This window comes from Falco cherrug, chromosome 8, assembly GCF_023634085.1.
Source record: "Falco cherrug isolate bFalChe1 chromosome 8, bFalChe1.pri, whole genome shotgun sequence".
NCBI classification, from domain to species: domain Eukaryota; kingdom Metazoa; phylum Chordata; class Aves; order Falconiformes; family Falconidae; genus Falco; species Falco cherrug.
In genome coordinates this window covers 62,218,140-62,505,618 of record NC_073704.1, presented here as the reverse complement: position 1 = coordinate 62,505,618, position 287,479 = coordinate 62,218,140, and the positions used below count along the sequence as shown (strand labels likewise).

General features: G+C 45.4%; 6 protein-coding genes and 2 long non-coding RNA genes across 31 annotated transcripts; 3 read left to right on the top strand and 5 right to left on the bottom strand.

The window, feature by feature from the left end:
- Positions 1–37,121: 37,121 nt before the first annotated feature.
- C8H5orf15 (chromosome 8 C5orf15 homolog) lies at positions 37,122–44,304 on the bottom strand. The gene is made up of 3 exons (XM_055719080.1): positions 44,154–44,304; positions 40,488–41,122; positions 37,122–38,695 (listed from the first exon to the last, which is right to left on the bottom strand). The coding sequence occupies exons 1-3, from the start codon at positions 44,251–44,253 to the stop codon at positions 38,564–38,566; spliced, it is 867 nt and encodes a 288-aa protein (XP_055575055.1). The 5' UTR covers positions 44,254–44,304; the 3' UTR covers positions 37,122–38,563.
- A 1,158-nt stretch (positions 44,305–45,462) lies between these two features.
- VDAC1 (voltage dependent anion channel 1) lies at positions 45,463–61,557 on the bottom strand. Of its 3 annotated transcripts, none has more exons than XM_055718876.1 (9): positions 61,417–61,557; positions 54,676–54,745; positions 54,067–54,116; positions 53,112–53,264; positions 52,968–53,020; positions 51,023–51,250; positions 47,781–47,931; positions 47,254–47,311; positions 45,463–46,434 (listed from the first exon to the last, which is right to left on the bottom strand). In XM_055718876.1, exons 2-9 carry the CDS (start codon positions 54,740–54,742, stop codon positions 46,343–46,345), a joined length of 852 nt encoding a protein of 283 aa, XP_055574851.1. In that variant the 5' UTR covers positions 54,743–54,745; positions 61,417–61,557; the 3' UTR covers positions 45,463–46,342. The 3 variants fall into 3 exon arrangements, with proteins under 3 accessions (XP_055574851.1, XP_055574850.1, XP_027663136.1); XM_055718875.1 differs by lacking the exon at positions 61,417–61,557 and adding an exon at positions 58,356–58,517; XM_027807335.2 differs by lacking the exons at positions 45,463–46,434; positions 47,254–47,311; positions 61,417–61,557 and adding exons at positions 49,072–49,204; positions 58,791–58,967 and having other exon boundaries at positions 47,794–47,931.
- A 33,257-nt stretch (positions 61,558–94,814) lies between these two features.
- On the bottom strand, positions 94,815–128,285 carry LOC114016273 (uncharacterized). 5 transcript variants are annotated; one of them, XR_008733717.1, is made up of 6 exons: positions 127,856–128,285; positions 124,574–124,649; positions 106,430–106,629; positions 105,377–105,484; positions 96,421–96,493; positions 94,815–95,057 (listed from the first exon to the last, which is right to left on the bottom strand). It is a non-coding gene; the product is annotated as an uncharacterized LOC114016273 (long non-coding RNA). The 5 variants fall into 5 exon arrangements; XR_008733713.1 differs by lacking the exon at positions 127,856–128,285 and having other exon boundaries at positions 124,574–124,806; XR_008733714.1 differs by lacking the exons at positions 124,574–124,649; positions 127,856–128,285 and adding an exon at positions 107,694–108,041.
- Positions 128,286–134,885: 6,600 nt separating this feature from the next.
- TCF7 (transcription factor 7) lies at positions 134,886–208,689 on the top strand. 8 transcript variants are annotated; one of them, XM_055717530.1, is made up of 11 exons: positions 134,886–135,365; positions 135,464–135,530; positions 135,898–136,004; positions 185,924–186,056; positions 189,183–189,273; positions 194,896–195,006; positions 195,273–195,435; positions 195,649–195,756; positions 198,993–199,041; positions 200,869–200,941; positions 204,844–208,689. In XM_055717530.1, exons 1-11 carry the CDS (start codon positions 135,168–135,170, stop codon positions 205,142–205,144), a joined length of 1,401 nt encoding a protein of 466 aa, XP_055573505.1. In that variant the 5' UTR covers positions 134,886–135,167; the 3' UTR covers positions 205,145–208,689. The 8 variants fall into 8 exon arrangements, with proteins under 8 accessions (XP_055573505.1, XP_055573500.1, XP_055573501.1 ...); XM_055717525.1 differs by lacking the exon at positions 200,869–200,941 and adding an exon at positions 192,825–192,911 and having other exon boundaries at positions 135,895–136,004; positions 204,981–208,689; XM_055717526.1 differs by lacking the exon at positions 200,869–200,941 and adding an exon at positions 192,825–192,911 and having other exon boundaries at positions 135,895–136,004.
- SKP1 (S-phase kinase associated protein 1) lies at positions 207,499–224,989 on the bottom strand. Of its 5 annotated transcripts, none has more exons than XM_055717533.1 (7): positions 219,945–220,097; positions 217,168–217,264; positions 214,599–214,672; positions 213,261–213,404; positions 212,468–212,608; positions 211,626–211,687; positions 207,499–208,901 (listed from the first exon to the last, which is right to left on the bottom strand). In XM_055717533.1, the coding sequence occupies exons 2-6, from the start codon at positions 217,262–217,264 to the stop codon at positions 211,652–211,654; spliced, it is 492 nt and encodes a 163-aa protein (XP_055573508.1). In that variant the 5' UTR covers positions 219,945–220,097; the 3' UTR covers positions 207,499–208,901; positions 211,626–211,651. The 5 variants fall into 5 exon arrangements, with proteins under 5 accessions (XP_055573508.1, XP_055573507.1, XP_055573510.1 ...); XM_055717532.1 differs by lacking the exon at positions 207,499–208,901 and adding an exon at positions 209,544–209,752; XM_055717535.1 differs by lacking the exons at positions 207,499–208,901; positions 219,945–220,097 and adding an exon at positions 224,968–224,989 and having other exon boundaries at positions 210,433–211,687.
- Positions 224,990–231,470: 6,481 nt separating this feature from the next.
- Positions 231,471–248,069, bottom strand: PPP2CA (protein phosphatase 2 catalytic subunit alpha). Its single transcript, XM_055717976.1, has 7 exons — positions 247,745–248,069; positions 235,275–235,484; positions 234,596–234,769; positions 234,315–234,404; positions 233,834–233,995; positions 232,950–233,068; positions 231,471–232,214 (listed from the first exon to the last, which is right to left on the bottom strand). The coding sequence occupies exons 1-7, from the start codon at positions 247,844–247,846 to the stop codon at positions 232,142–232,144; spliced, it is 930 nt and encodes a 309-aa protein (XP_055573951.1). The 5' UTR covers positions 247,847–248,069; the 3' UTR covers positions 231,471–232,141.
- A 73-nt stretch (positions 248,070–248,142) lies between these two features.
- LOC106631279 (uncharacterized) lies at positions 248,143–271,729 on the top strand. 7 transcript variants are annotated; one of them, XR_008733487.1, is made up of 5 exons: positions 248,143–248,230; positions 248,891–249,126; positions 252,473–252,544; positions 253,829–253,978; positions 266,159–266,974. It is a non-coding gene; the product is annotated as an uncharacterized LOC106631279 (long non-coding RNA). The 7 variants fall into 7 exon arrangements; XR_008733486.1 differs by lacking the exon at positions 248,143–248,230 and adding an exon at positions 248,275–248,451; XR_008733489.1 differs by lacking the exon at positions 248,143–248,230 and adding an exon at positions 270,289–271,729 and having other exon boundaries at positions 248,281–249,126; positions 266,159–266,556.
- Positions 271,730–275,791: 4,062 nt separating this feature from the next.
- On the top strand, positions 275,792–284,139 carry UBE2B (ubiquitin conjugating enzyme E2 B). Its single transcript, XM_055719078.1, has 6 exons — positions 275,792–275,936; positions 279,426–279,506; positions 280,231–280,256; positions 281,309–281,398; positions 282,672–282,760; positions 283,570–284,139. Exons 1-6 carry the CDS (start codon positions 275,893–275,895, stop codon positions 283,696–283,698), a joined length of 459 nt encoding a protein of 152 aa, XP_055575053.1. The 5' UTR covers positions 275,792–275,892; the 3' UTR covers positions 283,699–284,139.
- Positions 284,140–287,479: the final 3,340 nt, after the last annotated feature.

Below are 287,479 nucleotides of genomic sequence, written 5' to 3'. Positions count from 1 at the left end.
CTTAGATGCCAGCTAATAACCCACATGTTACCAGCAAAAACATGTAATAACCAACTTCTCTCCCTGGTTTTACCTGAGCAACACCTTTGCTTCACCACTGGTTGTTGCAGTACTTTGAGAGATTTGGCATCTCTGAGGTTTGATCCCAAGATCAAGTTCATGTGAGGCTGGTCAAGGGATTCAGAAGTGGCTGGGCAGGAGGTAATGAAGGCAGGCAGAAAGCACGCTGTCATCACCCTCACTTCCTTAAAAAACAATAGGCCTGCAAGAAAAAAGGATTAAAATATAAAATACGTAGAGGAACATTACAGTAACAGCTATCTGAATACGCAGGACATCATCTGCAGCCTCCTTTTCCCTTAAGTAAAGAAACTGTCAGATAATGGCCAAATAAATCAGTCAGCGTTATCAGCCACGGCTGCTGCCCATGCCTGTGAAGTGCAGCGTAAGCTCTGCTCCAAGACTTATGAAGCACTCCAAAATTCAGATTGTTCTCCATGAGGCATGCTGAGATCTGGATATCATATTTCACTTTTTAATTAAAATATATTTTTCACTCCCCATCTACAGAAGGAAAAACAACATAAAAGTAATTGAGACTTCACGTTTCACATGTCAAATCATGATAGCTTTTCTTATTCACTGGCATGCCAAATAAGTACTTATAACAAGATTCACCATCAAAAGCAAGCACCCTCCTTTCCAAGGGTGACGGAATCAGGCTTAGATAAAATAGGAACCAGCTCATGCTCAAAATGAATCCCGATGTCAGGCTGCTGCACCTTTGCAAAGTCCTTCATCTCTAAAACCTGCCATACTTCATTATAGTATATGGTGAAATGCACCAGCCTCTCCAGGCATTTCACAAAAATTACCTACTAAAGCAGACAGTATTCAGAAATTAATGCCTTTAGTACCCATGAGCAGGACTGAGCCATATATCGCAGGCTGTAATTTCAAGGTCTCATTCATCCCTCCCTGGTATCAAGTTGTAGCCTTTTTGCGGAGAGCTTTTATTTCTATGGGCTTCTCTGCCACTAATACAGCGTTAAAAGGAAAAAGCATAAAAAGCAAATAAAGGGAAGAGAAGAAAATATTTCCTGCTCTCGGAAGGCACCACAGGTCGGAAGGGATATGAAACCACGGGACATGTCCCCAGTGATGGGGAGCTGCGAGTGTCCGACGGCTGGGGACCTGTGGCACAGGAGGGTTGTGGTCCTCAGGGGGATGGACTTCATGGTGGCCTGACTGGCAAACAAGGTTTAAATTTCCCTTTTATACAAATACATAAACAACATTAAAAATGAAGCTTCAACATGTGTGTTTACTCTTATGGGGATCTTTAATGACCCTTCTAGTCCTAGGGTGGTGGGAACTCTGCTGCCCTGGGATCATCTTAGCTTTTAAAACAGGCAGTACATAACTTACTGTAACTTAAAATGTACCTGCCTCTGCCATGATGCCTTGTCAGCTGCAGGGTGATTTGGCAATATATGCTATGCAAACTTAGAAAACACGGGACTGAGTGGTGCAGAAATAATGGTTAGTGTAGTAAGGTTGGGAAGAAACCCAAGTTGAGGAATGCCGAATTTGCCCATTACCTCAGCTTAAGAGAGCACTTTCAAGCCTAAACAATTAGTTTTCTGGAGGTTTTCTATACTTCCCTGGAGATCAGAGCACGAGCATGAGCTCCCAACACCAACCCAATTTACCCTCCACGACAGCTTTTCAATTAGTCTAGGTAGAGCAGGTACAGAAAACACAGCACTTAGATTAACCTATAAACCTTGGCAAAACTTTTCAAAAACAAATAATGAGTAAAGGAGTGCTCTTGTACCACATCTAAGACATTAGAAACCTTTTCAATTACTGACACTTAATTTTCTTATTATTTTCATTTGTTAGTTCCACCTCACTTTGGATCCATTCTTTTATTTCAACATTAAATCTGTTTAGTTCAGAGCCATGATCTGATCATGCCTAAGGTCCATGGATAGCTGGGACATCAGTCACAAAAGAAAAAGTTATTAGAAACCCCACGTTTAGCATGCTCTGTCTCATACCTACTGAAAGATTGTTACAGTAAATGCAAAACCAATGTGGCCTGACACTGGTGAAAGTTAGAAGACTAGGAGACATAAAACGCATGAGTTATTTTTTACATTAGGTAGCAAACTGAGTTCTCCTTTAACCACTTAATTACCTTTGCCTGACAGGAAAAAACATTGCTATGAAAATTAGTATTATCTTTATTATGGATGTGTCCCTGAAGATGCTGATGCACTGACTTATATATCCACGCACGGGGCCTGGAAGCAATGAAATAATTCTACCTTGTGAGCAGATGCAAAGGTTTTGTACCATCGCCAAGGATTTATTACGTAGTTTAACGGTCATTACTTAGCATCATCTGCCTCTTTATATATTCTCTATCACCATACCCATTTTCGTCTTTCAGCCTTATTATCTTATGTATATGAACAAAGAATATAAAAAGGTGACGGGTAGCGGGAATATAAACCAGCTCTAACTGGCCACAGGCAAGGCAAGCTCAGCTCCCCTGAGCAGAACCGCCTCAGCGTAAAGTGCATGCAGTGTATGACACAATTTCAGCACAGTGCCCAAGGGAAGGACAACCTGATGCTTGAAGCTAACCAGGATCTGCCTTGCCTTACTTTGTCAGTACTTTTAGACACTTACACACTCCACCCGTTAAACAAGGACAGTATCACTGCCATTCTGCCAAGCCCCAGCTCAGGGCCTCTGCAAGCTTCTTTATTTTATGAAGTAGACATTACTGATGTCATCTAGGCAAAGCATTTGTATTTTCACATGCTGGTCCTGGAGCACAGCAAAGACCAACACAGTGCACGTCTCCCCTCTCTTGGAGGCTCCACAGCTGATGCTGCTAGGCAGGAATGGGGGGGGGGGGGGGGGGGGGGAGGAAAAAAAAAATCTCCTTATTACTGCTGAGATTGCAGGTCCCTCTGCTCAAAGCTGTGCAAGCAGAGGAAATAGCAGCGTGCAGGACATTGGCCCTAAACAAGCTGTTTGCTTCAGCACTGAGATAAAGAAATGGTCAGAACTATCTCTGGTAACATCTGTTGCCACTGTATGTAGAATAAATCATTAATAATTCAGAGGAGCAGGCTAGGTATCACCATGTTAGCAGTTACTTACACATGCACAAGATATCCTCGACCAGTATTCGCTTTTCCAGTATCCCCTCCACCCAAACACTCTGCAGCTAGTTTTAAAGATTTGTTGCCCCCTACCCATTTCAAAAATTATATGGTATTTCTGTTGCTTTTAGACATATTAACAGCAACTTTTCAAATTCTAGGTCTTGTAGTTCACCTAATTACAGTTTTTACATTGTTTTGAATGCCGCCTTCTTACAGTTACCCATAGATCTTCAGAAAATGTATCAGAAACAGCTGTTGGGAAAATACGTGACCTTTGCAAACTTTTCTGCTCCCAACAGATTGCAGCGTGTTGGCAAGAGCAAAAATGGCATGAAAGTCTTCAGCTTCGCTGCAGCGGCAGAGGGGGTTGTTCTCTAGCACTGTGATGCTCCTGGCAAATGCAAACACCACAGGATGACCAGTGGCATGTATGTCTGTTTGGGGTTGTCTCTTCATTTTTTTGCATGGTCCAAAATTTATCTAGTCTATAATTCATAACATTCAACAGCAAACATGCAGAAAAATGTCCAAAAATTTTAATATGCAAAAATACTGAAACAAACAACTAAGAAAAGCCTTTGACCTCCTCTGCCCAAGTAATACGTTAGCTCAAAAGCTACTGACTAGCTACTCACTGTGATTAAATTCCACAGTGCATTGACATTTGAACACTTGGGTTGCATTCAGTTTAACCCACTTAGTTTCCTTCCAAAAAATAAATCCTTAAATTGATGCCATGCCCTAAGAGAAACTTGCATTAGGCTATAATCATAGTAACATTAAAGCCTGCTTTCAGAAAGGTAGAATTCCCAGCACCAGGGGACGTACCCTAATTTACACTGCACCAAACAACAGGGACTCTGAACTGAGATGTTGAAGATAAAAGAAAAACAAAACAAAACAAAACACAGCGTTGATGGGGAAAGATGTTCACTGAACTGACTGTAGGGGCCACTAAGCCTGGTTACAAAGGCTTGCACAGGCGGCATGTGCATCCCTACAGCCACATGAAGTCATGTTGAAGCCACCAGCAGCTGGCTGGGTGGGAAGGATGAGCCATGAAAACCCAGCTGCAAAATCAGGATCTGAAATTACTGACGAAGGTTTCCACCCAAAGCCTATTATCATAGGGTTAAAGAATATAAAATGCAATTTCTTTCACACATTTAAGCATGTAACCGCCTTAATTTACAAGTCAAATGTGTGGAAGTGATGCCTCGAGAACACTTCACTCCAAGCATCACAGTGACCACCTAGGAAAAGGGAGGAGCAGTGTGGGAACCCTGTCAAAACCTGGGTGTCAGATACGTCCTTCTCAAAGCAGGCTTGTCAGAAAGCAGCCAGCTACCTTCCGCCTCCCATCACCAAGCTGGAGTAACGATCCTGGTACATTTTAATTTTACTAGTTCTTATTTTTCAATGAATTTCCAGACCCTGCTCCATGTGGACTACAATCCTTCCTTGGTGTAGGATGTTCACAAGCAACAAAGAACAGTCAGACTGAATTTCTTCAAAAGCTTTGAGATTTGGGGCAGCAGAAATAAAGACTCCTTCTGAATTCCGTATAATACCACCATGAGTGATAAAATACAGCCAAGAGCTCTTGGGCAGAGAGCCCTCTGCTCTGCTGCAGGCACCTCCATCCCCTGTGCACAGATCTTCCTCTCCCTTTCAGGGTCAGTCTGACAGAGCTTCAAGTTAGCACGAAGAGAGCTGTTTATTCCATGTGAGAAAACACACACACATTTAATATAATAGATCTTGTTTCATTGAAAAGCCACTTAAGAGGTGTGTTATTATTTGCAGGCTGACTTTCCTTTTTTTCTACTTGTCATTTCACTTACTGAAAAAATAACCCCTGTCTATCTCAGGTACATAGCTTCGAGTGACATTTTCCTGCTAACACTGGGGAGCCCACACATAAGGGTGGGTGCAAGGTTACAAGATTTCCTTCCCCAGCTGAATTCATAAAATGCAACTTTGCTGAAATGTCAACAGAGCAATGCTAAAAACAGGTTCGGGGAACTCCTGCTCTGCACAGTATTGAGTGTTTCCATGTCTGCAGGGAAAACCTTTAGCTGCACAAAAGGCTTTGAAATTTGCTTGCAAAGACCATTTTACCAAAGAGTCTCTGCAGGGCCAGCAAGGTGGGGTTAGAGCTTTGTGAAGAAGCAGACACCAGCATCTCCTAAACCCATCACACTCCTTACACTGCAACACTGTGGGCCAAATGCTCGCACAGAGCAGTACAGCAGCATGCCAGGGGCTGCAGTCACCTGTAAAACAAACCGGGTTCATCGGGAATCCACGTGAATCTTCCTGAGAAAAACAGAGGTAAAGATCTTATCAACCAAAAGGAAGTTCCCAGTGTGCCAGTCCTCAGGGGAAGACGATGTGCCAGAGATGTGCCACAAAGCCCAGAACAAATGCAGGAAAATCCCACATGGGTGGCTGCACAGAGATGATCTCTGATTATTTACATTCATGTATTTTGAAAAAGGAGAATCTTTGCTGAGGAGCCTCAAAATAAGACAGAAGCCCCTGTTTTAGGGACAGTCTGTGGGTTAATGAAGAGAGACTTGCAGCCCTTTTCCAAACCACTGCAGCACCATCTCCACCAAGCTCTGACTCAGGCCCTTCCTGCGCTACCTAAACCCACCTTGAAGCCCACCTGGAATCACATGGAGTAGCAATAACCCTCCAATGATGCAGCACCAGCCCAAGAGCCCTTACATTGCCCTTCCTCTAAAAAACACATGGTTGGGAACAGGACACCTCTTCCTTTTGCAATTCATTTGAATTTTTTAATTCAGTGCTGCTGCGGAAAGGCAAACGCAACCTCCGTTACCACCCATGGTGGTGTTTTCCTATTGCCTGTAGGATCCCTGCAGCCATGGACTTTGGTCCTTTGTTATCACCGGGTGCTGGTGTGCCCGTGAGCTGGTTGTTCCCCTGGCTCTGCCGAGCATCCTTCTCTCCAAAACCCACAGGCACAGCTGAAGTTCAGCCTGTGACAGCAAGTTCTCACATTGTGACCTGGGTCACTGTTGAGCCTATCGCATTAGAACCGAAATAAAAAGGGGAAAAAACAGAGATTAATCTGAAATAAAAGCATAACTAAATGACGTGTGAAAACTAAATTGCCGTATCACAGCTTAGTGCCCAGCCCAGATCTGGGTATTATCAGCATTTATGCTACAACAAGCCATTGACTCATCAGTGGCGTGACAGCTAACTGCTCTGCTGACAAGTATAAATCTATTCCACCACTATTTTGTATTATTAATTAGGAGAAGGGGGAGCTGCATTTGTGGCACATACAAGTGGCTCATCTACTGCCTAATGTGAAAGGTTTTATTTGGCTTGAAAAATCATCTATTTAAATTGTGCATCAAGGTCATAACACATGGGTAGTTTCATTCACCATGGCATTTTGATGGTGGCTGTGCAAGTTGTGAGCTTATACGCCACATCATTATTTCGCACACATCAACCAGAGAAGCAAATAAACTTTTGATTCATAATGGGAATACAATGGAAGCAAGCTGAAAGCCTGCCTTGAAGAGCTCTAATTAAAGGTATTAGGAGTTAAGGTACAAGCTTGCAGGGGGATAATATAAATCTATGCAGCCTCTACAGAAATATTTATCGCTATCCCCCAATATTGCTACCTGGGTATATATGTGATCAATATTCAGTATCACCTCCACTTTACCTGAAGTCTGTGCAATATGCTAAATTAGCTTTTTCTATTACCGTATCAAAGGTATGTTTGAAATTGAACATCACTGTAATTTAGCTGAAATTACAGGCAGACCAGGTCTGTCTTGATCAGTTTGCAAACTCTTCTACATTAATCATATTAAAGACATTGCAGATGAACAAATCAGCAGTGCAGGCAGAAAACTGGCTGCCTTGGAGAAAGTCCTCACATGCTGCTGACACTGGATACACAGGGATGCCTATCTGCTGCTGCAGGTAGCTGTGGGCCATGCTAGCATCTCGCCACCATGGAATCACAGAATGGTTTGGGTTGGAAGGGACCTTAAAGGTCACTTAGTTCCAACCCACCACCACCACTCCGCCATGGGCAGGGACACCTCAAAGCCCTGTCCAACCTGGCCTTGAACAGCTACAGGCCCATCCCCTGCCCCAGTCTCCCACCACCCAGCAGTGCTTCACCATCACCAACAACATCCCTCATCACCGAAGCATCACCCAGATGCTAACAGCTGGTGGCATTACACCCACACTAAATGTTTTGGCCTGATTTGAAAACAGCACGATTTCCCCCAGATCATGAAGCAATTATTTTTTCCAGATATCTCGCAGCAGCTGAAGATGCGTGGCACTGTGCAGCTGGCTTCAGGCACGCAGGGGGGCTGGCTAGCTCCCACCCCATGCACCGGCATCCCCAACAGCGGGGATGTGGGTGGCTGGAAAAGCCGGCAGCAGGAGCTTCCATGCATCCAGCTGAACTCAAGAAGCATCGACCCTGGAAGGATGAGGTAGATACATCTGATGCCCTTTCTGACCCCAGCGGGTGTTTGGCTCCTGGTTCTGTTCTTTGCTAAGAACAGGAGCTCTTGTCTTTGTCTTCTCCAGCACCTCCACCCCTTGCTGCCCCCCTCCCGCTTGGCCTCAGACATTTATTGTTCGGTAGCACTTTCTCTTTTTTCTTTCAGTGACTTCCTTTTGCTCAGGATCTTTCTTTCTGATTTTGACAATCTTTAAATTATGTCCCTAAAATAAACCTCACAATCAGCAATATATAAATTATAATTTCCTTCTCCACATGCTTCAACTATTATCTTAATCAAGCAATCATGTCACTTCACATATAGCCCCTCATTATCCGAGTCGTGCCCTGTTTGTATTATATCATCCTTACCTGATGGCACACCAAACCATCCGGCAAATCCTCAGAGCTAATGTGATACTGCGTTAATATATTCCAGTTCTTTGGTGCTGCAAGAACTGATTTCTGTGTAGAGCAATGCCCATTAGATGATGCCCAGGTGATAAGGTGGCCTTCTTTACACGTCCAACACATTATCTGACCTTTTAAACAAGACCTAAAAGAAGGAAAGTATCACTCTGCTAAATACCAAGTGACCTAGGATACCACCCGATCTTTAAAAGGAAGCTCTAAAATCAAAAGGTCTTTGCTGGGACCACTTGCACAAGTGAAACTGGCAACATTTGGACAGTTGTTGAAGACATTTCAAAAAGTGTAAGTTCTCCATGGGATGACAATGCATTTGCCTGGGACATGGTCCTTCAGCTCAGAAGTACCCTGAGCACCAGGCACAGAACACCTGACCGATACAACGCAGACTCCTGCTTCTGCAATCGCATCCGACCACTCAGCCAGCAGCAGAGCTGGTGACATTTTTCCACACAACCACTGCCCAGGAAGAACGTTTCTAACATGGAAACACCCCATTTGTATGCTCAGAGCCAGCCCACCCAACACCTGGCCTCCCTCTATGCATTATTAACGAGCAGCATCAGTCTCCAGTTTTCAGTCAGCTAATTTGTTCCCACAATCATGACTCCAAATATCACTCGAATAATTCAGCAAGTTATTTTAACTGTAGTTAGATAAGCCCGTTAGCCATCATAAATTTAAATAAATTATCCTTTTCTCACACACGGAAGTGAGAAGGCAGAGCACCTTGTCGGGTGAGATGTACCACTCTGCATCTTAGGTAGCACGTACGGTGCCTGGTGACTCAGATCTGCATGGAGGTGTGCCCCAAAGAGCTGCTCTCTGGTCTGCATCAGGGAGATGGGAGACAGCCCCAGCCACCAGCCCTGCTGCCGTGCCAGGGGACATCTGGGTCACCATGAGCACCTCAGACAGCAGCTGTAAGATCTGTGTCAACAAATGTCCTGAGTTGAATGATGGATGTACCCCAAAGATGGAGATGCTTGGCTTGGTCCTCCCCTCAGGAGCTATAGAGTTTTGTTCAGACACCTTATGTCCTTCACAGAAGCCAAACACCACCTTCTCTCCCTCGCTTCATTCCTTTGAAAAAGCAATTTTACAGTAACTCATGATTTCAGGTATATATCCTCCCTTAGGCTTCTCATTGCAGGATCACATTCAGCGCTTTGAAATTCTTCCTTCTCCCGCACCTTTGTGAAACAACAAGGTGTGCTGCTGCCAGCGCCCTGGGGCTACAAAAGGAGAGGTATGGCCAGGCAGTGTTCTGTCACCGTCACTGCTTGCTTTGATCACAGGGACTCACCTTGCTCTAGGGAAGAGGAATACCTCCACGTGACCCCAAGTTTCTTCATGCCTGCAAGGATCAGCCTCCCCCAGCAGAAACCAACAGAAGACGACACGATACTGGAAAAAAAAAAAAAAAAAAGGCAATGTACAAACAACTCACCCGAAGCAGCTGCTGGAAGCACCGATTTTCATAAAAGTAACCTCAGTGGTAAGTGACACTCTGCAGATGTAAATCATTTCTGGCTTTCAACATGCCGCACGAGGAATATCCTTGTGCTGACACACAGAGTCATGTGAGGGGATGTCACAACAAGCTAGCAACAGATTTTTGCAGAAACACCACAAAGCTGTTGTCTTTGTCACAGCAGGAAGACAGCAAACAACTGTAAATAATATATAGGAAATCTAATTTTAGTAGGCAGAGAAAAGAAATTACAATACCAGTCTTACTTTAAATTGCTGGTAAGAGGTTTTGTTCAAGGGTTGTAGCTGAAGGTGCAGACATTTAACTGGACATTAACAGACTGAGGTTTATAATTAACAGGAGGAAACATTGCAAAGGATGTCAAACCTTGGGTTTTCTGGGACTAAGACACTTGCTGACTATTAGCGATTAGGATCAGATATTGAGAGGCAGAAGCAGATTATGTCACACCTGCCTATGACGGGGCTCTTACAGCATCTGGTATCCACCACCATACGAAGCACAGGTATCAGATTCAACAAGGGCTGGAGTGGAGTCACTCGGGCAGTTTTTAACATCCTTGCCTCCACACTGATGCCATTACCTATGGGTGAAAGATGTGCAGCTCCTTAACATCACAGATCTAAAGAAATAGTTTTAAATTAAATTGGTACAAGTATAGAAGGAGCTTACTTTCAAATATTGCTTAGGAAGCGCAGAGAATAAAAAGGTATTTTTCAGTCTAGTTGTCCAATTCCTTTTTTTTAAAAAAGGAACAAAGGATATGAAATGTCTGTGAAAGGGAGCCAGCCCGTGGGTTGGGATTATTCTGATTTCTGAAGCAAACATAGAATGTCAACTGCCTCGTATCTGTAGGCTACACAGATTCAATAACCTGAAAAATGATGGACTTTTTCCTTCTCATTCATTGCTACATACAATACGTGGCAGATATACATTCACATCAGTCATTGCAGTCATTTATTTTCTTTAGCATCTCTTTTCAAGGATATAGCAGAGGGGTCTGCCTCCTCAGCCAGGGGCATCTCTGGGGTCAGCACAGTGCCCTGCCCAGAGCTCTAAATGCCAAAGCGGGGCTTTACAGCCCCTGGCGCTGGGTGATCTCAGGCAGCTTCCAATGAAAATAAAAGCCAACATCACACTTAGCCTAGCTGGAAAGAACTCTTAGACTTCTGTGAAAACAGGAATTGTGCAAGGGATTGCCCAGCCACAGCCACCCTACAGACACAGGGGCACAGGAACGCTCACAGATGCTTTCTAATCCACCCCAGTAACTCTCATGTTCCCAGCCCATTGTTTTTGTCCTCCTCTGAATGCATTTTTCCTGCCCCTGTGTCGTCACCTTCCAGCTCCCACCTTTGCTATTCCATTCTGACTCAGGTCTGTCCTTCCCTAAATTCTCCTGCTTGCTCTCCCACCCTTTCTCATCCATAACTTTCTGTCCCAAGACACGTCAGTTCCCTCCACCTGCCCCAGGAGAGCTGAGAAGTGGGACAACATTTTTGACCTTGTCCTCCGTTTCAGCACCCACTTTATCCTTCCACTCTACCTAACGCTACTCACTGCTGTGTTTAATGTTGCTGACATACCACATCTTCACCCTCCTTAGACACTGGATCCAAAGCTTTTCCTTCGTTCCCACCGTGCAGAAGGCAGAGGTACCCCAAAGGTGCAAGCAGCTTCGTTAGGAAGCCCCATCACACCCTAGGGACAGTAATAGGGCTGAAATACAGTGTCCGTGTCCTCACACAGTAGTCAGCAGGTGGAAGCAGGAGTTGAGGTTTTACCCCAACCCCGCCATGGACTTACTTAACGGAGAACGCCCTTTGAATCTAAAATGAATTGCAGACCCTGCCCGACTGTTGCAAGACTCAGTTAATAAATATTAGTGAAACGCAGAGATCCCTGGATGCAAACTGTAGTGGAGGTGTAGACTGCCACGTTTCATTAATTTCTTATTATCTTATAAGGGCTTCACTGGAGCCTAGAGGACTGCATGAATAGTGCATGAATCTGAAGAGCTTCGCTGTCATCCTCACCTTCAAATTGAAAATGTGGCTTGGGGGAATCAGGACCTGCAGGATCCCTTGGCTGGGGATCGACAACGCACCTGGGAGCTGACCCCATGCATTGGGAAGGGGCTGGGCTCTCATACCCTTTGGGAGTTCAGCACAATGTAAACCACATTTCATTGAGAGGCAAACCCTTCCCGAAGTTGGAGCGAGCATGCTGGAGTGAGGCAGGCAAGTGATGGACTGTGCAGGTAAAGCAGGGGTGGTGACACACAAGGTAGGAGGTGGCAGGAGAGAAAAGATGTTGCTTTTTAGAGGATATTCCAGTAGGCAGCAAAGCAGCCACTGTCCCGCACCTCCAGTCACTCCAGCACCCATAAGAGATTCCTTCCAGCTTCTTGCTGAGAAAGAAAGGCTCCTGGCTACCAGAAGAAAGCACTAAAGTTGGGGTTTTCCTCTTCTAGGAAGCTCGCTCCGTTTACAGATCAGATGGGATTTGGTAGGAAACACAACATTGCCACAACTGGTGATGCATCACTGAGCAATTAAGTGATCTCTGTTATTGCTTTACAGGGGCTTTCCAATGATTCTTCTAATCAGCGCAAGGTAACTGATTTGTTTGTAAGCAATTCACTGTGTTATTTTAAAGGAAAATTGTACCTCTTTTGTTTAGTTCAGCAGTTTGAAAGTTCATATGGCTGAAACATAGGAACATCTCTCACCAGCAGAGATTGTAGCAACCAGATTCTGAAAACAACATTTTAAATCACTATTGGTGTTCGTTTTATAAGGATAATAGTACTGGTACCAGCTAATTTGCTAAGACAGACAGTGCTATTGTAATATTTGCACGGAGAGTGCGAGGAGCCCTGTGTGTCAGCCATATAACCTCACTTTCCCAGCAGCACCAGCATAGCTCTGGTACCCAAACCCACACTGACACACGCTCCGCACCTTGTGTGTTTTACAGCTGAAGCCCAGCTACCTGGATAGTGCAGGTCTCCAGCTGACCCCAGCAAGAATGCTGGGCAGTGTGTGAGCACCACCAAATCACATATTTTGGCTTTGGCTGATCTTGGCACTGTACATTTTCTCTCTTGTAATTTAAAATTTTATTGTGTCAGAGATACTCTGCTACTTAGTCCTAAATACAGCCTGACTCCTACCCCTCTGCTCTCAGTCGGTGATCTGAAAGGACAGGCAAGGCTTTAGAAACCGTCATGAATATGCCAGCTGCTACCCAGGGATGGAGCCTGTAATTCTTGGGCATCCCTTACCTCAAGCCCTCGATGCAGTTAACTAAACTAGTTGATGCTGTGGCTCCGAAGAAATACTGCTATGGGAGCAAAACTATCCGGTGTGTCAGGCCGATGGTCTCTGAGGCTTACACAGCAGACCCAGTGCGACTCCCACCAGCGAGGAGGCAATGAAAACAATGGTTTGAATTGCTTTCTCAGCACACACAGTGCAGCTGCCTTTCTTCCAGCTGGCAGAGAGCACCAACCCCAAGAGAAAGCATCCCCCCGTGGCACTATCCAGCCTGGCTCCAGAGCCCTCCAGTCCACTCCAGCGACTTTACATTGACTTTGGCACATGTGGGGTGAACTCGATGCAGTTTGCTTTCCCAGCCGACATTGAAATAACTTTGCAGCAAGCAACCCACAGGCACCTCGTGCTCCATTTACCTCCCCCGAAACAGAAAGACTGTGCAAAGCACTTTTCTCCATCCAAACATATCATGGAGATGCAGTAAGCATCTTTGCTTCCTAATTGAAATCATACATCACTTACTTAAGTGATACTAAATCAGACGCAAACACCACTGGCAATTCAAGCATTAATAACTAGTCCCCTGCTCCAGAGACAACAGGTCCTCTGCCAGCATAAACCTCGTGGCTTCCCGTGAAGCCAGCCCCAGACGTGCTCCTGCCATCCTGTCCCACATCACCACTGCCATGCACGTCGGTCCCACAAGCAAGTCTTTGCTTCAGTTGTCATATGCATTTCCATTTTAGCAGCTCAGTGTAACAGGCAGGTTGCATTTTGCAGCAATGGCACCTGTGTTGGAGAACAGCCACCACCTCTCCTCGTTCCCCCCAAGAGCATTTTGCCCCACGTCTCTCCCTCGGTCGGCAGTCGGTGCTGGCAGTGGCTGCAGCTGAGCCCTGCCTCCTGAGGGGCAGAGGAACGGGGCAATGGCATATCTCTGCTGGCTCTTCCCCAGGGCCGTGGGCTGCGAGACCCCCTCCTGCCCACCCTAGAGCAGAGCAGACCGAGGCCACCCCGATCAATCACCTCAGAGAGGCAGAGGCAGCCCAGCCCAGCAGCCTCGTGCAGGGGACAGAGCGGTCCCCGCTCCCCGTCCCGCACCAGCCCCAGCTCCACAAGCCACATCACCTCTAAGGCAACTTTGACTCATGGGAGCCCTTCAAGTTATTTTTATCCAGGCCAATGATCTGATCCACAGCTATTAGAAGCAACAATTGATTGTATTTCATTATTAAAAAAAAAAAAAAAAAGACACATTTTACATTGGAATTTTAACTCCACTTGTGGTGAAAAAACTCTTTTGAGAGAATCAAACACGCTCTAACTCAGCTTTTAATATGCCACTTTTCGTGCATCTCCTGGACCTCTCCTGTAATGATTCTCCCTCACCGCTGCTTTCAACAGATCCAAGTTCCTACTCCACACAAAAGCTCCACAGCTTTAAACACGAAGAAAAGATCATCTCGGTCCCATAAGAAGCTTTTGTATTGCTTTCTCCATTAATTTGACTTCTTATACCCCAGCAAAAAGGGGAGCCCTGCACGTGGTTATGAATGTAGCCGAGCCAATATGCCACAAGTAATTAATTTAACAAACTTTTCCTCTTCAAAGAGACCTAATCCCCCAGCCGGCCAGCTTGGACCTTGGCTGGCGCTGCTGGCAGAGCTGCTGGTGGGAAATGGAGAGTTAACGCCACAGAGCTTTCTCATCTCTCTCCCTGTTAAGATCTGCTAATAAAGACGCCTATTTAGTTTACCTGTCCTGTGTGGCTCTCCTCTGCTCAAGCCCCATGTCATTAATAATAAGAGTTATTATGAATAATCTCTGTCAATTAACTAATCTACAAGACTATTCAAATGGCCTTATGAGCTGCAATGTAATTTGCTCGTTACCGAGCCCACTCGACTGTTGTGCCCCTGTGCCAGAAGAAAACCCGCTGCCTGACTTCGCCTCTGCCTCAGAAACAAGGCAGCTTTTCCCTTACTTTGATTTTCATTTCCCATTCAGCTATTAGAAGAAACCCATTCATCAAAGCTATAGGTTTTCCCTCTGAAAACCTTCAGCATTTAAAAGCTTTTGACTGAAATATAACATATTAATGGAAGTGGTGATTGCACAGCCCTCTGCTGACCTTCCATAGGCTGAAATTGCTTATTTTGCTAAATTTATTTGCTACCCATTTATCAATCTAAATCTAAGGTGGTTTTTAAAGGTCATAAACCAAACAGCCACTGAAATATGATTAAAGAATATGGAAATAAATTACAAACTCATAATGTTATCCCTTCCTGTGACTTAGTGGCAGAAGCTCAGATGACGCATGGGAACTTGTGTAACGTCTTGTGTATTTGGGGATTCATCTGCCTGCGGAGGGTGGCTCCAGCTCTGTGAACTGGCAGGGCGCCACGCTGTGCCTGCTGAGCCGGGGCTGCGGGAGGCGAGCTGACGGCCAGCAGCAGCCTAAGGAAAGGCTTTAACTTTCCTGAGAGGCAAAAGTCTCTCCTTGGTGACCAGAGAGCTTTATTAACGAGGGTTAATGCTTTGCTGAGGAGTTACCTCCCGTTGAATAAGCAGCACAGGCGTTACCACGCGCAGTTCCTGGGCTGCCTCCAAAATAATTAATGGAGCATTAAACTGCCTTAACACTGCAGGATTAGCACCGAACCCAGTGAAGGTTATCGGAAAAATGAGCACGTCTGTGTATCTTCTGCCTGGAGGACAGAAGGAAAGGTGAATCTTAACATGAAGGTTTGAGGCACATGGAGCAGATTTGGTTACGGTAAAATAACGGGGTTTGGGAAGAACTCTGTGGCAAACGCCAAGGAGGAGGGGCTCGGGGCAGAAGGAGCAGCAGCAAGCTGCCCCACACAAGCTGCTCAAGGAGCATCGGCAGGTCTTAAACAGCACTAATTAGGGAGCAATTGGATAGAAGCACAACAGCAGCGGCCACGCTCTCTTTGCCAGCTGCCGCCCAGCCGCCATCCATCGGGTGATCCGACCACCGGCTCCGGAGGGCGAGGGGCAGCGCGGGGGTCTGTGCCCAGGGCCAGGCATGGCACAGGGCTTCTCCAGACCCAGCCAGACCAAGGAATCCCTCAGGCCCACACGGGCAAAGCTGAAATCTCCTTCTCCAAGATGTAGTAAAAGTAACTGGCAAATGATATTGGCTGAAAAAAACAAGCTGCCTGCTCAGAATTAGGCATTAATTCCTACATGTCATTGAAACAATTTTGACTTTATTACCAGAAGCTTCAGAGAAACGACTGCGCAGTCACTGGTGAATTTTAATTCTTGATGAACCTGTAATTGCTTTGCCCGGCAGACTCTGGTAAGTGCACAGGCAAATGTCTGCTTCCCTGCAAAAATCAAACACCAGCTCCAGAAACACGGTGCCATTTTTGCTCGATATCAATCAATTTCCCAGGGAACATTTTTCCATGTAACAAAAAAGAAATTTTTTTTTGTTAAAAAGCAGATCTACAAAGAAAGACCTCCAGATCTCTCTGGCAGGAGTATTGCAGGTAACGCTAGCGAATGATGCAGCCTGAGGTGCAAAATACGCACAGCACAGCTCCCGAGCTGTGATCACTTGTAGCTGTTGGGTTTGGTGCCTTTTTTCTCTAGTCTAAATTGATTAATGAATTATTAATAAAAGAGAGACGTGCATAGCAGAGAGACACTGTTTTATAAAGACCTCTTTAGAGACAACAGGATGAAGATAAAAATAAGCAAGGCAGTAAAGAGGCAAGATGAAAGCAACCAGCAGCCTTGGGAGTGTATTATAAGTAACAATAAACCCAACAGATGAACAAGAAGGCAAGCTACTGCCTGACACAACCCCTGCAAGGGTGCTGCATAGATGGATTGTTGAAAAAAAATATGTGTACCCAATACAATATTACAGTTAGAAATATAACCTTGCACACCAGACCAGTAAATATTAAAAATGTGCACGCATGCAATCTCAGGATTGCTTTCTCTCTGGATTTGCTCCAAGGCAAAGGATCCAAAGATAAAACAGAGTGTGAAAGATGTCTTACAGCAATTAAGAAAAACAACAGGGCTTGTGACTTGGCTAGAAAAAAAAAAAATCCAGCTTTTCCCCTCCGTTTCATCTAAATAAGCAGTTCAGCAAAAGCCAGTGCAGCTCCTGCTTGCCTGAGCTTTGGGGAAGCTTTCTGCTCGCCTGCAGCATCCCGCAAGGTGATCCCTCTCCTCTGCTGATCCCCTTGCACGTAGCAAGGACTGGAGGTAACATGTCAGCCTGCCCCATAGTCTAGCACTCTGAAAAGGATTTTCTCTGCTGTCTGTTTTCGCTAAATTTGTAGGAATATCATCCCTTCAAAGTCTCGACTATTATTAAATAGGGTTAAAACACATTAACTGGTTCGGAAGTTGCAAGATGGAAGGATCCACCCTCACATAAGCATGTACCCTGGCAGCCTGATAACACAAGTGCCATTTCTTTAGGAAACCAAGCTAAAAATATAAATTGGTCCATGCTGTGACCTGTATCACTTCTGCCAACTTTTAGCCAGTTTTTAATTCTACACTCTGCAAATCCAAACTATACAGAGGCTATTCTGGGCTTCAGGAATTGGAAAGGGACCAGATGTCAGGCAATTGATTGTACTGACACAGATCCAGAGGAATGCTTCGGTGGATCAGACCCAACTTTCATAAGATATTTCAGCAATTTCTCCAAGTCCAATTAGCAACTGATGCGTAATACATTGAGAAAGCTTGCAGTTACAGAGTGTTTTCCTGTTAACACTCTTATTACCTGCAGAGTTTGAGATGTTGTCAGCTTAAAATCAATTGTAAAAAACTATATCCAAAATAAGGGTCAAAAGAATGAATGAATAGGCATAAAGAGCATTTTACGGCTGTCCATAACAGAGCTGCAGCAATAAAAAATAAGTGAATTAGAAAGAATACACAGCCATTCTGAGTTATATGATCACAAAATTGTGTCTTGATTGACTCTTTGCCTTAATGCTTGCATTGGCTGGCACAGTTGGATCACAGAATTTCCTTTGAATATATTAACATTTATTTAAAAAATGATCAATTTTGAAGTTATGAAATGCCTCTCTAATTTACTACAGCGCAATTTACTGCTAGGGAGGCAACCACTTTTCCAGACAAACACCCTGGGAGTTCACTCTGGCGTGTCAGTTTTTTCAAGAAAATTATTTGTTTGAGTTTTATAATAATGCTTCTGGGTGGTAGCTGGGGGAGATGGTGGAGGTTCGGCAGAAAGATGGTAGTGGCTGTAAGGATCGCACTGTTTCTTAACCCCAGCTCTATAAATAAAATAAAAAGAGATTATTCCACTGTGAAAGCTGCATACAAGAAAGAATCTGACAGCAATAATTTTAAGTCATTTTTGAGACTGTCACACAGATAAATTAGGGGTTAATCCTGACCTCATAGGCATGCTTGGGGGAGACATTCAAAATAAGGATGTTTTCTTTCTGTTAAGTACCTGTAATGATCATAGATGAACCAGACACAGATGTAGAGCATCCTGTGCCTCCAAGTCCTGTCCAGCTTGTCCAAAATAAAATAAAAAGTCCATAAGTCTCCACCCTACCAGCCACCTGAGTGTCCTCCTACCACCAAGTGTGTTTGGGGCTCAGCTAGATGAGTGACAGCTGTAGGTCGAGATCCACACGGTACGCATTTCTTTTGATTCCTGCACAACTGGAATTACAGGAATTCCTAAGGCTCCTGACTAAAGCAGCAGATAGGGTGTTTATTTGGTAACGCGCCTTCTTCCAACTGAAATAATAGCCTCATCAATTAAACATACAACTTCAGAAAATACAAGTTTCCAAGACAAAAGATCTTCTACCTCACTGCTGGGATTTTCCAAGCTGCCAGGGATTCAATTGCCAAGATCTCGGTAGGAACTGAAAAAATCAATTATTGACGTTGCAATCTGGTGCTTACAACAAAGCTGTTCACCTTGCTGGAGATCTGGCAGCCAGAGGAAGCGCTCAACAGCTCTGAGAAACATCTGGATGGGGAGCTCTGATCACAGCACCCCACTTCCAGCAGCCCCAAGAGACACCACCCGGCCAAGAGGGCACAGGGGGGAGTCGGCTGGATGTAAGGATCTCTCCAAACCACATGCTTTCCATTTAATATCAGTAAGCAACTTGCAATGCGTTTGGCTCCCGATCGTAACTATCCCAGTTGTCTCGTTAAACATTTTGTGTTCGTTTGGAGACTCAGCTTTAGTGTATGTTGCTACTAATTGCCTTACTCCTCAGCTGTGCAACAACAAACCTCCCTGAAACAGTTTCCTGTTAGCACCAGACAGGGATTAACTAATGAGCCAAAAACTAAGATTTGCTTGAGATAATATTACGTAGATAATTAAAAAGCTACATCCAAGAAGGACAAGCTTTTTCTTAGCTGAGTTCCAGCTTTTGGCTTGGTTATTCCCCAGTCACACATTTTCTTTCCCTCTGCCATGTCTGAGGCATAACAAATCATTGAAATTGGACGTGCATCCAACTAAGTAACAAAATATTATTGGTCTTATCTTCAGGGGTCAAGAAGAACACTTACCTACTTCATTTACCTATAAACAAATACCTAACCTGAAATACCAATCAGTCACTAGGTGCTCACCCAGTGGGATGCGATGCCACGTACGTAACCAACTAACAGTGTGCAAACTGGCTGTAAGGCAAAGAGGAGTGGGGACAGAGTCCCTTCCCTGGCAGGGCCCCTACTTTGCTTAACAATTAGTCCACAGTTCAAACAGTTCAATAACTCAGAGAGAGAGGTGAGAAAAGATGGGGGGGGGGGGGAGAAGAAAAAAAGAAGGGGAGAAAAAAGAAGGGGAAAAAAAGGTGCAGAAAGTTAGAAAGAAAGTAAAGGAAAAGCAGTGGAAGTGTTTAAACTGTCTCTGAAGCTATCATGCTGCCAACTTAAGAACTTTTTATGGGTGTAAGATCATCAACTTGTGCAGCTGGAATGTCTATGGCCACACTCAATACAGGATGTATGACAGAGTGAGGTTGCAAAAGCACCTGATAAAAACATCATTGGTACCAGCAAGGCAGGAGCTTCTATTAGATCCTGGCGTCTAACCAAGCCTCTCCTGGAGCGGAGCTACAGATGGAGACTATAAACACCAGCAACCATCACCACCGCCTGCAGCAGCATGGCTTTCCCCTTGAACAAGCCTGGAAGTTAAATGCACAATCCTTCTTGCTATTCTAGCAAGTGATGAGCTTGAGCTGCAATAGCAACAGAATATGCTAACTTATTTTGAGAAAGTGTCAAGCAATAGAAAAATCTGTGTAATTGCAAGCAGGAGCAGAATGGAGCGAGGAAATGAGACTGGCTGTGGCCATCTGCTCCACAGAGGTGATGGTGTGGCCTGGGCAGGCACATGCCATGGAGGAGGTAGCAATCCTGCCCTGGGAGAGAGAGGGACGGTTTGGTAAGGCATCCCTCCAAGGCTGGAATTAAAATAGGCAATTAAAAGCTAAATCATTATGCTGTAACCTAACGGGTATTACTCAGAAGTGAATAAGAAAATGATTGAACTGGACCACTAATAAGCATCAGCGAGGCTGTCACTGTCCGACCGCAAAGCCTGAAATCCATGAGAGACTGTTCTCGGACTCCAAGCGCATTTGGGATTAGGCATGGCCTCTTCATGCATTCGCTCACATTGTAGAGCCGTGAATCCAATTTCACAGACCACACTAACTCTTTGAAAGGAACTTGTCCGTATGTTCTTTACACCAGCTTCTGCGCTGATCCCTTTGCAACAGCACTCATTTTGTTTCCCAGATTCACGAGGTTCAGAAACTGGACCTCAGGAAACATGCTAACCCGATTCAAACAGACCAAGAAACGTCTTCCCAGATAACATATTAATATCTTTTTCCATCATAGAAATCACTAGCACACATCCATAAGATATCAGCACATGTCCACAGACAGGTCTGAGCATCAGGCTTCCTTCAAAGAAGGACAATCAAAAAGCTCTCCTGGCTCGCATCAAACTCACTCTTTCACTGTATTTGATAATACTTGTTCTTTATGCACAGACAGGAGACGAGGAAAGCAAGGTATTATCTCATTACTGACACTGATCACAGTTCAGGCACTAAATCCTGCCTAAGAGAACATGCATCAAAATATTCATAACTTGATTGCATGAGAAGAAACTGTTATCAGCCTGCAGCGCGGAGAGGCGGTGTCCTGCGACATTCAGGAGACGACGACCAGAGCGTGCCCTTCAAGTTTTATGACTGAGGCCAAAATTTGCCAGCATTTCATTATGATCTTATTAATATTATGAGATCGGGGAAGAGTGTGGCAACAGGCAGAATAGAAATTTTATTATTATTATCATTATTGTTATTGTTATTATTTCAGCCGTATACCCATAACAAATCAGCTCTATTATGTCCCCAGGCTTTCTCTTTGGCTTCCCTAATCTCATTGCTACTACATAACCTCCAGCTGGCTTTAAATCTGACTGCCATGTGCCACTTCCCTATTTAAATCTCCTTGCTTTTTATCGGCTTCATTTTTTAAGTATATAATTTACATTTCGTTCCCAGTGGATATAATAAAATGTCCAAGTGAGTCATTCTCATTGTCTCGCCACAACATGAGGAAATCCCAAATGATGTGATTTCTTCTTCACTCAGCCTTGAGTTACGGGGACAGTAAAAGCCAGCTTAGCCTGGCTGCATCAGAAGTTGGAGCACTCGAGACTGTTTTGTCCTAAATAGATCAGGGACTGCAGGTTGTCATGGGTTTGCATCTATTCACATCTTGGATGTTGAGCATTTTTCCACTAGAACAAGGCACAGATTTCTAGCCCATCCTCTTGGCTGCTACCTCACTGGGGTGACTTCTTGCCCCAAAGCATGGCCAAAACCTCTGCCTGTCCTTGCCCAAACATGAGCACCAACATTTCCCAACGCCTGGCAATAAGGAATTGAGTAATCCTTCTCCTTCCCTTTCCCTCTGGCTAAAAAAGGAGCAATGAATCTCCTGGTATAAGCCACTGTTGGCAAATTATATGTGTTTTCCAGCAATTATGGGATAAAACAGATTCATTCAGTAAATCCAACCACTTTCTATCCAGACCCCCACACCGCAGCTCTTCAGTTGAGAGCCACCACTGCGGAGCAGGGACCTGTCATGGCAGTTTCGGGCTGCCTTTCCAAAAAGCCCCAAATTTGGGAAGCAAACAAGGCCAGCCTGCCCCACACCTGACTGACCAGGGCCAAGAGAGGTCAGAACACATGGGGTTCGCCCAACTTCTGGGGAGGTCCTGGCAGAAGTCCTTCATGGGAGATGTTAAGAGACCCATCAGCTGTGCCAGCAAGGAAGAAGATGCTGTAATTTGCTGTCTGTCCTTGATGTGAATCCTCCCAGGTACAGGAAAAGGTGTCCAACTTAATGTCCCAGAGACCGCAGAACAGGCAAAACTGCCTTTCCTGTGTCATATTTTCAGAGCATTATTCCTAACAGACTCCATGAAATCTCTGGCACATCTTGAATACAAAACCTGTGATTTCACATGGGAAAGGAGCGATGAGATATCATTCGTACAGGAGAAAGACATTTGACGACATCAGTCGTGCACCCTGCCTCCCCGAGTGAACCCTGTCACTTCAAAGAATTGTTCAGAAGAGGCTTCTGAAGACGACATGTTCACGGTTCCCACCACACTGCAAGTCTTGTCCAGCCTGGATTTAGATTAGCACCAGCACACACTCAAGCCCTGCTCCTCAGAGAAGGGCATCAAACCAGTACACACACTGCAGCTGTGAACTGGAACCAGCTGACAACACAGCAGCCTCTGTGGGGCAACGTGTTCCTGAACTTCATAATCTTGGGAAATCTGATAGTTTGGGTGGGAGTTTACCCCTAGGATTTAATTCTTCGTTGCCCTGTGAAGCTGTGCAGCCATTTACATACATGTCAAACACACACCAGACAGATGTGAGGACTTGCTGCTGCGGCTGCAAAGCCCCATGACAAATTCAACCATTTAAAAGTTCCTAACACCTGGGTTTTGTTAAGTTTTCTGGTAGCACGGCTTTTAAAACTCTGCTACTACATGCTGGGGTATGATTAAAGTGTTTGGTTTTCCATGGTAACATTACCCATCTATAATCTTGCTCCTTAGCGAGATCTGAGCCAACCGTACTAGTAATTTCCTTTAATAATAAGTCTTCAGGAATAACTCTGCCCTTTAAACCTGAAATCCAAGGCAACACGTGATTGACAGATATCACGGCTTTCAGCTAATTGAATATTCTGAATGCTCAGCTGTGGCAGAGTTTTTGAAGGAAATAATTGCAGATGCCAGGCTCCCTGGGGCAGTTCTGCCATCACCTGAAGGTGTGGCGCAGCCCAGGGGTGACTCTGCCGGGTGGTGGGGCTGCTCCCCCCATCTAACTGGAGGTAAATGGAACTCCACCCTCAATTGCACAAAGCAATTAAGCATGCTGTGCTGATTAGTTACAGCAAGGATGATCTTCTAGACAAGGAACATGCAATTCCTTGTAAATGACACTGCCATGGAAGTGTTAATTTTCTTTTAAGAGCAAGCTGCCTGGGTATAAATCAGATGCTGCAGCCACCCCAAAATACAAATTGCCATGCAAAGATCACAGTTGAAGGCAGGGAGAGCGAAGTGCTGCAATATTTTGCACAGACTAGATAGCCTTGTAACACTCATGAGATGTATCACAGAGATGCACTGTGCCATATCAGCTTAACTTTTTTTTTTTTTTTAATGGTGCGAAAGCATGTTCAGTACATCACAGCTCTGAGCTGGGTTTAGGACTTTGGACAGTGCTGTAATAAAATTATTTGCAGGGAACTATAGAACTGCAAAGGAAAGGCACATTGCCACTTTGCAAGTGTCAGAGGATGAGCTCTTCTGCAGTTTGTCACAAGTTCAGCCCTGCTGCTGTCACTGCTGCTCTTCAGGAGGGAATGCCTTTGTATATCTTTTCAAGTACCTCTGTATTTTCAAACACCTTTGTATTGGAAAGCCCACCTCCAGCACAGATGATCTGTTACAATAAATCTCAACCAAATCAAGTGTGCTGCCAACAGGAGTTGGAAGGTGTCCATGTTCTTATTGCACGCACACGCTACATATCCCATTGCTATTGTTCAGTAATAAATGTATTCATAGCTCATACCAGTTCCCTGCCTCGGATTCAGATAGTGTTACAGCCAGAGAAGACACCTGTGTGGACTGGAAAACACATACCTAATATAACAGTCTCTCTCCACCTCTGTAATACAGAAGAAGTCAAGTGTTATGCACAATTCCGCTGCAAAGATCTCGTCTGCTCTAGGGCCTCCAGGTCAGCCGTAACCTGGGGTCTCCCAGGGCTCAGCAAATCCTTGGGCTGAGCTTTGAACAACAGGCTCCCGGGAAAGGAAGGGAAAGAAAAAAGGCAAAAGTTGAGTTCCTGAAGGAAAAAAAAAATAAAAAAGGCTTTACAACATTTGCAAAACTAAACCCACTCATTCAGCAATTGAGCCCTGGGAAAGTTTTAGCCGCTCTGCGCAGAAGGAAGTATTTACATCTTTTAGTCGCAGGATGCAGGTGGTGATATTCTGGAGAAAATTACAAACATATTGTAGGCATCTTGCAATTTTATTGCTGTGTTATTTTAAGTAGATCTAGGTACATGGCAGCACACCCAAGCCCAGATGGCCGTCATTAGGCACAGAAGTTGGAAATAACCCCTAAAGGCAGCTGCACTGACAGGATCAGGCTGTGGTCCCAGCCCTCACACCCCCCCAGGACCACGCCAGGCTGCCTTCCAGGCAGGGTCACCATCCCGCAGCTTAACGAGGGTGCGTGGATCAGTCCTGCAGGCACAGGAAGGCTCATCTTTCTGTTTGGCATCAAATAAAATACAAGTCGCGTCACGTGTGTTAATGAACACACACATCACTGGCAGGGCTACTGCATAATTTATCACCACAAATACCGTCTATCTCCAGAGTTTTCATAATTCTCATATCTTTATAAATAAAGTGTTAGCCTGCCTAAAAAAGGGAAAGACAAAAGTTCAAATGCAAGCCATAAAATGCAGTAAAATAAAGAAAACAGTAACTGGAGAGGAAGGGATTCAATTGTAATTTTGCAGCTTTCAAATGCCACATGTTCCTGAAATTCTAAATTTTGTAGCAATTCTACTCAGCACACGGGGTCTGAATCATGCCCTGAGTGCAGAAGGGGAGGGAAGCTCTGCTATTAGACTGCAACCGAGACACACTTTAGCTGTGATTACGTAAAGCCAAGTGCAATGTTCCCCACTTTTTGGTACACTTTGCAGCATTAGAGGCTCAAAAATTTCTTTACAATTATAAATGTAGTGGGGTAAGGGTTCTCATTTTTCTGTACAACACCTGCATACTTCCACATGCAACTGTAGTACCTGAGTATTTATTGCAGCTACAATAACTTTGAAAACTGTTGGCTCTTGCACTTTTCTTTTGGCCAAAACTCTGCTAGAAGCAACAGGCTTTTGTGTATCTTCAATAGAGGAAAATACCTGAGGGTTTGCTTTTTCTTCCTTTTTTTTTTTTTTTTTTTTTTTTGAGGTTTGATGGTAAAAGGTGCTATGTTACACATATCATTTTTGTAATGAAGACCTCTATCTGACCAGTGACTCCCACAACAAATGGTAAATGCTTGTATAAAAATCTGTAAATGTCCCACTTGCCAAACAGAAGAAATTGTGACATTCAAATATTCTCACCCAAGAGCAAAAAGACAGTCTTCAGCAGACCAGAAGGGAAACAAGCAGATTACACCCCCAGAGACAGGAGAATATGCTTGGAAAAGCTTTTAAGTATCTCAAAAGCAAAGGGTTATTTGAAAACCAGCATGCCCGTTGGACATCTTGACGTGAACATGCTGGTTCCATCAATACCTCTATAGCAAATATTTCAAGATAATCTTGTCCCGAAATAGAAAAACTACCTACTATATTTGAACGCTGCCATCACCGTTGGGTTCCTAACAGAGAACTAAGGTTCAGCATGATCACACCGGTGGAGCTGTGTAATCCTGGGGCTGGAGGAGAATACAACCGGGCTTCGGAGGGTGGTGACATTCTGGGGGGGTTGCTGGTACAGCATAAGCACCCCCAAAGTCAGCTGCTTGTTGAGTACTGATGCAAGAGCTACCTGGCCATCTCCTGCTCTGAGCAGCAATGTGGCTCCATCTTCCCAAGAAGGCTTCCCCAATTTGAAGGGGAACACAGCCAAGCCCTTCCCTGAGCCAACAGGGCATCTTCAGCCATGCCTTGCAGCAAATGCCATGAATAGAAGAGAAAGGCTTGTTTACTTTTAGAGAAGGGGCATCTTTTTGCTCCTCTCATAGGCAGCAGCTCCCACCCATACCCCTAACGGGGCATCCCTCCTCTTGGCAAGGTCTCAGCAAAGCTGCAGTCACAAGCCCTGGAGATGGGAGGAAACCACATTCTCCCAGCTCTCAAACCAGGGCCAAGCAGCCAAACCACCCCCTGGTTTTCTGCATTTTCTTTTATTTTATCACACAGGCAAAATGTTTCCCCTTTGCTCCACACCCTCAGTGGAGCCTCCTGCAGAAACCGCTGATGTTAATCCCAGAAGTGATTTAAAGAGAGGGGGGGAAAGCTCTGTAAACCCAAACAAGAATGAGACCATCTGGCAAAAAGCAGCAAAGCCTGTTAAAAGCCCACTTTGCCCTTCCTGCAACTCCAGCACAAGCTGTCAGTGGCATTTCAATAGGAACAGGTTTCATTTACAGTGCTGCACGCAGTGCTCTGTTTAATTTAGGCGCTTTTTTTCCCCCCCTTCAATACTTGAAGCTGGTGGGATTGCTTACGAAGTCAGGTATAATCCAGCTTGAGTAACAGCATCAGAGCCTGGACCATCATCTCTAAAGTCTGAGCCCTCAATCACCCAAGCATCTGTTTGCAGTTCAGTGTACAGAAGGAATTAAACAGCACTCAATGCAACAAGGAGCTGAGCAGAAATACGCAGACTTGTTCAATCTTGCTGTGTTCCTGGCACTAAACTCTTCCTGCAATAGTCACCCACACTCTTGCCCTGCCTTTCGAGCACAGCCTGTCTCGGGTCAGGTGGTAGCACCACCGCTAGATCAGCGGAGAGCTTTGGTAGGGCCTTTACTCATTACCACTATTAATATCAGGACCTGAGAAGCTTTATGTGACCTTTGGGTCATAGAATATCTCAAGGTAGAAGGGACCATAAGGACCACCGAGTCCAACTCCCTGCTCCTCGCAGGACTACCTAAAACATTCCCAACCTTACCATGGGAAAGCAGCACCACATCACTCCTGCATCCATCACTGGATGGAAAACAGAGAAGCCTAAAGAAGCTACAATGCTTTTATTAAATGAATAAATGAAATTAATTCATTTCAGTCCAAAACTTCTAAGGATATTCAGTTTATGCAGAGAAGATTCAAATATTTAGGACAAGCACTAGAATAATCATGAGTCACCATCCAACATCACTCCGGTGCTGCTGCTGAACCACCACTTCTTAAACTATGTGTCATCTCCAAACTATCCCAAAGTCTCACTGGCATATTTTTAATGAGAAACCATTTCTGCTGCTGATATTTCCACCTCTGGATCCTGCTTTATGGTTTAGAACTGGCATGTTACAAAGAAATAAAGCTGGAACTCAACCAGGAGGCGTGGTGGGAGCCATGGCGGTCATTTTCCTTTTAATAGTTCTTATTAACCTTTGTTAGGAAATCAATCACATTAATCTTGGGAAAAGAGGCGTGTTAATGACTGCACCAATTTAGTGGGTGTTTTATCTTTCATATTCAATTTTATTTTTTGCAGGAGCATAAAAAGGAATAGTATCAAGGCCTAACAGGCTTCGGAGGTACATCAGACTCCTCTGAACATCAGCAAAGCTCTGCTCTGAGCACTCCCTCTTGGGAGTTACCACTGATTTTAAGAGAAGTTAATTGCTGCTGTAAACATGAACATGAATCTCCAGTACAGGGTTGGCTTTAGTCACTCTGGGACTGGGGTTTCTGAGGACAGGGGATGGGAGACCCTCTCCTGCTCTCAGCAATCACACACTGAACACATCACCTGAGCATCTTCTGCAGCCTTCAGAAGGGTTCGTACGGCCTCTGATGGCTCAGAGCCATCGGGGACCCACACAGAGCAGGGCAAGGCTGGAAGGCAAAAGGATGGCTCTTGGATACCGCAGGTGACGTACAGTTCCTGCAGTGCTGCTCGTTGGTCTGGGCTCTTTTCCAGCACCAGGCACTGCATTTCCTTTAGCGCTGGGGAAGGAAGGAAGGACGGACTCAACTGGAGATCACCCAAGATAAAGCAGCTGTTGAATAGCTGGGGAATCGTTATGTCTCTCCCAGACGGAGAAATGTTTCTTCCCTGTTCTGAGTGAGTCTGCCACAGCTTCTAAGACACATTATGGCCCAACATTGCAGCTCCACAGGCATTAGCAATTCCCGTATGACAACTGCACATGTGTGTAATTGGAAGAAGAAACGGCTAAGCAAGTAATTAGGCAAGCAAACTATTTACAGATATAAAATAACCACTTTTCAGATACCAAGTTCAACAAAGAAATGGGTAGTAGCAGCATCCATGTAATTAATCTATTAACTAGTGTTTTGGAAATGTATTTCTAAATCTGTATTTACTCAAGCATGTAGCAATCATTCGTATATTGCTCTGGAAAGGGTTAGATGATGTCAGGTAAAATTCATCATATTATAATCCCATAATTAGCAACATTTTTTCTTTGTATTTATTTCTGTTACCATGCAGTAACATTTAGGGAGAGTGGTGCCTTTCTTTTCGATTGTTTTCCTATTGCACAATAATGGGAATGTATGTCGAGTTGAGAAAACAGACTTGTTTTGCCCAAGGTTAGAGAAGATCTCTGTGATTTTCAAAGTTGGAGTTTATTTTGCCCAGTCCCACAGAAGTAAAGACTTTTTCTATTCATATAAACATACTCTTACAGCTCAGGTGGATTAATACGTAAGAGCTCATGATGTTAGAGACCCACATTTTTCAGGAGAAAAAAAAATAAAAGGTCTGGGGATGCAGTGAAAGAAGAACATAGAATCATTTAGGTTGGAAAAGACCCTTAAGATCAAGTCCAACACACTCAAAGGAAAAAAACTCCATTTCCAGAGGGTTTTTTAATTTAAAAGAAAAAAAAAAAAAAAGTGGGTAAGCACCCCTCCATATCGCTGCTGCCCTGGCACAGAACAGCAGCTCAGTTCACCTGCTCCTTACCAGCAGCACTTGCCTCCCAAGCGGGGGGGTCCCGGAGCATCATCCCACCACATCGGCACCCACAGGTGCCACCAGCACCCGCTGGCCCAGGGCTGCGCTTGGGTGATGGGTGCAGCCCTGGCCCCCTCCTCCCCCAGCAAGCCTGAGGGATCACACCGGCTGTCTCACCGCGTCAGCTTGTGTCTGAAGGGATCCCAACGCCGATTTCTGAACTTATTTTGCACTTTTTCCATTTTTTTTTTTCCTGACTGGAAGGCTGCGTTGCATGGCGCAGTCACACTCCCCCCTGCTGGCTGCTTCTCTGAAAGCAGGACAGCATCAGGAAAAGCGGGGGGAAATAAATTATTTTAATACCTAAACTGATGATTATTTTCCTTCTGGGTATTACTTAGAGAAAAGTTGTCCTCAGCAATGACAGTTTCACAGCACCAGCAAGGTAAGCTTGCTCACCAGTTAAAATACCTTCTTCTGCTTGCCTCGCCATGCAATTCTTTCTGTAATACAACTTCAATTCAACGCTTTACCTGCTCGCCCAGCAGCCGAGGCCGGGCAGGGAGCAGGCAGCGCTCCAGGCCAGCGCCATGGACGACAGAAGGATCCTTTTGCTCTCACAGCCACCACCTGCCCAGCAGCAGAATGCTTCTCATTTGTACTGTGATACCCATAATATTCACACTGAAATGAGACAGGATGAGTGTAGGGCTTTCCTGGGGTGAGCAGATAAAGAAACCACCCAGTGTTTTGTCCTGACATTCTCTTAAAAATCAGCTCCTTCTGCAAACCAGTCCCATGCAGACCAAGGCTGACGTGGAAGGACCAACCTTGCTTCTCAGGCTGCCTGTTAACATGCATCCACAGACAGGCCACTGAACTCACACTTCCCAGCTTCTCCTGCACACCCAGGGCTCAGGATCCTGGGACCCTCCAACATAGATGGTCAGGAAACCTCTCAAATCAGCAAAACCCCATTAAAGCTGCCGCACTGGCACGTGACTGCGAGGGAATCGGGAGTCAGGCATGCGCATCCAACCTCCTGCAATCTCTTGACTTCCAGAATGAGCAATCATGCATGGAGCTGACAAAAGGAGCAAGTTTGGATTCCTACAATGTCACATTCAAGATCATACTCTCAGCTGTGCCATTCACGCAGAAAAGCCTGTCCCACCAGCTTCAGCCACAAACAGTTGGAATTTGCAGTATATAAAGTATACATAGCTGCTCCAGGGCTTTCCACCACTTCCAGAGCCAGTGTGATATTGGGACTCTCAAATCTTTACATCTCACTACTCTCCAGAAGGACCTTCTTCACTCAGTTCCAGGCAGGAAACGAGATCCCAGACAGGCACATCTGCACAGCCCGTTAGCTGACAATGCAGCAAGCTTTTTGGTCAAAGCTCACCACCACCTGAACACCTCATCACAAACCACGCAGCCACCACAAAGGACTCAACATGCTGCCACCTCCCCTGGAGTGACCGAGCCACGTGGGAGCACACCGCAGGCACCGCTGCACACAGTTCTACACCTTTATTAAGCCAAACAACAAAGAGCCCAAAAGAAGGCTGCCTCTCAAACCGCCCCAACACTGCTAAGATAGTGTGTCACAGAGCCTTTCCGTCATTTTGCGGTACGACCCAGCCCAAACCCTTTGTACTCCGATAGGATCAAGGACAGTTTTCCTTCTCTGGGAAGCACCTATTTAAATGCAGAGGATTTTTCCCATAAATGATACTGAAAACATGACATCACTGCTTGGATGATTGTGGCTTAATTTCCACACTATGCCGTAACACCCTTTACTTCCACCTTCTTTCCCTCCCCAAAGTGGAATACAATTCTCCTTTCCTGAACATCTGGTATTCCAGCTGTTGGGATTCACAGGCAGCATGCATTAGAAATTAAAATCTATTCTAGATTAACTTGTAGAACTTGTCAGCTAATACCAAAAAGACAGTTTTTAAATGTTGAAAACACTTTGCATCTTTATAAAGGATAATCAGCTGTTCCTTGCTGGACTGACTGCAGCTCAAGAACAGCCACCCTGTTATAATTTAATCTGGAAATTTAACAGAACTATTAAGAATAAGCATGAGTTATCCTTAAAAAATGCATCCTAAAGTGAGTCATCACAGCCAATTGTAATGCAAAAACTATGCCATGTAGGTACTTTTGAAAGTTTTATTCACTGTCCCCCACCCGCAAATAAATGCAGGGACAAAAAGGACTTCCATCAGTCACAAGTCACCATGTGACACTGGCAGACGAAAGGCAATAAATTGCTAAAAAAATTATCCAACATGACTCCACTGCCTTGCAGCACCAGCTGATAATAAGCATCATCTTTGTGATCAACAAATGCAAAAGTCTCCCAACTCACGGTATCTGAATTTGAAATATTTCAGAATGCTTGGTACATCTGTGAACCTGAACCTCAGTTCTTAACCCCATCAGCTTCCTTAAATAGCTTAATCGCATCTGTTTCAACATTGTTTACAGAATGGTACGAAGTGATTAAATCTGGTTTCACTTAATCTTTAATAAAACCTCAAGAAGTCCACCTCAATAAGGATAACAAGACCTTTGTATTTTGATTTTAATAAAGATGGGAAATTGCCAGGATTAGTGGTTTTAAGTGTTAATAACTTCACAAGGCAATAGACCTTGTAATTAAAAATAAGTTTAAGGGGGCTGCTAAATGATTTTGATATGATTTAAGGACCAATTACAGAAAAGATGTCATTCTTCCCTTTCTAATTAAATATATTGGAAACAGTGAAGCTGAGAAGTTCTGATGTTATCCATTTTTTATTACAGCGAGGACATTCATATGCTCTGTATCAGAAAAGTTTAACAAAAAAAACAGTATAAGGACTCGTCTTTAAAGGACACTTGATTGTAAAAGAAAAGGTGTAAGAATGATGTTATTAGTTCTGCTGCTTTGTGGCAGCTGGGATATATGGCCTTGAAGATTACTGCTCTATCAGCCTTACATCAGGATTTAGCACTCCCATAAAGCTACTCAGCTTTGCAGGAGCACGAAATGCAGCTTCAGTTCGGATTTGGGGCAGGAGAGGGAAGCACCAAGCAGGCGCTGCGGGCAGCAGGGACCATGCACACAGCACCACCGCAACAGGGCGGCACCACCCCTTCACCTCCCCACTCAGGGATTTCCCTCCAAGAAAACTACCACAAAACAACCACCCAAACCAAAAGAAACCTCAAATCCTCAGGCTGACCTGGCCTCTCAGCAACAAAAAACACTATGCAGCAACCAGCCGCTCCCCCGGACTCTACAAGGTAAAACAGTCTTCTTTGGGTTTGGTTTCACAAGACAGCTTAGTAACAGCTTTACAACAAACCAAATCAAGAGTTTGCCGCTACTGGACGGGGAACATCTCCATCTCTCCTAAACATTCCCATCACTTGCCTTGAGCCAGCTCTGGCACTGGCCTGGCTGCACAGTGCCGTGGTTTAACCCCGGCTGGTAATTCAGCCCCCAGCACCGCTCGCTCACTCCCCCGTGGCGGGATGGGGGGAGCACTGGAAGGGTAAAAGTGACAAAACTCACTCGGGGGCTGAGATCAGGACAGTTCAACAGGCAAAGCAAAAGCCGCACAGGCAGAGCGAAGCGAGGAACCCGTTCACCGCTCCCCAGGGCAGCCGGTGCTCAGCCATCCCCAGGGCAGCGGGGCTCCATCCTGCCTAACAGGGGCCGGGGAAGACAAACGCCACCACTCCGAACGTCCCCCCTTCCTTCTCCTTCCCCAGCTCTATGTGCTGAGCACGAGGCTCATGGCAGGGGACATCCCTGGGGTCAGGCGGGGTCAGCTGTCCCGGCCGTGCCCCCTCCCAGCTCCTTGTGCCCCCCAGCCCGCTCGCTGGCGCGTGGGGTGAGGAGCAGCAGAGCCCTTGGCTCTGTGTAAGCCCCGCTCAGCAGGGACTGGGCAGCCCTGTGTTACCAGCACCCTCCCCAGCACAAACCCAAACCAGCCCCGTAGCAGCTACCGGGAACACAATTAACTGTCCCAGCCAAAACCAGCACAGTGGTAAGCCAGCTCAGTGCCCCAAATAACTGCAAATCAAACCAGGAAAAGCAGAAAGATTAAAAAAAAAAGAGGAATTTTTACAGTGTTAGAACCTACTTACCTTCCCGAGCAGGGCAGAGTGGCGAGAAGCAGGAGCTGACACCTCAGGGTATCAGGCACTCAGCACCCCAACCTGCAGGCCCATCCCACCACCCCTTACAGCCTCCATCTCCCCAGCAGCAAACTGGGAGGCCCTGCTCCTTGCTCCTTCCCTCCCAGAGCAAGAACAGCTGCTGCTCACCCTGCCCCCCACCCCAGCCCGGGCAGCACCTGCCTCCAGGTCTAGGCAGGCGACTGAGGCCCCAACAAGTTCCAGCTGACACCCAGATTTCTCCTTGCTCTGCATACCAGCCCTTCACGGACAATAAATCTAACAAAATCTCGCCCCCTGTGGCTCATGGCAGTTTCCTAAACTGACCGTGACCTGGAAAACCCCTGACCAAGGTTTTGCCCACCTTGGCCTGCAGCTGTGCAGCTCCCCGTTACGAAACTCAACAAAGATTTCCCAAGCCTGAGTCACAGCTGCAAAAGCATCCCCCTTCTCCTTCTAGTATTAATAGTAGTCTGTGCTAGAGCCACAAAAATATCCCTTTCCCTTTTCTAATATTTTTGTAGCATTTAAATTTGTTTAAGAGATACCACATTTTTCATCTCCACATTGCAAATTAATTTCCTGTAACTCAAACCACCCTGCTTAGATAAACCATTCTCTGTTCACCCTGTACACAACTGAGCCGCAGCCAAGGACAGTTGACTTAGCTGAATAATATGCACTGGTGCTAAATGAAAATTAAACTATAAATATTTTAAAATACCTGATTTCCCAGATAGTAAAAGTGAAATGTATCATTTGTTTAAACTATCCTATTCATTCTTTCTTTCCTTATTTCACAAAACCCAACCACTAACAAGAACCTACATAAATAGAGCTTCAACTTTCATCTTGAGAAGTTTAATCAGAAAGCTCTTCAGGAATATTTTATTCCTTTTATCAGAATATTGATGGAACTCATAATTCACCTTAATGTGAGAAAGTTTCCTTTCTTCAGTAAAGAAATTCATCAAGACATTTCTTGTTGGTAAGATCTGACATAAATCTGCTTGCTTTTTCCTCTATTTGATCTCAGCACTTTATGAATTTTTTTGATTGCCTGCTCTTAATTTTCCACAAGCAAATTCAATTAAAGAAATTAAAAACCAGTGCTCAATTCTGATTACCTCATCAGCAAATGGCTCTTTTATTGCACAACAGATGACATATGCCCCACTCTCCTGGTGCTGCTGCAGCTCTTATAAAACTGGATCATGAGAAATTTTTCCCTCTTTACCAGTACTATTAGGAAACAACTACTCAACCCAGCAAGGCACTTACCCTGTTCAGGGAACAATCCAAGGGCTACTGCGAATGCAAAAATGTCCGGGGGGGGGGGGGGGGGGGAGGAAGTGGCAAAGTCATTGCATGCATTTCAAATCTTCATCTGCACAAGGGCACAGTCCCTTTTTTACAATACCAAGATGACAAAATGACACACAAGTGTGCTGGAGAAGCAATTTAGCACAGCGTTAACAGGGTGGAGGTGATAGTTTTCTCTATTTTCTAGCTTTGTTTCCGGTATCATCTCACTACAAGTGACGGTGAGCGAGTATACACCATGTCACACGGACTGGATGGCAAGACGTCTTTGGTAACAGGCTGATTATTTAGCATCCACCTTTTCAGGACACAAATAACCAGCATTAATTGGTATTGCAGCCTCTATGCTATGCAGCCATTATTAGCTGAATGCTGGAGCAGATCAGCAGCAGACAGGTGTTAAGAATAATGATATTCCACAAACATCATTACCCAAATTAATTCACTTAGATGCATACACAAACTTTCTGCTTCAGTATGACCAAACGTACCTCTTGGGGCAACTTGCTACAATGGCTGTCAACCTGATGAGGAAAGTTTCACCCCTGGTATTTAAAACACATCAGCATCCTAGAAGAGAATCCACTCAGACAATTCCCCAAAAGAAACCCACTGTTTAAAGAACTTCAAGGGTTTCAAATCTATGTTAATTCTCTGTGAATTTAAAAACATTACTTTCAAATAAACTGCCCTTAGTACCATTAGTAAAGAGCCCTTACCAAAAAATATTGGCATAAATATTTCTAAGAACTTTTTCTTATTTGTGAGATAAAGAGGATGTGCACAATATCTAGAGCAAGCAAAGAGTAACTGCTCAGCTTAGGTGCTTGGAGTGAAGTACCCAGAGTGAGGCAAAGTGGCACTCTGCTCAAGAAGATGCGCGTGCAAGCTGTGATTTCTTGACCTCAAACATCAGCTAACAACTCAAAAAGTATCTCAGTACTGATACAACTATAGAGCAAAAGGCTCAAGGTATGATTTCCTCCTCTAAGGTAGCCTCATGCAAGAGAATCTTCAAAGACAGCTAAATGGACTTTTCAAAAAAAAATTTATTAACATCTGCATTACAGCCAAAGTGAGTTGCAGTCCATTAGGTCTAAATACTGTCAGGTGCAGCTAATGAATACTAAATCTGTGGGACAGGTATTGTCACAGCACAGCTGAACAGAAGAGCATTTTAAAATGTGATGACTGCAAAACAAACTGCGAAGAAACAGGTTTAGTAACCAAGCTGATGTGAGGCTTTTGAGCCTTCCCTAAAAACTCACAGATGTTGCTATTAGCTGTGTGCACTCCTCCAGCAAAAGTTACTGGGTTTTGAAAGAGTGGGTTTGTTGGAAAGAACAGCTCAAAAGCTGGAAAGCTAATAAATTTCTCTCCCTACAGACAGTCTTTTCAAAAGGACAAACAATTTTAGGGAGGACAAGGAAATGCAAGATTCTTCCACCAACATATTAATATATAGTCTTCAAGAGGACACTGTTACTCATGCAGAAAGCCTGGAAGAAAAACATTTAGACTGGTTTGATTCAGCTAGTTGAACTGTGTTTCAAGAGCTCTGGAAGACACCCAAGATGGAATAAGGTAACACATCTATGAACTCCAGAAACCAACAAAATACACTTTATCTCTACTGATTTAAAGTCAGTCAACATTAATTTTCTGCATTTTTAAAACACTATTCTGGTTTTGTCGTCAAGTGGCTAAATATGTAACATCTGCCTTGATGGCCTAATTCACTGGATGGAAGGGACAATTTTGAAATTATTTGAAAGAAAACTTTTAAAGTGGGTATCGCTGTACTTCTGTGCAGTCAGGCACTTTCAGTTCCTCAGTCAGTGCCTGTGTAAGGCCAGTGGCACTAAGCTGAAACACAAGTGTTCTGCAAAGTGTGAACATACAATTATTTACTGTCAAAATCACGCCACTTTATGAACAGTATTTCAGGAGAAAGCTACTGAACTTCTTGGATGCGAAAACATTAGCCACCTCCTCCAATTCCAGTGCTTCAACATCCTAAATACCTTTGCAAAGTAATCTCTCCCTTTGGATCTTAACCACAACAGTGTTACGCTTTAATGTGGGTATGTTCAGGTAAGAGTTTCAAGTATCTTCCACAAGAATTATTAATTCTACAACTTAAGTAACAAATTACTTGTTACACAACTCAGCAATTCCTACAGCTTAGAAGATTTCATTTAAGCCTTGCTATGTAGTTTACATGCCATTTAACAGATGCATAAAACAAAATTCCATGCACCCCTACACAGAGCTAATTTCATCAGTAACAGAAAAGGTGGTTTTGAACTGGTTGTACAATCCCAAGCAGAAGCAAGCTCTTTATCGTAAGGTACTGTATAAAAGCAGTGAAACGGTTAAGATAAACACAAGCTTATTATCGTCATTTATTTTAAAAACCTTATTCAAAATATTATGTGATACAAGTCCAAATATGTTAAAAATTACTGCAAGAAAAGAGTTTGGGGGTATTTTGTTTGTGCTTTACTTCTTGTGGTTGTGAAAATAATGCATTTAACAGTAGGATTTAGAACTTTTAGCACTTGATTTGTAAGATCATATCATGCCTTCAGATTCCACATGCCAACAGCTCTAAAGTTGATTTTCCAAAATGTTACATAACCACTTGAATACCAAGTCATTAATTATGGGGTTCTGATCCAGCGCTATTTACATATTTATCAGTCTGAAAACTAAATCACAAATACAATGTACAGAAAACTAAGATTTTATATTTTACAACTCATGAAAACATAAATAATGGAAGTACAAAAGACAATGTAAAAAATACCCTACTGTACCAGTAACTTGATTTACACTAATGCATAATGTCTGTCAAAAATTAAGAGTGCACTGTCCACAGACTGGCAGTCCCACACATCATTACTTCCATCTGCCTGTTACCTGGGTCAGAATAACAACAAAATAAATTATTCTCACATTTTCAGGCTTCTTCCATTTATAATACAGCAAACCACATAACCGTTTCCCATCTGTCTTAAAATTCCACAGAAAGCTTTGATGTATTGAAAGCCTGTCAACTATATATATTTTAGTAGGATTATTCAACAAGGCTTATTTTCCATTCGTTAATTTTAAAGACAATGAAGTAGTCATAAATATCATTAGAGAAAAAACATGGACAGACATGAAGCTGCATACCTTTACAAAGATCTTGAACGTTTTAAGGAAATATATGGTATATAACTTCTGAAATAAAATGGGTTATACGTAATTATTTTCAAATTATTTACTGCATGAACACACACAGAAATTATGAAATTGCCACACTAGCTATTCTGCCCAAAATAGGATCAAATTATGCAACAAATCAGAACCAAAAAAACCAAGATGCAGCATCAGGATTTAAGCACAGAAAAAAGTAATCATATTTTAAGTTTGCAATACAGTGGGATTTATGAGCCACATAAGTGATTAGCAAAGAGATCGTTAATTTGATTTAGTGATGCCAAAGTCATTAATTTATTAGACCTAAAATATTTTATGCTTATTTTTTGTATTACCGCTATTACGACTGCTCCAGACAGAAGGAATGATGCTTAATGAATGGAAAGAGCACTGATTATTAAACTCAGCATGTTTACAGTTGATACAAAACCTGACCAAAGTAGCAAACAGATGTATCATGCCCTTGATCTTCCATGAGATTTAATCTCAAAAACATCCAGGTCAAAGAGAGTACATCTCATTTCAGCACAAGCAGCATATTTAGAATACCTGAATATCATTACATGACTAGGCAGGCAAAGAGTGTTAAGTTCAGCAAACTCAAATCACAGTGCTTTCAAAATACATAGTCATTAGTTATTTTCAGGGAAGGCATTGCTTCATTAACATTTTGATCTAAACGATGATATTCCACTGTCCTGGAGCACAGGCCATCCCTCCATCTTCGGCTCTGGACCAATAAGAAGATCTGAAAGAAAAAGCAGCCGATTTACGTAATGCTATGGAGAAACATTTTGGTTGTGAAAGGCAGCTTAACAGTTCTATTGATACCTTTTCCACCCCTTGACCCTGGCAATGGCATTACTGTTGCTCTAAAACACGGCACTGGCAGTCAACCATTTCCATACCATCCTTGCCATCGAGTCACTTACCAGCAACCTCAATTGCAGTTTGGCAATAACATGGCATTCAACCCGTAACTCTTCTAGCAGATGATGTGTGCAGCTTCAGAAGCACTGCATATACAGGCTATTAAATTATCTCCAGATGGTGACATTTTTTAGTTTATTCATCTTGCCTATTCTGGCATTTCAACCTTGTTAAAAATAACTGTATTACTGGTGCTGGAACAAAGGCAACAGAAGCAGCAATACTGGAAAGTGATAAACTGTTCCTTCATTACAGCTCAGTGCCCCCTTCAGGAGTATCAGCAGAGCAAGAACAGTTAAAGGGGCTATATGATAAACTACAGCACTCAAGTAACCAGTTTTAAATGTCTATTACCTTCACCCTATTTAGCCTCCTTTCTTACTGACATTATCAAAGAATCCACTTTACTAGACAGCGCAACTATACGGGCAAAAGGGGAAATGGGACAATATAAGTGGGCAGAGGGAAAGAAGGAGGCAAACCTAAACCAATTTGGTGCCTCACGCAAATACATGCCACTATCTACATACTTAAAAAGTACTAGTGTATTTTCTGCTCCCCAAATTATTTTTAAGTGCTAAAAAGTAATACCAACAGACAGCTTTTCAATTACTCAAATGATACTACAAGCATTACTTCACTTACGTAGCAAAGAAAAGGCATTTTTTAATCATTCATTTGAACTTCACTCAAAAGTAAAATTTTCAAATGTAACAGTCTTCAACACTTTCCCCTATAAAAAACTGGCAATGCGCGTTCCAGATAGGCCACTGCACTGTATAAAGCAGAAGTTTGGGGGGTTTTTAGCTCCGTTCTTTTCAGAGCCCCCCAAATCCTCGACCAAATCAGTGCACTCCACAAGAATAAACCCTACATTTTCCTCGTATCTAAAAACTAACCTATTTGTTGGTGGGGTTTTTTTGCTTAATTTCAAATTTGAGCATGCATCTGTACTGGGTCTGGCTGGGCTGGAGTTAATTTCCTATGCTAGCAGTACATTTCGACACAACACTAATCAGGCTACTTTTGAGATAACCAAGATTTAGGTTGTACTGAAGAAACAGCTACCTGAAAACACTAACTTGGACCTTCTCTATGTAAAACTACAGAGTGTTAAACATTTCCTAAAAGTTTGTAATTAAGTTCTCAGAACATCTATGATACAAAGACCACCTTAAAGTGAGTACTTATTACAAGGATTATCACAGTTAGAATAAGAACATTCCCATGTCATTTGGGATTAAACCTTCCTCAATGTGCTGTTTATAATCCTGCGCAGAAACAAAATTAATCAGCCACCTTCACTCCACTTGGGTCAGGCCTCATTTATAGAGCTCATGCTGTATACTGCCAGTGCCCATTAATGCACTGACTGATCACTGATGTTATCAATTAACTGATTTTCTAGCCTAAAATGTTTGACTCGAGTTAATTTTCATCATGCAGATAAAAATAACAATCATGATCTGCATATTAGTACCACAACAAGGCTAAAAGGTCAAAGATTTCATTCTCCAAAAAGCCAAGTTCCTCTTATTAAAAAAAAGTGTAAAAGGCAATACAATTTCATTTTACAAACTGTTTCTCTCAACTTTTCACAGCACACCTACCTTCCTCTTATTGTGATAGGTGACATAAACAACAGCTACTAAGAAAGCAACTACAACCAGATGAAAAAAGAAATGGCCGTCTTCTTCTTCTTCTTCTTCTTCCAACCCTGTGGCAGAAACTTCTTTTATCTTCTCATCAAGGGTCTTGATATCCTCATTGTAATTACTAATGGTGTCAGAGTCATCATCTTCTGGCATGTCTAGAAGATCTGGGTTGTATCTGGAATTTGAAGTCATTTCATAAGGACCATAATCATCTCCTCCATCTGACTCTATAGTTTCTTTTATGATGGGTGGTGAACTATTTACTGTGTCTTTCAAATCTGTAAGAAGATCCTCTTCCTCAATTTTAGTATCTTCAGAAGCATCAACATCCATTTGAGATATTGGACTAGCAGTCACCGCACGAGAAAGAACATACGGTGGAGAATCACCTTTTGCTGTAGATGGTTTTACTGCAGTCACCGGATTGATTTTAGCTGTTGTTGGAACCACCTCTTTTTTTGTTGGGCTTGCCTCTTTTTCTGTTGGGATTACGCTCTGGAAGCTGTCTGTCAAATTTTGGGATCTACTTAGTGTTTCATTCTCACTTTTAGACGAAATATTTTTCTCAAGCATCTCCACTTTCACAGAATCTGAGAAAAGGATGAGAAACAGTCAATACTACGCACAAGGCACTAACTTCTCTTGTGATATTTCAGCTATAAATAAAAATTATTGCAAGGCATTGACTTCACAGACAAGAAATCATACAATGAACAGGGCATATTTCACACTGCAAACTTTTTAGACTTCATATGCAGACATACACACTCCTGTACTTTGGCAATTTCTAAGTCCTGAGTGGGACAAGAATTAAAGCTTGGAAGCACATGTGTTCTAGGTTAGTGAACTAGAGTGTCTCTGAAAAATTTAGCATGCATAATTTCCAGACTCAGAACTTCAGAAACATGTCCTCCCTCCCTCTATGGATTTATGAACTCTTGTAGAATCATATGTGATTAGTCTTTTCTCCATCATCAAACTCTCCCACAGAATTTGCTGAAATCTACAGAGGAAGAAGTTCTCAGTAAGGCTACTCCTGCAGTTACACATTTTTAATCTTTCACCATTACTTATTTCACCAACAAAAAATGAGAATATGCTACATGTCCCCTTCAGTCAGGACACAACATCCTAGCATCTCTTCCCAGGCACTTATTTTTATTGCATTTGTACACACAGAAAAAGATTTCCATCCTTATGTTAACTCAAATGAAACTACTGAATCACAGCTTAAAAAACAAAGCTGAAGAAAGGACAATCTGACTGCACACGCTCCTGTAGGAAAGCCTTTTGCTGGCAGCAAATTATTGTAATGAAGTCAGCAGCACTGCTATGTAACAGTGCACCCTCAGGCAAATTCAGAATCTCTCCAATGCTAGGATGGCTTTGCAGAATCTACATAAAAAACAAGGTGAGCATTAAAACCACATGCAGGGCCCATCATCCCTGCCCTCTACCCAAAGGAAAGTAAAAAAAAGCAGGGGGAGGTTATAAATAGCCAATGATTTTTTAATCCTAAAAAAAATAGCAAAGAGCAAACTATTCATGTTTACAGCATGTCACATCCAGTTTCAAATCATGGGGCACCTTAAAAACAAAGAACACATTTTAGACTTTCAGTACACATCGTAATTTAAATAGTGGAACCATACCTACCTTGTATTTTGGCATGCCAAACTTTTTAAAATTTTTATTTTAAAAAAGTAACAATACTTTCATTAAGCACTCCCAAGGAGCTCCCTGGTTCACTGGAAATTTACAGATTCTAGAAATGAAGCATTCAACCGCTTGTGTCAAATTACTCATAAGTAAAATATTGTACAGGGGACACTGAATCATGTTATTCATGAAACATATTTACAGAGGATCAGTTACAACAGACTTCTTGTATACATGGTACACTTTTCCAGTATGAATTACCCTTTAACCAACTGTAAAACAGAGGAGACTCGACTAATCCCATATGAACTAGACATTATGGTGCCTCTCTGCTAAAGTCTGAAGTCAGCTGCTTTACATTTAACACTGTTGATGTTGTTGAAGAAACTACTAGTCTGAATTACCATATCAACAATTAACTTGTTCAGTTCTTGTACAGGACAGATTTAGAGAATTCTTATCTCCCCTCAGGAGTCAAGCCAGCAAATTGCATACATGGAGATAAATATAAGGAAAGGTATCTGCAAGATAGTTTAGCATTTGTAACTAGCTGGCATGATATGAGTGAGGTAGGTAAACCTCATTGCTACCCTCACCAAACACACCAAAAGTACTCAAAAGTAATAGCTAAACTGTCTGAAATACAAACAAGCGTATTTTTCCAGAGAAACACACTGCATGTATCCTTACACTTCAAATTATTCTTAAACTCATTTTAGCATGAAAGCTTTAGAAGGGTATGTGCTTAAATGCAAAGGACTCCCACTAACTAATGCTGCAGCTTCAGAATGAGAAATAATGATTTCCTATTATTCCTGAAAGAAGTTATTTTTTGTTTTAATAGGAGCAGCAAGTTTAGCAACTACATTACAACTGATTTATATCTACCCAAAATTATTTGGCATTATAAACGGTGGTTGCACTGTTTGTAGTTACACAACACTGTCAGATGATGTTGGACATAGATGCCTGGACTCCAGAGATGCCTCAGCTTCAGAAATAGGTATCAACGTTCAATCATGGTGACAGAACTAACAACGCAGTCCTGTGAGTAAATGCTGTAGATAAAAACATCCCATCGGGTCAAAATTCACTTCCAGGTAAAGTTGCTTTTTAGAAAGCACGCTATTCCATGATTTTTGTAGTTAAAAAACTCCTGGTTTCCTACAGGTTTGTGTCCCACATCCTTAACCTCTTCCTTCATTACTACCAACCAATTAGTCGAGGTGAGGGGCAACACAAGCAGAGCTGGTTTGGATATACTTACTGACAAGCAAGAGAGGAACGCACACCTCAAATCAGCTCCCTTCATGTCCTTAAATAATTCCCTTTCTTTTCACTGCCCAACCAATACTCCACCTAAAATAAGGAGGAACTCACTGCACCTGAAATACCTTATTTCTTATTAGCATGCGGTTTTAGTTGGTCTGTACGTTGAAGGGATGCAGGAGAAGGAAAATGGACTTAACGAAGAGTCAACTCATAGAAAAACATCAACAGATTTTCTCGGGGCAGGGGGGAGGCTAAAAACAGACACCCAACTAGAATAATTAGAAAAGACTATTTAGTCTGATGAGTGAAGTAGTCAGCTAAACTGATTTTCACAGACCAAACCCAGGCGAGCGCCTGGCCGCCAAGGAGCAGCACTTTAAACGGCGCTCCCTCCGGCCAGCCTGCCGCCAAGTCCCTCAGAAAAACAAGAGAACAGCCGGCCGAGACCGGCTCCCGAGGCCGGCCGGCCCGGGCTTGCCCTGCACATGGCCGAGGCGGGCAGGGCGGCCGCCGGCGAGTGGGGCGTCCCGGCGGGCCCCGCCGGCGGCCGCAGACACCTTTAGGCCCAAAACCACTGGAGACGAGGCCGGTGAGAGACCGGCGGGCCGGCCGCGCAGCGCCCACAGACCGCCACCCACCCACCCACCCAGGCAGCCCGCCAGGGCCCGGTCCGCCCCCCGCCGCGCTCACCGGAGGCTTCCTGGCCGCGGGCCGCCAGGGCCCAGCCGCAGAGCAGCAGAAGGCAGAGAACGCGGCCCGCCGGGACGCCCCGCTCACCGGCGGCCGCCATCTTGCCAGGCACCCTCCACCGACGTGGCGCTGGCCCCGCCTCCCGGCGCTGGGCGGGAAGGCGGGAGCTGCGCGCCGGCGGGGCGGTGGCCGCGCATGCGCCTGGGCGGGAAGGGCGGGAGAGCGCCTCACAGGAGCTGAGGGGAGCGCGGCGGCGCGGGCTGGCATGGCGCCGTGAGGCGCGCTGGTAGCGCGGCCTGACAGAAATGGGGCGGTTTCCGTCTCCTTCCTTGAGACGGAAATTGGTGTTAAGGCTTGAAGCCTCCCCACAGAGCCATTGCCCTGGGAAACTGTTCACCAGCGTCTGCATGCTGCGTGACGGCTTCATGCTGTGGGGCTCACAGAATGCTATTTGGCAGAATTAGATCTAGGAAAAAAGCTTGCTCGTTCTTACCCTCAGTGAGGCGTTTCAGGCTCCAGGAGAGGGCTTGAAGCTGATCACCAGAGCACAATTTCCGAAACACAAGATGCCTCAAGCATGAGAAAACCCAGAGCAATGGCTTCAAAGGCTCACGGGGATGCTGAGGGAGCACAGGATGCACACAGCATACAGGAACGTAAACCTGTTGTGAGCATGTGCCACATTACTGCAAGCTGGTTGTACATGGTGCGTTTTGATCAGTGAAGGCTAATTGCCTACTTTTCCCTAGACCTTAGGTTAAATATCTAAGGCATAGTAGGAAGTACTCAGGAATAGCTTGTGGTTCAAGGGAAGGTGGCCAGCGTTGCACAATCTGCAGCTGTTGCTGAGGCAGATACACAGCCTCACAATGTCGTAACGCCATTGCCTCACCAGGCACATCCTCCTGTACCACAGCCTCTTGCTGTCTGCATGCCACCCACATTGACTGCTTACATACGAGAAAATAACAGTCTTAATGAAAAGCCACTGAAGTTTATCCCAACTGATAGCTGTTCATTGCTCGCGCCTATTCATTTACAGAACGATAATTCAGCTTAGTGAATTCTGCAGTGAAAGAAAGATAAACAAGTCATGTTATCTTGTTTCCTTTGTGAGCTAAACACATGCAGATGTGCAGTTGTCAGAGCTTAGCGAGCATTAAGAACGTGGCCATGTCTGGAACTTGTATCTCCAAAGTTTTTTATTTGTGTGGTACAAAACATGCACTAAGATGCTGCCAGTCTGCTTCTGGAACCAAGAATTAATATGAAATTGTTTTCACAATTAATACAAAGACAAAGTAAAAGGTGGCGTTTCAATATTTTATTCAAGTTGGGTTTGGGTTTTTTATCCATTTTTAGCAGTGTCAAGTACAGCATTTTGGGGTCTAGTTCCACACAAAATGGAAGACTGTCTAAAAATGTACCCATTTAGTCGCTAAAAAAAAGTGGTAATAAAACAAAACTCCATTTGAAATTTAGTGATACAACTATGTGATTGCAGTTACAAAGACTCTTCCCTGATTATGGTCCTGTCTTACAAGCATTCCAGTCAGTGCAAGGGAAAGGAACCACAACACAGGACAGGCAGGATTGGCTGAGTCACATCAAACCTCCTCTGCAACGCACTTAGACGAGGTGGACAACCTAAAGCATTCTGGAGACAGCTGTAGGTGTAAGATAACCAAAGACGACAAACCATTGATGAAATACCTATCTAAGAAAAAGAAAAATTTAAAAAAAAAATCCCTTTTTCAGACAAGCTTGCACATCCCATCATGAATTGAAACCTTAAGGTTGGAACATTCTGCTTATAAAATTTACAGTACAATATAGTGATCTGCAATTCTGAACAACTCAGTTTCTTACCACATCAACGTATTCCTTGTGCAGTCAATGTGTTAGTAAAGGTAATCAATACCTTCCTCCTTCCTACCACATGGCAGCTGACAGATATGATGGGCAGTAACATTCAAAAGAAAAGAAAAAAAGCCTGGAATTGGGAATTTTTTAATGCTTTTGTCTCCATTTCTTTAACAACATCATTTTTAAAGCTTAGCTGTCTTTAACCAGGACTAACAGGACTGATACTGAGCAATACTTGCATCCCAGACAAAACATTGAAAAGTACACTATATTCTGAAGGTAGCTATGCTGTATTTTCAAATTAGTGATTGCAGAATCACTCCTTATGCTTCAAATTCCAATCCTAGACCAAGTTTGTGACCACCTGCGTTGACGTTCTTGCCATCCAACAAAGCTGACAACGTCAGTTTGATACCTGTGAAATAGAGAAAAGTGAAAGAAAAGACAACTCTTAACACCTGGACTGAGCTTTATGTTCAGTAAATGCAGTCTGTGTTAACTGCTTTAATTTACTGGCTAACAAGGGTAATGTCATTTGGCGGCTAGCCTTGTAAGGATTGGGTGTTTTAAAACAATGTGCAGATAACAAATCTTTCTGAATTACAGAAGTTATAATAAACCATGGTGATAGATTCTGCTTTTTATCACTCCAAATAATTAAAGCTGAGTCCGTTCACTGCTGCTGGTCTACTGATTAGATCCAGTGTTATGAAAAACTGGGACCTTGATACATACCCACCTTTCTAAAACACTTTAAAATCTAGGTATGAAAAGGCCCAAGCCCTGTCTACTGTAGTACCTCATTTCAGTCTGCTTGGTATTCTGGCAACAGATTTATATCAAAATAATTTTACAGCAGTAAGACTGTCCTCGTCCTGGACCAGGGGACCTTGAGAAAGTCACATTTTTAAGCAAAACAAACTCAGTAACAGGAAGCCTCTGAAAGTACTAAAAATGCATTTACTTATCTGTGAAACACCCAATTGTAGATAAATTTTGTGCCAACATAAAAGAGTAGCTGACTGGTCAGTGGATGGTGGTCTGGTAATTCTGCTTCCAGCAGACATCCAAAATGGACAGAGCAGTCCCTGGAAAAGTTCATCACTGGCTTGCCAAGCAGAGCAGCAGCAAACTTACGAAATCAGTCACATTTTGTCAACAGAAAAACTCTTATGTATTTCAAGATAAAAAAGTATCACTTCATTGATCCTGAATTTCTTCTGCATAGACCTACCTGGCTTTAAAGTCTGAGTGTAGCCTAATCCAATCAGACTGGAGTTGTTCACTTTAGCCTTAAAGGGAAAAAATACCATATGTAAATAACTCAGTATCTTTCTTCAAAGTCCTTCCCACTTGAAAATTGAGTAACACCTTTTCAGCATGTAAAGGATTTCATGTTTTAGATCCCAAAAAAACCTAGAGTTAATTCTGCCGTAACACAAATCCAGAATCTCAACAAATTTACAGTCACTATAGAAAATAATGTGTTTATTAAAGTCGGGTTTTATTTTTTCAAGACTTACATGAAAAAATTTTCAAAACAGTGCCCAACCATAAAACATTCTGTGTTGCTTTTAAAGAAAATCCAATAGTTGCGCTTTCGTGCTGCCATACACAAGACAAATAGATACACATGCCAACTGCGCACAATCGAAAACTGAACTGCATCAAAACCACACTTCATGATTTAAAATTGCTTCACATTTCCAGTATGAGAGCCCATTCTTAAGTCACTTATAAATGTACATGCATAGCACTCACAGAAAAAGAGGCATCTGGGTCAATCTGATACTTGGCTGCTATTCCAAAGCGAGTGTTGCTATTACCGGCTGTCCAAGCAAGATTAACGGCAGTTTCCAGTTTATCATTCACCTTCTGGTAAATGGAGCCTCCAAACTCCGTTCCATCATTCCTGGAAGGAATGCATTAGTCTAGTTTTAGACTGCACCCCAAAACAGTAATCTCTTTTTTTCCAGTAAGATCTGTATTTGTAGAACATTCACTTACACCTCATTTAATATCTCTGTACCAACTAAGATAGAGACATTAGGCCAGACGGGTTATGAAGTCGTTTTTAAATACTTAAATTCATTGATGGTCACTGTATTTCAACAAACAACTTATGAAGCTGAAAAAAAGCCATGACAAACTGTCAAAAATAGACCAGTGATGACAGCTTCCAAATCTCCCTCCTTTGTAGAATGGCAGTCTTTGTAGTGAAGAGATTTATTCTTCCGAGCATACCTCTGAAATAATTATTTTTCCCAGACATCGTCTCCCAAGTGCCCTGAAAGGGCTGCACCCTGCTCACAGAGCCTCAGCAGTCATCCTAAGACTGCCTCGTCAGCATGCTTTTACCAGACACAGATGGACCGTACCAGAAGGGAAGATGCCAATTTAATGTCCAAGTCTATTGGCTTTTGCAAATGAATACCATTTGCAATTGTCCTTATGGTACATCTGGACTGTTGATGTCTGTACTAGAAACCGAAATGAAACTAGTTTTACTTTGCAGAGAGCACTGGCCAACAGCTGAACGAAGACAGCCTTCTAGCACTGCTACCAAGTAGTACAGCTTCCAGTTACTACTGACACCAATGTCACACAGGGAATAAAGTCTGGTAAATAAAATGCAAAACGTTAGAGCATGCAGATCATAAAAATAAGAGCAAAAGACTTCTAAAAGCCTTACACTCCTTGTAAACCAGTGAGCATCTGAATATCCATTTTTGTTTATTTTCTTAAAAGAGGATATAAACTACTGCACAAAATGGGCTTTAACCACAGGAAGGCTTCTACAAATAAAATACTTGTGAATATTTCTAAACTATGAAATAATCTGCTTCCAATTATTAAGAGTATACCAAACCTTCAGTGATTAAAAAAAGGGGCAGATTCAGAATCTTTCCATTTTCACCCCTTTGGCCTGATATTCCTGAGTTCACAACAGTTGCAGAAACAGTAGTGATATGCCTATTTAAAAGTTCAAGCAATAGCAGCAGGCTTTTAAATTGTTAGAGCAATTCTTCCAGAAAAACACTACAATACTTACTTCAGATAAGACTGAAGCTGACACATAACTGCATGTGCTTGGCTCTCAAGAAAAGGAGGGATTAAAAAGGACTGAGGAGAGCTGGTTATACAGGCAGATTTTGTGCAAGGTTCCCACACAGCTCTGTCTTGACCTGCAACATTAGGGGGGGCGGTCTGAGCTATGCTTAAAAAATTAGGAAAGGCATATTTAAAACTAGAAATTATCCAGCCCTACCTCCCTTTAATTGTTATTATTATTAAAAAATAATAATAAAGCCAAACCTCTTTTTAATTCTAATAGTAATAATAGCACTTTTCAGATGTAGATTTAAAAAAAAAACCCAAAAACATTATCCCCCTATGAAAATTAATATATCAAGGCACCATCAAGGAAAGCAACTTGCTGAAGTCCCCAGCTGGTCTGTGTAATGTCAGGAACAAACTACAATGCTTCAGGCCCCACCTAGTTAAATTATCAACCCTGCCACAGCGTTCCCGTGAAACACTGAGCTGTCCAGACGTAACCCAGCAGGCTAGCGATGGGCGTTCCCTGCACAGCTGCTTCCGGGATTATATAAACACTGACACATTTCAAAGCTGAAACGTCAAATACCTAACTGATCTATTAATATCAATAAATAAGATTTCTATTCATATCACACATTTATGGTTTTGCCTGTCAATTGGTGGAGTACGAGTATTAAATAGAGAAGGTGTCCTCCTGAAGTTTATTTATCATCCACATACAGTAATAGCAACCTAAGAAACAGACCCTCAGGAATCCAAGGAGCCGTACAGTAAGATCTGAGCTCCTGCCGCTGTTATAAAGTTAAATTCGGCTGTTGCTTCAATCAAGAGTAGTAACAATTACAGCATTTTATAGCAAAAGCCAATAATCCACTGTTTTGAACGTCTACAGTGTAACAAAGTTGAAAGTCATTACGCTTGAAGAAATAACTCCTGAGTGAAGGGGGGACCCCGAATATTGTTTTGATTAAACAATTTTGATGAAATTCTGCCCACATTTTCTTGCTTTGGCAATCCTTCAAACATACTGTCTGGGCTGTGAAAGTCCAATTGTTCTGTAAGGCAGTGTGAGCTTCCTAAACCACATGTCTGCAAAACAGCATGAAACAGAACAGAAAGCCTTTGAAGAAGCAGCTCCAGGAAGGCAGAACAGTTGTTCAGCCCCCAAATGGGAACAGCCTGCAATAGCTCTGCTACATGCAAAATATCCAATTACCCAATGGAATGGGAAAGAGGGGGGGGACACGGGGGGCAGGGGCAGGGGGGCAGGGGCGGGGGGAATGGATTAGGGTTTGTCTAATCTTTAAAATCTGTCTTCCCCAAAGGCATACATTGCTTTTTTAAGAGGAACAGGAGACAGAGAAATAAAGGTTTTCATGGAATTTGGTCCTGGTTTCCCACTGTTCATACGTTCAGAAAGGACAAATGCTTGTGTAAATTGATTATTTAGTTGTAACACTATAACCATATGCCTTCCAGTATTAAAACAAACCCAGTTCTTATTTCTTCCAATCATTCCCTTTTGCTTATTCTCATTCATCCTCTGATTAACTCATCTACAGATAAAACCACCATTTTTGTTTGAGTTTGACCTGTGCAAATGGAAGGTATTGCTTTTATTTCACAAAGAATATTTTGATAACCCACCTCTTCTATTATTCAGCTAATAGATTCTAACAACCCTTATCTGTTAGAAAGACAGACACTGGATGCTTGGGTGCTTAGTGTGTTCCAGTTCCTTCCATTGTGCACTCCCTCACCCACATATTTCAAAGAAAAGCTAATGGAGCTAAGAAAATGCAGCTTCCCATCTTAAATGCAGAAGTAATTTCAAATCCACCATTCCCTCTTGCACCACTGCTGAACCTCTGTCCCTTTCATTGTGCTAGTAAGCAGCAAAACCCTTTCAAATTCCTTTGTAATGCCCGTCTGCCAATACTTACACATTAGTATGAAGCTGGAATTCATCAGTCTTATAGCCAACAGCAAAGTTGCTCTGGGTTACTCTAGACTTTGTTGTCTCAAAAGTCATTTGGTAACCTGCCAGCCACCCCTCGTAGCCAACCACCAGGGCTCCACGTATCGAAGGACCAGCAATATCGAAATCCATGTCACAGCCGATGTTGATGTGTTCCCTTTTGTACCCTGTCTTAACTTTAGCACTCTTTTTCCTACAGAGAAAAGAAAGAATCTCTTATCTTTGAAAAGCTACATTCATAGGTAGCAATTCAATCAAATCAGTTGCTTTAATTCAGTGTAACAGTTCTTGAAAACAAAGTCTAACCTCCAGAGAGCAACATGGTATGTCACCTTACCTTTCACGTCTGCAGAACCCTAATTCAGCTACAGTGAATTATTTGCAATCAAGCAATAAAATGTGGCACAGTGCCCCAAAAAACACTCCTGGGCTGCGCTCTGAAAAGCAGCAGCACAATAAACCAGACGGGAGGTGACAAAAACAAATCCTCATCTCCAACTAATCTGATGGTTTTGGAAGGTTGGCAGGTGCGGGTAAGGAATGGAAAGTTTCAGGTTTGCCGTAGAAAACCAACAGTGGTTGGCCTGTGCCAAACAACTTTTAAACAATCCTAATGAACTCGGTAATTTCATTTACTGTGACAGATGTCAAGAAATCACTACTTTGTCTCCAGCTTCCTGAGGGAAAGTCTCTGCTGCTAAGGAAGTAGTCTGCTTCAGTGGCTCTGACATCCTCTTTTCTCCTTCGGATGCTTTACGAAGTGTAATGGTTACAGCCATTAGCAAGGCTGCCAGGTTAATACAGAAATAAACTTTCCGGAGTCACTTGTTTCTTTTTATACTACTGGCCAGAACAGTGTTTTCTCAAGTGTCTTCAGGTCGGTTTACATCAAGGGTGCAGACCCTCGCAAGGCAAGACAGTTGCGTCCAATATATTCAGCTACTCTTATTTAAGATGTCTTTCTTCTCTTTTTACCTTCCAAGTGTCTTCTGCCTTTGACCAAATCTTTTACTGAAATCTTTCGGAAAAAGTCAGGCTAATCTGAAATTGCAAATCAACCTTTTTTCTTTTTTATTTCGTTAAGAATCCTACCAGTTAAGAAATAATTATCAACAAACACTAGAGATCATTCTGGTTAACAAACACACAAAAATATGTAGTTAATCTAGAATTACAAGTGCACTGGAACCAGTTGACAATCCAGGACACGAAATCTAAGAGAGGGTGAAACCTCCACTGGGACTGTAACCCCAGCAGCCTGCAGTGCAGCGTGCTGCTCTGGGAAGCTAATGTGCAGAATATTTTGACTCACTGGCAGCACTGCTTGCAAAAAGATAATCAGGGGAAAAAAATAAACCAACATCTAGACCTACAGCTGCTGCTTAATCCCTCTGGCCCACATAAAGCGTGGCGTCCAGTCGCCCTGTCAGAAATACTTACATACCACCAAGGCACGCTGCGGCCAGCAAGAATTCAATGATAAATTCAGCTCGGGAGAAGAGCCCAATTACTGTTTTGAACTATTAGAGCCATGACCACCTGGCTCCCCAAGCTTGTTAAGCTCTGCATTACAGCTGACTTGTTTAGTGCTTTTATTCAGACAGTAGCTCATCCTTTGACACAGCCAGAAATACACAACAGGAGTGCAAACAAAACCTTTTCTTCACACCCTAATTCTGATTGAAATTTTCAAGTTTCTGTATGTGAAAGTCTGCTTGCTATAGCTTAGGATTAAAAGGGGATTGTTAATACTAAGATTTAAATCAGATGTACATGATTTCATCATACACAGGCTGATTATTAACCCTCTTGATATCTTAGGACAGGAGTAAATAAGACAGCATTCCGGGAAACTTAAAATAAAAAAAAAAAATGCCTTTTTTTGTCACTTAAGCTTACTCACTTCTTACCCAGTATTAGGAGAGAAGGAGGAGTCAAAGGTCAGCTTCAGGCCACGTGCAAGCTGAACAGAAAAGAAATTCACTGGTTGGATTTATAATTGGAGTTTGCCATTAAGTGAATTTGCAAATTACCTCTTCTGAGCCAATAATTACCTGATCTTCAAGAGTAATCTCAGTGCCTAGCGTGTTGTCAGTGTTCCACTTTTCTGTGAACATCAATCCATATTCCACCCATTTGTATTTTGTTTCCAAACTACCACTAACTTTGCTCGTTTCTGAGTTTGCTGAACCTGAGCTTGTAAACTCCTAAAAGGAAAAAAAAAATATATATATATACATATACACACACACATTTTATATATATACACGTGTATATATTTGCAAATAGATATATATTTACATGCAGGCAAATACTTACACTTGTAGAATATATCAGTCATTACAATTTGGGGTATTTTTCAATACTGCAGAGTTCTCAGAAGATTTAAGTTTGCTAGTCATTAACATCAACGCACTCTTGCCCCCCCAAAATGTCAACGTCAGGGAGAAAAAGCAGGGAATGGATACGGGACAGGAAGGTGGACAACTCTGGCCACCAGCGTCACACAGACTATGGTGCTATACCAGCTGGATCTGTGCATCAGCATGCAAGTCTGCAAACGCTTTGCAGAGGTATTCTGAATACACTTTAATACACAGTTACATTGCAGCTATCCTTGTTCAGTGACTTAAGAAAAAAGTGCAGCACATTTAGAAACCAGCATATTCGTATTTCTGCTCGTTCAATCCAGTGAAGCAAGAGGGAGACACTGACACTTCCTCCAAGCACAGGCCACGGCGGTGGCCTCAAATAACGTCATTTTCATAGTAAGCAATTACCACGGCTGCAAAGGAGCCCTTCGCTGTATTTTCTACTCTGATTTGTGCAGAGTCTTGTATATTATAGAACAAATAAACGCAAAGTAACTTGCAAGATTATAATACAGCTAAAAAATGATAAGGGGGGAGTAAGTGATACATATTTAACTTTTAAAAAGCAATATACAATAAACACAAGAACATTGCAGTGTTTTGGATTTGTTTCCAAAATATTTGTTTCCAAACTCACCAGTCCATTTTCAGATTTTGTTTTCAAGTCAAGTTTTATTAATCCAAAACCTAGAAGTAAAAAATTTATATTTAATTTGAAAAGCATTTCCAAGTTACTTCATAAAACTCCCTTCTAAATCACCTTGAACTACTAAAAAAATTAACTAAGGGTACAGTTGTCAAACCATGTGTTTTTATGAAGCAGATTATGCAGTTTATACTTACTTAAGATAGCACTTGACTGATTAATCCTACTGACCTCAGCAATATAATTGGGACCAAATTAGTTAATAATATCTTCATTCACACTGAGCAGCATTCTGTTCATAAGCAGACTACTGACACCAGTGATCTTATTCATGATACAAGGAAACAGTCAAAATAAAACACACAATTTTATATTTCCAAACAGACAGCAGTCCTATGGGGAACAGAAGAATTCTCTGCAAAGAAAAGTAAGCTACCCTCCCTTTCCAGACCGCAAGGGCAATGTGAAGCTGTGATAGAAAATTCCCTGGATTTTAATGGAAATTATTGGAATATTTATCAGGGGAAAGTAGTAAAATCCCAACAGTTTCACGAAGTCAAGTAGATAGTGAAATACCAAATTTATTTTTGCTTTATTTACCATATCCCTTGGTGAAAACATCTCTGGCGGATTTGCCAAGATCAGCGTAAGCAGGTGGAACAGCCATTTTCTAGGGGTAGGAAAAAAAAAAAGGGACATTACAGTGTTCAGAAATTTAATTCATGTATGTAACAAGAAACTTATGCCCATTTCAGCCAGTTTTATTTTCTATCCACCATCTATTAATTAAATACAGCCTGAAGAAAGTAGCTATAGCAAATAGTGTGATTTGATTTTGTTCATTAGCCAGGAGAAGCAATTACCATGCACTTGCCACTGAGGATGAGGAACAGGTTGCTGAACAAATATGTGTTTTAGAGAAAGAAACTGTCTATGCTTTTCCAAAGACTTAACTGTTGTTCCCTTATCAGTGTTAACTGCATCAACAACTTCATTTTTTTAAAGGCATTTCTTGGAAACGTTTATCTCGTTTTTTCCATGGATCTACACATTCTGATGCATAGATTAGGGCCCCAAGTCATCCACTCAGGAAATCTATCTGGGACAAGCATCTAGCACCACGAGCATCTCTCTCCCCCTAATTCAGAGCAGCAAACGGCTAACACTTGTGTTAGCAAAATGGACAGTCATTCTTCTGCTTCACTCTTTGACTTTACTACTGCTGTTAATGGGTTAAGAAGTCTCCTTAGACATTGACCTTTAAGTGTTCTTCTGTTCATCAACTGGGAAAAAAATGAGCTTGCTGAGAAAAATTAAGGCTGAATGGATGCTATGCTGTGAAGTCAGGCAGTCAGGAGGGCAGCCACAACCCCACTGCAGCAGCCAAACCTAGACCAGAGTTCCCTGCAAAGCCCAGAGCGAGGCACCAGCGTGCACGCTGCAGGGGCAGCTTTCTCCACCACGTTTTGTTTGGTAGGGATGCCCACATTGCCACGTAGGTCCTCACTTTCCCATCTGCAGCAGGCCCTGACCATTCTTAGTTCAGTGGCCTCCTGCAAGAGACAGGAATGGATCCCATTTTCTCAGCCACTGAGAAAACCATCTTATCGTATACAGAGAAGAAAATAGGATCCCAAGAGGAACAAAGCAACCACATCCACATTCTTATCCAAGTGTGGTCATTTGTTCTAGGGAAGCAATGTCAAACAATCTGAAATGGCGTACACCTTCTGTCATTATAGACAAGATTTCATAATTTTAAAAAAGCAAAGGCGATAAATCACACTTATAAAGCTGTTCCTCTCGATACCAGACGTTGCACTAAAATTCCATACTCCCAAACTTTCCGCTTATGCAAAAGTAATAAGCAGTTTATTATACAGGCATGCAAATGCTTAAAAAATATCCTGCCAATCCTTCCTCCAACCTACTCAATGTCAGCAGAAAACTATTCCTTTGAACCACAAACAAAACAGCTAGCTCTGAGCATGAGGGGGCTCTTAGCAGGCTTTTGGCTGTCAGCTTGGGTGCAGTTCTCTGGGCAAGCACACCGCCCCACGAACGCCAGATAGGGAGTTTCAGCAGTCACTCAACGCCTCAGGCACTCAATCCAACAAGTTGTTGCCTGTTAAAGCAGGATATAGCTATTGCATAAATGAAGAATCCCTATCCTAGAGGGAACAAAACAAATCTGGTGGCTAAATACAAGCAAACGGTCTTCTCAGAACACAAATAAAGTAGGATACGAAGGTGCATACTATGATGTAGTTTCAGTGGCAGAGACTACCTGGAAGCATGTCATCTCTTTCCAGTTATAGTTCAGTAATAAGATGCAGCCCCAAATACATAAGCAGCTAAACAGTTAATGTAAAAAAAAAAAAAAAGGCGGGGGGGGGGGGGGGGGAGTATTCCATATTCCAAAGCAGTTTCAGGTGCTTATATTAGACCTAAATGTCTCCCTCCATTTTTTTGTACAAACATGAAAGCAGGGATTTACTGTTTATACACAAAACCAGCCTTTAGGAAAACAAAAAACAAAAAAACCCCAAACAAACAAAAAAAACCCCCACAGCATACGCACAAAAAAAAATACCAAGTATTAAAAGATTTCTTTACCTAATTCCTCTGCTCCTTGTTCAAGTCACTAGAAGCAGAGGACCATGCCTTGCTTGGGGATCATCCCTTAAAGTCAGAGCCAAGGCAGCACTTAGGAGAGGGATGGCAGAATTCACAGAGGGCTGTATGTGTTCAGGAAACACTTCTTCCTGGCCAGAGCAGCTCGGTCTCATGAGAACCCTCTGATGGGTATTTCCATTTGGCATCATCAAAAATTAAAAACGTTAAAAATCCCTACACTTGAAAATCAAACAAGCATTGCTTTGGAAGAAAATGACTGCTCTGCCAGCTACACTACGGAATCCACCAGATCTATTTTATCAACAGGCCCTTTTGAGTCACTTCATAAAATCAAAATATTTTCTTGAAGACTGAATACTGTGTACTTTTGGTTTGGATTTTGTAGGTTATGTGTTTCCCTTATCCAAGCCCACGAAGCCAAGTTTTGCTCCCGCTGACACATGTGTATCCCCACCGGCTGTGGCCGAGCTGTGACAGGCTGCTCCGCTGCTGAGCCTGGGCCATGGCCATGGAACAGTGGGAGACGTCAAGATCTCCACTTAGGCAATTACTATAATTAGGGGACAATATTGAAAGCCAAATCCCTGTCGGTTGTCAGGCAAATCATGTAATGCACACAGAGTGTGGTGTTTAAAATTGCTGAGTGTGGAAATGACTACGAACTATGTACCTGGCGGTTAACCTTGCTGTTGTCAGCCAGAGCAAAAATAATTATTTCTGTTTGCACTGGCTAATTGGAAGCCTCTTGTTTAACAGATGGAAAGGAAAACTGATTACATCCTGTGCAAGTGCAGGTTGTAAGACAAGCATGCTTAACAGGGATTCAAACTCTTAAAGGATCAAGGAATGGCCGTGGCCAAGTGCCCTTGCTTTTCACCAGTGGAACCCCAGCACATTAACTCAGATTAGTCGGGACTGAAATGCATTCAGTGCTTTTATCCTTGTCCAACTGTGCAAATAGCTCAGTGACTACGCACCTCAATACCCACACAAAGCAGGCCATGCAGAACATACCTAACACGTTCTAAGTTGGAAAATACCTTGAAATACTGTAGCGCAGGTCATGACTGAAAAAAACCTGAGCTGAGGAGTTACCTCCAGGTGCTGCTGCAAGCACAGCCTCCACAAATGCCTCATTGGAACTGCCACAGGGAGAAAATAGGAAGTTTCCTTTGGAGCTGCAGGACCCAAGAGCCAACCCTAATGATGATTTCATTTAAAGACAAACACGTCCAGCAGGCCAAATTTGAATATTTTCCAGTGTCACAGATGGCAAAGTTTTCACCCTATGATGCAGTTCTGGGCAATTAAATCAAAATTAGCCTAACAAGCAGCAAATCCCCAGGGGGTGCCCTTGGCAAATATAAGGACTGGCTGCCGACAAATGAAATCTTACCTCTGCTCGGTAACTCTCTTACGTGCCTAAGTTAAAGTTTCCCTAACACTGACTTATCAACTTTATGATATTTACATGAGGGAAAGGAGTAATATAAAAATTTAAGATAAGAACAAAGTCCACAATAAGAACAAAATTCCCATGAAACACAATGGGAGTCTATCAGATGCAAGGCTAAGAAAATAAAAAGGTTGGATTTAACCTTACTCTAGCCATATTTTTTCCCAATAAATTTGAATCCGTGTACCATTTCTTGATGGTAACAGCCGATATGAACAGTCCAGCTCCCCATCTCCACAAGCAGCACCCCTGAAAGGACGGTAACTGCAGAGCTGACACATAACAGCTGCCGGGGACACCGGCATGAGGGCTGGGAGGGACCGACTGCATCGGGTCATGAGATCAGGTACAGTCTGTCTGCAAGAGGAAAAAAGTACACGAGGCTCTCTTGCTTCAAGATAAAAAAAAAAAAAAAAAACCCAACTGATTATTTCTCATTTATGTCCTTAATTTTTTTAAAGAAAAAAATATTCCTTGGTATGAAGCAACTTTTAAGCACCTTTCTGGAACCCCAGCCTGTGCAGTGTCATTTCACAACCAACATATGTTGTATCAATAAACAGACCACGAAGGAAGGTGCTTTTGCTCTGGGGAAAAACAGGGCGCAGTTCTCTCCGTGTACCATGACAGGCTTGCTGGGGTCACCAGGTCCGCACGGCACCCATGTCCCTGTCCCACCGTCCAACATCCCGGGCTGCCAGGTGAGCACGGTGCTGGCTCCACAGTTTGGGTTTTATGATCCAGATCACAAATCCATTCAAGTCGTGACTACAGTCTGCTTTGAGTCAGGTTCAGAAGCCTAATTGTGATGAGATTTAGAGACACGCATAACTGTAAATACATGAGTAGTCTCACTGAGGTCAAACATCAAGCTCGGCACATGCACGAGTCTTTTGAGAAGCCAGTATAAGCATGGGATTTGTAAATACCCTGCATTGTGGGACACAGTATTTAACAAGACTTTTTGCCCTAACTTGCTCCTGTGCCGACATCATGTAATTCATGCCCTAATTATGACCCAAAATACAGGACTCTGGAATCCACAATCTCTTTCATGCAGGCATTAGTAAACCCATGCAGCATCCCTCTGACACTTGCCAGATCACAGCCTTCCTACCGCAGCTTTGCTTTTGAACTACGTACATGATGGAGCAGATTTTGTTTCTAAAGATTGGTTTATGCAGTATCTCTGCAGCCAATAAATATACAGAGGAGATAAACCCCTTAAAAGCAAATGTAAATATTATTATTTAGTCTATACTAATATTTATGGAATTAAAGAAAGAGCCTGCTCTTAATTGTATGCCTATAAATTAAGAATGGCAATGCTGCATGGCAACCCCTTATTAAACTATCACATATAAGTATCAATTAAACAAAGTTGGGGGATATTGCAGCGTGCTGTAGCTACTGTAGTTACCAAAACTGCAAGGGAAGAACAAAGAACTACATACCCTATATGTTAAATTAAACATTTGCGCTAATTACCTGTTTCTTTCAAACACCTGCAGAGGAGGGGGTGAGCAGCACTGCTGTCCCACCCTGCGCCACCAGCACAGCGTGGGGGCAAGGCTGGCACACGCCCCAGCAGAGCGCTCAAGAAGGGACATGTCCCTCGCTCCCAGCCCCGCTGCAGGAACACCCAGCACCAGATCAATGGGGATGACTAACTAAAACGGCGTGTTGTCTTCCAGCGCAGTCTGACAGCTTGCCCCCCTCACACAGAAGACGAGCACCCACCGCACTGGAGCTCAGTGACGGAGGCGGATGGATGGGTTTTACTCTACCTGCAGCAGATGCCAAATGCCAAGAGGGCCTGAGCTGTGTTCCTGACTGCATCCCACAGACAGCCCCGGCTGGGGACACCGCTCCCGCTGCCATGGCAACCGACAGCGATGTCCCACACACCATCGCACCCCCAAAAAAGAAAAGGTGCAGACTGTGGCTCAGCATGAACCTTCAACGGAGAGCGATGGGTGGAGGCATTACTCTGGGATGTCTTTTCAATAGTGCAAATGCCTTTTTCTGCAGGAATTCTGACGAAATTTTGTAGATGAAATGCCATGAGGCAGGTGATTATTCAGCCATCCAGTGCACCGAACAAAACAAACTGCAACACACTTCTGACCCTCCTAGACCATCTGAGAAATGAGATGGGATATGTTTTAACCGGTACCACTATAAATACTCCCACTGTAATATCCCCCAGAGAAACGGCCCTGCGCTGGTCAGTAGGGATGAGTCAGCTCCACTTTGCTTTCAGAAAATGTTGTTACTATTTTTTTTATTTTTTTTAAAAAAAATGCCTGAAGATGGAATAAGTCTTTCACCCTCCAGCAAGAGTCGTTCCTGTTGAGGGCTGTGACGAGGCAGAATGGAGGCAGCTGCACCGCTGCTGCGGCCGCACTGTGCTCCTGGCTTGGTTTGGGAGTGGAAAACCAAGTCCTCACGATTTTTAAACTGACATTATTCCCCCCTGCTCCAAGAGAAGAGCTACATCGTGAGAACAAGCAGGAAAAAACGAAACAAAAATCAGTTTGGCTGCCTGGAGTCGTTTTTTTGGTGCACAGAGTTATAGAGCCACAGAACGGTTTGGGCTGGAAGGGGCCTTAAGGACCACGCAGTTCCAGCCCCTTGCCACGGGCAGGGCCACCGGCCACCAGCCCAGGTTGCCCCCAGCCCCGTCCAGCCTGGCCTTGTCAAGATGAATTTGCCAACCTGCCAAAACGCCACTCGACTGCGTCCAGGTGTGGTGGAAGGGATGGATGCCAGCGCCACAGCCATGCCGGACCCGGCCAGGCACGGCCATCTGCCACCTTCGACCCCGGGAACGTCAAGGGCGATCCCCACCGGCGCCAGCCTTCCTGCAGCCCCCCGCCCGCCTTTAACCCCCCCGGCGGGGGCAGCGCCCGGCTGGATGGCCATGCACGCTCGGCACCGCGACGGCACGGCGGGGCGAGGCGGCTGCGGGGCAGCACCAACTCCCGGCCACCCTGCCGTGTCACCGCCACCCTGCCGTGTCACCGCCACCCTGCCGTGTCACCGCCACCCTGCCGACCCCCCCGCCTCGGAAACAGGCCCCAGTTCCGTAACGGCCAAGCATTATGTAAGCGGCCAGTCCCCCCCACCCCGACGTGCCCGTGGATCGCGGCACCCCCCCGCCCCGGCCCGCCGCGCATCCCCCGCCCCAGCCCCACGGCTCGCAGGGGGCGGCCCGGGGGCGATGCACCCCCCAACGCCCGCCCTACCGGTCCCGCCGCGGCGCCCGCAGCCCGCCCCGCACTGCCGGTGCCGCCTGGGCCTCCTCCGGCGGCTGCTGCCCCTGCCCGGCGCCTCCCCGGGCTCTGCGGCGGCTGCTGCGTGACGGCGGGCGGGGACCGGCGGGTGGGGACGGGCGGGCAGGGGGCGGGCGGCGGGGCGGGCCTTGCCGCCGCACCGGGGCTGGGCCGCCCTCCCCGAGCGGCTGCCGGAGCTGCGAGCCCAGACCCCGCTGGCCCCGGTGCGCAGCACCCACGGGGTGCCCCGGATCCCAGCCCCGGGCACGGCACCCCCGGGATGACCTCGCTCCCAGCCCCGGGCACGGCGCGCACGGAGTGACCCCGCTCCCACCCCCGGGGTACAGCACCCGCGGGGTGACCCCGCTCCCGGCCCCGGGGCACGGCACCCGCGGGGTGACCCCGCTCCCAGGCCCGGGCACAGCATCCCCGTGGGGCCCTCGCTCCCAGCCTCGGGGTATAGCACCCCCGGGGTGACCCCGCTCCCAGCCCAGGGGCGCAGTACCCCCGGCACGCCCCAACTCCCAGCTCTGCAGCGACCCCCACGCCTCCAGCCCCCCTGGGTACCAGCACTCATCCTCCCCTCCGGCAGAAACCTCCTGCATAGATACAATTAGTTAAATTAGAATTACCTAGGCTTAGCGCAATTCTATCTCCCCGGCTTGTTAAAATTCTCATTCCCAGTATCTCGGTTGAGTCAAGAGTGGCGAGAGAGGAGGAGGGGAGTTTGGGGGGCAAGTTTGCGCAGATGAAGCCACGAGTGATGGCGAGGGTCCCAAGGAGCTGTGGGCAGGTAGGCTCCCCAGGCGAGGACCACCCACGGGGTGCAGAGGTGCTCCCCCGAAGAAGGGGTTTTACATCTCCCACGGCTCCTGCTCAGAGCCAGAGTCAGCCCACACAGCTTACAGGGAACTTGGAGCTGAGTCGGGAATAACATTTTCCCCGGTGACAAAGGTCAGTGCTATCAGAGGCAGCAGAGCCTGAGGCTGGGCCGCTTTCAGGGTGAGATATAAAACCAGCCCTTGGCTGGTGGAGGCTCCTGGAGTGCTCGGGGCATCACCCCCAAGATAAACAGGAGCATCATCCCACCCAGAAAACTGCTGGTGGCCTTGATAGTCACCCTTCTGGCCTGGGCATCCAGGGGAGACTTGTGTCAGAAAAAGAAATCATTGCTAACAGCTCACAATCCCACCCACGTGAAGTCTTATTTAGCTTTTTTTAATTATTTATTTATTAAATAATTCTTTCTTTCCTACTCTTCCTCCCTCGCGCAGGGGGAAGGGATGGCGAGAGATGGTTTCCCGGCTTGTGCCCTCACCTGACTCATGCCTTTGCTTTCCCAGCATCTCCCCACCAAGGCAGCACTCCCTGTGCCCACAGCCACTGGGTGCCCCAGCACCCCCAGCCGCCCAGGCCAGAGTCACCCTCCTCAGAAACACGACTGGAGCACGCACACACACGGTACCGGTGAACTCTGAATCAGGGTTCAAACTAAACAAACCTTGTGAAGGACTTCATGTTGAACATGTAATTGAAGAGGTGTGAGAGGTTAAGTGAGGTCTCTGGCGTTTCTTGGCATTCCTGATGCGGTGGCAGGGAAAAGGGTTGCATATAGCCACACACAGACCTTGCAAACGCAGTGGTGGCAGCAAAGGCTGAAGTGATTGTGCCTGATAAAATAAACCCTAAAACAAAGTGCACAGCCTGCCACCAGGATAGGAACCCATGGAAACGAGGTCTCTTTCAAATTTGGAGACTGACTTCTAACCACAGTCATTTCATTGATCCAGCTTCCGAGGCAACCCTACAAGCATGGGTTCTGTAACCAGAGCACAGGGTAAAGAGTCAGCTTTGGGCAGCCTCTCAGCTCTCCCGCTCGCAGCAGCCCATGCCTTCCCTCTTCCCCTGTGTTCTGGGGCTTGTTGGAGCCTACTCAGGGCTGGCTTCACTCCCAGTCCCATGAAAAGACCTACCCCAGCAAAAACAGCGGGGCAGCTTTCTGCTGGGGCACATGGAGCCCCATCACCCCAGCGCCAGAGGAGCAAGGGAGGAGAGGGGGCTGCCAGCACAGAGGCCAGTCCCCGGTGGGGAGCAGGAGCACGGGGTATCCCCACCATCCCTTTGGCTCAGCCACAGGGCACACTTTCATCCAAGCAGCAATTCCTCACCCTGCCCCCTGCCAGAGCGCGACCCCAGCTCTCTGCCCTCTGCAAAGGTACATCACATGATAACGAGCGCAACGTATAGAGCTCTGCCTCCCTGCCTTGCTCCCTCCCCTGGCATCATCCCTGCTGCTGCCTCATCTTCTCAAATACATTATTTTATTACCTCCAAGCATTAAAAGTTCTTTTAGTGCCTGCAGGCATGCAGGGATTTCAGCCTGTTCCCTACAGCCTTTCTCTAGCTCAGGAGATTTTCACACCACGAAGGACTTGCAGTGTGGCCAGAGCCGCGCGCGGGCTGAGATCCATCGCAGCCAGCATGTGGCATGACCAGCCTGCTGCCTGCCTGGTCCTGTTGCAGGTGCTGACGGAGGTGGGGGGCCAGACGGCTCATGGGATGTCCCCTCTGCTGTGGGCACAGGGAAACATGCGGCTGGCACCTGCAGCAGCAGTAACAAGGCAGCAGCTGAGCCCTGACCGTGTTATTTTGAAAATCCATCTTGCGCACTTGCTATTTACCCCACTTTTGACTTTTCTGGTTTTCCTCCTTCAGGGCTTTCACTCCCGGCAGTCTCTGAGCCTTTTCCCTCCACCAGCAAGACCAAGAAGAAACCATCCAGACCCCTGGCCCCACACTCAGCCCTTCCAGCCCCACGGGCACGCTCAGGGTGCTCAGGGGCTCCTTGGAAGGGTGCCATGGGTTGAGATTAATTTTCACAAGCTGCCTCTGCAGTAGAGGCTGAGGCGATGCCGCAGGTGGGCTAAGAACGAGATGTTTAATACCTGCGCAGAGATAATTTTTCATTCCTTTCTGGAGCATGAATCTACCAAAAGATGGCAGCAAATCTCCTCGTATGGAGCTGGGCATCGGCGTCATCTGCTCTGTCGGGCTGTGCTTTATACTGGCTGTGAGCTGTAGATTATCCTGTCGAGTGCCAGATGAACTGAAGGATTACACTAGATGGTCTCGAGGGAAACAATCTGTGCTTGTGACTTCGGTTTACATTTTAAAGACTCCCTCAACTGTATAAGAAATCACCAAAATGCTCCAAGTGTCAGTTCTCTCTTCTGTTTGGGCAGCCCATGGGTTTTGGTAATGCTACACCTTCCTTTATTTTACCAGGTGAAATTGGTATAATGGAAATGGAGTAAAAGGGAATTCATCATAACAGATTTAACAAATAATAATGCCTCACATAGTTCAGATACAAGGTCCATCTAAATGTTCCTTGCCATCACAAGCTTTAGGTCTCGAGCACTCAAGGGAGGCTTGTTTAACACCAGTTTGCTGGAAAATCTGGAACTGCCCCACCCTTTGTTATATAAATCTGCGTGTCAGCCAAAGGATTATTTTTAAGCTGTGTCCTATATCACTAATGGATATAGCCTTCACCCTGGGTCTGATACTGTTTCATACCAATTGCACTGGGAATAAATGAAAGTCACTAGCGTTTTGCTGCAGGTACCAACACCACCAGGTTCCAGCCGTGGGGCTGGGCTCCCCGCCGGCTCTGCCCTGGACTCCTGCTGGTGGGGCACAGCTCTACGCCTGTTTTGCACAGCAGTTTGTGGTAGGAAAGTGGGAGACACAGGAGGATCAGCCCTTTGCATCTCAAAGTATGCTTCTGATTCAATTCCTTCATCAAATGGCATCAGTAAATACTATTTTCGTTAATCGCTTTTATATAGCTAAACTATGCAAAACTGTCATTTCCTCCCAAAAGAACCTAGCTGCCTAAAATGAAGCTGTGAGAAAAAATTGCCCTGCTGTTCATTTGCAGCTTGTGAATTTTACATGAACAGCTAGGTCTAATTCAGCCTCAGCTTCACTCATATCATGTAACATGTTTGAACAGCTGAAAAACTCATCAGCCATAGATCCAAGATGTATTTGTTTGGGAGCGTTTGATTTGGCCCTCTTTAATAACAAGAATGTTTTCAGCTTGTTAACTTGCAAGGAATTAATTCATAATCAGTGAAGAACATGCTGATGGAATGATAAAATAAGCGCAGACGCCTCGCTGTTTAGCATCACGCTATCTAAACACATCTTCATGCCTCTTACACTTATAAACTCAAAGCAGGTTTTGTTGCTCAGAGGCAAGCCCTTGCTGCCTGCTGTTCCCAGGTCAGAGGACAGGCTGTTTCCACCACAGAAAACATTACAGCGGGGATGCTCACACAGGTCCAGTGCTCCATGGGGCATCTGTGTATCGTAATAAACAATTTCTACCTTGACCAGTGTAAACGGGCTGCTTCTGGTCTCTAAGAATGAACACAAGCAGCTATTTGCCACCATCAGCCCAGCCAAGTATCTGTGGGCATCAGCAAACAAGCACTTGTGGGGGGTTGCAGGGCTGCATGGCTTCACCCCTCACCCCGAGCATGGCACTGCTGCTGGCTGGGACCCGGGAGCCACGGGCAGGCACCACGGGCACAGACCCCTGTGCTGCGCCGGCTGCAGCGGAGCCGGGATGTGCCCAGCACTCTCACCGCCAGCCCTGCTCCACAGCCCTCACACCCGCGAGCGTCACTGCTCCCTCCTTCCCTGGGCTCTCAAGATCACAGGATCATAGAACAGTTTGGGTTGTAAGAAACCTTAAAGACCACCCAGTTCCAACCTCCTGCCACAGGCAGGGACACCGGCCACAGCCCAGGTTGCCCCCAGCCCCGTCCAGCCTGGCCTCGGGCACTGCCAGGGATGGGGCACCCACAGCTGCTCTGGGCAGCCCGTGCCAGCGCCTCGCCGCCCTCACGGGGAAGGATTTCTTCCTAACATCTCGTCTAAACCTCCCCTCTTTCAGCTTAAAGCCATCCCCTTCATCCTATCACTACATGCGCTTGTAAAAGGTCTGTCCCCATCTTTCTTATAAGCCCTCTGTAGGCACTGGAAGCCGCTGTAAGGTCCCCCTGGAGCCTTCTCTCCCCCAGGCTGAACAACCCCAAGTCTCTCGGCCTGTCCTCATCGGAAAGGGGCTCCAGCCTCTGACCGTCTCCGCGGCCTTCTCTGGACTTGTTCCAACAGGTCCACATCCTTCCTATGCTGGGGCCCCCAGAGCTGAACTCCTTAAACTTCTCAAAAATGGTTGAGTGGTTTAAACTGGTTATTTTCACAAAACAGAGTATGGGCCAGCTAATGGTGCAAGTTTTCCTTGAGGATCCGTAACGTCTGGGAGAAGCAGCCGGGACAGGCAGGCTGTGGGTACCCTAGGGCAAGCACAGGGGAGGGGGACAAGCAGGTTCAAATGTGGCTGTGCAGTGGCAGGGATTCTGGATGACCAGCAGAGATGGCTCAGGCTGGAAAGGTCACTAGTTGTTTCCATCTGTCCAGTCCACCACCTGCTTGGAATTTCCAGCTGCTGCTCAGCTACTTAATCAAGATATGGACCCACAGTAGTCATATTCTGCCCTAGCAAGATAAACCCAGCCAGAGCCTAGTTTTGCCCAGCACACCAGGCTCAGTCCTTCCTGATGCTGAGAAAACCACCATAGCTGGTAACGAAGAAAAGAGATGTAATGAATTGAATTCTGCGGATGGATGCTGTGAGGATCAGCACATCTCTGGCACGATGGAGCCCAGTTCAGGCTCTCTCCTGGCTGCACCTAAGTACCCTTCATCAACCCAGCAGGGGAGGTCCACTGAGAGAATAAAAACCAGTTCAAAGCAGAGGAAAAAGGCTTATTTTCATATTTCTGAAGTAGCACCCAGGAGGCTGACCAGCGATGGGCATCCCTGATCGGTGTGCTACCCCAGCATTGTGCCGTGCAGTCTGCAGTGGGCTTGGGGTTAGCAGGGGTGGGGGGCATGGGGGTGTTACAAGCCCAGAAAGGGCTGTATTGATTTTTAAGGAAGAAAGCCAAAAAGCAGAAAACAAAAGGGAATGGCAATAAAAGCTAAACTCCCCCAGCTTCTTTTGATCTTGAAGAATAACAAAGAGATTGACCTGACATTATTACGCCCCTCGCTCACTCCCTTTGGGTTATGTTTTCATTTCCTGTAACCAGCAATGATCAAAGCCAAGAGCTTTTCCATCACTGTATATTTTCCTTCTCACCCTGAACAAAAGTTGCAAAGGCTGCAACGCTTTCTCTCGCGCCTGTCCTGGACCAGTAATCTGCTTCAAACAGAGCTGTTTGCAGGAGCACAAGCTCCCGTGGTCTCGGTAACCTCATCTCCACACTGCAGAGGCAAACCTGCACCTCCCCAGGCAGGTACGCACCCTCAGCCTTGGGCGCGGGCTGTCAAAACAGATGTCATGGCTTTTACAACTTGTTTGGGGAGAGCTGGAAACTTAATATGTCAGATGAGGCTGGCTGGAGCAGTTGTCTCTGAGGACAGAGCACGAATTATATCAGTAACCATGGGGAAGTGGTGAGTGACTCAGAGGCATCAAGCATGCCATCATTGCAAGGAGCTGTGACTGCAGGTGCCAAAGAGATCTTCAAAGAAGAAAGGAGGAAAGAAGTTAAAGTCGTGCCCTCCCAGCATACATTTTTTTCTGCAGATGTTAAAGGATGTGGCAGCGTTCTTCGTCTCTCAGGGAAAGGAAAAATCAAAATGAAAGTTTTCACAGGCCACAGTATTTTCTAAATATACATGATTATCTTGTCTTGAGACCAAAGTTAGAGAAGCGGCAAAGATATGGTATGTAAGATAAATAGGTGATAAACATAGGCCAAGCAAAATGTTATTTGTAGGCTATTTAAATCTAGGAAGCATTGGCATTAATTTGGCACATAAGTATTCCTCATTGTGGTTACAGAGCTGCAAACACAATTATTAGCAATACAGTATAACGCTTCTCTTACTTGCCCAGCACCAGACTGCTGAACAGAATTGGAAGAGAAACGATTCATCAAATAAGGTACAAGCAGTGGGCATGACAGAAGCTGGCCCCTAGATTAGAGATTTTTCTGGCCACTGGCTACTGAACCTATTTGCAAAGCAGAGTGCAAATAACCTTTCCAGCCTCACCAGGAAACGTGTTTGCAATGAAGAGGGAACACAGAGACACGAAGCACCTTGTGGTGAGCCCAGCCCAGCCCCACGGGGCTGGATCGCAGAGGGGATCAGGTGCAGTCAGGTGGGTCACTCTGCAGGCACCGTCCCAAAACGCAACCTCAAAGCTGATGGCCAGAGCCACTGAACACAGCCTGCACCTCTCTGCCGGGTGTTCCCAGGCAAGAACGTGGTCAGAAAAATTAAGATATCCGGCATCCAACGTTGAAAACTGGCTCAAGAGAAACCAGCCCTCACACATTCAATCAGCAGATATCAAAACTGCAATCGTGGCTCATCCATGGGGCATTTACCAGGGAGCTGCGGTGATGGATGAGAGATTCAGGGAAGGAAGAATCTGCCAAGGCTCGCCGCTGACTGCCGCTGTTGGCACAGCAGCAGGTTTTACAGCCATGTAAAATGTTCGAGGAAAATCCACCTTGGCAAACAAGAACTGCTGGAGCTAAGAGGATGCTTGTTTTTGTCATCTTCGCAAATGAAGTTTAAGCACTAGAACACTGCTGGAAGCAAACAGGGGCTTGGCAGCAAAATATTCATGCTGGATTGACATTTGCAAAAAAAATAAAATTTGCAAGTGGTTCAGCTCTATTTAAGTGATTATTTAATCAAGTCATATTTAGGATGCCTGACTGAACAATCCTGCAAATACAGAAAAAATATAACACGTTTTTTTAAAAAATAAAACAAAACTAAAAACATGTGCTCATCAGCCACAGTGTTTCTTCTGTGCAGTTAAACCAAATGCATGAGATCAAATGTAGATGTGGCTGGGTTACGGGTGCACATCCCCAGCTTTAAATGCAGCTGTAGTTTCAGTATCCTCTAGAACAGGACACATAGGTTTAGACTTCAGGTCTTTAAATTCCTTCAGATAAAACTGAGTATATAAATGAGATCTTCTCTAAGCATTGTCACAGATTGTCCCTGCTGTTGCTGAGTGGACATGACTGTGATTAGCACTGAAGAGGATGGTGGGAACTACCATCAGACTTGGACAGCAGAATAATTTTACCTGTTTAGTGTAATAAGCAGCATTCATTAAATTACTGGGTGTCCTAAATAAGAGGTACACCCATACAGAAGGGTGTGCACAGGGTTTCTATTGGAGTATATATTATTTTATATACAGCTTTGCCATTTGAGCTACTTCTTCCTAAGGCAGCAAGGAATATCTCTGGTTCAGGAAAGAACAGCCTGTACCAATAAGTTGCATTTTTCAGTTTTCTTCCCACAGAGCCCTGCAGAGAAGCAAAGCACACACGGAGGGGACCAGAGATGCCCAGTGGGTCCTCCTCAACTCCCCACAGCTTTAGACCCGCCCTGGGTGTTATACAGGAATAGCCAGAGTTCATTTCAATTCCGCAACACACGTGTTTTTCTCTTAAAAAAACTCAAAATATTAGGACTGGCCAACAACTGACTGGCAAGAATAGTAGGGATGTAATACTAGAAACTCGAGGGGAAGGATTACATGGTCAGGAGCCTGCAAGCGAAAAGACCTTTCACAGCCCTTTGAGCAACTCCTGGCATCAGATTAAAGCTGGGTATCAAGTGCACTTGTAATCCCATCCCTTGCAGGAACAGAACAGCATTAGCACAAGACAAATTGCCGTTCGCAATTGAGGCTGGGGGCTGCTCTGGGGAAGAGGGTGGGTGTTGTTTTTTTCTGGAAGATGAAAGAAGATGGCTCAGCTGCAAAGGGGTATTCCTCAGAGGGCACAGATCCTGCTGTCGGGGGAGCAGGCTGTGCCACGTTGCTGAAAAAGTCTGTCCCCACATCTGCTCCAGGCTCCTCTGAAAGGGGCTTTTTGTGGTCATTACAATTCACACCTTCCAGCCAAGGATCGCACGCAAAGTGCTGGCTGGGAGCTTTCCTTTCCAGCCTGCTTTATGTTTATGAAAGCACCTGAAAAAAGGATTCGTTCTTAAAGAAATATTTTCTAGAGCTGGTGATGAGTGTTGCTGGTTGCCTTGGGGTCACCCCACCGAGCCTTGCAGGGTGGATCAGTGGGTGGCTCAAGCCAAGAATCCTTAAAATTTCTGGTTTGGTGTTTATATAAAAATAAAGGCAGGTGCAAGGTGCAAATGCTGCAAAATGATGGCGCAAAAGATTTTGCATATTAGGTCTATGTGGGAGAGGTGAGGAGGGCTTCCCTTCCACGTTGGAGGGAAGATCAGAGCAAAACCTCCACCTCCTTGCTCAGATGTAGATGAGAAAATAGTTCAGAAGCTTCACTACACTAAGCTGAGCTCAGGGCAGCCTTTTCGTGGATCCCAACGGAGTTTGGAGCAGACATTTTTTCCCGAACACAAGCCAAAGCATTACCCGATGTCTGGCACTTCGTGCTGAGGCTGGGAGCAGCCCATCTCCCGGGGATGCTGGCCTCGAGAGAGAGCTCGACAGAGATTTGTTTCCCTTTCTGCATCCAGCCTGGATTAAGTCCAGCACGCAGGACAGTAAGAGCTGCTTGCAGAGCATCCTGTAAGGATGTGGTTTCTTTTTTGGAAGAAATTCTGCTCTTTGATCTACTCCACCTAAGAGAAGGAAAGGGCAATTTTCCTCTCAGCCCTGAGAAACATCAGTCACAGTGTGGAAATACAGTTAGATTATTGTGAAAGAATAAGGCAGAAGCTGACAATAAACACTGACTCCATACACACACATGCACGCACTCATCAGTCTATTTCATTGATTATAATTAGCGCTACCAATTTCTATTCTTTTTTGATCAAAGGGGTTTATTTCTGTCTGTCCAAAAGCCTCTTTTTGATCTTTGGTTTTAAACTTTGATTGAAAACTCTAGTGACAGGAATTCCTCCATGAGTTCACCACGCCAAGCCCTGAACAAGGCACCTAATAAACAGAATAGCTCCTCTCAGCGGACGCTGCAGAGGTCCTGTTGAGCAGCAGATGTTAACACCAGCCTGGGGGCAGTTTTGGAGCACTTTTGACACTTGGTTTCAGCCACTTCAGGCCATAACTCTGATGCACATCACCCCTGTAGTGACAGCGGAGGGACAGATGTCCCAGAGGAAGGGGACCAGCTGCTGAGGGCCACCACCCTGTCCCCTGCCGCCACCGCCCGTTAGACCACTGCTATTCTGCACTTTTAGACTTCACTCACCAATATTTTTGGAGGCAGTTATTTATACAAAAACAGAATTTATAAGATATGCTAAAAGAAAATCCTTATAAAGATAAAGCATTTGTTTTATTTATTATATGGTATTTCTTGGGCTTATGTTTAGTGCTTGCAAAAGAAGGGAGAGTACCTGCCCTACCCTGCTCCATCCCTGCGATGGAGAGAGCAGGAGCAGGAGGTGGCAGAGCCACGCCAGAAAGCAGAACAATATTTAATGGGGCTACAGGGCAGGTCTGGGTGTGTTGTATCTACTCCGACAGCAGAAGCAGCCACAGAAGTATAAAATAAAAAAAAAAAATAATGCTGAGGGAAGAAACCTCACTGCCTGGCTTAATCTCTGCTAGTCAGGCAAGAGCAACTCGCATGTGCCATCTAGTGATGCTGATATTTCATATATCGAGTTCCCTGAGCAGGATCAACAATATTCAGAAAGGCTTGAGGGTCTGTAGCCTGGAGGACGGCCACCAGCAAGGCTGCGCAGGCAGCCACGTCCGACAGCCCCAGGCTGCCAGCACAGCCCTCCGTGTGGACGGGCTTAGGAGCGACATGAACCCAGACCCCACAAAAAAACCCAAACCAAATTTCCCAAATATAGTAGCAAGGCTTGCATTCACATCTACACACTCTTCCATGCAAGCATACAAAAAAATATACCTGGCAAAACTAGAATCACTAAATATCTAAGAACTAAATAAATTTAACTATTCTATAACCAGAATAACTAGTAGCTAGGAACTAAATAGCACAGAAGGCACCAATGCTTAAATCTGAAGAAAACCAAAGATTTTTTTAAGAGCGTGTTAATCAAAGATGGTCTGGGACCATTATCCAGGGGCAGCACATACATGCGGATCAAAGCCTCAGGGCTGTGTAGGATTTATAAGGGCAAAGTAAGAAAAGCAGCAACCAACCAGCAGACACTGGGATTACCATTTTAATTACTGGAAGTGGGTTTGAAGGGCAAGGACTGAAGGAGGATGTGGGAATAACCATTAAAGAAAAAAAAAAGAAAATGTCTTGCGCCAATAGGCTTACTGCTGCATTTGTCACTTGGACGCAGAACGAGTTATGCAGTTTCCCATCCAGGCTGGGGAGGAGGTGGGCAGGGAGATGCCGTGGAGCCAGCAGCCTCTCCCGTGCTGATGGGCTTGAGACCATATTATGTCACAGCAACAAGGGATGGAGAACCATGGCACTCGTTGCTAAGTGCTGGCAAAGAAGCTCTTCCTCAAAAGCTTATTAAAAATAAAATAAAAAAAAACAATGGGACAAGCAACATGCTCCAGAGCACCTAACAGCACAAAAAGCAAACCAAGAAGGTCAGGGCAGAGAGTGACTACATAGGAGGGCAGGCTCCAGTGTGTTTTGGGGTGGATATTAGAGGGGTGCAAATCCAGCTGCCACCTTGAGACATTTGCTCAGACCTGAATCCATGGCCAGGCTGGGCAGTGTCACTTGAAGAAGTAAAACTGTGCTGAGGGCACAGCCCAGGGCTCCTTTGATCCCAAAATCTCATTAGATGCAGACAAAGTGCTTGTGTTGAGCTTTAATCTGTCCAAACAAGTTCCCATATTTACCTATAACTGCATTGTTTTTCAGGCTCCCACATGCTGTCCTCTATTGCAGGATACTTTCAACCTCCACCGAGGCAGTTACATCTACTCAGGATTGTTGTAGCCCACCTACTACTCCAAGAAACACCTTCTCCAAGCGCAAGGCACAGGGAGAAGAATGGATCAGCATTTTCCTTCGCTGCAGGCAGTGCTCAGCCTTGGCGCCCTGAGAAGGAAAGCTGCTCTGCAAGACGTGCCTCCAGCCACCTTGAGGAGTTAGCTCTTGGGGACAGGACCCAACTCTTCCCTTGGCTGTTTCAAATTCTGCAGCTTGCTGAGACCTTACCTGAAACCTGGAAGACACCCCCAGATTCTTCCTAAAACATTTAATGCCCTGCTCCTTCAGTAATAAGATGAACAGTTCTACTCACTTTCAACCCCCAAATGATTGCCCTTTTCCCTGAAAGAACTGAAGATTTTATCTCTCGTTTCCCTACACACCTACTCTTACTTTTCTTTAAGTTTATCCCTGAAAGCCCTGAATTCCTCTTGCTCGCTTTTCATGGCCTGCAGCTTTTCTTTTAACATTAAGAGCATTGTTTCTGGCAAGACATTAAGGGGCTCATCAGCTGCCAACCTGAAAGCCCTAAATATCCCATTTGCATTCATATTTTGATAGCCCCTCCATCTCTGCTGCGATGGTGTCTCTCCCTCTCCAAAAGGCTGGCTGTCTCTATCCTTTTGGCCCAGGCTGGGATCACACCTTTCCTCTTTCCACCAGAGAGGACTCCAGCCGTGACAGTTGCCCGCTCGGTGAGGAACAGGGGATATTGCCTGGCCTGGACTTCAGGAGCCTTACTTTCTTCTGCCTCAGGTGTCTTCCCTTGCAGAAATCTCATCTCCTGGTGAAAAGCTTGGCTTCCCCATAAAACTGCAAGTTTGGGGAGGTGTTGGTAGGCTGCTCGTGAACTCAGAGATGGTTTCTTTTTCCTTCTGTATGTTCCCGTGAATATGCTGCCTGTTTCCAGCAGCAGCTGGTGCTCCCCAGAGGGCTGTACAGCAGGGTGCCTTCAGCATCACTCTCCGAGTCAGCTGCAAGGTTTTAAATACATCAACCACATTACAGCCTGGCATGGCCTGGCTGGCTCCACATCCACAAACACCCACCACTTGTGGAGCAGAATATTGCTCAACTGTCTTCACCTGCAGGCCACATCTCTCAACAGATGTGCCTCCAGCAGCGCTGTTGCCTGGCTCCTTTCCCTCCCACCCAGTTCAGAGCTTACCCCTGCAGCTCCAGCAGTCCTCTCCCTGGTTTCCACCACCACACATGTCCCAGCCTAAGATTTGTCACAGCAGGGAAAAAAAAAAAAAAAAAAAAAGTCTCAGTCTGCCTTTGTTTCTGAGTTATAGGAAATGCTTTAAAGCAGGCAAAACCAGACCTCCAGTGGAGTGTGAAGTGGGATGAAGCAAGAACAACTCCCAGAACTTGTGATTGCCCGCTGATATTTTTATGTCACCAGATTTTATTAGGTCTTGTCCCCTTATAAATCAATTTCAGGACTTCAGCAAGAAGATTTGAAATATGAAGTGGAAGAAGGTGATTAAGAGCAGCCATAAAAAAAAATGAGCAGAGCTGTCATAAATTATGGGCAGCACCATATATCCTGCCAATTAACACTCTGGGGAGAAAAATATCACTTGGTTTTAGCTCTCCTGCATCCCTTGGGGAGATCGGTTGTCACAGCTCTCCCTCAATAAGTTCTTCATAGATGGAGGCATGAGTTAAATTAATTTGTTCCCATTTTAGGACCAGTAGGATTTGCACTGACAGCTGCCCACATTTGATGGGTATCCCCGTAGCTGCTGTGAGTTTAACCTCATAATTCAGAGATGACAAGTTAGAAATTCCCCTAAGAGTAAAACTCAACGTTCATCAATTCCAAAGCCATGGATGGTGTTTCCCAGGTTGCAAGCTATTCCTTGTTTGAGTCTGCAGCGTGCAGGGCAACCAGGGAGATGAAAGACTAAATTCACTTTTCTTTTTTCTTCATATTATTGTGGAAAAGGCACCTCCTGAGCCTAGCTTTGGAGATGGGCACCAACACCAGCCCTCATGCCCTAGCCTTCCTGGAAGGTGCCCTGTTCACAGGCTCTCACAGATCATCCGCAGCAGTGGCTGGCCACGAACATGTGCAGTGCACATACGTTACCGTTTAAACCCCAAAGTGGAAACAGGTTGTGAACGTTCCTGGTACAGATCACACACAAGGCTTCTTCTTTAAATCAAAGTTTGACCTAGTTTAGGTCTTCCTTTCTCTTTCTTTTAGTTCCTTGGGCTGAAATGAGCTCTTCTGGAGTGGCCCAGTGAAGCCGAGGCTGCCCTGTTCCTCCCATCCCACTATCCTTTCCATCCAGCTCAAAGCCTCAAGCTATGGAGCTGGCTCTGCCACATCTCCAGCCCCGACTCCTCACACCTCTGCCCACACTCAGCAGTCATTAAGCCAGACACTAAGCCACAAGCACAGCCTGGGATGAGACTGAGCAGCTGAACAGCTGGCGAGAGCCACCCAAAATCTATCCCAAAACTTCTCCAAGCCGTACAACCAGGAAAGCATCAAAGCCAAGGCGCAGAGCTCTGGAGCCTCTCAGACCCAAGCAGGCCACAGGAGAAATAATGCCACACTGTCTTCTTGAAAGAGGAATCACACTCCTCGCGTGGGCAAGGAGCACATGGCGGAAGCAGCTATTGCAGTGTGCTGTGCTGTGCTGTACGGCAGGCTTGGGCGAAAGTCACGTTCACAACTGTTTTCAGGAATGGTGTCATCTTAAAGAGACTAAAAGCTTTTAGCTTTAGGGCAATGAGTTGAGGTTTTTTGGTTTGGTGTTGGGGTTTTTTTTGGTTGGCGTGTTGGGGGTTTTTTGTTTGGGGTTTTTTTGGTTTGTGTTAGTTGGTTTTTAAGCCTGACTAAGCAGAAATAATTCATTTAAAAGATGGCTGCTCACTGGGTTTCTTCAAAAAAGGCAGCACTGTCCATGCAGAGTTCCCTTAAAAACCTCAGATCTCTCCAGCCCCTGAACACAATTGTTGCATGGGCAAAGCTCACCTTTGGCCAAGCTGCCAGCCCCAGCGGTGTGAGCTGGGTGGCAGCAGCACGGCCCGAGCGTCACTGGATCCAAACCCTGCTCTGTGACCAAGCAAGCAGCCGGTGCTGGCAGGGCTGGAGGAGGTCGAGCAGCCAAGCTGAAGCACTGCTTGCCCGTACCCTTGCCATTATAGTAGAGTTGGTTGTTTTATTCTGGGTCAGTGACAGTCCCACAAGATTTAAAGGCCCTTTTGTTCAGCCTCTCAGAAAAAAAACAAAAATTATTTAATGGCAGCCTCCCAAATTTCCCCAATCTCATAGAGACTCACAAACATCCTCTAATACCTCTGAAATAAGGGAAATCAATCATAAAATCCTCCTCCTTCACTGTACTAGAAAGGACATGAAAGCAATTTCTCCCTCCAGCTCTTTGCTGGCCTCAGCTATTTCCAAGCAGGAGTGGCGATGGGGCGAGCCAGGCTGGGACAGACACAGCCCGGGTTACGAGTGTGACACCGTATGGAGGGACGGCTCCTGCACAGGAACACCAACCAGCTCTGGCAAGGTGCCTCCGTATTGCACAGCAGCACCACAGAGGGTTACTTATTTGCCTGTTTTTTTAAGTTTTCCTCTCTTAGGAGCAACATTAATGCCATACCAAAACCTGAAGTGCATGCAGCTACTTCCGACACTGGTAAAACCCAACCCTGCAGTTCTTTGAACATGTGCCTGGCATCTTCCTGAAGCACTTGCTCTACATCTTCCTCCTACTCTTCCTTTTGCTTCTGTAAATTCAAATTAACTACTTAGAGGAGTTATCTGCTTTTCTGTGCTTAACAGTAATATAATCTCTAATGAAATGGCAAAAAAGCTTCAAAGATCAACTGTGTTTTCAGGTCTGTGACATCTACCACATACCTTATTCATAAAACAAATCCGTGTCTCCCTTTAAACTAGCTTGTGAATTGCTGAGGCCTTTTTATACTACCTTAGTCAGATTAGAGATCTTAATTGAAACTTAAATGGTACGTGGTCTTTGCAGGCTGTAGGAGCTAATGAGCAGTTTCCATTCAATTTGATCAAGAAATATTTAGGCAGAGCTGGACAAAACCACAGTCTTTACAGAATCGTGGCTGTGTGTCAGGCTACAGCTGCTTCACCCGACTCAAAACATGCGTGCTAGCAGGAAGATGACAAGAGCTCCTTTTTCACTGTCTTTCACACCCCCACCCCCACCCCCACCCATCTCTTGTCATCTCTGCATCTATACCTTGCAACAGCCAGAGTACTCCTGGCGGTGGGTACACATGGGCTTGAACCGCAACCAGACATCCCAAATCCATTGCAAATTACTGCTGTTGTAATAAAAGCTTCTGCTGGGTTTCCTGGCATTGCTAGGGTCTGCTTGTGGTACTTGGCACACGTTCACCAGCTGGGACATAGCCACTGCATCACCTGCTTTCTGCACTGATAGGATGTAGGTCTCGTTGCCCTTTTCTGATGAGTCATGCGCTTTGTAATAAATGTCAAGAGCTACCAGCTCATCGTATGACTTCTGGTAAGCCATTTACCTTCTTTCTAAAGGTAGCACCTACCAGCGTGGCACTGACAGGGGCCAAGTGGTTCAACTCTTCAGTGTGTGTGAAAGGCTCACATAGGAAAAAGTACAGGGCCAAGAACCAGGCACCGCTGCAGAGGGACTTGCTTTGGTTTGATCTTTGCAGCATCCGTCAGTGGGATAACACCGGCTTCACCGGGTCTCTGCCCTGGGCAAAGCCAGGGCTCCATGGTTCATGCCCAAGGGTGGCACAAATTATCAACTCCACCACCACCTCCTGGGCTGCCCCTTTGCCCCTCGATGCCAAAATCGCACGCGACAGCCAGGGAAGAGCAGGGCTTTGCAGCTCCAAGTGATAGGCATGGGTTCCCCATACCCCTCCGAGCAGCGGCAGCGTGAGATAGTCTCCATTGTGATCCCCTACCACTGCTGCTTTTGCAGCCGCTAGACATAAGTAAAATACGCAGTTGCACCATCACAAAACCTGCTTCCCAGATGCACTGGGCACAGTGAGGGACCTTTTACGTTCTCCCAAGTCAGGAGTCTGCTGCTGTTAGCACTGTGGTCTACCCAATGCTGTTTACTCCGTTACAAGCAAGCAGTTTGCATTGATGGTGCGCATGGCCTTAAACATCCATATGTGTTATAGAAACATTTGGACTAATTAGCAAAATCCACATCAGAAAGTGCAAGTTCCTGCTATCCCTCCCATTTCATTATGAGTACAAGATCAAGAGGTTAGAGACCAGCCTTTCAAAGGTTACCAGCACTTAAATACTTTGGCAATCTGGCCCTGAGCAGTTAACGTGAGGCTGTGCGGCAGCTGTGTCAGAGCCAGGATCTCTCAGGAAGAGATCTGCTGCAAATACTGGTTTTGTTCTTACAGACACAACCCTCCTATATCTTCAGTAGCAAGCGCATTTGCTGATATACAGAGAGGTAACCGTAGCAGGGAGCAGAACAAGGTCACACAGTCTAAGAAAATCAGATTTGATCCTCTGAATACACCCTAGAAGTGCAACCAACCCATTTCCACTGCTCCAACAGTCTTACTCAAAGCTCAGGCAGGGCCAGAGTAAGGCATTTTGAACAAGAAGGGTATGATCTTTTTAGACACTTCTACTGAGGAACTTCCGCAGGATGGAAACACGCGATACCACAAAAGCCGTGAAGTGCCCTTATGTACAATGGAAGAACTATTCCCATGAGAAGACCGTAGGTGTGCGTGTTGCTGAGCCCAGGCATGTCTTCTAGGTCAAGCAGTGGGTGTTATTCCCTGTCCAGTAAAGGTATCACATGCTCATACCAGCCTTCAACTGTGTACGTGGCAGTTCTGCCTATCCTATCAACCAACCACTTATGAAAAAAAGTTAAAGTAACAGCAGAGGGACACTTTTGGACCCTACTCTCATGCACAGAAGTGGCAGAGGAGAACTTGTGCAGGTCTGTTTTTACAGACACAAGTGGGAAGCTGGATTTGCCAAAGAAAATCACTTTGCTCCTCCAAAAGAATTTTCACGTGAGGTTGGCCATCAGTCTCAGCTCAAAGTACAGCTCCAGGGGTGTGTTATGCTGGCACGGTGACGATCTCCTTGCCAGGTTACTTGGTATTCAGGATCTTGGAGAGGGGAGCAAAGCTACCCACTATTTCCTAAAGAAAAATGTAAAGGGTCGTTTTGTTTTGATGTTTCAGTATTGGCTTTCAAGACACGCATTAGGAAATACAGGCTCCTACAGAATTGTTTTTAAACTGTGCAGTTCGCCCCATTTGTGAAAGGATTTTGGATCTGCTGCCTAGTGAGACAGACGAGCTTTCTTCTGCATGTCTGTCACCTTGCCAGAGCCTGGGAGCTTCCACAGACACCAGCACAGAATCGGCATCCCCTGGTGGGTTGTTCCTGAGATCCTGATCCTGCCACACAGCTACTTTGACCCTCGTCAGTGTGTTCCTTAAGGCTTGTAAGTACAGCTGAACACTGGATAAAGCGTAGCAGTGGACATTACTGTCATTTTAAGCCATTTTCCTTATGAAAGATTCTTTCACAGGTATCCTTAAAAATTACATTTAGGCAATTCTCAATAAGACCTCTATAAATTCCTGGTTACTTGCTCTTTGCTGACTTTCTCACTACCAATAATTATCATGGTTTGCCCGCCTTCCAGCAGAACCTTTCTTACTTTCCTAATTAAAATTCTTTTGTGGCCATCATCTAAGAACTCATAATCCAGAAAACTCAAGCCATTGCACAAACCAGACCCAGCTCATACCTAATGTAAGCCCATTGCAATAGAGTCAACAGTTACACCCAAAACCAAAGAACCAAAGCCTGTGAAGAGCTCCTGGGCTCCTCCAGCCTGCCTTTCTCCCACTGGGATTACTCTCTAGCAAACCTCCCTGAGATTCATAGCAATGTAGTTTTCAAGATCTCATTTCCAAGGGCACATCCTGTTATTTCATCTGTAGTTTGCTTCTCCCCACCCTTAACTGCTGCTCCACACACTGTGCTAATGAATAATGGTGGCATCCCAAATGCTGAACCCCTTCAGCATCGTAAGCCGTGACCACCTTAAGCATCGCTTGGCTAAGCTTGCTGTATTTGGCTGGTTTAACCTTTCTTCTCCAACACCCCAAAAATTTTTGCCCTTCTCACAACTTTTAATTAGCCAAGGAAAAACTCCAAACCCCAGTGATGCCCAAACCTGAACACAGCCACTGATGAGGAATACGTAACGTCATGTGGTAGTGGGTAATACCATGAAAATGCCCATTTGCCTGGATAACTGAGATTCATTCCAAAATCATGCCTAACATGGAAACTAACACGCCACCCCAATGCCAATTATTAGCTTCAAAGGCAGCAGCACAGACTAATGCTGTAGACAGATAATATCAGACATCCCTATATTAAAGCAAACACAAATGATTTAATTTCATTTCAGATTCACCTGGAAAATTCTGGCTCTCCCATTTATTGTGCTGGTCCCCACGTGTCATGGGAATGGCAGCTGCTGTGTTTGCCCATCCTACCTCCGTCCCAGCTGCCACCGCTGCCTGTTTGCTAACCTGGGCTGGTGGCACCACGCCTTGGCCAACTGTCAAGTCTGTCACCACAGCACACACTAATAGCAGGTATTGGCTGTATTAAGGTGAAATTAGGACTCTTGGGGAGAAGTTAATCATGAACTTCAGGTATTAAAAGAGAAAAACCGAACTGGCCTCTCACCCGGGTTACAACGGAGTTGTCATCTGATTGGTATTAATACCAACAAGTATCAAAGAAGTTAAAATTTTATTTGGGCTGTACAGTGAAGTTGCACGATGTCTTCTGGTTCAATCCATTTTTAACAAGGCATTTTATTTTACAGTTTAGTAGCATTTCAGTAGCTCTCAGGAAGCCTTAACTAGCTTGTTTCATGGAATAACATGTTGCAACACATGCTGGCTGCATGGTGGATGACAGGCAGTCTATACTGACTAATCCATGTGGGTCCCGTTGGAGAAACCACTCAGGTCAATGGGAATTGTCCAAACTGGAACCAGCTGCTTGTGCAAGCTTTTATATTGGCCTGGATCATTTCAAGAATTAACTTGCACTTGCTCTACCTCGTGTCAGAGGATCTGCTCTTCTCCCAAATACTTGTGTTTCTGGGTCCTGTTCTGTGAAGAAAACATTCAGGGAATTATCCCAGCCCTCAGCATCCCACAGTGAGTTACACAGGATGATGAGGAGCAGATAGACTGTGCTGGAGTCCCACACCACATGGATTGTGTGGAAATGCAAGGAATGAGTATAGTGCAGTTAAAAGAGAATATCTGCATAATGCATATTTACCTTTAATTGCCAAGAATAAATTCCATGAATGTTTTTATGCGCCTTTTTTCCAAGGTTTCTGGCTTGAGTTCTTTACAAAGTGACTGTAGGTCTTTCAGCACAATCCTGAGCATCTGGTTTCATTCATTAAACAGTTTGCTTCCTCATAGGATAAAAACAAACCTGGCAGTTGACATATCTGTGCAGAGCAAGAGCAATGCCAAGCCATCGTCAAAGCTACTGCAGTTTGAAGTGGGATCTAGACCTGACAAAATACCCCACAAGCTTTTCTCCTCTTCCCTCAGCTAAAAGCTGATCCCTCTGACAGCAGCCGCTGCTGTGCCGCCAGCATCAGAGATCTGAAAGTGCAAATGCACGGGCAGCTCCAACAGCGCACAGACAGAGGGGCAACAACTCCATAAACTCATGCCTCAGCCAGTCACTGCCTGGCTGCCAGAACACTGGTTGTAAGAAACCCTTGTGCGACGGGGATGGAAGCGGTGCTGAGCTATAAAAACATTACAAGGCTTATATAAAGTGACACAAAAACGTGGAGTTTTGTTTATATTCTCCCCTGACAAATCCTGTTGAATTCTATAGGACTCAATGATCCTTATTCATGTGATGGTTATAAAACTAGCAGAAACTTTGTAGTTCTATTAAATTCTACAGTTCCCTCCAATACTTGGGTGTCAGAGGGACTCTCGAGGGTGTGAACTGGACATCAGGAGTGGCCAAAGTCTCTGGATGCCTCTCTTCATGTGATATAAATCTTTAGCTATAAGGGCTCTCTAGCAATTCCCTCTGCAATTCACGGTCAGACAGAGTCAGCGCAGGGTCTGCATTTCACTTAAGTCCCCCTTAAAGTGTGAAAAGAAAAGAGTATTGCTCCAGACTTCGGCAAAGCAGCCAATTTCGCTCCGACAGAGGTAACACCACCAGCTAAGGCATATCCAATGCATTGCCTAGCCCAGCCCGTGGAATAACTGGTGACTGTTTCCCCACTTCTCCCAAGCTATGTGAACTGCTATTTCCATCGCTAACCTAATTTTGTTCCATCAGTTTCACAGCCATTTGCCTTGGCTTAATCCAAATGTTTTGGACAGAGTTTTTAGAGGACCCTCAAGGAATTACCCAGCCTTATCCCTTGGACTGATTCTAGCAGGGATGCATAAGGGGAGTATTTCCATTGTGGGGAGCTCGCTCCATTAAGTCCCCGTGAAATGCCAAGCCTAAATGCCTAAGTCCACCACTGGGAATAGTCACCGAGACAGCAAATTGTGTTCCCGTGTTTCAGGATAAGAGCAGAACGCATTTTCAGCTCATCATGCTGAGCTTTATACCAGACACTGAAACCCAGAAATACCTACTCCTAAAGAGGGGGCAGGAGTGTGTCACGTAACGTGTTCTCCCAGTGGGAAACAACGTGGATTTACAATCCAAAGGCACCCATACATTGCTCAGAAATAAATCATCCACAGAACTGATTTAGCGGACAGTGTGGAACAAGGAACACTGTGCAGAGGATTGACAGAAGCCGACTCAGGCTCCTGCCTTGTGCCTCCTCCCGGGGACAGACTGGGGAGCATGCAGCGGGTCTGGCACCCGGGGGCACGCACCCCCCGCCACAGGGCACGCCGGCCCATGCACGGCTGTGGCACAGCTCGCTCCTGCCTTGGAGCAAGAGCAACCAGAGGAGACAGCTGCCTGCTTTCAGACACGCTTGGATGTCCAGTGCAGACATGCCCAAGCCCTGCCCCAGTGCAGGACCAAGCACCACGGACCTGTGCCCAGTCTTGCAGCAGCCCAGGTGATGATCCCATCCAGGGTGGCTGCAGTCCAAGCAGCCCACTTTCTTTCCTCCCTCCCCTCTTTTTTAATTTCCCAGTAAATTGCTGGGAAGTCTTCTTTAAAAGAGATCAAGCCCATGCAGATTATTTTTAAACAAACATTTGGCAAAAGGCTGGACTGCAGCTTAACAGATGAGCAGAGAATTGGTCAGTATGAAAATTCTGTCTCCAAGCACTGGGGGGGCAATGGAGGGGGTCGTTGTCGTCATCCCCCATTCACAAATGCTGTAGCAAGAAAGCTCTTTAAAAACACGACAAAGAAGAACATTTGAATGATTTTCCTTATTTTTTGAGCTTTCAGAGATCAATGGGGAGAATGGATCAGGTTTTTCTGCCCTTGGTTTTTTTTGCTCAGTCCCGACTGATCCACAGGGCACCATTACACATGTTGTTTTACGTGATCCAAACTTAAAAGTCATATTTCTGTCACCCAGTGGCAGAGAGCAGCCCCTTGTACTCCCAGCGGCCAGCTGAAAGCAGGTCACAGCAAAACACAACTCTTAACACATCTTTTGACAGAAAGGTTTGTTACATGAACTCCAAAGCACATGAAAACATTTTGCCTTCCCAGATCTCAGCAGGAGTTGTCTTATTTTTGTTTTCACATCATAAAATTCTGCCAATTATTTCTAAATAGAAAATGAGCCCAATTAGGGGAATGAGAAAGGAGGAACCCAAAGACTGACACATATGAGTTTGACCCGCGCTGTCAGAACTTGCATTTAATGGGTTTAGGTCCATTACCCATTTGTGCAAGTCCTAACCAAGCCCGTCATGCTCCAGCTCTCCAGGAGATGTACCACAGCTCTGCAGTAATAAGATGTCAACTAAAACCAAGCCAAAGCCCCAAACTTCCCTTCACAAAAGATACAAAAAAACAGATTCTACAGAACACCTGGCTAAAAAGATTATACCTCTTCGCCTTTCTCTTGGGGAGGGAAGGCAAAATTTAAGTCATGGTTTCTCTATAGGTGAGCACAAAAAACACACCAGCGAGAAGAATCAGAAGCTTGGAAGCAAGTATCTGAGTAGGTGTCCAATTCAACTTTTGGACAGTCAGCAGAAAAGGTAAGTGGATTTTTCCCCATGCACTAAACATGGTTTATTGTGCTGGGCGTAAACGATTGCTACAGCGAGAGATCAAAGCCTGACGCATTATACAGAGGCATTAACTGAAGGCTTACCATACCTGCCATAAGATGTGAAACCAAGTTCCTGTGGTCAGTGGAGACCTCATGACCTCTCACAAGAGTTGACCACAGCATCCTGGTGAAATACCAATAAGTTAATTACATTTTGGCTTTAAGAATCCTCTGCTGTGTGAACAGACTACGGGAACTTCTTCTGCAAGGTCCAGAGAGCCCCACCAACCCTTGCTGGCACTTGGCATTCGGTGAGGAGCAGTGCAAGGGGTAGGTATCGGAGTCCAGCTCATTAGGAGCTACTTAAGCCAACCTGTAGGTGGATTTGGACCTTACAGGAACAAAGCTGCCACTGAGGATCAATACCCCCCGCCTGCTCAGTGAGCACGAGTTCCCCCTTCCATGCCCAGACACCCCCGGCGCGGAGGAGCCTACCTGTAGATAAACCGACCTCCATTTGCTGCCTTTTAATCAGGGCTCAGCTTGCTAAATATTGTGATTGGCAATACCCCAAAAGTAGGTTTCCTGAGTACAGACGCTTTTTTTAAAGTGCGACAACGAAGGGAAAACGAACGGCGAGCTCTGCCTTTGAAGCTGAGATTTCGAGGCAAATAAATATCAATGTGCTATCAATGGTGTTAAGATGCACATTCCTCCCAAACACCACGGCAACGGCCCTCCCCTGTTTTCCAGGTCCATGTGCGTGTGCTGCCCGGGCATGGGTCCCGTCCCCTCCCCACGCTGATGCACAGCACCTTTCCCAGGCGAGGAGAGGGGGCAGGAGGTGGCCCTGGTGAAGCCAACAGCTTTATCACTGATTTCACAGGGTTCCACCTAACATGCTGCAAAGCCTCAGCGTTGACAGCACAATATAAAGTTAGTCGAGGCCAAAAATTTTGCTGTGTTTGCATACATCCCACTCTGGCTGAAGAGAAACTGTATGTACACCCTGGGGGAAAGACCTGGCATTTAGTGTTTTGGCCCATTAAGACAAACTGCTAACTACTTATCTGACCCTGGCCCCAGGGAGACACCAGTAACTCTCCCCTATAAAAGATCTTTACAGAATTATTTACCTTCCTCAGTAACAGTTTTATGAATTCCTGTACTTTTCCCCTCACCGTTAAAGATACACTAATGCCAGAAATGTATTGCTGCTCCATAGAGAGAGATATGCTACTACAATCACATCTAATAATTAAAAAAAAAAAAAAAAAAAAAAATCATAGGTTCCAGCTCTCTGTCCTGTAGGTTGTATATACAATACAGCATAAAATTCACAATAGCTCAGCTCTTATAACTTAATTCAAATTTTGACCAGAACTCACACAATTCTTTCAGTAGTTTGGATCAAGTTCTCATAGAAGGAGCTAGTAGGTACCTCAAGGAAGCTATCCGTTTGCTATTTCACTATGCTTCATTAGCTCCAAGCTCCAGACAGCAGTAATGACAAATTTCAAAAAATTAAGAAAAAACAAAAAAAGCCCAACAGTTAGCTTAATTGGTCTAAAAGCAGTCGTTTTCGTTTTCTGTTCTTTGTGAGGGTTATGCTCTTGGTTTTTTTTCAGATGTGGTTACCTTCATTTTTCTTAGAACGGCTCCTTGTTTGCCCTCTCTCCCCTGCTCACAGGGCACTTGCTAACTGGAGAGGCAGACGGGCAGGGGAAGGTATCTTTTCAATTTAAAAATAGGAAACTGCAAAGCCCCATGAAGTTTTCAGTGCTACAGACAAGACACGAGCAGCGGCGCTATTTGAGGTCGCAAGGCTGTTTTAGGCTGGAGCAGGGCAGCACACGGGCCCCTCGACAGCATTTCACGAGGGGCTGATGCTCTCCCCGTGGAGGGGACCTGACCACGTCGCTTCTTGCCTTCCCGGAGCTGAGACCTTTCAGTCCTTCAGCTGCGCGGACAGACGCTGGGAGGAGGAGAAGTTACAGAGTTCGGCCCAAGCGACGGAGCCAGAGGGCACCTTGCAAGCAGCTGGGTTCCCTGGGGCTTTGCCCGGTGTCTGTGGGAGAGGCAGAGCCAGCTGGCCTGACCAGCCCAGGCTTTGCTTTTGCAACAGAGCTGATCACCCTATTCCTTCTCGATGCACACACTGCGGGCCACCCGTGACTCACAACCAAAGAAAACTCAAACCAAAGCTGCACATGGGGAAGAAACGCCTAAAAGTTACATTATTATGTAAAGTGAGTAGGATCTACAGTGCTGAAAATCATTTCTGAGAAACCCACAATACTAGGCAGAGTGCCACAACCCTCATCCTGCTTATTGTCCTTTCTCAGCCTTGGCAAGGGAAATTACTGCTTTGATTTATGGGTCCATTGGTTGCTTTCCTGCATGGAAACAACCCTGTAAAAATCAGGGCACTGTCATGCAGCGAGTGGTGTCACCCTCCAGCACAGGAGCAGCTGTGAACACGTCACCCACCCGCGGGACATCACAGAAACCCACTAAGGGCTGTCGAGGATACAGCAAGGGGGAAGAAACCCAGGATGAACCCACAGCATTGCTCATCTTGAATTTTTTAGCATTAGACAGGAAAGTGAGAGCTGGTCTTTGATCATGAGAAGTCGATGTTTTGTGCCAGAGGGGATGGCACAGAGACCTGAGCAGTAAGTAGGGGGTGTCTTCACTGTACGTTTCCTTTGTGCAGCAAACCACTAAATAACATAATCACAGCTGTACAATTAACACACCCACCCACCCCTGCTGTGCTATTGTCAGAGATTATTTTGGCTGGTCACAACTCACAGCATTTCCACTTTGCAATAAGCTGAACCTTCCTGAGCACAAAACTCTCCCACAACTGTTCCTCCTGCACCGAGACCCCCCCTCCCCCAGCCCCCCAGAGGCACCTTACCGTGGAACTCCTCCTTGGCCAGCCAGGCTGAGTCGCTCCCTAGCAGGGGCAGGGGTAAAGCTGCCAGATAAAGCTGCCATCGCACCTGCAGGCTTTTAACTGCCAAACTGGTCACTTCAGTACTGGCAGGTGGGAGAAAGGAGTGACCGTGGGCAAACGCCAGGGAGGACAACGCAGCAGCTGCCCCCACCAGCCAGCAGCGAGGTGCCACTAGATGGTGACAATGCCCACAGAAATTGAACTACCCAGGAGGGAACCCCATCTCCAGTGTGAGGCCACTGTGCACTGAAGGCATTATTTGGAAATAAAAGGTTAGCACTTCTTGTTTGTAAAGAATGAGAATTAATTTAGTCGGTGTTATGGTCAAAAGCACCGGGAGGCGGCGGTGGTTATGAAGAGGTGAGTGAATTCACCTGCTTGGTGTACGTGTGAAATGAGCTATCTCGGTGTGGCCCACTCCATTTATCTTCATTTCCCCATGCGGCTCCACTGCATCTCTGGTGACCTCGGGCTTAGATCGAGTGTAATCTGGGCTGTGGGATTCACCCGTCATTCCCAAATTGAGCTGATAATCTTCCACCGGGCAACCTCAGCTGCTCTGCCCTTGTCCCCAGCGCAGGAGCACACGTGTAAGAGCTATCACCGCTCACCTGCCTGGATAGTGCCCTTGTGCTGCTTTTCATAGAACCACAGAACAGTTTGGGTTGGAAGGGACCTTGAAGACCACCCAGTCCCACCCCCTGCCACGGGCAGGGACACCGGCCACCAGCCCAGGTTGCCCCCAGCCCCATCCAGCCTGGCCTCGGGCACTGCCAGGGATGGGGCACCCACAGCTGCTCTGGGCAGCCCGTGCCAGCATCTCACCACCCTCACAGGGCAGAGTTTCTTCCCAATATCTAATCCAAACTTCCCCTCTTTCACCTTAAAGCCATCCTCCCTTGTCCCTCACCACCTGCCCTTGTAAAAAGCCCCTCCCCGGCTTTCTTTTGCATCACACATTCCTGTTTCAAGCTATTGGTTTACAGCACATTCAAAGCAACATTTCAGCAGGACTCTGGCAGTCCATTAAATAACGATGAATTCAGTAAAAAAAGGTGGTTACAGATAATCCATAAAATCTGTAAGCACCAGTGCTGATAAGCAGGAATTGGACGGTAACTGGTTACCAGTTTGCTCCCTGTGCAAGCACCGGCATTAGGGGATGCTTTATGCCTGCGAAGGCTCCTCAGCCACCTCCTGGAAGTCAGAGTTGTGCGAAAACGAACAGGTTCGCTCACCTATTTCACCTACCAGCGTGACACTGTAAGACCCTGGATTTGTCTTTCATTCTGTATTAATCACCTAAATGATGCCTTCAAGAAAATGTAAGTTTTCCAATGAGTAGCGGAGAAACTTTTTCCTGGCATTTAATAATCTTTGTCATCTCTGATCAAATGAAATTAAGGGCTCATTTACATCTGGCTGGTTATCTTGTTACTGTAGCTCTTTCATCCAAAACACCCACTAAAACATGAGAAGGAGCCCAACTTGAAAAAAAACAAAAAAACACAATACCCAGATTCTTAAAAAATCTATATGCATGTTGTGACCTGCTGTTTATCAGACTTGTGCTAGCTCTCGGCTTGCTGCAGCGCAACGCTGAGCAAGGCTGAAGCCACCACCATCGTTACCGCTGAGCAGACAGCAAATCCACTTTTTTTTAATTCTGTTAAATAATGCCACAACGGTGATGGAAAGAGGGGAACTGCTGGAAAGAACAGAGAGCTTGCAGAAACAATGACGAGATTTGCAAAAGTATGGTAAATAAATCATCTTTTGAAGGTGGAAAGATAAAAAACCTGTGGGTAATTCTGAAAAATAAGAAGACTATTAACATGTAATTAATATCTGACTTCGGGCTTTGTTTGGCTCTCCTTAAGCCAGCAGAAACATCCTCGTCTCCCCCAAGCAGCAGCGCCATGGATCTGGTGGGCACTGCAGGCCAGGGCTCCGCAGTCACACACTGCAGAGCAGAGCTGCTGTCAAGCCCAGCATCGGCACAAATCCTGAGCAAACCCGATCACTCAGGCCACTAGTGCAAACCACACTCAGTCACTAGTAGCAGAATAGCATTCCTGTAGTGATGGAGTACCTCTGCTGCCCAACTGTCCAAAGGATAAACAATTACAAAAACACCATTTAAGAGTGTGTAGAAAGAAAAGGACATCTTCCGTGATGTGGCAAACAGCTGGCAAGGGTATCTGCCAAGCATCTTCACCATCCTTTTTGGGGGATGCTGCAAATGCCATTGCCCAGCTTCAGTTTTCTGTTTTGCTGAGCAGAGTTCTCACCGAGGTGCACACAGACGGGTGTCACTGTGCAGACCGAGATACTCCCACTGCAAATCCCCTTTGCTTAAAGATAGGACTAATTTTACTCATTTCTAAACAAAGCTTCATCTCTTTATTTGAGAATAACTCATTTCTAAATGGGAAAAAAAAAAGCCAGTGAATATTAAAAAAAAAAAAAATAATAATCAGGTTTCAGTTTTACAGTGAGTGTGAAATACCCAATTCTGACACTTTTCACTTTTCCTATATGTTGCATTTATTTGCACAGCTCTCCTCTTAGCCAGGCCAGCAAGCGACTGCAAACTCAAGGTTTCACCCCTTCCAAGACCACATAAACCCTGAGAGCAGGAGCCTCAGCACTGGGGTGCCCTCCTCGGCATTAGCTGGGAGACCCAGAGCTCTCCTGAGGGGACATCTGGCAGGGGTGGGTCCCTGCACAGGGATGGAGGGTGCTCCGGGGGAGCCCCTGAGGGTGGAGGTGTCCTCAGCTACCGACAGTTCCTCTAGTGGAACCACAGACCAAGCTGTGGGCAGCATGGCTGTGGGAAAAATGCCATGTTAGAAGGTGCAAATAAAAAATATTCTTCTGCAAAGTGATGCTCTGGCTTTTTCCCAGTTGTACAGAGATTTTTGTGAAAACCAGTCCGCTCATGTACACAACCACCCACTCTCACCTTGGAAAACAAAGACAGCAAAGAAATTCAGAAAGAAAAGAAAATTGTTTTGTGTTCCCATCATGGGACCTCGGTGTGGGGAGTTCCTCTGCTATAATATTTTGCCTGTGTTCCCTGCTCGGCCCAGCCTGGGGCACGCTGTGGGCCGCGGGGCTGGGAGGGGGGAGGCAGGGCGAGAGGCACGCATCCCGAGCCGTGGTTCCCTGGGCAGGGTCTCCGCATCGCCCCCCGTTCTCCCTGCGCTCTTCTGCGGCTCCTAGACCTTGGCAAATTGTCTGGTTGCTAGAGGTGCCACCTGAGCCTGCCAACTGTCGGTGCAAACCTCACAGCAGCTTCAAAACCTGAAGGGAAAACATCGTCCCAACTTACAGGTGGGGAATTAGTGCTTGGGGTCAAGGCTGCACCCCCTTCTCGGAGAAGCTGGGGTGGAAAGGAGCTGGTGTCCCCAGGGGTAGCAGCCAAGCGGGGGCCAAGCAGACACCTCATGGAGGCAACCAGAGCTTTGGGGAAAATACCTTTAGTCTTTCAAGATTAAAGGCAGGGTTTCAGGAAGAGCGAGCAGGCACTCAGCGCCTGCAGCTCCCCAGCGCGGCCCGCAACGAGCCGGGCACAAGATGGTTCCCCCGGCAGGGCCGAGCCGCGGCCGCGGAGCCCCGCCGTGCGCTGGGGTGTCAGACGGGGAGGCGGCCATGGGAGGTGCGTGGCCATGCAGCCCATTCCCACTGCAGTGCAGTAACCAAAGTGCTTAAAAACAAACTGCCTGTGGTTAGTTAAATGGAAAATATGCAAGATTGTTCCCTTCCCCGCTACGTGTTTGCCCTGAACCCAGCTCTGCAGCTGGGGCCAAGCTGTTCCCGTGCCCCACACCTTCGGCAGGGCAGGAGAGGGCCCTGTGCCTCCCCATCACCCTTTCGTGCCCATCTCCCAGGGACGTGCATGAATGAAGAGGTTTTGCAATTTTTATTGCAACTAATAATACCCATGGTAGACTCCAAAACTCCCTCCAGGACCACCCTGGGGCTAGGCGACCGCAGGAGAAGCCTTGTCCCCCATCGGTTCAATGGAGTGCAAACTTCTCTGGTCTGGAGAAAACTGCTTTCCATAGTGGCCCAAGCTCACCCGCGACAACAAGAGGGCTTCATTATTGTAACCCGTGCCTCCAAGGTGACAATTACTTCTCCAGACCTATGAAAAACAAAAATCATTTGAATATTTCATCATATAAACAACCTGATTCTCAAGCCTGGGCTCGGTTATTCCATCTCAAAACAGATGTGCCGTGGAAGATGACAAAGCAAAGGAAAGGGACCACCAAACAAATGCTTTCTACAAGCACAGAATTTATCTAGGTCTCATTGAAATAAACTGCTGTATCCCAGCAGTGAGCACTGCAAACTGTCAATGATTTCCATGTTTCCCCGACTTTCTGGCACACATATGGAAATACGTTGTTATAAAACATAAGCAAAAATTTCAGACTAATTAAAGGGATTTTTATCTGGTTAAAATCATATCTTGTGTGGGGTTTTTATTTTTTAAAACAGGCATCTCCTTGCCTGTGTGTTCTGAATAGCGTCTTAGATTATTAAAGCAGAAAGAAGCTTCACAAAGCTAATTTACACCACGCTGTTATTGTCTGTTTATTTTTGCATGTCTCCCAGTACAGTCTAGTCAGCCCTCCCTTTCTTCACCAGCGCTTTCTAATCAATGGCATTTTCAGACTCTCTTGCCCGAAAGCAGGAGACAGGATGGTTCAGTGGTTAGGGCACTAGACAGAAATACAGCTCCCTGCTGCCAGCGTCCCGTGGGATCCTGGGCAAGGCGCTCACCCGCTCTTTGTCTCTACTCCCCATCTGTAAAGCACACCATCTTCCCAACTCACGGGGCTGGCCCAAAGCGCACAGCGTTTTATTTGAGTGGGGTAATGAGGTACAGACTCAGCTTATGTCTGCCTCCCTGCATGCCACCACCGTTTATCAAGAAAAGCTACAAAACGATTGATGGGAGGTGTACGTTGTAATTGTAGGCAGTAACGCAGCTGTAGGTAAGGCATATGACTTTGAAGAAAGGAGATACATGAAAGCGTGCAAGGGCGCTTCAGCCCCTGGGGTGGAATGTAAATACTGGCTTTCCGGGCAAACACCCTGCTCCAAAATTGGAGTAACTTTGTTCAGGCATAAATACCGTGCTTTAAATAGCACGGCAGTGCCTTATCTTCCTATCTCGACTGTTAAGGAACCCTTTGTTTTTCAGCAGACTGCCACTGGCCCCAGCGGAGTGTGGCGGCCAGGGTGGGTATTAGCCCCCACGGCGCCTGGCACAGCAGCAAGGGATGCTCGTCCTGCTCCAGGGAGACCCCTGCACGTCGCAGACAGCCTGGCCAGCAGTGGCTGGAGATGCACAGGAGAACACCTGGGAGCTGGAAGGGAAAGGCAGGGCCACCTGCTCCCCCACCGCACGTCTTAGACCCAGGTTACGGCCGCGAAGCCGGGCAGCAGCCCTGCAGCCTCCCAGGAGCGCATCCCAACGCGGCCACGCAGCACGGGGCAGGTGCCACGCAAACACCAGCCCAGGTCCCTCTCTGAGCTCCCTCGGGGGCTTCAGGGTCCCCGGAAAATCACTTTTTGTCACCCTGTGGAGTCTGAGAAACTAAGCAAAGGCTCTTGGTTATCACTCTTGAGCAGAATCTGGAAAACATGTGATTTAATTCAAACAGCTGGTCTCTTCGCCCTCTGTAAAATACTACAGGTAGCTTGAACAAAAAGGGTATTGGTATAGAGTTTTCCATTTCAAACAGGTAAAATCAAGCTCAAGTCCAAAAGAACTGCCAACATAAATGAGGTTGTGGTACCAAGTTAGCTCCTTCTCTGGCAAACTCAGCATCAGGACACAGCTGAGCCCGCTGCGGCTCTGGCTGTGCTAACGGGGAGGGGACCTGAGACAACGACCCGTGTCGGACCTGCCGGGGCTCACCAGTAAGACCACTGCCCAGGCAGGGTGGTAGGCTGGGCCCTGGCAAGGTAACCGTGTAATGACCAGGGGAAAGCCTGAAGCGTTGTTACAAACAGTGAGTTTTTGTAACAACCGAATTCCCAAGGCTTGGCCGTGCTGGTGGGAGCCGAGTTTGGTGGCACACCCACCGCGCGTCGTAGCGGGTCAGTAAGCTACACCGCTCTCTGGGGTGTGATGCTACATTCTCCATAGGCCTGTTTCATCAGTTTAAAACCCTCCATAAATCCAAATGTGTATGTTCATCACAACTGCTATGGATGCTGGGTTGCACAAGCATATGTTCCTAATGCACGTGTGAACCACCAGCAAGGTGAACCCATTTGTTTCCTAAGTATTATGGGGTGATTAAGTTTCCTGTTTGTAACAGAATCCATGAAAAAGCAACAGAATTTTCTGTTTTCTTCCACATGCACAGGCTGGTAGCAATAATCTATCATTCAATTACTGGGAAGCTTTCATAACTGTAAAACACATACCACTGTATGCGTACTGGTAACAGTAATACCTACAATTACTGAGTAAAGCCCAGTTTGCCTTAAAACAGTAGTTGACTATAATTACTTATACTTACCTAATTGCAGCTCATCACACCCCTGACTAAGCGGGGATCAGCAGCACTTTCATGAACATACCTCTGAATGCAGTGGTGCACATGGAGCAGGCATTGCCTTGGGGGAACGTGAGCACCAAGGACTAACCCATTTAATCAGCACCCAGATGACGCCAGCCCCGAGTCAGCCCAGCTCCTGCCACCCTGTAACGTCGCCCTGCGGCCAGGGAAGCCCCGCCAGCCACATCTACAGGACCCACGTTCATGCACCAGCATCCTCAGTCAGGCTCAGTGCCCGGGGAATCGCGGTCAGTAGGTGAAGATCCTGTGGATAACACGGGGCGTCCACCAAGTGGACACATACAGATGTTTCATAAAGCAGAAGGCAAATAATTAAGACCTTGTCAATGCTTTAATACTCATTTCTGATATGAGCTGCTGATCTGACCCACAGGTACTTATTCATTCAGCAGGACGTAACAGCACGTACTTGACTTTAGCCATGTACACTATGCACATGTTTCTTTTCCGAATCAGGCTTATAAGTAGTCCATACCTGGAGTTGATTATTTTTTTCCACTGAAGTTTTGTGAAATATTAAGAGTTAGAAAGAAAGTTTGAAAGGAAATATTTCTTTTATTGAATGCAAATAATTCCTTTCTTCTTGCTACTGGTCTACAGGCATTTAAGGCAGAGATGGGCTGAGGGAGCAAGAGGTGAAGGTCTTCCCAGGTCTGCAGCTGATCAACAGGAGCACGTTGAACACCAGCACCGGGCTACACAAACAGCACAGCAGTGCCATTTTCTGGGAGCCTTGATATGTCAGGTCTTAGGTGAAGAGCTTGGTTACCATAAATGGCTACTGGGAAAAATGAAAAAAAAAAAAAAAATAAAAAATCAAAATTAATCATTTGGGCAGAAACCTGCTGGAAACAGAGAAATAAAGAGCAAACAAAGCCTATTACCGGAATGGCCAGTGTGGTTCTGCAGGTGGCTGGTGGTTCACAAAGGCCATTTTAGCCGGTGTCCTGCGGGGCAGCCCCGCCATACCGGCCGTCACATGCTCCCCTGCCCCGCTCAGGACCAAGAAGATCCTTGACCTTCTCTGCCTCTCCATCTTGTGAGTCTGTAACCATCATTTCAGCATGTATCACTCACAGTCAGTATTATTAGTCATCATAATATTATCCAGCTGCTTGTTGTTTTTATAAAAAATAATAATAAAAAAAGACGACTATCATATTTAACTTTATGAACATTTTGCTGTAACAAGACTCTACCAGATGTTCTGCCCCTTGATTATGCATGCCACAAAAGCGTGTTTTATAATGACATAAATACAAAGCAAGATGAAAGTCATGGAAATGCCTGTGTGTTCTTTTCTTAACGCAGCTGCATTTGAGACGGTTTTTACATCTGTCAAGCATAAATCAAACAGGGAAAAACGATCCTCGGGACCAGCCCATTCCTTGACAGAGTCAGTGTTTTCTGTCACAAACATTGGTCCACATCAAGGATTAATCTCCATTATAAACTTCCACTTCCCACTTTCATGGGGAGATTAAGTTCAATGTTACTAAAGCATTTCCAAGCCTGGACTGGGAAGTGTTGAGAGTTTCAGTTTGACTACATTTATTGATCAGCGTTACGAAAGGTAAGTAATGAGCACTGCTTAAGGGAGATGCCTGTCAGCTATAATTCCTAATTTCTATTCCCAGCAGTGCCAAAACATACAGCAGTGGCTACGGCCAAATCTTTGACCTGGGCAAGAGACTTTTTTGTGGTTTTTGGGGGGACATCTTAATTAATTAATAGTTGAGATGCTCAGATGAAACTTCCTTATTGGTAAATATGAATATTTATTCTGTTTAAACATTTCACGTGACACCACTGGGGCACTGGCAAGCAGGATATCATATATCTAAAATTACTGAGTAAAGCCCAGTTTGCCTTAAACTGACAAACAGGCTGAAGTGATAAAGTGTTACTGTGTAAGCATAAAATACAGCGGTACCAGGAGAGAGTACCCAGCTTTTTTCTGACGTTTCCCAAGCAAAGCACTCTCTGTGGCAAGCCCTTGGCTGCACGTTACCTATATCCTGTATGAATGAATTTCTTTTTTGTGTGATTGTTCAAAGCCAGTATGTCCGTTTCTATAGAAGCACCCACAGGATCACTGAAAACCACATATTCAGCTCTTGTTAATGTCAGCAATGACGTACCAGAGCAAGTACTTGTTTGTCCTGAAGAAATACAGGACTTCCACTGCTCGAGTGCGAGCCTGCTGCCGAACGCCTGTTCAGAAAAAAAAAGAAAAGAAAAGAAAAAAGAAAAAAAAGTTGTTGACATGAGAGGAAAAACCAGGTTTCCTGTTTGAACTCTGACAGGTACTGGAAGATATGAGTAACATCAAATCTTGGTCTGCTCTAAAGGCAGTCTGTGGTCAGGGGGTTCTCACATTTGTTTGTGTGGAACAGCTTTGAATTGTTTGCAGATACCGCGCAGAAGAAACTCAGAGATCTTTATCGGGGCGCAGGACCTGTTATGAAATACATGCATTTGTGAACAGGTTACAGGAGATCAAAACGGCTCCAGATGATATGCCTCACATGCTGTAAAATGTGGTAGATGCTCCCGAGATACCTCCGAAAATATCACATGTCGCAGCGTTGTCGAGTACAGGCAGTGGCCACCTTTATTTCCATTTCTCACTCTGCGGCAGGCGAAAGGAGTTTGGGGGATTTTTTTCCAGATCATTCTTGTTTCTTTTTTTTTTTTTTTTTTTTTTTTGACTGCTCAGATTAAAACTTTCCTTCGTTATGATTTTCACTAACAGAACTACCCAAACAATTGCAAAGGAAACTAGATGCTGGAGAAAATGGCTTAAGACACCCTGGTTTGCGCCGGCTGCGTGCCATGCTCTCCCCTGCGGTGATGCTGCCGGGCGGGTGGGGGGTCATGTCGGCACAGCTGCCTGCATCTCCTCTGAGCTGCACAGCCCGACAGGGAAACCTGCAGCAAGGAGAGCCAGGATGGGTCCCACACGAGCGGTGCAGACCGTTCTGCAGCAGGAGGGAAAGCAGACAGACCGGGATGGGAACCCTGCCGGCAGACGCCTCAGCGGGCCGAGGGGACAGGGCCAGACGGCGACACCCTGCCCAGCTCTAAGAGGTGCTGGTGAGAGCTGCACCGTTGGTAAGAGACTTCCCAAAGTGCTCTGCCAAAGCAGTTGACCAAAATCCCAGCTGGAAGCCTCTTTCCCTGGCAGCACAGCCGGCCAGCCAACAGCGCGCTGCTTCCTCCCATCTCAAAGATCAGCCCCTACAAACCTGTGGACAATGTCTAAGCGGTTTGTCAGACACTGTGCGAGGAGCTCAGCCGCCCCCAGACCAGCGACTCACCCTCCAGCCCAGGTCTCCTGGTGCGATGTGAATCACAGAGTCACAGCGGGGCCAGGGCGGCAAGGGGCCACTGGAGCTCACCCCGTCCCCCCCGCTGCAGCAGCTCTCCTAGAGCAGGACCCACCACGTCCAGGCGGGTTTGAATGTCTCCAGAGAAGGAGACCCCCCCACCTCGCTGGGCAGCCTGTGCCAGGGCTCCGTCACCCGCAGGGCAGGGAAGTTCTTCCTCACGTGGAGCTGGAACTTCTCGTGGTGCGGTTTGTGCCCGTTGCCCCTTGTCCTGTCGCTGGGCACCACTGGAAGGGGCCTGGCCCCGTCCTGCTGGCACTCGCCCTGTAGATATATAAATAAAGGGCTCCAAGGGCCCTGCTTGGTCCCTTCCTTGTGACCAGCACATCTCCAACTCCGGCACCCAATCTGCACTCACATGCTTGTGATGCCTTCTCCTTTCGACCACCCCAACGTTGCATCACGGTGCCTTTGTATACACAAAACTAAGCCTCAATTTTCTTTACACTCTATTGCAAAACATCTTTTTCAAAACTCTATTAAAAGGCCTCCCCGAGCTCAGCTGCTCCCAAGTCATGTCAGGAGATACAGCTAGTTCACAGCTCCATGGTGCAATTCAGTAAGTGAATTCCCTACAGCGGCTTCAGCTCATCCATCCAGCAGAGCTCTCCTCAAAGCTGCGGGTCCCAAATTCACACCATCAGCGCTCTCACAGCCCAAACTGAGTCCACACGAGGAGCTTCCACCAAAACCAGAGGCAGGTCTGCATGCCCACCCGATGAAAGGGGACAGTCCTCCAGGAGCAACACTCTTCTTGGAGAGCATCGACACCTTGATCCATTACCATGAAACCACCATGCCAAGATACCACCAGGAGTTTATTGGAACTTCTCCTCTGGGCTGTGCCCTGTGCAGTGACGGGGGTCCCCAGCTGATGGGGGACAGTGCTCAGCACCACACAGGGTCAGACCTTCAAAACCATCAATTTTAGAGCTACTTGCACATCACTAACCTCAAACCTGCAGCTGATGAGACAGCGGCAGTGAGCTCCTCTCAAACACCCGTGGCCCCTCAGAGCTGAAGGCTTTGCCTCCTTACAGGCTGCAGACTCAGGCGCAGGAATGGGTCACAGCTATGGAGACTCACCAAAGGCAACGCTGTACAGATCTGTTACTGTTTGATTCTGCCTGCTCTCATGGATTTGGGGTTTATTTTAATTTTTCCAGCTGATGTGTGAGTCTCTTCTGCTATAGTGAACGCTCACGGAAAGCAAGTTTTCATTTTGCAGGCTGTAATACACATGGAAGTAAAGTGAAAATTAAAACCATTCAATCAAGGAACAGAACAATTCCCTACAACAGGGCTAGCCAGTGGCAGCTGAATAACAGTTAGGATTTCCGATCTGGGCTAGTCATAAATTCACTTAGCTTGCAAAAGCCTTTCTTCAGCTACTTGTAATAACTAGCAAGTTCGAAGCAGGAAAAAAGCTGCAGGTTCCCCAGACAGCTGATGCACAGCTCAGCCCCTCAGAGCACACGGCTGGAGGAACAGAAACTCAGCAAATAATTACCCCCTTAAAATATTAGGTATTGTGTTTGTTTTCATTTCTGAGCTAGAACCCTTTCAGATTCATTATTCTCTATACTAATTTTTGTAAATTTAGTGAAGTGTTTTTTTCCTTACAAGTCTGGATGGATTTTGCCAGCTGGATTTAGGTGGTGGTTGCAGTGCAGCTGACACAAATGCAGTATTAACAATATGTTCCCAATGGTCTGATACCAAAATCCCCCTGAAATGACTGGGACCTAAGTAAGTAGTTAACTTAGTACCTGTGCTTAAGAGCTTTCCTGACTCAGGGCTATAAATCACAAGAGAAAGCTGGAGGAATCCTCATGTCACTGAAATCATTGCCCAGTCACCACTTATTTGAGGATATCAGGATTAAGCCATTAACTTTTTTGTAGTAATTCATACCAATGTCATTAGAAATGGACTTGTATAATTTAAAAATGCATAAAGTAAAACCTAATGATATCAAGAATAAGAAAACCCAGTAGATTCATAACTAAAAATAATATTGAATTAATTCAGTATTACATGACACAGCAGTGGAAAAAAATTTAAAAACAGGGGCACTGGCTGCTCATGTACAGCACTACAGCATCATAAACTTACCAGAGTGAAGGGTTTAACTGAATACTAATCTATAGCAAATTTTTTAATAACTTTCAAAGTGAAACTGCTTAAAATAGCACATAACAGATCCGTGTTCCTTTGTCTTCAAGTATTGCTGTGAATTGTTACATTCAAAGTGCTGTCCCCGTTGTTGCTGTCTTGTTTTAGCAAATAATAAGGCCAGGTGTGCTCATACTCTTTGTAGATTTTGAATAATAATGGACAATCAAGAAGATAATCAAATTTAAGCAAGAGATAAGAAAGCCAGATTAATTCAATTATTAAATATTATTTATGTTCATTACATTAATTTGTTACAATTTCATTAAGGCATTTTCCCTTTTTAATTAACTCTTCATGCTTAAGTGCTGCTACCAAATGTTTTGATTCTTATTGGAATAAAATAATTACAAGGAATAGTCCTCTTGATCTTATTTAAATTTTTTTCTTTTCAACTTCTCCTTTTAGTTTGGATTTTGAGACAGTTAATAAGATGCAATAGGGCTCTGAGTGCTCTGAGCAAAAGCTTCATTTATTATATCCAGACGTTCCTGGTAACAAACACGCGATCCAGCCCTGCTCTGTAAATCCCACTGGAATTCCAGACATCAGGTGCCACACGCTGTACGTGACTCCAGCTCTGAATTAATATTTATCAGCAATATTACCCGATTTTACATTATCAAATAGGACACAGAGAGGCTGAGAATCAAAATAGCGTGTTGGCTTGTTAAGAAGAAGAAAAAAAAAAAGCATTTTTAACAAAGCGACTGCTTTTCAAAGTGTCTAAATGTTTTTGTCTTTTTCTCTTTTTCTTTTTTTTTTTTTATTCTATACTTTCAGAATATATAACCACAAGCATTTGAGCAAACTAGAGAAAAGAAACTGTTGGTAATTTTCTGTAAGTTTCAAAAGCCAGCAGGATATACATGCCATTTTATGTTTCTATCTATAGAGACCTGCAGGCAAACGTACAGTGGAACAAAGATAGACATCTAGATATATTTGTACCTGCCGTTTGGGTGCCTATATGGAGATAGATTCTTAATTAGATAAGTAAACAATGGAAACTTTTAAAGTTCTCCATTTGAGTGTACTGAACTCTGTATTTCGTTTGCTTCTTTAGTAATAATTTTTGCTCTGCTTTCCGTGCATTACAGCTGATCACAGCGCATCCAGCACTGCTGGTACACGGCACAGCACTGTGGGCTTCTGGACCCAGCTTTGGCCCACACTAAACAACCAAACACATCCAAGTGAAATAATTATCTTTGATTCAAATATTTCTTTGGCATTTAACATTTATTTTTTTTTTAGCAGAAAAATAATTTCTGAACTACCGAGGCAATTGCAACATGAAAGACCTCAAGCAGAACTAAAGCAGCAAGCTAAAATTTGAGAAATGTGGGTTTGTAATAGGTGCAATAACCAGGGTCCCACATGGGACCTTCGGTGAGGGATGGACCTCCCGGAGCAGTGCTGCTCCCCCTTGGCCATCCCCCCTTTCTCACTGCTACCAAATGAATATTCAGCAAAGTCGGGATCATTCTCCAATGAATTCTAGATGGGAAAAGTCAAACATTTTCCAAACCTGGGAAAAACAGATACCAGATCACAAACCACACACACCCAGTCCGTTTCTCTCTTTTTTTGCCTCTCCCCATCTGTTATTACCGTGCTGCTGCTGTGACCCAGCCCCAGGCTCGTTGCCAGTAACCAGCAATAGCCGTTGCTGCTGCAAGATGCTTGAATACAGAACTCAGCTTATATACCATGAAACCAACAGCCACAGTCAGGTTAGATGTTTTTACCCGTAGTTTGGCTGGACATTGTCATCGCTTGTCCCCATGGCTTTGGGGATCACGTCCCTGTCAGCCCAGAGGACACGCGGGGTTTGCCCCAGATCCCAGAACTCAGGTTAAGCCTGCGGTGATGATGCTCCTCTAACACACCTAATGCCTCAGTTTACAACGAACCAAGCACACATTTTGGGGGAAGAGATACTGTATCATTGGCTAGCAGGGATCACTAAAGCTCTGGAGAGTTCAGCAGGACTGTGACTACGCACACAAGATTCAGTTCAGACCACAGGACCTGATTCAGAAGCCCATGAGATCCATGCGCTGGGTTCCCAGCACTGCTGGAAAGAGCCATTCAAGTGTCTGCAGAAATCAATCACTTCTAGCAAACTGAAAAGCAATTTGCTTATTTTTATTAAACTTTCTTTTCCCATATACTGGCAAGGCTTTAAGGAAGCAAAGATATAAAACAGAAATATTTAAGAGAACATTCATTAATTTGTAATAGCTACAACATTGTGTGTTTCAAAACCCCATGTCTCTGGGAATCATGTGTTAAATATTCATCCCAATACTTATGCAATTCCAAAGAGGATATATATTTCTTTGCAAGCAAACTTTAAAAATTAATGAAGTGAAATAAATAAATCCAATAATATCCAGATGATGACTGACTAACTTTGCTCTCTTAAAGAAATCCGATGGCTTCAAGAGCCTTCTCCTCCCCTGACAGCCAATAGAGTTCCATTTTAACTATAGTTGATGGTTTCTTAGTCCTTATAACAAAGGATTAAAATGTACAATTTTGATAATAAAACTTGTCTGTAAAACCAGAATGTGAACCAGGCACCAATTAATAGGCTGAAGGCTTTTCCAAATCTATCACTCCATTCTCCAACAAACTTCCCCCAGGTGCCCAGGTGCAGGAAGGGCTGGATGGCAGTGAGTTTGGGAAAGGAAAACAAAAAAGATATTCCTGGAGAACTGCCCCAAAAAGGGTATGTGATCTAAAAGACAAAAGTCAGCAACTTACCAGTGGGTAAATAAAAAATAAAAATAAAATTTAAAAAGTAAAAAACCTAAAATCTAGTGATAAGCAAAGCCCAGTGACAATGCTAAAATGCCCCCCGGTGCCTGGTGCAGTGACATTGCTGTGGTACGGGGAGTTTATCAGCTCCTTAACCCAAGTGTTCCTGGAGGTTTGGGGCACTGCTCGGAATCCTCAGTACTTTTTGGATGTCTAAAATAGCCTCCAAGTACAGGACATAAAATCTAACGAACAGCTAGGTGCACAAGTAACAAGGTCAGATCCCTTAGTATAACATACAGTTATGTTTCATCTTACGCGAATTTGGAGTGTTCACTAGAAGTGAAAGTTGGCACTGAGATGAGGCTAGCTCAGTATCTCCTGCTCATATCTTCAAACTTCATGTGAGCTACAAAAGCTGCATAGATTTTGTGACAATCCCTCACTTTATTTTATTCTAGGCTGGAGGGAGGTAAAAAGGAGGGAAAGAAAGCAAAAAGATTAACAAAGAAATAAAATCCTTGCTCTTAATAGGAGAAAAATAAAGCAAAAGGATTCATAAAGGGATAATAAAGAAAATCCTTGCTCTTAAGAGCAAAAGATAATTCTTGGGTTGCAAATGTCACTTTTCAGTTGATGAATTTCTCGCTCCCACCAAATGTTTCTTTGATTTTTCACTTTCAGGGTCTGTGTTGTATAAATATTTTATTTTTGACCACAATAGAGGCCGCTCATAACCCATTTATGTGTTCCTGGGGCTCCTATTGATGCCATTTCAGGATTCTCTATAGCAACACATTTCGTGCTAATTTTATCAGTATCAGTTTTATCCCACCTATTGTGTGGCTGGTAAACTTGAAAGCACCGCATGACATCCAACACTAGGAAATCACCACGGAATTTTACCTTCAGATTTCAACACTAACTCTTCAGTAGCTAGAAATCCAGGCTCAGAGCAATAATTCTGTTCCTGCCACACAATGTAAGTATCCAAGTGGTTGTAAGTACTGCTATTTTTAGCTCATACAAAGCTTCAGCTTCCCCAAACCAAAAAAAAAAAGGCAGAAATGAATGAGAATCATCTGCAAAGCGTGTGTTCAAATCATCTACAATACTCCAAGTGTGTTTGTTCTAAGTGGTTTTTGGGACTCAGGATTATTCCAGTTTTCTGGTTAAAATCCACATCAGCTTCATACACCAGGGTGGTACAACTTCACTTTTTTAGCTTTCTGGCTATGATCCAGCTCCCAGCCACACTTCTTTCTTGGGCCACCTGAACCTACCTCGATTTTCTCCTTTCAATCCTGATTCTCACTTGGTCATGGCCATGACCACTGAACCGAGTACCCAGACCCAAATCATGCCTTACCCGTAAGTTGCTCTCTACAGTACAGGATTTCCCAGACAGTATTGTGCAAATGCATATGTGCATTGTAAAAAAAACTCCTCTGAATGCAAACTTTCCTAAACCCTTTGATGACAGCAATAGAAAGTGGGACTGCAAGTGCTGATGCAATGCCACTTACTTGCATTTCTCATTATTATAACAAGCAGGCAGTCTACAGGCTCTAGAAACCAAACAGCAGCCAGGGACCAATTCTCCTCCCGTTGCTACCCTGCTGCTGATAAAATGTTATGGCATAGACAAACTCTGCCCCCAGACTTTTATATAGACACTTGTACACATGCAGGCCCACAAAAGGCACTGACATCACTGCTTTTAATAGCAATTAGCATGTCAAGACAGGAGGCAGAGTATTTATCTGTTTGAGAAAAATGCTGCATCCAACCAGCAACATCACAGCACCTTTATTTGAACAGGAGCAAAATACACAAGCAAAGAGGAGAACAGGAAAGACGCTGCGTGGCGTTGGGTCCCAAAGACACACAGAGCCACAGCTCCATCATCCCTGCTGCTGCTGCTGCTGCTGGAGCTGCTGCTCCTGCACTGAAGGCAGCTGGGCAGTTTTCCCCGCAACAAAAGGAGATGTGCTCACTACCCAGAGAGGAGAAAGAAAAATTTCAAAGAAGAAACCCTAAAATGTGGCAAGGGTGGTACACACCACCTGGAATTTCAGAAAGCTAGCAGTTTGTTTGGTTCATTTTTTCTACATTTGTTGTATTTCTGTTTTGGTTTTATTCTGTTCCACCTCCTTTCTCTCTTTCAGGTCCTGTGTTACCATTACTACTTAACTGGAAAGGGCTTTCTTTAAACATTTCCAAGTAGCCTTTGGAAGGATATCTTTCCACAGCCCTCAGAGTTTCTACCGAAATTATTTTCCTCTCCTATCTTAACAATCTTTTTGGTTCAACAGTATACTTTATCTTTCTGTGCTCTTCTTTTTTAACAGCCCTCCACACGACCATGAGGTACCAGTCAGAGAGTTTCCATTGACTTCACTGAGCTTCTGTTCACACTTCACGTTCAAAAGTTTTCTGCCCCTTCTCATCTTCAGATCCCTTTACCGCAATGCTTCCTACCCACACAGAAACTAGTTTGTATGAGCTGGAAATCTCATGAGACTGTGGCTCTCAGGTTGTTTCCAGTTCCCAAAGGTGGCAATGTTTTTTGCCCTCAAGGGGTTTTAGTAACTCCCATTCTGAACTGGCTACAAACAGAATTTTTCAGACATAAAAAGTCCTCAGATCTGGTCAGATTTAGATTTTAAAAAACGAGGGTACTCAGCCACTTTTAGACCTATCGATTTCAGAAAGTTTGAGTGATTCTTCAGCATGGATGCCAAAGTGGCTACCCATTGCCAGGTACCTGGGTATCCAGCCGCACCCAGAAGGTGAACACCAACAACGCATTATCAAGTTGATTCACCAGAGATCTGCAGGGAAGTCTCAGATCCAATTCTGTTCAGTGTTTTCCCTAAAATCAGGGATAATAAAACAGAAAGAGCACATTTAGTTTTGCAGATGATGGGAATGTGGAAGCCATTGCAAACATATCAGAGAACAGGACTGAAGTTTAACATGATCTTTACAACAGAAATAAAAATGGATTACGTTCAACATGGACAAGTATCATAAAGGAAAGGAGTAAGCACTAATATGCACCTGCAAATGTGCCTTGTGAAAAGATTATAGTGAACAGGCATCTATAATTGCAGGCTGTTTCCAAAAGAGTGAATATGCAATATTTCCTGTAGAATACACAACAAAATGCATCAGCTGTGTGCAGTATCAGCGTGGCCTCAGCTGTTCCACCGAACCGCTTTGCGCCTTCAACTTCAAGAAGGATATGGAGCAGTTGGAGAGAGTGCAAAAGCCAAAGAGAAGAATGACCAGACAACCTGGAAATACAGCCTATGGGAGAGGACTAAGAAAACTGAGGTTGCTGAGCTCAGAGAATGGGCCACCAGCAAGGGAACAACACAATCACAGTCCCTAAAAGGTATCCAAACAAGAAAATAGTTTACGGGGCACATCCACAGATGATAGTGAAGAGGATGGACTTAAATTTTGGCAAGAAAGATTCAGGTTAGATGTTCAAGGAAACCCTCTAGTGAAAGGAAAGCACTGGAATAGGCTGACTGGAGAAGCTATGGAGCTCCCATCATGGGAAGTCTTTAAAAGCAGATTAAAAAGCTTTTCACTGCAATGGCAAAGGTAGTTTTTCCTGTAGTGGTTCAGGGGATGGGCCAGAAGACTTGAGAAGTCCTTTCCTTGCTTATTAAACAGCTAGCTATGGTTAGGTTCTCTGGGAAGATCAAAGCGAACCCTTAACCAAGCACAATGCAACTGCAGATTCATGGATGTTGTAATGATACAATTTTCTGGATTTTTAAACCCTCAACAACAGTTAGTGGCCAACCTTGCCCAGAAAGTCCACACAGATGATGCAATTCCACTCTGCTGACAGAGGTCTATGGTGGGAACAGGGAAGAGTCCACCTTGACTGCTTTTCACTGGCAGATCCAGAGTTCTCCAGGAACTGGCTTGGCTTGAGAGAGAAGGATGGAGCTCCAGCACTTTTCCATGACACACTTGAGCTCGTATTTTCTTAGTCTTTGTCTAACAACAACAAAAATAAAAGCATTGTCAGATCTCTCTGCTTTTGTGCCATCCTGTTTTCATTCCCACCCACCATCTGCCTGTTCCTTACCCTTCTCCCACCACCCTCAGAGCTCTTCCATCAACATAACATCTGGGCATCAACAAGAACATTAGGATTTTGCCTATTATGGAGAGGTCATTTCTGAGATCAGCCTTCCCAAGCACTAAGAGAAAAGAAGAAATGAAGCAGGAAAAAGATGAGTAACAGCAATTGCCACATGGGCAGCAGAACCGGACATTCTTTGAGCAAAGCGAGTCCCAGGAGTTCCTGCCTTCCACCCCATGCCTTCTTTATGCTCTTCTCAGCATTGGTCAAGGCAAAGGTAAACAACCAACAGAACATCCTGCACTTCAACCAGGAGCAAGACGTTGCAATCATAAACTCTGGGCCAAATCCTCACGTTATGCTGATGATTTATCCCAAAGGAGGGTCTGGCCACCCTGGCTTATTGTTCACACACGCTGTGTGCATGAGGTTCACTCAAATTTTGCTCCCTTGACTAGCTTGATATTTACTTGTACAATTATTTTATGTAGACTTATTGTTCAAGCCTTTTCTTCTGTTCTTGTAAAGATTAACTTTTTAGAAAGATGTTCAGCTGGCAAAACAGTTTGAAATATAATTCTCTGGTGGTCTATTTTCAGAAATGAGATACTTGATGGTCACTATATTTCACTACTAGCATTTAGTGGTTTTAAAAGTTGTTTTCTCTTCTGCATATTAACATAATTTGTTTACTATAAAAAGACTCCTAAACATATATTTGTACAATCTTCCTTGTCCATTACAGAATGAAACCTGAATGTTATATCAAAGAGGCTAAGGCAAAGTCTAGTCTCAAAATGTTCTTACCCAAAACCAACTCCACTTGCAGACTCTAACTGCTTATTTTCCAGATAAGCTCAAAAGCCTTTAAAACAACAACACAGGCACGTACACCACACCCCATCAGAAATGCATCACATTCCGTTATTGTTGCAAGAAATATCATGATAAGAATCCCAGTGCACAGGAGACAGACTCACCAAAAGCACAGACTCTGGTCTTCTGCACTCAGCAGACAATATCAGTGGAGAATAAATAGTGACTTTAAAAACAAGTTACACGACTTACAGCTGTGCTTCAAACACTGCTCCTGCTCTCTGCTCCTGCCCGCAAAAAAGCAGGCAGGCAAAGATCTCGGACACTAGAGGACTCTTCAGAAAAAGGATTTTTAAGAGATCAGGAAAAACTGTCCTCTTCCCTCATCAGTCATGCTTGCCACTGATGTTTTATTCTGGGTAGACATTTAACTGCAAGTACTATTTGACATGCCACACTCCCGTCTGCAGTGGATATGATTACATGGTGGGGCAGGGCATTCTCTGGTTGTGAGAGCTTCCCTAGCTGAGAAAGCAGGATCAGCCAGGTCTGCCCACAAAACGTGACCTCTGTGGGTTGCGTGTACATGGGCAGGAGAGAGAAGAATGCCAGCAAGGCAGCACGAGCAGTGCAGAAATCATCATAAAATAATATCGATAAATAAGAAGTAGCTCAGAGCAGAGCTAGCAAAATAATGAAGAGCCTGAGGGAATGGATTGTAGAGGGAAGATTAGAGGAATTGCTTATGTATATCTTTGACCAAAGGAAACAGTCCGGGGATATCTGACAGCTATCCAGTTCACCAAGGGGAGGGAAGCGTTTGGGGTAGGATAGGATGGGTAACTGGGAGCAATTATAGGAAACTGAATAAAAAGAAATTTATTCTTCTCAACATGAGGAAAGAAAATTAAAGAAGAAAATTAGAATATGAAATACTTGGGGGGAAAAGGGTCATTTGTAGAAACTCCTTCATGGAGCATTCAAAAGCAAGCACGATAAAGCCCTAATAAATATTCGGCGAGGAGAATCATCTTTTGTGAAGTAGGGAAATTGTCTAGGTGACCCGCTAACACTTTGCCAGCTCCAAGATCTTGCGCTCTATTTATACCTGACTACATTATGGGATGCAATGCAATAAAATCTAACACACCCACTTTTAGGGGAGCCTTTTCTTGGTAACTCTGTTTCCACGTGGCCAGTCTTTGATGCAGCTCCACAGACTCAAGCTGTTGTCATGTTCCAGGGCACTTGACCACTGCTACTAGGGACAGCAACGGCCAAGTATAAGCAGCGTTACTCTGAATAGCAACCAAAGCGCCGCCAATGCTGCCCACCCCCTAGAAGGCAGAACTCTGGAGCAACACGTGCCACTAGGTTATTCTCCTTGTGCCAGAGGTTACATCTATGACACAAACACAAACACAATAGTCTTGCCCCGACATTTGTTTCAATAAACACTGGAAGAGCTTCCCAAAGCCCGTTGCAGATTGTTATGAAGACTAACCAAACCACTGAACTATTATATAAATGATCTTCCAGGCCTTCATTATTACGGGTACTACTGGACAATAACAAGACTCTGAGGGGCTTCCACAATCGCACAGTCTTGTTTGGCATCCCAGAGGCTTCTGGCTCCATCTCTTCTATTGAAACACACCAGAACCAGTCCAGCTCTGAGTGAATTGCAAGACACTGTGGGGTTAAAACCAAGCATTGCATCAAGATTAAATACATCTGTTATGAAAACCTTCTGTGTTTTGCATACATGATTCAATAAAGAGTCTTAGGAGGATAATTGTTTTGCCCAGGTTATTAACCAGAATTTTCTTTACTTTTTTTTTTTTTTATTTTATTACTCTTCAGAATAATGTTTAAGGTAAACAACTCATAATTGTGCAAGAATTGAATTAAGTGGAATGTTCTATCCTGAGCGCCTGTTCCTGGACATTATGTTCTATTACCAAAAATCACCCTTGCTTTAGGAAGTTCAGTTTATATTCCAAGAAGCTAAAGCAGACAATGCATGCGTGTAAAAAAATGTTTACAAGACTGGAAATGAAGTCCTGACTATCAGAGGCGATGTCCAAGCGCGCATTCGGTTGGTGCAAGCTCAGAACTCACCGAGGGCACCACCCGAACCAGGGGGCTGCGCTTCGCCCCTCGGTGGCCGGAGGCGGGCGCGGCTCCTGCACCCCACCGAGCAGAGCGCTCCGGCAGCCAGCAGCGCCCCCGCCACGGTTTGAACCCCCCGCCCACCCCGGGGAGCCGTCACACGCTTGGCCCCGGTAGCAGCCGTGGGAACCGAGCGGTGACGGGCGGCAGGGTCGCTCCGCAAGGCAGAAGCCGACCACCGGCGCGTCCCGCAGCCCCGCAGCGCGGCGCGCCCTCCCCGCCAGAGGCAGCGCCCGCCGCCGCCGCCAGAGGGCGCCAGAGCGCCCCCGCCGCACGCAGCCCCTTGCGGCCGGGACCCGGCGGCCAGCGGCACCCACGGGCGGCACAGCCGCGGGCGGCCCGGGTGGCCATCAGCCAGCGAGCCCACGCAGCCCGGGCTGTGCCACTCGCGGCGGCTGCAGCCCTCGGGCTGGCCCCAGCTCGCTCCTTCACAGCCTGCCGCTGTGGCTCGAACGCTCGAATTCGGTGTCTGCAGTGAAGCGGGACGGTGTTTAAGCCCTGAAATAAAGAGCCGTGTTGGAGGGGGCAGGGGGGGACAGTGCTTCAGGACTTGCAGGTGAGCTTGGGTGCTTCTGTCCCTAGGTGGTACGGGGGATGTGAGATGCCTGATAGAAAGACAAGCTTGAAAATTATGCTCAAATAAGGAACAAGATGCATTGATGTCAACGTTAGTCCCACTTGAAGCCCAAGACCCGAAACTGTAACGCTCAAAATTCCCATCCCGCTGAGGTGACTAAGCGAACACGCAGCCAAAGCCCCCCACTCCAGGACAAAGCATCTCTGAGCCCCACTCAGATCTGAGCCTTCGACAGCCGTGACACAGATTGTTATTATTTCCTGAAAGCTTTGTTCAGGGGAGTCATCAAATACACTTACCAGATCAGGTACTGGCAGTATATATTCCCTTTTCCATGGAAGAATTCAGAAGTTAGGACATTGGTTCGGGATGCTGGGAGCATAGGGCCACAGCTCTGGTTTGCACAGGCAGTATCCCAGCTGGCACGCAGGTCTGATGGGCAACACAAGGCTGCACGCAAACCCTGCTCTTGATGTTTTTCCCTTAACTAGTACGGAATATTTCTAGAGTGAGTGGACTGGAGAAAGGGAACAGGAGTGTGTGGCTCTGGGATAAGACTCTCATTCCTGTTTAGTCACCTTGGAGGTTTAAAGAAAGAACATTTCTCCCAACAGAAAATAGCTGCAAAGTGATTTAACCTCTAATGACTCTGAACTGAAGGGCTCCAACACCCCTTCCTGTGCTCAGGGAAAACTGCCGTTTTGCAAAAGCCCAATCCATCGCAAGTGTTGCTGGAGAAGTCCTGCAAGTTTCAGCCCTTCTGCACAGACAGGCTGAACTTTGCCTACTCGGCAAATCCTGCCAAGCAGAGGTGTTAAATCACTACCTTAAACCCCATGTCGCAATATTTCCCATCCTTGCTCAATTGCCACCTGACCTCAGGGACTTCTGGAGCCTGCCGATGCCTTGCTCGTCAAATTTCGCTTGCCCCAGAACTTGAATGACACAAGAAGGTCGCCAGCAGTGCTCTCGAGAGACCCATTTCCAAACCATGTTTTGTTAAGGGTAATTAGTCAAGTAGCCATAAGGGATGAGAAAGATAACTGGGAATGCCAGTCCAAGCTGAGAGTGACCACTAGTCAGCATTGCAGCCTTCTGACAGAAAACACATTGTTTTCTGCTATGTGGACAAACAGGTTGGACTAATTACCACATATAATCATTATTATTTATGTTCTACAGACATCAGAGTTTTGTCTTTAAATTAATTTGGGGGGGGGGGGGAATCACAAAGCTGAATAATCCCTTTAATTATACGCTTAAAAATCCTGAATGGAAGAAATTAGGAGACACAAAGGAACAAACATAAACTAATTATTCCTTGTTTTGCAGCTAACGTATTTCTATGGTAACCACTATGGTCTTCGAAGAAATTAAATGATTTTTTAAAATCAGTTCATCAGGAAAGTCACCCAGTAAAGCCACAAAACAAAAATCTTTCAAATAAGTCTAGAGATGAAGGAGAAGAGCATGCATGTTCCCAGCTGTTGATCATTAGAGCTATGAAACTGCATTTTCATTAAAACCACCAAGTAGATTCTCTCTTACATGCTGTTGTGGGGAGCTTGGCGGGTATGTGCGTGGGCACGCAGGCACACATGTATGTGTGTATATAGAAGAGAGGAGAGACAACTTTCACCTCTTCCATATACCATGTGTCAATATGGCAAGGCAAACAGGAGACAAGAATGTATATTTTGTAATAGCTGCGCTTTCTGCTCACACATGCTTTTTTTTTGAGATTGAAGGCTTCCAACCCGATTCTTGAACAACCTCAGTTTTGCTATGAGACTTCAAGTAGGTTGTGAAGTGTTCATTTACATGTGGAGTGTCCCAGCTCTGTCTCTCCAGTACATGGAGAAGCATGTCAGGTAGGCAAAAAAAAGGTGTACAATTTTGGTAGGTCAACAACACATGGAACGTGGCGCAGCGTTCAGTAAAGACCAGGTTTACACATTTTTGCCCTTGAAATGTAGCACATTAATCTAAACCATTCACTTAAAACCTAAACCAGCTTGTCACCAGCTTTATATTATTAAACTTTAGCTCAGGGGGTGCATTGCCAGAGGAGTAATTCAAGCAGAATGGTCCACAAAGCAGGCAGATTCTGGCTCTCTGGGAGGTTCACTTCTTCAGGCTGTGCAGCAAAAAGGCAGTTCATGCAAACTTGCCTTGCTCTTCTTTTGACCACACCACCAAAACCAATGGTTTCCCCCTGTCACATCTGTGGCCACGCTGGCAGCTGCAGATAAAAAAGTTAACTGAGCAGGCTCGGATGAAGGGATCCTCAGGTTACAGTTAAGAGGAAAGCCCCTGCAGTTGAAGCTGTGGAACAAGGTTCAAACTTTTTCACAGAATTAAATTCTTTTTTTCCTCCCTTTGGGCTCCACTTGGCACTTTTACCATCACACTGTTGGATGTCTACCTTCCTTCAGTGCCATGATCAAAACAGGAACTTCACTGCAGAAAACTGTAAATTGAATGCTGTACGTGATCTGCCTCTCTATGCTGGAATGAGTTATCACAAACAGAAAAAATGCCAAGAAACTTCAGTGCCAGCAGGGACTAAAAGGCCACACAGCTCTCTGCTGTATAGCTTTCTACGTAACAGCCATCATCAACTTTACCAGTTCTCTCGGATGGTTTTTGCCACAGCTTTCTAAGGACATAAAGACATGTTGCAATCCAAGGCACCATCCAGCAAGACATTCGTTCCTGCCTTTGGTTAACATAAGACTATTAGTATTCTTAATAATAGCAATAACATCTCCTATTAAGACATCCTGCTAGCTTCAGAGAACAGGTTTCTATTTTCCTCAGGTTCAAATTTTAGAAGGTTCTGGGGACTATATAAACATGTGAGATAGAAACACACAAGAGAACCATATAGATTATTTGCTGAAAGTTTGGGGTGGGTGTTTAGATCCAAATATCCTGCTGCACCGAAGTCATTGCCCTGGACTTTCACAGCTCTGCAGAACAAAGTGCAGCACAAGAATATCAGGGGTCTGGATGGGCTGCTGCCAAAAAGAACTTTCCCATCTACTTTGCCAGGGGACAGCAAACTTGGGACAGAGAGGTTTACTGAGAGCAACGAGCGCTGAGCATCAAATGCTATCAGGACTGGGGAAAGGCAACGAGGATACGTGTACAGCCCTGTCTGGCACCTCACCGCAGGAGTTGAAACTTGCTCCCATTTGTTGCAGGATGCCTCAGCTGTCTGTGCCATGCTAGCTGTGGCCCTGTTCTGCATCTGCTCTGGCAAATCTTCGTGCCCACTGCCTTGTTTAGAAAAAGCTGTAGTGGTGAAATGCTCATTTTGCATTTGTAATAACAGTTTTCTTCAAAAGATAAAGCAGCTTTTCACACACTGAAATATATCTCTAAAGTCAAGCTGGTTCACATCCCATTTTTCTTTTTCGTTAATCCAGCAAAAATAGCAAACACTACATGCCAATTTGCATCACTCTTCTAAACAGACAAAAGAGGTGAAAAATGTTCATGGGATTTTTTTTGGCTCTTGATTCTACAAAGCACTTAAGCAGGAGCTTAATTTACTGCAGGTAAGTAGTATGTGTGACTCCAGTGGGATTATGAATCTGATTAAAGAATAAAAGTGATTGTCTCTATAGACCAATGAGATGATTTATTCCTCCTTGAGTACCAGATGGATCCTTATAGTCTCTTTGATAAACTCATGCAGCACAAAACATTACATAATCCAGCCTATGAAACCACACACACACTCTACTGGAAATCTATATCCAGATATGTATTATCACTATTCAAGTATTTAATTTCTATTACATTTCCTAGTTAAATAAAATCCTTGATTTTTTCAGAACTCTGTATAAAAACCTCATAAAAGCAACCACTCACCTTTTCTGACAAAGTCTTGACAAATTCCAGACAAAACAAAAAACCCCAAAACCCCACTTATCAGGTCAGATCCCTTTAACAGGACAAGTTTTTGAGACCCTGGAAAAATAACTTAAGGCATTTAGAAGAACACAAAACTTTTTTTAGGCCAGCTATAGGATATTGGAGTTGCCTTTCTTGATAGTTGGTGCTTTGGACACATGATTCTTTATCTGCACTTTAGGGACCCTTATTCACTACTCAATCTTAGCGCATCCATCAGAGGTATGATTTAATGGCCTTCACAGCAAACAGTGACCCTACAGGAAGAATAAATGAGTACGTGTTGTTAGCTGAAGGCGAAGGCATGTTTTGCACACATGATGTCACTCTTGCAACTCAGGAAGAACTAATTGCTTGGCTTGTTGTAAAGTCTCATACTCGTTGGGTTCACTTGCAAATTATAGTTGTCTGGAGAGCTACAGTATGTCATCAGCACACAACAATGTTGTCTGAAGCGTAATTAATATCTGTCTTTCTTTTCAAGTTCCTTATTTACCCTCTTTCCCCCATGACAAATATGTTAATGACCTCTCCAAAACCCACAAGTTGTCATTTTCAAAGAGCCCCCGTCTCTCTGCCTTGAGCTGAACAGTTTAGACTAAATCACGGTGAGCCTGTTCTTGCCCCCATTAAAGCTATTGAGGGTTTGGTCAGTGACTTCAGTGTAAGCAAACTCTCACAGGCTGTAATGAGAGCAGGACCACAGACCTATTTTGCTTTGCACCTTCAGCCAGAGGAGGAAGAAAAAAAAAAAAAGGGCAAAAAAACCCACACCAAACAAACAATAGGCAGGGATTGCCTTACAATTTTGCAGAATTTTGAGTTGAATCAGGTGTCCAGAACAACATAAGGATAGTCAAACCATCCAGTCTTATGGGCTGCAAAGTTTGTGCTGGATTGCAGGGTCCTAAAAGGCTACTTATTTTGCCTTTAGTTTTGATTTTGAGAATGAGGTTTATATCTCTGAGGTTATCTTCAGCAATATTATCTCTTTACCTAATTCTCTTTTGAATACTTATCTGCAAAAAGTTAAATACTGCTCTGAGTTTGATATTGTTGCATGTGAAAATAAACATAAAGGTGATGTGTATCAGTCGCAGCAATAACTGTCATGGTAGCCCAGACCATTACCAGGGAACATTTTGATACCAGCTTATGAAGCACCACTCATACAAGGAACTGGATAATTCTGAATGTGGGCCCACTTTTGTATGTGTGTCTTTAAAAATGAGTCAGGTTTACAAATAACAAATGCATTTATGCTAAAAACAGAAATAGGATCTCCTATAATTAATTACCCACATCTATATTCTACTTTCCTTTTTTATTAAAAAAATCCCCCTGATTAAATCATCTGCCATGCGGCAGAAACCTCTGTACAACAACAACAACAAAAAAGTATTATTTCCACTACTACATAGCTGTTACTTTCAGATGTGAATAAAGCATTTCCCTTTCCAAGATTTAAACACATGGCAAGTCCCCATGATGTATTTATCAAGTTTTCACATGTTTCTGTCCTTCCACAATTAGCAAAGTAGATCTTCTGGAATTTTTACCATATTACTAATGTGAATGTACTTGCAGGTAGGAAGCTATGAGATATAAATTTCTTCTTTCACACATAGTGCTGTGAAGTAGAGGTTGACATCCTTCTTTTTTTTTTTTCTTTTTTCTTTTTTTTTTTTTCCAAAATACCTGGCCGTATCCAGATTCCAGCATCAGCTGATACTTAGTGCACCTCTTCTATCAATCTAGAACACCTTGCAGACCCTCTTGGGACCACAACTGCAAGCAGATACTCAGCTATAACTCCAGCACTGCCTCAGTAGCATTACAGCCACAGCAGTAGTGGTGCATTTGAGAGCGAACATGGTGTCTGAGGGACACTGCAAGGTTTGTGTGCTGCTGTGCCCTCAGCTAAGTAGGGGGAAATTTTGCCTTGACTGGAGTGCCTTTTTCCAAACACCTTTTCCCCCCATCAGGAGCATTATACGATCCTATGAGGTTTCCAACGAGAGCACCGAGGCCAGTCTTTCAACAGGGATTTGCAAATCCAGACTATTTTGTAAGTGCAAAAAGCACACAGAGCCCACACCTGCCCCTTACAGTGAAGGCTGATACAGCCTCGGTCCTGCTGACCAGCAGAGGAAGGAAGCTCATGGTCTACAAGCACTAAAGTACGGTAGTCTACAAGCCATCTGCCATTTACCTTTTTAAAATGCTTTTATGTTACATAGGTAGAGCGGCAGAATGGGAGCACAGAATATAAACATTGCTGAATGACAGGAAAAGTCTGTTTCAGCAGGAATGTTTTTTTACTGACCCATATTGATTCTCATTCCACCATGGTTTAGATATGTTTCTTCAGCAATATGTATAATGAAGAATAAATTCATCATTTAATAAAGATAACCCCTCTGCATTTAAAAGCATGTGTAAGTTCCTAAAGTCTCCCAGGCAAGCGGAGTGGATTTTAATGATCTTCTCTTCTAACAATAAATGGACAGCTCTTAGAATAGGGGCTATGATTCAGGGTTCTTGGGTTCTGGTCTTCGTTTTGCAATAGCATCGCTGCCAAGCTACATTTGACACCTCTGTGCCTCAGCTTGCCTAGCTCATAAGTGGGCCCAGCAACACCTCTGTCACATGGCGTTAAAAGGTTTAGTTAATTGCTGCTCATAAATCATATTGACAGCCTTGAAAAAGAGAAGTATATATATATGCAAAGTAGTTTTGATGTTGTAATAGAACTGCATTACTTTCAGATGCAGTGTTTAAAATTAAATTCTTAGGAGATTCATACCTCTTGTATCACTTTGCTACCATTAACATTAAGGATTACTTCCAGAATATTCAAAACCTAGGTACAATATTTATGCAATTCAAGGCTACACTACTTGTGACGCTCATAGGGGAAGATACTGGAATAGGAACAACTTTCTCTACCCGTCTCCCATTGAAGTGGAGTGAGTTTTACATTCATTTCAAGGGCTGTGGGACCCAAATCTAGTCACCATTCCTAATCAGCCTTGAAAAGCAATGCTGCCACTTTATGAGACACAAATCCTACATTTAATAGCTCAGTTACAAACAAATGCTTCACCTCCCTCCTCTTAACTAGTACATTGGGTGGTGGGAGGATTTTAAATTAGGCACCTTCACTTTGTGAAGTGTTTTGAGATCTGCCATGTATATAGTGTTAAGATTGCCATTTTCACTTTGATTCCTTACACATACACACACCTGCCATGAATTACTTGCTATCAACTACAGCTGCTTCGTGGACAAGCAGCAGATAAGGGGCTCAGGAATGAATACTGTACCTTTCATGGTATCACACACACAAATGTAATTTGAAGTAACAGAAATAGGATCAAGCGATGAAGTTTGGATTAGATGAGTAATTCCCTATTTAGATTTTAATATTTTCAAAGCCTCAGTTTTCCTTTTGCCCATTTCCAATCCACGTCCAGAATTCAACAGAATCCAGTAAAGCTGTCTTTATTTGGGCTTTTGTCTCAATTTCATTTCAAAGTTACAGCCAAAGTAGATAATTTCTGTGCCTCTTCCATGTTGCAGTGAAGTGGCACGAAAAGCAATAAAGATTCACAGATGGAGGTGCTTATAGCACCATGACTCCATTCCTACACATCTCTCCCACCGCTCCCGCAGGCTGAACACTCCCTGTGCTCCAGGCAGACAGTGTAGGCGACCACAAGTGGACCTTTGGAGAAGAGAGGACTTGAATCCCTGCTGAGCTGTTCTATCCTGGTATGATTTCTAACCACACAACTACGACAAAATCCCAGACGATGAGACCTTTAGAGACTCATCCTTCACCCCTACCCAGGGCACCAGGGAACGCGAGCTCCTTCCCAGAGCAGCTTACTCAGTCTGTCCAACAACTCATGTCAAACAGGCAGGTGAAAGTTTAGTCTTTTATTTAACAGTGTCAGATCGAACAATTTCTGGTTCTTTTCACAGACTGGGTGTGCTTTGCCTAGAAAACCTGAGGTTTGCTGTGAGGCTTTTTATTCTTAAATCTTATACATGGGAAGATAAATTAAAATTACTAACAAGCTGAAATATTTAGCATGCTTCACACAATGAATCTGATGTCTTGGCGATAGTATGGCAACTTGCCTTTGGTGCTGAATTTCAGCTTAACAGAAAATGTAAGGACATCTTAACATTTTAGTAGCTACCTACCACCATATGAAGAAATTACAAATTATTCTCGTAGCTTGAGTTATTTCTTGCTTGGAATCAAGAGAAGCAGCAGGTATACTAGATTGCCTAAATTGTGACCCAAATCCGAAGCAACCAGGTTTTACAAGAAGGGGCCTGGACACTGAATAGATCCGTCTATGTGCTAGAGAATGTAAATAGGGAGACAGGTAATATAAATAATACATGACTGCAGGATCCGGCCATCATTTGGGGGCAGAACGCTGAAACTGTAATTGCTCTTGCAATGAATAGCTGATGAATGAAAACAATTAGTCATTTTATTTAAGCTGTTGTTAGTTCTGCCAACACAAGTTTACAAAAGTCATTAGTCAGACTGCACACAGAAAGTAAAAAAAAAAAAAGATTCAATTAAAAAAAAATAATCATGAGATTTAAAAAGCCCCAAAAGTGATAAAGATGTTCAGGCTTTCTCTTCCTTTCTGGCTGGGACTTCAGGGCCCTTTTTCCCCCCCAAGGTTTTCTTTGGAGTCCTGAAAACTAGAATTTTTTGTAGGGTTGTTTTTTTTTTTTTAACAGGACAGAAAGCAAGCCAAACCTTGGGACTGCAGGAGCAAGGACTTCATAGATTCTCACAAGACTCGGGATAAAATTTGGAGCATGGGAGCCGTGCAGGAGCAGGCACAGGCCGTCAGGGAGCAAGGCACAGTGTCTGCCATGGCACGGCCTCCGTGGCATGGCCTCCTGTGGCAGCTGCTGCCAGCCACGCCACCCGCCACACTGCAATTCAGCAGCCCGCTGGACATGGAAGGAGGCCAACACAAGCACCGTAGGGGCAGCAGGAGGGGGAGAGGCTGGCTCGGCTCACCCCGCAGCAGGACGGAGGGGCATGGCTGTCCCTGGGCCTCCCCCTCCGCTGGCCCTGCAGGGACAGGTGGCTCCTCAGCAAGAGCCAGCCTCCCAGCGAGTGCCCACAGCCCTGCCAGCCAACCCTGCAGCACCAAAACCAGCAAGAAATACCTTGCTTTTCTGCATTTAACCTTCTCAGGTTTAAAGGCTTTGAGAAACAGGGCCGCCACGAGCCACTGTATTTGCAGTCTTCCTCCCAGCCTGGCCATCAGCCATTTTGCCTTCCTGCTGAGGGGGTGGTGGGCACTGCCCCGGAGGGGAAGGGCGGCCATTTCGCCAGCCTCAGCCCCCGCCAGGCCCTGCGAGATGGCAGTGCCCCCGCCAGAGCCCGCGCAGCTGTGGGCAGCCTGCCCAAGGCAGGTCATGCCTGGTACTCAAGCCCCACCACAAGACTAGTCTGGAGTTGGCAGAGGGCTGCTGCCATGTCATGGCCACAGCTAGTGCGAGGCTTGCCCCAGACCCCATCCAGAGCCTCCTAATCCAAGGCAAAAATATTGACTGCAAAGAGCAAACAGACATTTTTAGCCCCAAATACTCTGTGCCGGAGAAGGCAGAGCAAGGAGTGTGGGGGAACAGGAGAGCCGTGCCTTGGAGCCAGCATGGGTCTTGGCATACCAGCTGCCTCCCCACTGCTGAGGGGCTTTCAGCATTAGGAATGAGAATCAGGTGGAAACTTTGTGCTTTCCAGTACCTTAAAACAAAAAGGGTTAAGACTTTTCCCCTTTCCTGGGGACTTAAAGTAGTGGTTCCGGGTTTGCCTCGCAGCTATTCATGGCATCAAAAGCATGCTCATGAGATCATAACGAGCTGTAGCAATAACACCAGTTGAAGAAGAGCATGTGCTTCTTATTATCACTTCTAAAAAAAGCCATGAATGTACCCACCCAGACATTTTGAAATGCTGAAGTACCACTGACAGAAAGATGGGAAACAAAGCACATGACCAGATTCTGGTGGAGGTTGTAAGGGACCACATCCCAAACATTGTCTGGATACAGGCATGCATTTATTACCCACAAGGAAGGAAAACTGCCTCATAGCATATACTTCTATTATACTAGACAAGATGATCTTGATGTATCTCAAGATGGTCAACTCTCTGATTTATCACCTCTATTGCCCTGGATGCCCCAGGCTCCATTATTTTCACCTCTGTATTTGGTATATTTAGTACTAGAGAGTCATTGTGCTCATATTTTCCTAAAAAATATGGTGTCTTGCTACAAAATACATCAAGACTGAACAGTTACTGACATTCCCAGCAAAACCTGCACAGAACACAGAAGTCTTCTTGCTCCTCTTTAGCAAGGTTGGTGTGCTTCATCAGGGGAGGTACGCAGTGGTTACAGCTGCTGCTAATAATACTGTAGCTTCTCTTTGGCTAAATGGGATGTACATACCTGAAGGAAAACAGCCAAAGCTTTTAGAAACCTCTTCTGTCTTGGCTTATGACACTTATTTGTAAAAAAACTGCCATAGCACGTGGTCACACTCTACGCAAGAAAACACCAAACTCCTGCTCTTTAACACCCACTAAGGAGAAACACCATCACAGACTGAGCCCAGAGGCATAGTCAAAGAGGCATTGCAAAATTGCATAGCGAGTGACATCAACACCTGTGAGCATTACAGCTCTCTATAGCAGATACATGCTTGAATGTGACAGATGCCAGGCAGAAATGGAACTGACTTGTTTAGCAGATTACAAATTGGACTGATAAGAAACAGATACAGGTCAATAATCCGAAAACAAAATGGCCTTTTGAAGGAAAGAATTTAACTCACGTTTAGCTCTGGCTGGCTTAAGTACACAAGTCAGAATTTTATTGCACTTTAAATGCTATTTCATATGAACGACAATATATTGTACAGAACCCAGCAAGGTTCACCAGAGAGCTCAGGAGATGCTGTGCTATTATTAGAAATGAACAAACTCAACTTCCCCTTGCTTTAAAGTGATGTGTTCCAATATCAGTGTTGGAAGAGAAGCTAAGAAATTTAGTTCCTGATTAACTTTGTACAAGAAACATCTAGACTTCACTTTTCCAATGTGTAAAATGGAAGTACTTACATACCTTCACTGCAAAGTACCTAAAAGGCAGTGGGTGTAAAGTGCTGGAATAGACCTTCACATCATGGATGTACAATCAAGGGAAAAAACTCCAAGACTTAGACCAAGGCCTTGTGCACCACCTTGGCACATGGCGAGGATCATATAGTTCATTATAAGAGAGAATACTGGGAACCAGTTGTTCATTCAGCAATTAAAACTGCTGCTGAGGAAGAGGTTATTTCTCCACATCCATTAAGAATTACAGCCTGGGTGCAGTTTGTATTCACTATACTATGAGGCATTCACGATCTCCTTGGCCCACACGCACACATTCTTTTTGTGCTTTCATTCAACGTGCCTCAAACCTTCATAGCCTAGATTATTTTTTTAAGCAAAAGTTACAGTTAAACAGAAATTAGAGTGGAAAGTTTAATGTGTTCAATGGTCATAAAAAGAAGTATTTGATAGAGTCTAAACAGACTAATTAATAGGTAAATGCAATTAATGATCCTTTGCTTCAGCTAGACCACCTCAGATGTCACAACAAGTATCTTCTTTAAAGATGCTTCAGATTGTTCCATCTGCTTTCTAAATGGTATGCCGTGCTCAAGAAAGTCACTTTATAGGTTATTCCCCTGGCTGCGTTTCCATATGCCATATGCTTAGGAGCCTTTCTGCAGTCCTTCTGAGTGAATCCCTGTGAGTCTCTTTCGCCTGCTTGGTTCTCCCGGAAGCAGCGTTGAATCTCCTCAGCAGTGTTTTAATTGGCACTGCGAGAACATGCTGTCATCACTCCCCTTCATTTTCTAATGTATCTTTCCAAAATCATAATGCCTACTTCTCTAATTACTTTATTTGGCAACCTGAAAATAAGGGTAATTATAGTGCTCACTATTAGCTTGTAAGAAGGACAGAGGACCAGATCATTTAGAGGAAGGAAAAAAAAAAAAAAATCAGACCAGTAGGTCCTGATTGTACTCATATGGGAGTCTCCAGAGGAAACGTGTCGTTGCCCATGAAGAATTACTGGCAACTTTGGGAGCAAATTTCCCTTAGACCAATACTGAACCAATACTCCAGCATGACAACAGGGGCACAGTAACTCTGGATATGCTATATTCCCAAACGAGATGCTGAACAAATGTCTTTACCACATGTGGTCATTAAAGATTTGATGTCGAGATGAAAGGTGCTAACCTTGGAAACCTGGCCAGACTCCAACATCGGTAATTACATTCTGCCTCCCTAAGCAGTTCTCTGTGGAGTTTCAGCTGGACCTTTCAGATCTTAAACCGTTATGTAGCCTTGCTGTGAGTGGCTTAAGAAAAAGACTTTGTTTGATCACTGTGACAACTCACTGATATTCTGCATCAACAACTCGTATTATGAAGCCACAATCTTAGAGCAGTAACAAATCATGTCACAGAAAAACTATTCCAGTTACTGTGCGTTGCTGCAGCCCTTTCACACGTGAGTAGCCCTAGGAATGCTGCTGTGGAGATAACTGTTGTGGGATGGATCTTTTGAAAACAAAACAAACAAAAAAAAAGAAAAAAAGAGATTGCCTTTTCACTCACAGTGTCTGCCTTGGAAAAAACACACATGTACAGGCTGGGGTTGCTGTTTTACTGGAATTGTTAAAGTTTGTATTGTGTCATTGTTTCTCATAGAAGCAATCCGGCTTGGATCTGTGAGCTATGGGGAAATTTTGCGGAGTCTTGTAATGCCATTACCAAGCGTAAGCATGGCATTTGTAGCCTGGCCACTGGATGCTACCAGCACATTAAATACTGTAGCACTGAGACCTGCTCTGCAAGCAGAGCATTTAAAATGCCAGACACTCTTCCTTAGGAAGGTTCCCTAGAGGCAGTATCTACATTGCTGGGCAGATGCTCCCTGCAATCCTTGTCCCTGGGTACACACCCTTGCCCCACACCGTTGCTGTTTCAGGAGGAGATCTGCATGCACAGCCCTCCCTGACGCGCACTACTTCCCTTTGCAAGGAAGCCAGGGCATGCCTGGGATGGGAGCAGAGCTGCACGCCAAGAGGTCCCTAGTCGGTACGGGCTGGGGACCAAGGCAGTGGGAAATAGTGAACTGCAGCTGCTGATACCACAGCGGGCAAGCAGAAAGCAGCCCTGAGAATATTTTACGCAAGTTTCCCAAGTGTTAACAAGGTTCTTGTCATTACCATCCTCATTATTACCATTATGCATCTTTTCCTTACAAAAGGGAATCATATTTTAGCTCAAGCAGACACTATTCCTGCGAGTCCCATACTGAACAACATTGGCTCCATGCAAAACCCCGATGCAGGGCTTCACTGAAGTCTGTCACGCGAGCAATTTAAATGCAAGTGACTTCAAGGACTGCAGACTCAGACACAGCATAGGAAATGGTAGTAAAATGTGTTGACCATCTTATGAATATGAAAGTAGAAATAAATCCTTATTTATGTAAAACATCCTGAGCCTACCCGATCTTGTACTGATTGCCATGCTCTCTTAGATATATTCATTTCAGAAGACCTTTGATAATACTGTGCAATAACCAGAGCCAACGATGATCTCCTTTCAGCGTTAAGTTTCTGACACTGTGAAGAGCAGCATAGATAGTCTGCAGAAATTTTCCCAGTGCTCAACATGCAACTTATCAAATTCCCTTCAAGCAGCGTTCATCACACCCATGCAAATAATTTATTCTTCCCCACAGAAGCTTTGTATTTGATCACAATGACAACTTACTGCTGCTGCTCTGTATCAAATTCAGTACCAGCTTCAAACCTCAGAGCAATAGCTAAGTCACATAGAGGAAAGTTATTGAGGTGAACATCCATTCCCACAGTCCTTCCCACAATCACACCTCATGAACTCAGTAAGACTTAGTTATGTCAGCAAGGTCTGCAGAACCAAGACCATGCTTCTGGGGAAAAAAAAAAAAATTAAAAAAATAGTAAAAGTTGTTAATCCTGAAAAGGATTAACACATTGGAAGATAAGCAAATGTCTAGCTTGAGATTATTGTTACAAGAAAGGCACTTTGATTATAAACTACATTTTTATCATTTAGGAGTCACCTGTCCTGCAAATACACATGCACTAATTTGTCTATTAAATCCCTGGAAAATCACAAACAGGTTTTAGAATCTGCTGATTGGTATAAGTAGTCTGTCAGAAAAGATTTAGCAAATAAAAGAAATGCAAAATACTGAAACGTACCTAGAGGACAGTCTCCTGGCTGAGTAGGATTGCAGGCTGAGACCCAAATAGCTGGTAATTTGGGATGGAACGGCTTCTACAAATCAATCAGAACAGAAAGCCAACATCACACAAGCTACGCATTTACCAGGCAGTGTCTGACAGCAAGAAACAAGCTACAGCATAGAAAATTTCTGTGTATTTTAAGCCTCCATCCCAAACTGACTCCTCATACAATTCATCTGCAGGCTGTAATTTACTAAACCCATCTGTTGTTCCTGCAGCTTGCTTTCTGGAAATGCTGCATTTCAAGGGTCTGCTTGTTAGAGAAGGTCAAAGAGTAAAGCAGGCCCTTTCATTTTAAGTGACTTGAAAGAAAAGGAAAGGAAATTTATATTTAGAAATAGCAATGATTAACTAGGGGAAATATATTAAAGTATTAAAATAAACGGCATAGAATAGCTCTTACTTCCAATTAGGTTGACTTTACTTCAAGAAAAATATTTATATACAAATATAAAAAGCTGGGGAATGCTAACCTACACTAAGATGAAAGCATCACATAACATAATTCATGTTTAGCCATTAAAACAGACTATCACATTTTTAAGTACTTTTTCTTCTTGTCCTTATAAAGTCTCTGCTTCTGTACTTTCTTCTCTAGTCTCCAAAACTCTTGGCCACTTCTGTTTATCTGTTACCAAGCTACCTATTGCAACTGTACACCTTCCACATCGCCATAGCCTTCAGAAACACATCATCTGCTACTACTGCATTGTTCCTGGATCCACACACATCATGAGCAGACAACTAACAGATTCACCACAGAATTAGGGACACAAACTCCCATACACATCAGTCCAAAACTGAGGGTCTCAACAGCTGAAGCCTGGACCAGGATCCATCAAAATGTATCCTGGGCTCCTGGCTGTATTCAGGGCTTCTGTTATCAGCCCACTTGTTGGACAAGATAAGGAACACCAAAGCCACATTAAAAAAAAAAAAAAACAAAAAACCAAAAAAAAACCACAAAAGAGAGTTGCGTGTAACTCCTGAGCATACCCCAAGATCAGCAAAGTGCTGGGGGCACAGCACAGAGCCACACAAGGCAGCTTAAGCCAGCCCTGAAACCCAAAGGTATGCCTACAGCCCCTGCAGACAGACACAGGCTTGTTGTAAATGAGCAAGCTCACATAACACCAGTGTTGCAGCCATCGTCAGGAGAAAGGAGGGAGGAGGGAGCTGTGAGACCTCCACCTAAATACTGAGCAGCTGGTGCTGTGGTTGCCCAGGTGTTCGCTTCCAGCTAACTAGTTAAAGGTGCATCACAACCAGCTACAGTCCCGCTTCAGGGCTGTGGTATAGAGCATGGTCAAAGCCTTGAAGGGGGCAATAACTGACAACACACAAAGCAATTACTGAGGGAAAACACAATTAATATAACTGAACTGAACGAGATTGGAATCGCCATCTGTATGAGTGCAAAAATCTCCCAGGACCCTTACGGCATAAGTAGTCAGGCTTTCAGTCTGAAAAAACTTCCTAAGTTTGAGTGTACTAACATCATGCAAGAACACCAGTTCAGTCCTGACTCACAAGAACCTGTGTCACCTACTGAGTCACCAAAACCATCCCTTGCAGCGTGGGTTTCCTTGGAGTCCCCTTTGTAAGCCCTGCTTAAGCCTGACGCTGTTTTGCCTGTAAGATTTAAAATGATGGGAGTCAAAAGTCACGTGATGCAATGAGCTGCGTAGTCTGTTTGTTTTCTTAGGGGCTCTCCCTCCCTTCCCCCCTACTGCAACCCTACCAAAGGCCCTTTGTCTAAGGAGCATAACAGAGTGTTTGCATTTACTTATGGAAGAGCTGCTCCAGCAACTCCTCTCGAGCCTCTGAAGTCAGCTCCAGTACAGTTATTTGGCCTAAGTTCATCTAAACTAAATGGGCTGACTTGGTTCAAGTATATTGCACAACCAAATGATAAAAATGGGGGGAAGGCAGGAGGGGGGGTGACTAGTGATGACACATGTATTTAACACTGCATGTCTCCTCTTTCCAGATTAGGAGGAGCTGGCAAGCTTCAGTCTGTACACATGCCAACAGCGGATGTCGGCACATATACAACACTTTTCAGAACAACATACTGTTGAAACATGTAGTTCAACTCAAAGGCACCCCTTCTGTTCAGCAAGCCCCAAACAACTCTGAGAATTGTCTGGCTTAATATGGTAGGATTTGTAGCACAGCTTTTAATGCTGCTTTAATCTGGTTTCTTTGTAGCCACTTCAGAAGTGCAAGGAAGTAGGTAGGAGCAACCATTCTGTTCTTCGCACAAGGTCCCCCACATCCATTTGAGCTAGGGGAAGTGATGAAACTGTTGGCAAGAGGGAAATGGCAAGGATAAAGGGGGTGGCATAAACGATGCAGGAATACAAGCCTCCCTTCCGCTTTTACCTTTCCTCACTTTTCTTTCATTTTTCACTCTGAAGTACAAAGAAGTATGATGCTGACAAGCTCACCCTGGCTTGTCAGTGTGTCTCAAGAAAGTCATCAGTAAAGATCTGAAAGAAACAATATCTGCAAAATAAATAAAAATCTATTCCAAGCAGTAAATTGAAGTGTTCTGCATTCATTAGCAGAAAGCTCTGCCTTGCTGAATTCAGATTTGTAAGTATGTTCGGTTCTTTCCTCCTTTTCCTTTCAATAATTGTGGTGTGAACATTTATAAATTCAGCATTCCCCTCCTAGTCCCATGTTCTTTTCCCTGCTTCATTTTTCCCCTTAACTCTTCAGTTATTTTTCTTCTTTCTCACAGCAGGCAACAATATTAAACTAAAAAAAAAGTTCAGAAGAAAAAAAAACCAACTAGTAAGTGCAGAGAAAGACACCCTTTGCCATGGGTCTGGGGTGATGCTGTGTGTATCAGAAGCGGTCAGTATGCCCCACATGATATGGGTGGCTTTTAGACACTGGAATAATTTTCCTTTGGCCACCTTATTCTACCACCATTATCTTGACAATTCCCTTTTAGTCTCACTTCTCACCAGCTGTTTCCATTTCTTTCCCCCTTTCTCTCTGCACAGCTCTGGCACTGGGAAGGAGGTGATCAGGCTGCAGAGACTCAGGGAGGGCTTCCTGCCATGGGCCTCAAATGCATGTTCGTGTAAGGCAAGAGACTGCTGCAGCCTCCGGCTCTGCTCTGCAGAAGTCTGATGGGCTAATGTGGGCATCACAGAAAGAGCTGCAGCCAAGGTTGTCACAATAATCCTAAACTCTTTTCCCCAGCAGCACCAGCCGCACAGATACCTCTCAGCAAAGCAGCCTCTAGTTTGAGTCTGGGTCCTTTCACTGCCCTCTTGAGCATCCAGAGACAGCAGCTCTCCATTCAGATGTCCCAGGTCGCGGCAACTAAAACCAGGTTCAGCCTGTCACTCAGTTCAGCAGCTCATTGCTGCCATCCAGCCCTGTTATCAGCATGATACTCATTCAGATCTATCTAACCCAGTTTTTTTGAAATTATTTTTGTTAGTCCGGTTTTAACAATCAGGCTGTCTTTCAGAAACTGGCTCATTCGGACAGAACCAGGCTGGGAGTGCCTACGTGTGGAATTATGCTGCCCTGTCTGATGGAGTGCAGTCACATTCGGTGCAAGATGTGCAAGAAGGGAAGAAGTAGTTGGAAGCTGGTTCTGGGTAACAACCTCTTAACCAGGCTCAGCTGCAGCCTGGATAGCATGTCTGAGCAGGGCCTGAGCTAAAAGAACAATATTTGGATTTCTCCTGTACTTTGTTCCATCCAATGTACAAACACGAATTCCAGCACAAAGTGTACTTTATATGAATTGTACAAAATGTACAGCAAGGGGCTACTTCTATTGGCTTGTAAGGATTTTGTTACAATGGAAAGCACGCTGTCAAAGAAAAAAGGTACCCAGCACTTTTGTTTGGTAAAAATAAAGTTTTATGGACCCGAAAATCAACATCGTTTTCCCTGTGGTTTATGGAAAAACGGTTGTGGAAGCAATGAGTGTGATTCTGCAAATCCGTCTTCATAGGTCCTTTTAATTTAGAGGCATGACTCATCAGAGCAGGGACTACTTGGATGATTGTATGACCACAGGATGCAGCCCTGGAAAAGTGTTTTTGTAAACAAATAAACATGCTCCTTCCTGTTTGAAACTCAGATCTTTCAGCATTGGGCAAGCGCCTGAGAACCTGACAGTGAAAGTAATAAGAAATATTAAACACAATGCCAGTTTCTTGGTCCAGTTCCAACAGCAAGAGGTGAACAAAACACATCGACTGAAAAATAGGTATCTTTTAAAGTCCTTTAGTAATCTGAACTGTTACTTGTATCAGGAACAAAGAAAAGACTTAAGTGAAAATGGCCTGAAGAGACGGTCTTACAACTTGACAAAAATTGAAGGAGAGGGTATCTTCCAAACAAAGGATAAACCAAAAACTGCTCTGGGAGATTTTGCGATGGCTTGTGCCGTATGTGCAGGGAGTTATCCAAAGAGCCCAGTCTCCTCCAAAATGGATTTCACACTCTAGCTCCTGACATCTGATAAAGGCTTTCGAGAGAGATTATCCTCTTTTCCTGGAAAAAGCAGGATGTTGGCCCCAGTCAGCAGACTGCAGTGCCTTCGCTACTTGCTTCCCAAGGGGGAAAAAGGGAGTCTCCAGTCCTAACAGCTGGAAACATTTCCAGAAAAGCATGTAGACATTCAAAAGCAACCTAAATATTGCAACGTCAGGGAGTCAATTTTCTGTTGGTATTTTAAAAGCAATCTTTTGGCAGCTGCCAGTGAATCCTTTAAGTACATTTAGATCAATGCACGAAGTCAAATAAACACTTAAAATGGTGCAAGATTAAGATGGGCAGAGTGAATCGAGTAGGGAAATGGCTGAGTGACTGCTTGACCCTTTTTTCTGTCGCAGACCAACAAAACTGGAGCATGCTCCACACCAACGCAAAATGCTGCTCTACCCGGGCGCACGTGAGTGAAGGAAAGGCAAGGTAGAAAGAAGACATGAGATTTTGCCCTTGCCTTAGCTGGGTCGAGATGTTTCAGTTGCAAACGATAAATATATTTTACCTATTAGAGCTTGTCTAGACTAAGGAAATGTTCCTGCTATGACTATGCTGAGGTAATTACACCAGTGTAAACCCCTTTGGGCAAAACAGAGCTTTCAGTGGCCTGATTTACTCTGGTCACTTGCCAGGATTAGTTCAGCTGGTACCAGCCTATCCTCCAGGAGCTCCTGCTCCCAGCTGGAACCCTGCACTGGAGTGTTCATCCGTCTCATCCCAAACATCGGCGCTGCCAATCTATCAATCAAACCATCATTATGGGACGATCATGCAAATGTTTTTCTCCAAAGAACAGTAAATATTTAAAGGGTTCCTCTGTTAGTAGAAAATCGGTTAATTGGCTACAAAAACCCATGCTATAATAAATCTGTTTTTAAATTGAAGCATACTTTGATTTGTGTATGGCTATCAGGGAAACATATTTGCTGCAAATACAATGAAATAGGAAGGCAGATGTACAGTGTTCAACATTCCAGGGATAGACGTGTCTCATACCCACATAAAATGAACTTGTACGAGAGGATGAAATGTGTCCAAAGAGAGTAAAATGGGATCTACTTCAAACTGATTCTATTAAATGAACAAAAAAAATGAGAAAACCAAATAAATTAAATAAATCCAAGTGCTTCACTCTGAAGCCCCGTTCAAAGAACAGAAGGTGAAACCCTAGCCTAAGAGAAGTTAGTGGCAACATTTACACTGACATTAAAAGAGAGGCTTCACTTAATGCGTGTTGGGAAGCCACATAATGCACGGTGCGTAGCGCGGTGCAAAAACATGTGCTGAGTTTCACACACAGCATTCAGAGAACACACTGATAAATGCAGGGTGAGGAACAGACGGACTGACAGACAGACAGACTTGGTTATAATTTAATCTGGAGTACTCTTACCTGCAGGTGTTACAGTTAAAATGGTCTAAAAATTTATTATACAACTTTAATTCTAAACAGTTACTGGAAGAACAGTTAGAAACTCTAACTGTTTAGTGAAACAAACGTGCTCCTTTAACAGTCTCCTTATTTTAAAAACAAAAAATTAAAAAAAGGAGGGGGAAAAAAAGTATGTTTGAAGCACAAAGATGACATCAGAAAAGTTCCTCAATTCACAGATGGCTGCACCTTTCAAAAAAAATTAAAATAGGAACCCTAGATTGATTTAATCACCCATACAAGCGAAAAAACGTAATGAAGATATTTAGTGCCAAATTGGTTTCTTGGGACCTTTTCCATGTAAATAATACAAATCAAACCTTGAAGTTCAGTGCAGATAGGATCTGACAAGTAAGCCAGGCTTTTTGTTTTACTTTGATCAAGCTCCAGAAATATTTTATCCAAGGTAAAGTTGTTTTTAAGTGTTTTCCATTTCAGTTTTTAATTTTGGATATTCACCATATAGGAAACTTGCTTATAATGCTTAAAACATGAGTCTGGCTGAACTGACTCACAGCACCAAACATAAAGATTTCCTTATATTTGCTCCTAAGAGTGAAAACATAAAGAGCTCCCAATGTGACATGGGATCAATTTCAACTCACTCTTTTATTTTTAATGGTACAGTGAGCATGGGCAACCCGAGTTGAATATTTCTAAACATCAAGTCAAGCCAACTTCAATGTTTTTAGCACTGTCCCACTTCTCATAGGTGTGTTGGTGAATAATATTTTTGAAAATAATCAGATAGATAGGCCTTTGTTTTCTAAGCGATTCCCCAAATTCCCCACATGCTGCCATTCCCTCAGGATGCCATCTGGGAGCAACAGTGCCTTCTCTTGGAAGAAAATCTCCACGTTAGGCTTATTCTGATTCTTTAGTATTTTACTTTTAACGATTCTGTTTGTTAAAAACAAAAATTAAAAAAAAAAATTTAAAATTTTTTTTACTCCATTCTAAAACGAGGATGAAGATTCTGCAGTCCAGAAAACTATGTATATATAAAAAAGTGATCTTGTTCAAAAATTTCAGCATTGTGTACCTGAAAAAGGATTTAGGCACCTTGCTGTAGGCATCCAGCTTTCAGAAATCCAGCTCCTGCGAATAATGTAAAATCCTCTGGATTCTCTTACTCTCACAAATTGCTATGTTGTATATTTAGAATTAACAGGGGCCCTTTTCTCTTTTCACTCAAATATATGGTGTAAGGTTAATGAAAATAAGATGGAATTTTTATTTTGGGTCTTAAATATAATATTATTAAATGTGCCCACCAGAAATGTAGGATAAAATATTTGTTCTGCTTGAAGATTATGTGATATTTGTATTCTAAGCCTCACCACAGTGGGTTTCTTTAAATAGAAGCTATACTTTACTCCTAAATTGCTTAAGGCAAAGGAAGCAGAGATGATGTTTTTATGAATGTTTAAATGCAAATGGAACTGAGAGTGAATGCTATGCTAGCTAACATCAAAGGCTCACCAAAGTCTCTGCATTAATGAGGCTCTTTGTTTCCTGGATCACAGATTACAACAGGTTTCCAACTCATTGCCAAGGCTTTATCTCCATTTGGGAGGGCTGTAAATCTCAGACGATTTTTTTCACATGCAAAACAAGAGGATCATCTGAAAGAGGGGAAAAAAATCTTAAAGTAGCAAATATTTCATTCAAATTATTATTACTCAAAGTGGCTGCAGCTTATTTTATTTTTGCGATGTTTAAAAGAATGGAAATTTGCAATCGGAGTTTCCTATGGGGTAGCCCGCTCATTCATCTGGATGGGAGAGCTGAGCAGGGGAAATAGCCACCGGCACCCTTTCCCTCGCCCACCGCCCTCAGCCCCGCACACCCTGCGCCCCCGAAATCAGAACAATAATTCTATGTCATGCAAAATCAGCAATTAGCAGAAAGACGGATTTTGCTTCATTTAAATATATTCAGTACTTTTTCAAAGTGGCTCCAACGAGTTCTTCTCCTCCCCAAAAAGTAATGAGATTATATCCCTAGTAATAATACCCTCATTAACAAGAAAAATAGGGACCGAGATTTTTAGCTTCCTATTCAAGGGCTGAATGTGACAATATGTAGTATATTGGGTCATAAAAAACAATTTACATGGCGTCATTACAGTCTGTAGAAAAGTCTCCAGGACCCAGGGCTATCTTATGCAATCTTAATTAAGGAAAATAAATATCGGTGTGTTGTTTTAAGCTACCGGAGACATGCACAGGACCTGTCGTATGTGATCAGAAGAGATGGGGAGTTTCCTTTTCCATGGGAACTGCTTAAAAAAAAAAAAACAACCCACACTCCGACGCCGACACAGAAGTGTCTAGTGTCTTCGAAATTGGCTGCGAAGATGGTAATTTCGTGTTTCCTGACCCTCGGGGCCGGTGAGGAAAACTAATAATTTTCTGCGATCCGACGTCACGTCTGCGCGTCCGGAGGGGCCGGGGCTGAGCGCGCGGGGTGCGGGGTGCGGGGTGCGGGGTGAGGGGAGCGGGGTGAGGGGAGCGGGGTGCGGGGGCTCCGCTCGGCACCCGGGGCACCCGCAGCCGGGGGGCGCAACCGCCCGGGGCGCACACGGGTGTGCTGCTGTGTGCCCCGGGGTGCGCACACGCGTGTGCTGCTGTGTGCTGCTGTGCGCGCACACGTGTGTGCTGCTGTGAGCCGCTAGGGGCACGCACACACGTGCTGGTGTGTGTCTGCGCGCACACGTGCATGTGCTGGTGCGTTTCGGTGCGCGCACGGACCGTATGTGCTGATGATGTATCTGTGTGCACACACGTGTATGCACTGATGTGTCCTTGTGCACGCATGCATGTGTTGATGTGTGTCTGCATGCACACATACGTGTGCCGGTATGTGTGTCTGCATGCACATATGCACATCCTGATGTGTGTCTGTCTGTGCACACGTAAATGTGTTGATGTATCTGTGTGCACACGCATGCACTGATGTGTGTTGGTGTGCACACATGCATGTGCTGATGTGTGCCTGCATGCACATGTACACATCCTGATGTGTGCCTCTGTGCACATGTACACATGCTGATGTGTCTCAGCATTTGCAAACATATATGTGTTGATGGGCCTTTGTGTGTGCACACACACGTGATGATGTATCTCAGTGTGTGCACACATATATGTGCTGATGTGTGCCTGCAGCTCTGTGTCCAGACTTCAGTCCTCTGCAGGGCTCATGTGTACCAGATGTGTAGCTGTGTGCTGATGTGTGTGCACAACTGTCTGTGTAGCTAGATGTACAACAGACACACGTAGGGATGTGCATGGGGCTTCGCAGATGTAGATGGGTGCTGATGCACATACAGGTGTGTGCACACAGAGCTATATGTGGACATGTGGGAAGATGCATGCATGCAGCCCTGTGTGTGCAAATGAGCACCTACAGACATGCAAGTGCAGATGTGGGCTTGTGGATGTGTGTGCAGCTGAGTATGTGCACAAATGTGTGCGCACAGGTGTGTGCAGATAGGCGTGCACACAGGTGTGTGTGCACAGCTGAGTGTGCTCACAGCTGCGTGGTGTGCAGCTGAGTGTGCACACAGGTGTGTGCATGCACGCGCAGGTGTGTGCATGCACAGATGTGCATGTACATATCTGGGCACAGGTGTGTGAGCGCATGCAGGTGTGTGCACGCGTGGGCACAGGTGTGGCCACAGCTGCGCAGGCAGAGACGCGTGTGCATACACGTATGTGTGCAGATGTGCGCGCACAGCCGGGGGGCTGCACCGACACACTCCCCCCTCCTGCCCCAGCTGCCCACCCTCGGGCCACCAACCGCCGGGAAGGAGTCCCCCCCCTACAGCGCGGCGGCAGAGGGGGGACGGGGACCGTGGCGTGCTGGCGGTGCTTTTAAGGCCGGCACTTGGCGGCGGAGTGCGTGTGCCCTGTGTGTGTGTGTGCGCGCGCGCGCGTGTGCATGTGCGTGTTCTCTGTGTGCGTGTATGTGCGTGTGTGTGTGTGCATGTGCGTGTGCGCCCGCCCCCGGCCCCTCCCCGCAGCTGCCAATCACCCGGCGGCGCTTTGATGTCGGCAGCCCTTGGCCGCCGCGCCGCCGCGCTCGCACACAGGCACCGGGCGCTTCGTGCCTTTGGCTGCCGCCGGCGCCCGCTGCTCCCAGGGAAACTTTCCGGGGCTCGGAGCGGGGCGGGGGGGGGCGGCGGCGGCGGCCCGGGGGGGCCCGTGGAGCCCGGCATCCCGCGACTGCCCGCCCGCAGCCTGCCGAGCCCCCCGCGAGCCACCGGGAGGGAGGGAGGGAGGGAGGGGAGGGGGGGGGGACGTTTAAGAAGGAAAAACATTTTTTTTTTTTTTTTAAGGAAGGATTTAAAAGGAATTTGGAAAAGGGGAGACAGAATTACGGGAAAAAGTTTAAAAGTTAAAAAGTAAAGGAGCAAAAAAAACTTCGCAAAGAAAAATTTCAAGAGGCAGCAAATTTATTTTTTTCAAGAGGAAAAAAAAATTGAGGGAGAAAAAATATATATATAATTGCGAAGGGCTTGATCCGGGCGGCGGAGAACAATACTCGCCGGGAAAGTTGCTGCGCGGCTCGGGAGGGAGCGGCGGGAGGAAAATGCCGCAGCTGGGCAGCGGCGGCGGGGACGACCTGGGGGCCACGGACGAGATGCTGGCCTTCAAGGACGAGGGCGAGCAGGAGGAGAAGATCCCCGAGAACGCCTTCACGGAGCGCGACCTGGCCGACCTCAAGTCCTCGCTGGTGAACGAGTCGGAGGGAAGCGGCAGCCCGGCCGCCGCCGCCGCCGATGCCGAGGTGAGCCCGGCCGCCCCGGCCGCCCCCGCCGCCCCCACGCCCCCCCCGCGCCCCCCGCCCCGCCACCCCGCGCTGCCCGTCTCTCTCCCCCCGTGCAGGCCATCCGGCGGGCGCAGGATCCGCAGCGGGTGTATCAGGAGAAGCTCCCGGACCACATGGATGATGGTTAGTCGCTCTGTGTGTGTGTGTGTCCCGTCCCCTGCCCCTCATCCCCGGTGCCTGCTGGCCTGCCCCGGCCAAGCGGTGAGTGTCCCCGGGGTGAGTGAACCCCCCTGCCCCCCCCCTTCCCCCCCGCAGGGAGGGATGCCGGCCTGGCTGCCACAGCAGCCCTCCCGGGAAGGCTGCCGATGCCGGCAGCCGAGCTTCCCAGTGCCCCCCTGCCGTGAAGACCCCGCACCGCCCAGCACCCTCTCTGAGGAGCATGGGGCAAAGAGACTCCCGAAACACCCAGCAGCCTCTTCGGGCCCCCCGACAGGCAGAGGAATCACCTGTCGTAGGGCAACTCTTGATGGGGAACTTTTGATTTTAGCAGGTATGAAGCATCAGGACCCAGGGATGTATAAAGGATCTGCGTATTCTGGCTACCCTTTCCTAATGCTCTCAGATCCTTATCTGCCAAATGGATCTATGTCACCTCTGGTGAGTTCACCCCCTCCTTACTGAGAAGTTTCATGGCCTTTCTCACTGCTAAAGTATGTTGCAGTTATCGTGCAGGCACCTACACGTGCTTTTTTCCCCTGACAAATTGCAGCCTGGATTCTAAAATGCCCGGGCACTCTTCTGTCCAAGCCAAGGGAGGAGTGGGAAGGGAGAAAGATGCTCGGCACCAGTGCCTGCTTCGCTCCCAGTTTGCTGGAGGAGTGCCTTTCCAGTCTCCCCATCCTCTAGGTTCGCCTTCACTCCTCCAGCAACCAAATCCTAACGCTTCCTGTAAGAATGCCCCTTCCTTTTTCTGGGTCACGGGCTTTGGAGGGGAGCAGCTTCTGGTGTTTGCGTTCAGGGACGTGTCCTGCAGCTTAACTTCAGTTCGGCGTTAATCTGCTTGTAAAATGGCCTGCCTTCGGTTAGGGCTGTGTTGGGGATGATGGCCCAGAAAGTGGATGTTGTGCTTCTGAAATGGAAATAGAGGTTTTCAGGAAAAGGCTTAATGCTGCTGGATGACTATTCCCATTTTCTTTCTGTAAAGTTTTCCCCTCTCAGGTCAAATCAGCTTTAGTAATTGTGTATATTCTAATGCTTATAAGTTTTACTATCTGAACAATTAAACTAAAGGCTTCTCTACTAAAGCCATCTTTTCCCATTACCATCTCTATCAGAACTTCAGAAAATAATGTGATGACATTGCAGCAGACAGACAGTGCTCATATCGCTCCTGGGGAGCCGGCATTGCTGCATTCATTTCAAATGTTGTTCTGCATTTGCAGTCCGTGAATGAGAACAAGAACATAATTTTGTTTATCTCAGTTTAAACTTTTAGCCTTTAAAGGGATAAGGTTTAAAAGAATATATCATACTGTCCTTAATTTCAGTCATTTGTTCACTGGAGGGGTAGGATGTTAAGCTGGTGTTGTGAAAAATCGATGGATTGTGGGATATCGAACTCAAAGTGTGATGAAATATTGTCCATGGGAATCGGTGTCGTACCCTCCTGCCCGATGCCGCTGGCCTGGGCGGCAGGAGGAGGCAGGTCCCTCCGTGAGCCTGCCCGTACCCCGGCACAGCCCTTCTCGGAGGAGCTGATTTCCCCGGCTGCAGACTCTTGTAACTTTGCTGAAGTCAGTTTGCAGATACTGAGGATCTGTCCCTACATTTTGAAGTCTTCCTTCAGTTTACAGCAAGAAAAGATGCGCTTGCAAGGCAGGGCCAGTGTATGTTGTTGTAACCCAAACACGCATTCCTTCTGTTTCTTCACACCTTGCCTCCCTTTGTCCAGGTACCAGGTATCCCCCTCGCCCTCCTAAAATACTAAGCTATTCTCTTCCTTATAAATTTTAAATCGTATTAAATTTGTCTCTGTTTAAACGCATTTAGGTTGCTCCCTGGTATAGAATCTGTCTAAGTTCAGACTTCCGTTAGCCCAGCAACTATTTGTTGTAGTAGAAGTATTTCTTTTAATCTTAAACCCTTATTAGATGGGCAGCAAAGTGCAATGGTCTATTAATTAGCAATTAAGCTAAAAAGTAGATGGTGGTTTGTGAATCACCTTTCCCCTTGATAATGTAATAAAAACCAAGTGATTACTGTTGGAGCAACAGACAGGAGTAAACAGACTGTGCAGAACTCAAAGGGGAGAAAACTTAAGTAGCAGGGAAGGAACGATCCCAGCCTCTTGACAGCCACAGAGATCATCCGCTGCCTCAACCAGCTTTACTTAGGCCTGTTCAGATCCTGTGGTGGTTTATGTTGCGTGACTTAAAAAGCTGATTTGATGCTTTCAGCTAAAAAAATTCTTGCTGAACAGACTTCAGCAGATAAACGCTGGCCTTTTGGCTTTTCAAGTTGGTACCATAGCTGTTCCAATATATGGTTCTGGGCAATTTTGTCTTGTATTTATATTGACTATGCAAAGGTTATCACAGTCAATTATGTATTGCTCTCATATAGATTTATTGCTATTGTGTATGTTACATAAAGTGCGGGCTATAATCTGGTGGCTGCTTCCAATAACTGAGGTCAGATCTGTGACCGAAGATTGCAGATACTTAACCATCCATAAAAGTGTGTTTAATTAACACTTTAGCACAAGTAGACTTGGAGAGGAGGGTTGTGTGAGTGAATGGGATTGTGTATCACAGTCATGTGTGCACTTGATAGTGGAGATTGTATTTTGGTTAATGAGGCTTCCTGGAAACAGTTGTTTGCAGCTAAGATTAATTTCAGAATCTTAAAAAAAAAAAAACCAACTTAAAAAATTAACCCAGGAGTGCTTTGGCAAGCTCTCAGGGCTTTATATTTACCTGATTGGAAAATAAAATACAGCTGCCTGAGAGCCAAAGGGCAGCCAGCACTTAGGCTGCAGGTTGAACCCCCACCCTGCGACGCTCCGTAAAACCACATTTTTTTTTCTTCTGTGGGCTCCTTCCGAACCCCGGCAGGGTGCTGCGAGCAGTGCTGGAGCCAGCCCGGAGCGCCTGCTTGGGTGGGTGTGTCGTTACCGGTGTGTTGCTTTCCTTTTTCCTTTCTTATTTTCTCAGCAGCATCACTTCTGTTTTGTCTCCCTCAAGGTGGTTGTAGCCCGCTAACTGTTACGCTGCTCACCCCAGCATCCTGCTACGCTCCCCATATCTCCCCACTAAAATTGTCTTTTTTTTTTTTTTTTTTAACCAAAGCACACCCACTTGTGTTATTTACATGCTCTAATGTCGCTCCAGAGCAATGCACTGAACATGTCTGGGTACCTGACATCATCAGCAGCGCCAAGCATAGCTGATGTCCCCCACAAACAGCAGGATGTGGCAAGAGCCCCCCCGCAGCAGACAGATCCTGGGTGTTTGGCTGGGTGGCCCACCTCTGCTGCAGGTGGCAAACACCGCTTTAGGCTAATTCAGCGGGAGTGATGCTGGTTTGAGCATGCACAAGTAGCCTGGACTGGCAGGTGAGCTATCAAAGAGAGAAAGGAGGGCTGGGGGTGGCCGGGGCATGTAGGCAGAGGCTCTCCTGGAGCTGGGGACAAGGCTGAGCCCGGGTGTCTCGCGTTTTGGAAGTGTGCTGTGAACCCCCGTCGGCTGGCCAGGCACACTCTGTCAAGTGTGTTAAGAGCATCTCGGCGCAGACTGTACATGCCTCTGAAATCACGAAGTTTTGCACCAGGAGAGCCGTTTCTCACCCGGCTCTCAGGTGTCACATGCGTGGTGGTTCATGACTGTGCTTTGACTCTCCTGGCTTTTCCCAAGGTGGGGTATTTGGGATTTGCTGGTTAAAAATCAGCAAGAAACTTCCACAGAACAGTAACAAGTTGAGGAACTGTTTTTCTAAATGAAATATAAAATCATAAAACTATATCCTTTTTTAAATAGTACAAATGACTTTAAATCAAATTAAGGTACATCCTTAGTAAGAACATCAGCCTTTTAGGTGGTTACAAACATTAGAGGTCAGACATGGTCAAACATGTTAACACTTTGATCAGATTAAAATATTTTTCTTGCTACAGTTGTATAATTGAGTTTAGACCCGAGGGGGTTTTCTGAACATTGTTATGTCTTGTACCATGTGGTAGTTAAATGGTAGAAGGAGCACTTACAAGTTCCTTTACGTTCCTTTTGTAAATAGGTTTATAAAATAGGGGAATGAGCTGTGCTGTGTGTAAGGCACAAGCTCTCCCCACCCCAGTCGATGTGAGAGCCCCAGGGAGAGCTCTCTGCACCTTCGGCACACCTCTGGTGCGTGTAGTGAGCGTGTGAGCTGTCTGAAGGCAGAATTAGAATGTTCTACGTATAAAGCTGAGGTGCTGGACTTTCTGTCTGTGGGAGAAACAGAGGTTCAAGAGCCTCTATTTCTTTGGAAAACAGACACTACCTCATTTTCTTAATTATTGAGTTGTCTAACCAGAGCTCACATAGGAGCAGGAGGGTGGTGGTACGTTCCCAAGCTCCGCACATTTGAGGTCCCTGAATGAGACAGCAGGGCTAGCAAATAATGCTGGTGTTCAGAGCCTGGTCCCTGTGGTTGGCCAGGCTCCTTGGGCTTGGTTCCTGTTCAGAGAGTTCGAAATATCCCCTTGGGCAGGGCAGGATGAAAGTGCTTTTACTGCTGGCCTGGGGCCACAGGTCCCAAATGTCTAATATGAGGTCAAAAAGCATGGAGCTGAAAGTCTCCTGCTGCCTTTCACCGGACAGAAGCTGAAGCAGCAGCAGCTGAGCCCTGGGACACGGCTACTTCTGCTGCAGCCCCCTTCCCCGAAGGCTGCTCCATCCCTTTGCGGGAGGAGGCTGTTGCCCCCGCAGCAGTTGGTGGAAGGAAATCTGCAGCTCAGCTGCTTCTGTTTAGAGGTCTTTCTGTCCTAGCTTGCACTGTCAGGGCAGTAGTTTAGTGTTGCTTTTTCCTCCGTCGAGTTCTGATCCTGTTGAAACCAGTGGGAAAACTCCCTGGAGTTGCCATGTGATGGGATTTGTTGCTGTGCTGCTGCATCTCCCTCCAGATGTTGTGCGTGGAGGGAGGGCAGCTGCAAGTGAGCAGTGGCTCTGTGCGTTCCCAGCAGTGCCTGCTGCTGTGGGAGAGCAGCATCACCAGCAGCATCCCAGCCAGGTTCCCTGGCAGAAGGGCTTGTGCTATGGGACCTCACCAGGACAGTACTCTGTCCCCATAAATTGTTACGTTCCTGGCAGAAAGCGTTAGGAGTGCGGTGGCTGCTGATGGATGTCCTGGGAGGCAGACAGATGAGTAATTTGTTCCCTCCTGACAAGAGCGAATCCACTTCTTCCAGCTCTTCTACCTGGCTTGAAATAGGATAATGGTGAAAATAATTTTTTATATTAAAACATAATGTTGGATAGGTGGATGTACCAAGGCACAGGGCTTCCGAGGTCATTTATTGCATGTCTGATTCAGCCTTGGTTCCCCCCCAAGGAAAATTCTTGTGTTAATTTCTGAGTTCATATCACACCCTCAATTTTGAAGCAGAACTTCCCTTTGAAATAAATTAGAGAGTTCTGCTTAAGAAGCAGTGACATGATACAGCACTGCCTGTGTGTGGTCTAATATAACCTTATTTTTAAAATTGTTTGGAATGAAAAAAAGAGAAAAATGTCACAGGGAAACAAAAGCAAGTTTTATGTAAATCCATGCATGTGAATGAGTGTGCACGTGATTCAGATGGTCCAACGATATCTACTGTCCCACTGGGATTCCTTTGCAGGCTACCCTGGAACTGGCTTCCCAAGCACGGGATGCTTTGTTGATGGGGAGTTGGTACGAGATATGTATGATAAAGGCACTGTTCCTGCAAGCTTCCAACTGTTGCTGTTTGTGAAAAGTTATTAGCTCAACCAGTTGAGAATTTGGAGAGAAAAGCAAAAACCGAACATCAACCCAAGCTCCCAAAGCTCATCCATGTTAATGATTAATATATTTGGAATTTTAACTCTTGAAGAACAAAGTGATTTGGGGGTGAGCAGCACACGACATGTCCAAGATGAAAGAACAGAGCTAGTCTGGTATCCAAGGCTTTAACTGAGAGGAGCAAGGAGTGGTGAGGAGGCAGCGAGGAGCTCTGCAACACGCTCATGTGTCGCCTCACAGCTTGCAGTCCCTCTCCTGCCATAACTATTACATTCCTGCATTCAGGTGGGAACTCTGACAAATCCGTACAGTCAGGTGTGCTGGCGTTTGCTGTTCCAAGGTACCAAGTAACAACACGTGTTCCTGTGACTAAACAGACATTGCCAGCTCCGTAGGGATGACTCTCTTGCCTGCTCTCGTAGACAATCTGTGAAGAGCCAGATCCTAATCACAGGCTGGATCCCTCGCTATCTGTAGCGTGATCTGCAAGTGAATCAGGTTTTCAGGATACGAGTGGTGTGAGCTGCATGCCTAAGATTGCGATCTGGTCCGGTCTGCGTGTGTCTGTGTATACATGATAGGATGGTCATTGGTAGAGCACAATCAAGTGCTGAGAAACATCAACTGTTTTGAGGAAACATCTACAGCTTGCCATTAATTTCACACCTGTAGTTCTTTGTCAGCCCTTTGGCCAGGAGTGGTTAAGCAAGGCCAGATTTAGTCATCATTCTGTATGGGTTGGCCTTTGATCCCCCTCACTAATTTACCATAGAGAAGGTGAAGGAAGGACCTTGTGCATCTGTGAGCATCCTGTATGCTCACGGGGAGGCTGTGCTGGACAGGGCAGATAAGCATGTGCTGCTGTTCAGTTACTAAAATTTCCTGCACCATGTGTGAGCCACAAATTCCTCAAGAAATCCTCAAGGATTGTCTTCTGCCTGTTGCATTGATGTGAAGAGGGACTAGATGCCAGACATCCCCAGCACTGTCCTCTTGGAGAGGGCATTGCCACTGCGGGAGCTTCTCTCCATCCCACCCCACTGATGGGCTGCCTGCAGCCATCACCTAACGCCTCTCTTCTTGTTTGCTGCTCACTTCCTTGGTTTCCCGTGCCTTTGCCACTCCAGCTCACTGCTCGTGGTGCCAGAAGATGGCTTACATCAGCATCTCTCCCAGCCTGATGTATACATGCTCTTACCTCATCATTTACCAATGGTGGGTGGAGGGCACAGAAATAGGAGGGTAGGTACAAGTTGCTTCCTGAACTCTTTGCAGAGCCACTGCGGCAGGGAAAGCTGCTCAGCCTGACCAAATCCCAGGCTGGTGCCAAGCTGGGATGTGTGAGTTCCCCCCCCCCCCCCCCCCCCCGACTTTTTCATGTGCTATTCTTCCAAATCTCCCTTTAAAAAATAAGCTATAACACGATACTTGCTCATTAGCCTCTGTGTCTGGAGGATGAAACAAAGGTTTGGTAGGAGGACGGGTGACTCAGAGGGTTGGTAACAGGATACAGAGCTGTTCATTTCCTACTTTCCAGTTTTAATCCAGCTGAATCAGTAAAGGCCAAATGCCTGTTCCGTCTGCCAGTTTGTCCAGCAGCCTGTCCGGGAGGGCATGGCTCCCTCCAGCCCCCAGGCAGGGCGAGTGTTTCATGGTGTGAATGATGAGATGTCCTGGGAACCTGCAAAGTCTGTACCAAACCCTCTGTGAATGTCATCTGAGGTCTTCGTTCTCATCGTGGGACTGCCAGTTCAGCACATGCTGCTGGCTCACAAACCCACCTACTTCATTTCTTAAAGGAACAGATTGCAACAATGTACGCCTCTGAGTCTTGATTATGGCAGGATCTTTTTCTTGGTCACCTCCCAATGATCTCGGACAAAGAGCTCTCTCACCTTTACCTCATTACAGAGAATTTATCACTGCTCCATCCTGTGATGCTTTCTCTGAATTTTTTTGTCTTTGGGTCTTTATAGTGACCATTCCCAAAGTTATGAAGGACTATTCCACCACCACTGCCTCTGTGAAGTGGTCAATACTGAGGATGAGGAGGGTTAGTAAAGCCTGACAGAATTAGCAGTACCCATCCAGAGCATCCTGCTGGCTGGAGGTGCTGGGCAAGGGGTCACCAAGGTGGCTTTAAACCACTGCTTCTCTCCCATCCGCTGTGTCTGTGCTAAACCCAGCTCAGCTGCAAAAAGAATCTGGTTCATTGTGTTTCATGGGGTCCCAAAATTAGTATTTTGTTAAACAAAACAATAAACTCAACAATGCTGTGGTAAGTTTTTGAAACCAAAGTAAAGCTGGATACTAGAATCTAGAGCACTTTTCCCCTCCGGTTATAACAACTTTACATTTGATTAAATGATAGGCAAAAAAAAAAAAAAAGTCTCAACAGTATCTCCTTTGTTCCATTGAGAATCTGGAACTATAATATACAAAGTACATGCCTGCCTTGAAGAGCTACACAGTAATCATGGATTGAACAAAAAAAGACTTTTTTTTTTTTTTTTTTTTTAACTGATTCAACTTGTATGCTGTATGTTGAATTTGTTTTCTGCTGTGGTTTGCTCTGAGGAATAGCATACACGAGCATAAACAGAGGTTCTCCTCTGATGAGACATACACAAAAGTAAAATGTGAAAGCCCGAGATCATAAGGCACGCTTGACTTGGCACCAGGGGGATGCAATTATAAACACGCTTGTGGAAGAAGTGCTGGGGAAATACTCTTCCCCAGCACACTGCTCAGAAAGGATCAGAAATGTGGAATTTTTATTCTAACTGTGAGGAGATGGCACTGTGGAGGTTGCTTTCATGTTTAGGAAATAAACCATCGTAAGATCTACCACATGAAAATTTGTTGTTCTTAGCACAGAGAGGCTGATGAGTTGGTTCTCGTTATGTGCCGCAGCCCTGGAGTTACTGGCGCGGGAGCGGAGATAGTGAGGAGGAGCTGTCATCTCCGACAAACCTCGCTTTGTCTGACTTTGCCCTAAAAGAAGAAAGGCCGATTCTAACGTGGGAGACAGTGCACAACCCCTGACACCAGCATACCCGAGGTCGAAATTCGGCCTTTGAGCTTTGGCTTCCTGCTATAACTTACGGAGTGTGGCATTGCCAGCTTTGAAATCCGACCGTCCAAAGGGATGTGCGGATTCAGAAATCCAGGTGACGTTTTGCGGGATCACATCGTGCTGTGCTTAGTATTCCTTTGGGACAGCCAGTGCTGTCACATAGGATAAATTAAAATATGCATAGTAAACGTAAATCCAAAACAGAAGCAATAATATAAAATAAGAATTATTTTTTTTTTAAAAAAAAGACCCAAACCTTTTTGTTTAACTTTCTCTGATACAAAGCAATTTCTCCAGGACTGTACACCATATGAAACACATTATAAATGCTCTTGTAAAATCCACATCATTATACCACATGAAAGGCTGGGTCCTAAAAATAGCCGTTCAGAGAGGATGCAGGCTAGTAGCAATTTCGGTGATCATGAAATAGTTGTGTTGACATCTCTATGCATGCACACCCACAGAAAGCTTTGACTTTTGAATATTCTTAGCAACATTTGTGCTTTATGGAATTTTCCACGTTCTGGTCCCATGAATAGTCCCTTGCACAGTGGTGTTCCTGTCTGATCTTATCCCCATGTTTCTAACCCTGATTTTATTGAGAAAATGGGTAATTATTTTTTTTTAGTTTTATGTGAAACTCTTTCCTTGCTGTCAGTATGACAGCGGTTGACAGTATCAGTTGTAATTTTGCTGTCTTCTATCAACGGGAATATTTTCTTTTTCCTTCAATAGACACACACATCCCTGATATTTTGGAGGGCTAACTGTCAATATGTAAACCTAGAGCATTAGATAACACAAAGAGCTGCCACGTCTACCCAGCCCTTGTATCTGTTGTGGTATTCAAAAGAAAGTACATGAAATCTGCAGTAATTATACAGTAATGTATCCACAACAAAAAATTTTCTTCCTCGTCCCAGCGATCAGAACTTGGCTTTTGTTTTGAAGTACGAAAGGATGCAGCCTCCTGGCTTTGGTGTGTTTGCAGCAAAGCCCTGGCTGGGATAAACTGCCATAGCTCTGGGACAGACAACAGAGTCCTGCCAACTGATATCGCGCGAGATCTTTTTGAAGAGCTCATCAGATTTTATTTTATTGCTGTTGTGTTTCAGTTTTAGCTTGTTATTTGTTTGAAATCATTACTATAGGGATGGTTTTCTAAAAGACGTTTGAATCTTCAGTGCTGATCTCTGCCTGCATTTTTCTAAGTAGAGCTGGTGATGCTGGAGATGTACACCTTCAGACGTGAGGATGGATGTCTGCAGGTTGCGGTTTAAGCCTGTGTGTGGCCCCTCTAAAGCCAGTTGGAAACTGTCTTATTTCCTCAAAATAAGTTTGCTTTGGGAATTGGAGCAAAATCTTTGGAGATAGCGAGTGAAATAATAGGGTGTTGAAGAAAATGACATTGCTTCTTAAATAGCTGGCATGAAAATCATTCAGTCTGAAGTTTCATTCAAATCAGATGTAGCTGTGGTTGTGATGGGGCAGGACACAAACTCTTCAAGCAGTGCAGCTCAGAGTGATTTACTGCCAGACTTACAGTTGCTCTCCGGCTTTAGTTTTAGTGTAAGGGCGGCTCTTGTCCCTTGTCCAGATCTGGCGTCCTTTTGCAATGGAAACAGGCTCTCAAGTGTTCAGATCAATGGGTTGAATTCTTGCAAAGTTGTTGCGACTTTGGAGAATGAAATGCTGTAAAATTACATGAGAGAAGCGTGTTTGCTGTTGCAGATTTAGCTCCCTAAAACAGCTGGACCGGGGAACACGGGAACACCTTGACAATGCGATAATTTTAACTAAACATCATAGAGAAAATGCATTCATTCCTACACGCACTCGGCAGTAATGTAAGGATATATTTCCAACTAAGCGCTAAGAAATTTTGGCTCATGTTAGCATATGTGCTCTGTATAATACAACAGATACTGCTGTTCAGAAAAAGCTAAAAAGTTCTTACTACTTCTGCCTTGAATTTAACATCATGCCTAAGCCCTTTTGTGTTCTCCATAATTAATGTAATGGATAAAACCAGGGTTATATCTGGCAATGTAAGATTTTTACTAATCTGGTGAACTCCGCTTTTCCTGCTAAGAGCAGAATTCAGGTGAAAACACCAAATGTGTGCTGGCTGGGACTTCTGGCAGCACTTGAACACAAGAGCTGTTGTAGAGAAAATTTAAATTCTTCACTCAAGACAACAGAAAATTACTTAGTATGTTAGTGCCAGTTGCTTGGTTACTGGCATTTACTGGAAATAGTATATAACTACATGTGTATATTTAAACTTCGCAAAATACAATGTTTTAGAATTACAATATACTGTTTGTACTGATCTGGTACGTGGATCTGCATATAAATGCATACTGGGGGATGAGGCAGGCTGCAGTGAATCCCTGAAAGATCAGCTCCCATATCCAGAAGCATCACGCTTCATCCAAATTCTCTTCTAAAACCAGTGCCATGGTAAATGTCAGACTCCCGGGCGGGTATGTTGCTGTTTGCCGTGGGTGGGAGCTGCCTCTCTCCTCCCTGCGCCCCGGGAGTTCGTTTGATACAGAGCCGAGCGATCCTCTTACTGGAGAGCACCAGGTGCCGTGGCAGACGCATGTAAATAGCCAACAAAATAGGCATTAGTAGCGCCAGTTGTTTATGTGTTAACACAGGATGTTCTCAAAATCAGGTAAGAAGTGAGGCATGTTACCAAGTTTTATAGCAGAGGAACCGGATAGTCTTGTAACTGCCGTGCAGGGCTGCAGTGGAGGAAGCGTGGTTTTATCCCAGCTTCTGCTCCCAGTCCCCCAGGAGCTTGTTTTTCTGTGACTCAGTTTCCCCCAGGAGCGTTTTGAAGCTTTATCATTTCATGTATAAGCCACGTTTGGAGAGCACTGCAGGGAAAGCCACACTAATACTGGAAAAAAACCCGAAAAATCCAGCACAGGCTGCTGCGAGAGGGGGTGTTTCAGAAACGATCAGAGAAGGACTAGCCAAAAAAAGTAAGCTGTGCTGCTTATTAGACCATTTACTTCAAGATATTAAACAAATTGCAATTTCATAATCTTTTAGCAAAGTGCAGGTGGCCCTAAAACCACAACTCCTTCAAGGCGATTGGCATCCTTTCTCGCTTTAAAAACAAATCGCCTTTTCAGCCCAAATGGTAATTTCATACAGTGGCATTAGTTGGATGGGAACGATGGTCGGACGGTCCAACACGTTGTCTCAAATAGACATGCTGCACCAAACTGCGCTACTACACTGAGGACAAAATGTCATTTCTTATTTACTGACTTGTAATATGCTGATGAGAACAACCTCCACTGTTGCACGGCATAGTTTTTGGACACATGTACCAAACCCCTGGATGCATAATTCAAATTCCTTGTCATGAAGAATGAGTCTATTTATCTTGGAACCTTTTTCACTTAAACAGTAATCTCTAGGAAATCATTTGTTAACAGTAGTTAGCTGCCAGTTTGTCAGTTAATGGCTTGAGGCGAAGTCAAAAGTGAATGAAATCTTTTCCAGGAGATGCTGCTGTCGCATGTGGTGCAGAAAGGTTTATAACAGAAAGCATTAGAGGAGGCGGTCAGATGAGTTCAGTCCAACTTTTAGAAACACAAGGAAACTCGGCATGACAGGGCAGAGACGACCGTTTTGCTAACTCATCCATTTGTAAAATATTAAAGCCATCAATTGTGCCCGTGTCAACTTCTAAGCCTAAATTCTCCTAACTGGAGGCTCCAGGTGTGTGTGTGGATGCCAAAACCACGTGTGGTCACGGTGGCTGGGGCTCTGCCTTGTGCTCTGTGCATCCCTGCATCCCGGGCATCCCTCCATCGCAGGCACCCCGGGCATCTCTGCATCCCGGGCATCTCTGCATTGCAGGCACCCCAGGCATCTCCCCATCCCAGGTGTGGGGGCAGCCGGGCAGGAGAGCCATGGTGCAGCACCCCCAGCTCACCTGGGGTGCTGGGGGGGGGTGTCTGCTGGAGCGGAGACTCCTCCAGCTCTCAGACATTATTGTTTCTCTATAAAAGTCTAGCAGTGAGTTTCAGTTAGGTAATGAGAGTTATCTGATTTCTCTTTAATCTGAGCAGCATCACTACGGTGCGATAACTTCGAATCACTGTTTATCTTGTGCTCAGTGCTGCAGGGAGAAAAGTGGCAAGAATGGGTGAAAATTCATTGGAAAAAGAGCTGAGAAAAGTCATCCTAGTCTACACCAAATCCCTCCTTCTTGCAGCGGGAGCGGGTGAGAAATAACTGCCCCAAGTAGAAACTCTCCTACGAAGCCACAAAATCCAGCTGAAGTAAATACCACTTCCCTGCAGCATTATCTCCCACTCTGTGCTGTCTACCCACAGAGGATGGTAGGGTGTAGGAACTGGCAGGGGATTAATGGCAGCCTGGTTCATAAAAAACTCTGCTGCCAGAAGGACGTGGGACCCAGACAGAAGTAAAGAGGGGCTGGTTCTCTCTGCAGATGCCCCCAAGTGCTATTTGTCTGAGAGCAGATTTTCCCACAGATCTTTGGCCTTCATATTATTTGAAGAACCCCCTCTGCAGCTGCAATCCTTCCCTCCCCCGAGGGAAAAACAGGGTGGTAACTTTGTGAACTGAATGGTGTGGAGGTTTAGGAGTACTGCCATGGGAGGGGAAGATTTGGCTCATTAGCATGGAACATTATGTTGCCAGGAACAGAGTTTTGGGGCAGAACTAATAACATGGAAGCAGATGCAGTCAGCTTTTATTAAACTGGTTTGTAGATGACTTTAAATAGGCAACATCTTGTATCTGGGGCTTTCCTTGCAAAAGGCAGGATGGCAGACCCCAGCAGCAGAGCCTGGCTTAGATGCTGGCTAAGGAGTACAGAGAAGCCAACCAAATCTCTGGATGAAAGGAAAAATTTCTCCCAAATGTATTAAAAAAAAAACCCAACAAACTAACAAAAGATTTTGTGGTTGTGTTATATTCTTTAAATTCCTACAGTCCACACATCTCACTTTGAGCAAGGAACAGCTGTAGACTGGTAGAGTTTATAGTCTGAAGGACCCAACATTATATCATCTCCTTTTTATCATGGTGTATCATCTCTGCTATGCCATGGACTCCTGAATTTCACTCAGTTACCCCAATAGCTGGACACATCATTAAATGCTTGACAGCACATTACAGGTAGGGATGAATAAATTAATCTCCAGGCCAAGTTTGGGAGCTCCCTTCAACTACCCTTTCCATAGCACTGATTAACTCTGTAACGCTTATCTGCATCGGTGATGGTCAGATGCCATTTCCTGACACATGGCATTCCATGGCCACCGGTAATGATGGGTTGAACTCACTCTGTAATTGTCTTACCCGAGTACACAGGTTGGAATGACCATCAGCCAAATACAAATTTCCCACCTCAGCCAGCTACCAGAATCGAGCAAGGCTGTTGATACCTCTGAGAAGTCACCACAAAGACCATCCATCCATCTGCCAGACCCAGCAGTGACTATTGCTGTGCATCCTTACAATGTCTTTCTGGTCCTTCCACCACCTCTGTGCAGCCTGGACTAACCGTCCGGCTTTCATGCGGGTGTTGGGAATGACCAGCCCTGACGGCGCCGCCGAAGCTGCAAATCTCTGTAGAGGTTCACGCTGGATTTCTTGACTTCTCCGTAGATGTCCATTAGCTGCCACCTCCTTCTTCACCAGCTCCAACCACCGTTTCATAGAGCAAAGAGCACTGTCCAGAAATTCTTTCCCTGCTCCATGCATCCAGGAGGACAGCCTGGCGCATGCACCAGGCCTTCAGGGCTGTGCTCCTCGCAGCCTCATCATCCCAGGCTGGCTGAATAAGGCACAAAGAATCCCATTTGAATGCTGTACTCTGTCCTACCTTTGTTGTGCAATACTTTTTTTCTCAGGCAGTTTCTAATCTGGAGATTTTCTGGGATCTCTACATGGCATGAAGGGAAGTCTCCTCATCACCTCAGGTTCTGTCTTTCAGTACCAAGTGTTTAAGACATAATTCTAGGCGTCCGGGGCCTGCTTTCTTTTTGTGTCTCCTTTGCTGTTGCTTTCATTTACTAACATGTTGAACTTCAAAGTCTATTCTTTCTCCTTCCTAATTTTTATGGAAAAAATGGTCTGAACCCCATTTGCATTTCCTCCCTGAGGATACTGGCAATCCTTAATCCTATATATTAAAGAATCTCAGTTTTCTCAGCAGCCTTTTATACTGGGACTACTATTCCAGTCTGTTTTCTCCTTGAAATTCTCTCCTGTGGTTCAAAATTGCTCTTCATGGTGCCCCTGACCACTGTCACTTTCTGTTATGAGCTATTTGCATGGGTGTTTGATCACTTTTAAGTCCTTTCCCCTTCCCATCCTGTCCTTCGCAGGTAATTTGTCAAGGTTTCGTGCTCCCTTCGTGGTGGTAGGTGCCTGTTTGCCCGCGGTGGCTGGTGTGCCGGGCCGTGTGCTGTGCAAGCTGCCGATCTCCAGGGTCCTGCTGCAATAACTATTTTTAGAGCCAAGATACAGCAGGATGAAAGTAAATAGGGTGAATAACTGGATGCTAGTTTATTCAGGGTGATTTTAATTTCACACCGATGGGCTCCATCTTCCAGGTGAGGACATGGCTCCCAGTGACTGCTGTCATTTACCTGCTTGAGAGGCGATTGCTGTCCTTCCCCGGCTGCCATGCCGGGTGGCACTTGGGGAACCCTGCCTGCCTGTCCCTTGTCCCTCTCCCTGCTTCCACCCAGGGACTGCGGTGATTCCCCATTTGTTCCCCAGCTCTCAGGAGCTGTGGGAAGTAGGTAGGATGCTGGCTTGGCTGGCCATGCGGATCCAGGGATTTAGATCACGCAAGCCCAGTGTTCTCTCCTACAAGTCATTCTCAACGATGTACTTGGGTAATTAGCATGTGCATAAACACTTTGTAATCTTGTGATCACGGCTTGCAGATTAGCTCTTTTGCCAGCTTTGCGATTTCTTTGCCAGTTTTAGTTTTAATTGCAAATCCATTACTGCCAGCTCCTTGCATATTGTAGCAATAGGCAAATTAAAACACTTGGACACAGTTGGGCGGGTTTCAGTTAAGAAATTAATTGTTACTGCCAACCAGTGCTTTTTAATGTGAGGGTGGCATTTGAGCTTGTTTTTGAGGGCATAATCTCCAAGACTTTCTTTTTTCCCTTCTCCTCCCCCCCTCCCCAGACTGCGTTGCCCTGTTGAGCAGCTCCACAGATGGCATGAAGCAAATGCTTGCCTCTTTGATCTCCTAGTCAAGAAATTTGGAAGTCATTCTGAATTTATGAGAATCCTGTCTGAAATAAATCTGTCTGTGCGCAGGGCCACACTAAGTCAACCCAGAGCTGCAGGCATGGCTCACCTGAACCTCCTGGGGAAGCGCAGGATTACATCCCACAAGAGCATCGTGTGATGCTGTAGCGATAAAGAGAAACTTCATGCATATTGTTGAACATGAAAAAGTCTAGACAATCTACAATTTACCAGTCGGGGTAATTGGCTAAAGGCTTAATCCACCCTGATAATCCAGTAATGGTATTGTTGGCAGGACATTGATGTGAATATCACTCAGCAGTGCTGGCAGCCGCAGTCTCCTGTGATTGCTGCCATTCCCAGTTCCCTTTCCACAGTCGTTAGGGCTGACAGGAAATTTTCAGAGTTCTGCAAACTTCTTGTATTTGGTATTTTTCAAAAACTGCCCGTGCTCGGTTGATTCAGTTGTAGTTTTACACTCTGTTTGTTGAATAGCTAACATTTTTCACCAGGTCAGAATTTTCACAAAAACATTCATCAAAAACATCTTTTCTTTCCCTGGTGTACTTTTTTTCCCCGATATATTTTTCACATAGCTCTTTCCAGCCTCCCCGATGCTCCTGTTGCACAGCCTCCCATCGCCCTTCAATACAAATACCATCTGGTTTTGCAGTGGACCTGTGCCAACGCTGTAAGCCACCTTGTGTGTCACCTCCAAACCTGGTGGCATTCACGGAGACTTCGGTGGCATCACTCTGCATGAGCCCTCACGTGCCACCAGCGTGGCACAGATGCTGCTGGGGCACTTCTGAGGTCAATGAGCTGAGCAGGGCTTCTGAAACACACTTCCCATTTTGCAGGGATATTTTTAATGCGTGTCCATTTGCCCCGTGGGGACAAAGGAGGGGGAGCTGGGGCTCACAGGGTGAAGCAGCAGCAGGTGCAGGGGAGGACAGAGGGACAAGTGCCCCCTCCAGATGTGAGTCTCCCACCACCGCAGTGTTTCATCCCTGCGTGCTGCCTTCCGTGGCTTGTTGATGTGTTAGAGCATGGCTGGGCTTTGCACACAGGCTGTCTAAATTATTGTCTAATTGTGCATGAAGCCCGTTGATAGAATCACTTTTCCCACTCCTGTTACTTTATTCCCTTCAACTCATTCCCTCCATTTACCGTATTAAAAGGGGTTGTTTTCACCTGGCTTTACAGCTCAAGGGCTCTGCTCTTACAAGCCTGTACAGCACCAAACAGAAATAAATCCTGCCAGGTACTGGACTCTCCAGAACTTTATTTATAATAGCATCATATTTGCTCACTGAGAAGCCACTTGCTTGTTTCTGATTGCTTGCACGTTTAGTCCAGAGACTGAGAGCCAAGTTAGTTTTTCCTTTTTGTGCATCACCACCAAATCATGCCCTGAGTATTGTCTGTACAACTCCCCTGCCTTCGGTGAGGTTGTGGACAGGTAATTGATTGGAGCTCAGCAAACTATTCCTCTCATGACCAAAGCAGAAACACCCTGGGAATTACTTTTCAGCAATGGGATTGACTCTGCACTACCAGCAGAAGTAAAAACCCTATGTATAATAATGTAGATAAACTTATTTTGGTCACTGAAACCAGCTGAGATGGCTGCAAATCCTTCACACCATTTTTAAAGCAGCTTGTAGTGGCTTTTTTGAACATTGTTTGGTGGGTGGTTTTCTTCTGCTGGGAAAACAATGGAAGAAGCACAGTTCCGCTGCAAACAAAACCTGAACATGCTCTAACTCACATGAGAAATATCAAAGAGCGCTTATTCAGTACACATTACCACCCTTCCGTTTTACAGCAAACACCTTGTCACGGCTGAGAGACTTTGGGAAAACTATATATAGTGTATTGGGACGAATGTCACCCTTGTAATTATCCCATAGGTCTGGCTCCACGATGTTGTGGCTAACAAATCCAACTTTAATTGTTCGTGATCTCTATCGGAGCAGACATCGGGTTTGAGTTCAGCCAGTACAGAGTCAGGAGGAATAAACACAAACCTACAGTAAGATCAAAGCAGCAGAGAGGTGCACATGTGCTAATAATAATAGCTTATGAAAGCTCATATTTTCCTTCAACAACATCCTGTCATTTGTGTATTAGCTTTGAAAAGGGTAAAAAAAAAAAAATTTAGTGTAATTTACTTCAGCAAAAAATGAGATAAGACAGATACTTGATTGCACCAGCTCGTGTGTGGTTTGCTGCGAGGGTTGTACATGCACCGCGTCCTCCAGTGCATGTGTGATTTGAGTGTGCAGAGGCTGAGCTGGCTGTGACTGAAGTACCATTGTTATCTGATTTTTATATACAGTCTGTGACAATGTGATGAGAAAGGAGGATGAGGTAAACAGTCTCAAAGTCGGTAACCGCATCCACACCTGGTGCACCTCGATTAAATGTCTGTAAACAGTTTGTATAGAGGGAGGTTACAGCCAGGCTGAGGATGCCTAATGGCTCCTAGCCACCCAGGCAAGCACAGGGAGAGAAACACAGAGTCTGGGGGATGGCGTTTCTGTTAGGGCGGAATCCTCCTGGGGGATTAAAATCAGGATTTCACCGTTCCACGGCTGTAGGTGGCTCCGCAGTCGGCTTTCCGGGCAGTGTGTGGGACGAGCGGAGCATGGCTGGGGTGACCGTACCTGGCGAGGCTCTTCGTGCCAGCTCGGCCATAGCGGCTCAGACAACACTGATTTCCCCTCCACATGATGTGACCTCCTTAGGAAGCACTGGTCAGCCCTCAAAACTGGGCACAGCGCTGACCATTTCCTCTGTCCTCTTACTGCAAATTTTCACTATCAGCTTTTTAATCTAGTGCAGTGGCTTGAACCTCCGGCGCGGTTTTGATTTGCCCGGCACTGGGACGCCCGGCCGGCTGCCGGGATCGGGACCCGAGAAACCGCAGGAGGGGAGACGTGATGGGTGATGCTGGCCACTGGGAAGGAGACGGCATGTGTTTTGAACTTGTCTTTCACGTTGCATGCTGTGGTTGTTGACGTTCAGTTTATGCCTGTAGTTCTCTCTGCAAGCAGGAAAGGGGTTGGGGTTTTGGTGAAGGGGAGGAAGGCTGACAATAAAAGATGACGAAGTGGCCTACTAAATACCGAAGATGGGCTGGCTGAGGAAGGAGAAGGTTGTTTAGGAAGAAAACCGCAGGCAAGAGGACAAACAGGAGCAGGTACAGGCACGGCTGCAGACTTTCTGCTCTCTGCGCAGGCGCTGCGTCTTTAGGTACGGCTGGCTCCCTGGCAAGGTGTGACGATGGCCATAGGGCGATAGTAACAGCGAGCAATCGCTGCGCTGGGAAGGCGTTTTTCAGGGTTGCGAGGCTGAGCTAGAGTCTATCCAAAGTCTGCGGCGGCTGAATCGCAGCATACAGGGACTCGTTAAGAAAGTGGAGCAAATAATAATGATCCATCTGTTTAATGCAGCTGAAAGGCGTACTTCAAAGATAGTGTTATCCTAAAAAAGCCCAAGTATAGAGGGGAATAGGCTTGATCACGGCTTCCAAGTTTTGATGGTGGCGTTGTAAGTAGGTCAGCAAACGGTAATATTTAAATTAACTCCTCTTTCTGGCAACTAGATGGGAATGTAGGTCTGGAAATGGGTAGATGTAGATTCTCTTCCCAGCTCTGCCACTCTTGACAAGTCACTTCATCTCCTCGTGCCTCAGGGAAGAATACAGCTTTGGGCTCTGCCCAGTAATCATCAGCCAAATGCTTCCCCACCTATCTAAAGGGTTTTAGAATATGTGATTGAAAAGTGCAAAGTGTTATTAACATTGAATTAATGTCTGCCATTACAATATGTAATAGAGTATTTCTGCACACACCCCATTTCCTCCTGCTCGACTGTTTTGTCAGACGAGTCCAAGTGTTTACCAGCTTTATAGCTGGCCTAAAAAAAGCCAGCAAGCTGTAGCTGCTGGTAGCTAGTGGAGCTGCTGGGCTTGTTTGCTGGAAGGGTATTTCGGTGGCAGGAGCTGGCAGCAGAGCAGAGCCGCCGGCACGCAGCCGTGGCCCCGGTTTTCAGCAGCAGGGTTGGGGTGGCCGGGCTGCCCCATCGCCAGCTGCCCCGGAGCTGCCGAGCCCACCCCGTGTGAAGCCTGCACGTCCGTAGCACCCTACCGGAAGGCAAGGTGCCTTGGCCGCAGGGTGCACGGTGGGGTGCAGATGTGCCACGCTTCCTGCGGGGGTGGAGAGGACCAGGCTGGTCTGAAAGCAGGGGGGATGCGCTGCCGGAGCACCTCCCTTCGCCTCTTCTCTGGGAGCTGAGAGTTGCAGCCCTCCCACCACCTTGCACATCATCAGCCAACGGCAGCATCCGCGCTCACCCATGGCAGTGCAACAACACCTTGCGCAAATGGCTTTAATTTCTACCTCTAAATATATTGATTTTCTCTATGCAAATAGCCGCTGCATGTTTGTTGACCCACAGCTGTATTTAAGGATACAAACCCAGACCTTTCAAGGCAGCATTCCTCTTTTTTTGGCGTCTGCTCATCCCATCAGACAGAAGTTCCCTGCCTGCCTGTTGCTCTCGCCCACCGGCACTTAGTTCACACACTGGCGCTCAGCAGCCCTACCTCCCTTCTCATTATCGCACCCTGCGCAGACATTTCACTTCTTTTCTAAAATACCTTAGCGCATGGTGTGGGTTACTGTCTAGACTGCATCACTCAAACCAAATGTATGCACCAATATAATATATTATTAGGGCTCACTAAAAGTAAAGAACAAACTACATTTCTTTGTTCACTCCTTAATTGTTTGTTCATTAGCTCGCTTGCTGATTCATAAAATATGAAAACCTCCAATAGGGTATCTAGTCACTAGTGCAAATTAGCTAGTTTCTAATGTACATAAATAAATTAGAGCCCTGCATTTACAATGTGCCTTTACTACAAGTGCTGCGCAGAAGTGCTTTATCTCATCAGGAAAGAATTGGATCTGCTGCTGTGCACACAAAGCGACAAGTAAAGGCAGAGGCTGGGAGTGCTGTGTCCCACACTTGCAAAACACGCTAGTGGCAAAAATTATCTCTGTGCTGGTGGGTAATCTGTTTTCTTTAGCTTCGAAGGTGGAATGTGACATCCTTGGATGCCTCCCTACCTTTGCAGCTAGGGCTGGATGTTCAGCTGGTGTGAGCTGACATGGGCACGGTCTGTGTACTGTCAGCAGCTGGGAAAGCCCTGAAGCTTTCATTATCCCGGGATTCCGTGTTTTTCCCCTGGTTTCTGTGATCCACTTTTGCTCTTTTTCTCCAGCAGCAGCTCTTCCTACTTTTTGGCTATTATTGTCACTTATGAATTCTTCCCCAAAAGAGCTGTGTCCTCAGACTCTCAAGAAACTTACTGCCAGATAGGATGTGCCCTTGTGTAAGACTCCCAGGGGATCCAAGATCATATTTTTATGGTGTTTTTTTCTAGCCTACAGATTTATATGGTGGGGAATGTAATTCTCTAATACAATTCAGAGATATAATTCCTCACTCCTTTCCATACCACAGTTAACATGCTCATCACAAAGGGTACCATTCTCTAAAAATAGTGTAGGTTTTTAGATAAAATTCTAAAGACGGCTGTTTAATGTCTGCGTATTTTATTGGTTTAATCCCTTTTCAGTTCTGTAATTCTCTTAAATAATGAATACAGGCTATCTGAGATAAGCTTGTGGTACAAGTTGTGGCTCACACTGCACAACCTGTCTACAGGAGAGGTCTGAACTGGTGCAGCTTCACCATCGGTGCGTAAGGGTCCCACGGAGAGAGTACCAGAGCCCAAGCAGCACAAGCTTATTAGTTATAATAACAACAATTAGTTATTAAAACCTCAGGTCCTGTCCGATTTGCATTGACACTGAAGATTTATGGCCATAAATGCCTTGTGTTGCTAACTGGGTGGTTACTGCCTCTTCTGTGGACAGCGTGCCCAAAGTCTTCTCCGTGTGTAAGGCTCGGACCTGCAGATGCTCATGTAGGTAAATGATTTCACATATATGGATGGTCTCGTCGAAACCAGCCTAACAATTTGTGCATAAAATTACTTGTATATATTTGCAAGTGTCAGATTTATACATGCAAGATCAAGGATTTAATTTGTAAATAGTTTTGGTTTGATACATAAAAGCTTTGTTGACTGGGTACTCAGAGGTCTCTGCTGCATCAGTCCTGTTGAATCTCAAGAGCAACCACTCATATGCCTTTCTTGAGCACACCTAGGTATTCACAAAATTTTAAAATTTATGATCAGCTGGAGGATATCCCAGCAGGTCAGCTCCCTGTAGGATGCAACATTTCCAGTGATGTGTTGCCAGCAATCTAGACTCAAAAAATGTGTATTTTTAACAGAGTGAAGTATAAGTTTTTTTCTCAGCCTCTTTCAATACAGTTGATTAAACAGAGGTGAGGGTGATTTGGGGTTCGTATCTTTGGTTATTTTACCTCGGCACCATTGCCATTACTTTAACCAGCTTTACCTCAAAGCCTGTCAAACTTCCTTTTCTTTGCTAGATTAGCTCCTGAATTCTCCACTTGCTCACATGCCCAACACCTCCACCTCTGACAGATGTAGAGAAAACCTACTCCGAGTGCCGTTGTCGTTTTCTTTATCATTATGTGTCCGAAACGTTCCCAGGTGATAACCGTGGTGCACCTTATCACTGCAAAGGGCCAAGGCTCTTCCAGACCTTGCAAACTGGCACTTGTGAGGGGACTTCATCCACAGACAGAGTAGTGAAAGCAAAATCCCAGTCCCAAAGACATTTTAGGACCTCCGTGGTATCAAAAGGGATCATTTTTCTTGCATGTTTTGCATTTGAAAATCCTAAGGCATGATTCATGTGGTCTGGGAGCTGGCAGGGCTTACGGTGCATTCTCCAGATTCACCAGGGGCCTGCAATCTGCTGCGCTCGTAAGTGTAGGGCAGTGAGACCATCAGCCTAAATGAAATCTTGCTTTGGAAAGTCAGGGGCACCTTTCCCCCTGCCCAGTTTGACTGTCCACATTTCAAATGAGTTTTTTCTTGCTTGATCGATCACAGATTTCTGTCATTTTGTCAGTATTGTGCTTCAACAATAAAAGAGAATTAGTTCTAGTTAATTACCCCACAAATCTATAATCTCTAGTTTATGAAGGAAAAATACAGAAATGGTAAAATCTCATGTCATACGGTTGGAGCCAACCAGTACACGATGCTGCAAAGGCCTGCAAAATGACTCCAAACAGTGTCACACAGAAATTCTCTTTCATCTTCATCTCATTCTGCTTGAATTTCTTCATTTAATTGACTAAATCACTGGCTGCACTGGGCTTCTTACATTTTTGGTTTGCAGTGTTTGTAATGCTATCCAGGTCTCTTTGCAGATTAGGTGAAAGAAAATGAATTATGCTTATTTCTGTGCTTTAGGATTTTTTTCATGTGTACTGCTCTATGCAAAACAAGGAGTATGATTCTTTAATGTTTTCTTTAGATCCTAACTCTAATCCAGCCTCCCCAGCTCCACCTATGTGACTGTGAGCATCGCCTTTGCCGCTGTACAGTTTTTCTGCATTGTTGAAGGCAAAGGTTCTTGCTAAAGAGGTAGAAAGCCCTGAATCAACATCTCTCTTCCTTTAGGTTGCAAACATCATTACTTTTTCTGGCCATTCAGTTCTCTGCCTCCCTCTTTGTGTTAGGAGTAATTGTGGTGCTGAGATTTTCTGAGTTTTTCAGACCATCTGATTTCAAAGGCTCCTTGAAGAAGACAGCTTCCATTGCCTGCTGGTCCCGTCTGGATTCAGGGCAGCAACTGCAAAGCAAAATATTTTACTGCAGATACCAAGAGTTTTAAAGTCCTCAAGCAAGCTTGCATTTAAAAGGAAGAGTTGCTAAATTCAACGTACATAATTGACATATAATTTGAAATAATAGCTTTACAGGAGTGTCTGCGTAGAATTTGACCTATATATTCCTCAGAATGGTGACCGTGTGGAGGAAGGAGAGAGCTTGACCCAGCTTGACATTCAGATCCCAGAGAAAGGTTGCATGACTAACATTAAAAACCAGCCATTTAATTTCAGTCTTGGAATTGCATCATGAAATCACAAGCTGACAACCATGGCACCCAATGCGGGCATTTTTTGGAACCATTTACTGATGCTCACCCACCTGAATTAAAAAAAGAGTTAACTGCGTTCTTTTGGACAGCAACTGTAAATTTATTTCCTTTTAACCACCTCACTTTGTTAAGAGCACCTCTTCTGCAGTTGAAGAGGATTTCAGATGTACCTTTGACTCACACTGCTTCTGGGTGGTGGTGATCCTGCTTTTTTGAAATACCTCTACATAAAATTATCCAAATCCCACAAATCACTTCATATTATTTCATTGATGTTCCACTGGCAGAGAGGCCTCGGAAGTTTTAGAGACTCGAAAGGAGGCAGGTGCCTTTTTTGTCCTCCAACCTTCCCAGAAAATCTGGTGATGCTGTGGGATTTCCCCAGTCCTTGGAGTAATTCCCCCCTTGGGGGAAGGTATAGGCCAGGGTCACAGTGGGGGTATTTATTCGCTTCTTCCTGGGGCAGAGGACTGAGTCTCCAGTGCATCTTTCTCCTGCATCTCTGTACCACCTAGTGATGAGCCCTTGCTCTCCAGGTGCCTCCCCAGGTCACTCTGTCCTCTCCATTTTCCCATTCCTGGTGTGATGACACCAGGTAGAGCACACGTGAAGGGAGGAGGTGCAGCAGCACAGTGGTGCTTATGAAACAGGGAATGTTATGAAACAGGAATCCAGTGACACCAGCGTCCCAAGTACCAAACTCCCAGAGGAACGCATGAAGTTGGTGCCCAAGGACAGCAGCATCCTCGGGTACTGCACTGGGGTTCTGCCGTTTCCACAGCACTGCCTGTTGCCCTGCTTTGTAGTTTAGCATATTCTTGATCAGCTTTATGGAAAGGACTGTTTTCTATCAACTGTTTCAGCCTCTGTGTTTCATGCATGTGGAATGTCCCAACTTCCATACACAGCAGAAATGGCTGTTGGGTTCATCGTTTTGGCTGTAAGGACTTAGTGTGCTATTTAGGGTGATTCACTGGGCTGCATCACTCTGCCCGTCGGTACGTTTGGTTAAGACGTAACACGTTCTCCTTGGATCAGGAGAGAGCAGAAAAGGAGCAAAATGTTGTTACTCTGATGTATTTTTTAAAACTCTGCTTCTTAAATGATGAGCAGGGCTTGCTGAGAGCTGCTGGGTATTGGTCTCTACTCTCCTGCTCCCACAAACAACAGGTTCACAGAGATTTGGATTTTCCCCTGCAAAGAGGATGGGTAAAATCAGCTAGAAAGGAGAGGGAGTCAGCTCTGCTATCAGATGGAGAGAGCACGGGTGGTGTTTTCCACAAGTGCTGGGGCCACCACCAGCTGTGGAGATCCAGGTTACTGCTGGGTCACCCAAAATCATACCTGGAGAGAGGGAGGGGAGAAACTTGAGCTGCTGTAATCACAGGTAGGAGTGGAAATGCCTGGAAACCATCCACCATTGAGCAGTGGGCCACTCCTTGGAAACAGCAGGAGTAACTCCTGTGCCATCCCAGCAAATGTGTGCTAATGTGGTCTTGCACAGTACTTTCCTTTTCAGTCTAGCTAATAGTCTCAGCAACATGTTTAGATAGATATTTATATAAAAAACCCTCTTATGTTTCATTTCCAAGCCACCACGCATGGATTTACTCGTGAGTAATGGATGAGTCGGCAGGGTATAATGCTCATTACTCACAGGGAGCGCACAGGGAGGTACTTGGAGCCGTGGCGAGGGCCGGGTGTATCCCAAATTTATCCTGTCCCCAAACGCTGGGCATCGCTGCCTGGAGCTGCCGCACTGCTGATGCTGCAGAAGCTGGGAACAAGGAATTCAGCTCATTTTTTCTCCATTTTTTAGTTCAATTCTGTCAAGGTAAACTAAGCCTCTACCATGCCATAGAGTGCAAGGCCATGATAAAGTCTTAATTTCTGCATCTTCTGCCTTCCGCTGCTCTTTGTGGAGGAGTGGTAACAAGTGTCGTTGGATAGCCACAAACTCTCTTTTAAATGAGGATTATTACCTACAAAGAATGTAGGCAAGCCAGATTCAGTGGTGCAACTTTCTGCAGACTAGCAGCCAGTGCTAATGAGAGTATCTGGTCATTCACAAAGATTAATCTTCTTTTCCCTCAGCCGAATGTTTCTGTTTAAAGCACCTGCTAAAAAGGGAGCAATATAATGAAGTGTCTGGGTGGTAAAAAGTGGTTTTAGAGCCCTGGTTTTGCTTCCCATTCTTCAGCCAATGTATAGAGCAAAGAAAAGGCTCCCATAGCATGCGAAGCCAGGAGCAGAGATGGGGGAATTAGGATCTGGGCCCTAAAGCCTGAAATACCCAGCCTGCAAAATCTCATGCTGTGAGTTGGGTGGAAAACGAGAGCAATAATTGAAGCAGAGAGACTGAATTTAGGAACAGAGCAGAACAAATTAATGTGTGGTCCTGGAGGGTGATTATTCCTGCTCTTGTGCCTGAGAATGCCTGGGCTCATCCTGTATCACAGGGATGCACAGGGGAGGGACGTGAAGGATTAGCTTCTCCTTCTGTTCAGAATACAGTCTAGACCAACCCTAGCCAGACCAGAAAGACAACATGGCATGGAAATCAAAACACAGGCTCCTATTTCGCTAATGGTACACAGGATACAGTGGGGCCAGTGTGAGGTTTCTTGCTTGTGGTCGAGAATTTAACTTTCTTTTTTCTGAACACGCTCTAACGTAAGACACTTGAGGGGTGAGGGTTTCAAATCAAACAGGATTCTGTGCATGCAGAAGTTGCTTGTTTGCAAATACAGTGATGTGAGTTTAAACCTCTTGTGGTTTACCGTGGAAAATACAGACTTGGTGTTTTTCACCTGAACCCTGCTACACACAGATTGTAGGCAGAGGAGACTGTAGCTCGAGCAGTGAAGAAATTCAGACGTGAAAGTAAAATTAACTTCCTTGGTGTGCATACAGACAACTACAGATACACACACGCACACGCACGCCGCTGTAGGGTGGTTTCCTCGTACCGATTTTGTGCTCTGTAGGGAGCAGCAGCCTGTGGCCACTGGGAGCGACGGGCGAGCAGAGCTCCAGCCCCCCGGCCGCGTGGGGAGGGTCTGCGTGGCAGGAGCTCACGGCAGCGCTGGGAGGGAGTCAGCACTCACCGAGGTTGCCTTAGCCGTATTCTGTACCAACCTGAACGGGCATTTAGCCTCTCTGGATCTTTGTAGGCAAGTTCAAGTCTTTCTGAGTCTTGAGTTTATAAGTGCTTTCCCAGGAATAAGGCATAAAATCTTCCTTGCTTTTGCACACATGAAACCTATATGCTTCAGCATCCCATGTGGGTGGCTAGCTTCCCAGCTTGCAGGTGGCAGGGAAAGGCAGGGTATGGCCCTTCCGCAGGAGCTGAGAGAGCTGGGAAGAGTTCCTTGTGCACAGCACTCATCTAGGCTGCCTCTGCTCTGCTTCCAAACGTGCTGAGGATCAAGATCCAGGGAGTAAAGCCTGAAAATAAAAGGAAGGTCAGGAGCCCTTTTTTTGTGTCTTGTGCCTTAGCAGCACAGTTACAGCTGCTGCCTGTTTTCCAGTGACTTGTGCCTGTGAAAGGAAGGGCACGATGTGAGTCTCAGGGGTGGTATTATTTGTTTGTTACTCAAAAAGTCAAAGGGAAAAGGATGATTGACCCGATCTACAATGCGTGATCTGACATGGAAAGTTTCCACTTTGGAACTGGGAAAAAAGAGATCTCCCGGTATAGGCTCTATGCAAAGGATTCTTGGTTGTATTTATCATTATGTATTAATGGGGTGGGTGAGAAAATTACCTTCCACATTCATAATTGCTTTTACTTTTGATCCCTCCTGCAGTACGGAAGGTTTACAGTCTGTAACACAACATGTGTGGGTTTCACAGGTCAGTCGACCTACCCTGGAGGAAACAGATTTCAGGTGTAGTTTCTCATTCTCGTTTGCTCCTTGTATTCTTCAGCGGTGCAAAGACCCAGAATGAGCTGAGGAGAACATGAGGCACAATTTGGGAGAACCAAGACATGATCCTTTTTTGCATGGCAAGAATTTTGTTAGGATTTGGCTTGAACATACAACTTGGGGAAAAAACCTAAAATCTGGTTTTCAGTTAGAATGAGGCTTGAGTGTGGCAGGGGAGTTGGTACTAGATGATCTGTAAGGTCCCTTCCAACCCAAATCATTCAGTGATTCTGTGTGTTAGGGTTAAGGTTTGGGCTAGTGGAGACCTATGAACTAAATGAGCACAAGTGACAGCTGGAAGTGAGCCTGGTGACCAGGACAGAGCACTGACCTGCGTGGTGGATAGGGCTGCTTGGAGACACTGGATAGGAGGGGAAAATGTTAGGATTAAGATTTGGCTGAGAAAATACGTGAGACAGCGTAGCTGCTTCTGAATTCCCATGATACACTGTTTAATCGGCACATTCCCTCTGAACTTTACCTACTTACCTTGAGCCTTGGTCAGCAGTGCCTTGGTGGCCGTGGTTGGACATGTGGCCCAGGGGCACCCAGCAGTTCTCAGATTGCTTTAGCAACCTCTGTAGTGCCATCTCAGTGGTTCTTCCTGGTTCAAGCCCTAACCCTACACTCAATAGTGGCCCAGGCCTAGGAATGTCTCCCACTTCCCAAACTAAATGTAATGGCTCCAGATGTGGCAGCATGTTCAGAGTCCACCATATAATCTACTGGACTCAAACCCTGACCTCAACCTCAGCTCTTTCACTGCTCCAGTGACTCCTGGTGACCCCAGATTTCAAAGGAGTCACAGATTCACTCAACATGAGCTCTCAGTATTGGTGCTGCTGTCTCCCCCAAATCCCTTCATAACCTAGCACATCGGCTTATTCTGATAAAACTGTAATTCTGGACCTTCCCAAACTCATGCAGCCATCACCAGTCCCAGAAGAAAAAGGCTGCAAAGAAAGAGCTCTGTGTCCTCTTTGTTGATTTGTCTCCACAGAACGTTCTCATGACCTGACTTCATCTGTTCATCCTGGCCTGGGTTATAATCCTAACACCTCCTCCAACCTCAATTCCACCTCTTTCCCTTTGTCAGATACTAACCCTAGCCAAAACTCTCATGCAAGCCGTAAAGATGCAAGCTATGTTCAGCCTGCCTCAAAGCGGGGTCCAGGTGGAGCTGCTAGAATGCTTTTTTAAGTAGGAAATGCACTAAGAACTAGAGCCCCATGAGTTGGGACTAGGGTTGGGTCTGGGGTTAATATAATTTTCCAAATTAAGTTTAGGGTTTAGTTTAGGCTCATGTTTCACAGGAGCCATGAGCTAGGAACAAATGGGAGAGTGCTGCAGTGCGGCGTGCCTCCGGTCACCGGTGCTGCTTCCCTGTGCGAGTGGGTCAGGGAGTTCCTGTCCCAGATTTCGCTGCCTGCTGTCACGTGGACAAAGTAAAAATTGGTACCGTAGGTGCACAGCCTGACAAAAGTCTTCCTCGGAAAAAACAGGTTCCAAGGAAGAGTATCTGATGTCGTCACTGTGAGATGACTGGGCTAGAGCTGTTTCCTTAATTAACCTCTTGTAAATAAGGTGTTTTGATGGACTGCAGCTCAGCAGCAGTGCAGGGATCTATTTCTGAGGAAATTCTACTGAATTCCAGAAGAGGTAAAGATGCTTTGACTGAAAAGGTACTGTATCCAATAATAGCTCTAAAGTTTGCAAATAAGTCTTTGATCTCTTCTGTTTCATAACTCAATGCTGGTTTTGAAAGACAGCTGAACCTTCAACCCCCACAGAAAAATTCAGCTTTTTTTTTCTTGTCCTGCTTACAACAAATGCAGGCAGGTGGCAGGTGCTGGTGATGCGATGAGTGCGAGGGAATGACCTTCCCTGCCTTGTAGCTCCGTGACAAATGCTCAAGAAATAGGAATGGAATGGAACGGAATAGAATAGAATAGAAATTTCAGCTCGAAGGAGTATGACAGCTACTCCTGTTTTACTTATAAAAAAAGTGAGTTTGGGATTTACATAATCAACAGTTCAAAAACTATCAAAAGAAGAGAAGCTCCAGGCTGTTTGCATGCTTGCTGGCAACGAAATGCAAAAGAACTTGAATTCCATCCCAGACTGCATGCCCCCATGTTGCGGGACCTCCTCCCCCCATCAAAGCTGTGTGAGGATACACCACTCCATGTCCAAACCTGCGTGGAGTGGCGATGGCCTGGCGGTGCGGGGGGACCAGCCATCTGCACACCTCTCCGGGGAGGTGCACACATCTGTGAGGGCATCCTTTCTGATTTGATGCATCACGTACGAAAGGAGGAGGCTCGTATTCAAACCCGTCCCCACTGTGCCCGTGGCCACGGGAGAATAAAGCCGCGTACCCAGGAGTTAGTTCAGAGAAGCAGTCACAGGTTTTTCCATTGATTTCCATTCAGACTTCCAAAGGTACTTTTTCTTTTCTCTCTGTTTTATAAAGTGCTGCTTACACCTACTTTCAGCTATAAATAAGAAATAATCATGTGCATTTAACACTTATTAAAATTCTTTTTAAATTTATATGCAAACGAGGAGCAGCCACAGGCTCCTGGCAGGTTGCCTATAAAGCCCTTTGTTCTGCAGAGATTGTACACCACTGATGAGGCAGATAAATTTGTCTTCAGTGCCATAGTCTTGTCTTTGCTCTGAATCTTTCTTATAACTACTGGAAGGTGTAGGCTGAGAAATGCTGGTTTGATTAGCTGGGCTTGTGGTTGGTCCCTTTTCATGCCAAAATCATTTAAGTGTTCCAGACATGGCATACACCCATGGAATCTACAAATATATCTCTCCCCAGTGCGTCATAATTCCTGGGGTAGTAAGTGATGAATCATCAGGATCTAATGTGAAGATAAGCTAATTAGCATTAATCAGAGCTCCTGCCCGAGGTGGGAAAATGCTAGGTGAGCAGTCTGTTGGCTGCCATCTAAGTTATTTAATTATTTTATTTTCATTTCTTTCGATTTTACAAATCGAGCTCTTCAAAGCTCCCAAGCTCATAGACTGGCAGTCTTCAGTGCTATGCAAAATACCCTTTTGTGTCACTCAGTCTCCATCCTGCCCTGATCTCACCCATCGTCTCGCTTCTGGCATTGCCTGGGAGCCCACAGACTGTGGCTGGGTCACGTTGTGGCGTGGGATGGCTGCTGGACTTAGAAGTTTCTCCCTGCAAGACATCTGCCTGCATCCCCTTCACATTAAAATCGTTAAGTGACTGTCTCTAGAGTTTAAATTACTCTTAACTTATTGCAGTATCGTGGAAGAGAGAGGTCCCATCACATGTGCTAAGTAGTGATGAGAAGTATTTCCCTTATGTAGAGTAGTTGTGGTATCAGGCTGTTTCCTTCTTTCTACTCCGGGGACTAACTTTTTGTAGAAATTTTAAAAATTATATTACAGTTTTTTTCTTCTAGTAACGTACCTTCTAGCAGAAAATCCCAAGTAGCAGGGATGACTGTAAATACTTCCTTACGTGTCCTGCTGGGTGCCAGCTGCCTTACCCTGGTCGGGGCAGGGCTGTTGCAATCAGCGTTCAAGTCTGTGGTGCAGAAGCATGAGGAATTCAGTCTCAGCAAAAAGACACCATCAGCCACCACCCACCACGACTGCTGCCCTGTTTGAAGCACTGTTTATGACAAATTCCCTTACGTACTGGCATCTGCAGCATGCCTCTAGATTTTGAAACGTGTTGGCATTGGTGGTGTGCCGCCTCCTCTGCGTTCCTGGCGCACCTTCGGTCTGGTAGCAGGTATCCTGATGCAAAGGGAACCAGGATTCAGACTCAAGACATTAGTGTAAAGGTAATTAGCTTCCAGTGAGACCTAAACCTTACGAGGAAAATTTTTTAAAGATACTTGGGCACCCAACGCACGGTGTGGCACAGCAGGGAAGCTGTGGCTGCCCTGCTGCCCCGTAGCCCCGGCGGCACACGTGCCACCCAGGTCAGCCTCGCCTCATTGGGAAGAGCTGGGGGGCTCCTGGGGGGCTCCGGTGCTTTGGGAAATGATACCCAGCGCAGCAGCGGGCTTGCTGCAGCCTCACTGGGACACTGGGGATGCGCGTTAGCAGACCCCCCAGAGCAAGAAAAAGGAAAATGTTTGCTAGTCTGCAGGCTCGGGAGTCCTGCAAAACTCAAGTCCTTGTGGTCCTTTGCCGCCGTGTCCAATGCGTGTCTTTACCACCCAAAGACAGAACTGAGGTTATCTTTCCTTGAAACTGCTGGAGATCTGCCACTGGAAATGCCTGCCTTTGCTCTGGATTTTGCCGTGATCCCATAACTTATAATTACGACTCTTCCATGCCGGTGAAGCCCGCCCTTTCCTTTTTTAGCCGTGGCACAGGCTTTTTAGAGAAACTACCAAGAAGTTTCAGAGCAGCGCTGTGCTCTGGGGACTGCTGGGGTTGGTCAGTGAGTTTTTTACCTCTTGAGCTTGTTCAGATGTAGCATAATTATTCCTTTTCATTAAATCATGGAACCACAGAACGGTTTGGGTTGGAAGGGACCTTAAAGACCACCTGGTTCCAACCCCCTGCCACGGGCAGGGACACCGGCCACCAGCCCAGGTTGCCCCAAGCCCCGTCCAGCCTGGCCTTGAAAAACTGTTCCATAGCTCTGCACTGAGCTGGGGGAAAAAAACCCAACCAAACAACAAAACCGAAAGTGGCAGGAGCACATAGCTGCTTCTTTTACTATGGTGAATAAAAATCCCAGCTGGGAAGGTTTGTAACCACCAGCAGATGTCATTGCAGCCAGCGCAGCTTGGGACATGTTGGGTGAGAGCAGAAGCACGCTAGGTATTCGGATAATACCCGATGGAGAATGAAAATAAAAAATTAAATCATGTAATCTCTGATTGCCAGGTAGCTCATGCTTAGATCACTGGTAGCTAGTTTATAGTAGATAGAGTAGATATGAGGGATTAAATTCCACACTACAATTTGTTTTCTGCTGAATAATTATGATTTATTAGTTCCAAGCACAAATTATAGTAATTTAAAATACTAATACTTTTTTTAAAAGGGAACACGCAAGTGCACTGTGTTTAATGGGGATAGCTGGGTCCTGATAACCTGACAAGCCCAGAAATTAGTGATGAGGGCTGGCAGGGGGCCCCAATCCACGTCACAGTAAATTTGGGCATAGTGCTTGGGGGCCGGTGGGGCGAGCGTGCCTGGCTGGGGATGCAGGGCACCTTTTCCTCCCGCCCCTCACATCATGGGATGTGATTCTGTGATCCCGTGTTCCCGTGCCACGCTCTGTGCCCGCTGCTCCGGTGCTCCATCCCACGCTGGCCCCTCCGAGGTGAGCGGGGGGCTCAGGGCCAGTGGCACCCGGGGCCAGGGGCTGGGCCGGGGGCCGGGGTGCACTCAGTGCCAGTACACGTTATCTTGGCTTCCCTCCTTTGTTTTCTCCACTGGGTCTCCAGGACGTGGTAACTCCTGCACATCCCCGTGTTACAGTTGTGTTGATGCCGGTGAAGCCTCAGCGCTAGTTCAGACTCATGGCCAGATCACCCTCCAGCTGCACCATCCCAGAGCCTGGCCATGTCACCCAAACGCTGCCTGGGCAGCGATGGGCCATCCCTTCCCATGCCATGCTGCTGGAAACGGGCCATCGAGACCTTGCCTTTGTGTCACCTCCTGCTACGGGGCCACGGTTGGTGTTGTACTGGAGCTGTGCTGCTGGCGGGTCACCGTGCCTTGTCCGTAAGCACCAGGTGATTTATTGCCGTTTTCTCACTGGTTCAAAATAATTTCATGCTTCCGTGGTGCAGGCACCCTACAGACACACTGTGTACAGCAGCTCTGGCATGGCTGAGGGGCTGGATTGCAGTTGTGCTGGCTGCATGTTTTATGTTAGCATGGAAAAGGCGGGTCCCCAGCATGCAGTCGGACTGTGATGCTGCAGACATCTGGAAAGGAGCCCACCGAGCAGTTGAGCTGAGCATCTCTGTGCCAGTGTTGCATCTTCTGCAGCGCGTGGATTGCAGGGTGTAAGACCTCTCTGCACAAATCTGCTGCCTGCAACCTGGCAATGTGCTGCAGCTCCTGCTGGGATGGCCGGTGGCGTGCGGAGTGTGCTCCAGAGAGCCTTGACGTGTGTGTTTGTGCACGTGTTTGCCTTGACGTGTGTGTATGTGCATGTATCTATGCTCTTTCTAACCAATTTCTAATCCTAATAACGTTTTTATGCTAATGGCTGTAGAGCGCCAGACCATACTCCTGTTGGAGTCAGTGGCAAAATTTGATGTCATAAAGACAAAATAAGGAAAAATGCTAATTAGCCTCTCTGTTCATCGGTAATTTCCCCACTCCTCGCTCTCTGGCATCAGCAAACGGAGAAATGCCAGCAAGCTGCATGTAAGAGCTTGGTCTGTAGCTGGTAGTTATTCTCACACTATGGTATAGAAAGATTTTATATAAAATCTCCTGTTATAAGCAATATTTACTGTTTGCATGGTGAAGATCACAACCAGAAGTGAGTCTGCTGAGCTCAATGTTGTTCAGATGTGGGAGATAACAGGTCTCCGCCCTAAAAAATACTTTACAGTTAAGAAATGCAGTTACTGTTAAACCCTTGGTCTGAATATAGCCCCGTACGAATACGAAACAGTCACGCTGAGGCAGATGGATGTGGAGATAAGAGAGATCGACTAAAGGCAACGTTTTACGGGCTGTGTCACCAGCCTCCTCGTAACACAACAAACAAGTATTTGTCTTGTGGGAAGCTTTGGGTGGCTGGTGAGGCTCTCGCAGGAACCCCGCGCGCCGGAGATAAGCGGTGATGCAGCGCTGTGGCCTTTGCTCAGCACCCAGCCCCTCCGAAACCCATCGCCTTTCATGTGGTGGGGCTGGGAACCGGGATCGGGGCGGTTCTGCTGTGGGGCCGGAGCTGGGAGCATTGCAGGGAGCGCTGCAGCTGCAGAGCCGGTGCAGCCAGGTACCTCCTCGTACCAAGGAGCGCGGCCGGGAAGTGAAGCGGGTTTCTGAAATGAGTAAATTCGAGTTGAAGCAGAGGTGCTAAAACATTGCAGAGCTCAACAGACTAAAATTTCCTGCTCTTGTTAAACTCACAGTTTAAGAGTGATTTTCTTCCCTATATACTGCACGTCTGCCACGCATGGTGCTGCAGAATTGCTGTGCCTGACAAGCTGAAGGCACCTCGTGTTGTTTATGCACATTTGCAAAAAGCAAATGCAGCAGATAAACCACCTGAAATCTCCCAGGCCAGTGAGGTATGGCGTTTGGCACTTTTATGGTCTCTCAAAGCCTGAATGAACGCCTGCCAGCACTGGAGATAATGGCATGTCTTTGGCCTTAGGTGAGATAAATCACTGGGAAAACTTATATTGACTTTGGCATGGTTTGAATCTTGTTTTCTATCCTGTAAATCTAATATCTAAGTTGTTGCACTTCTGCTAAAAGCCGTTTGGAGATGTGGCTGGTGTGTCCCTGCAGGGGCTGGTGCGGGGATTGTAGAATTGTTTAGGTTGGAAAAGACCTTTAAGCTCATCAAGTCCAACCATGAACCTGGCGCTGCCAAGTCCACCACTAACCCATGGCCCTGGGGAGCAGCGAGCTGAGCACGTGAGCACGTTATTTTGCCCTGGGGAGGGTCAGCCCCAGACACTTCACTTACGAACTCGCCTCTTCTGAGATGGAGTTTCCTTCTAAATCACATCAGCTGGGTCTTGGCTGTGTTTGGGGATTTATTTTCTTCAGCAAGTCCCAGGCTGCTTTATGTCCTGAAACAGTGGAGAGAGACAGCCAAAAAATTAAAGGGAAGATATTATGTTAAGCATGAGTTTTAAGAAGAAATTGCTTTCTCTGTGTAGCACCTCAGTTAAAACCAAGAGAGGAGTAAAAAAGCATAATCCTTTATAATCTATATGGTTTTTACCTTTTGCATTCTAAGGAGCTTAGATGATGGCTGTAAGATAGATGGGCTGGTTTTCTTAATTGCAAACTTTGCAGGGAAAAATGTAAATCCTAACCCAATGGTAATATTGTTTTAATTGGATTTTTTAGCAAATTTACAATCCACTGATTATGAAGAGCACTTCTACTTTGAAGAATGAAATACTAGTATAGGTTTTGATCATGTAGTAATGTCCTGAAGCAAGGATTTTTTTGCCTGTGGATCACTGTCCCCATAGCAAGAGTTTTTCACTTCCAGATTGTCAGCAAGCAGATGTGGGACACAGACTTTCAGCTCAGGCCCTAAGTAATACCTAAGCTAAAAAATTGCACTGTAGGCATGTGGAGGTTGTATGCATACAGGTGTGGTAGATACATATTTTTTTAGTATAATTGATGTTCTGTGTAACCTCAGTTTCATCATTAAGCAAATACAGCTGGCAATTGTTGTAATAGATCAGAGGGCATTGCAAGTAAGTTAAAAATAAAAAGTCTGTGTTACAAAATGACGTACAGTTAAATAGCTGATCCCTGCTAGTGGGATAAATTAGTTAATTATCTGCTTAGGAAATAATCTGTGCCAGAAGCTTGATACATGATGGTACCCTGGATTATCATCTGTTCTTCCTTCTTCTTTAATTCATTTTCTTCTTCTTTTCATCTAAATGGGGTAAATGCTGTTGTAGTGGATCAGTTTGTATTTCATGACAACAAATGGCATGGAATAGGACCCAAATCAGCAAGTTCAGCAAATGCCTCCATGGAAACCCTGAGGTTTTTCTGGTGTCGGAAGAGGGCTGAAGCCCCCATGCTCTCCCAGGGTGACCCCCAGGAGGAACTAAAAAGCCACCCTCCACTTCCCAGCAAATCCTGAAAATGAGCTTCCTAAAGGAGCACAGTCATCTGCCTTGGGGACAATTCTGGTGGCACCAGCGTCCTGCATGTTGTCGGTGCTGGGGTCTCACGGTGCGGGCAGGTCCAGCGTAGGCAGAGGCAGACTCTGCAGGGACCTGTGCACCAGGGATGTGCTGGGATGGAGCTGCCTGCTTGCACGGCAGCAGCTCTGATCTCTACCTGCCGTGGGACTGCTGTATACACACCCCTCTGTTTGCTCAGTTCTGCTTTGTTTAACATTTCTGGAAAACCTTTTTCATGAAGTCCTGTGCTGCAGCTGACCGTGGGGCAGGGCGAGCTCCCAGGGCAAACTGTTTTGGAAAACAAGTCTAACCTCAGCCAGAAAAGTTGGTATTTTAACATTTTTCCCTTTCACTGTCTACGTGAAATTGTGATATCTAAAGTCTGTGATGATGGGAATGGACGCACACCTCCAGCTGCCACACTCGTGCTGCTCTGCCTGGCCAGGGTCAGGCCACCGGGACCCTCTTCGTGATCGGTCAGGGTGGTTCACATAAAGCAGCCCAGCCCAGCAGAAGATTGAAGATTTCAGAGCATGAAAATGAAAATGAAAATTCAGGGTGAGCATGTCTTGTATCTGGATCTTCTGCCTCCTGGGAAGGCGAGTGCATTGACCAGGACATGGCTTGAAACTCTGTGCCAGACCTAAACTTCTCCCAACAAAACTGTGGTGAAGATACACCCCACGAAGAGTTGTGGCTTCCATAATGTGCTTTTTCTGACAAAAGTAAATAATGTTGCTTAAAATCCCTGACCCCATGCAGTCCTGGAACAGGTGGCGAGCTCCCAGTAAGAACCAGATCATTACAACTGTACTCGGGTTTCCGCGGGTTTGTGCCCGTTGCTTCCTGTATTCAGACAAACCCCAAACTCAAAGCAAAACCAAGTTGAAAGAGCAAAAGTTCGTCAATTATTTTTCTCATCAAAACCATATGAAATTGTGACTTTCTCATTTTTTCAACGTGAAGCCTTTGATCAGTCCTGCCTTGTGAACTTTTGATCAGCTGGGTTAAAATGAAATCCAAGACTGGGCACATTTTGTGTGGTCTCTGGTTTCGAAGTGAAAATGTTTCATGTCTGTACTAACCATGTTATTCCTGGGCTGTTGTTCACAGTCGCCCTCATAAAGCTGTAGGCAAAAACCTACTGGAGCTCTTGGAAAAAATATGCTGAGAAGCCAACCTAGCCGTAGCATGATTCATTGATTAGTTATTGCTTAGCATAAAGCATGAAGGTTGCTGTGTTTCGTTACCAGTCCAGGTTACAACCCCCCATTATGGCACCTCCTTCCACTGTATTTACCTGGATTTAGAAAACGAAACTTTCAGCCAGGATCTGAAGTTTGGAAACCAGCGCTCTCAAAACTGCTTTCCATATTGAAACCCAAAGAGGAGAATAATCTCATGACCATCCCCTCCCATAGTAAAATCTTACGCAATTAAATCTATGAATCTCAATACCTGAAAAACAGGATTTGATGACACATGACAAGAGCCGAGTTAAAATATGTATGACTTCATACCAGCACGGTAGGTAATCTTCAGCATCACCAGAGCAGAGAAGATGAAATCGAGGCATGGGGTGGGGATGGCACAGTGCTAAGGTTACCTCATTTATTCCCATCCCTTACCTTGGGTCCCGTTCTGAAAATGAGCCCAATAAGTATTGCTAAATAGACTCTTCAGACAATACTGGGGAAAAAAAACCCGTGGTCAAAAATCTGAAAAAATGCCTGTACGGAGTCAGGGATTGCTGTGGTACTTGGTGCATCCCATCTCTCTTGGTTTGCTGTCTATTCATCCTAGTTCATCGTGGGGAATTAGGAAATACAGGAGCAGAGCCGCCTGTTTCTCTTCACTGAATCCAGCTCATGTGCCGGGGTCAGACCACTCAGTCCTAAATCTCGGCCGGGAGGCTCGGGGAACCTTTGCCCGTGCCACCGACGGCCACAGGGATTAGCTGGCAAGCCTTTAAACTGCGCCTTGTTTTACATCTCATTGGAGGTAACATTTAAGGAACTTCTAGAAGTCAAGTGGCAGGACAAGATTAATTAGTATTCCTTTCTAATCCTAATTACAATGATATTTGCTTCCCAGGATAGGAGGCGTTCATTATCATATGTATGTTTGTTTCTTTAGTCTGTCTGCTTCCCTCCCCCAACAAAAAAAAAGGTTAAATAATATTTAATACATTTTTATAGTCATTAAAAAAATTCAACTCATTTTAATCTGGTAAAAACATCAGATGGGCAGAGGAGAAAGCCATTCAATTCCCTATTAATTTCCCTTGCTCTCTAATTATATGCAAATCCACCAAGCCCAGGTTTTAATTCAGCCATTCGCATTAAGAGATCAGAGAAAGATGCAAAATGGGAAAGCGGAGTTTGATGTATCGTCGGGGGCTCGTACGAATTCGACTGGAAGATAAATTCCACATTTTAATTAAAATGTTTATTCCGCTCTGCACAATAACGCTTGCTTGCTTTCAGAGGAAAAAAGGGGTATTAAGCATTAAAGGAACTAATTCCTCCTATCAAGAAAATTAGGATTTCTCCCAGGCAGACACAGGGTATCATCCAGGATTAGCGGCTGTAGCATTCTTTGTAAACATGTCACCCTTGAAAGTGAGCAACAAGGAAAGCTGCTATCGCCTTACAGCTGCAGGGTGTCAATAAAGCATCCCTTCAGCTCCAGAGGGGATTATCTTCCCTCCGCGTCCTCCAAAGAGCCGTTTATCATGGAAGCTGGGAAATAAATGTGAGCACAGATTAGAATAATGCAGAGGCAGCTCCAGGCAGTGGGCAGCTCTCCCCGCTCCTGCCCGGGGGTTCCCGATAGATTTTGGGGATCCCTGTGGGGAGGGGTGCCTCTCGTCGCAGCCCTCATCCCTTGGGCTCCACAGCTGGCTGGCAGAATGAATGTTAGGGTGGGAGGGACACCCCGTGCCACAGCCGGCTGTCCCTGTGCCCTCCTGCTTGAAAGGTCTCGGGGAGACCCCGGCAAAGACTCAGAGCAGCCACAGTCCATTCCTTCGTGGCCATCCGTGTTGGAAATGTGCTTGACATCCGTGTAAAAATCAAAGGATTTCACCATAGCAAGGAAATGTGTACCCGAGAACGACAATAACTAATACAAATTATCATCTCTGGTTGTTCCGTCTTATCTGTTAATTAGCCAGTGGCATGTGCTTGGGCACGGCCGCCTCCAACACGTTAAAAGATCTCTTGGTGTCATCTGATGTTGTGCGAGCACGTGGCCTTGGCCATCCTATGCTATGGGAGAAAGCTTTCTCTGAGCAAGTCAGCAGCATTACAGGTATTATTTTTATTATTTTTATTATTATTACTGTTATTACTATTATTTTTTCAAAGCACAGTCACCCAGTTGGGGATTTGCTTTCCAACAGCGTGAGACACTTTTGGTTTGTTGTCTTTTTTTTTCAACCAGTGATGTTCTGGCACAGTGAGACACCACCACCCCCACCACCCCCGAAGCTGAGCTTTGAGACTAGCTGATTGAAGAAAAAAAAAAAAAGTAGAATAAAAATAAAATAAAGTAGACTAAAATAAAATAAGACAGGAAGTATAGTGCCTGCCGGGGGATGCTGGCAGCTGTCCCATCCCAAGCCTAGAGACAGGGACAAAAGTCCTGTTGTGGGTCTCCTGCCCAGGTTCTGGGGTGACAGTGATGACAGCACCAGGACAGTGTCACCCACGGTGGCCATGCACCCTGGCACTGCTGTGGTGTGAAGGGGCAGGTTTCATCCCCTCTGATGTTTGCTGAATCGAAACGCCTTAAATCACATCAGCGTTTTTTGGGGGTTTTGTGCTTTGTTAACTCCTCTGCGCTCTTTCAAGTACATGGGCTGGTTTTGTTTTTGTTTTAAATGGAAAGAAAAACCCCAGGCAAATGGCCAGGAGCCCTTTCCTGATGCCATGGAGCTGTGTAAGCAAACATTTGCCTCGAGAAAACAGCACAGCACCGACACCTGGAGGGTTCCTGTTGGGCTGATTTGCTGACAGATGCACCCAGAAATCTCAGAGGTGTTTCCATCTGCTGCGGCAGCGCGTCCTCGGCGGGGAGGGATGTGACAACCAGATGCCAAAGCCACCTCAGTTAAGATCCCAGACCCAGCTGGGGCTGGGGCTTGCAAATGATTTCTCAAAACCGGTGAAAATCCCCCAAGACCGGGACATGGCTCTCACAGGGCGAACCCTCTGCGTTTCACCGAGCCCTCACACCCCGAGGTTCAGCCGGTCCCGGTGCTGCACGTGAGCCAGGCACGCGGGCGCTGATGCCTCTGGTCCTGTCAGAAACAAGTGTCTCAAGCCCTACCGAAGGGCAAACTTTGTCATACTTTTATTTCGCTTTCTTCCCTTGCCCTCTTGGACATTTTCCTGATTAATTCTGGGTATCAGACCAACCGCTTGTCTTTGAGAAGTGGAGCGAAATAAAGGAGGTCAGATACTATCAGCCTCCACGGGTCAAGTAAGCGCCTTCTGATTTAAGCCTCAAGCGTTACTGGTAACTCCAGGGTTTGCAGCTTTTGATTCAAATTCGCAGAACCACGTAGCACAGAGAGGACCGAGGGGTTTTTCCTTCATAGCCCAGAGCACGAGAGGCAGTAACTAGAGCTGGATGTTGCAGAATAGGGGAACCAGCTCTGTGTGTGTGTGCGTGATGCAGCCTCACCATTATATTGCCCTGGCATTTGGGAGAAAATAGCTGAGGTTTGGTGTTGCGCTGCTGCCCCTGGGTTATATTGCCCCAGCATTTGTTTCCATGAAGCCAAATGTCCCCATTGCCCCTTGGGGCAGCTGGCACCTTGGGGCCGGGGGTGTTGCTGTCCCCTCCTCAGCAGACGCAGCACCGTGAAGCTGCTTTCAGCGTCACAGCAGCAGCGGTTCCCAAGCAAGGCGAGCGTTGTGCAAGGGGACTTTCTGCAAAGTTGAGGAGGCTTCTGGACTGAGGTGGCTCTTTTGCTGAATGTGACTGTAAACATCGGGTGGTGATGCCAAAGGTTTATTTTTCAGGGGGTTTCTCCTCTCTGGTGTGGGGTGTGACTGCCTCCACACTTGCCCCCTGTCACTGTAAGAGCGCAGCATCTGGGAGGGACTTTTGATCTTTATTTTTCCATGTCTTTTTTTTTTTCTTTCTTTTTAAACAAAGAACCACCTACATCTTTCTCTTAGAAGATAAATACTTGAGAAGTGAAATGGCTCTTCCTGTGCCTGTAAACGGTGAAAAGCTCAGCTATTTCCCCTGCAGAGTTTAACTTAAAAAAATAATAACCATCATTGCTTAAAACCAGAAAGCAGCACCAGCACAGAAGGTCACTGAGAACTTGTAAAAGGTTTTGAAGTTCTTTCCCTGTATTTGTCCCCATCGTGTCTGGAGCTTGGGCACCTCTCCGAGGGCTGGGGCATGGAAGGTGTTAAATGCCAGGGAACTTGTGCCCTGACACCCAGTCCCCTAACACAGCTGTGATGCACGTCTGAGTCGAAGGGGAGAGTCAGCATCACAGGAGCAGCATTTTGCTGCTCAGCTAAGGCGAGTACATCCCCTTGAATGTGCGAAAAGGAGCAGGGTTACTCAGGTGCCCCGTTAGCATTTTCAAAGCAGAGCTGGATTTTAAAGAGGCTGAAAGAAATCAGAGGGAAAGGGAAAAGGGAATAAACACTCCATCAACCACAAAATGTAGAGTGTAGGGATACAAACCTGACCACGGACAGTATTTGCCTGTTTGTGTGATGTGTATCTTAAACCACTCGGCTCCTTGCTGCAATTCATACGCAGAATTGGTGCAAGAATTAATAGGTGCAAATTATTACTTTCCCCTTTGCTGCTTGCAAACACTTCTGGGCCAGCCAGGGATGGTGTACATGGGGCAGCTCTTCTGGTCATGGGAGACATGGTCTTCTGGTCCCTGGAGGCACCCTTGGTGGTGCTGAGGGTAAGGGCCAGACCCAGCCCTCGGTGCTGCTGCTGCTGCTAAGATTTGGCTTTGCTGGAGGGGTGCACGTCTGGGCGAGGGCAGCACCTGAGCGTGGGTGGCTTTAACTTTCCCTGTTTCCTTTCTGCTGTGGCAGCGGACTTGTGTGATGTGACTGCAGCAAAAGTGAGAAAACAGAAAAAAGTGTGCCGAGACAAGAAATGAGTCGACGCTGCCTTCACCCGCGGGCTGCCCCGGTGCTTGCAGTCAGCACCGAAAACAGTCTGCCGTGGGTATTTGGGGTGATGTTTTATCACAGCACCTCCTGGTGCAACACCACAGGGAAATGAGGAGTGAAGGTGTCTGCTGACACAGTCTGGGGCCCCAAGCTGGAGATTTTATCAGAACTTGGAGGTACCTGAAACTCGGCAGAGATGGGTTTGGTTTGTGCACAGACTCTGCGTCCCCAGGCACCCCAAATGGCAGCGTTGCCCTGCGAGCCCTCCCAGGAGCAGATCTGATGCTGTGGGATGTACATAATAATGTCCCTTATCGTATATCCCTAATAATTTGGTAATTTGGATTGATTGTTGGATAAAGAGCAAAAGGCACAGTCCCCTGGTCACAGGTACCTTCCCCGGCAGCGGTGCATGCTCGGTGCAGCCTGACCTTATACCTTTCTTTCTGTGGCATGATGACTAATTTTGCAGTGAAAAGGAATTAATTCCTCATTGCATCAGCCACAGCAAAACTTCGTAGGTTTTGTTTTTCATAGCCGGCACATCGACTCATCTTGTCCTCTCTGAGAAGTGACGTCAAAGCAAACACGTTCGGGGCAGCTCGGGGCTGGACTGCAGGCTGCAGCACGTGTGCTGCGCCCGGGGCTTTCAACCCGGCGGCACCCGAGCAGGGCAGAGGAGCACGGAGACACGCTCAGAGCTCACCCCATCCATCTGCCTGCTCTGAGCCGGGACCAGCCCCAGGGCTGCTCCCGGGAACAGGACACACGGCACAGCCCGCAGCATGGGGCTCTGGGGCTGCCAAAACCCCTCTGCCTTGGCAGTGACAAGTCTTGCATGCGGACTTGCATGGCACAACCTGCAGCCCAAGCTCCCGTCCCTCGGCCAGGCCCCTCGCGCCACACCAGCCGCCACTGGGCTGGCCCATGGCTTTTTTGTTTCCCCGGCGATGTGGGAAAATTTGAAAGTGACGTGACTAATCTTGCCTCACCGCGGCTCGGCTCCCCGGTGAGGCTGGAAACCACAGCACTCTCCCCGGCCGCCGACCGGTGTGCCAGGGCGCTTCGTGCCCCTGTGCCACAGGGAATGGATCCTGCACCCCCAGGGTGCTTCCAGTCACCTCTTGCCCAGGAGGCTGCTGCCAGCACCAGCACAGCCTTGGGTGATGGGGGCACCTAGCTGCAAGCACCACAGCGGGGTGGCAGGGCTTTCCTCTCCCTGCAAACCCCCCTGCATCCATGGAGGGGCCGCCAGGACGGACGGCAGCTCCCACAGAGCGGGGCTTTCCAGCAGGCTTCTCCCTGCTTTTTTGCTTTTGGGCTGACCAGGGGGTTTGGCTGTCTGAGGTGTTGGCTGGTGCTTTTGCACCAGCGAAGTGTGTTTGGGGGCTGGAAGCTGAGGTTCGTGCAAGGCAGGCAGCACCCTGTTATCCTGCCTGGGGAGCACGGCACCCCTTGGAGTCATGTCCCCAGGGGTGCCGGGCCCCCGCTGTGCACAGTCCTGACTGCTTCACTGGAAGGGTGGTCAAGCACTGGACCAGGCTGCCCGGGGAGGTGATGGAATCGCCAGCCCTGGAAGAGTTCAGAAAACCTGTAGATGCAGCGCGTAGGGCCATGGGTTAGTGGTGGGCTTGGCAGTGCTGGGTTGATGATCTTTAAGGGTTTTTTTCCAACCTCAGTGATTCTGTGACATTGTGTTCCCTGGCCTGCAGGGTCCCCATGGGGTCCCCTTTGTGCATGGCATTCCCTGTGTGCGTGGGGTCCCCCATGTGCACGGGATCCCCTCTGTGGAGGGCACCCCGTATGTGCGCAGGACCCCCTGTGTTTACGGGACCCCCAGTGCCTGCAGCCTCCCATGTGTTTCAGGTCCCATGTGTGTGAAGTCCCCATGCCTGTGGGGTCCCCTTTGTGTTTGGGGTCCCTGGCAGCTGCGAGCCCCCCCCCCCGATGCTGACCCTGCAGAAGTTGCTGTCAGCTGGAGCCTGAACACTGAAGCCACTTTCCCATGGTGAAGCCCCAGCTGGCTCATCTGCAAGCACAGTGTCTTTCGTTTCGGAGTAGCTGTTAGGACAGCTTGTAAAAGAACCATACAGCAGTGGTGTAGCAGGATTAAGATATCCAGAAGTCCTGTGGATGAAACTTGAGTGGAGTTTTCCCCACACGGAGTGGGGAGCGGGGTGATGCTGTGAAGGATTGCCTGGTATTGCAGGGAGGCGATACGGCACGGTCGGAATTGGCTGGTGACGCAGCACAGCTCCTGGGGGCTTAGGGCTGACTTTTATAAAGTGAGAGCAAATTCTTAAATTCATTCTATTATTTCAAACATATGGGAAATCTGTAAAATATAAGTTTCTTTCCTACAAAACAGCGTCATCTATGCAACTGCCATAAAAACAAGCTATGAAAAAGCCAGCTTTTCACTTAGGGGTTTTGTGTTCAGAATCTGGGGAAAACATCAAAACACTTGAAATATAGCCCTCAAAACCGAGAGGGGGTGTTCCCAGGAGGATGCTTTTTGCCTGTGTGCGACAGGGCAGATCAGGATCAGCCTTGTAAGATGAGCTCCTGTATTCTGTTTGTGTAACCTGGACTGTGGCAGACAGGTTTACTCATCTCCTTTAATGCATTAAACAACTCGCCATGGTGCAGGTCAGGCACGCAGCCCCGACCGCCCCGTGCGAGGACCAATCCTGCGTGCTTGCTGCAGCCATCATCAAATTATAACAAAACATTTTTCACTAAATTAGGCACCATGTGTCAGAAGGGGCAGTAGAATTAAGCTGCTTTATTTTAGTTATGAATTTTCTTCTACCAGAAAATTAATTAAATTCCTGTCTGTATGTAGCCTGGTGCTGGTGGGATGCTGGGATCCCCAGCAGCCACCCAGGCAGCTTGGTGTGATGACTGCAGCTTTTAATAGCTGCTTTCAGTTGTAGCAAGGAATAGTTTTCACAGGTTACAAAACATTGACTTCTGGGTTTTTGTTGGTTTATTTTCCTAAACTGATCCAAGCAGAAAAAAAAAATATTTACAAGTTTTTCTAATATTTTGACAGAGCTAAAAACCCTAAGAGTTTTGCCAGCCATGGACGTTTTTTGGTTTCATCATTTCACTGAAATTTTGCCTTTTTGACCTTCTGTGCTACATTTTGCTAAGATTAGCTTTAAAGTTTAAAAGAAAAATCCTGTCAAGCCAGCAAAGTAAAACTACTCATTTTTAGCGTGTCACAACTCAATAGCTCAGTCTTAAAAATATGAGTCAAAATACTTCCTAACACAAGGTGCTTTCCAGAAAATGTTTGATTACAATCTCTCACCATTTTCTAATGAAAAACCCACGTTTTGTTTAAAAAAACCTCCTTTATATTTCTGATCAAGCAGCACCACCCTGGCAGCTATAATGCAGGGCTGCAGCCCTGGCGGGGCATGTGGGCTGTGGGCTGGGAGCAGAGGCGAGGGGCGCTACGCCTGGTCAGGCACCTCGGAGCCACACGACATTGCAGGTCTGATCGAGAGGGTGATCCTCAAGCGAAAGACCTGCTGGGTTTGTGTGTGCTCAGTGCCAGAGTTTTCAAGCTAGCCTCGAGCTGCCAGCGCAGCCAGGCACCCGCGCGTGAGCGGCGAGCTCTCCTAATTTTGCCTTGCCAGCATTTAGTCTCTCTTAATAAGTAATGTGACTGTTTTCTCTTTGCTCGTCCAATTACCTCTGGTTATGAAAGTCACTTCTCGGCTTCGAAGTGGGAGGCTTTTTTCCCTCACAGTTGGGGATTCTTTAATTATTTTCAGCAAGGTTGATGGGGGCCGATAGTGCTGGTAGGGCGATGCGCTGCAGCATCAGTGCCTGCCCCAGTGCCAAGTGGCACCGGCTGCTGGCACGAGGCACACGGGGACCCAGTGGGCATCACTCACTGGGGAGGTGGCCACTCAGGAGAGTTGCAGTTTACCAAATTTGAGAGGGAAAAAGGCCCTCCAGGCTTGCAAAACCCATTCTGCTTCTCCGTCCCCTCTGGAAATACCATTCTGGTGTTGCTGTAAATGCACCTCTTCATTTCTGTGGCAAGGTCGTGGCTGCACAGCTCATTCCCCGACACAAAGCTGTCCTCAGAGCCCTTTCCTGTCCTACTACAGCTGCCAAAGGATCGGAGGTGACTTGGGATGACTTGGGGTTGGGGCCATGACGCTGGGCACCGGCTGTGTCATTTTAGATGGGTGGGTAGCGAGCAGCTCCATCACCACTGCTCTGAGCTGTATTGAAACACGGCTTTGAGGAGGAGATGCAGCAGGATGCTTCACCAAACCACAGCACATCCCCGTAATGTCCTGGCCAGCACCACCCCGCATCCTCCGAGGGGATCTGCTGAGAGGACACCAAGCCAACTGCCCGTGTGTTAAATCAGTTTGCTCGGCAGAAAACTTACACCAGCTTAATTTTACGGTATAAGACTTTGTCGTCTTATAAGTTCTGGCTTTGAAAAGCCTCTTCGAGGTTCATGTGCTGCAGCTGATTTGCAGGCACTAAATATAGACCTTGTAAAAAAGAGGAATTGATACCATTTCTCTGGCATATAGATTTCTATAAACGAGGTATGATTTCACAGCGAAGACGCGTGCGGCAGCCGCAGTGCATCTGATGGAGACCAGGAGCTGCAGACATGGCCACGGACTGTGACCATTAGCAGCTGCCATGTTTAAACCGGCTGTCAACACGGAAAGAGTCTTCTCTGTTTCTCCAGATCATTGTGCAACGTTTCCTCCTTCCCTTGGTTGGTTCAGTTTGGGAGATGGGTTCCTGTATGGAACTTCCTAATGGAGGAAGCGGGACGGGGATGAGTAGCTGCTTACAGAAATTTTTACCTTACCTCCTTTCTAAGCATCCTTCCCCGCCAGCTTTTTATGAGTTTAAAGCATAGGAGAAGAATTTTAGAGCGAGGCAAGTGCAGATGTAGAAGGGACATGGGGATCACCAGCTATTCTTACTGGTGCAACATCTTGCTTCCCATCTGAACTGATGAAAAATCTGAGTAACTGAACTGCAACCTATGGTACCACCAAGATACCATGTTCCCGTGTCTGGGGAGAAGCACAGGCTGTGCCTTTGCTGTAACCACATGTGCTCTGTGCTTTTCACTGATGAGGTATCCTGTGGATCAGCATCAGGACTGTTCAGCTGCCTTTGTAGTGGTCTGTGTCTTCTGTCATTGCTCTGAAAGCTGTTAACAGTCATCAGGCAGCGAGGTTGGCTGGTGGATGGCCCTGTGCTTTGGGTAGGTGCAAATGGGAAGGAAAGATCTGTCCTACTTTGAACAGCAGAAGTGTTCAAGTTGAGGTTTTCAAAACGGCTCGGCATCAAGCTTGTTCTGCTCCAGTGTCATGTTCAAATGTACACGTACAACTGCATAGCCCTAATTTAGGCTTTCTGGCTCCTAAATAAGCTAAACCATAGCTAATTTTAGAAATATCACTGAAAAGCCATTCATCTCATTTCATGGACAAGAACAGTAAAAGCTCAGAGTGCCCAGGGCTGCTCTCGATGGGAAAACCACATAGCCCACAGCCCTGCTGCAGGACAGGAATGTCTGTACCACACCAGTTTATGCTGGGGGAGGGGGGGGGGGGCAGTTATATTCCCAGTATCCCGCTGTACATAGTAAATCTACACCTGGTAAGTGCCAGGAATTAGGGTTTTCATGCATTCTTAAATGCAAACCTGTATGCCTCTTGGTTTTTATTTGCATGAGCAAGCCTTTGTGGGAAAGACAGATGTAAAGCAGCGTCTCCATCACTCTGCTTTCCTTTCTGCTTCATGGGTTTCCTCCTTGGAGCAGGGATACAAAAAACAGGACTTTCCCAGGGCTCTTGGACCACTAGGGAAACAGCTCGGAGTGGCAGGGAGAAGTCCAGGACAGATCCTCCAGAGCCATCAGCTCCGGCTGTGCCACCTCCACCAGAGCTGACTGGTGTTTTGTGCTCACTGTGCCTAAGCAAAATCATTACCAAAGTGAAAGGCGCCGGTGAATCAAGTCCAGAGACTGTAAATGACTTGTCGAAGTCACACAGCTAATCATCTGTAGATGTCCTGGTGGGACACAAGAGGTCTGGCTAGCAGTACCCAGCTCCTAGCCCCTGGAGAGCTGTCTTACCCAATCCATTCTCATTTTCTCCCCATTTTGGGGTGCTGTCAGTTCTCTTTCTGGATTTATCTGGGACAAATCCTAACATTCTACCACCAAGGCAAAGTCAGTTTGGGTTTAAAGCCAACCATGGGCGAAACCGGGCATGTAGGGAGCAGCCTGAGACGCTCGAGGCGAGGAGGCTGGCGGTAGACGGCAGCGTGTGCGTGTGTGTGTGTGTGTTTTCCTTACAGCTGCGCAGCTCTTTTGAACAGGTTCCCCTCTCTCTGCTCCAACATGCAGAAGTACTCCCCGTCCTGTTCACAAAAAAAGCGCCTTTTACAAAGGCGTTGGGCTCTGATGGCCTTGCTGTGCGTAACCAGGAGTAGCTGCCAGAGGAGACAGACTTTTCATTGCTCAGTTTTCCTGAGTTTGTTGCATCCCCAGAGCTGCCTCTGCTCCCTCTGGTCCTTCTCCCAGTGCTGGAGCTCAGACCGAGGGGGGTTTCAGCCCGAGGGCTTGCTGGTGACCATGCCATGTTTTCAACGGCATCTCCCTGCTGGAGAGCCCTGGTTAGGAGAGCCCGAGCATGGCTTTCAGAGTGAACATGCACAATGTGAAAATACAGATTTAGATCCTGTGGTAGCACAAGGCAGAAACCAAGAGTAATGCATTGGGTGACATGCTTGTAGCATTTATCCTGGAATAAAAGATACCAGAAACAAACAAAAAAGCGTTCTGAGTTTTGAAAACTTCATGCTGATTTGAGCTGTTTTCCACCTACCCACGCAATTGTCTTCAGCTGCTGTCACTGCTTGGTTTTTGGATTTTTCTTGCAGGATGCTGTAGCATTTATTTAAGCAGGCAAGGGCTTTTTCTGCCCTGCCCCTGAGAGTCACTGGGGACTTTTAGCAATTCCCAGCCTCGCTTGCAACGGTGGGACTGCAAAGGGCATCTCCTTGCTCATGGAGCCTGATGACTTCTGAGCCCTCTCTCTCTTTATGTCTTGCAGTCCAACAAAGTTCCCGTCGTGCAGCCGTCCCACGGAGTCCACCCGCTCACCCCACTCATCCCTTACAGCAACGACCATTTCAGCCACGGCTCCCACTCGCCCCATTTGCCCGCCGACATCAACCAGAAACAAGGTAACAGCACCGCTGGGCATCTGCGTGGTGGGAGGGCAACAGTGCTGGAGACCACTGAGGTCAGGGCTGTCACCTTGCTGGTCCCAAATCAATGGGAAAAGTCAAGAGCTTTGGTCAGCTGGGGCATTGCTTAACAGTAGGAATTTATTTAGCTTATTGGCAGTGCTTTGTAGTCCTAATCAAGAGGAGTTTGATATCAAAAGTGCCGTCCCTACTGATCAAGTGTGCTCAATTCTCTGTGCAAGCTGTCCTGTAGTTTGAGACCAGACCAGAGCCTCGAGATGATGCGTAAGAGTCAACCAGAAAATGGAAAGTAATCTTTCCTTTGACTCATACCCAAACTGTTATCAAGTTGTCATTTTGAGAAAATAAATGCTTGAAACATGAAATATTTTGACTAAATAGGATTGGTGCCTGATAGCTAACTGGATTGTTACATGTGTGTGTGTCCGTAGCCCCAAGTTATGTGGTTGTCATGTGGTTTGGCTCTTTGGGTTCCTGTGTGAATCCAGGACACGCCAATTAGCTTGTGAGCTATGGAGGAAAGTACAGTAGGTAGAGGTTAAACCCTGAACTGTAAAATATAGGTATGTGCACAGGAATTCACCCCAGCCCGTCATTCTCTGTGGGTTACTGGCAAGCTGAGTGTAAAGTCAAACTTTTCTCCGCCTTACATTAGTGCAAGAGTCTTTCGACATCTCTTAGATTACCTGGACTTTTACACAATCCTGGTCTTGATTTCATGTGAAAACCAGCACATGAAACCATTTAGGAAGGGATTCAGGGTCCGTCAGAGCCCAGAAATCAGTGAGAAAACAGAGGCACAAAAACCAACTGTTGTGATTTAGGCAAAGGCCTCCACCCAGGTGTGATCCAAACTGTCCCAGAGACATCGGCTTTGATGAGTTAACGTCATTGATAAAACGATGGGGTATCGAGGATGCTCTTGGCTGGAGGATGTGCTGAATTACCCCTGGTCCGAACCCAGACACCGCGTTCTGGACTCATCGGGGATGCTGATGGGGAAGATTGAGATCTGGTGTAAAAGATACCCAGGCACATCCTGGTTTTCTTCCAGCCAACACACTGCTTGTCAGCCACCAGAGCATAACAAACTCAGCAGAAAAAATATGAAGAGTTAACAAAATAAACCTATTAAAAGCACAGCTAATGGCAGACTTCCGAGTCTCGAGAGGAAGCGTGCAGATTTCTGCGTCTCCAGGGAGGGCGACCCGACACACCTTCCTTCACGCTGCTCTCTCAGATGCCTCACAGAGCACTGCCCCCTCCGAGCCCCCCTCGCTCTGAGCTGCCCCCAGGGACTCCCTGGTAGCCTGGAAAGCCTTAAGCACTACGGGAGCAGCTCGCCTAGGCAATGAGCTGGTTATATCCCTTCGTGGAGGCTACAGTTGGCACTGGAGTATTCCCTAAGCATTCCTCTCTGCGGTGGGTCAGTGATTCTGGGAAGCTGTCCTCTGGCTGCACACCCACCTGCACCCTCACTGCAGGCACTTCCCAGTGCTGTACTTTCATGTCAGCGGCAGGGGGAATCTGTCCATCCCAGAGACCCTCGAGGTCCTATTTGTGGAGAGGTTCAGACCGTCATTCTCAGCTGGGACCTGCCTGCGTGGTGCAGCTGTGATCAGCTTTACATGCCCCATCGCTACACGGCTGGGGTGAGGGTTTCCTTCCCCGTTCATTCTGGATGTGTCCCATCTCTATTTTCATCACTGAAATATCTCCCTTTATCACCTAGTGTAAGCGCTTGAGAGTCACCATCGTACTCATTCTCACAGCATCGCTTTAAAGTATTTCACAGTAGCCCAAGGACACACAGACAAGGAAATACAAGCAGGATCTTCTGAGTCAGTGGCTGGTGCCCCAACCACTGGGCCAGCGAGAATAACTTGTGCTCTGGCTTACGCAACTTGTATTGTCGGAGGTGCGAGTCTCAGGAAATCCTGGCAGCTGCCTAATGCAGATACTGGTTTTGTTTGACCTTCAGTGGGCTGCTGCATCCCACTTGAGCACAGCTGTAGGTAAATCTCATACTAAGTTGTATTCCTTTCAGTTCAGTTAGGTATTTATTTTAGCTAACTCCTAATACGATGCTTGGAACCTATTGGTGTCATTCCTAATTAATAATTTATCATTAGTACACTTAGGAGAATAATCCAGACTTCTGAGTTTGCAAACCGCTTGCAATTAATCACCAATTTACTCAATCTATTTATTGCTCAGGACAGCTGCTGGACAACCTCTGTACACGATTTTTATTCCAAGGCTTGATCGCAGTTGGCATTACATGGCACTGCAGCAGAGCTCAGCCCCAGCTCCTCTCCAGCTTTCCAGTCCAGGGGTCAGCTGGAGGCTGCTTTTACCAGCAGCGCCGCAGTTGTCTGAGTCCCACCCGCAGCCCCGGGCTCTGCGGGGTGTTTTCAAGTCCAAGTAGAAACGGATAGATGCTGCGGCTGTCTCCTCTGGCCATGCTGCCCCTGCCAGTGGCTTTGAAGATCATGCAGGGATTCCCCGTGCAAAGGGTGAATTTCCAGCTGGCACCATACCCACCTCGCCATTCCTTGGCACCCAGAGAACCTGCAAAATGATTGCTTTGAACAGGGACTCGCAGCGTTTAAAATCAGGATAGAAGTGATGCCTGCTAAAGCATCCCCACTGGCTGCTCACGGCAGGTCACGGGGATGACTGACAGGAAGGGGATGTAGGAATGGCCTTGACCATCAGCCATGACCAGCACCTGAACGGGCTCTCTGGGAAGGGCAGAGGGATGTCTGGAGTCCACCAAGTCCTTACCAAAGCAAGTTGCTGCTTGGCCTCAGGGTGGCACAGGGCAGGGATGGTGCTTGTGCAGGAGCAAGCTGCCTTTCCCAGCCCATTACGCTAATTTTTTTGATTCTGCAGCAACACAGACAACACATTACATCCCCACAGAGAGCCACAGCAATAAAAAGGGTAATTATAATATCCTGCCACTTGCAGACAGCTATTTCAGATATATTCCCTGGTGCCCACAAGTGCCTGTAGATGGAGCAGCCAGGCTGTCAGCAGTGGTCTGGGTCAGCCGAGGAGTGCGGTGCTGGGTCCAGCTCATCTTCTCCCTTCTTCCAGGAGTGCACCGTCCTTCCCAGACGTCAGACATCCCCGGTTTCTACCCCCTCCCTCCCGGTGGAGTTGGACAGATCACGCCGTCGATGGGATGGTGAGTGTGGAGGGCTCGGCCCCCTGCAGCCCCCAACTCGCTGGCTGCTCATACAGGGGACGGTTTATTGAACACACCGCGTGCAGCCGTCCTCTGTAACCTCTATGGTGCTTACGCCCTGCCTTCATCCCTCCGCTGTGCTGTGCGATGGGGAGGAGGGTTTAGCCCTGCTTTAGAGATGGGGAGCGGATCTGCAGAGAGGCTGAAGGCTTTGTCCCAGCTGGGGCATCCCTGGAGCAGGATTACAACCTGCCTGATTCAAACCAGTCTCCTGCCTTGCATCAAGTTGCCTGTGTGGATTAGGAAACCCAGAGAGAGCTTCCTACTCACCTCTCCTAATACCAACAAAAGCTTCTCTATTTGAGTAGGAGGTAATTTTCTCCCTCACTGGGGTTTTCGGTACAAACAGTGCTTTCCCTGAGCATGCCACCAGTGCAGTGTAATCCCGTGGGATGCTCCATCTGCCAGGCCACAGTGCTTCTTGGGGTCTGACATACAGGGAAGAAATCCAGTGTGGTAGAGACCTGCCCTGGCAAAGGACCCCAGTACCCACAGCCTGGCCACAGCACAGCCGGCTTAGTGGTACCCACTGCCCCAGCGGGAATGGGGAAGGAGGGACCACGGTGAGTTGGAGCACTCCCAAAATGTCCCTCCTGCATGGGCCAGCTCTGAGGAGCATGCCACTAAGCGGAGCCTATTGGGAAACCTGCCCCAGGGACAGGACTTAAAAATACACCTGGACGTGCTCCGTGGGCATTGCCACTGGCTTTTGTCACAGTGATCGTAAGCACGCCGCGGGAGCCGGTCTGGCGGGCAGTGCCGTGCGGGCATCGTCACGCTTCAAATTAATTTTTAATCCCCGTCGGTGATGCAGGGGCCTTGCAGAGGCTCGCGGGGAGGCTGGTGGATGCAGGCAGCGGGTCGGGGTGGCCTGGATGAGGGGGAGAGCGGGGAGGATGATCATCATTGCAGGCAGCCAGATCCCCCCTGGTGCCACCTGATAAAACCCCAGCAAAGCCCAGCAGAGACCTCCAGGTACAAGACCATACTGCAAAATGGGAGAGGCGAAGCATATTAAGAGACAAAGTAAAAAGTTAGCTTTTTGTTTTGGTTTGATTATGAATTTCATGTTCCAGATATTTAACCACAAGGAAAAACAGGGGCTGAGGCCTCTGATACAGAGTTTGCCTTCTGTGCTAAATCTGCTACTCTTGGGTGATGATTTAACTCCTCATATGATGTGATTCATCCTCAGGAAAAACAAGTACTGGGGTGACTGGGCTAGAACATGAAAGAAGTAGTTGGAGGTGAGAAGGGAGCCTGCTTGCCAAATGCAGGGTCCACACTTGGGGTGGGATGCTGCGAAGGGCAGCCCTGGGTGTGCGGGGGGAGAGCAACCTGGTTTGCACAGCGGTGGTGTTGGTCGGTCGGTGGTGGAGGGAGTTTGCAGTGCTGAGAGCTGCTCTGGCATCTGCGGGGTTTGGCATCCTCAGACGACCTCGCCAGACGCATTCATTAGTGACTAATAGAGCAGATACGATAAAGCAACAAACGGCCTGACAGAGCGGAGCAGCACCTCGAAGCACGTGTCTGTACCAGAGCCTTTTGTTGCCCATTTTTTATGGAAAGAGCCCCAAAAGCACTCCCGAAGCGCCCAGAGGCTCAGCAGATGGGCGTGGGTGGGTGCAGAGGCACCGAAGCCCAGCAGGTTTGCGGCAGCACGGACCCCTGTGCAGGGGGTGGCGGGCAGCGGGGCCGTGTGCCAGGGATGCTTGTGCCAGTGCCACGGAGCCGGGGCAGCCACGCGCGGGCAGCAGCTTTCCCTCCACGAGCCGGTGGGCAGGAGCTGGGCAGAAACGGGCTTTGTTCTCACCAAGCGCTTTGGGAGGAGGAGCTGCAATCGCTCTCTCTGTAATTACCTGGGACGACAGTAGATAAAAGCCTCCGAGAGTCCAGTCGAGTGAGTTTTGCTCACGGGAGCCTGGCAGTGAACGCCGGCGGGAGCCTGCGAGCTGTGCTGCGTGGCGGTGCCGTGGCTGTCCCGCGCTTTTTTCCAAGCCGCCCTCCCACCGCTGGGTGATACGGGCTGTAATTGTGCATTCCCAACCCTCAGGGACTGATTTTGGAATTGCATTAATTTGCACGTCAGAATCACTTGGGATGGAGCCACAAGTGCCCGGCTCCTTTTCTATCCTGGTATCTCAGCCTCTGCAGTAACGCGTGTCGCTTCTGGATTAGCTCCGAGTGTTTTCTCGGCCCTGGGGCAGCCGCCTTCAACTTCAAAGGTGTTTTTGGCTCCCCGATACACGGTAGCACTTGGCTGTTTGTTGGTGTGTTTATACCCGCCGACATCTAAGGGGTGGGAGAGGGCCTCTGCCTGGCAGGGTGTAAACAGAGCCCTGCCGCCTCGGCTGCCTTTCCTGCAGACAGATCCTGCAGATTTCGGTCAAGCCGAGACACAGCAGCTCCCTGAGTGGCAGAAACAGAAACTCCTTCCTCCCCAGCACAGCTCAAGGGCCCCACTGCCATGGCACAGCACTGCCGTTACTGCTCTTCAGGGCAGAAACTGTCTTTAGCCCTGAAAATCCCTGGAATCCAGGAGCTCGGTCCTTCGCAGGGCACCGCACTGAAGGATAATGGGTTGGGGGTTTTGTTTTGCTTATTAGAGCTCAAAATACCAGGTGCTGGTCGTACGCACAGCTCTGTGCAGCCTGGCTGGAGGAGCATGAGCATCAGTGCAGGTTGAAGCACCCCATCATGGCCTCCTCAGGCATCTCGGTTTCCATGCACAGTTTTAGGCTGGGAGCATCTTTTGGCGGGTTTGCAGAGCAAGCCAAGGTATTTTTGAGCTATCTCCATATGAAACAGGGGGGGGGTTTCCCTTGCTGGGAACAACAAGGAACTTCCTGCATACTTATGTTACAGTATTAAAAATAATTTCCAGCTCCAGGTCTGGTACACACCCCATCCCCCGTATGAAACAACTTTCAAAAGAAACTTAGGACTGAGTTTTTGGCTTCTTTAGAAACGACAGGCATCCTTAAAAGGATGCGCTGGGGAAATCAGAGCATTTCTGAAGTACGTACAAGGGCAGAGTAGGTGCTTTCTCTCCAGGCACTGGGAGGTTGCCGTGCTCAGCCACCCCCCAGCACAGCCTGAAACTGGGCAGCCTCTTGTGCACCGCAGGGGGAGCCTCTGACCAGGGTTTAGTTTATTGCTCAAACTGCGCTTTTTAAAGCAACTTCTGTGCAATAGCACATCTCCTAATTTTTCAGCACACCTCTGCATTTTGTGTTTTATAAACTCAAAGCTGCAGCGTTACTCAACACCAGGGATGGAGGGGGGTCAGAGTTGGATCCAACCTTTGCAGGGAGGCCCAGCTTCTCACAAAATAAATCCAGGTCCCACACTGCCTCTTGAGCCCAGGGGCACCCCGAGCATCCCACCAGGCAGAGCTCCTGGGGCATCAGTGCTCTGAGTCTCCTTAGCAAATCTATGGGAAATACCACATAGCTGTGGATACTTTATAGACTCTTTCTTCCCGATCCCAGGCAGAGCCAGTCTGTCTATCCGCTCCCGTCATGTGGATTTAGACAGCCGTATTCGTCAGCGCTTTCTGCTGGGGCTTCTTTCTCCAGGTGAGTATGAGCTGTGTGAGACAGGGCAGCAGCTCGGCTGGTCTCACAGCTTGCAGTTTGTGCGGCAGGAGCTTGCAGCAGACCGCAGCCACCCAGGGACGGCCACGCACCCTCCCTGGGGCAGCCGTGGGAAGAGAAGGTGCTTTTAGGCAGTGTCTGCTCCAAAGGGTAGTCAGGGGAATAGCGAGCATCCCAGGAGGATGCACAATGATTAGGTTTTAATCAGCAGAAGTCAAAACAAAGCCAGAAGCCCCTGCCTTCAGCTCAGCACTGGGAAGACGGGGTGAAATCCATTGCTCAGGATCTTGCTCCTCATCACTAACCCTAATCCTGGATATATCCCTTCCGCCACCACTGCTGAGTTTCGCTCTGCAGAGACTGATCTGCTTTATTTGGTCTCAGCCTTAAAAGCCGGACAGGCGGCAGGCAGCGATTTGCTGTCATCCCATCAGCACAAGTCAGTTCTCTGAGACATAAGCACAGCTTCTGCCTCCCCCATCCTGTCATCGGGCAGCACGGGGCTGGCATGGCCCCAGGCCAGACCCTGCACATGGGAGGGGGGCGGCAGAGCCAGCCATGTCACTGCCCATCTTCTCCCTGCGAGGACCTGGCCCTGCAGCGTGACCCATCTTTAATATCGAGCAGGTTGAGCAATGTACCGCATTCCCAGGCCGTTCATACTGCAAGTTTATGGTCACCCAGGACCAAATTTTGCCCTCTGTAAATACACCCAGACCCCAGCGATGTCCCCGTGAGCAAAATACATCCCCTGTGGATGGAAATTGCAGAGCCCAGCCCCTCTGGGCGTGCTGGTGGGCAAAGCCCCATGGCCCCAGCGAGGCCGGCAGCACCACGGGGACACCTGTGCACGCTGCATGTGCTCGTGCACCAGCTTTCGCTTCTGCTTCATGTTGTCCTGAAGAGCCATTAACGGAGGTTTCCCACAGGAAAACCAAGCAAACCCTTATCCATGCTAGCCCTTAGCCATGCAAAAACCTCGATCCATGCAACCCCTTAGCCCTGCAGCAGAGGCGAGGGAGCGCTGCCAGCCCTCCTTGCCTGCCGAGGCATCGCTTTGTCCGACCTCAAAGGTGAAGGCGAGAGAGGAGCTAACGGTTCCCTGCGGAGGCCCGGCAGCTGCCCCGAGCCCGGCGCAGGAGCTCGTGCTTGCAGGATTTTGGGGCAGATTTTGCAGCACTGCTGCAGCCGAGAAAGTACACCTGGTCAGATAAGGATCAGACTGTGCTGGTGGATTAAATTAAACAGCTTTTCTTTTTGTGCCAGCATATCTAATGAACAGTTCATCTCCCATGGGCAATTCTGCCATCTCAAGCTGCAGACATAAAGTGGCAAGCTTGGCAAAGCTGACTGCGCTGGCTTTACCCTCCAAATCTCGAGAGCGTGCTAATGAAGCCTGAAAGCTAGCGAGACCTCTCCTGATCTCAGTCCTGGTGGTGGAGAGCATTGCTTAGGCAAGGTGCACCTCCTAGAGTTGCACTTCGGTTCACGTTCAGACTTACGCTATTTCTGTTAAAAGAAAGGTGCGGGGTGGTCCTAATCTCTCCCATCCAAACCCTGGGTTGAGTTTGTTGTTCCTTTCTGCAGTGCTGAGAAGCTATTGCAACAACAGGGATCTGAGTAGCTGGAACTGCTGGTTGAAAGTGCCCTTGACCTCGGTCAGGCTCCCGCTGCAGGCTGGGCTCCTCGCAGCGGCACCCGGACCCTTTCTGCCCGCTTGCCTGCGGCCCGTCTGGCCGTGCCCACTGCCGGCGTGGCAAGGGCTGACCCAGGGGTGGTGGGCACTGCCTGCCCCGCACCAGCCCAGCAGCACCCACCGCCGGTTTGCTTTCCATGTCCTCCGCTTGCCGTCTGCTTCTGCCACGTCAGAGTGCCATCTCATGAGACACGCCGCTCCGGCTGCCCCAGCATCCCGAGCATCCCCAGCGCAGCCCTCCCGGCATGGCTCATCCGCTCTCTGTTGCAGGTTCACTCACCCGCTGATGCTGGGCTCTGGCATGCACACCACCGGCATCCCGCACCCCGCCATTGTGCCCCACTCCGGCAAGCAAGAGATGGAGCACTATGACCGAAACATGTAAGTTGGAAGTGCCAGGGCAGGGCTCAACAGCATTACCGCCTTAATACCCATTTCATTTATCACTATTAATGCTTGCACCAGCGGGGAGGATGGATGAACGCCGAGCTCTGCTTGCATCAGGCAGCAGCAGGCATCCAGGGGACAGATCTCGGGCCCCTCCACCCGCTCGTGCCATCGGGTTGGTTTGGTGTCGAGTCTTCTGCTGAGCTTGGTGCCACCAGGCTGGCAGTGATGCTGACAGCTCCTCCTTTGGTCCCACCAAGGAAACCTCAACCAGAACCAAAGAGAGAGAAGGAAGCCAAGAAGCCCACTATCAAGAAGCCCCTGAACGCTTTCATGTTGTATATGAAAGAAATGCGGGCGAAAGTCATTGCCGAATGCACCCTGAAAGAGAGCGCCGCCATCAACCAGATCTTGGGCAGAAGGGTAAGAGCACACGGGGCTCAGCACCGTCATCCCAGTGCAGCATCCCCATCCCTTGCAGCTGCTTTTAAGCATGTAACAAGCATCTGCTTGCAAAACCATGTGCTCTTATCCCTTGAACACGCAGCACGTGCCCCCCAGCACAGGGCAGCCACGGGGGGCTGGGCTGGGGAGGGACAGTGGGGCCACATCTCACCACCGCACTTGTCCTTGCAGTGGCACGCGCTGTCCCGGGAGGAGCAGGCCAAGTACTACGAACTGGCTCGCAAGGAACGGCAGCTCCACATGCAGCTCTACCCCGGCTGGTCTGCCAGAGACAACTACGTGAGTGGCTGCGGTGGCTCGGACCCCTCCCCAGGGCATGGCCGAGAATGACCGGGGAGGGGGGAGGGGATGGGGGGTGACAACTGGTGTTTGCCAAACAACCCGCCTGTCCCTGGTGACACTGTTCCTGGCAGCACAGCAGCTGTAGCTCTGTAGCTGTCTGAGCTGCGCTCACAGGAGTGTAATAGTGGGAGATAATTTTTTAAAAGGCAAAATAGCAAAGTGTAAGCTGCTTTGTGTGAGCTGTAGTGCAAACCTTGGTCTCGCAGGCTGTTCAGGTCTAATTGCAGGCTCTGTGGGGTTGCATCCCAAGCAGCAGCGTTGCAGGGCAGGTAAGCAGCGCTCAAAGTATGACAGTCACTGAGGTTCTGTTTATCCCTCAGGGATGTTGATCCCACCCTGACCAGTCATTATTTGAGGACCCTGAGCAAATCAAGCCAACCGTGTTCAAAGGATTCCAATGCAATCTGAGCAAACGCAGGCAGCACTGCTTGCTCTGTGAGCTGGTGAGCTCAGCCTAGCTCTTTGGTGAGCCTGTTTCCCAACCAAGGTTGCTGTTAGGGAATAAAAAACCCTTTCTGGGTTGAAAAAAGAAAAGAAAAAAAATTTCTCAAACCAGGCAGTGGCTGCTGAGCGGAGCAGCTGAGCCATGCAGCAAATAGTGGTGGTTCTCAGCAATAAAAATCAGTCCAGAGGGCCCTGAAACACGCTGAGGGTTGGGATTGTGCGTTCCTGTAGCCAGGAGAGCTTTCCCTGTGTACAAGAGAGAGAAGGGAAGCTCCCGCCTTGGTGTTCCCCAGTTTTGGCTGTAGTGAGGTACACTGCTGCAGCAAATCGATGCCAAATCAATCGCTGAGGCCTGAGCAGAGAAAAACTGTGTTTAGTTTTCACAGAGAGATTACTTGTCTCTACGGCCGAAATAGTGGCTCTTTTCCGAGGGGGCTGTGGTGGGCTGGCACGGCCAGGGCTCCCGGAGCCCCCCACTCCCCAGGGAGAAGCAGCGGCAGCCCCTGGGCTAGCTGGAGGGACAGAGCTGCTTTGTAGCTTGTGGTGGTAGAGCCAGCACTTGGGAAGCCTCTGGGCTACTCTCTGGAACATTTAAAGGTTACTCTTAAAAAAAATATTCATTTCCTCTTAGCTATATTAATCACTTCAGCAGCACCGTGTTAAAAGAGGTGGCATAGGTGTAGCGGTGCCCCAGAAGCACAGGATACACTTCAGGTCTTTTCCAGTGGCCTTCTCGACCGTTTTGATCTTACATGCCTAACGAGCTCATTAGAGACCTGAAGCAAATCACATGTAAGTCTTCAGATGTCCATCCATCCACTCCAGGGCTCGGCCCTTTGATCTGAGGCTCTGTCATTTCCCTCACAACTGCTTTCTTTCCCCTGGGAGCTGCACAGTGAGCACCCATCCAGCCCACCCTGCCCCAAACCCTCCTTCCAGAAAGCCCAAACTCCACTGAGGGTGAAAGAACACCCTTAAACAGACCAAAACCACCCCAAAAGCCAAGGGCAGAGATGATGCAGAAAAAGCAGAGGTTGCGGGAAGTCCCCAGCTTGCGTTTCCCTGCAGCAACACAGATATCCCTGCCTCCTTGCAAGCACAGGTGAGGAGCTCAGCATCCATATGCAGCTTTGCAGGATCAGTGCTGGACGCTGCTGCCCTCTGGAGCCACCCTTAGAGAAACCAGAGCAGTACCAAAGGGCAGCACCATCGGTGGGCACACATCTGGAGGGCAGCAGCATCTGGAGGGCAGCAGCCTTGCTGAGAACAAGGCACCATCCTCCTCCAAGGCCAAGCGCATCCTCCCTGGAAATCTTAAATCCTGTAGCATCCTTCACCTGGGTAAGGGCTGGTTCCTTGCTCCAGAAGATGGAGCAGATGATGGGCTCCAAAGGCACACATTGACTCCCTCAGCAGCAGCTGCTTTGGATCTTGTGGTCACTGCAAGAGATGCTTTTCTCTCCAGAGCCTGAGCAGGGAGGAGAAGGAGGAATGTAGGTCACTTCTGCAGCACGTGATAAGGATATCAGGCAGGAAATACAGTTGCTCCCACACTGAAGAAAAAGCTTACCACAGCTCAGAGCTTTCCACCTTCACTCAAACCACAAGGAGTCATATAAAAAGTCACAGGTCAAAGGCAGCCCTGCGAGCTGCCTGCTCCCCACAGGCCAGATTTGCTGCTGTGCCCTCATACTAAGCTCATCAGAAGATGCGGGGGGTTGTTGCATATTGAGAATCAGAGAGGCAGTTTGGGGATAAAACTGGGTTTTCTTGTTAGTAAGGGAAGGAAGAAGAATGAAGGATGGGTCCAGAGCTGCACAAACATTGAAATAAAGAAGTATTATTTACAAATGAATTTCTGGGGATTTCCTAAAACTCTCTTTCCTATTTGAAATCAGGGATGCTCCTCCTGGTAACACATTACAGATCAACTTCTGTTCAGGTGTAAGGCATCGCATTAGAGCACATAGTGGAAATAGGGAAGGTGCCAAAATAGGCCAAGTGCTTTTTAGAACCATGAAAAGGGAGGAAGAATAAGAATACACCAGGAGGATCAGCTGTTGAGCATAATGCCTCCGTTGCATGTGGTAAAACTTCTTTAATCTAGTTAAATATATTAATTAAATTATCTATCGATTAATTAACTAAAGCAATAATGGGTGGGATTCTCAGGTGAGGACACATAAGGGTGGGCTGAGGAGTGCTGGCAGGAGTTAGCAGAGGTGCTGAGCAGCACAGGTAGGGGTGCTGTGTTTATTAGTGCTGTTTTGCACACACTGATGTTTTCTCTTGCACAGGCTGTAGTATAAATCAGGGTCTGGGCTGTGTTTCTAGTGTGCTTGTGGCCTCAGACAGCAGAGCAGGGGAGCAGCGTGTTGGGAGGAAGGTGCAGCAGATGCAGGGGGGGTAACAGGGCCATGTTGCCTTTGAGTTTCTGTTGCTGTTTCAATGTATATGCAGATCTCGCGCAGAGTGGTTTGGGGGTGAGTCAAAATGCTGATGGTGCTGGATCTGGGGATCCTGGAAATGAGGGGTTATTCCTGAGATAAGGTATATACCCAGAACAAATCTGTGCCGTGTAAAAGGCAGCCATCGGCACGTGTGTGAACACAGATTTGGGTGGTTGCTTTGAGAGTTCCACCAGCAGCCCAGTCCAGCCCCAAAGCCCCTGCACAGCACCCTCGTTCGCCGGGGAGCATGGACTGATGGCCTTTCCTTTGCTTCCCTAGGGGAAAAAGAAGAGACGAACACGGGAAAAGCAGCAAGATTCCAACTCAGGTAAATGCGTGCGACTCGGTGGCTGTCCCTCTGTTTTTCTTGGAGGGGATAATCCGAAGCAGTTGTCATGTTTTACTGTGTTTTCTTCTATTCTCCTGAGCTTAACTGAAGAAATACATTAATTTTTTTTAATACATGGTAAATTAACATTTCTGTGACCTTTTCATAGACATATTTGAATTAGAACTTGGTTAGTGTGTGAAAACCAAGACTAGATTTTGACAAGTGCATAACTTCATATAAACTTCCTCTAAACTTGCGCTATTCAAAACGTGCAGGGTGCATGTCCCCATCAGCCCTACAGATACCATTAATTAAAGAAAACTCCTCTCAAATGCATCAGTATTGCGTGTGGGACTAAATGCAGTGACAAGATTGAAGATCACCTGTGGGGTTACCCCAAATTTGGTTTTCATTTCAAAGGAACCTAGAGCTCAAGCGAAGTCATGCTAAAACCGAGTACCAGCTGCCTCCCGGCCCCACGGTGTTGGTTAGAAGAGGGCCTTTGGGCAGGTTTCAGCAGGTGGCACATGTTCCCATCATCCAGGGCTATTCCTGTGCTGGTTTCTTAAGTATTTCTGTCATATCGGGAATAAATAATATCTGTACCATTCAATATTCATTATAAAACATCAAGAGCCTGTCCTTGCCCACGGTGGCATCACGCATACATGAAGTTAGCCAGCTGGGTTTTTTCAGTACATCCAGCCTGTGAGTGCCTGTAGACTTAACAGCTTTTCCCATTCTCCAGCCAGCTCATTACTGCTCATTGCTGTTATTTGCTTTTGGGTGAAAATCAGTCAGCCAGATGATAGCCTGCATTAATTCATAAAGTTCAGATCATCTCATGAATTTAATGAATCGCCATTGGACAATCTCTTTGAATTGTCCATAAAATGCAATTCCATGACTGTGTCCTAGCAATATCTTTGGTTTGGTTAATGCTATTGATCTCATTCTGATAAGGGGACTATAAGCTTTTAGGCTTGTATGTAGTGTGTGTATATATATATATTTATATATCCATATATATGTCCTGTCTGTGTGATACAAAAATGATAATTTCACCTGTTATGGATTGAAAATCAACTGCTGGTCAGACACAACAGGAGACACTGGTGGTGGCTGAAAGAGGGAGCATGAATCCAGCACAGAAATGTGCTGTTCAAATCCCGTTTACAGCACTACAGGAAAAACATGATGTGCCTGAAGGTAAACAGGGCTTCACCCTCCTGAGTTCCATAATTACCCAGTAAACCGGCCACATTTTAGGAAAGACCACGGAGAATAGCTTTTCTGTTAAAACTGGAGGGGCAATGATGGGGGGCAGAGCAGAATAACCTGGGCCTGGGTCTCCCTCATGCTAACTACGCTTTCAGCCTGCTTCTGCAACATTTCCTCCTGTTCTTTTCCATGCGCAGTCCGAGCTCGCTGGCAGCCCTGGTTAGTCACTGCTGGGAGGGCAGGGAGCAGGTAAGGATGCAGACACAGGAGGCAGGCAGCACCTCTGGGATTTCGCAGCTTTTCCAAACTTAAGAAGTTTGAAAAGCCATGAACTTCCCCGTAATTGCCCATATTTCCCAGAGCTGAGGCTGTTTCCCAAACCTCCTTCTTCTCCAGCTGCCAGCAGTGATCACTGATATTTGCCTAACCATCACTTTTTTCTAGGAGAGGTGGTGCCGGCACTGTTCTGTTAGAGAAAAAAAAAATTGGATTGTAGTGTGTTAAAGTGGCTAAAATGATGTTGCCTCTTTTCTTCCTCCTGCTCCTCCTCCTCTTTGTGCCTCTGCCTTGCCCATTCTCCGCCACGCATGCTTCTGTGTTCAGATCCTGCCTCTCCTAAGAAATGCAGAGCTCGCTTTGGCCTCAACCAACAAACGGACTGGTGCGGCCCGTGCAGGTGTGTATCAGCATCTCCTCGCTGCTGGGGTGCTCCTGGGCGAGCGGGTTCGGCTCCGTGCATCCCCTGCAGCCACCCCAGCGCTGGCGGTGGCCGCTCCAGCCAGGCGGGGATGGGGTTTTCCCTGGGTCCTCAGCAGTTGTCTGAGCTGCGAGGGTCAGGCTACGCCCTGCCTGGGTTTCTGACCCCTGCCTGGGGCGACGTTGGTGTGATGCTTTATGTGTATCTCAGCTGATGGACTTCCCTGGTCTTAAAAGCTTATTTCCAGGGTGGTGACCTCTGTGACCCCGATGTGTGGCTTTTTTCCCCTGTTAGAGATTTCCTATCGCATAAATAGCACCCTAGGGCCAGCAGTGAGTAGTTAATGGGGTTGGTTTTTTTTTCCTGTTTATGCTGGGTATTTCAAGATCCAGCTTTTCATGGCCCTGAAATTTTGCAGTAGCCACCATGGGCGAGGTGGGACGGCCTCAAGCAGCAAGACAGTTTGCAAGTGCCCTGTGCCTCGGGCTTCTAGAGAGTGGATGTGGCCAGGTGATAGAGAAGCTCAGTGCATGAGCCAAGTGCTACCTGGCTCCGGGGTCTGCAAATGCAGCCAGGCAGAAAAAGCTCCTGGGGGGCCCCTGGACCTGGGCACCAAAGCACAGAGAGGCTCCAGCCTGGGCAGAGGGCTACGATTCATAGCATGTTTTTTATACCAGTGCACTGAGGACTCTAGCAAAAACTGGAAGTGTTGCTTGAAGTGCTTAAGTGCAGCTTCAAGTGACTGAACTCATTTAGCCTACCCAAACATGAACCCTGAAGCGCAGCCCTGCAGAGTCCTGATGGTGCTTGGCCCCTGCCCTTGCTGGCACCCGAGCTCGGGTCCCCACGCTGAGCCCGAGTGAGTATATACCCCCTCCCTGCAGCCGCATCCCGAACCTCGGGTGCTGTGCAACAGCAAACTGCCCCACTCGCCTTTTATACACTGGACAGCATCATCAAGCACCATTTTTTAACTGATTAAGAATCCAGACAGAGCTCACTTAACGTCTCATTAATACTTTATCCCGACTGCCCAGAGAGGGGTTTTTGTGACCTCCGTCCCTCACCCGGCAGTGCCACCGAGCCCAGCGCCCCGAGCGCAACTGCAGCTCTGCGGGCAGCTCCCCCAACCTCGCTCTGCCTTCGTTTGAACTCTCTGAATTCAGCTTCTCCTCTGCGCTGCTTCCCAATTAACACAGGCTGCTGAAGTGCTCGGAGACCTTAGCATGCTTTTATTTTTTAACCTTTGCCTCTCAACCCCTGGCTGGTCGCAGCCGTTCTGCGGTTCCCCCTACTAATGCGCTGCCACTGCCTCAAGGGCTCCTGTCCTGCGTGCTCTGCTCGCCATGCGGAGAGCAACTCCCCGGAGGATTTCCACCCCACAGGAGAAGTGAACTGCTTGAAACTGGGTGTTCCTGCTCTAGAGCTTTCACCCTTCTCCCCCTTGCCCGGGGCAAACAGCTCCAGGGTGCTGTAGCAACTAAAGGGGGAGGGGTACAGCCCCTTGGCTGTGTGATCACCACAGCAGCGAGCCCCCTGGCCCCTTTGTTAGGATCAGATCTGCTTTTCCCCTCCCCCCATTATTTTAAATCAAATCAGTGAATCGATGGATAGATTTGTATCACAAACAGGTCATTGAAACTCTCTGTCCTGCAGCTTCTCCTTGGGCTTCTCTGCTCTGGGGAGTCACAGCCCGTGTAAAACAACCTCTGAGTTAAAGCAGGGCTGTCGTGTTTCATATGGCACTAATTGGGTCACCACGGCTAATGATGACACTGACAGCAGTAATAGCACTTCTCTTGTTCGCATCCAATGCGAAGTCATGTTTAATACTGGACTAGTTAATACATATTCTAACAGTGTCTAGTTTTTCATTAGGAAGATCAAAGAAAGGTGTGCGCCCGCATTAGCGAGTTCTCCAGCTGATCCATTTGCCTCAAATGAGGCAGCTGGGCGGGGGCTGGGGGGGGGGGGAGGAGGCTCTTTTGAGCTGTTTTAGCTGTAAAGTCATGAATGCCATCCACAGCAGAGGGACTATTCCCTCGCTGCCATTAAGGTGACATCCTGAGAGCTCTTTCCTTTAAAACTCTGCTGAGATGCTGGAGGACCGGTGGCAGGTGGCGTTAGGGCTGTGTCCCAGGAGGAGAAGGAAAGCCTGCTGAGCAGCGGTGGAAGGGGCACAGGAGCCCTGGCTGGCCGGGGTGGTGGCAGAGGTGGCAGCTGGGGCTCCGGGCAGAGCTGACCGGCAGCATCACCCAGGGGGGCGGTTACAGCAAGGACGGTGTGCGACCTGGCTTTTTGAGACCCCCCCAGTCGTAACAGGGACAAGTGGGGAACTGGGGGGTGAAGGCTGGGTTGGTCCCCGCTGCCCCAGTGCTGCTGTCTTTGGGACCTTCCTGGTCTCTGCTAGAAGCACAGGGCCAGGGGAGGAGAGCGGCCACTGATGGGGCTGCAGGTCTGCTCAGGCGCCCTTCTCCCGCCGGAGCTGGCGCTCCAGCCTCTGCCCATGGCACGCTTTGTACCGCTGCCTCCGCTTCCCCAGGCAGCGGGCGCAGCCGGCAGCAGTCCGGGAGAGCCACGGGCGGGAGCTCTGCCGGGGCAGCCAGTGGCCCGGTGGGCTCCCTCCGACAGGCTCAGGGTCGAGCTGGTGGGCAGCCACCTGCCGTGTCCCCCCAGGCCGGTCCCTTCCCTGCCCAGCCTTGGCTTGGCGCTCCAGCTCCGCGGTCGCGGCGGCGGGAGCAAACGGGAAGGGTTGGGCGATGCAGGGCTGGCGGGACCGGGGGCTTTGCTGCAGGAGGCAGAGCGGACGGTGGTGCTGCGCAGGGCCTAGGCAGGCGCTGGGAACGGGCTCTTGAGAGCTTCGGATGTTGAGTTGGCTTGTGCGGCCTGAGGAGAACAGCCAAAGATGGCGGCAGGGGCACGGCACGGACCCCTGGGCATGGCCGGGCTGCCCGCCCGGGGGGCACAGCCCAGCGGGGCACAGCCCAGGGCTGGCTGCCCCCATGGCAGCTCCGTGCCACGGCCTGCCAGCAGGTCCTGTGTCCCCTGTGCCCTGCCCACGCCGTGGCTGCCAGCATGTCCCATGTGTGTCCCCCGTGCCCCCTGTGCCCCCTGCGGCAGGCGAGGGGGCTTCTGCCCCGGGGGACACATCGTAGCCTTGACCCCAGCGGGAGCTGCTTCACCCTCCCAGCAGCAGAGCAGCCGGGGCAGCAGCTGGTGAGAAATGCCCTCCTCCTTTTACGTTTTGTTATTGCTTTGATTTTTTTTGTTTATTATTGCTTGTACTTTTATTATTGTTAGTATTACTTTTTATTATTGTTTTCATTTTCATTGTTTGGTTACCTTTCACCGTTTCTGTTTTTTGTTTATTGTTTTGATTTTATGATTTATTTTCATTGGTTTATTGCTTTTTTCATTTTGATTTCTATTATTTTCGTTTGTTTCTACTTTATTAATATTTTCGTAATTGTTTTATTACTATTTTGATTTTTATTGTTTTCATTTTTGTTACTTTATTTTTATTCTTGCTTTGATTTCATTATTACTGTTTCGACTTTACTCTCATTTTCATTATTTAGATTTTTACCCCCGTTTTTTCATTTTTAAGCTCGTTTTTACGACCTCCCCTCCGCACTCCGCGGCTGAAGCCTCCCACCGCCGTTCCGCTGCTCCCCGCCCTCCCCCCCCCCCCCCCTCCCACGCCGCTGCTGCGCGGCCGCGCTGCGCCCCCGGTCCCGGCTGCGGGGCCGCCGTTACAGCGCCGCCTGGCGGCCACGGTGGGAAACGCACAGGGACCACCGAGCCCCCAGCGCTGCTGCGCGCCGGGTGTGCAACCGTGGCCTCGGCCCGTATTCACAGGTAACTCTCTCCACTGTTCTCAGGAGGAAAAAGAAGTGCATTCGGTACTTACAAGGAGAAGGACGCTGTGCCAGCCCAGTTTCTTCCGATGGAAGTGCTATAGACTCCCCTCCCTCTCCTCCGGACACACTCCAATGCATCTCCTCTGCTTTTCCTTCAGACAAGCTTGCAGCCCCCGCTGACTCCGCACACAGAGAACAGCCTGACCCCTTCCCTGGCTCCGCTCACCTCCAAACTGCCTCCTGCTCCTCCAGACTGCCTGCCAGGTGCTCCTCTGCGCCCGCAGAGTCCCCAGCCTACAGCGTGGCCTCCAGCGGGACATAGTCCCACGCCCAGCCGCGCTGGCCGAGGCGCTGGGCGCTCCGTGCTCTCCCACCTGGCTCCACCCAACAGGACCAGAGGCCCATCCAAATTCCCCATCTCACTGTAAAATGTGCAAAGTTAGGCAACAGGATGACTTAAGGATGCTGGAAAACTCATTTGGTGGTGTTTTTGGTGGGGTTTTTTTTGGGGGGTGGGTGGTGTTAAAGACAGAAATTGATTTCAAAAGAAAAGGTAAAAAAAAAAAAAAAAAAAAAAAGTACTTGCCAAAATTTAAAGTGCTGATGAGTAAACAAGCCTTTTGTCCCTGGCCTGTGCTGCTTTTTTCATTTGTTTGGGGTTTTTGTTTTGGTTTTTTTACTGCATTATCTTCAATTATGGCTGAAAGCAGACAGCTCCCCAGCTTGCCGCAGTAGATGGTAGGTGCTATCGCTCTAGCGCCGGCTGCCCCTGCCTGCCCTCCCAGCTGCTTTAACGTGTAGCCACTCACACACCTCTCACAGCCGTGATACCACAGAGCTGGAAAAGCTGGACTAGGAGCATTTTTTAAAAGCCCTTATCTCTGAAAATTCAATGTAGCCATGCTAGCTTTTTGATCTGACCAGGTAATAGAGAAATGAAATATTTAAACCAACGAGGCCAATTTTTTTAACTTCTTGTTTGGGAACAGGAAGGTACTGTTTACAGGTAGCAGGTCTCTGCGCAGACACGTCCCATGCCACGAGCATGTGGCACGGCAGAGGAAAAGGGAGCACCAACCAGATGGTAAAAGGAGCTTGGACAGGCCGCTGGAGGCTCTGACGGTCGCTTGCTCACTGTGTCAGGTGCAGGGTCTCCCTCGCTGTCAGGGATTGCCCACTGCAGACATGGACAGCCAGAAACCTCACCAGAGGCTGGGCAAAGCCTCACAAATCAGTTTGCTACTACAGCTGTGACCCACCCGCAGCGGTGGGCAGGGGGCCCCAGCCCCGGCAGGCTGACACGGGGCAGGGGTCCCTGCTGGCCCATGAGCAGACAGGCTGGAGGAGAGATGCAAGCTCTGCCACCCGCTCTGCTCTCTCCTTCCCTCTGGCAGTCTGGCAGCAGAGTGGCACACTACCCTGCTCTTCGCTTCAGGCATTCATCCGTACGTACCCTCAGAAAGATCAGAACCTTTTTTTTTTTTCATTATTTGGCATGTAACTTTTAAAAAAACCCTTATTCTAGCTTTTTCTAAAAGATCCTCCCTCTACCCCCATGATGCCAAATGTTAATGTATTCTCTCCAGCTTATAAAAGTTTACTAGTTTCTGGTATTTTTATTTATATTTTGAGCTTGATAAACAAAACAACACTGTGGACAGATTGCGATCTCCCCAAACTGATGTAAATCCCAAATTAATCCAAGTTCTTAATTTAGTTCAGGTTTACAGACTTGTCACAGAGACCATAATCTAGTCCAGTGCAGATCTCCTCCTGCTTGCACATGCTAGACTGCTGAAGAGAAATATAACACCACAGAGGGAGAGGGGGGGGGGTCCTATTTTTTCTACTTCCTAGAATAGGTTTCAGAGTACTGAATACAAATTGTGTAGTAATATTATTGTAGAACTGCAAGAGATTTAAGATTACCTTTATAATGTACAAAATATTTTTATATTTTTTCTTAATGCAAAAACACAAACCCTAATTTTTTACATTGGACTGAACATAACTTTTTAGACAAGTTCATGCTTCAAAGACTGAAAATTTAAAAAAATAGAAAAAAAAACCAAAAACCTGATTAGTCTGTAGAGCAGCTTTAGGTTTATTCCCTTTATTTAGCTAGCTTTGCTTATAGTATTGTAGATTTTTTAATTCCAGTTTTAGTTTAGATCTCAATCTATTGCTTTATTCCTCTCCTGTGTAAAAGTAAGTTCAGAAGCACTGAATGAAAGCTATGAGTACAAACCTGAAACATTTGAAGATTTTAAAGTCTGAATCACTTTAACCCTTAGAGTAGTAGCATTACCTGAATCGACTGCCAACTGTACACTTAGTCATGTACTTACTGCACTCAGAGGGTTAATTACATAGCACTAGATCAACATGCAATCTGCTCATTTTTAAATTATTTTAGCAAGCTTAGACAACAGCATGCTCCAGTGCTAAACAGAGGAACTCAGCAGACTCTTCCCAGCTCTGACATAGTCTCTTTATCACTTGATTAAAAAAAAAAAAAAAATGTTAAAAGAACCCCCAGCTATGTCTCAGCTACCATTTGTCACTGAGCCCCTCTGAACTAAGGTGCCGTACAAGTGTCAGCTACTCTAAACACCACAGATGACGAAGCCGCAGTGACCTAGCATAACTCAACACTGGGTGTAAAGCTGGCATCACTTAATACCCGATTGGTATTTTGTGGTTGGATCAAACACGTAACTTAGCAGCAAAGCAAAGGCAGGTATAAAAGAAAAAGTAGATGCATCTAAACGCCACCAGAGGAAATGTAGGGGAAAGTCCTGGACAGTATTAAACCACATGCCCAGACAGTACCAGCGTATGCAGACCAGCCATCATTCATTTCAGAATTCACCAGGACTTTCACCCATTTATTATTTCAAGGTTACTTCAGCCCCTCTATGGTGTTGTGGACCCCTGCCTCGGCTCAGGGCACACTGACCGGCAAAAGGCCTGTCTGTATTACACCCTCCTCCCATCACTGCTATTCCATCCAATTCCTGCAAATCTTAGTGAAACCTACTGGCCCGCCTCTGGGAGCCCACCCTTGTGCGCTCCGGGCACAGCAGCATTGCCACAGCCACACCGCTGGAGCGGTTACACTCATTTTCTGACACAGCATTGTTCTGACCCTGTGCTCTGCTCTACAGGGACAGGTTTAGAGCCAGACCTTACCCTGGTGCTTTCAGCTACTGCAGTATAAACTCTGAATATCTGCTCAGTATGCTGCACCGTGTTCCATTTATACTGGTGTAACTGAGAAAATTTCATTTCTTTTTTCCTTCCCAAAACACACAAGAGACCTTTAAGCTGCCCATGTCCAAGACAAAACAGTGACCATGACCAACTTGTTACATGTCCCATGGCTGACAACCAATGCCAAAACAAAGTTACTTTAATACCAAAAAAGTGTCTTTAGAAATGCTTTATGAAGTGTTACTATTTTGTGTTAATACTTTTTTAATAGAAGGAAAACGTTACCCTTAAGTTTTTATCACAACAAGATCTTTTTTTTTTTAGTTCTCTTACAGCAATTTCAACACTTCCATATTTGAATTCCTGAAATCAGTTTGAATGTAGAAGTCATGGAAGTACCACTTCATTAAACCAAGTAAAACCACTGTATGTATGTAGCAGGGATAAATGTTTTGCAGCTGTACTTTCATTTGTCCAATGACTACCCATCACTTGTAATTTTTTTACTTCATTGAGTTTGTATTTTTTGGCTTTTATGTTCAAAAATATGTTTATAGCTTTATAAATAAAGTAATTGCCAGACTGGCTATTCAAAATAGGCCACTGGAAGTTATAATCCTATCAAACTCTCAAACAACTATTTCTTAGAATTGATTCAAGAGGACTCCTGCATTTTTTTCCTTCTGCATTTGTGTGTATAGTTTTTAAAGTAATTGCCAATAATCTTCAATGGGTAAGACTGAAATACTAAGCCAAGACTAAGAAAAAAATACCTTCTTCTACAGTCCCTACCAACACCTTGGTTCCCTCTCCCTACCCCCACTGTTAATCACTTTGGCCAAGAGCTGTCCCTGATCATGCTGGGACTGTAAAAAAAAAAAGAAAAAGAAAAAAGTTAAGGCAGCACCGTACAAGTTAAACAGTAACAGAGTTTAACAGTGGGAAATTGGACAGTCTCTCCCCCTTTCAAGAATTTCCAAGTAAGAGTTTCCAAGTACACAGCTGGTGTCTATTACAACAGCAGGCAACTATTGGGTTCAGCTGAATTAGAGAGCACACACAGCAGCCTCACAAGAGAGGTACACAAGCTGCCTCAGCACCTTCACGAAGGGCATCATTCTCTACAGCCCAGCACTCATACTGCTAGAGTGGGTAACAACTGAGAGGTAACACAACCTCCAGAGACCAAAAAAGGTCAAAAAAAGGTGTTTTCTCATACTGACATATGTGTCAGGCAGCTACAGATTTTGAATCTGGGTAAGTCTGAGACAGTACTACAGGGGGACTTCAATTAGAAGAATGTAAGTTGCATGGAATCCAAACTACCAGATTATTAAGATTAAAAATCTGTCAAAGCTATACAATGCATTCACCACACAGACTAGCCCTTTCTTCTGCACACTGCTATGCTGTACCTCCCTCTACATTTGCATCAGTGTCAACAGCCACCTGGCAAACCCTGGACCTTCAGCAGAAGCTCCACCATTACAGCATTTGACCACCAAGGGTGATGTTTTAGGCAAGCTGTTTAATAATTAGCAAGTCTTACCACAGGATCACAGGTGTGTGTTTTATGCAGGTATGGCAAGCAAAGTAGAAGCAAGGTAATGAGGAAGGCAAACTAGGTGTCTGTCTCTTCCTCATCCTACAGCACAGCAAGGCATCATGCGAGGCAGTGGCTGCTGACAAACAGGGATCCTAGTCTGCTGACAAGCACCTGAAGGAATTTATATAGGCTTCTATCATTAAACACAATTACAGTACAGGCTTCTGTATTAGCAACGCAGCACTCCAAGGATGAACTAGTGTGTTCTCAAACACTAATTTCACACAGACTGACTTATCTCATAAGAATACAAGAGAAGCTGAATATTATACAACCACAGAAAGAATCATCATCAGATTTTCTCTAGTGGCACTTTTAAACTGAGGTGTATTGTTTGCAATACAGGATGCTGCAAAAGCTCCAGCATGTCCAAGTCTAGCACTGGAGTATTTTATGCCCACTGACAGTATCTAATACGCCCATATAATATGCCCACCAGCACAAAGGCAGGCCCAGCAACCTCATGAATAAGCAGATGTAAGCAGCAGCTGCATCCAAAGCATGGGTTTGAATGCTGCTTTAGAGAGTTATAAATGCTTTCATTGATGGTTACATCAAAGATTACCTAAAAGCTGGTAAGCCATCAAAAATTTATCCATCTGGATTGCCTGCTATTTAACTTCCGACCTAATCTGAGAAGTTGCCCACTGTGACTAGTGGCTTGCTTAAGTCATTCAAAGTCTTTACATCCGTTTTATTTCAATTAACCACTGCCTTAGTACTGAGTGTACGATAGCACTAAGTGACCGTAAGATTGTCTAGTTACAAACAACTAGAACCACTTGCCAACAAAAGTTTAAAAGCCCTTTATTAATTCAGAAGTGAAACACTGTTATTTAAAGTGAGATAAGTAATGTTTATTAAGGTTCACTCTACTCTAAGGTTTATACAGAGAATGGAATGCAATACAAGCTAAGAGCACACCTCAAAGATCTAACACAACCATCCCCTACTCCCTATAAGGGAACTGTAAAAAAAAAATTAAAAAAAATCAGAAAACCAGTTACTGTTTAACTAGTTGCAAGTGGCTTTGTCCAAAGAAGTTAAGCTTGATATTGCATTAGCTTTGTATGCAATAGTTAAGTCTCTACAAGCTGAAGTATCGCATACAGAGGCGTAAGATTTCCTGTGGACACATGAAACCATGTTTTAAAGAGCTACATCACAAGGGTTGTTTAAAATTGCCTAAAAACCAGCCACTAATGACATGCACAGGTCAATAATATTAACTTTGGTAGTGTCAGTCATTTTTGGTCAAATCTGGATTCCACTTTCCACAGTAGCATGTATAAAAACACATCCATCCTGTGCATAAAGCAACACACTTTTCACTTGCTACCAGCTAGAGGCAGGTCTTCAAGACATGGTTGAAGTATTAAAATTTAACTGTTAGGAGCTTGCTTAGTGCTAGATCACATTTTCACTTGTCTATAAGGCAAGACTAACAGGACAAGAAAGTGGTCAAATATTTTTTCCTTTTTTTTTTTAAATGCAGGACAAGAACCATCTTGAAAGTTATATAGCTTTAAGTAACACTAATTTTCCCCACAATGTTTTTGGAAAAAATCCAGTAACTTAACTTTACCTAGCTCCCCAAGCCCCAAGACACATTCTAGTTTGTTTTTCTTTCTGAAGATATCAATACCCTGTAATTACAAGTGTTCTGTTCTTCTTGAGGGAGAAGTCATAGGTGTTTTTATTTACAATGGAGTCAATCCTTAGCACTGTAACTGGACTTGAACAGCTGAAGTGCTACTTTCCATACAGAATCCACACTTAGTTCAGTTTTATTCATTGCAGAGTAAAGTAAAAAGACATCTAATTACACTAATAAAAACTCAGAAGATTTAAATTTGTACTCAAAAAACACTACACATGCAAAGGGAACAATATCCTGCTAACACAACTTCATTTGCTGCTGCATTTGTCTAATATTAACAATTATGAACAGAGCAGTGCAACTAGTATTTGGAACAATCCTTACAGTGTTCGAGTGTCAGGCACAGTACTTCACTTCTCTTCACACCACTGGTTCTCTTTACGTACCTGAAAAAAAAAAATTAATATGTTGCAGTGAACTTCTAAGAGTTAACTGTAAATAGCCATAAGCATTCAGGATTACTTACTTATTATGCAGGAAGGCATAAACCTGGAAGCAGCTTTAATTTTTCATGTAGCATTTGCAATTAGAAAGTCAGTCTTCCAGAAACTGACCTGTTTATCAATATAAGCCAAGAAATGTATTTCTCATGCCTAGATTTGATCAAAACAGAATTTTTCCCACCAAGGAAAGGAAACTGACTAGCTTAAGACTAAATCACTTGTTTCATGGCACAGCACTGAAGGCAAACCAATGTGTACGATTCACTACTTTCATATTTAAACAAGGCATCTTACTCCAATCTTTCTCAACTCTGCTATTTTGCAGTTGGTTTGTTGTTCAAGTTTTAAGATCAATGAGTTCATTAGTTAACGATGAGAATCCAAACATCTTACCTTTATAACCACATGCAACAATACATCTCCAGCACAGCTCCAAAATGGCTAACTAGGGCTCCCAAAAACAATCCTACATGCTTCCTTACCAGACACACCTCCGAGCCAGGAAATCAATATGCTTTGTTTTGACCTTTTCAGGTAATGGACTGTGAGCACTGTAGGCACCAAAAGGTCTTCCACTAGTAGCAACCCAATTACCAGGGGGTGGTGTGTTAGTTCACCTTCATTGTTAAAAGGTCAGTTGCACCACACATTAAATCATGAAGTGCCACACAAATTCAGCACAAAAAAACCCAGCTAAATTATAATTAAACCTAGATCAAGTACCTGTGCTTCCTCCTCCTCAGTGAAGTCATTCTTAATATTGAATGTCTTGCGAATTTCTTCTGGAGTCTTCCCCTTGATCATGTTTGCAACTGTCTTGCATGTGACATCAAGCAAACCTTTGATGTCCAAGTAATTTGCAGCCTGTAGAAGAGTTTTCAAATTTAAAGCCTCCATATCGATGTTCTGCCCCTGCAGATGTACTACCAGAGTTACAGTTACACTGAAGTTGTAGAATATTGTAACTGCAAACAGATCATCTCCACTTTAAGAAGCTTCTAGCTAACTCTGAAGTAACAATGCCTAAAACTTGCTTGCCAAACAGAAGGGAAAGTTACTTGTACCACAGAAGATACAACCGCCCTGCTCCCCCTTTTACAAAGAGCTTCAGAAGCCTACAATCATCCAAGATCTTCAGTGTTGAAGTACTATTCCAGCTAGTACTAGCCAAGACAACTAATGCTGCCCCACAGTACCATACAAGGGACAGATTTAAGAAGTCAAAGCTAGGGTTTAAGTTGTATGCGGATCTCCAGTAACATCATCTATTAACAAGCCCCATATTCAGAAAAGCATATTAATTGATAAATGAGCAGGTCTAGATTAATGCCTAGCATTAGGTTAGCAAGCATTCCAACCTCCTCAACAATCTGAGCCAGTATTAGCCAGAACAACTTGCCCTCCCCACATCCCCTTCCCAATGAAGAAATTATTCAAGAAGCATAAAGACTTTGTGAAGTGCACTCGCAGAGCACACTCCACAGGCATAGCCTTTACGCTTCATGAACGAACTTACCAGGATAAGTTCAAAAAGCGTTCCTTGGTCTACTTTCAGAAACTCTTGATCCCACACAGGGATGTCATCTGTTCTTTTTTCTTTGTTCTCATCATCCTCAGGAGGAGGTGGATCATCCTTGTGATGGGTGCACCACTGAATCACCTAATTACAGTTTTGATATTAAGAGTTTTATCCAAATGATTCTCCTGTTGGGCCCCAACTATAACTTACCTTCATTTCAGAAGAAATGCACCTTTTCCTCTAGATTCGTATTAGAATCACGTAGGAACATGCTCCAATACCCAACATTATAATTTTAGAACAACTGATCCCCAGTCCTGGAGTACAACAGCCTTCAAGAATCCCATCTGAGACAGTAGCTAGTTAATTACTCATGATCTTAAAAGCCAGCTGCAGGTGTTCTAAAGTTATTCAACCCTGTGCTAGCACACACAGGACTGCACAAAGAAAACCTAAACCTCATTTTGCAGTGTCTAATCTGTTTGCAGAGACACAATTTTTATTAAACAGAACACTACACAGGGGAAGAGCATAGAGTGGTTGGTAACAGCTATCAGCAGAACATGCTCACCCTAGTGCAAAGTTCACCTGGCAAAAGTCTGCCTTTTAAAAAAAAAACCACACACAACCAAACACTAGCTTGGGAACATGCAATTTCATCACACGATACAAGTAAAATCCCGTCCCATTCTGCCAACCCAAGAGACTTCACAAGTTATTTATGTGCACTTTCACTAGGAAATAATTCCTAACCATTTATTTACCCCAAAACAGTCCAGTGCTTATTTTGGCATAACACTTTCTACTTCAGAGTAAAAAGCATCTTAGAAGACAGCAACGTATTTTTTTGCTTTTCTCCCTTGACCCAACAGTAATCATGGTCTATTACCCAATTTAATACCATTGAGTGCACACAGTGACTACCACACAGGCAGGCTACTGCCAGTATTCTCACCACCACCAATCCCTTAATCCTTACTCTGAACATTTGGATCTCATGAACAGGCACCTCAGTTCACAGAATCCAATAAAAAAATCAGTGCTTTAATACCACAGAATACTAGTGTGCACCACTTCAGCACCTTAGGAAGCCTGTCTGGCCTCCAGCTGCTGTTCCAGAAGGTCACCTCTGTAGGTCTTCTGCCATTATCTGCCTACCAGCCTCATCCCAGTTCTCAGAAACTCTAGATGCCTAGGTTCATGCACCCCAAATTGGTTAAGCTTGTAGCTAGCACAGGAAGAATATTTTTAATACAATAGTTCATAATACCCAACTCCAACATGAATTTCACATTTCATTACTGCCACATAACCCTACTGTTTTCAGCATCTTACCTTTTTTAAGATAGCTGCATTAACATTTGGAAGAGGGACTGGGTCATCATCACCTTCATCATCCATTCCCAGATCTAAAAATGGAAAGATGACTAAGCAATCAGCAGGCAAAGCCACTTGTTCTTTTTCTGAACTGGGCTGCTTCACCAATTCTCCACTATTCTAACAGTGAGGCTGAACAGATTGGTAGCAAAGGATCTAACTGGTGAAGCCAGTACCTTTTAGAAAGCTTTGTGGAGCCACAGCTGCATTACACATACAAGGTTATACCAAGTTTAGGCTAAGTGGCTAATCAGGCTACCTCATCAAATGAGAGCATCAACAAACCACCAGTTAAGCGGTCAGTTACTTGTCAGAGCAGAACCTGCTAGTTCAGTGTCCTGGGAAGAGGAGACATTGGAGGAATCGGACACATGTATGGATTTTTACCACTTTCAACAGTTCAAAGTGCAAGTTCAACCGAAATGTTCCAACTGAGATCTCCCATTCCATTTCTTATTTAATAAGAATTCAGATCTACTGTGGTAAGTAGAGACAATGTTTTGTCTTCTACAGGAGCAGTAAATACTTCACTGTAGTGCAGAGATGCCAGTTATCTGGCCTCCGAAGCACTCATACCGATTCTCATCGGCTGAAGTTCACATGCTAAGACAGCAGTATAAATCCTTCACTCAAAAAAGCATTTATAAAGCACGCTTCCAATACTCCTTGCTTTCAAAGACTGCCAGCATGCTCAAGACAGATTTGGATAAACTTTGTCACTTTGACCCCTTGATATGATTAAGGAATCAAAGTAAAAAATGAGAAAAACAAAATCTGTACTTGATATGCAGAACAAATACTACATTACCCATCTTTGATCAGAGAATATGCTTTTTTATTACACAAATGCGAACAGTTGGATGACACCCCAGCTGTCAAAGATTAACATCTTGTAATTAGTTATGTAATCTAGTAACTATGCAGACCTTCACTCATTATATGCACAGATAAGCCAATTCTACATCACCAAGGAAATTCATTTTTAAGAACAGATGACTGTCACACAGGCATCACTGATCAAATCTGTGCACAATTAAAATAGCATGTACTTCTGTATTTAGGCAAGTCAACTACTGTTATTAATGGGATATTAATTAGTACTACCTTTTGTTTGGAAAAACTAACTTCATAGATTCAGAAACTAAAATACTGACATTAAGGGGTACTGCGTACATCAATTAATGGAAACTTCAAATGCATACTTTGAACATGGTGACAGATACTAGAGTAACAAGCAACCAGTCCAAAATTGTTGGTATGGGGAAATAATTCAAGCAATATCTCAAGTTCAGTCAACTCTGCTCAGCTTGCCCCCACCACCTCCAAAACAGCAATTTCATCTGTTATCAGAAAATTAATACTTCATTGGTGGTCCCATGATGCTCGACAACCCCACCTTTCAGCTCCTCCCTTTTCAACTGTAGCAGGCAACACACAAAACATTGTTTATTAACTGATGCTTAACCGGCTGTACTGCAAATGCATTTCATCTGTACTAGAGTATCAGGTCTCACCCAGATTAGTGAGAGGCTAGTTTACATTGCCTAGCTTACAACACTTACCACGTGTAACTTCCCTTTCATCAACACCCAAGTGTCACTAAACACCGGCAGTGACACAGCTTCTGCATGAGAAAACTGAGAATTGCGTTTCCTAACGTAATCCAACCAACTGCTATGTTTCCTCCTCGTGTTGCTAGTCATGTTCAACAGCATCTTACTAACAGAATGAAAGTGTTCAATGCTTGGAGTATACATAAACCCAGTAAAAATAAGGGTGAAATAAGGTGTCACAACCAGACACAGATTTATACCCAAGAACATAATTTTAACTACATCTACAGAAAGACTGTTTTCTAAGTTAATTCATGAATACACCCAAAAACTGGAAAAAACCACCAGTAAACAATGAGGATTTGCACTAGAGGGATTAGACACAGTTTGCACTGTATCCTAGCCATCTGGCAGATTTCCCCTCCCCCGCCACAAGTTCTTTTGTTTCAAATTTATGTCAGCAGGAGATCAGAACTAAGCATTTATCCCAAATAATTCAACTGCATCCACAATATAGGTTTCACTTTAGCTCTTTCTTCATTGCACTGGTTTACAATCTCCCACCCCATTTAAAAGATACTTACATCATAAGGCTGGTTTGTAGGATTAAATAACCTTAGTTTTTAGTATTATGAGATGTTCTGTTTGCTTAGCTTTTACAAAACTGAAGTAGGCTGTAAGCAAGGCAGTGGGGTGCTTCTATTTTACTAGCTTCCCTGTGAGTGCTCTTAACAGGAGGACTGAACTTTAAGCTTTTTGCAAGAGCACATCCACCCAAAACATAGTTCCAGCTACAACAGCAATTGTTTCAGCTGCTCTGACATAGGACAGCGAGCTGCTTCACAGGACTGAGAATCCATTTTCAGCACAGTACTAGTTTGTCTCCTTTGGTCACAGCTACTGTTCAAGAGGCTTCCTTGAATACATTGCTATCTCCACACGAGCTAGTGGGCCTCAAGGCTTCACACTCTTACCTTCCAGCATAGTCTTTATAGTTACAGACTGTTTTGCAATTTCAACATCAACTTCAAAGATTTCTCCATCTGAACTCTGTAGTTTAATTGAAGGCATCTACAAGAGAAGGACAGTTATTTCCACACAATATTCAGCAGATGTTACAGGTTTTGCTGACTTGAGGATATACATTAATTTATACTGCTTCTTACCAACAGCAGATAGCCCAGTGCCACTTAAAGCATACTCAGATTATTCACTGCTTGAATCAACAGGCCTAAATTCATTAATCCTCATGCTTAAGAAACAGGATTGGTAGAAGCCTAACACTAATTTAAGAGAATTTTAATTTTAAAGCATAAAATATACAACATTAGCCAACAGCACTACTTTTTTTCCATGCAACACTAGAGCTACCTTTCCTTTGAATTAACTCAACAACAGTTCCAAAAAAAACTTCCTTCTCTTCAAATCCAAACAATTGCTATTCATTTTGACTACTCAAGCTACTTTTGAGATCTGACTTCATTTAAGTGAAAGCCTCTGGAAGAGAATCACAAAACTGAGGTTGGAAGGAACCCCTCTAGACAGAGCCAGGTCCAGCCTCCCTTGCCCCAGAGTCAGACAGACAGATTGCTCAGGATCAACAGCTTTCCTTCAGAAAAACATTTGTTTTTCTGAAGAGATTAAAAAGCAATATATCACTACAAGAGAGTCTTTCAGCACTCAATACTACTCTTACAAAGTAGCAAGTTAGATGAGCACTTTGTTAGCATTAAGAATGGCTAAGATGACTCTGCATTTTAACAAAGTTTTTCAAACAAACTGTAACAAGACCAAGAATAAACAGAAGCAGCAGACTGCAAAGAAGTTATAACTGAAAAATAATCAAATTTTACAAGAACGCATCTTTGCAAATACTTTACAACTCAAACCCAGAAGTAATGCACTTGATGCAGCAGCCAGTAGGTTACAACTTCTGCCTGAAACTACACATGAAGTCTGTTTGGGTATCACTGCACCTGAACCAACTGACTTGAAAGACATGATAATCCTAAGTGCCTGGCCACATAAACTTTATTAATCCGTTCTCAACAAACTGGCAGGATGTGTTGAGAGTTCCTTTACCACTCCAAATGTTTGTTAGCAGCAGACCACTGCAAGAGGTTTTGGGTGGGTTTTTTTCTTTCCCTCAAGTTATCTCCTTGAGGACCTCTAAAGCATGTATATATAAATACAACCCAGAAGGCACTGTAAAGAGGAGCTCCAGGAACAGAGAATATCAAACCAATTTAAGTTAATTTTCAAGTGTTCTTCTCCCACCAAACCTAAGAAGTATGCATGCTAGTTCCTTACAGTACTTTAACTACCAAAATTGAATTAGCTAGACTACTTTCAGCAAACTTACACTACCCCTTTTTGAATGCCTCCAGTAGCTCATCACTATGGCTGAGCCTGACACTACTGCAACAAACCCAGTCCAGTGGAGGCCAGCCAAAGCACACAAAGCTTAATAAGCAGCTCACACCAGTCTGAAGCTCTCATTGCTTTAATTTCCATTTGGCAGAGCAAGTAGTTAGTTAATATTTACCCAGTAACGAAATGATATGACAGCACTACTTCTAATTAAGATGGGTGTTCTGGAGGGGCACAGTCACGACTGTTCCAAAGATACAAACACACACACGCACAAATAAAATCCATGTTAAAGCATAGTTCTGAGTTGGTAGTTTGAATGATGCTCTAAAAAAAAAACCAAGCACTTATCTAGGCATAAATTTCAGATTTAATGCATCTGTTCTTGCAGTGATTGTCTGAGAGCACTCAAGAACAAACCCAGCTTCACATGCCAGCCTTCCCGTGCTTGTGTCTAGGATTACATAATGCAGCAGCACGGAGCCAGCAAGGCAGGGATGCTGCAAGGCCAGCCCCTGAAGAATATTTGCATTAAGACCCTTGTATCACCCAAACCCATTTCTTGCAAGACCTTTAGGTCATTGTTATGGGTCAGAATCAGGTCGAAAGAAGCTAATCTACTGCCTCATCATTGATAAGGGATAAGGATTTCAGCCATATTTCATTATTTTTATATCACAGAGCTCAATCTCCTGGAGGAAGAAGAAAAAAAAAAGTCATTTTTTAGCAAACTGCAGTACAGCTCTGGAAATAGACTGGCCTTGGACAGCAACACAGCTGGGTGACTAAGCAGACCAGTCCTAAAAGCTTTATTCAACAACAGCAAAACAGGTTGGGAGCTCGTCAAAAGCCAAACCTGAATTACAACGGTAATTTGCATGTATAAGCCTGAAACACAGAGCTCAGCCATCTAACACGGCGCTACTGGGCAACTCTGCCTCCCAGAGCTATTCCGGATGGATGCTCGCTCCTTCCCCTCCGCTTCCCGGTGCCACCGGCTGTAGGGCCGCGCTTACTGACTCAGCTCAGCGCCGCGGCCCCAGCCCGCCTCACTCCGCCGGGGCGGCAGGGACAGCCCGCCGGCCGCCTCGGGCACGGCCGGGCTCCGCAGGTGCGGCGCGGCCCGGGGTGGGGGAGCACCGCCGCCCGATTTACCGGTCCCGCACCACCCCCCGCCCGCTTCAGCCCCGCGGCGTCCAGGACGGGCTCAGCCCCCAGTGCACACCCTCCTCCCCCGCAGCCCGCCCGCACCAGCACCTGGCAGCCCCGCCGCCCTCGCCAGGCCGGGCCGGGCCCGCCTGCCGCAGCCAGCCGGCCCCGCCACCCGGACCCTACCGCCGCCGCCGCCCCCGTGCAGCCCCCTGAGCCCCGCAGGCCTCACCGTGAGGCGGCGGTGGCGTCCGACTCCGCGCTGACTAGACCTGGCGGCGGCGGCAGCGCTCAGGGCCCAACTGCGGCGGCGGCTTTATATGGCGGGAGGAAAGGGGCGCGGGGGAGGAGGCAAGGACCCGCCGCTCACTGCCTCGCAACCGCCGGGCTGCCCGCAGCGAACGCCTGACCGAAACACCCTACCCGCCTCCCTAAACGGCGCCCAGAACAGCTGACGGTAAAGAAACTGGCCACGCCGTCCTCTGCCGGGTGCGGGGAGCGGGGGCAGCGGGGCGGCAGCGGCGGGACGGGGCGGCGCGCGGCGGGTCTTTCAGGCAGCGGCGCGGGCGGCCCCGGGGCCGCGCAATGGGCGGGGGCGCCTCGCACGGGCCAACGGCTGCGGCGTCTCCTCCCCCCCCCCCCCCCAGCCTCCCCCGGGCCTGAGGGGCCGCCCCGGCCACCGGCCCGGTGTTGCGGGGGGAGGCCGGGCCGGGACCCCCGCCCGGTGGGGGGATAGCGCGGTGTCCCCGTGGAGAGCACCCGTGATGGCGAGGGGTGCCCGCCGGTGCGGCTTGTGGCAGCTGGAGGCCGGCCGGGTGCCCTCCTGGGGGAGCGAGCGGCCCGCGGGCACGGCGGCCATCCTGTGCACCGAAACACGGCTGTTCGGAGTCGCGGGGACCTGTCACCGAGAGCCCGCGCTGGGGATCTCCCTCCTAGCGGGGCTGCACGGGGAGACAGCCCAAGCCCCCCGCGAGGGCCCCTGAAGCAGGGAGCTGGGCCAGGCAGCTCCTGCCCCTGGCAGCCCCCCCCCGCAGTAACCTAGCGAAGCGCCATCTGCAGCGGACGCAGAAAGCAGTTTAACCAAAAGGCTACACTGAAAAACTGGGTAATTTCAGATTGTTACAACAACAGGTTGCTGGCCTCAGCAACGGCTCAGGACAGTTCACGCTGCTGGAAATAGATTTAGGTCTAACAAGCAACCACTGAACATCTGCCCTGGGGCCCACCAGGAATTTTGGTCTGTACAGCTCTGCCCGTGGCCAAAGCCCATGGAAGCATCTCCAGACACCAGTGCACAGGGAGCCACCAGGCCCGAGGACGGACTAGCAGCCAGGAACCACCGGGATGCAGCCAAAGCAGTGCTGCGTTGGCACAAGCACCCCACCTAACATCTCCTGAAAGGTCAAGAGCATGGGGTCAATAGTGACGGGCATTAGGTTTTCAGGATTGGATTTTCAGGAAAGGAGGGATCTGAAGGTTTTTGCTCAAGTGAGGAAGGCAGAGCAGGGTATGAGTGCACCAAAGTAACCGTGAGGTGTCCGTGGTGCTGTCACACAGAATTTGCCCTGTGCTCTGCTGCTGAGCCCAGTTTTGCATCAGCTGTCCATGGCAAAGTGGCTTTTAGGTAGTTAAAATATTTATGCAGTGACAACTGATGATGATGACAATTTGCTTTACTTGAAATCTTCGTTGCAGATGTCTACAGAACTGAAGAATGTGTTCACAGCATTTCAGTGCGTACATAGCCAGGCTGTCTGTAAGCAGACTGGTACCAGCAGCAGCATTCCACTGCAGAACAACAGTATAGTGGCATAAGTCACAGTTTTCCCCTTCCTTGTGGTCTCAGGGTGTCCCAGGCTGTGCCCCACACCTTACTGAACAAATGACAGCCAGACCCACTAGAAAATACCTTCTAATGTAAAGGATTTTCCTGAGATTCAGAAATTCTCAGTTAAAAAGCTTGCTTTGCTCATTTCAGAGTCCACAGCCCAGGACAGGAGCCTCGCCACAGAAGTATCAAGTCTTCTTTCTTTTTTTCCTTAATTTTCTATCTGAATGACATAACTAGCGACACCACACACACTAGAAGTATTTAATATTAAATAGTCTGTTGGTTAGGGCTGACTCCCTGGAGAGATGGAAAACTCAAATGCAGATTCGCAGCCAGGAAGAATCTCTTAGAGCTCAGGTGACAGTGAGGCTACTCTACATCACGTACTATTACTTAAATAGGTTTCACTAAACATTCCACAGAACTGTCAGAGACAACTGCCTGATGGGGGAATCTTGTTTCTTGGGCTGTAGGATGCCGAGCAACTCGTTAGTTACAGCATGCTTGAAGATGACTCTGAGCAACCCAATCTGACTTTGAAGATGGATCTAAATTGAGAATGTGGTCCAGAGGACCTTGGTGGTCCCTTCTAGCCCGAATTACTGTGGGCTTCTGTAACATGCACTTCAGCCAAACTCTTTGTAACAGCTGAGGGAGCACCCAAAGATGTCAGGTAATGCTTATACAACAGACTGATGCTAGCAGAGGTTCCTCAAAGATCCTAGTATTAGTAACCAGATAAGCTGTTTGTTCACCATTTATGAGGACCTAGTTATCATATTTTTAATTCATATGTATCACATATAGATATGTGAAGCCTCCAAACTATGCCAAATGTGACCTTTTGATTGTGCCGTCATCACATTTACCTCTTCCTAAGTCACTCCATCTCTTAGTCCAATGATGAGAACCACGTTCACTGCACTAAAAAAAAAACCCACCACTGCCTTTATTTTCCTATAATGTTCTTTTTTTAATTTCTATTAAAACTCCTTAGCTTAGAGGATCAGACTACAACAGAACATGGTCTGTGGAAAACATATCTGCAAATCCTAAATCCCCTTCCTGATGTTGCCAAAGACCAAGGTTTCTGATTTGGCTCTTGTTCAGCAAGCACAAGCTCTCGGACTTCGAATCAGGCTCCACAAAGGGGGGATGGGATTTGCTGTCTACACCAGAGAGATCTAATAAAATCTAGGAACAGGCAGAAAGCTAAGTTCCATGCTTAATTATGGTCTGCATGTGAAGTTAATTTGAAGCGATACTGTTGATGAGCTTTATACTTGAGATAACTTTCTGAAGGAGAAAATTCAGTCCACAGTGGACTTTGAATTTAGCTGTTGAATTAGAACTCTGGAAAAGTTAAAACAACAAAAACATCCCACACCCAAAAAAAGTGGCAGACGGCTGTCATAGATAGGCTCTAATCACAGGACGGCCACCTCCCACTGTGCCCTACATATCGTACAATGAACCTCCCCAGCCAGTCCAGATGCTTTCTGTTATCTGTCATGAAAAAGCAGCTGCTGCAGCATTGATAGCCAAAGTGCTGCAAGTAAGTCAGTATTAATAACACAAAAGACCCATCCTTCACTAAAGCGGCAAGGCAAAAAGATTTTTCAAAAAATGGGTGGCCCAGTTTCAGTTGTTAGGCACGTAGGTAATCGTCACAATGCAAATAATCATAAACCTTAGCATTGCCACCCTGAGCCATAAAGATAATCACACCACGTATGAGCCATAGGTAAATCACAATTAAGGACCTTTTACCACTGAGAACCCAGAGGAAGGGACAAGCTTAACACTAAAGCAAATACCTGAAAAGACTGGAGCACCCAAGATCAGTGCAAGCTTGATTTAATGCTTATCAGATCCAGAAGAGCTATGACCTACATACTTGCAGCATCCCTGGGCTGCGGGCACAGCTAGCTGAACAGCAATGCAGCAGCAGGGGGAAGGGGGTTTTAACACACAGAACATTAGGGAGCAGCCTCCCAGACACAGTGCTGCTGCATCTGTTCCACGACCTTGGATTCTCGGATTCTCTTCCTGGCTATTTCAGGCAAAATTTATTGTGCCCCCACCCCCCCACCCCCAGCCCTCAAAACACTTCATATTCTCCACTTTACAGAGAAACTGTTTTGGGGTTTTTTTTGTTGCTGGGGGGAATTCAGAGACTATGGAGATAACACACTGAGTATTTTTCAATACCAGAAGCGTGACGTGGGATTGTCAAAGCCTAATGAGAACCAGGCTTGAAAGAGATCAGCTTTGCTCCATCAACAAGCTGGGAAACTTCACAGAACTCAGCCTGGATTCCCTGAGCTGCAGGGATGGGATGCTGGGGAGGGCTGAACTTGAGGAGTCCTGAGAGCACAGCTGCGCTAGCAGAGAGCGCCCAAAATGATTTGCTGGAAAGTGAGGTGTGAACATAGAATCTGAACAAGAACCTAATCCACATGTAGGGGAGGATGAGACTTGCTGCAAAAAATCCTTTCTGCCCCCCCCCCCCGCCCCCCCCCCCCCCCCCAGAATACAGATGGTGAGGAATTTTTTTTAAAACAAGCAGCTATATCAACAAGTTTAAAAAAAACAACAAAAAACAACCTGGTTTAGTGTCAAACCAGAAAACATCAGAATTATTCATGTGAGAGAGTTGGTAGAAAGACATTGCTGAGCTCAAAGGCCTGTGCCAGTGCTGTTTAAAGCAATCTTGCAACAATGCAGCAACAGAATAGGAAAATTCTTGTTCTCAGTACAACTCTGGAAAAAGGTCATTATTGCATTTCCAACTTCCATTACCTAAAGGGGCCTACAGGAAGGCTGGGGAGGGACGTTTTACAAGAGCGTGTAAGCAACAGGACAAGAGGAAATGGCTTTAAGCTGAAAGAGGGGAGATTTAGATAGCGGGAAGAAATCCTTCCCTGTGAGGGCGGCGAGGTGCTGGCACGGGCTGCCCAGAGCAGCTGTGGGTGCCCCATCCCTGGCAGTGCCCGAGGCCAGGCTGGACGGGGCTGGGGGCAGCCTGGGCTGGTGGCCGGTGTCCCTGCCCGTGGCAGGGGGTGGGACTGGGTGGTCTTCAAGGTCCCTTCCAACCCAAACCGTTCTGTGGTTCTATGATGGATCAAAACTTGTATTACAGGAACACCCACGAGGTGCTGTTGCTTTCCATCCAGGTTGTACCCCAGCAATGCAGGACAACAGGTGGCAGAGGCCACCGGTTGGATGAGAGTCCAGTTAACACCGATAGACTGACAAACCCCAGTAACTAAATCCTGTCGAGCAGACACCAGCTGTGGGGTTTGTTACCAGCTTCTGTTTCTTTCCCTAATGCCACTCTCATTGCCCTTACATAACTACAGGGATGCAAGAGAGTTTAGAAGACTAAAGATGGGGGGAAGATTAAAAACAGAAACACACCTACCTCATGCGTATTTGCAGCATCTACTTCCTACCCTCATCCTCACTCCACCTCCACTCATAGATTTCTGTACCAGTTGTGCCCTAGCACCCTTTCGGATCCCTCGGGCTGCTCCGACGGAGTCACCCACCCACCGCCTGCCCGGGCAGCGCCGCCGGGACCAGCCTTGCGGGCGGCCCCGGTCCCGGTCCTGGTCCCGGCGGGGCGGGCACGGCCAGGCGGTGGCGCCGGGGCTCGCTCCGGGAGCGCTGCGAGCGGCCTCGGGGTCCCGCCAGCGCTGCGGGAGGAGCGGGATTGCTCTAGGTGATCTGGAGAACTCGCTTAGCAGGCTTCCTTTAAGCGGTCTTAAGCGGCAATGTATAAAAAAATTGTGAATATCCTTGATAACCAAGCGTGAGCCTAAGTGAACTAGGTTAGTGTCATGGTTTAACCCCGGCTGGCAATTCAGCCCCCAGCACCGCTCGCTCACTCCCCCGTGGCGGGATGGGGGGAGCACTGGAAGGGTAAAAGTGACAAAACTCACTCGGGGGCTGAGATCAGGACAGTTCAACAGGCAAAGCAAAAGCCGCACAGGCAGAGCGAAGCGAGGAACCCGTTCACCGCTCCCCAGGGCAGCCGGTGCTCAGCCATCCCCAGGGCAGCGGGGCTCCATCCTGCCTAACAGGGGCCGGGGAAGACAAACGCCACCACTCCGAACGTCCCCCCTTCCTTCTCCTTCCCCAGCTCTATGTGCTGAGCACGAGGCTCATGGCAGGGGACATCCCTGGGGTCAGGCGGGGTCAGCTGTCCCGGCCGTGCCCCCTCCCAGCTCCTTGTGCCCCCCAGCCCGCTCGCTGGCGCGTGGGGTGAGGAGCAGCAGAGCCCTTGGCTCTGTGTAAGCCCCGCTCAGCAGGGACTGGGCAGCCCTGTGTTACCAGCACCCTCCCCAGCACAAACCCAAACCAGCCCCGTAGCAGCTACCGGGAACACAATTAACTGTCCCAGCCAAAACCAGCACAGTTAGCTTTATAGGGCTGCACGGCACCAGTCTTCAACCTTGGAGCTATTCAAAGTCCAAAAAGCAGATTCCAGGCTGGTTATGACACCACAGACGATAAAGAGCAGTTGCTGTACGGTTTCAAAGTCCATGGGAATAAATACAGCATGTTTCAGAAGCAGTCTAATTCAAAGCATTTTTAAAAGACATTGCAGAGGAAAAAGGACAGTCCAGTAACATTTTGAGATGGATTAGCTAAAACTAGATAAATTCACGACCAGACACAACAGAGAACCCATCACCAGCCTGTTGCTGAGAGAGGGAAGAAAGGAGAACAGGCTCCCAGGGAGCCATGGCACCCCCTCTCCTGGGCAGGCATCCCCACTTCAGCGGTGGTGGCTGCGGTTCTCCGCTTCCCCAAGGAGAAACGTGGTGGTGGAAAAGGAGCGATGCTGCCTGCAAAGTGGGTCAAGCATGGAATGAATGCTGTAGGATCCTCTCAGACACAGCTCCTCCACCGCCCCCCACCCCTTTTTTTTCTTTATAAAATAAGGAGGCAGAAAGAGCAGTGGTCACTGACCACTCTTGCACTGACTGCTACAATAAAGGGGGTTTCACAGCAAGTTTCATGATTAAGGCAGGGCAGTGGTGGGTGTTTTTTCAAACTCCTGAAAAATAAAGGCAGTTGGGAGCCAGACTAAAGCCTTTTGGCCTAATCCATTATGCAATTATCAGTTTAAATAGTACACTACTCTTTGACAGTTCAGCACTTTTGCTTTCAAATGCATAATCCAGAAAACAGGTTTTATATTTAATGAAAATTTACAAATGTAAAAAACCAAAAACAACCCCCCCCCCCCAAAAAACCCAGTTGTGTTTTGGGGAAATCTAATGAGGAAGATGTATACAAAAGCCAACGAGATGACCAAACAGCAAAAGTTTAGTTTGATTTACACAACCCCACACAGCAATACAAATGTCTGCAAAATGAGCAGTCTTCTCATCAGAAGCACCTGCCTACAGATTTTTATCCAGGATGCTCACCCCTAATGACACAGCTCCTCTTCCACCACCAGTCCCAGGGCGGCAGAAGGTGGCACAATGCAGCCATTGGCAAGGCCAGATGAAAGGAACCGATACTGGTTTGCAGCTACTGGAACATCCCCACTATATTTTTCAGTTGATGTTCTGCAAACCACAACCAAAGCCTTGACAGCCGTTTGATGAAGAAGCTAACAGGATATCCACCAATCCCGAGCCTCGTGTGCCGTAACCCCGCAAGGTGCTGTTTTCAAGACCGAAACATCGTCTGGAAGGGACCTCAGTCTCCCCCGTGAATGAACACCAGCACAGCTCAGCTGTGGCTTTTCCTAGCCCAGTCCTGAAAACTTCCAAGATGAAATATTCTGCAGCCTTGCTGGTTAACCTGTTCCAGTCCTACAGTGCCCTCCTATTTTAAAAGCTGCATGTCCAGCCTGGTTTTATATGTTTATTTATATGTAGCATTTAGGTACTATTAGTGATTGTTTTATACAACAGCAATCAATTTAATCTTCATCCAAAAGCACTTCTGTTCACCGTACGGTAATTAAAAGATCAGGAGCTGTAGTTCAACCCATCTTAAAGAGTAAAGCTTTTAAGCCACAGCACAGGTTTTAAAAAGCTAAAACACAGAGCACTGCTTAATTTAAAACCAAATGTGTTGTTTCAGCCTTTTTTTCCTGTATATATGCCAAAGAACTCTGGTCCCTCGCTCAAGAGAGCAGCTCGCCTTTATTCTCATCCAAAAGGAGTACAGCCAAATGAATTAGAGCACCGAAATAACTTTTTTAAAAACCACAGTAGGCTGACTCATGAACTGCTTACTCTGCAGGGCTTTTTTAGTGTATTCATGGGTACTGCAAGATCTCTACAGTCCCGTGCAATTTTCACTTGATACTTTAGCTGTTTCCAACCTTCTCCTGGAACTTGCACAGAACCGATACTCCGTGCAGTGACCACTGTAGCATACAGAGGACACCCTACGCACTCTACACTTCAAAAACCATGGCTTGCAAACATTTTGCTCCAAAATCTAAGCTCGTATAAACTATGCATATGGTTGCAAAACCCACGTTAATACTAAAAAGCTATTTCTCTCATGTAAAACTTTCCTTTAACTATGCAAAACCCCCTAAAACGTATCTTGAGTTTCCATGAGTTCTCAGCATACAGACCAAACAAGAAACAATTAAAGAGTTATAAATGAGTGTCTGACAGGTGCATAAGGAAGTGGTGAGAGTGGAGCCACACCTTCAATTAATTGAATTTGGAGCAGCATTTAATTTGAAATTCAAAATTGTGATTTGATCATGCTTGCTTCTTCTTACAGAGCATTTTTGCCACAGGAACAAGCACATTTATCCTTCAGCTCCCTTTTGCTCCTCAGGTCACAGCTCCGATAGCAGGAACCGCGCTCCAGTGTTACTAAGGAAATTAAGGGGTGAGAGGGGGGAAAAACAGAGGAATGGGTTTATTCAACTATGAAAAAAGGGCCAAAATAAAGCCAAAAGCTAGCACTTGTGTACCAGTCAGTCCTGGTTTGTACGTGACAAAATCTTTTACCATTAAGATTCAGGTCGTGTTTCTAAATTGCCGAAGACTTTGTCCCAGGCTCTTAACGCACAATTCTTTTATGGAAATGACTTTCAGTCATACTATAAAAAAAAAGAAAAAAAATCCCCTCATGCAGAATGTGGAACCGTGGACTGGCAGGCATCAGTAAGTCTCAGAAATCTTTTCTCTACTAACATGTCCAGATGGACTTTTGAAACTAACCAGCCTGAAACATAGGCAGAGGAAATGTCAAAGCTTTCGGCAGCAATGTCCACTCACCACCTTTTCCCCTCCCCAAGGCAGAATTTATCGTGTTACCATCCGGACACCCGGGGAAGAGCGAGGTAACCAGCTCTGTCTCTCTGCACTTGCCTGTGCGTCAAGTATCCTTCCAGGCTATTACCAGATCTAAAATCGGTAATGCTGCCCGGGCACTCGAAGCAGGGATACTGAACACGTATGCAAATGTCAGCAGCTGGAAACAATCTGACACGGGCACAAGGACAAACACACATGCTGGTTTATCTTGGAGAAAAGGTCCCTTGATGCCCACAGCACTCCCCGTCACTCACCGAGGGAGCTCCGGGGCTCTGCAAAGACGCAGCAGGGCAGCTCACCGGGACGGCTGCCTGGAAGGCAACTGGCAGAGGGGGCCACAGGAGGGATACAGCATAGGATGGGAACTGGCAGAAAAAAGGTTTAGAGTGCAAAAAGGGGAAAAAAACCCCTGGCAAATCTGTGTACTTCAAATGTCCCATTTTTCCTTTCAAAAGCAGTTATTGAATATTTCCCTGTGTACGAGTGTAATTTCGTCTCATTTTTGACATAATGATGCCTTAGTTCAGAAGGACAGGCCTCCACAAATGACGGGTGCTTGCCTCTGTCTGATAAGCAAATTCAGAGAAATAGCTAAATGACAGGTCCTCATTAAGTGTGACTGAAGTAAAATGAAATTTGGTAAGCTCAAAACCCTCTCCCATTTATCCAACAACAGGATTCTACCAGCTACCCAAATTGTGAGAAACAGAAGAAAAAGAGGAAGTGTTTAGAGCAGTTCATACAAAAATGTCCGGTTTCATTCATGGCTGCCTTCTAACAACTTAAAACCCCAATGTCGCCCTCCTCACTAAAAACTGGTTAAATTTTCCTGCTTAAAAAACACTGAATTGCCACAACATGCCATTCCCCGCTACTCCTATTTCACATTTTATGGAATTCACCAGTCTCTGTAGTGAAGGAGGAAACATCAACGCTCATCTCCAAAGCAAGTACAAATCCTAATCATGCTCATCGCTCTGTGGTCAGCATCCTTGCAGTCTGCAGCAAAGGAAGTTTTTGCTCACATGAACCAATCAATCAGCTACCAATGAATCAGACAGTAATTATATCTGAAGTTTTCTTTCTCCTCTTGAATCTTCCAAACATGCCTTTAGCTGGTTAGTACTGCTGGTGGCCAATCTCCATCAAAGTAACAATTTTTTGTTCGCAACATGATATCCTCAATGAAATCTTCAAATGGCCAGTCAGCACAATTATGGGGTAAAGTGCAAAAGCTGGAGTGACTTTCAACATTTTCCACCGACTTTAGTAACAACTGCTTGTATTTGTGTACAGACACTGAACAAATGAACAGGCTGCTCCCCCCAGAGCAGATGAGTCACACCAATTAAAGTAGCAGAAAACAGAAAATAGGGTGAAGTCATTACTCTTGAAGGAATGGTGTCAATTAAGGCACAAAGTTCTATCTACAAAAACATTTAGAGAGAAAGGAATTTGAAGGGAGCTACTCTCTACAGCAAAGGATTATTTTTTCTTAATAGTGATCAAAGCAAAAGTTCCCAAGATACTAAAAAAAGACACTTCAGATGCACTTATTTTTGGTATGCGCTTCTTCCTGTAGGAGATCAAACTGCAGAAGACTGAATGCTCTCCAGAAACCATTTGGAATCCAACCTACAGGACAAGTCTGAATTTTTGCTGAAGAAAAAAAAAAAAGGCACCACTTAAGCCTTTCAGAAAAGGGATGAAGTAATGCTTGGTGAAATGCAGCACCTTCTTTGCCAGTTGGAGAATTAAGCAGTCCTCCAGCAGAAAAGCAAGAAAGCCCCCGAAAACATGTCTAGGTCTAAGCCTCCAGGTAGGATAGACATCTGCAAAATATCTGTATTTTCCCTTAGAAGCAAACAGTGTAAAAAAATAAAAATCCTCCATGTTGTTGCAGAATCTACATTGTGCCCAAGGAATTTAAAGTCTCTTAAACAATATGAATATTAAGAGTCCTCTATTAAAGCAACAGCCAGGTACGTCTTTTCAAGATATGCCCAGGAAATTTCAAGCACAAGCCTTAAGAAGGCATAAAATTTGAATTTGTTTTGAACAACAGAATCAAATTGGGATTCAAATTCTGAAACAAGTCAGTAGAAAGGAAATATTTTAACATAAGTTAACATAAAATACCAGTATTTTTCAGAATGGAAGCTTGGGCAATACACATAGCACTAAATTTCAAGTTATTTCCTTTAATATTTAGAAAACTGGTTTTATTCTTAGTTTTTCAGAAAATGATTTTAAGTATTAGCACCTACATTGTAAATAACTCAAAATTCGATTTACACTTGAAGAAAAGCCACGCTCACTCAACCAAGTGGTCCTGTATTCTTCCATTTTTAAATATTTCAGTAAAGCACCAAGAGGGAAAAAGAGTAACACATTAGTATCAGTAAGGTCTGTCCTCAGCTGCATGACGACATAAGACCAAGCATCTCCCTGGGACAGAACTCAAAGGATCAGTTTTCCAGCACACCTCCAATCACTTCAGTTTTAGTTATTTAAGGTGGAAAATTCTATGCAAATTTCTAAAACCCATCCAGCTACACGTTAGTTTATTAAACCAAAGTTGACCTGTGATGCAATTAGGATTTGACATTTTTCCATACTTAGTTCACAAGTTTATTATGAAAAACACTGCAGCTCTGTCCTGCAGTAACATTGTTTTACAGAAAAAAACAGTTCTGTTCAAAGTAATTCACTATCCTTGGACAATTACAAGGGACAATATGGTAGGGCAAAGAGTGGAAGAGGGAACTGAGTGCAGACAAAAAAAAAAATCAATACAATTAAATTAAACAGTATTCCCTGAAAATAAAACAAACAAACAGTTTCAGAACAAATATGAGGCCTTGGTACTTATTTTAAAAATGTTCTTTAAGCTTCAATGATTGTTTGCTGCTACCCTTATCTACAGTCATGCTGAATAAAGCTATAGCTAAATGGAAAGTTAAATGTATTCACGAGGTGTTAATGTCTACATCTTATTATTTGCAGTCTCTCAGAGAAAGCAAAAGTAACTACAAATAGCGCTATGCCAGAAACTGGTTTCTTGACCAACAATGTTGCTTCAGCATGCAATGAACTGATTCATTCTAAAGTGGTCACAGTTGTTGACGACAAGAGGCTTTGTATTTGAATATGGCACGTCTTTTGGTCCATGTGAAAACAAGTTTGAATGTTAAATATTTTCTGACACTTTGGAGTTACTGTTGCTCTTCCCATTTTCTTCAGGTCAACATATGGTTCATGGCAATACTGTACAGGTCTAAAATCTCTTTACAGGAAGTAGTCTGGGGTGCGACGAGTCACATGCGGTTCACCTCTGCGCGGTGCTGGATCAAACTGCAAACTGAAAAGCACAGACATTAATGAAACTGCACGAGTCCCATTTACATGCAAGTATGTTTTATATGTGAAGTGCAGCAGCAGCAGTCTTAACACAGGTACAATTAAAGTCTTCTAGAACGAGCATTCAACTTCTTCCACTCCTCCTAGCAGGTATTTATAACCCCCATATTTTAAACTTCTCTTACGGTTACTGTGAAGAACTGGAGAGAAATTAACCTTAGCTTTAAGACTCAAACTGGTCAAACTTTAGCATATTTTAGAGAGATAAAGTCTCCAGTAACTGTGAAAGGGAGCAGTTTACACAATGCTTTTGCCTCATTTACTAGTAAAGTCGCTGCTGAGGTAGTTAATTAGAAATCCCATATAAAAAAGCAGACATCCTAACATCTGAAGAACTCAAAGATTCCAAGTTTCTTGCCCTAGACTGATAGGAGGGCAGTATCTCAGACGTGACAGTACTCCTACTCTGAAATCACATACCTCTACAGTATTTCATTAAACTCATTACACAAAACAAAACCGAGGAGTCATCTTGGTTGAATGCAACAACTGCTCCAGATATTTGACTGCAAGATTTTAGATGCAACTAACCCAACAATTCCAACATTCACTTCACCTCCCAAAAGCATATAGGGGGAAACCCCCCATACCTTAACGTGGTAATTAAGTGGGATCTTGCTACAGCAGTTATCTTAAAATCATAAGTAATGCAGTTCTCATTTTTAAACATACTTACAAGGAGTATTTTAGAGTATCATCAAGTTCCATAATTGCAGCCTGGTTGCCACAACGGTAACAATAGTTTGGAGCGCTGAAAATCGTTACTACATTCCGATCATGGCACCAGTTGTACCCCTGAAAAAGGGAAAAAAAAAATTATGACAACCAAGTTAATTTGTTGTACCCCATATAAACATCTGACTAGTAATGCACAAAACCCTAAGTGACATTTGTAGTGTCATTTTAAGTAAGATTAAGGCTGTATCTTTGTCTTCTTGAGAGAAAAAGGGTAAAAAGGAATTCTGGCCTTCATGTGTTGCTTACTAGTAAGCACGAGCTAAAGATATTTATTAAGAAAACCAGCAAGAATTGTCCGTTGCATTAGCGTTAAAAAATTAAAACGGCACTTCAGCAGTACACAATCTATTCTAAACCTTCAGCTGTGCTTGCCAAAACCAGAATCAAGGCATACATTTAGAAATCTTAACTGCCAGGGATAACTAGAGACTACGAACCAAAAACAGTCATCCAAGGTAAAAAGGAAAAATACATCTTTTTTTCAAAGCACAAGCATTTATGTGCATTTCCTTACCGAGGGCCTCAGCATTTACGTTTAAGAACCCTTTTACCTACACAGAAATGCAGTACCACATCCACTACTGAAGTCTGTTTTGGAACATGACTGTAAATTTTCAGAAAATAGGCCAAAATAAAGGTTACTCTACTGTCAAACTGAGAATCTCCTTTAGTAGCACATGAACACTGTCAGAGTTTCTGGAACACTCTCAGCTGGATCATGAGTTGTCACAGCAGCATATGCACCTCTCTGACATGCAGAGTACGGTATTAATGGACCAACTATACAATCAAAAGTTTAAAGGCACAGGCTATCCTGCTTACCTCCATTACCAACTGATGAGCTCTTGAAACCAACGTAAGGCCATTAGCATGGTTAAAGGTTTCTGAAATATCCTGTCCAAATGTATAACCTGCACCTCGAGGAGAAATTCCCCAGCCACCACGATCATCTGGATCTGACCATAGCAAGTCACACATTGGACCCTAGAAGAGATGTAGATGTTTCGGAAACAGAACGCAAAAAAAACAAAACCAAACAAAACCACAGAAAACCTGCACATAAGCCACCCCTGCACAACTTGTTGCAGCACGTCTTTTAAGACTTAAAAAACCCCCAAACTCGTCTGTCTTTAGGCAAGCACATGCCCCTTATTTGCCTTCAAAGAACTAAACGAGAACAGGAAGACAGACACTTTCATATTGCTAAGTTGGTTTGAATTTCATTTTCGGTCTGTGTACTCAAAGTCCCCATATACATGCTGAATCATGAATCCCATGAGTTTAGAAAATTATTTTTCAGTACCTCATGGGGAACTTCCTGCAAGCGATCAAGTGCTCTGATGTGATCCAGTGTATCTATCGATGGAGAGAGGCCACCATGTAGACAGAAAATCTGGAAGAGTTAAATAGATGAAGTTTATCTCATTCATTTACATTAATTGTAAGAGTGCAATTGTAATTTTCTAGTGTAAATGATTAGGAGAAAATCTGCAAAAGATTCCTTTAAAGCCAAGAGCTGATAGTATAGTTTTAATAGCTTCCTTTACAACTAGTAACATTTAACTTTGTCAAATATTAACGTACCTGGCCATCCACCAAGGCAGTTAGAGGCAAGTAATCAAAAAGGTCTGTAAAGTATTTCCAAACATTTGCATTTCCATATTTTCTTAAACATTCATCATAGAAACCATATACTTGTGTGATTTGCCTGCTTTCATGGTTCCCTCGAAGAATTGTGATACGTTCACGGTAACGGACCTAAACATTAACAGTTTATTTTAGAGGCATTAAAATATGTATGTCTTCCTAAAAAACAGAGTTTGCACCCCTCACCCCCCCTTCACATGTCAATAAATACCAAACACTTTTCAAGATGAAGATTCCATTATAACCTTTGAGAAAAGAAGGGATAATTCAGCCAAATCTTCAGCTGCCAAATACTTTTGAAATTAATTACAAATTTTATTCATCGTTCCTAGTGAACTTCACTACACCCCTGCATCAAACTGATATCTACAAGCAAATTCTTAAATACCACTACTTCGGCAGGTAGCAAATAAATACAGCACTCATTTAAGAAAAAAAATTAGGCTTGCATATGAACATTTGATTTTTTCAGAAGTATCTTCGAAAACTATGCCAACGTTTCAGTTTTTGTACCTAGAACACCAATGTAGTGCAAATCATAACAGATATTAAGTGTAGTCAGGATAGTAATTATATGCATTTCATACAGAACTATACAGCTGAGAAGAAAAGTTACCTTAAGAGCTACAAGCAATGTGACTGTTTCGACTGAATAATAGCCTCTGTCAACATAGTCCCCCATAAACAAATAGTTTGTGTCTGGTGATTTGCCTCCAATTCTGAAAAGTTCCATGAGGTCGTGAAATTGTCCGTGGACATCTCCACAGACTGTGACTGGACATCGCACTTCTTGTACATTAGATTCTTTTGTCAAAATTTCTTTAGCCTATAAAACAAAACACATATAAATTGTCAATTTGTCTATGAACAGTCAAAGTACGCTCTACCACTTCCAGCTCTCTACTACCTGCTCTCTTTATGAACTCCTGTCCCCTGCTTGTCTGAAGTGCTTGAGATAAACATTATCTTTACTTAAAATAAGATTTTGCTTTATGCAACCCTGTATTAGTAACAAAAATTTGGTTTGGCGGTTTTTTCCCCCTCCTTGAGGAGGGTATTTCAGAATTAATTTCCAGCATAAGAAAAACATCAGACTTTCTACAATAACGGTTCTGTGAAGCATAAACCAGCAATTATCACTGCTGGAACTGAAGACGTTCACAAGTATTTGGAAAAATTAAAATTAAAAATCATGTTAATGTCTTATCTCCAACCCTTCAAAAGCCTGAACTCAGGCATGGCCAAAACTGACACTCTCCCTCTGGGAGGTGAGCACAGCCATATCAGCGCCCAGGGTGCTCTACACTGCAGACACCTTGCTTCAGAAGACTGTTTGCCACCCATCTATACATACATCTTTGAATGCAATGGCAAAGGTTCTACATGAAGCAGAAGCAAGAACGTAACTAACATCCAGTGGTACCAGCCACTGCAGAGCAGGTGGATTACCTGCAGAAGCTTCCTGAACAAGTTTTCTGTAAGTACATGAGTAACGCCGAGTCGTGTCTTTATAAACTAAAGTAGGGAAAACATCTCTGACACCACCATTTTTTTCCAAAAACTGTATACATTAAAGTTGCAGGAAAAGGCAATGTACATGAAGAAGCACAAGCTAAAAACAGCATTAGAAAGATGATTTTGAAATAACGCAAGAATTCCTTACTGCCATCACACTGCCAGTTGTTACAATTTGTTCTCAGAATAGTCACCAAACATGTGCCACAATAATTTTCTAAATCAAGAGGGTATTAAAAATATATATAGTAACAAGTTTACAAATTCCCATCTACAAAGATTTCCATGCCTTTCAACTGCTAACGTTCCTATTCAGAAAGGATCCCTTTTTACCTCATTCCCAGAACAACAAGAGAATATATAAAAACCGTCCTGTATTTTATAACCCAGTGTGTCTACAAGACTTGCAGAAACAGCACCAAATACCACCTATGCACAGGCCACACAATCCAAAAAAACTCTGAAGCACACACCAGCATGAGACACAGACAGAAGTGCAACACTGTGTTCATTTTAGGGTCACTTTCTTAACTTTCTCAAACCTAACCTGACAACTAAAGCAGAATACTCATTTTTGGGGGCTTCTGCTCAGCAAAGTAGTAGTTTGAGAAGCTAGAAAAAAATCATCATAATCTGAAGAGCATCATATTTTAAAAGATTAGGAAAGAAAAGATTTGAATTAAAATCTAAACAGTACATTAAACATTGGGTATTGACATGAACCGAACTATTAAGAAACATGCTGCTGTGTCCAAGTTTCCACCCTATTCATGAAGCCATTAGCAGGAGACTGACTGACACTCCCACCCCCAAAAGTGGTGTCTCACTGCTGCTGCACATTGTCCAGGCTAACCACCACGGTCACTGCTTCATAGAAGGAAAGTGCCAGCAACACATAGTTTAATGATGGAGACTCATGAAATCCAACATTTCATTCAACACCAGCAAGAACTGCAAAAATGCCATTGTGGTTGAGCACCCTGCACAACACAGAGCTTTAGATATTACAGCATGAGCAACAGAGTTAAATCATTCTGCAGACATATTTACATCAAAAGTCAATCTCATATGACAGTTTCCACTCATGCTGTGCCTAGTACTAAAGATAGGTCATTGCTGGCTTGTGGTAGACGCTAAAAGTGTAGATTTATTTTAAGATAGCCTGACTTACATTCATTTTAATGCAGTGAAGCTCACCGGATGTTTTGAAGGTGTTTTAACAGACTTAGCCTCTTAATACACTGTTAAACTCTGAAGCATTAGCCATATTAATTCTCCTTTTGACAGGAAACGTTACAGATGCTTATAGTGCTTCGATACAAAATGACGTACTCCTTTTATTAGAATGCTTTCTACCACCATATTTTCTTAACACAATGGAAGCACTGCACAAAGAACACACCATTTATTTTTCATCAAAGGTATGCAACGTTTATGCTGACTGAGATTAAAATGGCATAGTTCTCAGCATCAGAGCTGTTGCTTCCTCAGTTTTTGAAATATTAAATCACTCAGATAATATGCACATGACCAAACACCTAGATAAGTCAAACAGCTACTCTGATGGAAAAAGACTGTTCCAGGTCAACTTGCAAAACAGCAATCTCTATTTAAATCCTGCAATGGAGGAATGCTGTTGCAAGGATTTCAGTATTTCCACATTCTGAAACAGGTTTTGTGAAATACTGCATTATGAACTGCTTAGTCCATTTACAGTCTTACCATGTCCCATAGCATTAACAGTGGCATATACTGAACTGCTTAAGCAGTGTACTTCCTGCTACAGAAGAGGTTCAGCAGAGCTGAAAGTGGAAACAGTAACACCCTGAAAACAAGCCACCAACCCATGGTCCCCACTCCATCAACCATACCCAAATTTCCACATTAAATGCATTCTTATAAAAGGGTAAAGCAAAAAGTTTTAATATTCTGTAATATAACAAAAACGCAAGTTGGCAAGACAACAGTATGTGCAATGCTACAATTTCACAATGGCAAGCTATCACTAACACTATTACTGAAGTACCCGTGACCCTAACTTTGTACTGCACTACCCACCACCATGTGTAACCTCATCTGGTTCCACTCCCTTTTTGTTGATCCTTTCCCTGAGATCCACAATGATGCTACTTGCTCAGCCACGTCATACAACTCCCTCCCAGTCCATCCTCTGCCCCCCACAAACTGGATTTCCCACCAGCAGCTCTCCTACACTTCCTCATGGAAAGGAAGCAGTAAAGCATTTTTCAGCAGAAGACAAGAGTCCTCCTTGGGCAAATCACCTGATGAAGGAGAACCAAGAAGAGACACACACACCAGATTCCTTGTACTTCCAAAACCCAGCGAGCTATTTATTCAAAGGATAATAGTGCAACACTCTGTAGTATTTTGACATCAACGTTTTGAAAGAGCCAGGTTTCATTGCCTATCACCAGGATAAACAATTATGCAATTCTGAAAAACATTTTTCTGAACACTTATTAGTGCTTTTGTTTTTCAGTCTTTTTTGCAGTTCTTACCGATTCTTAATATTAAGACAACCCTGAACATCTATGCCTTCAGTCCCTGTAAGTACCCCACATGACAAAAAGTTTAACTTGTGGTGGTATTCTAAGATTTGAAGTAGATTAACTTCAGCAAAAGCTTGCTATCAACAGCCTACTACATTACAGTTATAAGACCCTGTCTCCAAATCAGCTTAACTATTTTTTCAGCATTACACACTCTTGGGTTTCAAAGTGATAACAGATACAGATTAAGACTGAAAAGAACCCACTACTTCAAATTGATAAATGCTAATTTTACAGCCAAACACCAGTAAAGTCTAATGCAGAGAAAACATGTAGCTGTAAGACCTAGTTGCACAAGAAGAGCGTAAGAACCACCAAGTAAAATACTGTCATGTACAAGTGCTGAGGTGGAAAGGCACAAATTTTACTTAAAGCAACCTCAAAGTTAAAACCAGCACACATAAAATACACTTCAGCTTAGTCATAGTGACTGGCATTCATTCCTATTTGATACATGAAATATTGCCTTACTCATCCATTTCGCTGGAAAGAGGCAACTTGTACAATCCCAGAACACCCAAAAGACAAGAATAAAACCAGTATTGGTTTCAACACACAAGAAACCAACAATTTTTCACTTTATTGTAAAGCAAGTAGCACTGCATAAAAATGCAACCTAGTATTTAAGAATTAAAACATTCCTGGACTGCTGCACATCTTCTAAACGGCCAGATGAACAGTAAAGCACTGTTTTGTTGCCTTTGTTTACAAAAGGCATCTTTTGTGCAAAACACTGTTCTTAAAATACAAAGATTAGCTTCATTGTTTTGAGACAATGTGAGATACAAGTGTAAACTGTGTTTTATGATGAACAGTCAGGGATAAGAATTAAATTGTACGACCATACGATTTTTAGATCTTCACAATTTTGTTTAATGAGATGCAGGGGTTGTTTGTACCCAGAGGCATCTCCTATTTCCCTTGTTCCCTGCATGTTTTTATCCTATATGCCACAGTTTAAGGCTCAGAGTCAAGTCCCGTAAAGGCTATAATCCATCCGTTCTCTTTCGCAACTCACTCTACGCTAAGGACAAGCAAGTTTCCCTCATGAGAAGAGTACATGATCACCCTCGCCTCACAGAATTAATTTCAAGTAGTCCATTTCTAAAAAATCCTCTGAATTAATCTGTACCCAAATTCCTTTGTGTTTCTAGAACATACCAGGTATTTCTCAATTTCTCCTACTCCTTCTTAGGTCCATACATTCTAGCAGGAGCTCTGACAACTCAAACCAAGTAGCTACCCTGAAAAATTCTGGGGCACATAAAAAAAAAAAAAAAAAAAGGCAGTAAACATCACTATGGCTTTGTAGAATTGTAGATCAATGCTTGAAACTGCTGCACAGCAGCAAACCACTGCTATAAAGCACTTATCAAAAGATTACCACTAACTCAGTAAAGGAAACACAACCATTATTTTCATTAGACAACATGGCTCCAAAGTCATGGTTGCAGATGGTAATGTGTCATTCTTGGCAGACCAGAATTCACACCTGCAACCCACCATGCTGTCTAGTAAAGTGTGCGTTAAGAAGCATCCACTGTAACCAAGGGAGGGAAAAAAAAAAAAAAGGAAAAAAGGTAATTGTAGTTACCATAAAGATATTCTGACGAAATTGAAGACTTCAACCACACCCCTAACTTCCTGTCATCAAGATGCACAGGATATGACTAAAGGCACAATGACCAGCTAATTGGGATGAACACTGGTTTTAGCTGGCCTGGCCAAATATCGTGGCCTGGAAGAGATTCCAAGCAAAGTCATCCATTACAGTCAGCAAGTCTTCTGCAGAGGGAATACATTTGTTTCTTTCAGTTTAATGGTTCCCCCCATCCCTTACTTGCTGAGGGAAGAGTACATGTTCAGACAAAAGATGGGCTCACCATTTTTAGGGCAAACTGTATTTTCATTCGCTGTCTGACATTTTAAACAAACTAGAGAAATGAGGCTTCCAATATCACCCTTCTGTGAAGAAGGTACAACAGCAGTCAGATTACATATAACACAAATGGGAAACTGATTTATGCTGCACTTCAGAATCCACTAAGGAGTTCAATATGAATGTATAAGTAGGAACAAAATTAAAACACAAAGCTCCTCATTGACATTTAATTATTTAGTATTCCGAAGTATGTAAAACCAGGATTTCCATCCACACAGAAGCAGCCACAGCAGAAAAATACTCTTTTCCCAGGACAGAAACAGAAGATAACCAATCTGCTTTCTCTGGTTTCATGACTAGTGCCTACGCTTCTATTTCTAAGCTCTTTCACTACCAGTGATACTGAAGGTTTCAAAGTCAGTGAAGGAAAACAAGGCATACCTGGTCAGAGAATCACAGTGTAGCTCCTGGGAACATGGGTGTCATGATGTGGTCACTACATTCGTAGCCCTTAATTTTCTTGGGACAGGGTGAACAGAACTAACAAATTAACTTAAAAGTATCATTTCAATTCAAAGTGCACCAAATTAGCTATAAAAAGTTTAGTAGCTGATGTTATCACTGACAGTATTTGTCATATACACTGATGTATTCGTTAGAGAACAAGAACAGGCAATTAAGTAGCCAAAAAAACATAAAATATGATCTGCTTTGTACTCTCAAAACACACAAAGTACCCTTCTTCACTGCTCTGCAATTCAGCAACAACTGGGCCCTTACTCTTCCAGTAATTTGTTTGGTTAGAAGAGGACAGTTAAACACAAGATGTTAGCCAACCAAAAGACCAATACTAATGCCAGCACTGCATGCAAGATTAAATGACACAACCACCTTCCTTTTTCTCATGCAAATCCTAGAAGGTCTACAAGAAAGCATGCAGGCAGTAAACTTTTGCCAAATAACCCTCTATTCCTTTGTATTACAAAGTAATGACTGACACCATTTGCAGTCTTGATAGTCCCCTCAATGCTTCAGTTTGGAAAAATCATTAGCAGTCTTACATACTCAGCATAACTGAAAGGAGTTTTCTTTCCCCCAGAGGCAGATTTGGGATAAGGAAAGGGGAACTACTATTTAAGTATCAGTGCTTGACAAGATCAGATGGAAAATGAGAATAGAAAGGGGCTCCTCTGAAGGAACTCAATATCATTATTTTGCTTCATACAAAAGACCTTCATGTCTTTAACTATAAATTAAAAGTAAAAAAAAGTCTAGAAGTCTTTTTTAAAAAATACAGGAGGCCAAATAGCTGAAGAAATCCTGATGCCTTCCTCTCTAGATGGAGTTCTGAAAAACACTGCAACAGCAGTAATGCATGAAGCTGACCACATATACAGAAATGGCCTTCAGTCCTGTCTGTAGACAAGCCGCATTCTATCATTCAGTCATTAAAAAAGAAAGAGGCTAAAGCTATTCCCCAGCTATTTGTGCCCAATATCTGTAAGTCCAGCTTCATGCAGTAAACTCAGAAGGTTTTTTAACTCTTTTGCTCAAGTAACTCCAACCACAGCTACATACAGTCACGTTAAAGGTACGGTCAGGATACCTGTTGGAGGATGGGGTGAGGCACATGTCTCAAAACTCAAGAAGTATAATTCAAAATCAAAAGCATGTAAGACCTATATTGGAAGGTATTTTCAATACACCCAGCAGAAATATTGGAAACCTGATTACTGAGCTCCAGTATTTATTCTTTAGCCAGGAATAAGCTGTTTTTCCAGCTTAACACACCACCTAAAGAAAAGGAACAGAGGGCAAGAACTGCGTTACTAAATGTAGGTGTAGTGTTTAAGAGTCCCTAAGCAAGGATGGAAATTCAGTCACTGCTCCTTTGATTCCCTTCACACAGCCTTTTGTACAGGGCCTCCTTAACTCGTGCCAGACACAGCCAGACAGGTTAGGTTATTACCCTGTTTAAGGCAACCCAGATGACTAACTGAAAATGGCTAGGGAGCAATCACAGAGCAGCACTGTCATCAGATCTAAGGAGGCAACAGCCTCACCACAGGTAGATTTGGAAGAGGACATCAATCTACAGCCTCATCTATGTCCTGAGCCTTAAATTGGTAGAACTCAAGTAGGAACTTGTCCGACTTACGAGTGCTCACTTCTGTTATCTTAAGCTATGCCCAAAATAGCTTTTAAAACAACACACACACACACAAAATCTTTCATTCCTATCCGATCACAACTAACGTAATTGAAAAAAGAAAACCTGAATGGCTAACTGCCAGCACAACTCAATTTTACGGAATTTCCTAGAATTGAAAAAAATTAGAAAGCTGCTCATGCTCACATGCAAGACTTAATTCTCATATGCACGTCAAAATGCTATAAATATTATCAGAACTAGATGAGAAGGCTAGGAAGGTAGATGCTTCAAGTGCATTTTGTGTAAAGAGACAATTTCCATTTTATATTACCAATCATCACCAAAAAAACCCCACATAACACTAGGAGTGAAAGGATTTTTTTTTTTTTTTGTGTAAGTATTCCAGAATAATCTAAAACCATTATTAAAATGTCACAAAAAGCTTTTCACAATACACCTGTAACTCTTCAGAGATGGAAGGTATAACTGTACGCACCATCAATGGCTCGATCCCTGGGTACATTCAACAAAGCAGCAAAGGAGTCCTAAACCATCTTCTCGTCTCCCACAGCCCCTGGAACAATCGAAGCTGGCAGTAGTTCAAGGGTTCCCTGGTTAGTGAATCCAGAAGCCAATGCAGTAGTAAGAAAGAACTAAAACACTGCACCTTCCAGACCCATGTTCCTTCCTCTTCTGCCGGGGATAGGTGTGCAGGGACACAGAATGTGTCCAATACACAGCCCACCACACAGAAACTCTCACTAGCAGGGATTTCTGTTGAAGCAGGTTTTTTCAGTTGACTTACCGCAAGTTCAGACAGGAACATTCATTTTTACAATCACTTAGTCTGAAGACTAGTTGTATGTGATGGCTGCATGCAAAGATACAGGAATGCAAAAAGCTAGTTTATGGAAAAGCCCTTGCAGATGCAGCTGGGAACAGTTTAAAATATTCACTTCTGGCCAAAAATAATTGAAGAAAAGTAACTCCCCAACAGCAGAGGATACAGAGACAACATGTGCCTGTGTCTGAAAAGTGACGGGGCAACATCTCAGGGCAGTAATAGCTTAAAACACAGGAGTGAGATCCACAAAACTTGCCAGTCCTGTGCATGACAGGAACTGAACTTTGATTACAGGGACAGGGGTTTAACCCAAAAGGACGCTTCATCAGTAGCATACTGCCTTCCCCGAACTAAGACGCTTAATGTAAGCTGAATGAGAGTACAAGCAGCTCAAATGGTTGCAGTAGGTACATGCATGTTTGGTTAGTTGTCATCTGCAATTAGTCTCAGAAAATGTGATTTGGAAGATCCGGTGTTAAACAAAGGTGAAAGTTCTGCAACAGGAAAAAAAATTTAGAAAAACACACCATTAACAAGGTACATAGCAGAGATCAGTATGGCCTGGAAACATAATTATAGATTAGCAGTGATGACAAATCAAAACACAAATGTAACCAAGATCATTGTTACAGATCAAAAGCTGCAGGAGACAAGGCTTGAAACAAGGTTTCTCAAGTGCCTTTACCAGCATCAGCCCTTCACACAGTTTAAAAAAGGATACCTCCTGAAATAACCAATGGAGACTCTATCCACAAACTCAACTCATTCTTTTGTAACATTTTTAGACTGTCATCCCACCTTCCTGAGCAATGCACCACACCTCCACCTCCTGTGATAAAGGGTATTTATACACCAGTGAGGAGACAAGATCATTTCCCTCTACCTTCACACAAACATGGAAAAGAACATTACTCCAAAACAGCATCCTTTCATTCAAAATGGCCAGTGGAAAAACCCTCACCTGACAATAAAGGACTTCCTCTCCTCTGTTCACAGACAACAGTCAATAATTCATCATTAACAGGACAAACACTAGGGATACGTAACAGTGACTATATGGTGTACATTTTGACCACGTCTTCAAAAATTACGCTTACCAAATCCTTAAGCAAAGCACACACAATTGGTCACATAACCAGTGTGCCATAAAATAGCACATATTAAGCCTAGAATAACTTAACTGCCACTCAGAGGCTCCTATATTTTCAAATCATCAGTGAAAGCATTATGTATTATTCATGGTTACAAATTATTCCTAGACTTAGAAGACATTTCTGGCCTGTTAACCACCACCATCACCCAGGTAACTAGGCACAATGTTGGATGCACTAAGAAAGTTAACTGGGATGCAGGAATGGCCACACTTAATTATCATGTTTGTAAATAGCTGGTTTGTTCTTTAGGTATCAATACTGAAATACAAGAGAGCCCTTAGGCTTATTCTTATTAGACAGGCACCAGTCTGCACACATGATGTCCCAGCAGATCAAGAAATACCAGTCAGGAAGATCATCCAATCAGATAGTATTATGGGGGGAAAGCCCTCGCAAAGATATTTTTATTTATTTCTTTATTTTAACTAGCCCTAGTTACAACTCAGTGTGGTGAAGAATGACAGTTTATACCTAAGTAGGGTCTTTATCTGTCATTAGGAACAATAGCTATATTTCACACTGTCCTTAACACATTAAGCTATTTACAGAAAAACATAACCTTTGGGTGTGATTATGTCCACGAAACTACTCAAGACAATCGGAACACGAAGCACAACTCTGCAAAGTTTCTGAGAATCAGTGCTGGAAGCACGGAAACACACTAAAGCAAACGCTGCCCTCTCAGCAGGAAGACACAGAATTCAACTAATGCCTGGCTTTCACTAACACAGCTTCTCACTTGATGGGGCCGAGACAACTTTATGGAAAACTCGACTTCAGGGGGCCTACTTCCAATTCCTTGCATCAGCAACCATGCAGAAACTCTTAACTACTCTTAGCAGGGAGTCCCAGTAAATCCACCTGTAGTTACCAGCACAAATCATTTTTTGTTAACATAAACAGCTACGAGGCTGTACTCCGTGAAGTGCTGACCGCAGATCAGCCAGAGAGGGAATTTCTGCTCAAGCACAGTATCGTGCTACCCAGAAAAATACTACTGTTGGTCTGGAGCTGGCTCATATCCACCCAGCTTGAGGTTGCTGCTAAATGGTATTTTTCAGGTAGACTTCTCTCACGCATTCTTGTGGTCTCTCATCTCAAAACACAGCAGTTAGACACACAACTTTCTGTGACCTTTCGTTTTCTCTACCATTATTTTGGTGACGAGCATCACACATCCAGAAACGCAGCTCATTTCCATTCCTCACTGGGAAAAAATGAAAATATCATCTTGCACAACAGTGATGACTGAGACTACAGTATCTTCTGTAAGGAATTTCTAGTGGTATGCCTACTCACCTATCTAAACTCCGAGTAAACTGAAAGCTTTTTGTACATTCCTCATGCTCCTGCAAGTTACCATGCAACCTTACAAAACACCCACACTCACATGGTATTCAGGACCCTGCATCAGCACCAGTTTATAAATGATGGTGAGTGGAACGCTCACCTCTCCAACAAAGTAATACAAGGAAGAAGCTGGACCGCTGTCATTTAGACAGCCACATGAAAAACAGTCAGGCAGTGACATTGCCACTTGCTTGCAACACAGTTTAAAATACACAGACTGTATCAAATGGTAACAATTTTAAGTTACTGAAATATCAGTGAACTAAAATTTGCACTCACCCTAAGCACCCGCCTCACCAAAACACACTGGAAGTTCTTTAATAAAGTTCATGGACAGTCCTCTGGAAACAATTTGCTTCCAAAACAAAGTGCTGTAGTATTTGAAGGCATGATGCCAAATTTAAAATAGTCTAATTACTTCTCGTGGCAGGTACGCAGGCTTCTTTAGAAGCCAGTATATCAATAACTTCCCATATTCTTCAATTTCCAGTCCCCGAACAGTCCACAAATATTACTTCCTTCAGTCTATAAATGCAGGAATACAGAAAACCTCTAGTAACCAAAAAAACTGCTCAGCTATTAAGTTACATCCAGAATTAGAAACCAATTGCAAAATGCAGCTGGATGCTACTAGGGCAAATTTTTCCTTCAGTTTCCAGAAGGCAATCTATCCTGGGCTGATTTTGAGACCTTCCTAAACTATAGATGTCTCAATCAACACAGTACTCTAAACATTTTCAATCCACTATCACAAAAATAGCTGGTGGCATGGGATCTCAACTGTCTATCCTGTGAATTTCCTGAAACCCAGAATCTTATTCACAGAAACCGAAGTTCTAAAGGCAACCTACCTTTTCGTCGATTATAAATGCATCTGTGCTTATTTATATGAGAAATGAAAAATCAAAGCCGTAACATTCAAGCAGCAGCCCTTCACCCCGTGTAATCTTCTACCAATTACCCTGAGCTTTTATTTTCATTGTAATAACTTACACTTTTTGGACTGCTTTAACATTTCAGCCGTATCATGAGAGCGCGTCGCGTTGATTCACTCGCGACCCCCCGCACAGGACGGGCGGCCGCGACCCTGCGGCGGGCACAGCTCCCCCGGCCCCAGGGAGGGAAAGGCGGCGGGGAAGGGCCGGGGCCGCCCGCCCGCCGCGTCCCCGGGATAGCGGCCCCGCTCGGGGGTCTCTCCCGACAATCCCGGCCGCGGCGCCATTTTAGGAGGCGATGAAAAGGCGGGAGGCGGAGCCAGGCACCCAGCGCAGCGAGAGGGGGCGCGGATCCGCCCGCGGAGGGGCCGCGGCTCGCCCGGCGCCCCGGCCCCGCTACCCCCGCCGGCGGCTCGGGCGCCAGCCAGCCCCGCGGCGCCGCCCGCCAGGTCCCGGCACCTCATCCCGCGGCCCGCCCGTCTCGCCGGCCGGGCGAGAGGCGCCTCCCCCGCCCGGCAGCACCTTCCCGGGCGCCCGCCTTCCCACCGAGAGGCCGCCTGGGCCCCGCGGGCAGCCCCCGCCGGGCGCCGCCTCTCCGCAGCGCCCCGGCCCCGGGCCCCCACCCTCCGCCCCTCACTCGCCGGCAGGGAGCGGCCCCGCCGCCGCCCGCTCGCCGCCCCTCACCTTCTCGCAGAGGCTCTTCACCTGCCCCTCGGAGAGCTGCTTGCACTCGTTGAGCTGCTCCACCCACTGGTCGAGCTCCTTGGTGAAGACCTTCTCCTCCATCCCGCTCTCCCCCGCCTCACCGGCTGCCGCCGCACCACCCCGGAGGCCCCCGCGATCCGCGCTCCCAACGACAGCGGCCGCGACGCGGCAGGACGGGCGGGCGAGTGCGGAAGCGGCCCGGAGCGCTGCGAGTGGGGCGGCCGGCGCGGCGCCCTCCGCTGCTGCAGCTCTGCCGCCCGCTGCCTCGCACCAGACCGTGTAATGGCCGCCGCTCCTGACGTCACCGCCTCGGCTTCCACTACGGGGAGGGGGGGAGACGCCACGGGGGGCGGCGGCGGCGCATGCGCGGGCGCTGGGCGGGGCTGCAGCTGCGCGCGGCGCGCGGCGCGGCGGGACCAGCCCGGCCGGCGGGACGGCGAGCGGTGGGACGGTGCCGAGACGCGAGTGCGCCTGCGCGGCGCCGCGCGGCACAAAGCGGCGGGGGCGGGGGCGGGGGCGGGGGCGTGAGCGTGAGGACGGTGCTCGCGCCGCGGGGTGAGGGGCTACCGGCGCAGGCGCGTAGCGGCGCTGCCGGGATGCGGCTTTCCCGCCCGGCGGGTGAGGCGCGGTGCCGCGTCCCGGCCGTGGTGGGGGACGGCTGGCCTCGGCAGCCCGCTGGGCCTGTGGTGCGTGAGGCGAGCGGTGCTGCTGGGGGCTGGTGCCGCTCTCAGGGGGCTCCGCTTGGTGGGGCCGGCGCGGCCCCGCCCGCAGCCCTGAGGCGGGAGCGAGGGGCGCTGCTGTGAGGGGGCCGCTGGCCCGGCATAGCGGCGCCAGCCCCTGCGGCCTGGGAGGGCCGTGAGGGCAGTGGGGCGGGCCGCCCCCGCTGTCTACTCTGGGCGCACGGGCACGGCGGGGGTCTGCTGGGCATGGCTTCGTCCGGGCTGACGGGATTTTTTCCCTGTAACCCTGAGCGCGGTGCCCTGACCCTTCGGGATCAAAGCAGCGCAGGGTTGGGTGCTTAGGAATACGTCTAAAAGGCCAAGCGTGACCATTAAACATTCTCTTGTTTGTACCACTACATAGTGCTTACATTAAAAAGACTGTGTTGCATTTCTTCTCTTTCAGGTTAAATTGTTATGAATTGTTTTAAACGCTTCTTGGAAGATGATGTATTATAACCTGTTAAGAGAAAAGGAGTAAGTGAGGCACAGCATAAGCTTTCAGCAAACTGGTGATGGGCCTCAGCTGCCTCAGTGTCCTCTCACAATTCCTTTCTACCTAAAGGAAAATATGTCAGTGAGAGAGAGACAAATAAGATGCAATGAAAAGGAATGAAAGACATGCATCTGTGATCTGTAATGGTTTGTGTATTTTACTGTGATTTGCATCTTAAATTATAGAAGTACTAGTCAATGCAGGATTTCCCTTGAGTAACTTCCGAAAGACATGAAATGATCAATTACAAAAACGCGCTTTCATTTAAATGGGTCAAAATTTGGACAAAATGTGCCCTGTTGAAATTACCAAATGAACAAGGACTTTTCCTAGATAATAGGTGTTAATTGTCTTGCTCAGAGTTTGCCTAATACAGAGTCTAAATTGTTCCATTCTTGGCCTACTATTGAAGCAAATTAACAATTACGTAGTGAGCAAGGGGAAAAGAATGTTTGCTTCCGTAGGTCAGTCTTGGTTTCTTGGTGTCATACTCTCCTTCTAGATGTTACTTTGTTTGAATGACCTAACCCAGGTGCTTTGATTTTTCCGCAAGCATGTTTTTTCTGGTTTTATGTAGGTCTTAGTTTTGTGCTTAAAGTTGTAGAAAGAAAAGTGTTCATGGGAGAATTATTGGTTTCAAGAATTTACTTTGTAACACATCTTCCTTAGTACTCCCAAAATAGTCTTGAATAAATAAATGCAAAGAACACGAAGCAAAACATCATCTCTTGTATAACTTGCCCAGCTGAAGTTTATTTTCCATAATAACCGTTGACCTGGCATAGTCAGATGTTTTAAGACCACATTTAGCTCAGTTTTCCATAGAGATAGTGAAATTCTTGATGAAACTTGAGTAGGTTACATCTTTGAACTCATGGTGTCAACCTTACTGTTAATTATGCTTCTGTCTACAGAAAGTAACTAATTACCGTTATTTTTTACTTCCCACAACATTCAGAATGATCTGAACCTGCAATTTTGCTACTCTATGCCTTACTCTCGAGAGAAGAGAGTGCTTCAGCACCTTGTCAGAGTCTAACTGTGACCCAGAACAAGGTGGTCTCTGCTCTAGGCTGGCACTGGTGGCAGCCCCCTCTCAACATTATTCCCCCTCTGTTGCCAGCAAAAATGAGTGTTCAAAAAAACCTTTGTACTTGAAAAATAGTGTTCTTTGCTGCATCTGTACCCTTGTCCACTTCTTCACATGGATATACAAATGTTTTGAGGTGGCATGGCAAGGGGTGCGTGAGGTCAGGCTCAGAGAAGGGGCTGGGTGAGGAGGGAGCTGCGGAGGCAGGCTAGTCCAGCCTTCAGCTGAAAGCAGGGCCTTGCTTTGGGTGATCACTGTAACTCTTGGCCTCTCTGTGCGGACAGTGGATCCAGCTGAGAAAAGAGCGTGTGCTTGAAACAGGGCAGGACTGCATTGCCTGCACCCGTCCCTGTTTCTGCTATAGAAAAGATGGAGTGAGAGGAGAAGCAAAACCTCAGCAGCAGCAGGAAACTTAACCTGACTTATTTGCTTATAAAACTACAATCAGAGTCCTGTGATGTTTTATCTGATAGGTGTGGGGAAAGCACAGCTAGTGTGGATTAGACAGGGCTCCTTACAGATTACAATAGCAATTGCTGCTGTCTTCAGAGCAATTGTGATGGTTCCCAAACCCACCCTTGGGTCAGGATAGTGCTGAAGTGCTCACCTAAGAAAGGAACCCTTTTTGTTTAAATAGACTCAGTTGTAGTTCTTAACTGCCAGGACAAATGTAATTTTGGAAGGGGTAGGTGATTAAGCACTGCCTGCTTGCAGCTGAAGCCTTGTCATTGACTAGGAGAGAATTCAGGACTCTGCACAGGAAATTCAGGCTTCAGTTATGTACACACACAGAGAAGGGCGAAATTTTGGTTTCTATCTCCATCCTAAGCATTAGTTCTGTATTTTATCCTCATATTGTTTTGAATAGTCTGTATGTGAATCAGAAATCAGATCTTATTCCTCCCTCCTACTTGAGAGTCGTAATCAATAGTTTAGAGAATCATGGCTGCTTTTCTCTTCTTTCTTCGATAGTTATCTGAGCCTTCAAAGGAGAAGGAAATAATGAAAGAATACCTGCTCTGTTGCACAAGTTGGGGGTTTGTCAGTATGTCAGATATACAGTAAGATTAAACTGTGAACTGTGAGATGGCAGTAATAATACTTTGTATTTAGTATGTGAATGTAAGCCACGCTTTTGTGTGTGTGGTTTGTAACTAAGGAGATCGACTGGGTGTGACTGCCATGATGAGTCAAGGGTGGTTTGTACTGCTGTACATGATCCTTACACTAGAGTCAGTGACAGGTGTTTGTATGTATGGTATTCCTTGAAAAGGTTAACTAGTCAAGCTGACTGTACTTAATGTTTACACTCATGGAGTTGGTAGGATTCTCAGCTTTTTCGCAAAACCATCTATAGTGCCAACTAATTTATGTAACAGTCTTAAATGGATCTCAAACTCATTGATGTGTGTGTTAGCAATTGCAATAATCTTATCGGTTACCGCAGCACCACGATTTCCATCATAGTATGACACATCAGTCAGTGTTTAAGCTATGCAGATTTATATTGCTGCGCATTGTACAACTATGTGAATGTAGTGTTGATTAAGCATTGTAGAGTAAGGAACACGTATATTAGTTTTCTTCACACTTATCTCTCTCTGAATATTTTACCGGTTCTAAATTATCTGCCAATGCATGTGTGAAATGTCTGTTGCTATGGTGTTTTAATACTAAATGCAGGATTAAAAGGCTATACAATATTGTAATAATGAGTTGCCACTTTTTGATGTAGAGCTGCCTTTTTTTTGTAAGCAAAGAGTATAGACATTGGTGCTTCAGTATAGAAGTCAACTGCCCCTATGAGGAAAGGGGAGTTTTCATGATCAGATGAAGTCAGAAGTACACATCATGTAATCTCTTGCATAATCAGATACTGGCCACTGAGACAAACTATAGCATGTTTTGTGTCTTTATAGTCCCATTCAGTCCAGTAGATCCCGTGATCTTTAGGAGAATGATTGCAAAAGATGGGAACTAGAAGACAAGCTATTTATGTCAGGTATTCGTGTTTAAATCAGCATGAAAAAATATTATTTCTGTGTATTTGATTCATTCCACTGACAAAATTAGTGACATCAGTAATACCACTATCAACAGAGGGCTGCTGACAAATGGCTTCTGTAAAGGGTGGAATCTCATTATTAATCACCTCACAAACCACAAAACATATTACTTGAAATTTACTGGTTCATAATTCACTCTGGTTGTGTAGAGAAAGCAGGAAGTGTACAGGCTTATTGAAAGAAGAAGTTACAAAGTAACTGAAAATCACATTTTCAAATCACTATGGATACAGATATTTCATAGTCGAGGATCTTTAAAAAGCTAGGAAAAGAGTGCTCAATCTCAAACATTTAGGTTTTAATATTTTGCAACTATTTTGTGTCCTCTCCCCGCAGGAGTGTGGCAGTGAATGCTGTTTTCAGCTTGTGCATTTGTCGCCCAGCTGGCTGGGCAGGAGCACTGGTGAAGTAAGTATAGCACATGGCCATATTCCTCCTCAGTTCTGAAAATGTTATGTATCATCTAACAGTTTTAATCTTTAGAGCACTTGACAAATACTACCGCTGCCAGGACAAATACTACCACTAACGTGGCCAGATGGACAAATACATGCTTTCAGCCCCGTTGAGGAAACAGATACTAAAGTTAACTAACTTTCCAAACATGACAGGCGCATTTAGAGTCAAGAGAGTAGAGACCCCAGTTCAATAGATACTTGGGCAAATGCTTAAATTCCTTCCTTTTAAATAAATAACGTAAGCGTCTGTGAGATGTCCTGCTAAGCTTGTGCTAGGCGGCTTTAGGCTTGCTGATTGCTGGTGTGGTGCTCCCATCAGCATAGCTCAGGTTACAAGTACTTTGGAAAAGCTCTCCCGTTGTTCAGTCCTTTCCATAAGCTACATTTAAGGACACAACAAATTATTAATACATACAAGCAGTTGTCATGGAGATAATATGATCCAAAGTGGTTTTTTTTTAATAAGTGGCATAAACTTGGCACATCCCACATGCCTTGTACAGACAATTCCTACATAATTGTTCCTGGGTTAAACATAGGATAGATATATATCTTTGCTTTTCATGCCAGCATACTATGGAGAAACCACTGTTCCTGGCTTTCAGATGGTTGGCTTTAGGAATCTGAAAAATGTGGGACTTGAAGATATGTGGGGTTTTTTTTTTCAAGTCATAACATCTTATCAAGGGGCTGCACTCCTCACTTCTGTGAAATCTCAAACACAATGTGACAGCTGAATTATGGCTAAAACATCTGCAGGGTGTATTTTCTCTCGTCATCTTGGTGCATAGACTTAGGGCAAAATGCAGTAACTAATCCAAAAAAAAGCAGCTGGCTAATGTAACTGGGAGAGGCTTCAGGGCCGTAATGAGGATCGTTTTCCTTGGAACAGGACTGCAATCCTATTAAATGCCTATAAATCCAGGAGGACTGAGTGCCATACCTGAAGACTTAAGGATATTAAGCCTGAGCTCTCCAAGACGTTTTGCCATGCTTATCATAGAATTTCTGCTCTTTAACTGTGCCCTTGTAAAGTAGCACACAGTGCGGTTCAACCAATAAGTAGGACTTTTACCTTTAGGTAATTCTGTGTCTCTTCTTGTCTTGTCCTGGAGATCCTGTTACACTGAAGCCAGGCAACCCCCAACTGACATAGCCATTCTGTAGCCTATTTATTTGAGCAAATGAATGAGATTTTCTGCATCTTATAATTACTGCATTATTTTTTTTCCAGATGTATACTCTTCAGTTAATACTATGTCAAAGTTACTGTCCTAATGACCTTCATCTGGGCCAAGCAACTAGAGAGTTAAGCTATAGAAAGACAGCAAAAAAGGACTGCAGCAAGAAAATGTGACTTATTCATCCCATGCTTTCCTGCCAGGTAAATACATGGTTCCTTCATAGCACTGCCAGTATCTTGTAGTGAAGGAAGCCTGAACCCAGTTGGCATGTGCCCGTAAGTTCTGGAAGTGTGTTAATATAATATCCATATTGCTTTGGAGATGTTACAGATGTCTTGCATGACAAAACTGCTACACACAACCTGCTAAAGATGGCTTAGCTGAACTGCTGCCTTGCCCTCTAGCTCAGCATTAGCCCTCAAGCTCAGTTCCAAGCAGTGCTGTGTCCTGGCCACCACTTAAATGCATCCTCTGAATAGAGAGATCGAGGAAGGAAAATTTCTTTTGAAATCTATTTGTGTATGTACTAAAGGACAAAGGAGAACCACGATATTCACTGCACAGGCACACTTATTCTTAGATCATGATTTCACTTCACTGTGGTTAACAAGTGTATTATTAGTAATAGCTAGTTACAAATAATAACCTGACCTTATTTTTATCCTAATACTGAATCAGATTTCATTGTAATAGATGGATTCACTGCTGTGCTTTGCTCTTTGAATATTATCATTCAGAATTTCAGTGCTTTCCATCTTAGGTATTAAAAATAGGTGGCAAGTTGGATAATTATTATTGTTCCAAATCTTGTTCGCAACCTTACATAACAGTGTTCTCACCAAAAGCCTTATTTTAAGGGTGGAGTGGAAGAACATGCTGTAGCAACCTGAAATTATTTGCACTACTGTAGCTGGGTTATACAGAGCCTGGATGGAACTGTCTCTTCTTTTTTGAGGAAACCTTGACAGTCAGTTTAACATTCATGAAAATAAAAATGCATGACTGCCTCAGCTTTGGCATTATAAAGTCCTGTGTTGTCAGCATACCTTCGTCCTGAGCATAAGCATCTTTGGTAATCCTATATTGCCTAAGCAGAAACTACTAGTCATGCCAACTCAATGACAGTCAAAATAGTTGTGAGTGTAATAACAGTAAATATATAAACATGCAAAATGAAATAACAATGGTAAATTACTTGGACAGAGAATATCCCCAGGTGGATGGAACTACACTTGATAAACCTGAGTTTCCTCAGCTTGATAAAGCTGAGCTTCCTCATTAGTAACACTGTGTTCATAGGCAAAGTACTGTCTGTTTCCACGGACTAAGACTATTTATCCTCCCAGCCCTGACTTTCCCCACCTTTCCTCATCATATCCATCAAACTTGTATGACTTGGGAAGGATGAAAAATAGTTGGGAAGAGGCAGTGGTCAATCCTGAGGACGTTAGATACCCCCCTTCAGCTGTAACAAGCTCCCCAGCAATCCCGGTGATCACAAGCCTTGATCTCTTCTATTTGCACAATACTTTTTATTTTTTTCATCTCCTGTTTCATTGCATGCTGTGACCTCCTTCTTCCTTGATTGACATCTTCTTTGCATCAAAGCTGGCATCGTTCTTCCTGATGGCCATTCTTCTCCTCTATCCCTTTTCCTGTGCATAACTTCCTTTCTTCCCCGTTTTCAGCCTCACTGGATCAGATTTAGCCAAATGATCCACAACACCTCATAAGCTCTGGAAATGTCAAAAGCAAAACTGAGAGGCTTTTCTTTTCTCCCTGAGGCTGTGTATAAGATAAATATAATGAAAATAAAAAATACACTATTATAAATTAGTAATAAAAATCTTGCTTTTGGCAAAAGAATGAGAAATGACCGTGAAGAGTGACCCGTTAATTTCACTGGTAGATGGTAATGCCATAAGTCCCAACATTTCAGCTGGAACCGAAATCTTATTGACAGAGCATCTAACTTCCTTTTTGACCTATGTAGCATTAGTGGTAGCTATTGAGTGCGTTCACAGGCAAGGTGACACACTCCTAGTACTGGCTCCAGAGTGAGCTATATTGTATTGCATGTCTGTCATGCAGATGTTACATGCACACAGCTGTTAGAAGCCCAAGCCAATAAATCCTTAAAGTTTGCTGGGCTTGTGCTGGGCTGCCCAAGTGCCCACTGAACTTGAGCTGTGTTAGCTGAATTTCACTCACAGGTGGGCAGTGCATTCAAAAGCCGTCAGTCTCTATGTGTTCAAAGACAGGGGCCGGAACTAACCTTGCTTGCTGCTGTGGTACACAGAGACTTTCCTGCAGGACTGCGTATCTAGTACAAGTATAATGTTAATTTGTACACTTCACCAGTGTGGTTTTCCTCCTCAGATTACAAACTGAAAAGATCAATGAAATTATGACTGTTGTTATTGGATGAAAAATTACTCCATAATTAAATAATTGTATTGGGTGTATTATCAGAGAGAAGAACTGGTTTCAGAAAACTGTCATTAACTTGAGCAATTAGAATTTTTCAGTTCTGTAATGAATGTATATTTGTTACAGGACTGAATGAGTAAAGAGGCGATGTGAGGTCTATTACAACAGTAGCTGATCTCAGTTGTGCCGAATGAGAGGGAGGAGCTTTTCAGCTTCACAAGGGAGCTCTCTGTCACAGAATTACTGGCCCAGTGCTTTGGAACACTGCACAGCAAGTTTAATTTTGATTCACATTTTAGTATCAAAAATAATCTTACAAAAGCCTGGCTCAGCTTCCTCAGAAGAATGTTTATTTCAGAAACAGCACCTTCAAGGCACCAAAGCTATAATACAAATTAGCCTCAACAGCTTAAGTGTGAAACCTACCATTCTTCTGTTGCAGCTGTTTCTAGATAAAGTCACTCAGTGTACCTTTTCATAAATTGCCCGGTCTGTCCTGACTATAGTTACACTTCCCTTAAAAAATGTTGTCTTATTACAGCAGTAAATAATTCATACTCATTCTTATAGTAGACCAAAAAACTTTATTGGTGTAGCTACTACTGCTCTAATTTTTTGACAGTGTCCAACTGGACACAGTCAGGCAATGTACTAAAATCTATCAAGAATTACTCATGTAGATTATACACCAAATGAAAGAATTTCCACAATAAAGGTGTGTACATTATAGTAGCCTTGAGATAGGGCTGACTTCTTTCAAAACAAGTTCTTCTGGTTTTATGCGACTATTTAATACGCTTCTGTGTTCAAGAAAATAACTCTTGCTCTTACTCTGTACTATTAAACCAGTATAACAGGAGGCACCATGGGCTGGTGAACAGATCTGGAGACAGGAGATGTTTCTTCTATCTGTTTAAAGATTTTCAGGGCCATTTCAACTCCCGCTTCTCCTTCTGTAAAGTATTACAGCTACTATTAATTTTGCTAGTTAAATGAGCAGATTTTTTAGACTTAAACACAGTTTTCTTAAAAATATACCTTTAACAGAAAAGTCATAATTATTAGGTGAGCAAGCTCATTATTTTCTTATGTCTGTGAATGAAAAAGCTTCTGGGCAGTGTTACTGAATGCAAATATTTGCATTTTGTCCATCTGTTTTAAATGTAAATGCTTTCTACATATCATCCAGAAGAAGAAAAAATCCCTTTTAGAGAGGATAGCCTCTCTAAAAAATACTGACAAAGGATATTTATAATGTGGGTTTTCACTGCATTTCTGTACCCTCTTTTGCCCCAAAAGATTCTGCAGTGTTCAGTGGCTTCTAGGCATTAAGGTAATTTCACTTATCCTGAAAATCAGCTATATCTAAGATGAAATCAGAACGACAGTTCTGGACAATAAGACTTGTAGGTGCAGGAATGACTAACAATTTATCCACTTAAAACTACCAATACATATTTTTAAAGTAGGTGTGCTACCAGCAAAGTACAACTTACTGTCAAGTGAAACGGTGTATGTGACAGATGCTGGCAGTCTGAGTATAATACATACCTGTGCGTCCAAATCACTTCTAGTCCTCTTTTCTTTTTTTCTTTATGATGGAATTGAGAATTGTACTTTTTTGTTTTTGTAATTAAAGGGTGGAACAGATGGTGAGAACTTGAAGAGCTGCATCCATTAAATTAATGTAGAGAATGTCTCCACATTATAATTTAATATAATGGGATTTTACTTCAGTGAAATAAAACTATACAGTCTAGTGCTTGGGAATGTTTACTATATGAGAACCTTCACTGTTAAAAGATTTCACTGAGTCATGGTATGACTCTCTGCCAAATACCAATCATATGACCAACCCTGTTAAAAAAGGGTGTTTCTTCGTGCCAGTATATTTCACATGCCACCCTAAAGTCAATCTTTTTTTGACTATACACCTGTGGATTTTATGTAATGCCAAAGGGGGACAATGTAATCAGACTGCATATGTTTAAAAAAGAGTAGACAGGAACAAGCACAAGCTAGGTGGTCTAGTATTGGTGTCACAAGAGGGGTTGTGTTTGACATGATTTCGGGGGTAGACTTAAGGCAGACAATCCACTGGTAAAAGCAATGAATGTTCTGCCAGTTCCAGGAACAAAGATGCTACTCTTCAGATGGCAACCAATTTCAAAAGTTCAGAGAACAAACTTCCTTGTTTCTGTTGAGACAGGGGTTTTAATTACTATAGTTAAGATAGAGAAAGAAAATCCGAAAGCAGAGGCGTGAAATTTTATAAGCAGCAGTGGACACTGCTAGGTTTTCCTAAATCTCAGAAAATATTTATACTTAACTGTAAACATTTGAGTGAAACTTGTCTAAGCTACATTTTGGAAACCCTGTGTTTTATTATTGAAATGGTTTTTATCCATGGAAAGTTACAGCAAATGTTTTGTACTAGTGATTCTTTACTCCAGCAAGCTCCAGCTGTAGATACATAATACTCGTCTCTCACGCAGCTCCACCATGGCTAGCAATCAATACATTGTTTTCTGCATACAAAGGCTATTCCTCTAGTAATCGGACACTGGGATAGAGATGAAATCATTATGGAAAATAGTACTAGAAAGAACAGAAAGAGTCGCAATGGGCCTAAGTGTTTCTGCTGCAGCCCTTCCTCCAGCTAAAATACACTACAGATTAACTTGCCTCAATAAGACTACTGCATAAGAAAGTTAAAGGGATGAGCACACATTCCATAGAAAGTTTAAATTACACTTCCCTCCAGTGTAATCTGTGAAATCACTGTTACGCTGCGTGGGAATAATTGAGAGGTCACAGAGGATTATGTGGGCATTTATGTTTCATTCTGTCTTAAGTGTGTTCAACTCCAGTGATATCAACAAAATTGTTTCCGTCTTCAGTAATGCTGCATTTGCTTCTGGGACTTAAAGAATAATACATTTATTAACTGCACATATTGATCTCAGGTTTTCAAATTTGCAGCATTCATTCAACTACTGAAACTCCTTTTCAGACATACTGAAGCTTCTCTACTTGGTATATGGAAATGAAAAACAGGATGGTTAATAGTTTGAGAATATAACACATCCCACCTCTCGGAACAAAGCAGAACATTGCTTTAATGGCAATGGGTTTTGCCAGGGAACCTGACATGTGGTGCTTAAGTCTTTGCCTACTGCTGCATGAGATGAAATGTATCACTCTCTCCTCCCTGTTTCCTCTTGCTAGGGAAGGAAAACTTTCACTATACTTCCTCTGTAAGCTCTCAGTGGAGGAATGGCTCCTGCACTGGCTGTTTCTCGCTTCTCAACTTTAACTATTAGCTTATCCTTCCTCCCCTTCAAAAGGTAGGGACTTCTGGTTCAGAGAAACTTTCATGCAGTTGAAGTAAAGCCTATGGTGTTACTGAGCAGTTTCTCCTTTGGCATCATGTGCTCTTCTAATTGCAGCAAAACGCATTCTATGAGATAATTAGCAGCTGTATTCAAGTGTCTCAAGGGAAAATTCGAGTTCTGAATTTTGAGAAGATGTTTGTATATCTGATGTAATTTTGTCTCATCACAGTCTGCATAAGCTTTCTATGCAGCAGAACAAAGGAAAGAATTAACCAATGAGTCCAAAATACATACACTAGGAAAATAACTATTTTGTTTCAACGGCTGGCGCAACTTCTTCTCCATTAAGTCTAAAGAATGCCATTGAATAGAGGTTTAAGAAGTACAACTTTTATTATCAGTAACACCCCACAACTAACAGTAAAGGAAATCTGTTTGAAGCAAAAGTAACACTTAATATAAGCTTTGTCTAACACACTCTCTGACAATCAGTCTTTTTCACTTGGAAAATACACTTCTGCAGTTGAGGAACTGTGATCTGTTTCTTAAACATTTATCCATATATGCAATAAAATACTTAATGATTTTGATATCCTCTGCAGAAAAAAATTAAAAACAAGTAGATAGAAAGTGTTGGCTGCGTGGTTGGTCTGCCTGTGCTAGATCTTCTTACATACCCCATGGCTGGTGGTGCCGCCATCTGGACATGCTTTCAGCTGAAGCATGAAGTGCAATAGATATTTCTGAATTCAGTAGTTATTTCCATATTATTTACAGGAGCACCTTTTTTTCCCCAGTGTTTTTCCAGAAAGGAGGTTCCTGCTTGTGTTATGATTTCCTTTTTCAGTAGTGTTATATTTGCTAACTCCACAGAGTGACAGGAGGCATACAGCATATAGGCAGATAATTACTAATTTTCCAGGGGCAAAACATTTAACAGCAGAGATAAATTGTTTTATCTGGTCTTCTCTGACCACCCTTCTAAAACCTGATAATTGTTTGTATCTGAAAAAACTGCGCACATTTCTAAAAGAATTCAAACACCAGTTTAATACCAACCCTAGAATAGCATTGTCTATCAGTAGCTCTCAGTGGGCTTTGCAAAGTCAATACCAGTTCACAGATGAGGAATCTGACTTGTTCAAGAATGAGATTATTTACCCCAAACCATCTCAGCCAGCAGCACAGCAAGGAACACAATCCAGATGTCTTCTAGGCTAGTGTCAGATCTAGTTGGCTATTTTTAATGGACAATATTTAATTACGTGTTCTTGGAAAATTTGCGAGCTCTGCCTCCCTTTCACAATTTTTTTATTTTGACCCTCGTAGATATTCTTTTTCTTTCTGGGATCTCCAAGGTATGTTGTTCCATCTCCTGAGCTGGGATGTAGTGAATGAAATCTGCTTTTCTGAGCTCTAACTAACCCCTAGCCCCTGTAAGCTTTTTCTGGATTTGGTGACTTTAAGCCCCCAGTTCCCTACTTAACCTCAAAATACATTTTTAGATAGGATTATATGGGAAAACACATTAGGAGAGGAAGAGATTTTAAAAATAGCCTAGCATCTAAATCTCAATATAATCTCTTCTAACTGTCCCAGTATTTGAGCGCAGAGCATGGAGCTGTACTAGCCGAGTGATGGCAAGGACGAGCCATGTGTAGGATATACACTTTACAAATACTAACAAATTTATGAAGCATTCTAAAGTTTGGTCACACCCCAGTGATGTCATTAAAGGTTTATCTATTGTAAATCTGCTTTCTTCAGAGGGCTAGTGTGGCTTTTTCACACCCACACGTGCTAACCCATAAACCAGCTGGTACAGTTAGTATCTGTCAGTCAATGCTTTATTAATCCTGCCACAGCAGGGACATCGCTCCTGCACAAACAGGCTGACAGCAAATCACAAGTCAGAGAGCAAAATCAGAAGGGCTGTGCTATTCTCATGCTTAAGTTTTAATAAACAATGCAAGACTAAATAGGAAGACATGAAGATGTGCCCAAATTGTCCTAATTTTGATAGTGTGACATTTTGTTGCCATGAAATGTTATCCAAAACTTTGTTCGTATTTCAAGATTTTATACCGTAATTGCTGAATTTAAATAGTTACCATGCTATAAAGCCACAACATAAAAGAAATATTTATTTAAAACTTAAGCATAACAATAGCGCTCTTTTAATCAAATATTTTTTTTTACATTCCAGACCTTTCATAGCTTTCTACCATGTCCTACTATCTATGTTAGGGAATTTGTACTTTTTTCCTAGCAACGACCGTGACCGCCTGGAAAACACAACAGAAGAAAGCTATGAAAAATTTTATATACGTGACAATAAACAGGAAAGGTTATCACAATAAGAACTGGAATTTGCTTCCTAATTCCTATAATAAACAAAGGCTTCTAGACTTCACAGCTCATGAATTCTTCCAGTTTCCTTGTTGCATTAGCTTTGCTGCTCAGCAAGATTCTTCAAATACTTTACAGACACTTCTCAATACCAGATAATGTAATGATTAAGCAGAAGTTGCTTCTCCCAAAAAAAGCCAGGATGGACAAGAGAGCCTCAACAGTACTTTCCATGTAGTCCAAATAATACAGTTTCTGTATAACCCAGACTCCTACCAGCTTCAGTTCAACATGTGGAACGGCAGCTTAGCTCGCCTCCATAGGTATTTTTCTAGTTCCAGCTTCTTTTACTGCCTCTGCAGGTAATTTATCCCCAGTTCACACCCAGGGAATACAAAGAGTCAGGGATACTGATACCTCTTGAATGAGGCTGTTAATGAGTAACTGTTCATCTTGCTGCAAAGCCATCATCAGTCAAGGCTGGTAACAGAGAACAGCAAGATAAGTATAAAATACTATGAATTTTCTGTTAGGTTTTCTTGTATGTAATTTATATTCTTTAAGTAGATCTTCCTCCCAGAAATGCATGTTTGCATGTTTTCCTTAATCTTACATTATTATGCAGATTCCTCATATGTTATCTTTGTATACTAATCCCTGTAGCATGCCATTAATTCATAGTACACTCAGTTTAGAGAAACATAATTAAAACATAACTACAGTATCATAGCTATGCAATTACTTTTCTTTTTTTCGTTTTTTTCTTTTTTTTTTCTTAGTCATCGTAGGGGTTTTCAGTTGGTAAAGCGAAGGCTGCAGTTTTGTGTCCTGGGTGAAGCAGCCCCTCTTTTCCTTGTGCCCCTCTCAGCCTTCCCTTCCCCTGCTACTGTCTCAGTGATGCCACCACATCTTGATGAGGCTGTCATGCAGGAAAGGGATCCAAGTTCAAAATAGCCATCTTTGGTCAGGTTATTTTAGTCCAGATTAAGTCCTTGACCAGGTTGACTCCGCAACCCCATATGCAATTATGCCAGCACAGCCTAGGGAAAGATGTGGAACTGGAAACAAACAACATGACTTTGGGCTGCAGAAAGCAGAGCTGCTGCCAAAATAAACATTCATCAAGCTGTACTGAATACTTGTTTTGAAACAATTTTGAAATAAAGTTTCAGAACACATGCAGATGAAACATGTTTAGTTGTTGGGATAAAAGGCTACAGCAAAAGTTAAATCTGGCTTCTAATTTTACAGAATTACAGATACAAAATTAGACTCTATGAAGTCTAAAAAGATGATTTCACAGTGAATATTTAAAAGTTAGATATTTAACAATAAAAAGCATTAAATAAATATTTTTAAATCCTTCATGCCTGTCATCCTGTCCACCAACCTACAGCCTATCACCACTGCTTAGAAGTAAAGGGGTTTCCTGGGCAATGGTGGACCACTAACTCTAGGATTTTCTCACATCACTGTGAAAGTACACCAAAACCAGCTTTTGGCTAAAACGTCCCTTCTCACTTTTCCACACTAGCTTTATTTTTGTTAATGATGCTGGGGCTGGAAAACGTAAGAAACAGAGGTAGCTGAGAAATTATACCCTGTAAAAATCCATTATTTAAAGTTTAGCAGATAAAAAAATACCTTTTGTTCAAACTGTTTTTCATCTGCCGACTGTTTTCCCTTTACATGAAAAAACCTGAACTAAAAATAATCCTGTTGGCTGTTCCAGTTCAGGAAATTTCTATGAGCCAAGTTTTGTTGTTTTTTTTACTGGCTGTTATTCCAAGTGTAAGTGGGCTCAGCAATTGCTGACTCCACAATAGTGACTGGTTTTGTACAATCTTCATTTACTTTCTTTTATTTTTGGAAACTATGACAAAACATCAAACAGAGCACTCAGTTCACTGTTTCCTAACATACCTGGAACAAAACGGCAGATGACCATCTGCCAGAGAAATGTTCTGTAATAATGCACAAACCCCCAAAGGATGTCCCATACTCCCTAGCTGGAGATCCTTAACAAGTGAAGTTTTTGGTGCTGGCGTTTAAAACCTCCTGTAAAATACTAACACCATTAGACAGGAAAAGTAGGGAGGTATCAACATGTGAAGTTTCTGAGGTTGGATCCTACATGCCTTTCCTCTCCCTGCACTTATTCTAGCTACAGGTGTGTAGTCTCCAGTTCAGCAGTGGCATTAAACTACAGGTTGGTCATCCTGCTATGAAAGTCGGTGTGTACATGCTTGACTCCAAAGCACTTGTAGTTGAATGTGTGCTCAGTTGTTCTGTTAAATACAAATGAACCACTGGATTGAAGTCCAATTTAAAATACCAAAAGAGAAGACACCAGATTAAGAATCTGCTAACTTTGTTCTATTTAATTTCGGAAATACTTCTCACTCAAAATCAACATTCAGTTTTTCACTGCACTGATACTGATGAGATTCAACCCCATGAAGACATAGCTAATCCAGCATCAGTGTGTTGTAATTACAGTAACAGTTCTATGCAGCAATAAATATTTTAAGAAAAGCAGTTCTCACCTTCCCAAATCCTAGACCATTCTGACAGGCGTTTAAAACAGCACTTCTCACCTTTTTAGTAGTTCTTTGTTATTCTCTTTGTGCTTTGAAGGAGAATTTAATTTTCTTTCTTGTAAGAACTTGGCTTTCAGCTCTGGTAGGAATCTCATAGCAAGAAGTGAAATGATCTTTTAAGTTGTATTAAAGAATATTTTCTCTGAAAATTATATGCTGGCATCTAAAGATAATCTGTTATTTAACAACTCAGAGAGCCAAATACCTCCGGAGTAGTTCCAAGGAGAATACCAGCTGTATACATTAAAAATGGAGCTTGTCAGTAAAGGACGCAACTGATAGTTTCAAGACCTTGGCAACAAAAGATACTGACACTACGTCTGTGTAAAAGACATCCGTCCATACGGCACTCGTGTGTGCAGTTACCTTGAGATTTCTGAGGGTGAAGGCAAACACATAGCTTGTTAGAATGTCCTTGTAAGAAGGGGGACAGTGATGACATCTCTCCACAGCCTCTGGACCGATGGAAGAGATCCGGTGGATTTCAAAAGGCTCCACAGCCACACCTGCTGGCTGCCGGGCTCAGCACAGCACGGACCGAGTGAACGGTCATTTTTAGAGAAATCACTCTAAAGCAATGCTTTGTGCTGTTATCACACCATGATGCCCTCAGTATGTCATAAAGAAAAATATTAAGCATTTTTTTAAATTACTATACAAAGTGCTGTATGGAGGTTCTTGTAAAAACCTCTTTGTGGCCAAGCCAAACGTTCACCGAGTTAAAAACTAAAAATCGCATTTCCTAAGCTACCATAACCCATTGGCTTTTCTTTATGCATTAAAAGGTTATTGCATGTTTTCTGCTATTTTGACAGTTTGCTTTACTCAGCCTCTGTATGAGTGGCAGCAAAATGTTTTTTCTTCACTGTTCACTGTGTCATTTCTCCTCACTGTGCAAAGGACCAGATCCAGTGCTTTTCTATGATAAATTTTTGCCTCTTGAGGAGCAGGCTCAGCACAGCAAAGACTTGGCCGGTGTCTCTGAGTTCATTCTTGTGTAGGAGAACATATAATTAACATTTTGTGAGAGCTCTTATGGAACTTTAGGGAGACAGAGACTTTTAGGGACTTTTTAGGATATATTCAGGCTCCTCTAAATATCTCTGCTTTGCTGCGCACACACACACAAACCAAGGGCAGTTTGCAGTCTACAGGTGTGACTAGTTTACCAGAGTGTGCATAGTTATGACTTTGTTCATATAATTAGATTATTCATAAATTCAGATCATTAGGTTATTAAGAATCTTTTCATCTAGTTCTATTTGGTGTCTGTTCTCAAATTATCTCATAATTTTTTTGTCATTGCACCTACTTCAGTAACATCTAGGATGTCTGGATCTTATTCTGTTGCTGTGTAACCTAGTTCACAATTTTTGGCTCATCTTTCTGAATTGGCACAGCGGGTGGGTGGAAGGTGAGGTATTATTTTAGTTCCCAGTTCTAGGGTAGGTAAGGGCCCCAGAGTTTTACCTAAATTATACCGGAGAAAATATTCCCTTTAGGAGCACTGCTGGCTGAGGACTGGCCCAAAATACTCCTCTGATTTGTTAGATAGGGGTTATGAATGGACTATCAGGGTAGCTGTGGCAACTCAAGGCTTTTTCACTTCCCATGCTGCCTTATTCTCTCTACAACCAATGATTTGTCCTTATATCTTTATTTCCAGATTGCATTTATGCATGCTGCGCTACCCTTTATGCTTCTGTGGATGTGATTCATGTGCACAAACAGAGCCTGAAGTTCTTACAGTCATGCAGTTTTTGAGCATGGAATAGGAAACAAGAGACAGGTACCATAAGATCATCAACTTAGATCTTCTGGCCAGCCAGGAAAATGAAGCATCTCTTCCTCCAACATGTAATGTCTTCCCTGAACATACCAGAAGATACAACAGGTTTGCAGCCCAGCCCAGGTGGATTCAGGCTTCCTGCCAGCAGTGTTTCCAGAGCTGATTCTACTGTATCCACATTCACACGTCCCTCTTCTGCATACCTGAGGGATATCACCTGACTTTTAAGACTGCCTGCCTGGAGCTTCTTAAATTAAAGCGCCAGGGTGAGAAAGGTAGGATCCCTATCCCCATAAATAGAGACGTTCTTCCATAAGCAGTTTTGAACATCTGATTTAAGAGTTTAATTATTGCCTAACTGGGGTGATGTGAAGCATTTTCTGAGAATCTCTGCTTCTCTTCATTGGTTGTTGAGATGAAAAACAGGTGCTTCTAACCGAAAAAAAATAAATTGGATGTCTGAAATAGATGTACTAATGCCCCTCTAAATGCATAGGATGACACTGACTTCCTGTCTTATTCTCAAAGAACAACCTCTGTCCCTCCATATTCCATTTCACTTCCAGCTACCACAGCTGGATAATGGTGGCCACTTCTGAATAACGTCCCTTTATGCTGTCTCTGTGTGATTAATCTTAAACATGGGAAACCTAAAAGAAACCCAAATAAACACACTAAGAAAAAATAAAATCAGCCCTCCTGGAAGCTCTTGAAATGTTTCTGAAAGGATTTTGAAGGGTTATAAAGACTTCAGAGGAATCAAAGTACCCTAGTGGATAAACTCCTTTCCCTTTCTTCTGTCATACACTTCCAAGCTCCATTTCATTTGAAGTATTAAACTTAGTTGTCATAACTCAACACCTTCTGAAAATACATCTGTAACACAAAGTCAACCCATCATCAACAAATTCAGTGACTGGAGTTTTACACACATTTCTTACTACAACTGTCAGAGGTTTGGAAGGGCATAACAGAACCAGAGAAGGAAGGAGTAACGCTCTCCAATGCTGTAATTCAGCCGTGAGAGGAAGGCTTGGCCCCTGGTCTTTACTCTTCCCTGTCCCCCACGAATGAATGAGATCCTTCATTTCCCTCCAGCAACTGCGTTTTCTATTGCCAAAGAAAGAATGAGTCAGAAAAGCCTGCTGCTGGTGAAAGCTTCCCTGGTCTTTACTCAGCAGAGCGCTTCACACTTTTTGTTTGAGTTTTCCTGGTGTTAATAGGTTATTAGAAATGCCTGGTATCACCACTAGCATTCTGCATTTGTAAAAGAGCTTTTTGCTTGCCATTTATTTTAAGGCTTAATGAACAAGCTCTCTTTGGGCAAGAAGACATTTTAGGTATGCTCTTAAAAATTATATAGAGCAAGCTAATAAAAAAGAAAATGCATCTCAATTAGATTATTCTTCTTCCGTCTGCTCTCTCAGATCTTTTTATGACAGGAAATTGCCTATTGGATTTTTGATTCTGCTTAATGGAAATGCCGAAACCTAAATCCATTCCCGTTCCCACTGACATCAGGGGAAGCAAGATTCAATGTCTGAATAGAACACTTTTTTTAAAAAAAAAATTAATATCTGCAACTGCATCTCAGTGAATATAGTAATCATAACATAAGTGAATTTAAATTAAACACTTAGGAGACTGTGGACTGGCACTTACATGTCTGAATCTCCTTGGCATTTCTGAGAATCCCAACTTCTCTAATTACCGATTTCTGATGTGCCACTTTCTTCATGCATGGCCATCCCAATTAAACCCACTGAACTCCTCATGTGAGTTAGGGTGACATACTGTAACTCAATGGGGTTTCTAACAGAAAATGGGGTTTCTAACAGGAAAAGGCATCTCCAGTAAGGCAGTGAGCTGGGGAAACCTTTTCCTTGCATTTTTAGGAGCTGGACTTCAGGAACTACCGTTCCTGAAAATCCTGGGCTCTATAAAATACTCTGAAGAAGAGGTATCCGGCTGCTTGACAAAAAGGACATTATGAACAGATAATAAATCAGCTGGTTAAAACAGATATAAAGATTGTATACCGTATTCTTATTCTTGTATCCACATGGGGATGGCTAAAATACATTAAAAATCCCTCACCAAAAAGCCTGCTATCTTCAAAACTGAAATGAATCCAGCTATGGAACACTGCTGTATTCCTCTCTGTGCTTCCTCTCAGAGAAGGATATGTAAAAGCAGGTCCTTCCCGCTGACTTATTCTGCTCTGTAAATTGTATTTGAGGTTTCAGAATAAAGGAATTATCCTGGCTTGTTAAAAAGCTATTTACCTCCATGTTTATAGTTCAACACTGCCAGAATAACTACTGCAGTGTACTGTTAATACTAAGAATAACAGCAATCAATACCTAAGAGCATGAAGGAGGGCATACAGACAGGAATTATCACTCCTCCGCTGTTCCAAACCTCTTCTACAGAATTTCATAATAGTAGGGGGACAATAACAGAATTTTATAAAATACAGAATAAAATCTTTAGTGGGAATTACACACTTGGTAAAACTTTCAAGTTACCATGTTCTTAACCATGTGTGCTACACCTCCAAAGTTCCATGTGGATCTTTCTTCCCTCAGTTTTACAGCATCTTCTCTTGCACTGGTCCTTGGAGCTCTTCAGACAGCCCTTGCCACTGACACAGCGGCTCAGTGCCAACACTACTGGACATTTTTGGTATGGATAATGTGGAAAATCATCTGCAGGGCAAACAGGCACAGGTTACCTAGGAACATCTTCTAGAGATTTATGAAAAAATTACAAATGATCTGTTTGATTTATGCAGTAACAGTGCTGTTTTTAAAGATAAACCTTGCCCTGCTTTCACTGAATCACGAACCAGAGTGCAATGGCTATCTTTGACCTTATATGTAGGCACATTATATGTCACTGTTTTAATTTAGCTTTTATATAATTATTTTATATGATTATATTCCTTTTGCTAATGTTGCATTGCGTGCAGAAGTTCATGTGCAGGAGACTGCTTCTCCTATAACAGCTGAATTACAGATGCCACACCTGCCCCAGAAAAAAGCCCCACGTATATTTTCCACATGTGAGGTCTTTTAAAGCCAGTTCAGGAGCCCTGTACCATCGTGTAACCACATAATAGGTATAAACACCATCAGGGGTAGCTCTCGTTTAAGCAAAATGAAAATCACATAGTAATTCCACTTTGTGTTAACAAAATAATCTCAGGTGAGATCACGGTATATAACAAAGGAAAGGAAAAAAAAGAAAAAGGAAAAAAAAAACCCCAAACAGTTTATAAGAAGCAGGTTCTGTTTGCTTTAGAAGTTCTCAAGGCATGAAAGCATGGACTGAAAAAAAAAACTCCTGTTACTTCAGAATTGACTCTGTGAGGCACACAGTGCCCTCATTTCCCAAAGTCATCAATGTCCTGATCCTACTACAATTAGCAACTGCTTAATGTGGGTGATGTGCAAAAGAGAGCAGGATTTCTGCACAGTACACTACAGACTTCTGCACAGCATCCCACCCATCAACAGCTGGACAAACCAAAAGTGATTAAAAGAGATGAGACAGCATGAAGGACAAGGTGGGAGCAGGGAAGGATAAGCAAGCTGTTGCAACAGCAGGGAAGAAAGCTGCTAAGGTAGTAACACAATGGGCTGGATAAAGTGCTCTCCAGGCTATGAACACTGCTGAGCCAGGAATACAGCAAAAAAATTAACAGCTCTTTTCATTAGCTTTAAAAATAACCTCTTGGATGTATTTTACTTATACTAATAAATCATAGATAAGAACTGACATATGAAAAGAATCACATTTAAAACATGTACTATTTCACATTGAGGTGCATTTACTGTTTAATTTTTACATTACTATCTGTTGGTATTTTGAAGCAGCTTAAAGTTAAAACCAAAGCTATTTTTAACTCAGTACAAAAGTATCTGTCCTTTTAACTACCTTTTTTTCTTCCCTTTTTTTTTTTTTTTTACCTGGGGGCTACACTCTGTATACCACATCTCCTTAAGGCCACCGAGACCCAGGACATCAGTCTGCATTTAGATGTAAGGCCTCCACGTACAGTAACTTCCAGAGAAGTCGAGGAACCCATGTGGCAAAATGTGCCATTATGTCTTACTAACATAGAGTGGAAGTGGGCTGAATATACAGAATAAAAGTAATAATCCAAATTTATAACCTTGTAGTCTGACTACAAGTTATTGTACCCATACTTTGCAGAAGTCCAATTAAACCAGTGACCTGGCTAGAGGAAAATCCAACATGACCTACATCCAGATTAAAATTCTTGCAGGATTTTAATGGACTTAGGTCTAAACTCGAATATTAGCACGGAGCTTTTAGGGGAGATCTCCCCACTGCACTATAACAATGCTGAAATATCTTTATGAGGAAGTATTTGTAGATGATCCCTCTTCTGTTTAGGGATGACACAGAACTGGTATAATAAGTACACCACCCCTTTTGTGGCCAATGTGCACTGGGGATCGGGGGAAGAGAGCCAAAGCAGAGTGAGGTAATCCACAGCTGACAGAAAAGGCCACCTGGGGAAGCTGGGACAGGACACAGTGAGCCACAGCACTGACCTTTGTGTTGGAGCTGCAGCAGGGGAAGCCAGTTCTGCTTTCCCTCTCCCGTGGCCTGATGCAGCTGAGAAGAGGCAAGAGCTCTGGTCCAGAAGCACCCACAGCAACACCCACGCAGGATAAATAGTAACTCACCAGAACCCATACATATTCTTCCACTGCTTAGTTTAAATCCAGACTGATTTTGCCAATGTAATTTTCAAACGTCGTATCCAAATTTTAAATGTTTATTTTAATTTGACATCAAACCATTGAAGAAACAATTGTTTTCATGCTGTTGTGTGCACAAAGCAGCCTACAGGTCACCACATACCCTGGAAACCCTGCAGGTCTAATTCTGAAGCCATTTCTGCTTTGTTTCACACATTTAAAGATGCTAGCCTGTAGAAACTTTACATCTCTTGTTGTGCTTGACAGATTTTTCTGATTTCTCATGCAATATTTTAATGTCTGCTGTCTGTCCCCTGTCTTTATGCTTGCACTTCACTGCTGTTCCTGAACTTCCCCTCCCACTTTGTCAAGGATTTTGTACATCATCATTTGGTTTTATTTCTTCATGGAAGGACAAAATTTTTAATTTGAGGCACACAGTTCTTCACACATGTACTTACAGATGGTGTTTGAAGAGGAGTAACACCTGCAGACAGCAGCACTCACACCATCCTAAACGTTTCTGCAAGTACCGGAGGCTCCCAGCCCCTCAGCCCAGCTGTGTTTAAACATACACAGCGACAGACAAGAACCAGCTTTACACTCATACACATTCCTAGAGGCTTCTCCAACGCCCACCTTTAAATGCATACCACTTCAAATGCGGAATGAAAATTTAAAATTAAATAAATACGGCCCCATCTTCTAGAAAAAACAGGTGTGACCGGCGCGCGCGGGAGGGCCCAGGGAGTTGGGCTGCCGCACTGTTCCAGGACCGGCTCAATGGTGGTTCTGCCACGGGCCTGCGGCGCGGCGGGCTCGGCCCGGTGTCCCGGGGGCTGCGGAGGAGCGGCCCTCAGCACCCGCTTTTTGCGGAGGGCGCTGCTCCGGGGGGATGACGGGCGAAGCGGGCCAGGCACCGGGCACAGGAGCTGGCCTCAGCCCGCCGGACCGCGCCGCCAGGCCCCGCTGCCACGGCAACGGGCGGGGCGGGGCCGCGGTGACGTCAGACGCACGGCGGGGCGGGCTGCGCCTCGCGTCCCCTCAGAGGGCGTTTCCCGCCGGCGGGCGCGCAGCGGGGCGAGGGAGTGTGGTGTGAGTCACACAGGGGCTGTGCTGCCGCCCAGAGGGCATCGCCGGGCTGGCGGAGGGGTAACTACTGCCCCCAGAGGCACAGCTGCCATCCCCCAGCTCACGGCTTTGCAGCTGTAAATGAATACACGCATAAAATTTGAGGGAATTACTTTAAGTTTTGGAAAATCCTGCAGCAGGTGGCAGCGTTCAGCCTGTGGAGAAGTGGGGGCGCTTGGAACAAGTGTCACATACCGCATGGCCGGCTGGTTCAGAGGGGAGAGGGAGGCCGTGTGGGAGCACCGTTGTGCTCATGGTTCCTGTAGGTTGGTGCCCTTCGGTAAATAAGGGCACACCTCACAAGTACAGTCAAAGGAGAATCTTTAATAATTTCCTGGTAAAATAAGAGGGTAGGTTGAGCAGGTCCATACAGGGATTTTTTTTCCAAGATGTGTTTTTCTTGAAAACCTGCACTGGGGTGGAGGCAGTGCTGTGCAGGGGGCGGGGGGGGGGGGGGGGCTCAGGGAGTCTGGAAGATGGGCTGGGAGTCGGAGTACACTGAGGTAGCATTCCTAAAGAAATAGGCTGTGCGGGTGCAGAGGCTGCTCCTACCTCTGCTGCTGTGTGGGTTAAACAAACTCCATTCTCCTTTTTACTATGGCTCTGCTCACCTGCTCCAATATTGAAGTAAAGGATGAGCAAATCAATCATTTCTTTGCCACATGACCTTCTGGGTTACCTTTGTGGCTGGGAGAGTTTTGGCTGGGAGAGTTAATCTTCCTAGCAGCTGGTACAGTGCTGTGTTTTGGATTTGGTATGAGAATACTAACCATGATATTTTGTTCCTGGCTGCTTTGGGAAGAAGGATCATCTCTCCTGAAGAACAGCATGGCATGGCATGGCACTTGGCATGGCAGAGTCTCCTCATGTTGCTCCTCAGTGGCCACTGGAATGAAAGAGAACAAAACCAGTTTCTAACAGGTGACTTGGCTTACTGGTTTCCCTAACTTTGGAGTCTTGGGCTTGGCTGATGTTGGTACAGATAACTCTTCCCAGAGGCCACTGCAAAATGAGAGACTGACCTGAAAAAGAAAAAAAAAGTTATTGGAAGAATGGATTGTTTTAACAGAGAGGCAAGTAGTTTGCTTTCACTGTTAGTTCTCAAGCTTCTCATTTTATGATGGGACAAATCTACCTTAGAAACATTTCATTTTTGCAAAATGCTACACAAATATGTAATATTTACTCAAGATTTATATAGATTGACTATGCTGGAAAATGTGATTTTCATTTAATGTAATCCCCTATTAACTATCATTTTTTGGGAAAAAAAGTTGGGAGAAACATGGAACTCAAAACAGCTTTCTGATCAGGAACTATCTATTTTTTTTAATTCATATAATAGATATGAAATTGTATCTATTTCAGTACTATTCAAGAAGTTGGTAGAAGAAAAACATTCATGCTCTAGACTGCACACTGTAAGGATTTTTTCCCATTTTTTGAAGCACTTGTTACAGTGGATAGTTTTAACGGTTGCACAGAAAAAAACTTTCTCCAGACACCCAATGAAAAAGTTTAGTTCTGAAATTGTAGTTTCCACCTGGCTCTGGAAGTCGGTGGGTTACAAGTATATGATAAATTGAAAACTTTTAAACTGAAATGCCTGTAGTGAAATTGAACAGTACTGGCAGTGATGCATTTAAATTCATTGAGCAAGGAAGTACTGGAAATAATTATCAGCAGATATAATGCTATGATGGTTATTTAGTGCAGATTTGAGACCTATTAAACTACCTTAGCAAGGGTAGAGCCTCTCTATTGTTAGTTGGGGCTGTTTTTTTGAAACCAGCTTGGGATATAGTTAACTTCATTTAAAAACCTCCATGTGCTGTACAATCAACAGAGCAGAAACGCAGCTGGTTCTTTATAGGGAAAAAAATAAAGCTTTCAATTTATTAATAAGACTCCTGGCCACACCTGTGTAACAGGCAGCTAGGATTAAAAAGAAAACATTTTATTAGGTAACGTCATAACACCGTTTCTTGATGGTGTTAGAGGAGACTGAACACTGTCACTGTTGAGATAGTGTTGAAAAAGTTTCCAAGCCAGGTGGAAACAAGACAGGATTTCAGATTTAGCTCGTTTGGGGTTTTTTTTTGTTGTTGTTCCCCTGTGCAGGCCATGACTGTTGCCCTGCGTGGAGCTCTGAGTGTGGGGTACGTTAGGAGTGACGGGGGTTCAGGGGCTGGAGAGCTGCCTTTGGGTAGTGGATGCTCTTGCTGCTCTGCTGGGGCCATTGCAGCAGAGCACATGGTAAGAGTGAAACAAGTAATGGTGCTAGACCGATGTTAATTATTTATACAGGTCCAAGCTTGCACTTGTTTTTTTGCGGTCTGCTTTCTTCCTTACAAATTAGCTGGGGCTAAATATAAACTGTATAAAGCTAGAGGAGCAGCAGTGGAATGTAAAATCAAAATGTCTGTGTGATGGGGGGAGGAGGAAAATCCAGAAGAGGATTGCTTGGCAGGATCCATTTTGCGCTAGTGCAGGGAATAGTGTTTTAGTGGCTGGGGAATGATAGTTTCTTATTACCAAGCCTCTTTGAAAAGCTCACTCCCTTGCAGCATCAGGCTTTGTGTGGATTCCTATGCTTGTATCTTGCTTTGAGTGTCTGAGTATTTTCACCGAGATGGGACATTGGGTTAAAAAGTGTGCAGAGCGTAAGTCCTTGTGGAGTAAAATCCTGACCCGTGTGGGGTATTGATTCCGAGCAGTGCTCAGGTCAGTCACTTCTAAAATAATCCATGTCAGCGGAGCAGCCACAGCACGTGCTTGGCACCAACTTTGGCAAAAAAGCAGTTAGGAGCTTTGTGCTAATTAAACCAGGATCGATGCTTGTCAAGCACATGGGTAGCCGGAGGCAAAAGAAATGGGCAGAGGATGAAGATGTTTATATCTGTCCCTTCATTATGAGTCTCAGGGTGTTCTGACCTCCTTAAAATCATGTGAAAGAAAAGCAAGGGGGCACATGTCACCAGGCAAACCCAAGCTCCAGGGCTGAGTTCTGAGGCGCCATGTAAGAATTAGGTCATGACTTCAAAGAGGTCTGCTCTAGCCCGTTGGAGTAATGGCATTAGAAAACCAAACCACTTCCCTGGTTCCCCGCTACCCTCCCGCAGAGCAGAAGCCAGTGGGTACGAATGTTTTTCCTAAAATGATTTCTGGCAATATCCATGTGCTCATTTGTCCGCAAGGCCGTGCCAGCCCTCGGACCCCTGGCCTGGGATGCTCCGCGCTGCAGGCGCCCTGCTCCTTGAGCCGGTTCACGGTTCTTCAGCAGCTCCAAATTAAAAGCTGAGCTTGCTGCTTCTCCGTCGCTAAAATCTGCTTGCTTTAAGCCCCAAACGGTAATTAAAAAAAATATTAAATCTGTCTTCCACGGGGGTGAGGCAGTTCTGGTGACAGACCAGCGAAGCCGGGCACTGCGGTGGCCGATCCCGCTGGCTCCCCCAAAACGCCTTTAAGCGCGGAGGCAACGCGGGGCACCGGTGGGGGGCTCCGCGGGCGCGGAGCTGCGCGCAGGCGCCCACCCCCGCGCCGGGCTGGGTCGGGCCGGGCCGTCCCCCCGTCCCCCCCTTGCCGCCCGCGACGTCGGCCGGCCCAGCGGCGCGGCCCGCCCCCCGCGGAGGGAGACGCCATTGCGGGTTGTTTGTGCAGGCGCGGAGGGAGGTGGCGGCGCGGCGGCCGCGGACTTTTTTTTTTTTTTTTTTTTTTTTTTTTTTCTTTCCCCCCCCCGCGGCGATCATGTCCACTCCGGCGCGGCGCAGGCTGATGCGCGACTTCAAGAGGTGAGCGAGGCCCCCGCCGGTACGGGGCCTGCGGGCACCGGGCCCCTACGTGACACGGGCTGGCTGGCAGCGGAGGAGGCACCGCGGCGGCTGCCCGGGCAGAGCCGCCCGGCCGCGGGCCTGACCCGGCAGTTTGTGGAACCGCGGCTCGGGCTCGCACGGGCCGGGCCAGCCCTGGCGAGGGGGGAGCCGTGGGCAGCTGTGGCGGGGGCGGCGATTCCCGGGGCGTCCCTTTGTGCTGAGGGACGGGGGCTGGCCCGGAGCCCCCTCCCCCGGGGGGTGCCGCGGGCAGGGGCGCGCTCCGAGCCGGCGGCTTCGCCCTTCGCTTCGGGGCAGCGGGGGAGGGAAGAGCCCTGCGGGGCGGCCGCCCCTGCGGCTGCCGGGGTGAGCGCCGGGGTCCTGCCGGGCAGGGCCGGCTTTGTTTGTGCCGGGCGCCGCGGCACCGGCCGCCCGCCTCGCCCCTGCGCCGACGGCTGGGGGCGTCTGAGGATAGAAGTTGAAGCGGTGCCTTGAGGCAGGGGCAGCCCCCGCTGCTGGGGAGGGCCCGGGTCGCGGGGCAGGCCGGGCTGGGGGCCGGTGCCTCGGGGTGCCCTTGCCCTGGGGTGCCCGGCGGTGCGGAGCGGATTGGGGCTGGCTGTTTGTGCCCTGCTTCCTGCGCCCCCCGCCTCAGCCGAGCTCTGGCACACCGAAGGGGTTTGGCCCAGTCTGCTGAAGTGAGCAGGCAGAATGTAGGTAGGTGTGTTGGAGGCTTGTTGGGTCGACGGTGTCTCCGAAAATGAGTATTCGGGACAGACGTTAAAAAATGAAGCCCAAAGAATTAGAGAACGCTTAATTTGTCTGTATGCAATAAACAAAACGCCCTTTAATGTTTTTATGCACATGCTATTCTGTCTAAAGCTTTCAGTCATGAAGCATCTTCTGTATAATACAAACTGCTAAAGAAGCAGTTATTAGTTGCGCTCTTTTAAACATTAATGGCTGAACCACAGGCTCTAGAATAATTTATTTCCAGTCTAACATGTAGACGCATTTAAGAGAGTGTGGAAGAAGGTGGGGGGATCTTCTGTTAGCTTTAGAATATGTCATATTGTTTCACTGGACTGTAGTCGCTCATAAGTTGTTGGAAGTGAGTCAGCTTTGATAGCATCTCTTTTTTTTAGCGTAGCTATGTTATACCAGTACCTGAAAATACATCAGGAAACAGTTGACATGTATTGTAGTTGCTTTACATGACTGCATGTAAAACTACAGTGGTAAGAGGCTGATCTGTGGATCTACAAACAGTTGCGTGTGTTTGAGATGTGGAGCCTGCTTCTCTTGTACTCGGGTGTTGGTGTTAGCTAAGCGGGTGTTGCTTGATTGCTGTTCAAATCAAAACAGGATATTCAGTCCTTTTTATTGTATCCAGTTACACAGATGACGTGAACCAGTGATTTTTTTTCAGGGTGAGGGACTAAGTAATATTTCAAGACTGCAGCCAGATGTGGGTTTTATGATTTTATAATCTTAGAATAACTGGTTTAATAATTTTGAAATTTAAGGTGGAGTAAAGATTTTAAAGCTGTGGAAAAGTATAACCAAGTAAACACAAAGTAATCAAATGTATGTATCAAATATGCAACAACTTTGATACCCCCAAACTTACGTAACTTCTTCATGTCAGTTTTTATTCTTCTCTTTCCCACTGTTATATATTTGTTTAGCCTTATGTTACTTCTACCTCAGCAGACTGTGTGCTGTGAGCTGTGATTCACTTTGTTAAATATAAACTTCTTTTGCATGCTGTGATTGTCAAGAGCAATTGCAAAGAGAATAGTTCAACAGATTTTGTATCTCCTTGAATTTGTTTGACTAAACCAATAGAAAAAATTAGTTTGTTTGGGGTTTTTTTTGTTTCATTTTGGTTAGATTGTTTGGGGTTTTTTTTCCTCTTAAAAAGGGGGTACAAATGCTGCATTTTCCCAAGCTATTTAAGACTTCCAGGCATTTTTTGGATCAGTCTAATTTCCAGTCCTTGCCACAACCTTTCTGTAGTTAGACCCTTTGACAGTAGGGTGCACATGAGCTTTTAAATTGATCTAAAAACCAAAGCCATCTCTCAGATGCACTTGTCAGGCTGAATGCTTAGGCATTATTGTTGGCCTGCAGCCTGGCTGTCATGTTCCTGTTCTCCCTGACCAAAATAGTAGGTGGTTTATGCTGTTGATACTAAGCTGTCTGAACTGCGTGTGCTTGGAGAGCGAGGGTGTAAACACAGAGTTCAGAAGGGATCTGAGCTGTAAACAGCAAGCCCTGCTCCTGGGCTGCCTCTGTGGGGCAGTGCCATTGCTCAGCATCCACGTATGCATGCAGGCTTATCACAGACTTGGGCAGTGCAAATGCAGGAGAGTTTACTGGCTGTATACCAGTGTCAGCTCTGAACAAACCTCCATGTACACGCTGATGTTCAGTTAGAATTTGTCCCTTGGTCTGCAGGGCTTTTGGTAGCGACTCATTCGTAAGCGTACTGTGATCAAGCCTCATGTTGACACTGAGGGATTGCTTTTGAAGCAAGGGCAGTCACTGGGGGCAGGTTCTTTATTCTTGCATAACTCGAGAGGCCAAGTAGGTGAGGTGGGTAGGAGCTGCCACTGAAGAGGTTTGATCAGGAAAATGCTCATCAGGTGATGAGGGCTTGCTGACCATTGTTCAGGGTCTTATGTGATCTTCAGCAGAAACACTGGTGTACAGAACCATGGGCAGAAGGAAAGTAACTGGATCCTGTTCTCCGGTTGCGATACATATTTCTGTGTGGCCCAAGTTTATGTGGTTTTCAGTGAGCGTGCCTTTGCCTAGTCTAAGGATTAAGTAACTAAAAAGAATTAAAAATGCTTCCATGATTACTTTAGAGATAAACACATTTGTTGAACTGGTAAGAAGAAGCACTATACAGATTTTCCCCTTGTTCCCTTTTAAGCAATCAGCTTGCCAGTCAAAATAGGCTTATACCAAATTTAGCCACATCATGCACACAGATCTGGGAATGCACGAAAAGCTGCACTGACAGTCACTTGTGCTTAGTCCCAGCAAGTGTGCTGTGTAAGTCTCACTGGCTGGTTTTTGGCTCCTGTTTGTGGCTGCAGTTTGTTCTTGTCTTCATTGGTGGCAGCCAGCAGCAGTTGCTCTTTCATAGTTCACTACATAGTACCGTAAATCTCAGCTGTACATGGTGCTTCAAAGTATTCTTGCCCTTAATGCTTTGCTCCCTGCACACTTAATGTAACCTGTTGGGCCATTGTAGTGTGTTGGTATAATACATGAGAAAATCTTGGTGTGTGTTGTCTTGTAGGTTTGTCTTTTGGAGTATTGATAACGTGTGTAATGCTTTGTGTATTCTCTGATTTAGAGTGATAAAATATTTACAAAATATGGATATTACTGTTAAATTGAATACTTCCACCTGCAAGTATAATTATGTAAGGCTTGTCATTCTATGTTTGTAATTCTTAGATTGCAAGAAGACCCTCCTGTGGGTGTCAGTGGTGCACCATCTGAGAACAACATAATGCAATGGAATGCAGTTATATTTGGGTAAGCATTTGTGATGACTATAAAATCCTGTATCAAAGGACTAAATAAACCTGGGTTTTGTTTTTACAGTTATTCTCTTCTTTTGTGTACGTAAAGTCAGCAAACTTAGAAACATGACCAAGTGTACTGTTGCAGTGTTTTCAGGGGTAATGTAGAATGCATAGGAAAGAAAAAATTAACATTTGTTCATCTTTTTTGTTGAATAAAGCTTGCTTAATGGCTGAATAAATAGGTTAGGCTGTGTAGGAGTTACGAAAAAACAGGTTTCCTCTCTAAAGAACCTAAGAGCCGCATGTTCTTGGCCATTAAATCCAGATGTATTAGCGGTGATTGGATTGATTCCCAGTGGAACGAGGTACAGGTTCTGTCTAGAAAGTTAACATTAGAAGTCCTACAGAACAGGAGCTGGCTTTGTATCCTTTCATAAAACTGAAGTATGCTTGCTAGTAATTTGCTCGTTAATTCTAATCTAGTCGCATAATGGTGTATGTATCATTTGAGATGATGATAAAGTAGGTATCTTGACTAGCAGATTGACTATGGGAAAGTGTCCTAGGCACAACAAAGCTCTCGGAGTTTGCCTCTGGATACTTGCCTAAATATTTAAATTGTCGCCTCTGCTTGTGTCTTGGGGAGGATGAGGAAGAAGATCTAAATGTATTGTGCTTGTTTAGAAGTAGGTAGTGATCGTTTTTAACTGGAGTTTATTTTTAAAACCTTTCAGGCCAGAAGGGACGCCTTTTGAGGATGGTAAGCCGCTAACTTTTATATTCTCTGTCACTATAACAAATCTTGCCAGTATTAACATTGTTCTGTTTTGAAAAAATAATAGACGTTATCTGTATATAATTTGGAACAAACCAAGCAAGCAAGTGAAGGAGTAAGGTCTTGTTGGCTATAAAAATACGTCTATTGATGTACGCAGTGTCTTGTCATAGTGGTTGGTGGTTGGTTAGAAAGCTACAAAGCAATGCTTATATCAAGACTTGTTTATACATATACGCTAGAGCTTTTAATGGGGGAAGTTGGTCTAATGGTGCCAGATGTGTTTTCACATCTCCATAGCTAAGCTCAGCAAGACAGTGTGCTTTGCTGGTTTCATCTGTGTGGCATGTTTGATTCATCTCCATTCTCCTAATGAAGAACAGGTGAAAAATCTTGACTTGTTCTGAATATAGAACTCAGTGAGGGGGAGGCAATACCGAATTTGTACATAAACATGAAAGTTAGTGTGTAATGAACCTCCCTTAGGCATATGAGGAATAATGAGTTTAATAATTATAGTATTATTGCAGTAATTGGCAGCAGATGGGGTTTTCCTCTGTGTTGGGTTGGAGGAGTTACAGTAAATTATTCACTGATCCATAATAAAGGTTTTCAGTGAATCAGTCATGAACTCCAAAGACTGAGATTGCTGATTATGAAATTCCAGTGTTTCTTTGCTGGCACTGCAGTGCCAAATTAATGAAACACCTTAAAGTCACCAACCATCGTGTTGGGTCACAGAAAAGGGGGAGGGCAGTGGGACAATTGGTGCTGGATGTAGCTGTCCTTGCCATGTACACAGTGAGTCTCCGAGCTTCTACCTAGCTGTTGCTGTTGGGTTTATTACTGTCACTAAGTAGTAGTTCCATTACCGCTTGAAATACATGAAAAGAAACCAGACTCAGTGTTGTTAGCTTATACAATGGTGAGAAGAAATACTGATCACGAAGCACATAGGTTAACCTATGTTGTATATATTTCTGGAGGTGTTCTTTTGTTGTCAGTTAATCTGATTGTATTTGTTTTTGTTTGGACAGGTACTTTTAAACTAGTAATAGAATTTTCCGAAGAATACCCAAATAAGCCTCCAACTGTTAGGTTTTTATCAAAAATGTTCCATCCAAATGGTGAGTAAATCATTTTGTTTTAGGCATAATACCCATTAAATACTGTGGTGTGGTCATGTGTTCTGTGAAGCTCCAGAATGCTTAACAGCTCTCAATCTCTCTTCATTGCTGCCTCCTAAGTAGATGTCTGGGACAGCAACTGCTTGATGAAAAATTAAGAATTATGATGCTATTAGGAAGCAGCTATCTGTCTCTTTCTAATCGATAGATAGCCTCAGTAGCAAAGCCTGTGAGCATTTTCAGCAGCAGCTGCACTTAGGTTGGCTTAAAGAGGCAATTCTGGTTGCAGATTCCTGCCCTCTTCCATTTAACAGCAATTGTGTATGCGCAGCCACATTGTGAATCGGAGCAGGGAAGTGATCAAGCCAGATGTTATTTATTTCTGTCAGATGAGATTTCAGCCAAGTCCATGCCTTCATTTGGTTCCCTGTACCAGCCTGTGCTAGCACAAGGAAGAAGGTGAGAATAACCAGCCGTAGGGAAGTGCGAGGAGGGCTGACCCGAACTCAGTGATGAGAAAGTGCTGTGGTTCCTGCTCCAGCACTTGATAGGTTTTATTCAGTTATTCTTGCATGCAGAAAACACAAACCATGCCTTTTGCTTTTCCAAGCCCCTCTGTAGCAATATGTCACGTAATGTGCAGGGCAGTGTGCCTCTGCTAGTAATCTGTTGGGGTTTATTGGTACAAACAAGCCTGAAGACAAGGGTTTCGGAGTTTGAGTGGTGAGTTTGTTTCACACAGGCTATATTAAGACAACTGGTAGGTATCCAGACAGAAGCAGTGTTTCAAGCACACTTTCCAGTATTTTTTCTTACCTGTCTTGGTGTGTCTCATAGTGAGCATAGAGTATGTGAAAAGAGGGCAAGAACTCCTGCTGTGGAGTGTGTGATAGCTGTGAGATCCCCAGCTGGCGCAGTGGATTCTGCTCCCGCAGTAAATGTCTCGCTGCTCTCTGGGAGCATGCTCTCCACTGTGTGCATAGGGGCCAGTCACACAAGAGGAGCAAGAATCAAGTCTACCAGTTCCTGTGCTAATGCCATCATCATTAGACCTTCCTCCTTTTCCTCTTAAGTGTTGTTACTTCCAGTAATACATCTTCAAAATACAAGGTGTCATATGACGGAAGATTGTGAAGCGTAACTGCTGTCTTCTTCCCTAAAGCATTAATTTAAGCATAGACTGAATTGGAATGGTAAATCTGCCTTGAACAGTATGTAATGAACAAACTATAAAATAAATCTGATTGTTTCCAAATATCTGTTGTATTTGCAGTTTATGCGGATGGTAGCATATGTTTAGATATTCTTCAGAATCGCTGGAGTCCAACATACGATGTTTCATCTATTTTAACTTCAATTCAGGTAACTTCACATCTCTTTTAGCAAATAATTCTGTTGTTGTTAGTCTCTCTTCCAGAATACACAGCTCGGTGATGGGGCTAACCAGGTAACTGTATCAAAGGGGACTTCAAATACTTGTGAGCTAAGCAGTAATTTTTCTGATCAAATAAAGGCTAAGGTGTTGTCTGATGTAATGACTAATTTTGAGCTACAAAACTGCTGTTCGGTATTTCTTGCAGGAAAAGTTACTGGTTTGGGTTCCTTTTTAGCTCTTTTTTAGTCAAGACAGGACATCAGATGGTAGAAATTTGCCTAGTGTTTGAAACACTAACCTTTATCCTGAAGCCTTGCCCACTGAAGTCCTCGGGGAGACAGTACTGCTAAAACCTAATTTACTTGGAATAAGTAAAAATGGCGTGGCTCAGCAAAAATGCATATTTTCTTTTCTCCTGTGTGATTGTTTTTATTTGTCTATAGTGAAGTTCTGTAGGAGGCATCTTAAGCCCCTCTTCAGTCCTGAATGACAATAGTAGTGTAATTGCCAAATAATCAATTACCATCATACTGCTAACTGGTACAAATGACGGTGTACCTGTGAGGTTTGAGAACCTCGAAGTGTATGCAGTGCTACTGCTTCACAGTGTATAATTTGAGGTTCAGTGGTGTAATTATGGGTGCCTAACCATGAGTTTAACTGTTGGTTTTTTTCAGTTGGGCTCTTCTGAGTCATGTGTGCCTCCTGAAACACAGTATTTGAAAGTTGTAAGTTGATTTTTCCATGATTTAAAAGGTGTTGGCTTGTCTCATGTTTTGTTTTCCCCTTTTTGCAGTCTCTGCTTGATGAACCTAATCCAAACAGTCCAGCAAACAGTCAGGCGGCACAACTTTATCAGGAGAACAAACGTGAATATGAGAAAAGAGTTTCAGCTATTGTTGAACAAAGTTGGAATGATTCGTAACAGCTGCTTTGTTACTCTCCATCCTCATAATCATGACGTACAATTTAACTCTCAATAGAAAGGCTACCAGAAATTTCAAGTGCCACAGTTCTAAGAATTTGCATAAAAACTCATTTGCAAACAAAATTAAGCCCTCCAGTTTAGGAAACTTAAAAGCTTGTGTATCTCGATTAACGTACTTTTTATTGCATGGTATGAACTAAGTTATTGCTACATAAATTTGTAATATATCCTGTTTGTATTTTTTTCCCAAGTGTATAATGTTGGTGTGGAGTTTTCATGACAGAATATACACATTTTGTAAATCTGTACTTTTTCAAATATTGAATGCCTTATTTTTGAATTCTTTAGATTTTTAAATTGGAGAAAAGCACTTAACAAAGTTTTTATATATAAATATTTCATGTAAAACTGTTAAATACATAACCTTAGTGCAAGACATTCTGCTTTCACTCTGTATCTCTTTCAAAGGGCTCATTTTTACTCCATTTTTCCTCTTGGTACATGCTGATGATACCATGCACTTTACAAACAGAAGTTAACCTATGATGTAGCTGTCTTTACTGGATATTTGCTTCTGCACCAGGGCTTAACTTGATTCTTTGTGTCCTCAGTTGTATGAGGAAGAGAAGTATTGGTAGCTGCCAACTTACAAATGGGGAAACAGATGTAACGGTTTTGCTAAAAGTCCCACTTTAAACCAGCGACAGAGTTGCAAACGGGACCTGGGTGACCAGGCTTAATGATGATGTATTCTGATAACTTATTTTTTTTAGGGAGATTGTATTTTACCAAGTTGTGAAATGCTGTCATCTAAATCTGTCCTATATTCACATACTGATACTGTAATATTGTTTTTAATATCTTCTAATAATTAAAGAGGTGTCCCATTAGTTTCCCTTGGGGGTAGGGAAAGAATTAATAACCAATGGCAGCAAACTTGGCTCTGTGCACCACGTGGTCAGGTCTTGTGTCTGTTCACAACAGTTCCACGTACTCTTAAATTGCCAGTTTTAAAGAAGTTTGGTCTTGTTTCTGTAAGTGTTGATGTGGTAATTTCTTACTGTATTCTGTAAACCAGGCTGGATAACTAGAGTAAAGATTTAGGCCCTTTTTTTTTTTTTTTTTTCTCCTTTTCCTCCCAGCAGCAGAATTGTAATCCCTTTGTCGTAATTCCAACCAGCATTACATATGTATTAAAACCCCAATCCCTGTACCAAAATACAGCTCAGCGTTGCCTGAAAATCAGTGGAAGTTTATTTTAGCTAGAAGAGAAAATGTTTATTTGCAGTAGTCATTACTAAAAGTTAAGTCTCTCTCACACCTGCTTGCAAAATTATTCTTTAATTTATAGGAGCAGCACTACTAAGTTTTGAAACAGCAGAGTACTAGTTAGACTGCTGTGTGTTAGTAGCTTGTGAAACAAAACTAGTTTACCTTAGATAAGAACTGTTAGGAAATTTTAATTAGTGTGCAAAGGCTCTGAAACTAGTGCTAAGTAATACTAAACCACAGTCTTGAAAAGTCAGTTTGCTTTCCTTGAGTCAGTGAATTTGTGTTTAAAAATTCTTCAGTCTGCATCTGATTATTAACAGAAACCCCAAAGGATCCAGTTTGCCTCTTGACTGGTGAAATTACAGTAACTCTAGCAAAGTGGTGGTAAAGCAGCATCAGTGCAGATATTTTGGTTCACAGAATACAGAAGTTTCCTGCTTCTAAGAATTACTCTAAACTTTTAACATTTTTAAAAAAATTTACCTCCTGTTTCAGTATTTTTGTTCATTTGACATGTGGGTGTGAGGTGATGTTTGCCATTCATCGGAGTCCACGTTAATTTGATTGCTCCTGAACAGGCAGTTTAGCCTAGTTACAGATTGGTGAAGCTCAGAACATGTTCCTGTGCATCTGGGACGGAGGCAGCGTGTGTCTGAGAAACCTGATCGGAGCAGAAGGAGGTTTAATTGGCGATCAGCACCGCAAACTCGCAGTGCCCGTGCCTGGGCAGGGACCCACAGACACGGGTCCAGGTGTGCGTCTGAAGTGGTAAGGGCAGCGCTTGGAGCCTGCGGTTGGTAAACTTCAGGTGGGAAGTGCCCTGCTGGCCCCCAGGCAGGGGTCCTCGCTGTATTCCCAGCCTGTGCTGGGCAGGGACGTGGCCTTGTTTGACGGGATTTTGCTGTGTGAACTGCGGAATGTGGATGTGAACATCGGGATGGCGAAACCCAAGTTTTCAATGACCTGCCTAGAGGAACCAGCGGCTGAGGGGGGAGTTTCAGAGCACAGGACACATGGCATCCCCCGAGGGCTGCTGGGGTGGACGAGGACTGGCGACTCGCGAGCCCTCCCAAAGCACGCGTTAAAAATCAGCACAGGGTAGAGCTTAAAATCCGTTGGTAGCCACAATTGGATTACCAAGCAAAACGAGCCCGTTGATGATGGTGTAATTAATTTACCGCGAAGCCTGACTAACAGGAGCTGCCATCACGTCGCTCCCGCTGCTGGCGCTGCTCGGGAAGGCCAGCTCGCCATCCCGCACCGGGGTTCCCCCGGGAGCGAGCCTGTGCCGCCCGCAGCGGGGCTCCCCCGGGAGCCTGCCGGTGCCAGCCACCCGCTGGGTTATTCCCACCGCCGGCGGAGGAGGTGCGGTGCCTCCCGCTCTCCCGCGGTGGGAGGCAGCTCGCTGCCCGCCTCGCCACGTACTGACGCAGCGGCTGGGGGCACGGAGCTGATATTTAGCGGCAGAGGCCGCGGGGCTCCCCGGGGGACGGGTCTTTCGCCGAGGGCCGAGCCCGGCTCCCCCCGGCAGCGGCGCCGTCCCCGAGCCGGGCCGCTCTGCCCCTCGGCTCGTCTGCCCCGGCGGAGCGCGGGCGGGGCCGCGCAGGCGCTGAGGGAGCTGTGGGCCGCGCCCCCCCCCCGGGCCGCCGCGCCCCCCCCCCGGGCCGCCGCGCCCCCCCCCCCGGGCCGCCGCGCTCCCCCCGGGCCGCCGCGCCCCCCCCCCGGGCCGCCGCGCCCCCCCCCCGGGCCGCCGCGCCCCCCCCCCCGGGCCGCCGCGCCCCCCCCCGGGCCGCCGCGCTCCCCCCGGGCCGGGGGGTGCGGGGCCGTGCGCCGCTTCGTGCCCCCGCCCCGGGCCTGCCAGCGGGCCGGGGCCGGAGGCGGCTGCGGGCGGAGCGCGGCCCGGGGAGGCCCCTGGGCGATAAGCCATTGCCCGCCCGGCGCTGCTGGCGGGGGCGCAGCGCGGCCGCCTCCGCTGCCCCCGGAGACCCCCCGGGAAGGGCCGCGGGTGGGGGTGACCCCCCGCCTGCAGCAGGGGGGGGCCGTGCCCCCAGCGCGCCGCTCGGTGTCCCGGGAAGGGAGCAGCCGGTGGGGCCCGTGGGTGACAGCAGGTGCTGCCCGATCCCTCCGCATGCCACAAAGCCAGGGAGTCCCGTGAAATTCCAGAACAAAAATGCCCAGGCATACCGACTCACACGAGCACCGTCACGAGAACCTTTGCAGTGCAGTTAATTTCTTAAGTAGTGCGCCGGGATGCTTGGTTTTGTAATTAATTAGGAGACGTAATACAGTAAGCTTGGTAGGACAGTGGGATTAATTAAGGAGGTACTGATGGGTACGCAGATTTTGGTTTTATAGCTCCTCACGGGGCTTTAGTTCATTGATACTAAACAGCTCATAATTGCTTCTTTTCCATGGGATTCCGTATAAAGCTCTAAAATCACTTTGGAGACTTTGTAAAATCACTTACCCCAGTGCTTTTGTGCCACATAGGCACGTCAGTCACCTG

Excerpts from the sequence above, each read along its gene's own strand:
- C8H5orf15 (XM_055719080.1), bottom strand. The coding sequence starts at position 44,253 with ATGGCGGCCGCCGGTGAGCGGGGCGTCCCGGCGGGCCGCGTTCTCTGC. Across the intron at positions 41,123-44,153 it reads CCGCGGCCAGGAAGCCTCCG|ATTCTGTGAAAGTGGAGATG; the intron begins GTGAGCGCGGCG and ends TCCTTTTCTCAG. Across the intron at positions 38,696-40,487 it reads CCTATCACAATAAGAGGAAG|ATCTTCTTATTGGTCCAGAG; the intron begins GTAGGTGTGCTG and ends TTTTTCTTTCAG.
- VDAC1 (XM_055718875.1), bottom strand. The coding sequence starts at position 58,400 with ATGGGGAGCTGGACTGTTCATATCGGCTGTTACCATCAAGAAATG. Across the intron at positions 54,746-58,355 it reads GCTGTTACCATCAAGAAATG|AAAATGGCTGTTCCACCTGC; the intron begins GTACACGGATTC and ends TCCTACCCCTAG. Across the intron at positions 54,117-54,675 it reads TGTTTTCACCAAGGGATATG|GTTTTGGATTAATAAAACTT; the intron begins GTAAATAAAGCA and ends TTTTACTTCTAG.
- TCF7 (XM_055717522.1), top strand. The coding sequence starts at position 135,168 with ATGCCGCAGCTGGGCAGCGGCGGCGGGGACGACCTGGGGGCCACGGAC. Across the intron at positions 136,005-185,923 it reads ATGGATCTATGTCACCTCTG|TCCAACAAAGTTCCCGTCGT; the intron begins GTGAGTTCACCC and ends TATGTCTTGCAG. Across the intron at positions 189,274-192,824 it reads ATCACGCCGTCGATGGGATG|GCAGAGCCAGTCTGTCTATC; the intron begins GTGAGTGTGGAG and ends TCCCGATCCCAG.
- SKP1 (XM_055717535.1), bottom strand. The coding sequence starts at position 217,264 with ATGCCTTCAATTAAACTACAGAGTTCAGATGGAGAAATCTTTGAAGTT. Across the intron at positions 214,673-217,167 it reads TATAAAGACTATGCTGGAAG|ATCTGGGAATGGATGATGAA; the intron begins GTAAGAGTGTGA and ends TTCCATTTTTAG. Across the intron at positions 213,405-214,598 it reads ATGCAGCTATCTTAAAAAAG|GTGATTCAGTGGTGCACCCA; the intron begins GTAAGATGCTGA and ends AACTGTAATTAG.
- PPP2CA (XM_055717976.1), bottom strand. The coding sequence starts at position 247,846 with ATGGAGGAGAAGGTCTTCACCAAGGAGCTCGACCAGTGGGTGGAGCAG. Across the intron at positions 234,770-235,274 it reads CATTGCTTGTAGCTCTTAAG|GTCCGTTACCGTGAACGTAT; the intron begins GTAACTTTTCTT and ends GTTAATGTTTAG. Across the intron at positions 234,405-234,595 it reads CTGCCTTGGTGGATGGCCAG|ATTTTCTGTCTACATGGTGG; the intron begins GTACGTTAATAT and ends TAACTCTTCCAG.
- UBE2B (XM_055719078.1), top strand. The coding sequence starts at position 275,893 with ATGTCCACTCCGGCGCGGCGCAGGCTGATGCGCGACTTCAAGAG. Across the intron at positions 275,937-279,425 it reads CTGATGCGCGACTTCAAGAG|ATTGCAAGAAGACCCTCCTG; the intron begins GTGAGCGAGGCC and ends TGTAATTCTTAG. Across the intron at positions 279,507-280,230 it reads TGGAATGCAGTTATATTTGG|GCCAGAAGGGACGCCTTTTG; the intron begins GTAAGCATTTGT and ends AAAACCTTTCAG.